Source organism: Pinus tabuliformis, chromosome J (assembly GCF_031772625.1).
Source record: "Pinus tabuliformis cultivar Carrire ecotype Pingquan chromosome J, CPIR1, whole genome shotgun sequence".
Classification (NCBI taxonomy): Eukaryota; Viridiplantae; Streptophyta; class Pinopsida; order Pinales; family Pinaceae; genus Pinus; species Pinus tabuliformis.
Window position 1 is genome coordinate 1473152590 of NC_142295.1, and position 288358 is coordinate 1473440947.

At 41.0% G+C, this 288358-nt stretch overlaps 1 protein-coding gene across 10 annotated transcripts; it reads right to left on the minus strand.

Annotated features, from left to right (window-relative positions):
* Positions 1–121077: 121077 nt before the first annotated feature.
* On the minus strand, positions 121078–230775 carry LOC149232942 (putative U3 small nucleolar RNA-associated protein 7). 10 transcript variants are annotated; one of them, XM_089379571.1, is made up of 15 exons: positions 229851–230600; positions 229450–229597; positions 229282–229344; positions 228973–229083; positions 228643–228729; positions 205713–205815; positions 199766–199848; positions 180587–180691; positions 180233–180313; positions 179685–179774; positions 127467–127599; positions 127089–127207; positions 124850–124917; positions 122624–122672; positions 121078–122491 (listed from the first exon to the last, which is right to left on the minus strand). In XM_089379571.1, exons 7-15 carry the CDS (start codon positions 199790–199792, stop codon positions 121475–121477), a joined length of 1689 nt encoding a protein of 562 aa, XP_089235697.1. In that variant the 5' UTR covers positions 199793–199848; positions 205713–205815; positions 228643–228729; positions 228973–229083; positions 229282–229344; positions 229450–229597; positions 229851–230600; the 3' UTR covers positions 121078–121474. The 10 variants fall into 10 exon arrangements, with proteins under 10 accessions (XP_089235697.1, XP_089235696.1, XP_089235698.1 ...); XM_089379570.1 differs by lacking the exon at positions 229851–230600 and adding an exon at positions 229688–229808; XM_089379572.1 differs by lacking the exons at positions 229450–229597; positions 229851–230600 and adding an exon at positions 230642–230709.
* Between the last annotated feature and the right edge of the window lie 57583 nt (positions 230776–288358).

Sequence of the window (288358 nt, forward strand, 5' to 3'; positions counted from 1 at the left end):
AGCATCTCCCACTGCTAGGGCCTGCGCAGCCTCTCTAGTAGTCATTTCAATTATCTTCATAACGTCCTCAACTATTGCAATCAGATTCATCTGGAAATCTAGTTCTCGCGAATCAGGGCTCAATCAACACTCGGCTCACAATAATCAGGTCTCTGCTAAATCACTCAAATAAAAAATGACCAAGTGTTGTTTTTTGGGCAGCCCTTTGTATTTTATAGCGCTTTTTGAATTTGAATTCAACCATTCCCCACAAATCAAATTCATTAATGCTCCCTTGGCGGGAGATTTTTCCAAATCTTGCCCATAAATTGCGTCTTAAATGTCTGTCGCCCGCTCCATTTGGACTTAAGTCGAGCATCTCATCGTGAATAGTGACTTCAATAGGCAGAGTTTGCAACCTCTGCTCTCTAAGCCTATTGAAATCCACCAGTGCTTCATCATTATATTTCATTCTGGCCAATGTTTTAACCTGAGACAAAGATTCTGCTGAAGAAAATAAATCATCAAATTGATCTTTTTCATGGTCAAACTTGGTGAGTTTGGCCTGTTCAAGGTTGAGCATATTAATTTTGCCTGCCTCCTTCTCAGCATGTTTCCAATCAAGTATGGTGTAAACACCACATCTTAAAGGGAATACGGGCCATAGCTGCTTTTTGGAAGTCCTAAGAGTTTTGGACATTCTAGCAGTTGTGATTTGGTAGGCTAATTCACGTGCCAACAGTTTATCGGGCACATATAATGGGAGGACATGGGGTTTTGTGGCACTACCAAACACCCGTATATACGTGAATTTATCTTCCCCGAACCAATTCCCCACAACAGTCAAATCAATTTCGGCCTCCTCGGAAATCCTTGGGGCAGGCCTATCAAAGATAGCATAATTGATGGGCAACATAAAACCATTACAGATTTGATATAAGTGGTCTTTATAATGTGCCTTTTGTTAGTGTTGGTCTTGAAAGCCCTCCATCAGTGATCAAAGCTCTTTGCATTTGCATTAGTAGGTGTCTCATTAGTGTCAAATTTTGCATCGCGTTAGGCATGCCATAACCCTGATGGAGGAACTGGTCTATTTATACCCCTCTTGGCTTTGCTGGATCAGGTCATATCAGTCATTAAGTTTTTCAAGCTTGTCTTGTTTTGTCTTAAGGTCAAAGGTCCTAGGTCTAGGGTTTTGGTCATTTATCCTTGCAAGGTCATGTCTTTGAAAGTCCTTGAGTGCCCAGCAAGCCAGAGGGAGGATTGTAAACATGTTTCTTTGATATTTTCATCATGTACAGTTCATTTTTAACCTTGGATTTAAAAACTCTGTTTTTAAAGCCAAGGTCATGTTAAATTTTTGTAAAAAGAAATGAAATTCCAAAAAGTCTTCAAAAGGACAGCAGTAACCCTGGTCCCCTTGCCAAAGTCCCTCAGATGATCTACCTGCAAAAAGAATCAAGTCAAAGCACTCAATGAGTCAAAATCAGGATAAAGGAAACCAAAAATCAGTGTTATAAAGTGTCAAAAGAAAAAACATTAGAAAGTGGGTTTGTAAATGAAATTTTTTCAAATGAGACTTATAAAAGCCCAAATTCCCTCCTTTCAATCTCATTGTGCATTTTAGAGCTTGCAAGAGAGAAAGAGAGAGTGATTGAGAGAAAGGAGCGAAATTGCAGTGATTTCGGGCAGCAGAGTGGTGCGCGACTCGTCAAAGGAGGTGCGCGACCTGTTGGGCGGTGCGCGACCCGTCCAGGACTCCTCCGCAGTTCAGAATTACTACGGGCGCGACCCGTTAGGACGTGCGCGACCCGTTGGGAGGCTTGCGCGACCCGTTAAACCGTTTGCCTGCAAACTTCAACAAAATTCCTCAATCTCCCTTCAAATCTTCTAAATTGGTCGAGGTAGGCTCTTTACACATGGTGTTTGAGGATGGTGATGAAATATAAGACCTTATGTTATGATTTTAAGCTCAAATCATGCAAATGAAAAGACTTATATGGCTGCAATATTCATGTGCAAATTGTGCTAGGGTTTATGGTGTTTCAAGCTGTTTTTCCTTTGGTTTGTTTCCCTCCCTTCCCTCTTGCTCACATTCATATGTACATCTTATTTTTCCCCATGTCATTTTATAAATGAAATGCAAATTTTTCCCCATCCCTAACCATTAAAAATGAAAACCCTACCCCTTTCCCAAAGCATCAAAAACAAAAAATGAAAACCCTAATTCCCCTCTACCATATGCATGTGAAAAATAACAAAAAACTGTTGGTAAAATGTCAGCATGTTTTGTGCATGGTTTCCCTTTTTCCCTTATTGAAATTGTATACATATTCCCATATTTACTTTCATGCATGTTTTTCCCATATGCAATAATCTTTGCAAATGATTTCCCTATTACAAATATGTGTTCCTATACGCATATGATTTGCAAAATTTCCCTTGAAATTCCCTGTAATATTTATATATTCCCATTCCTTGCTAAAAGATCCCTCCCCTAACATTTCCCTCATGTTTTGTTCCCCTTGAAACAACATAGATTTCAACACTTTTTGTAGGCAGAGACAGCAGTGTTATTTGTCCACTTTGCTCCTAAACCATGTCAGAAACCGAAACTTATGAGCAAAGTGATGACCATACATCATGTACAGAGGTTGAGGAACAGAGGAGGCCTCGTAAGGGTGGTAAGGGTGGACATCATAAGCGAGAGGAGCTCACCTCTCTGGCAGAATTACAGGCTTGCCCCATGGCAGTGAGTTTTTTCAGTGTATGTCTTGTTATGGTTTCTGTGAGAAAATTTCTCAGATTCAACATCATAGAGAGCTGGCCCGCTTGTTTGTCTTGCACCTCCGTGATGGACATGTCACTCTGGCAGGGGTGAACTTCACATTGACTCCTGAGATGATCTCACAGGCTACAGGGATACCAAATGTGGGTGAGGTGTGGCCTAAGCGCAGATTTCTAGATTTTGTTCACTTTGAGCCCTATGTCCGGCCACCATTCGTGGGACTTTTGACAGGTGTTTTTCCATTCAGATTTCTCCGGAGCGAGTATGCTCCCGTCATGAGGCTTATTATGCATTATTTTACATGTGAGGGCAGATTTTCACAGGTGTACTCATATCACATTCGCCTTTTGATGCATTTCACCCCAGTGAGGATGATGAACATCCCGGTCTTCTTGTTTCATAACATTCAGAGGATGGTGCCCATGTTGCAGAAGAAGACCCCAGCCCAGCAGTACAGGAGCTTGTGTCATTATGGTTTGATTCAGCTCATAGTCTCACATCAGTTGACTCAGCAGGACATCTCATGGGAGGAGTTCATCTCCCGTGAGTTTTTCACAGTGCCACATCAGCCACATCAGGAGGTCATTCATGAGGAGGGAGGACCATCTCAGTAGCCTGATGCTCCTGTCACCCGACATGTTAGTTCCACTCCTTTGGTCACTTATCAGAAAGGCCCAAGGGCCTTATTTGCAGCAGCTAGGCGAGTACTATCTCCACAGCAGGTGGAAGGGGTATCGCCTTCATCTTCAGCTCAACGAGTGTTATCTCCACATCATGTGGAAGGGGCCTCGCTTTCTTCACCAGCACAGGTACTACAGAGGGGCAAAGAGCCCATGATTCATGAGGATCTGGTGATTGATCTTGAGGTCAGTTCTCCTAGCCAAGAGGCAAAGGAGATCATTCAGCATCTCAGGGCTGAAAATGATGTTTTAAAGAGGAGACTTGAGGGTGCTCAATGGACTATTACTTACCTGGAGCAGCGGAACAAACAATTGGAGGATGAGAAAGTGCTTGATGAGCTATGGAGGATTCGTAGCGATCGAGTCTTGAACCGTAGAAGACCCGGTGATCCATTGCCTGCTGACCGAGAGTCAATGCTCATTCAGAAGAATTCTCACTTGGAGAGGCTGTTGGCTAAGGCCAACCAAGAGAAAAGGCTGCTGAGAAACATGAAGAATCACTATTGGGCAAGAATGCATGTATGCAAGGCCAAAATGAAAATGTTCCAAAGGAGGTTATCCGAGGCTCTTAAACGGAGGAAGAAAACCAATCCACTCCGTATCTTGGCTGAGGCATCCCTCAAAGATCATGGCACTCACTAGCATCAGCTACAGCACAAATTCCAAAATTTTTTGAGAATTTTGGGTAATTTTGGAATTTTTTGGAAATTTACAGGTTTTGGCTTCTCAACGGGTCTCACCCCCGGTGAGACCCTTTGTCATCGTAGCTCCGTTTTGCAAAAACTCAACATTTTTAGATTTTTCATGCAAAATTACATATGCCCATGGCTGGACTTGAGTTTTTATGGGGTTTTGGGCCTCCAGAAGGTCAAAATACATGCAAAATTTGACTTTCTGCCCCTTTTTTGAGTTGCAGAAGCAGTCTTGGGAGAATTGATTTTTGACTAGGCAAATGAACTCCAAATGAAAAAATTCCAGTTGGGTCGGAAAGTAGACTCACATACCTTTCCAACAAGCCCACGTTTGCTCAATTCTGATACCGGGAAGGCCTACAAACAGGGCTCCAAAGTGCGCGACCTGTTGAGAAAAGGGGCGCGACCCGTTGAGGAAATGTTGCCAGATTTGACCAGTTCAGCCCAGAAATTGCAGATTTGACCCTTTTCGACTTTCTGAGGTTAATGATGATCTTCATGGATGTAATTGTGACACTTTTTGGATACTTTTACTCTTGTTTAACATTTCTAGAAGATTTATGCATGTAAAGGGTAAAAATTGAATGTATGAACTGGTTTCCAAGTTTATAGAGGCAAGTTGTTTTGACTGCCTATTTTGTAGTGCTTAGTTTAGAAGTGGTTCAAACAGCTCCTAGGATAGTGAGCTCGACCCATGGAGGTGGGGAAAGAGGTTAGATCATCTATATTATGTACTTTCTTGCTCATTTTCATGGTTGGACTCTTGAGGGAGAAGCTATCACTGTATTATTTCACTTGTATCTCTGCAATTTTTGGCTAAGGAAGACCAGGGTTTTGCAGTCATCTTTGGGATTCTTGTGGACTCATGTGTTGATGGTGTGTTTCTCCATGTTATTGTAAGCTTTGTTATGTGATTCATTTCCTTTCTATACTGCTGCATATTAAACAAATGAAGTGTTAAAGTAAGAATTCATGCTTGCCATGCTCTGCTTTTAAATTTGTTTAATTTCTATGTTTTCTACTGTCTAAAGAGAATTCAAATTCATTGTTTTCTCTCTTTAGCCTTCTTATCTTTCTTTCCTAATCATCCACTTCAGCTAAAGACATCAATACAGGCTCCTACCTCGCCCCAAAGACCCCCCTGCAGAAACTGTGTCCAATCCCCGCACCCTAAATTGCAGCTCCTCAATTTGCCACCAAAAACCCCCAAATCAACCTTTATAATCAGTTTACTAGCCTAATATCAGTGTTACCTTGTTGGTCATCTCATCCTACTGAAAATCCACCGAGATTGACCAGAGAGAGCCTTCTCCTGCCCCGTAGGGCTAGCTACGAGGCTGAATGGTTTGATGTAGCTTTTGAGGTTTTCCTTTCTCAGCCTGAGGTGAAATTTCAAGTGCTAACATACTGGCGACCATACTGGGGAGAACATCTAATCCCTTGCTCATTGACGTGTTATTTCATAAGTCTTAGACGGAGCCTGAAGTTATGCCAGGTAGCCTTCGAAAATGCTCTTGTTTTACATCAGCGCAAGTAGATAAACGTTGCTTCAGTCAATCTCCGTGAGCTTGTGAACATAGCGCTTCATTGACATCTTATCCCCGTGTATTTGTTAACTCTGAGCCATGGATGATAGGTTGAGAGTTTTCACAGGCTGAATGCTTTTTCTTTCCTAGTCATTTTGAGAAAACACGCTGGCTACAGATCCTAGACCCATTTTCAGATCTCATTCATGCCCAGCTATTTTTGATTATCTTGAAGATTTAGATTTTGACGAAAGCTTTGAGTTGTCTCTGTTTAAAGCTAAGTCTGAAAGTGCACTCGATTCTCTAGTTCTTGATCCTGATTTTGCAGTTGTTATTGAGTTTGAGAGACATAATAAATTGGTTGAAAATTTCATCTTAAGACATCTTCAGTCAAGTGTTCAAGCTACTACCCTTTCTGATTTTGTTGAGAGTATCTCCGATCACATTGGATCCACTATCACGGCTCACGAAGAATCTTACCCTCCTTATGTTTCAGTTTCACCTATAATCACGTATCCTGAATCAGCAGTCGGTTCTCCTCCTTCGACTCCTACACCTCTGACTCCCCCAACTTCACAAACTACACCTCCTCTTATAATAATTCCTGCTATCACAACTCCTCCACTTCATACTCATCCTACTCCCCCTCCGAGAGCAATGGCTGCCCGGTTTGCCCCATTGGTTTTACCTGCAAATCTTCATGATATGCCAGCTGATTACCAAAGTAAAATTCCCATGTTTGATGGCACTCCACAAAGTATTACAGCTCAGCAACATATCGACAAGATGACCACATTTTTTGATCTATATGAGTTAGATGAAGAAGATGTTACCATGCAGTTATTCGTGCAAACATTTGCAGGAGAAGTTAGAAAATGGTTCATAGGGTTGACAGCCAACAACATCACTACTTTGGAAGCACTTCAGAATCAGTTTTTAGATCGGTGGGAAATCAGAAAGGATCCGCTTCAAATTAATGTCGAATACAACAACCTCAAGCACAATCCGGGTGAGTCTGTTCAAGATTACATAATCAGATTCAATACAGTTTATAATGCTATTCCTGATGATTTAAGGCCATCTAGAAAATCAGCACTTCTTAAGTTCCCGGATGGCTTTGATCCGGAGATGGCTTATTCATTGAGAGACAGAGATCCACCTACATTAGAGGAAATGCAGAAAATTGCTGTCAGCGTTGAGGCAAATTTGAATGATAAAAGAGCAAGGATGAAGGCAGAAAAGTGAGTCACAATTAAGGAGGAAGCATCCACTTCAAATCAGTTACATCGTGATGTTGAACAGATAAAGAGGGCACTTGAAAAGATCACCCTTGACAAGCCGGAGCCTCAGATTCGTAATCCTAACTTCAGAGGTCAACAGCAGCAACAATATAGGATCAAGCAGCGCGAAACAAAGGCACAAGACACAGCAGTTCAGCAGCAAATGAAACCTCCTTTTCAGCAGAATTTTGTTAGTCAAGAGTCTGAAGATGAAGGTGATAATGTTGGAGAGGAAAATCACTTCTTCACTCCTGATGATATGCCTACATATATTACGGAAGAAGATGAGTTGGTGAGTAATTCTGTCTTTCCCCAAGACGAACATTATATTTTGTCAAATGATACAATACTTGAAGAAGAATCTGAAGAGTATCAAAGAGGGTACTTAAATGCTTTATCAGCTCAGCAAGGACAGCAAAGGCAATTGAGAAGCCGAGCTATTCCTATAAATCCCGTGCAGAAGAGGAAAGACATTGCAGCAAAAAATGATTCGGTTTCCTCAAAAGGTAAAGATATAGTCGGTCCATCAACAACTCAAACATCACCAGCAGCAAAGATTGACCAGCCATCAAATGCACCGAAGGATAAAGTTGAAAAAAGAGATAATCCGGCAAAAGAAGGTGAGAAGTTTCCAGTTTTCAGTTTGGAGAATGAGATTGCAAAGTTGAAGATATCTATTCCTTTAACGGAGGTCATGAAAAACACCACTTATCGAGGTCAAATTTCTAAGTTGCTGAATGTTGATCCAATGCTAGACATGGTGAATGTACAAGATGATCAGCCGGAGTTAATCTTTGGGCCAGCTTTGAATGGTGAGTCTCCCGAAAGTGATATTCCTCCATTTTATATTAGTTTGCAGTTGCATGAGTTTGTGTTGCACAATAACATGTTTGATTCGGGAGCTTCACATAATTTGATGCCTAAAACAATCCTGGAGAATCTGGGACTTGACATCACAAGGAAGTATCATGATCTGTATTCATTTGATTCCAGCCGAGTAAGATGTATTGGGTTGATCAAAGACTTAGTGGTGAGTCTAGATCAAATTCCAGCGAAGAATGTTTTGATGGATGTGGTGGTGGCAGATATTCCTCCAAGATTTGGCATGTTGTTGTCGAGGTCATGGGGAGCCAAACTCAAAGGTACAATTCAGCTTGATTTTTCATATGCTACAATTCCAGTTTTCAGTCAAATGATGAAGTTATATCGGGAACAAAAGATGAAATACATGATCACTAGTAAGGAAAAGCCTGTAAATCATCCTGTAAATTATGTACAAACAGATTTAGAATCTTTCGTTTTGTTTGCGGAAAATTTCAATGAGGTAGATAGTCAGTTAGTTCAAGTAGAAGATATACCAGACATTTCAGAAACTTTCAGAGAAGTTTTGAGAAAGGAAAATGAAGAAAGGTCTGCTGTCATAAGGCCAATTGCATAAATAAATGGGCAGTGAGCAGAACATGAATCAAAATCAGATTTTCAGCACCTAGAAGATGATGAAGATGGTCTTTGGACCATGGATTTTGACGGTGCAGTGGGCAGCGATGGTGTTGGTATAGGTGTGTGGATCCGAAGCCCATTCTCAGCCCAAGATCAAGTTCCAAGCAAGGTACGGGTATGTTCTTATAAATTGGCATTTGATTGTTCAAATAATGAGGCGGAATATGAAGCTCTTATTGCTGGTCTGAAAATCCTTCGGAATTTGAAGGCAAAGAAGATAGCGGTATATGGCGACTCCGAATTAGTTATCAAGCAAGTGAAAGGTGAATTTCAGGCCAAACATCCTCGCATGGGAGCAGATAGGAATGTTGTTTTGGACATTTTAAAGAGGTTTTCTGAACATACTTTGACATGTGTGCCCCGGATTCAAAATGGTGTTGCGGATGCATTGGCTAAGGCAGCAAGTAACCTGAAAATACCCATGAATTCCAGCAATAAGTTTGAGATATATGTGAAGCATCGTCCTACAGTTCCAGATAACCAAAGGTGTTGGCAAGTGTTCCAAGATGACGAAGAAATCAAAGATTTTCTGCAAGTTGAGGGTAAATTCGAAGACATTTCAATAGATACGGAAGCTGAAGGAGTGAATCAGATGGATGTGTTGCAGCTCAAGGACAATTACATTCCTAAAGGATTGATTCCTTTGGAGGAATTGTTCGATCAAGATGATGTGGCCCGCAAGCCAACTTTGAGGCCTACGGATGAAGGAGTTGAAGATGTAAATCTTGGGACAGCTGCAAATCCAAAGTTGGTGAAGCTTTCAAAAGCATTGCCGCCTAAGGTAAAGCAAGAGTATATCAGATTATTGTCTTTGTATTCTAATGTTTTTGCATGGGACTATTCAGATTTGAAAACTTATGACACAAGCATTATTCAGCATACCATCCCCATAAAGCCAAATCAAAAGCCTTTCCGGCAAAAGTTGAGAAGAATTAATCCTAAATTGCTGCCACTGATTGAGAAGGAAGTCAACAGGTTGTATAAGTCCGGAATCATAGTGCCAATCCGGTTTTCTGATTGGATCTCAAACTTGGTGCCCATGAGGAAGAAAACCGGTGAGATTCGCTTGTGTATAGACTTTAGAAATCTAAACAAGGTGTCATTAAAGGACAATTATCCGCTGCCCAAGATGGACCACATATTGCAGCGGGTTGTGGGGGCATCTAGGATGTCATTGCTTGATGGTTACTCCGGATATAATCAGATTTTGGTGCACGAAGATGACCGTGACAAGACAACATTTACTACTCAATGGGGTACATTCCATTATGCCAAGATGCCGTTTGGATTGAAGAACGTGGGTGCCACATTTCAGCGGGCAATGGACATGGCCTTTGCAAATGAGAAGGATGTCTTTTTAGTTGTTTATCTTGATGATTTGACCATGTTTTCTAAATCAGATGAAGAGCATTTGTTTCATTTGACTAAGGTGTTTGAAAAGTGCAGAAAATATGGCATCTCATTGAATCCGAAAAAGAGTCTTTTTGCTATGAGCGAAGGCAAGCTGCTGGGCCATATCATTTCTAAAGATGGCATTCGTATAGATCCTGCACGAGTAAAAGCAATTCAGCAAGTGGAGCAGCCCCGTAGCAAGAAAGAAATTCAGTCTTTCAATGGTAAATTGAATTTTCTGCGTCGTTTCATTCCCAATCTTGCTGAACATCTTAGAGAAATAACAAATATGCTAAAGAAGGACAGCGAGCTTAAATTGACCGAAGAGGCGGCGAAATCTTTTAATTTGATAAAGGTAATCTTATCTTCAGCCCCAACTTTGATTAGCCCAGATTATACACAGGATTTCATTTTGTTTTCATTTGCCTCTGAGCATACATTGGCAGCCGTGTTAATGCAAAAGAGAGATGGAGTTGAGAGGCCCATAGCTTTTTTCAGCCGCATCATAAGAGACGGAGTGCTGAATTATAATATCATTGAGAAGCAAGCATTGGCACTGATCAAAGCATTGAAAGATTTCCGAGTTTACATATTGAATTCTCATGTTTTAGTGCAAACGGAACCGGAAGGAAGAAGGGGTAAGTGGATCGCTGCACTCTTAGAATATGATGTAGAAATTAAGCCTACCAAGTTGATTAAAGGTCAAGGTCTAGCTAAGTTGATGGCTGAAGCAAACCTTCATGTCCTTGATATAAATCTGATTGCTGCCTTGTCCGATGAAGATGAAGAAAATTCAGTTCTACAGGTGTCCGATATCTTTGTGTCTTCTCCTTGGTATGCTGATATAGTTTATGTGCTTCAAAACTTATCTTCACCTCCTGGAATGCCTAGAAACAAAGCTAGAACGTTGAAGCTAAAGGCTGCCAAATTTTGCATTATCAAATCTGCACTTTATTGGAAAGATCCCGGTGGCATCTTGCTGAACTGTTTGGTCGAAGAGGAAGCAAAAACAACAGTAGATGATTTCCATAAAGGTGACTGTGGGGGTCACTTATTTTGGAAGACTACGGCTAATAAGATCTTGAGAGCTGGTTTCTATTGGCCTTCTTTATTTTCTGATGTGTATAAAGCGGTAAAGAGCTGTCATGAATGTCAAATTTTTCAAGGAAAACAGAAATTACAGCCATTGCCTCTCAAGCCGGTGGAAATCAGTGCACCATTTCAGCAGTGGGGCTTGGATTTTATTGGCGAAATCCACCCAGCATCTTCCGGGCAGCATCGATGGATCTTGACCGCCACAGATTACTTCACAAAGTGGATTGAAGCCATTCCCACCCGGCAGGCTACAGATTCGGTAATTATTTCTTTTCTTGAAAATAATATCTTGTCACGTTTTGGCTGTCCACAAAAGTTGATTACAGACAATGCAGCTGCATTCAAATCGAAGAAGTTGGTTGATTTTTGCTATAAATATAACATCAGCTTGGGGCATTCAACCGCTTATCATCCGCAAGGTAATGGGCTGGCTGAATCTTCAAACAAATCTCTAGTGAACATTATAAAGAAATTGCTGGAAATAAATAAGAAGAGCTGGCACAAGAAGTTAATAAATGCATTGTGGGCTGATCGGGTAAGTCAAAAGAAGTCAATTGGTATGTCACCTTTTGAAATTGTTTACGGAGTAGATGCAGTGTTTCCTACTTCACTTAGTGTCCCAGTAGCCAAGTTGTTTCAAGAAGCTAGTGGTGAGGAGGATCCTATGCAACGACGGATCAGTCAAATGATTCATTTACAGCAGACACGAGAAGAGGTTCACTAGAATTCCCTTAAGTTGCAGGAGCGCATAAAGAAAATCTATGACAAAAAGGCCAAAGCAGATGAGTTTCAGATTGATGATGTTGTGTTACGGTGGGATGCCCGCAATGAAGATAAAGGGAAGCATGGAAAATTCGACAACTTATGGAAGGGTCCTTACAAAATTGCAGCATATCGTGGTCCAAATGCTTTCCTTCTCAAAGAAATGAACGGTGATGAATGTCTTGGTGGGTCGGTGAATGGCCGGCTGCTTAAAAGGTATCATTCTTGAGCATTTTCTGCTCTAATCACTCTCATTGTAAATACCATTTCATTTTTTTTCTGCAGCAAGTGTGAAGCTGATTTTCCATCTTCAGTTTGGGGCCCGCAGTGAAGGCTATAATTCTGAAAATGGTGATTGGTTGGTGTGAGTTGGTGTGAGTTTTACAAGTTCTTTCAGTCAGTTCATTTTCTGCATAAAGTAAGTGAGTTAGTGTCAAAGTCAGTCTAGGATTTCAGTCAATTGTCCAAGTCAAATAAAGTTGTTTTCGAGTCGGTCACATGTGAATAAGTTGACTCCATTGCCCAATGAAAAAAGCACTAGTCTGCTCTCCCAGAGGTCTGAGGTTCTTGGTACCTCCACGGAGCTACCATCCCCATTGTAGCCAATGTTAGTGTCGGTCTTGAAAGCCCTCCATCAGTGATCAAAGCTCTTTGCATTTGCATTAGTAGGTGTCTCATTAGTGTCAAATTTTGCATCCCGTTAGGCATGCCATAACCCTGATGGAGGAACTAGTCTATTTATACCCCTCTTGGCTTTGCTGGATCAGGTCATATCAGTCATTAAGTTTTTCAAGCTTGTCTTGTTTTGTCTTAAGGTCAAAGGTCCTAGGTCTAGGGTTTTGGTCGTTTATCCTTGCAAGGTCATGTCTTTGAAAGTCCTTGAGTGCCCAGCAAGCCAGAGGGAGGATTGTAAACATGTTTCTTTGATATTTTCATCATGTACAGTTCATTTTTAACCTTGGATTTAAAAACTCTGTTTTTAAAGCCAAGGTCATGTTAAATTTTTGTAAAAAGAAATGAAATTCCAAAAAGTCTTCAAAAGGACAGCAGTAACACTGGTCCCCTTGCCAAAGTCCCTAAGATGATCTACCTACAAAAAGAATCAAGTCAAAGCACTCAATGAGTCAAAATCAGGATAAAGGAAACCAAAAATCAGTGTTATAAAGTGTCAAAAGAAAAAACATTAGAAAGTGGGTTTGTAAATGAAATTTTTTCAAATGAGACTTATAAAAGCCCAAATTCCCTCCTTTCACTCTCATTGTGCATTTTAGAGCTTGCAAGAGAGAAAGAGAGAGTGATTGAGAGAAAGGAGCGAAATTGCAGTGATTTCGGGTAGCAGAGTGGTGCGCGACCCGTCAAAGGAGGTGTGCGACCTGTTGGGCGGTGCGCGACCCGTCCAGGACTCCTCCGCAGTTCAGAATTACTACGGGCGCGACCCGTTGGGAGGTGCACGACCCGTTGGGAGGCCTGCGCGACCCGTTGAACCGTTTGCCTGCAAACTTCAACAAAATTCCTCAATCTCCCTTCAAATCTTCTAAATTGGTCGAGGTAGGCTCTTTACACATGGTGTTTGAGGATGGTGATGAAATATAAGGCTTTATGTTATGATTTTAATCTCAAATCATGCAAATGAAAAGACTTATATGGCTGCAATATTCATGTGCAAACTGTGCTAAGGTTTATGGTGTTTCAAGCTGTTTTTCCTTTGGTTTGTTTCCCTCCCTTCCCTCTTGCTCACATTCATATGTACATCTTATTTTTCCCCATGTCATTTTATAAATGAAATGCAAATTTTTCCCCATCCCTAACCATTAAAAATGAAAACCCTACCCCTTTCCCAAAGCATCAAAAACAAAAAATGAAAACCCTAATTCCCCTCTACCATATGCATGTGCAAAATAACAAAAAACTGTTGGTAAAATGTCAGCATGTTTTGTGCATGGTTTCCCTTTTTCCCTTATTAAAATTGTATACATATTCCCATATTTACTTTCATGCATGTTTTTCCCATATACAATAATCTTTGCGAATGATTTCCCTATTACAAATATGTGTTCCTATATGCATATGATTTGCAGAATTTCCCTTGAAATTCCCTGTAATATTTATATATTCCCATTCCTTGTTAAAAGATCCCTCCCCTAACATTTCCCTCATGTTTTGTTCCCCTTGAAACAGCATAGATTTCAGCACTTTTTGCAGGCAGAGACAGCAGTGTTATTTTTCCACTTTGCTCCTAAACCATGTCAGAAACCGAAACTTATGAGCAAAGTGATGACCATACATCATCTACAGAGGTTGAGGAACAGAGGAGGCCTCGTAAGGGTGGTAAGGGTGGACATCATAAGCGAGAGGGGCCCACCTCTCTGGCAGAATTACAGGCTTGCCCCATGGCAGTGAGTTGTTTTCAGTATATGTCTTGTTATGGTTTCTGTGAGAAAATTTCTTAGATTCAGCATCATAGAGAGCTGGCCCGCTTGTTTGTCTTGCACCTCCGTGATGGACATGTCACTCTGGTAGGGGTGAACTTCACATTGACTCCTGAGATGATCTCACAGGCTACAGGGATACCAAATGTGGGTGAGGTGTGGCCTAAGCGCAGATTGCTAGATTTTGTTCACTTTGAGCCCTATGTCCGACCACCATTCGTGAGACTTTTGACAGGTGTTTTTCCATTCAGATTTCTCTGGAGCGAGTATGCTCCCATCATGAGGCTTATTATGCATTATTTTACCTGTGAGGGCAGATTTTCATAGGTGTACTCATATCACATTCGCCTTTTGATGCATTTCACCCGAGTGAGGATGATGAACATCCCGGTCTTCTTGTTTCATAACATTCAGAGGATGGTGCCCATGTTGCAGAAGAAGACCCCAGCCCAGCAGTACAGGAGCTTGTGTCATTATGGTTTGATTCAGCTCATAGTCTCACATCAGTTGACTCAGCAGGACATCTCATGGGAGGAGTTCATCTCCCGTGAGTTTTTCACAGTGCCACATCAGCCACATCAGGAGGTCATTCATGAGGAGGGAGGACCATCTCAGCAGCCTGATGCTCCCGTCACCCGACATGTTAGTTCCACTCCTTTGGTCACTTATGAGAAAGGCCCAAGGGCCTTATTTGCAGCAGCTAGGCGAGTACTATCTCCACAGAAGGTGGAAGGGGTCTCGCCTTCATCTTCAGCTCAGCGAGTGTTATCTCCACATCATGTGGAAGGGGCCTCGCTTTCTTCACCAGCACAGGTACTAAAGAGGGGCAAAGAGCCCATGATTCATGAGGATCCGGTGATTGATCTTGAGGTCAGTTCTCCTAGCCAAGAGGTAAAGGAGATCATTCAGCATCTCAGGGCTAAAAATGATGTTTTACAGAGGAGACTTGAGGGTGCTCAATGGACTATTACTTACCTGGAGCAGCGGAACAAACAATTGGAGGATGAGAAAGCGCTCGATGAGCTATGGAGGATTCGTAGCGACCGAGCCTTGAACCGTAGAAGACCCGGTGATCCATTGCTTGCTGACCGAGAGTCAATGCTCATTCAGGAGAATGCTCACTTGGAGAGGTTGTTGGCTAAGGCCAACCAAGAGAAAAGGCTACTGAGAAACATGAAGAATCACTATTGGGCAAGAATGCATGTATGCAAGGCCAAAATGAAAATGTTCCAAAGGAGGTTATCCGAGGCTCTTAAACAGAGGAAGAAAACCAATCCACTCCGTATCTTGGCTGAGGCATCCCTCAAAGATCATGGCACTCACTAGCATCAGCTACAGCACAAATCCCAAAAAATTTTGAGAATTTTGGGTAATTTTGGAATTTTTTGGAAATTTACAGGTTTTGGCTTCTCAACGGGTCTCACCCCCGGTGAGACCCTTTGTCATCGTAGCTCCGTTTTGCAAAAACTCAGCATTTTTAGATTTTTCATGCAAAATTACGTATGCCCATGGCTGTACTTGAGTTTTTATGGGGTTTTGGGCCTCCAGAAGGTCAAAATACATGCAAAATTTGACTTTCTGCCCCTTTTTTGAGTTGCAGAAGCAGTCTTGGGAGAATTGAGTTTTGACTGGGCAAATGAACTCCAAATTCAAAAATTCTAGTTGGGTTGGAACGTAGACTCACAGGCCTTTCCAACAAGCCCACTTTTTCTCAATTCTGATACCGGGAAGGCCTCCAAACAGAGCTCCAAAGTGCGCGACCCGTTGAGGAAATGTTGCCAGATTTGACCAGTTCAGCCCAGAAATTGCAGATTTGACCCTTTTCGACTTTCTGAGGTTAATGATGATCTTCATGGATGTAATTGTGACACTTTTTAGATACTTTTACTCTTGTTTAACATTTCTAGAAGATTTATGCATGTAAAGGGTAAAAATTGAATGTATGAACTGGTTTCCAAGTTTATAGAGGCAAGTTGTTTTGACTGCCTATTTTGTAGTGCTTAGTTTAGAAGTGGTTCAAACAGCTCCTAGGATAGTGAGCTCGACCCATGGAGGCAGGGAAAGAGGTTATATCATCTATATTATGTACTTTCTTGCTCATTTTCATGGTTGGACTCTTGAGGGAGAAGCTATCACTGTATTATTTCACTTGTATCTCTGCAATTTTTGGCTAAGGAAGACCAGGGTTTTGCAGTCATCTTTGGGATTCTTGTGGACTCATGTGTTGATGGTGTGTTTCTCAATGTTATTGTAAGCTTTGTTATGTGATTCATTTCCTTTCTATACTGCTGCATATTAAACAAATGAAGTGTTAAAGTAAGAATTCATGCTTGCCATGCTCTGCTTTTAAATTTGTTTAATTTCTATGTTTTCTACTGTCTAAAGAGAATTCAAATTCATTGTTTTCTCTCTTTAGCCTTCTTATCTTTCTTTCCTAATCATCCACTTCAGCTAAATACATCAATACAGGCTCCTACCTCGCCCCAAAGACCCCCCTGCAGAAACTGTGTCCAATCCCCGCACCCTAAATTGCAGCTCCTCAATTTGCCACCAAAAACCCCCAAATCAACCTTTATAATCAGTTTACTAGCCTAATATCAGTGTTACCTTGTTGGTCATCTCATCCTATTGAAAATCCACCGAGATTGACCGGAGAGAGCCTTCTCCTGCCCCGTAGGGCTAGCTACGAGGCTGAATGGTTTGATTTAGCTTTTGAGGTTTGCCTTTCTCAGCCTGAGGTGAAATTTCAAGTGCTAACACCTTCCATAACATCTGATGGTAGATGTGAATTGGTTTGGGGTCCTGTGGCGTCCACCTCCACCCGAGTATGGGGTATTCAAAATTAAAACAAAGCATATCCATAACATAAGCACTGTAATAGAAGGGAGAAATAGTCCGAGTAGTTTTGCGTGAATTAAATCTAAAATCAAGAATTGCATAGGCTACTTTATCAGACAATATATTGGCCCAATCCATGATATAACTACTAGTTGCCGCTTCCATTAAAGGAACCATTTCGATATCAAATTTTGCAGAATCATGCATCCCCCATATCCTACACATCATTGCCCCAGCGTAATAGTATGGAGATGCTAAGGAATCCACGGAGTACTTACCCGATGACTCATGTTTGTGCTTTGCTGGATTCTGTCTCCACTGTCTAATCGGGGTTGATTCCGTCTCATTTTCATCTGCGAATTTCTTTAGAAAAGCTTTGTTGTATTTCTTCTCCAGCTCGGGAAAATGGTACATTTTTCTCAAGTCATCAGGCTGAAACGAACCAAAAAATATTCCATCAACTGTACAAAAGGTCCTATTAGAAACAGGAATTTGTTTGACCACCCATTTGACCACATCAGTGTAAGGGAGAATTTTCTCCGAGCTGCTATCCTGTGTAGAAATGAGTCGGCTAAATCCTTTAGCGAGGCTTCTGATTTGTTGGTTGAGTCTACAGTAGCTTCTTCTTCTATTTCCTCTGGTTATTCTGCCTCAATCAGATTATAAATGTTTTGTCAGCTGGTATTTCCCAGGCCGAGACATGTAGTGTCTGAAATCAATCCCTTCTAGCTTGGTCCTGGGTCACTGGTGGGCTGGATAGTAACTGCAGGGGCTGCTACCGCAGCAGACCTCTTAGATTTCTTTCCCCTTTGCTTAAAACTTGAAACTTCGATGGAATTCTGCACAAGGAAGGAAAACTAGCATGATACAGAGAAACAGATAGCAAGAGCCAATATGAAAGAGGTATGAATAATAAAAGATCGTGATAAAAATTGTCGCAGATAGAATCTAAGTGGAAAATATTAGCATAACTCCTTCATTAATTGGCTGCTTCATCTGTCAGTCATGATAAGGAGGCTTTTAAATAATCCATCATAACATATATTGATTCAAGCGTGGCTTATATTTTGGCGGTTAATCGAATTTGATGATTGGCACCGTGAAAGGGAGGATTTACATAATAATCCAAAATATCGTTCAATCACCAAAGGTGATACAATGCATGCCAATCTTTATTATGTTTAGAAACACGCACCCTGATTTAATGCATCGCAATCGGGGCAGGGCTTGGGTCACTTTATTTATGCCATTGCGAATCGTTGATCTCTGATGGCGATACGCCTTATCGCATCGGGTGATTTGAAGGTGGCACAACTAACGCATTGTTTACCAATGATGATTGCCAATAGCGATGCCTTTATCGCATCGGAGAAAGGGGGGATGCTTTATAAATGATGCGCTTTGTCTTTCCCCGATATCCGATAGCGATTTCCCTTTTCGGATCGGAGTTATTCAATGTGCCTTTACTTATGTTCCTTTTATTATTGCGATATGTGATCTTGCGATCGCTTTATCGTAACAACAAAAGCTTTATAATTTGTTTTTTTTTTTTTTAAGGCCCTTTTCTCATTGTTTTTTTTTTAAAGGGAAATAATATTTCAATTGGACCTTTTGATGAGGGTTTTTCTAATAACAAGTAAATATGATCTGGATTTAAATGGGAACGCAATAGATTACAGAGATAACCATAAATACAGAGATGCAATAACCATAAACACATAGATGCAGCGGAAATAATGATTCATTTCATTAATGGAAAATACTGAATACAACCAGAAATGGAAATAAACCAGCTAGGGCGATGGTAGCTATCTCTGACAAGAGATGTGCGGCTACATGCCTCTGAACTGTTCCGAACTGTATTACAATGAGGCTCGAAGGCCTATTTATTGTTGAGAAACAATGGAAAACCCTTCACATACCGAAACCTAACCCTAGAAGATGAAACGCCAAATTGTGGGCCCCGTTTGGGTAAATTGGTACATCAATTTCCCGGGGTCGTAACTTTGGCATACGATCTTCGTTTGACGCGTACGATAGCTCGTTAGAAAGATCTATCCGAGTACTACCACTTTGGGAGGCAACAGTAGGGCTCGGTCGCCCCAGAATCCCAAAAAGAACGTCGTTTAGGGCCTCAAAACGGCTCCGGAAGTTCAGGACCCGAAGAACTGCCAAAAATAGTAAGTTGTGCTACAATTAAGGAAACTGAAAATGCTGAAAGAGACAGTTGTGGGGGTCCAAATGGGTTGGTGGGTGGCCACCAACATCCACCTGGATCATTCCTCCCCCCTTAGGAAGCAATGGTCCCCATTGCGTTGAGTTCCTCCATCTGCTGAACTTGTCCTGCAATCTCTGATGTGTCCAGTGATGGTGGAAAGCATGGTCGACGATGGTCCACATTGAATACTCGGTGCAAGCGAAGGAATGGAGGAATGCTGTGCTTCAAAGCATTGTTGCCCATAGCCTTGGTACTGCTGTGAGGACCATGTCGGAGTGGTCGGAGCTTCTGATGGGCTCTTGTAAGGCGTTCTTTCTGCAGATGTAACCAAACTTTGTTGCCCACCTGAAACTTATGTGGTACCCCTGTGGGTGAGGAGAAGTTGTTCCTGTGTTCTGTCATGACCGTATCCCTTTGTTGTTGCTGCTGCGTGTAGGGACCCTTTGCAGGGGTCATGGATGCAACAACGATCTTCCCCTTATTTTGGGAGTGAACCAGACAAATGAATTTCCTGGTCTGTGATATGAGCTTGCTGCCTTTCTTGGTAGTGATCAAGGATGTGGCAGTACGTGGGGCTGCCTCTGGTATCCTGTATAATGAATTATTCAAAGAAATAATGACAGCGCGAGGCCTTGACTCATACACAGCATGTCGCCTCCACAAGTATGGCTGGCCTAATAATACATCACAAACATCCAGAGGTGTAACATCACACAATACCTCGTCTGTGAAGGGTTTGATGCTGTAGGGAAGGCAGCACTGCTGGCGAACTTTGAGATCTCGTCCTTCATGAAGCCACCCGATACTGTACGGCTGTGGGTGTGGTGTAGTCGGTAGGCCCAACCGCTTCACGACCTCTGCTGAAATCAAGTTCTTTTGGCTACCACTGTCGACAATGAATCGCAGCGGTGAACCCTTCACCCACACCTGTGAGTGGAAAAGACGCTCCCCCTCCTCTGGATCTTCGGGCTCATTTTTCTTGATCTTGGCGGTGGCAACGGTGGCACTGGGATCCGCATCAATGATCTGCTTCCCTTTGCCATTCCCCTTGTCGGGTTCTGGCTCAGGATCGGAACATGCATCTGATTCGGAAGCCTTCAATTCGGCCACCAGCGACTGCTTGGTTCGGCACTCACTTGTGTTATGAGTGGGACTCTTGTGGAACTCACACCACTTCCCTGTGTCCTTCTTCGGCTTCGTGGTGTTGTTCTTTTCTTGTGGCTTCGACGGGTTGTCTTGGGTCACCCCGCCTTGGCTTTGTCCTTTGGGCTTCGGATTTGCAGATCCAAAGTCTCGCTTCTTCTGTTTGAACTTTTGCTCGATTTTGACAGCGTATCGGTATGCTGTGCCAAGTGAGGAGATGTTCAAGAACACCATCTCTTCCTGGATGTACTTGTGCAGGCAGCCACGGTATTTGAGCACCAGATGCAGCTCAGAATCTTTGATACCCAACTGTGTGCGAAGGGTATGAAAAATGTTTGTGAACTCCGGCACATCTTGGTCTCGTCCCTGCCGCAGTGTGGTCCATTTGATGTATTTGTCCTCATAGCTTCCGACAGGGTAGTACTGCTCTTTGATGGCATCCCGGAAGTCATTCCAAGTGGGTGCGGCTGAAAATAGCGAGTCTGTACTTTCATCCTTCTGCTCGCAGTAGGTTTCCCACCAGTCCTTGACGTGGGGGGCTGCTTTGAGAAGAGCGAAAACGATCTTTTCCCGACTTGAAAATTCATGAACAGAAAAATACCCATCTAGCAGATTTAACCATTTATCTACGGCATCTGCATCTATTTGGCCCTCGAAGATGGGGATTTCAAAATTAACTTGTACCTTGAAGGGTGTGGCATTTCCAGAGTCGCTGTTGGAAGCTGATGCGTCGCCTCTGGGTAGCCGCTGAAGGATCTGCGCAAAGCTATCCATCATCGCGTTCCTTTGCCGCTCGAGCGCTTCTTCGAGCAGGATTTTGATAGGATCTCCTGCTCCCTCGTCTTTCTTCTCATCCGCCATGGGAGGCCGTCGGGATTTGCGAGGCTGGTCTTGCAAAGGTTCGACCAGTTCAAGCCCTAACTCCTTATATCCCGACCTCGTTGGGGACATGCAAAGAAAAACAGAGGAAAAGCAGAGCGCTCTGATACCACTGATCCAGATTTAAATGGGAACGCAATAGATTACAGAGATAACCATAAATACAGAGATGCAATAACCATAAACACATAGATGCAGCGGAAATAATGATTCATTTCATTAATGGAAAATACTGAATACAACCAGAAATGGAAATAAACCAGCTAGGGCGATGGTAGCTATCTCTGAGAAGAGATGTGCGGCTACATGCCTCTGAACTGTTCCGAACTGTATTACAATGAGGCTCGAAGGCCTATTTATTGTTGAGAAACAATGGAAAACCCTTCACATACCGAAACCTAACCCTAGAAGATGAAACGCCAAATTGTGGGCCCCGTTTGGGTAAATTGGTACATCAATTTCCCGGGGTCGTAACTTTGGCATACGATCTCCGTTTGACGCGTACGATAGCTCGTTAGAAAGATCTATCCGAGTACTACCACTTTGGGAGGCAACAGTAGGGCTCGGTCGCCCCAGAATCCCAAAAAGAACGTCGTTTAGGGCCTCAAAACGGCTCCGGAAGTTCAGGACCCGAAGAACTGCAAAAAATAGTAAGTTGTGCTACAATTAAGGAAACTGAAAATGCTGAAAGAGACAGTTGTGGGGGTCCAAATGGGTTGGTGGGTGGCCACCAACATCCACCTGGATCATTCCTCCCCCCTTAGGAAGCAATGGTCCCCATTGCGTTGAGTTCCTCCATCTGCTGAACTTGTCCTGCAATCTTTGATGTGTCCAGTGATGGTGGAAAGCATGGTCGACGATGGTCCACATTGAATACTCGGTGCAAGCGAAGGAATGGAGGAATGATGTGCTTCAAAGCATTGTTGCCCATAGCCTTGGTACTGCTGTGAGGACCATGTCGGAGTGGTCAGAGCTTCTGATGGGCTCTTGTAAGGCGTTCTTTCTGCAGATGTAACCAAACTTTGTTGCCCACCTGAAACTTATGTGGTACCCTTGTGGGTGAGGAGAAGTTGTTCCTGTGTTCTGTCATGACCGTATCCCTTTGTTGTTGCTGCTGCGTGTAGGGACCCTTTGCAGGGGTCATGGATGCAACAACGATCTTCCCCTTATTTTGGGAGTGAACCAGACAAATGAATTTCCTGGTCTGTGATATGAGCTTGCTGCCTTTCTTGGTAGTGATCAAGGATGTGGCAGTAGGTGGGGCTGCCTCTGGTATCCTGTATAATGAATTATTCAAAGAAATAATGACAGCGCGAGGCCTTGACTCATACACAGCATGTCGCCTCCACAAGTATGGCTGGCCTAATAATACATCACAAACATCCAGAGGTGTAACATCACACAATACCTCGTCTGTGAAGGGTTTGATGCTGTAGGGAAGGCAGCACTGCTGGCGAACTTTGAGATCTCGTCCTTCATGAAGCCACCCGATACTGTACGGCTGTGGGTGTGGTGTAGTCGGTAGGCCCAACCGCTTCACGACCTCTGCTGAAATCAAGTTCTTTTGGCTACCACTGTCGACAATGAATCGCAGCGGTGAACCCTTCACCCACACCTGTGAGTGGAAAAGACGCTCCCCCTCCTCTGGATCTTCGGGCTCATTTTTCTTGATCTTGGCGGTGGCAACGGTGGCACTGGGATCCGCATCAATGATCTGCTTCCCTTTGCCATTCCCCTTGTCGGGTTCTGGCTCAGGATCGGAACATGCATCTGATTCGGAAGCCTTCAATTCGGCCACCAGCGACTGCTTGGTTCGGCACTCACTTGTGTTATGAGTGGGACTCTTGTGGAACTCACACCACTTCCCTGTGTCCTTCTTCGGCTTCGTGGTGTTGTTCTTTTCTTGTGGCTTCGACGGGTTGTCTTGGGTCACCCCGCCTTGGCTTTGTCCTTTGGGCTTCGGATTTGCAGATCCAAAGTCTCGCTTCTTCTGTTTGAACTTTTGCTCGATTTTGACAGCGTATCGGTATGCTGCGCCAAGTGAGGAGATGTTCAAGAACACCATCTCTTCCTGGATGTACTTGTGCAGGCAGCCACGGTATTTGAGCACCAGATGCAGCTCAGAATCTTTGATACCCAACTGTGTGCGAAGGGTACGAAAAATGTTTGTGAACTCCGGCACATCTTGGTCTCGTCCCTGCCGCAGTGTGGTCCATTTGATGTATTTGTCCTCATAGCTTCCGACAGGGTAGTACTGCTCTTTGATGGCATCCCGGAAGTCATTCCAAGTGGGTGCGCTGAAAATAGTGAGCCTGTACTTTCATCCTTCTGCTCGCAGTAGGTTTCCCACCAGTCCTTGACGTGGGGGGCTGCTTTGAGAAGAGCGAAAACGATCTTTTCCCGACTTGAAAATTCATGAACAGAAAAATACCCATCTAGCAGATTTAACCATTTATCTACGGCATCTGCATCTATTTGGCCCTCGAAGATGGGGATTTCAAAATTAACTTGTACCTTGAAGGGTGTGGCATTTCCAGAGTCGCTGTTGGAAGCTGATGCGTCGCCTCTGGGTAGCCGCTGAAGGATCTGCGCAAAGCTATCCATCATCGCGTTCCTTTGCCGCTCGAGCGCTTCTTCGAGCAGGATTTTGATAGGATCTCCTGCTCCCTCGTCTTTCTTCTCATCCGCCATGGGAGGCCGTCGGGATTTGCGAGGCTGGTCTTGCAAAGGTTCGACCAGTTCAAGCCCTAACTCCTTATATCCCGACCTCGTTGGGGACATGCAAAGAAAAACAGAGAAAAAGCAGACCGCTCTGATACCACTGATCCGGATTTAAATGGGAACGCAATAGATTACAGAGATAACCATAAATACAGAGATGCAATAACCATAAACACATAGATGCAGCGGAAATAATGATTCATTTCATTAATGGAAAATACTGAATACAACGAGAAATGGAAATAAACCAGCTAGGGCGATGGTAGCTATCTCTGAGAAGAGATGTGCGGCTACATGCCTCTGAACTGTTCCGAACTGTATTACAATGAGGCTCGAAGGCCTATTTATTGTTGAGAAACAATGGAAAACCCTTCACATACCGAAACCTAACCCTAGAAGATGAAACGCCAAATTGTGGGCCCCGTTTGGGTAAATTGGTACATCAATTTCCCGGGGTCGTAACTTTGGCATACGATCTCCGTTTGACGCGTACGATAGCTCGTTAGAAAGATCTATCCGAGTACTACCACTTTGGGAGGCAACAGTAGGGTTCGGTCGCCCCAGAATCCCAAAAAAACGTCGTTTAGGGCCTCAAAACGGCTCCGGAAGTTCAGGACCCGAAAAACTGCTAAAAATAGTAAGTTGTGCTACAATTAAGGAAACTGAAAATGCTGAAAGAGACAGTTGTGGGGGTCCAAATGGGTTGGTGGGTGGCCACCAACATCCACCTGGATCATTCCTCCCCCCTTAGGAAGCAATGGTCCCCATTGCGTTGAGTTCCTCCATCTGCTGAACTTGTCCTGCAATCTCTGATGTGTCCAGTGATGGTGGAAAGCATGGTCGACGATGGTCCACATTGAATACTCGGTGCAAGCGAAGGAATGGAGGAATGCTGTGCTTCAAAGCATTGTTGCCCATAGCCTTGGTACTGCTGTGAGGACCATGTCGGAGTGGTCGGAGCTTCTGATGGGCTCTTGTAAGGCGTTCTTTCTGCAGATGTAACCAAACTTTGTTGCCCACCTGAAACTTATGTGGTACCCCTGTGGGTGAGGAGAAGTTGTTCCTGTGTTCTGTCATGACCGTATCCCTTTGTTGCTGCTGCTGCGTGTAGGGACCCTTTGCAGGGGTCATGGATGTAACAACGATCTTCCCCTTATTTTGGGAGTGAACCAGACAAATGAATTTCCTGGTCTGTGATATGAGCTTGCTGCCTTTCTTGGTAGTGATCAAGGATGTGGCAGTAGGTGGGGCTACCTCTGGTATCCTGTATAATGAATTATTCAAAGAAATAATGACAGCGCGAGGCCTTGACTCATACACAGCATGTCGCCTCCACAAGTATGGCTGGCCTAATAATACATCACAAACATCCAGAGGTGTAACATCACACAATACCTCGTCTGTGAAGGGTTTGATGCTGTAGGGAAGGCAGCACTGCTGGCGAACTTTGAGATCTCGTCCTTCATGAAGCCACCCGATACTGTACGGCTGTGGGTGTGGTGTAGTCGGTAGGCCCAACCGCTTCACGACCTCTGCTGAAATCAGGTTCTTTTGGCTACCACTGTCGACAATGAATCGCAGCGGTGAACCCTTCACCCACATCTGTGAGTGGAAAAGACGCTCCCCCTCCTCTGGATCTTCGGGCTCATTTTTCTTGATCTTGGCGGTGGCAACGGTGGCACTGGGATCCGCATCAATGATCTGCTTCCCTTTGCCATTCCCCTTGTCGGGTTCTGGCTCAGGATCAGAACATGCATCTGATTCGGAAGCCTTCAATTCGGCCACCAGCGACTGCTTGGTTCGGCACTCACTTGTGTTATGAGTGGGACTCTTGTGGAACTCACACCACTTCCCTGTGTCCTTCTTCGGCTTCGTGGTGTTGTTCTTTTCTTGTGGCTTCGACGGGTTGTCTTGGGTCACCCCGCCTTGGCTTTGTCCTTTGGGCTTCGGATTTGCAGATCCAAAGTCTCGCTTCTTCTGTTTGAACTTTTGCTCGATTTTGACAGCGTATCGGTATGCTGCGCCAAGTGAGGAGATGTTCAAGAACACCATCTCTTCCTGGATGTACTTGTGCAGGCAGCCACGGTATTTGAGCACCAGATGCAGCTCAGAATCTTTGATACCCAACTGTGTGCGAAGGGTATGAAAAATGTTTGTGAACTCCGGCACATCTTGGTCTCGTCCCTGCCGCAGTGTGGTCCATTTGATGTATTTGTCCTCATAGCTTCCGACAGGGTAGTACTGCTCTTTGATGGCATCCCGGAAGTCATTCCAAGTGGGTGCGGCTGAAAATAGTGAGCCTGTACTTTCATCCTTCTGCTCGCAGTAGGTTTCCCACCAGTCCTTGACGTGGGGGGCTGCTTTGAGAAGAGCGAAAACGATCTTTTCCCGACTTGAAAATTCATGAACAGAAAAATACCCATCTAGCAGATTTAACCATTTATCTACGGCATCTGCATCTATTTGGCCCTCGAAGATGGGGATTTCAAAATTAACTTGTACCTTGAAGGGTGTGGCATTTCCAGAGTCGTTGTTGGAAGCTGATGCGTCGCCTCTGGGTAGCCGCTGAAGGATCTGCGCAAAGCTATCCATCATCGCGTTCCTTTGCCGCTCGAGCGCTTCTTCGAGCAGGATTTTGATAGGATCTCCTGCTCCCTCGTCTTTCTTCTCATCCGCCATGGGAGGCCGTCGGGATTTGCGAGGCTGGTCTTGCAAAGGTTCGACCAGTTCAAGCCCTAACTCCTTATATCCCGACCTCGTTGGGGACATGCAAAGAAAAACAGAGAAAAAGCAGACCGCTCTGATACCACTGATCCGGATTTAAATGGGAACGCAATAGATTACAGAGATAACCATAAATACAGAGATGCAATAACCATAAACACATAGATGCAGCGGAAATAATGATTCATTTCATTAATGGAAAATACTGAATACAACCAGAAATGGAAATAAACCAGCTAGGGCGATGGTAGCTATCTCTGAGAAGAGATGTGCGGCTACATGCCTCTGAACTGTTCCGAACTGTATTACAATGAGGCTCGAAGGCCTATTTATTGTTGAGAAACAATGGAAAACCCTTCACATACCGAAACCTAACCCTAGAAGATGAAACGCCAAATTGTGGGCCCCGTTTGGGTAAATTGGTACATCAATTTCCCGAGGTCGTAACTTTGGCATACGATCTCCGTTTGACGCGTACGATAGCTCGTTAGAAAGATCTATCCGAGTACTACCACTTTGGGAGGCAACATAGGGCTCGGTCGCCCCAGAATTCCAAAAAAACGTCGTTTAGGGCCTCAAAACGGCTCCGGAAGTTCAGGACCCGAAAAACTGCTAAAAATAGTAAGTTGTGCTACAATTAAGGAAACTGAAAATGCTGAAAGAGACAGTTGTGGGGGTCCAAATGGGTTGGTGGGTGGCCACCAACATCCACCTGGATCATTCCTCCCCCCTTAGGAAGCAATGGTCCCCATTGCGTTGAGTTCCTCCATCTGCTGAACTTGTCCTGCAATCTCTGATGTGTCCAGTGATGGTGGAAAGCATGGTCGACGATGGTCCACATTGAATACTCGGTGCAAGCGAAGGAATGGAGGAATGCTGTGCTTCAAAGCATTGTTGCCCATAGCCTTGGTACTGCTGTGAGGACCATGTCGGAGTGGTCGGAGCTTCTGATGGGCTCTTGTAAGGCGTTCTTTCTGCAGATGTAACCAAACTTTGTTGCCCACCTGAAACTTATGTGGTACCCCTGTGGGTGAGGAGAAGTTGTTCCTGTGTTCTGTCATGACCGTATCCCTTTGTTGTTGCTGCTGCGTGTAGGGACCCTTTGCAGGGGTCATGGATGCAACAACGATCTTCCCCTTATTTTGGGAGTGAACCAGACAAATGAATTTCCTGGTCTGTGATATGAGCTTGCTGCCTTTCTTGGTAGTGATCAAGGATGTGGCAGTAGGTGGGGCTGCCTCTGGTATCCTGTATAATGAATTATTCAAAGAAATAATGACAGCACGAGGCCTTGACTCATACACAGCATGTCGCCTCCACAAGTATGGCTGGCCTAATAATACATCACAAACATCCAGAGGTGTAACATCACACAATACCTCGTCTGTGAAGGGTTTGATGCTGTAGGGAAGGCAGCACTGCTGGCGAACTTTGAGATCTCGTCCTTCATGAAGCCACCCGATACTGTACGGCTGTGGGTGTGGTGTAGTCGGTAGGCCCAACCGCTTCACGACCTCTGCTGAAATCAAGTTCTTTTGGCTACCACTGTCGACAATGAATCGCAGCGGTGAACCCTTCACCCACATCTGTGAGTGGAAAAGACGCTCCCCCTCCTCTGGATCTTCGGGCTCATTTTTCTTGATCTTGGCGGTGGCAACGGTGGCACTGGGATCCGCATCAATGATCTGCTTCCCTTTGCCATTCCCCTTGTCGGGTTCTGGCTCAGGATCGGAACATGCATCTGATTCGGAAGCCTTCAATTCGGCCACCAGCGACTGCTTGGTTCGGCACTCACTTGTGTTATGAGTGGGACTCTTGTGGAACTCACACCACTTCCCTGTGTCCTTCTTCGGCTTCGTGGTGTTGTTCTTTTCTTGTGGCTTCGACGGGTTGTCTTGGGTCACCCCGCCTTGGCTTTGTCCTTTGGGCTTCGGATTTGCAGATCCAAAGTCTCGCTTCTTCTGTTTGAACTTTTGCTCGATTTTGACAGCGTATCGGTATGCTGTGCCAAGTGAGGAGATGTTCAAGAACACCATCTCTTCCTGGATGTACTTGTGCAGGCAGCCACGGTATTTGAGCACCAGATGCAGCTCAGAATCTTTGATACCCAACTGTGTGCGAAGGGTATGAAAAATGTTTGTGAACTCCGGCACATCTTGGTCTCGTCCCTGCCGCAGTGTGGTCCATTTGATGTATTTGTCCTCATAGCTTCCGACAGGGTAGTACTGCTCTTTGATGGCATCCCGGAAGTCATTCCAAGTGGGTGCGCTGAAAATAGTGAGCCTGTACTTTCATCCTTCTGCTCGCAGTAGGTTTCCCACCAGTCCTTGACGTGGGGGGCTGCTTTGAGAAGAGCGAAAACGATCTTTTCCCGACTTGAAAATTCATGAACAGAAAAATACCCATCTAGCAGATTTAACCATTTATCTACGGCATCTGCATCTATTTGGCCCTCGGAGATGGGGATTTCAAAATTAACTTGTACCTTGAAGGGTGTGGCATTTCCAGAGTCGCTGTTGGAAGCTGATGCGTCGCCTCTGGGTAGCCGCTGAAGGATCTGCGCAAAGCTATCCATCATCGCGTTCCTTTGCCGCTCGAGCGCTTCTTCGAGCAGGATTTTGATAGGATCTCCTGCTCCCTCGTCTTTCTTCTCATCCGCCATGGGAGGCCGTCGGGATTTGCGAGGCTGGTCTTGCAAAGGTTCGACCAGTTCAAGCCCTAACTCCTTATATCCCGACCTCGTTGGGGACATGCAAAGAAAAACAGAGAAAAAGCAGACCGCTCTGATACCACTGATCCGGATTTAAATGGGAACGCAATAGATTACAGAGATAACCATAAATACAGAGATGCAATAACCATAAACACATAGATGCAGCGGAAATAATGATTCATTTCATTAATGGAAAATACTGAATACAACCAGAAATGGAAATAAACCAGCTAGGGCGATGGTAGCTATCTCTGAGAAGAGATGTGCGGCTACATGCCTCTGAACTGTTCCGAACTGTGTTACAATGAGGCTCGAAGGCCTATTTATTGTTGAGAAACAATGGAAAACCCTTCACATACCGAAACCTAACCCTAGAAGATGAAACGCCAAATTGTGGGCCCCGTTTGGGTAAATTGGTACATCAATTTCCCGAGGTCGTAACTTTGGCATACGATCTCCGTTTGACGCGTACGATAGCTCGTTAGAAAGATCTATCCGAGTACTACCACTTTGGGAGGCAACAGTAGGGCTCGGTCGCCCCAGAATCCCAAAAAAAACGTCGTTTAGGGCCTCAAAACGGCTCCGGAAGTTCAGGACCCGAAGAACTGCTAAAAATAGTAAGTTGTGCTACAATTAAGGAAACTGAAAATGCTGAAAGAGACAGTTGTGGGGGTCCAAATGGGTTGGTGGGTGGCCACCAACATCCACCTGGATCATTCCTCCCCCCTTAGGAAGCAATGGTCCCCATTGCGTTGAGTTCCTCCATCTGCTGAACTTGTCCTGCAATCTCTGATGTGTCGAGTGATGGTGGAAAGCATGGTCGACGATGGTCCACATTGAATACTCGGTGCAAGCGAAGGAATGGAGGAATGCTGTGCTTCAAAGCATTGTTGCCCATAGCCTTGGTACTGCTGTGAGGACCATGTCGGAGTGGTCGGAGCTTCTGATGGGCTCTTGTAAGGCGTTCTTTCTGCAGATGTAACCAAACTTTGTTGCCCACCTGAAACTTATGTGGTACCCCTGTGGGTGAGGAGAAGTTGTTCCTGTGTTCTGTCATGACCGTATCCCTTTGTTGTTGCTGCTGCGTGTAGGGACCCTTTGCAGGGGTCATGGATGCAACAACGATCTTCCCCTTATTTTGGGAGTGAACCAGACAAATGAATTTCCTGGTCTGTGATATGAGCTTGCTGCCTTTCTTGGTAGTGATCAAGGATGTGGCAGTAGGTGGGGCTGCCTCTGGTACCCTGTATAATGAATTATTCAAAGAAATAATGACAGCACGAGGCCTTGACTCATACACAGCATGTCGCCTCCACAAGTATGGCTGGCCTAATAATACATCACAAACATCCAGAGGTGTAACATCACACAATACCTCGTCTGTGAAGGGTTTGATGCTGTAGGGAAGGCAGCACTGCTGGCGAACTTTGAGATCTCGTCCTTCATGAAGCCACCCGATACTGTACGGCTGTGGGTGTGGTGTAGTCGGTAGGCCCAACCGCTTCACGACCTCTGCTGAAATCAAGTTCTTTTGGCTACCACTGTCGACAATGAATCGCAGCGGTGAACCCTTCACCCACACCTGTGAGTGGAAAAGACGCTCCCCCTCCTCTGGATCTTCGGGCTCATTTTTCTTGATCTTGGCGGTGGCAACGGTGGCACTGGGATCCGCATCAATGATCTGCTTCCCTTTGCCATTCCCCTTGTCGGGTTCTGGCTCAGGATCGGAACATGCATCTGATTCGGAAGCCTTCAATTCGGCCACCAGCGACTGCTTGGTTCGGCACTCACTTGTGTTATGAGTGGGACTCTTGTGGAACTCACACCACTTCCCTGTGTCCTTCTTCGGCTTCGTGGTGTTGTTCTTTTCTTGTGGCTTCGACGGGTTGTCTTGGGTCACCCCGCCTTGGCTTTGTCCTTTGGGCTTCGGATTTGCAGATCCAAAGTCTCGCTTCTTCTGTTTGAACTTTTGCTCGATTTTGACAGCGTATCGGTATGCTGCGCCAAGTGAGGAGATGTTCAAGAACACCATCTCTTCCTGGATGTACTTGTGCAGGCAGCCACGGTATTTGAGCACCAGATGCAGCTCAGAATCTTTGATACCCAACTGTGTGCGAAGGGTACGAAAAATGTTTGTGAACTCCGGCACATCTTGGTCTCGTCCCTGCCGCAGTGTGGTCCATTTGATGTATTTGTCCTCATAGCTTCCGACAGGGTAGTACTGCTCTTTGATGGCATCCCGGAAGTCATTCCAAGTGGGTGCGCCTGAAAATAGTGAGCCTGTACTTTCATCCTTCTGCTCGCAGTAGGTTTCCCACCAGTCCTTGACGTGGGGGGCTGCTTTGAGAAGAGCGAAAACGATCTTTTCCCGACTTGAAAATTCATGAACAGAAAAATACCCGTCTAGCAGATTTAACCATTTATCTACGGCATCTGCATCTATTTGGCCCTCGGAGATGGGGATTTCAAAATTAACTTGTACCTTGAAGGGTGTGGCATTTCCAGAGTCGCTGTTGGAAGCTGATGCGTCGCCTCTGGGTAGCCGCTGAAGGATCTGCGCAAAGCTATCCATCATCGCGTTCCTTTGCCGCTCGAGCGCTTCTTCGAGCAGGATTTTGATAGGATCTCCTGCTCCCTCGTCTTTCTTCTCATCCGCCATGGGAGGCCGTCGGGATTTGCGAGGCTGGTCTTGCAAAGGTTCGACCAGTTCAAGCCCTAACTCCTTATATCCCGACCTCGTTGGGGACATGCAAAGAAAAACAGAGAAAAAGCAGACCGCTCTGATACCACTGATCCGGATTTAAATGGGAACGCAATAGATTACAGAGATAACCATAAATACAGAGATGCAATAACCATAAACACATAGATGCAGCGGAAATAATGATTCATTTCATTAATGGAAAATACTGAATACAACCAGAAATGGAAATAAACCAGCTAGGGCGATGGTAGCTATCTCTGAGAAGAGATGTGCGGCTACATGCCTCTGAACGGTTCCGAACTGTGTTACAATGAGGCTCGAAGGCCTATTTATTGTTGAGAAACAATGGAAAACTCTTCACATACCGAAACCTAACCCTAGAAGATGAAATGCCAAATTGTGGGCCCCGTTTGGGTAAATTGGTACATCAATTTCCCGGGGTCGTAACTTTGGCATACGATCTCCGTTTGACGCGTACGATAGCTCGTTAGAAAGATCTATCCGAGTACTACCACTTTGGGAGGCAACATAGGGCTCGGTCGCCCCAGAATTCCAAAAAAACGTCGTTTAGGGCCTCAAAACGGCTCCGGAAGTTCAGGACCCGAAGAACTGCTAAAAATAGTAAGTTGTGCTACAATTAAGGAAACTGAAAATGCTGAAAGAGACAGTTGTGGGGGTCCAAATGGGTTGGTGGGTGGCCACCAACATCCACCTGGATCATTCCTCCCCCCTTAGGAAGCAATGGTCCCCATTGCGTTGAGTTCCTCCATCTGCTGAACTTGTCCTGCAATCTCTGATGTGTCCAGTGATGGTGGAAAGCATGGTCGACGATGGTCCACATTGAATACTCGGTGCAAGCGAAGGAATGGAGGAATGCTGTGCTTCAAAGCATTGTTGCCCATAGCCTTGGTACTGCTGTGAGGACCATGTCGGAGTGGTCGGAGCTTCTGATGGGCTCTTGTAAGGCGTTCTTTCTGCAGATGTAACCAAACTTTGTTGCCCACCTGAAACTTATGTGGTACCCCTGTGGGTGAGGAGAAGTTGTTCCTGTGTTCTGTCATGACCTTATCCCTTTGTTGTTGCTGCTGCGTGTAGGGACCCTTTGCAGGGGTCATGGATGCAACAACGAGCTTCCCCTTATTTTGGGAGTGAACCAGACAAATGAATTTCCTGGTCTGTGATATGAGCTTGCTGCCTTTCTTGGTAGTGATCAAGGATGTGGCAGTAGGTGGCGCTGCCTCTGGTACCCTGTATAATGAATTATTCAAATAAATAATGACAGCACGAGGCCTTGACTCATACACAGCATGTCGCCTCCACAAGTATGGCTGGCCTAATAATACATCACAAACATCCAGAGGTGTAACATCACACAATACCTCGTCTGTGAAGGGTTTGATGCTGTAGGGAAGGCAGCACTGCTGGCGAACTTTGAGATCTCGTCCTTCATGAAGCCACCCGATACTGTACGGCTGTGGGTGTGGTGTAGTCGGTAGGCCCAACCGCTTCACGACCTCTGCTGAAATCAAGTTCTTTTGGCTACCACTGTCGACAATGAATCGCAGCGGTGAACCCTTCACCCACACCTGTGAGTGGAAAAGACGCTCCCCCTCCTCTGGATCTTCGGGCTCATTTTTCTTGATCTTGGCGGTGGCAACGGTGGCACTGGGATCCGCATCAATGATCTGCTTCCCTTTGCCATTCCCCTTGTCGGGTTCTGGCTCAGGATCGGAACATGCATCTGATTCGGAAGCCTTCAATTCGGCCACCAGCGACTGCTTGGTTCGGCACTCACTTGTGTTATGAGTGGGACTCTTGTGGAACTCACACCACTTCCCTGTGTCCTTCTTCGGCTTCGTGGTGTTGTTCTTTTCTTGTGGCTTCGACGGGTTGTCTTGGGTCACCCCGCCTTGGCTTTGTCCTTTGGGCTTCGGATTTGCAGATCCAAAGTCTCGCTTCTTCTGTTTGAACTTTTGCTCGATTTTGACAGCGTATCGGTATGCTGCGCCAAGTGAGGAGATGTTCAAGAACACCATCTCTTCCTGGATGTACTTGTGCAGGCAGCCACGGTATTTGAGCACCAGATGCAGCTCAGAATCTTTGATACCCAACTGTGTGCGAAGGGTATGAAAAATGTTTGTGAACTCCGGCACATCTTGGTCTCGTCCCTGCCGCAGTGTGGTCCATTTGATGTATTTGTCCTCATAGCTTCCGACAGGGTAGTACTGCTCTTTGATGGCATCCCGGAAGTCATTCCAAGTGGGTGCGGCTGAAAATAGTGAGCCTGTACTTTCATCCTTCTGCTCGCAGTAGGTTTCCCACCAGTCCTTGACGTGGGGGGCTGCTTTGAGAAGAGCGAAAACGATCTTTTCTCGACTTGAAAATTCATGAACAGAAAAATACCCATCTAGCAGATTTAACCATTTATCTACGGCATCTGCATCTATTTGGCCCTCGAAGATGGGGATTTCAAAATTAACTTGTACCTTGAAGGGTGTGGCATTTCCAGAGTCGCTGTTGGAAGCTGATGCGTCGCCTCTGGGTAGCCGCTGAAGGATCTGCGCAAAGCTATCCATCATCGCGTTCCTTTGCCGCTCGAGCGTTTCTTCGAGCAGGATTTTGATAGGATCTCCTGCTCCCTCGTCTTTCTTCTCATCCGCCATGGGAGGCCGTCGGGATTTGCGAGGCTGGTCTTGCAAAGGTTCGACCAGTTCAAGCCCTAACTCCTTATATCCCGACCTCGTTGGGGACATGCAAAGAAAAACAGAGAAAAAGCAGACCGCTCTGATACCACTGATCCGGATTTAAATGGGAACGCAATAGATTACAGAGATAACCATAAATACAGAGATGCAATAACCATAAACACATAGATGCAGCGGAAATAATGATTCATTTCATTAATGGAAAATACTGAATACAACCAGAAATGGAAATAAACCAGCTAGGGCGATGGTAGCTATCTCTGAGAAGAGATGTGCGGCTACATGCCTCTGAACGGTTCCGAACTGTATTACAATGAGGCTCGAAGGCCTATTTATTGTTGAGAAACAATGGAAAACCCTTCACATACCGAAACCTAACCCTAGAAGATGAAACGCCAAATTGTGGGCCCCGTTTGGGTAAATTGGTACATCAATTTCCCGGGGTCGTAACTTTGGCATACGATCTCCGTTTGACGCGTACGATAGCTCGTTAGAAAGATCTATTTGAGTACTACCACTTTGGGAGGCAACAATAGGGCTCGGTTGCCCCAGAATTCCAAAAAATCGTCGTTTAGGGCCTCAAAACGGCTCCGGAAGTTCAGGACCCGAAAAACTGCTAAAAATAGTAAGTTGTGCTACAATTAAGGAAACTGAAAATGCTGAAAGAGACAGTTGTGGGGGTCCAAATGGGTTGGTGGGTGGCCACCAACATCCACCTGGATCAAAATACCAATTTATTCACACCTCTATGTTTACAAAGGGACCCATTTCATATTATGATTTCAAAGAAAAATTTTATGAAATGGGGGGTTGTTGTACAGCACAACAATTGGCAATTCACTGGGAGAAACAGTTATCTCTGGGAAAAGTTAAAATACTTAAACTTTTTAACATGAAAATCTTATCTGAGTGAAAGATTCTAATATAATTAGGCCAACATAAATTCTGAATGTAATGGTAACTATTTTTGCTATCCTCTTCTCATGTTATAATTAAATACATTCTATGTTTCAAACTAGCCTTGCTTGGTTGCTAATGATAAAACAAAAACTTCTCCAACTTAGCTTTGTAATGACTCCTTTGCTATAGGTAGAGCCTCTGCTGCCAGAAAATGTCTATAGTTTCGATAGGGATACCTTTTAACCATTTGATCGTTCATTATCCCATCCATTTCAGAGTATGATTAAAAAGAATGAATCCATAAATACGTTTTCATATTTTTGTATCATTTTCCTTTTTCTTTATTTTGTAAGATAAAAAGCCATTGTCTTGGTTTGGTAGCCAGCTGTCTGACAATGCCATTCACTGCTGATAATTTAACTGAACAAGCTGGCTCGTGATGAGACCCCTTGTCTTATAATTATAAGCCATTACCCTGTTTTGGTATGCAGTATTGGTAATGTCAGTTGAACTATTTCCCTATGATCATGATAAGCAGTGTTGTGATAAGACCTCTTATCTTTTATCTCAAGTATATTTTAGAATTACACTCTGAGTAATTATAACTCTTGATGAATGGGATGAACAATTTTCTCCTTAAGAGAGGATGGATGACAGGATAAGAGTTGAAGATGCTAAGATTGAATCAGTATATGTTTTGTATTGATAATTGTTTTCACGCTGCTTAAAAACATTAAAATGGTTTACAGTACTTCTAATCTTTGAGAAGAGTTTACAGAAATAAAATGGGGTTTCAGAATCTAAATATACCTAACTTCCTAAAAATCTTCCTTTCATTTAAGGTTTCCATTTTAAAAGCAAATATCATAACCATTTATTTTGAGAAACTTTTCAATATAGTAAATACCAATGGAAGGCTAACTTTATTCTTCTAACATCTAAAATCTAAGCTATGTACAAAATTTTAGCTGGAAATTGAATATTTACAAAGGGAGAAGCGGTTACCTTCTCAATTGAAGAATTTTTTCAAGATAAGGCCATTAACAGGAAGAGAATATCTCTTTCTTGATAGATCTTGCAGAATGAAAGTAGAAGGGCCTATCTTCTCATTGATTTGAAATGGTCCAAGCCACATTTTCTGGAACTTTGTGTGTTTTCCTTTATCCTCATGGGCTTTGTCCCATTTCAAAACTAGATCACCAACTTGTAATTGTTTTGAACTGGTTGAAGTTGTATCAAAAGATGACTTGATAATTTGTTGATGTTTTGCATGTATAATCCTAGCTTTTTCCCTTTCTTCTTCTAATTTCAAAATTTGATCGTGTCGTAGTTGAATAGAAGATGCGAGACTTTCTTCGATAAACTACACTAAAGCTAAAGATGAAAGCACTAAGTTAGCTGGTATGACAACTTCCTTTCCATACACTAGATTGAATGGAGAAGTGCCTATAGAGGTTTTTTGAGTTATTCTGTCAGCCCAAAGTGCAAATATCAAAGATTTATGCCAGTTTTTATGATTTTGTTCAATAGTTCGCTTAATAATTCTAATAAGGTTTTTATTGGTGGATTCTGCCAAACCATTACCTTGAGGGTAGTAATTTGCAGAATACCTCAGTTTAAATCTCGTTTTGATAGCAAACTCAAACATAGAATTTCCAAAGAAATAAGATGCATCATCAAAAACAAGAGCATTTGCGACACCAAACCTGGTAATAATGAATTGATCTATGAATTCCATAATTGCCTCAGAATTTGTTGTCTTTAAAGGAATCACTTCAACCCACTTAGTAAAGTAATCAGTGGCAGTGAGGATATACTTATGCTGTTTGGATGAGTTTGGAGTGATTTCTCCAATGATGTCCAATCCCCATTGCTCAAATGGTTTCTCAATGTTGACTAGTTGCAAAGGGAAAGCTGGCTTTCTTTGTCTTCCACTGGAGGTTTGACAGCTTTGACATTTCCTTACATATTCATGAGTATCCCTAAACAAGGTGGGCCAATAGTACCCAGCATGAATAATTTTGTGAGCTGTGGTGTCAGCTCCAAAATGTCCTCCTGCTGGTCCATCATGAAGTTCTTGCAAAACCTTTTGTGCTTCAGGTTTTTCTAATCATCTTAATAAAATTGAATCATAATTTCGCCTAAACAATACGCCATCTATAATTGTAAAGTTTTTTGCTTTCAATCTAATGGCGCATTTGTTTTTATAGGAGAGATTGGAAGGAGCGTACCCATTTCTTAGATAGAAAATCAGATCTGTATACTGTGATTCAGAACCTGTGGTACTTATCTGGTTGATTTCTTCAGTATCTTCTGTATTTTCAGGTTCTTGAATATTGGATGCTCCTGCTAACAACCTGAAAAAACCTTGGCCTTTCACAATCTTTGTTGGCTTGATTTCTAAGTCATATTCTTGTAATGCGGTGACCCAATTTGCTCTCTTTTCTCCTAATTCCCTTTGAACTAGTAATTGCTTACTGCTGAAAAAGGAACTATAACTTTTGTGTGAGTTTTTAAGAGGAATGGCCTATAGTGTTTTATGGCTTTGTACACAGCAAAGGCTTGTTTTTCAACTTCCGAATAGTTTAGTTCAGCACCTTGAAGATTTGAGCTGTAAAACGAAATTGATGCTTCCAAGTTTTGATCATTGTTTTGAGTCAATACTGCTGCATATGACAAAGCGGATGCGAGGGTATATAGTATGAAATGATTAGAAAAATTGGGAGTGCTTAAAGCAGGGGCATTAATTATTGATTGTTTGATGGAATCAAATGCCCCCTTTTCTGCAGATCCCCATTTAAAAACCGAATTTTTCTTAATCATCATTTGCAATGGTAAAAAAATCTGGAACAAAACGTTTAACAAAGTTAATTTGACCCAAAAATGACTGCATGGATTTTTTATTATGGGGAAATGGAATTTCATAAATCTCTTTAATTTTGTCTGGATCAATATAGATACCATCTTTTGAAACAATGAAACCTAAAAGTTTTCCTTGATTAAGGGAAAAAAAGGACTTCTTTGGATTAAGAGAGATACCATATTTTCTACATCGTTCAATGATTTGTTTTAAATCATGTACGTGATTAGTACTTTTCTTGGAAAATACAGTAATATCATCTAAATAGACAACTACTGATTTAATAAGCAATCCTTTGAACGCTATGTCCATGGCTCTTTGAAATGTAGCTCCTATGTTGATGAGTCCAAAAGGCATCTTTTGGTAGGCATAAGTTCCCCACTTAGTTCTGAAGGTAGTTTTAGGCCTGTCATCAGGATGAACCAGAATTTGGTTATATCCTGAAAAACCGTCTGAAAAGGACATTAGTTCTGAACCAGCTACTGAATGTAATGTTTGCTCCATAGTAGGTAAAGGGAAGTTATCCTTTTGACTTGCCTTATTAAGATTTCTGAAATCAATGCAAATCATGATATCTCCATTTTTCTTCCAAACAGGCACCATGTTGGAAACCCAGTTTGAATGTCTCGCAGGAAAAATTATCTTAGCCTTCAAGATTTTATTTAATTCAGCCTTTATTTGACTCTCTAGGTTAGGATGAATCTTTCTTAACTTCTGTTGAACTGGTTTTTGTTCAGATAGCATTGGAATAGTATGTTGAATAGTTGATGTATCATATGTTTTCAAATCATCATATTTCCAGGCGAAGACATACTTGTTTTTTGTTAACGGCCTAATGAATGTTGTTCTTTCTTCTATAGAAAGTCCTAGTTCCAAATTGATGTTTTGATGGTTCTCATCGGTACCTAGGTTTATCAATTCAAATCTTAAAGTGGAACTCTCGATTTTTATATTGGTCACCTGTTTAAACCTGTCTTTAATATCATAAAGATCTTCAAACTTGACCACTGGTTTTGGTATTGAGTTTCCCTCTTGCTTTTCCTTCATCTGAAGGTCACGATCGCTTTCATCAATGATTTGGCCATCATAGGACTTGTCGGAAGTCAAGAAGTTTAAAATGTCTTCATCATGATTGAACACTCTCCAATTGGTGACATTATCGGGAATCAATGGTCTAAAAATTAAATCTACTGAAAATCTATCTGGGCTGTAATCTTCGAATGGTAGGAGTCTGGAAGCAACATTAGCTAGCAGGTCTGCTGCTGCATTCTAGGACCTAGAGATGGGAGAAATATTGAATGCTAAAAATTGAGAGGTGAGTTCCTGTACCAGAGATTGATAGTGTTTTAGATGACTAGAAAGGCAATGAATTGTATTTCTAACATGTTTAATAACAATCTCTGAATCACCAAACACTTTCAAATATTGAACCTTGAGGCCAATCGCTTTGTAGAGTCCTTGGACTAAGGCCTCATATTCAGCTGTATTGTTTGTGCATTCAAATTCCAATCTGCATGATAACATAGTTTTTTCTCCCTGAGGGCTAACCAAAATACATCCTTCTCCTGAGCCTTCACTAGACTTAGACCCGTCAAAATATAGTGACCAAAATAAAGAATTATCAACAATTTTATTTACAGTTTCCTCAGTAACTTAAAACATCTTTACCTATCTGTTTGTGAAATTTTTTCGATCTGAGATGTGAAATTATTAACTAGGAAAGGAGATGGTTGGGCAGTGAAGTTGCCAAAGAATGATTCAGATGAATAATTCCCCAAAATATTGTTATTAAATGCTATTGGTTGGTTTTCTTGTTCAAACTCGGTAACTGTATGGGTCATGTGTTTCTCCCGATCAATCTTGACCTGATTTTGTTTTCCTTTATAAGGTAACCACATATGAGACCAATCGGTGGAAATATAACCGTGGAGTTTTTAAGACCAATCTCTACTTAAAATCAACCCATAGAATTCAGGTATATCAGCGATCAAAATATCAATTCTTTGAACTACTCTAGGATCAGCTGATAACCTGATAGTTACTGAGTTGATTTCCCCTAAAACCTGGACCTTAGTTCTATCCAACTGTACAATATGAATTGCAAACTTTTGGGGTTCAATGTTCAGTTTGGAACAAATTGAAGATGGGATTATATTAGAGGAAGCCCCTGAGTCAATCAAACAGTTGTGTAGGTTTCTATTATAGATCTCATAGGTTAAGAGGAAGGGAGGAGTATGAGAATTTGATCTATCCCCAATTAAAACTGCGTCAGTAGCTTCCACTCTACCAGAAGGTGGTTGGCCTGAATCATTAGCAGCTTTGGACAATACAGCATTGGGAAGAGGTGAAGAAGGAACAACATTTAACTCTTTAAGAAGTAACTTCTGCTGACGTTTGAGTTTGCTAAGTTCAAACATAGTAATATTCGCCTTAGTTTTCTTCATATCTTCGATAATATTGTAGTCCGTAGAATCTGATACTACCAATGTCTTAGATGTTGAAGGTAGATTTGAAGATGATGGTTGATTTTGGGATGGTGTCGCTGAAGCTTTCTTTGTAGGAATCTTTTCTTTGGTAGTAGAGGAACCTGCATTACTTTTCTTTGAAGTTGTCTAGACAGGTTCAGGAGTACCTTTACTCCTGGTTGTCATGGGGAAAACTTCTTGTTCGTTTTTCGTATCAGAAGTGGGTAAAATAAAATCCCAAATCCCATGGCATTCGACAGTCTCTTCTTCTTCGAGTTCCTCGGATGTCAAGACTGTTTCATCTTCTTCTTCTTCTTTAGGATCTGAATCGGCGTTGGATATAACATTTGGTGCTTTTGATTTAGGTTTCTTGAAATTCCTAAATGGCCTTTTCGTTGAGGTTTCTGCTACTTGCTTTTTGATTTCGACCATTTCATTTGACATAGTCTTGAGGAATTTTTGTAAACCTTCCATACCATATGGATCTTTAGGGGTTTTCTTCTTTGAATCATCTTTGAAAGAAACTTTTTTGGATTTTCTATCTTCAAGAGCAGCTTTCTTTTCTAAAGCATTAATACGTTTCTCCACAGCAAGTGCTTCTTTCATGTTTTCAGCTAAAGTTGGTTTTGCAGCCCTGTCTACGAAAATAGCTATATTTGAGGGTAGGGCAGTTATATACCATTCGCTTCTTATTTGCTCACTTGGTTTGGAGGCAGTTGGAATCTTATTCAAGAGTTTATTGAATCGTGAGTTGAATTCTTTAATCGGTTCCTTATGCTCTATCCTAAGATTGGAGAGATCATTGATTAATGTGGCTAAAGATCTATCATCGCCATACTGTAACAGTCCAAAGTAAATATAAAATTAATTTCCTAATTAAAATCAGAATCAACAAATAAGTACATACCTATATTATCTGTAATCAATGTCTGCCAGATGACAACAAGGTTTTGGGGACGACTCTCCACCCAACCGTAGGCTCAATTGTGCAAGGATTTGCTACAATTGGCCACCCCCGAGCCCTCAATCAACGTACTACTGTGGTAGAAGTAGGCTTACTGCAACCAGGTTTTGGGGACAACTCTCCACCCAACCGTAGGCTCATTTGTGCAAGGATTTGCTACAACTGGCCACCCCCGAGCCCTCAATCAACGTACTACTGCCAGTGACTCCTAAGTCTTAGAACTCCATTCTCCCAAGAGAATGCAAGATAGAATCTCGGAATGATGGAATGCAGGAATGCCTCTCACCTTCCTCACCATCTATTAAATAGAACAACATTGGAAGGGGAACCACATGCACACACTCCATGTGTCTACATGCAACTTTCTTTTGATTTTTAGCTTTCTTGTTTTATTTCTTTACTTTTCTTTTGATTTTTAGCTTTCTTATTTTATTTTCTTCTTTTTGATAGCTTTACTGATTTTTTTTATTGTTTTCTTTGTTTTATTTCTATTTACTCATATTTAGAGCTTTAGTATAGTTATTACTATTTATATTTTTATTAGTTTTATTTATTTTCTTGTATATTTTTAAATATCATTTATTATTTAACATTTATGATTTATTATTTATTATTTACATTATTATTACTTATTTTGTATTATTTATTATTTATTATTATATTATTATTTATTATTTATTATTAAGGGGAGGGATATTACACATACTTAGTAAGAAACTGTTCTTGGAAAATATTCCAACTGGTGATGGATCCAGAGGGCAGGGAAAAATACCAAGATCCCGCTGATCCTTGCAAAGTATAAGGGAAAAGCCTCACGACAACATCTTCCTCTGTCACTCCTTTCAAATTAACTGATAACATGAAGTTATTAATATGTTCTTCGGCTTGTGTTCCAGCATCTGGATTAAACTTGGGTAACCATTTTTCAGGAGAATCGGGCAATGCATGTAATGGTGTAGGCATATTGACCGCACCGGGACTATTCCATGGATCTGCCATTGAAACACCAGTAGTGGATGATATTGCTGATGAAATTCTAGATGTTTGGGAAGGAATTGATATTGAGGATTGAGCAGGTTGGGATGTTGAAGTTCTTGATCCCTGATGAACAACAATATGTAATGAAGAAGTGGATGGCTGACTTCGCGCTGGGGAAGTTGAGATGGAAGATGTCGATGAGAATGTTTCATTGTAAGATCCTTCAGTATTCTTTTTTCCCTTTTCCTTTTAGGTAAGGGCAACTCAGTAGGTTCAATACCGAGCTTTCCACTCTGAAGTCTAGTGAGAGGATAAGGTAGATTGAATTGCGAAGTCTCACTGCCTTGAGATACCTCAGATTTCTGTGGTGATATGGAAAAGCCTTGAAGTTTATGGATGAGTAACTGAACTTCAGGGGACTCAGGACTTAATCGTTCTGAAGTATGGTGGGTTTGAGCAGTGGTAGTTGATTCCTCTTCTTCTCGCTTGGATACTGGAGATCCAACATGCAATTGGGAAGTACGAGGTGATGTGGAGGGAGATTTACTCTCAGAATGGATTGTAGGTTTGGGTTTTCTCACCATTCACAGTTCATGCCCTCCTTCTAGCGCCAAAAATGTTGATGCCTCGAAAATCGTTGCATCAACATCGAGGATAACCACCCGCTCCGGACCTTAAAGGCAGCTCCTTTTCCGTTTGGTATGGTGGCTCCGATTGGATATAATGGGACGAGTTTCCCAATGATTGGTAAATGGGATGGATAAATGATTGATTTTCTAATATCTAACGATAATGGATGAATGATCTATTCTAAAAGTAAAATATAAACAACTATTCTATCCCAGGAAATTGTTGCTTTTAGTGTAACTTTGGATGGTCTTCATTCACAAACAGGCATATAGATGACTCTTGTTGGTAAGCAAAGATGTTTTATTCATATGATAATTACTAGGCCCAAATAGTTGAACAAAGCAATCAAGCAAAAATTATTACACTATTTCTCATTTATATCATAGACATAGACATGAGTGAAAGAATAACAGTCCTTGGACATCCAATAGTGAAAAGTACAAGGCTTGTTGTTAAAGCACATATATATATTCAATGATAGCAAAATTCAAACGAATGCAGATTCACATAAAAATGACAGAAGAGCATAGATAATAGTACCATATGTTTATTCGAGTCACTCCCAATATCAATTGCATTCACATTCCTTTTTCCAATTTAGAAACACTTCCACAAAAGGCAATAGTGCACATATCATCAAAGCTTTCTTTGTCAAAAATCAGAATACTAGCCCAGTCTTTATAAAAAATAGATCAGAACCACAATAGTGTGACTTCCTGATTTGAGTTTATACAAAAACTGAGGACCCTTTCCAAATGCATGAAAGGGCCTATAAATACTAATTAAGCTAGCTAATTACAAAATAAAACTGCTAATAAATTGGTACAACTATGCTATGAATATCTCTTCAAAATCAGCTTGTCTTTAGTCGGCATCATGATTCATTGCTTCGAATGATCTCCCTTCGACTTGAGCTGGCAAATATCTAACATCAGTTGCAACTCTGGGGGGCGTTTTAGGCGAGAATTCAGTTGAGCTGAATATGTGGCATCTTGTATCTCAGGGATCATGCAACTGATAGCATCAATTGAACACTTGAGCGCGGCCCTCTGACTGTATGGCTTGATTAGGAAAAACCAAAAGGTATCCCAAGTTAAACTTTGGATGCCAGCGATTAATCTTCCTTTCTTTTCCAGCTCCTGGTTGCATGTTTGTTCCAAGGCTTTTGCCAATGTTAATTTTCTTGGATTACACTGCGAAATCATATTAGACAGATAAAGAGTGTCGTTGACAAATTCAATTAAATTGCTAGTAGATAACCGACATCTCGAGGTTTCTCTTTCTGCCTTCATTAATTGGGTCTGCCACTCTAGGAACAAGATGTCTTTGTGTGCTCCAATAATTTTGGGCAGATCCGAAGCCTGTCCTTCAAGGGAGTCTTGCCAAGCGAGAAAATTGGTTAAGGTTTCATCGGCTTGTTCCAATTCCTGTCTAGCTTCAAATGATTTATCAATTATAGATGTAGTCATTTCACAAAGAGTTTCAGCCAAAGAAATTTTATGACATAGAAGTTTCAGCTGTGTAATCAATGCCTTATTGATTTGTAGAGCTTCTGTTCTGAATTTTACTATTTGAGGAAGGCTCCTGAACATTTCCACTTCTTGTGACAGTTGAGCGATTTGCTCATCCTTAGTCTTTCTCATTTGTTCATTCATCACCTTTAATTTGGCTACTGCTTTAGACAATTCCTTCGGTTTCTGCACTGCACTTGAATCTATCCTTTGTTTTTCTTTGTGTAATTGCTCAGTTAATTGGCTATTTGTCTGCCGCTATCTTGATAGTTGTTGTTCCAATTGTTCTATTTTCCATTGTGCTTCAGACACCTGCGACTGCAATGAATCAATCATTTGATCTTTTTCCTTGAGGAGATTGCTTACCTTCGACGCTTTATCCATGGTGGCTGCCGAATATGCTCCGGTATACTGGGAGAGTTTCGTAAGGTCGTCGGAAGGGTTCAGTTCCTCCTTCCACACCACGTTAGCCATCTCTGTTTGATCTGGCAAAAGGGAAGATTGATCAAGTCTTTTCCTTTTCCTCTGTCTTTTCACCACAGCCCTGTGTTTAGGACTGTAAAAGACGTCTAGTGGTGGTATGTCTTCTACCTGTAAAACAATTTGATCAGATGGATCTCTGGGGATTATTTCTGCATCCTTACTACTGGGTAGGCCGCTGGTTCCTTCCATCGGAACTGTAGTTGTGGTTGTTTCTTGGCTGACTGTCACTTGAGGCATACTGAATCTTGGTGGAGTCTCGGGATTATTAATAATAGAGTCAAATTGTTGCCACTCTTGGAGGAGTTTGGGATCAATTTGAGGCTCCAAATCAATAACTTCACTGTCATGCTTCTTCCCTTTTTCCTGCTATTTTTCCTGCTCCTTTCCTTTCTCCTGCTCTGTTTCTTTCTCAGTAATTTCCTCTGTAGCGGGAGATTCGTCAGTACTCTTCTGCCCCGGCTCGCTTGACTTAGTTGTAGTTGTTGGTGTAGTGGCCAACAAGTCTAGAGGCAGAGTTTGCAACCTCTGCTCTCTAAGCCTATTGATTTCCACCAGTTCTTTATCATTATATTTCATTCTGGCCAATGTTTTAACCTGAGACAAAGATTCTGCTGAAGAAAATAAATCATCAAATTGATATTTTTCATGGTCAAACTTGGTGAGCTTGGCCTGTTCAAGCACATTGTAGGCAACCTTCCGAGGATCAAATTGCCTGCTAGGGATGGTTGCAAGGTTGAGCATATTAATTTTTCCTGCCTCCTTCTCAGCATGTTTCCAATCAAGTATGGTGTAAACACCACATCTTAAAGGGAATACGGGCCATAGCTGCTTTTTGGAAGTCCTAATAGTTTTGGACATTCTAGCGATTGTGATTTGGTAGGCTAATTCACGTGCCAACAGTTTATCGGGCACATATAATGGGAGGACATGGGGTTTTTTGGCACTACCAAACACCCATATATACGTGAACTTATCTTCCCCGAACCAATTCCCCACAGCAGTCAAATCAATTTCAGCCTCCTCGGAAATCCTTGGGGCAGGCCTATCAAAGATAGCATAATAGATGGGCAACATAAAACCATTACAGATTTGATATAAGTGGTCTTTATAATGTGCCTTCCATAACATGTGATGGTAGATGTGAATTGGTTTGGGGTCCTGTGGCATCCACTTCCACCCGAGTATCGGGTATTCAGAATTAAAACAAAGCATATCCATAACATAAGCACTATAATAGAAGGGAGGAATAGTCTGGGTAGTTTTGCGTGAATTAAATCTAAAATCAAGAATTGCAGAGGCTTATTTATCATACAATATATTGGCCCAATCCATGATATAACTACTAGTTGTCGCTTCCATTAAAGGAACCATTTTGATATCAAATTTTGCAGAATCATGCATTCCCCATATCCTACAAACAATTTTTTCCCAGCGTAACAGTGAGGAGATGCTAAGGAATCCACGGAGTACTTACCCGATGACTCATGTTTGTGCTTTGCTGGATTCTGTCTCCACTGTCTAATTGGGGTTGATTCCGTCTCATTTTCATCTGCGAATTTCTTTAGAAAATCTTTATTGTATTTCTTCTCTAACTCGGGCAAATGGTACATTTTTCTCAAGTCGTCAGGCTGAAACGAACCAAAAACTCTTCCATCAATAGTGCAAAAGGTCCTATTAGAAACAGGAATTTGTTTGACCACCCATCTGACCACATCAGTGTAAGGGAGAATTTTCTCCCGAGCTGCTATCCTGTGTAAAAACGAGTAGGCCAAATCCTTTAGCAAGGCTTCTGATTTGCTGGTTGAGTCTGCAGTAGCTTCTTCTTTTGTTTCCTCTGGTTCTTCCGCGTCAATCAGATTATAAATGCTTTGCCAGCTGGTATTTCCCAGGTTGAGACATGTAGTGTCTGAAATCAATCCCTTCTTGCTTGGTCCTGGGTCACTGGTGGGCTGGGTAGTAATTGCAGGGGCTGCTGCCGCAGCGGACCTCTTAGATTTCTTTCCCATTTGCTTAAAACTTGAAACTTCGACGGAATTCTGCACAAGGAAGGAAAACCAGTGTGATACAGAGAAACAAATAGCAAGAGCCAATATGAAAGAGGTATGAATAATAAAAGATCGTGATAAAAATTGCCGCAGATAGAATCTAAGTGGAAAATCTCGGCATAACTCCTTCATTAATTGGCCGCTTCATCTGTCAGTCATGATAAGGAGGCTTTTAAATAATCCATCATAACGTATATTGATTCAAGCGTGGCTTATATTTTGGCGGTTAATCACATTTGATGATTGGCGTCGTGAAAGGGAGGATTTACATAATAATCCAAAATATCGTTCAATCACCAAAGGTGATACAATGCATGCCAATCTTTATTATGTTTAGAAACACGCGCCCTGATTTAATGCGTCGCAATCGGGGCAGGGCTTGGGTCACTTTATTTATGCCATTGCGAATCGCCGATGGCGATACGCCTTATCGCATCGGGGGATTTGAAGGTGGCACAATTAACGCATCGTTTACCAATGCCGATTGCTGATAGTGATGCCTTTATCGCATCGGAGAAAGGGGGGATGCTTTATAAATGATGCACTTTGTCTTTCCCCGATATCCGATAGCGATTTCCCTTTTCGGATCAGAGTTATTCAATGTGCCTTTACTTATGTTCCTTTTATTATTGCGAAATGTGATCTTGCGATCGCTTTATCGTAACAATAAAAGCTTTATAATTTGTGTTTTTTTTTTTTTTTAAGGCCTTTCACTCATTGTCTTTTTTTTAAAGGGAAATAATATTTCAATTGGACCTTTTGATGAGGGTTTTTCTAATAACAAGTAAATACCAATTTATTCACACCTCTATGTTTACAAAGGGACCCATTTCATATTATGATTTCAAAGAAAAATTATATTATGGGGGGTTGTTGTATAGCACAACAGTATGGAAGCTCGAAAACTCAGTGAATCAGTTTGTCGTGATGGGGATGGGCTCCTCCAACCACAAACACCGATCATGCACCAGGCAGAGCAGCTGCTTGATGACGAAAATGGTTATTGGGGTACGGTGGAAATGCGGCACCCAGAGCAGGTTCAATAGCGCAACCTTTTTCACTCCACGCAACCACTTCTGTGGCTGTAATTCTGTCACCCCCGCCGCAGTGTTATGCTTAGGCTTCATGAGGTTCAAGGTTGCAAGGTGAGGGAACTTCTCATGGTCAGTGAGGTCCCAATATTTGAATTTCAAGCTCGGCACCTGTCCCAGGTGCGTGCCCTCAAAAATAATGTTGTCTGGGAGGAGCAGGGTCTGGAGCGAGCTCTTAGTCTCATCAAAGTCCTTGGGCACACTACCTTTTCCTTTCCACGGGGGGACATAGGCGGGCATCTTTGTCGGGGGGGGGGTGCATAGGTTCAACTTCCACCTCCATGCCTTCATCCTCGTCTTCTGCAATGAGCAAGTCCTCCAGGTTTTCTTCTTCTTCTTCAGTTTCAATGGTGACAGATTTCCCCTTCTCCTCCATTGACATCTTGCTATGCAGCGGGTTCCGCGGGGACACACGTATGGGGACCATTGCTTGTTTTTCCATCTTAGTTCTAGGCATGTGCAGTGATTTCAGGATTTCTGCCACATCTAGGCTCCTTTTGGAGCATCTCCCACTGCTCTGGCCTGCGCGGCCTCTCTGGTAGTCATTTCAATTATCTTCATAACGTCCTCAACTATTGCAATCGGATTCATCTGGAAATCCAGTTCTCGCGAACTCGAGGGCTCAATCAACACTCGGCTCACAAAAATTAGGTCTCTGCTAAATCGCTCAAATCGAAAATGACCAAGTGTTTTTTTTGGGCAGCCCTTTGTATTTTATAGCGCTTTTTGAATTTGAATTCGACCATTCCCCCGAAATCCAATTCATTAATGCTCCCTTGGCGGGAGATTTTTCCAAATCTTGCCCATAAATTGCGTCTTAAATGTCTGTCACCCACTCCATTTGGCCTTAAGTCGAGCATTTCATCGTGAATAGTGACTTCAACAGTCACTTTCTGGCGAACCCACGTGGCAGTGCAGCCCCCCGTGCGTGGTCGTGGACCTTGTGACTTTTTGTTTCAGCGCGCATCTCCAACCTCGCACAGTTTCCAGGCAAAGAAGTTTATGGTCCCATGCTTCCTTTCAACTGCTTGGAGTGCTAATATTGTTCCTTCCTCAACCAGTCAGGTGGTCGAGCCACCCATGTGCGGTTTCCTCTAGTCATCCAGCATTCTTCCTTGGAAATACCTACCTTGTACCGTTACTAGCGGCGTCGTGCACCTTATCATCTGTAGCACATCATCCTAGTTAAGTCTCTTGGTAATATGCGGTCCATTCCAAGGCATCAAACTGATCAATTCATGGCGATAGTCCTCAAACTTGTCAGCATGATTGTGCGCACCCCATTTTATCACCATGGTATTCTTATCGAGAAAATCATCCCTTATCTCGTCTTCCAGCTTTTTGACTTCCGCTTCTACCAAAGCGCTTTTCTTCCTTAATCACACCCTTTCTTTTTCAAGTTCTTGGAGCCTAAATTTTCCCTGTTGGATTTCTTGCTCAAGTTCCATGCATTCTGCTTCTTGCGGCTGTGTGATCCCTTCTTTCTAGGATCCGCAAACCATTGTATCTACTGGTGCTACTATGCGCGGACTAGGCTTTTCATGCTCTAAGGGGATTACAGCATTCACTTCATACTTCAACTTTGGAGGTGCCTGCGCGGTCAGGGTCTTGCACGTGGTCCTATAAGCCCATAGAACCGCTAGTACGCGCATGTCCTAGTCGGTCTGTTTCGCGTTGTGGACCTTATTCATCATTGTGCATACTTGGTTAAAAGCTTCTACGTGGATATCCTTCTACGCATTCGGTCTTTTCATACATCACGATCCCAGCAGCAGGGATCATCCGCGCCATTGTCTTGCCCACACCCGCTTACTGACCATGTCTCCTCCCGCAAGGACTGTGTGCATTTCGGTAAGTTTCGCACCAAATGCTGGTATCCACCTGGAAAGGTGAGCTCGCGGGCCATTTTTTCCATCATACTTGTCCTTTAACTACATCTGAGGCTTCCCAAACTGCATGTGCATCATCCTTTGGCAGTCACGCCAGTCCTCAAAACTTCGTTGGTGCATACCCCACCATCTTGTGGCCGTAGCACACAGTACCCATTTCAGAGCATCGAGACGCTGTTATTTCAGTACTTCTCTTTCAAATTTTTTCAAGAATTCATCCACCTCGCTCAACCCGTCATACGTAGGCAGATCTCTTACCTCTATTGCTACGCAGTGCAACGACATTGTCATCATGTTACAGTTGAGCATTGTTACCTCGTGTAACCGGTTCTGCCGTCGTTTTATCTCTTCGTCAGAATCTGATGTACAAAAGCTTTCGCGCTCCCACGAGATTCGGCCATCCATAGTTGGATTTACCCAATCTTGCTCGTGTGCAATTATGTTGTAGATACAGTCTAGATCATCGTCGTTGTCATAGTTGTGCATTGGCTCTATGTAGCGCGATCCTTTCGCAGGGTCTAAAGGTAACACTACATGCAATGACTTTTTCTCAAAAATCATCTTGTGCTTCTTTAGATTTATCACTCCATTCATGTCAGTGGCCCAATCTATTCCCAGTAGCACGGGGTAGGGATTGTTGTCATCAACAATCTCTATTACTTCGAAATCTGCTAGCGCAATCACTCCTTTGTGTTGCACAAAAAATTGTCACCTTGGCATTCTGCAATCTGTGTGAGTCCATTACCACTCATACTTTCCTCATTTGCAAGTCTTAAGCCTTAGTTCTTCATATCAAGCCTTGAAAATAAGAGAAAGTCCTCAAAAGTCTCGAAAACTTTGGTTTTGCACTTTCTCTTAGCATTACCTGCGGTCTCGCACCTGAAGCTCATGTTCCCTGCGCACCTGACCGCTCTATCTTTGTGTTATGGGTGCAGACCCCTGTAAAAGTTAAAAAGGCACAAGTATATTCTTAAAAACTCAATTTGAGTCATTTCTAGAAGCTTCTGGAAGGAATCTTGAGGTGGCCAGTTCGCTCCCTTAAGTTTCATGCATCCCATACCTTAAGGAGCTAACCCCTTGATGTGAGGAGTTGATCCCTTTGAAGGAGGACTCTATCCCTTCATAGGTGGACCTGTAACCTCCTTCCTCTGCACTATAAAATGGAGCATTGGGCTGGTTACTTGGGAGGTTGAAAGTTGAATATTTTTGAGGTGAAATGCTGCTAGAACTTAGTCTTCCTAATTGAGCTTTTATGGGGAGAGATTACATACCTCTTTGATCTCATTTAGAAGAGTGTAAGGCTTGTCAAAGTAAAGGAGATTCCTGTTTCAGACCCTGGGAAGAGCTTGTTCAAAATCAAAGCTGAAAAGGTTGTAAGGTTCTTCTACTTGAAAGTTAATACAAATGAGTTTGTTTTTCTCAATAAACTGTTGTTTTACGGTTTATTTTATGGATTCCTTGATCACCATAATGAACAAGATTTATGATATTAGCTATGTAGGTGTTATTTGATGTTTGCTTGTTTGTGATTGCAGGTTCTCAAAAGGAAACTCTTTTAGACGATTGAATGATGGCTGCTACAAACTAGCATTAGACTTAAGGTAGGGTCTAAACACCTATATAGTTTTTATTTATGAATCGGATATGTTTAGAGAAAGATATATTTATTTGTCTGCTTGTTGCTAGATATCTTTTGATACTAGGGAGATCGGCTTTGTCCACAAGATTGATTTATTTGGCCAACAACTTGGCGATGAAATCCAAACTTATAAAGCCCTATTTCAAGAATTATATGACGTGTTTGCATGGTCATATGAAGAAATGCTAGGAATCGATCCATCAATTGTTGTCCATGAAATTAAAACTTACCCGAATGCTAAACCTGTCCGGCAACGTTTACGCCAGATACATCCGAGAAAAGTTGCTGCTATTAAAGCTGAAGTTGAGAAATTACTTCGAGCAGGTTTCATTTATCCAATTCCTTTAACGGATTGGGTATTGAATATTATTCCTATTAACAAAAAACAAGGAACGATAAGAATATGTATCGATTATAGGGATATTAATCGAGCTTGTCCTAAAGACAATTATCCAACCCCCTATATCAATCAAATTATTGATGATTGTGCCTACAGTGAAATGTTCTCCTTTATGGATGGTTTTTCTGGTTACAATCAAATCAACATACTCCCTGCTGATCAACCTAAAATGGCTTTCATTTGTCCATGGGTGACTTTTTCTTATTGCAAATTACCTTTTGGATTGAAGAACGCTGGAGGAACTTTTCAAAGGGCTATGCCTTACGCATTTCATGACATCAAGCACATTGTGCAACCTTATCTCGATGATTTACCTGCCCATTCATTACGTATATGCGATCATCTCACTCATTTACGAGCTACCTTTATGAGATGTAGGTATTATCGAATTAGGTTGAATCCACACAAATGTGTGTTCTGTGTAGAAATAGGTCGTTTACTGGGATTTTTCATTTCAAAAGTTGGCATTCGTGTCGATCCCTCGAAGGTTGAAGCTATCGTAAAATTACCTCCTCCTTTGACTCTTCGCCAACTCCAAAGTTTGCAAGGGATAGAAAACTTTTTACGTCGTTTCATTCTTAACTACGCCGAGATAACAAAAGGTTTTACTAGGTTGTTGAAACAAAATACTCCATTCTTTTGGGATGAGATAGCTGACAAATCTTTTGATGCACTTAAACACGCATTAACCCTTGCACCGATATTACATCCTCCCAATTCAACCAAGATTACTTTTTGTACCTCACCGCTTCTCATTCTACCATTGGGATGGTTTTAGTTCAGGAAGATGAATTCAACAATGAACATGTGATTTACTATCTTAGTCGAACTCTGAATCCGACTGAGCTTAAATATTCGCATGTGGAGAAATTGGCCTTGGCAACTGTTCAAGTTGTCCAAAGATTTCGTCATTACATCTTATTACACAAAACCATGGTAATTTCTCACTGTAACCCTATGATGTACATCTTGACCAAACAATTTCTAGGGGGCAAGTATTCCAAATGGATGGTTATCCTGCAAGAATTTGACTTGGAATTTGAAAAATCCAAGGCAAAGAAATCTTTGGTTTCTGCGGAACTGATGTGTGATTTCCCGCATACTGATGCTGAAATTGTGGCGGAAGAGCCCATTGCAGACGAATCATTGTTTCTTATCAGTACTCTTGATCCATGGTATGGAGATATTATTGTTTATCTCCAAACCCAATCTTTTCGGCCTGAAATCTCACGATCTTAGTGACGGAAAATAGGTTTCCAATCCCAACAATACAATATTATTAGAGATACACTCTATCATCGTGGGGTGGATTCTGTTTTCTGACGTTGTCTAACTCATGAAGAAGCTGAAAAGGTTCTGAATGACTGTCACTTTGGAGCATGTGACGGTCATATGTCTGGGTGTGCCATAGCCCAAAATATATTGCGTGCTGGTTATTTCTGGCCATCCTTATTCAAAGATTGTATCTATGCAGTACGGAAATGCCACAATTGTCAAATTTTTGATCGTAAGATGCATGCTCCACCTGCTCCTCTCCACCCTATATTTTCTATTAGTCCTTTCGCAAAGTGTGGTATTGAATTTATTACATGTAACCCTCACTCGGCCGGGGGGCATGCATATATCATCCTAGCGGTCGATTATTTTACTAAGTGGGCCGAGGCAATGCCTAGATTTTCGGCAAACAGCAAAACTGCTGCAAATTTCATATTCAATCATATAATTGCTAGATTTGGTGTTCCTCAAGCTATTATTACTGATCATGGAAGTCATTTTCGAAACATCATGATGACTAAACTAACAGATCAACTTGGCCTGCGTCACGATAGTTCTACTCCATATTACCCACAGGCTAATGGTCTAGTTGAAGCAATCAATAAAGTTCTAGTCACTATGATCCAACGAATCATTGGTATTCATAGGGCGAATTGGCGTAACATGTTATTTTCAGCTCTTTGGGCATATCGAACCTCAGTGAAAACATCAACTGGTTTCACTCATTTTCAACTGGTTTACAGTTTGGAAGCAGTGTTACCTATTGAATGCAAAATTTTGTCATTACAAATAGCCAAAGAATTACACCCAACCACTTCTGAAGAGGAGAAACGCTTTTTGTACTTAGCTAAGTTAGATGAGAATCGACGCACTACTGCATTAGCAATTGAAACTCATGCGAAATAGATAAAAGCTCAATACGACTGAAATGTTACACCTCGTATTTTTTCGGAGCGAGACCTAGTTTTACTATATGATCAAGCAAACGATAAGTTAGGGACTCGAAAATTTGTATCTATGTGGCATGGTCTTTATATTGTTAAGTGAAAGCTGGCAAAAGGGGCCTATGAATTGGTAGATTTTGATGGTGTCTCTTTGGGTAAACCCAGAAATGGGCTTTAATTGAAGAGATATTATGCTTAAATTTCGATGTGGAGATTTTTGTTAGATTAGTTTCTTTATAGTTGGTGTGTTTTAGATTAGAAAAGTGTGCCTAGTTTAGAGAGTGCTTTTATCATTATTCCTGCTTATCTTGATTTTACTCTTGATATTGCAGATGTAGACGTCTCTTCAAACATACATTGGTTTTGCTAATGGTGCTTGTCGTAGTACACGAAACATTTCTTCTACAGCTTGGGTTATCTATTCACCCTCTGATGAGTTAGTATCTATGCATGGGGTAAACCTCGATCAAGCAACAAATAACATTGCAGAGTATAGTGCAGTGATTGAGTTATTATCTGAATCCATCTCATTTGGGATTTGGAGTTTGATTGTTAGGTTAGATTCTGAACTCGTTGTATTACAGCTTAAAAGGGTTTATGCCATTATAAATCCAGTGTTATTAAGATTCTTTTTGAGAGTTTGTCTCTTGGAACGTGAATTTGATTACATTGAATATCAGCATATTCCAAGACATTTAAATACATTGGCAGATGCAGTTTCTTCTCGTATGATAAATAGACATTTGCAATAATCAAAATAGTAAATTTAAAACATTCAATAACATGTTACACAAGATAGCCGGTAATAATGATATATCATAGCATAGCAGAAGTGTGTCAAATATACATCGTCTTCGATCATAGGTTGAAAAACACCTTATGATCGGCAAAAATGATAGTACAAAAAGGCAAAAATGTTATGTGAGTCTACAAAAGCGATCATCCTATCCCTGGTGATGATCACGATAAGAAACCACTGCTCGGGCCACCCTACAAAGGAACCTCCTAAAAGGTCCTGGGACCCCAATCACATATCGTTGTAACCTAAGTGGAATATCATCTATGCCAGTCTCTAGAATATCTGCGGTCAAACACTCTAGATGATTCTCCAAATCGGTCAAGATCTCTGTAGATTGGTCCTGTGGGGCCGGTACTGCTACAGCTGGGTGTCTCCTCTCATAAGGTTGGAGAGCGGCTGGTCGTCGTGGACCCACATCTGCATTTAAAACTTTTTATTGTCAGTTTTGGACGATTTAAACAACAACAAAAAAATTAGTTAAAACTTAGAAAGTGTTGAAAATGATTTTACCTGAATCATCCCACTGCTCTCCTGGTGGAAGAATCATGTCTGGGTCACCGTGATAATCCATCCCGGCATATGGAAAATCCTGAATCACAAAAATTTGGTTCCTCGACCAACGAAAATACTCGGGTGAAAACCAAACAATCTCTGAACCCTCCTCAGGATGATGGGCCATCACTGCAACCCAATGCATTATCCTAGGCTCTCGAGGAAGATCAGCCTCAACAGAAAGTTGTTGTAGGACCAACATGAGACCCTCTCTAAACCAAAGCTCATAACCAAGAAACTGTATCCAAAGTTTTTTAGTTGTCTGTTCTTTGCTCTGGTTAGTTGGCCTTTTACATTCACCAACACAGCCTTCCACCAATTGAATATGGTACCTCGATAATAGTCTATAGTCATTTGCATATGGGATCCAGTAGCTACATGCAATGCTGCACTCCTGCATAGTCTGGTGATAATGAATGCAGTAACCTTAAGTTCAGGACAGTCGATAGTTTTAATATCGATCCGTTTTTCCTTTGTTTGATCATTGCAAAACTCTAATCGGAGACTAGCGACAGACTGGCCACCTGGCCTAGTCCCGAAAAGAGATAATCGTTCACCTCTCTTGGGAAAACCAGTCAAAAAATATATGTCCTCTAGCTCAATTTCTAACTGGTGGCCACCAATCATGAAACACTGGTCCTGTATGCTCCACATGTCTACCAATCATTGCAAGAAGTCTACTTGGGCCCTCATGCCTGGTATGGCCCAGAACTTAAACAATCTGCATGCTCTCAATGCATTCAATGTGGATGGATGATTTATTGCGGCAAGAGCCACATCCTCATGCTCGCGTTCCCGCCAAATAAGCATTTTTTATGTCCTACAATGCAAAAAGGACATATTAGAACAATTTAGTTCGAAAATTTTTAGGTGGAAATGGAGAAATTTGAAATTTTAAAATCCATTTCGCGAGGTCTGCACCGACTGGTTACAGACAGTGCATAGGTCCGCACGCGTTGTAAGCAATAGGTGTGGACCCACGACTTTTTTCTTTGTAGAAAAAAGTCGGGGTTCGCAGGAGCCGCATGTTACACCTGTAGACCCCCGCAAGCGACTTTCTAAATCAAATTCTCCTTGAAAAATCAAGTTTAAAGCTCTAAAATGAAATGTAAATGGTTGAAATGCAAGATAAGGATGATGTGGATTACCTGGAGCTGACAGTTTTTTATTCCAACGGACGGATTTTTCGTAATATTCATAGGAAGTTTTTTACTCAAAAGCTCTCACTTCTCACTCTGAAATCAAATGGTAAAAATGAATTTACAAAAGCCCTTTTTATAGGATTTTTGAATAAATAAATTTTTAATTTATTTATTTTTCACTTTAAAAAGGTAACTTTTTGATACGTTTTTATTTATCTTAAAACAAGTATGAGTAATGTTTTGAGTTTTTGTGCAGAGTATTGGATTTTTTGGAAAAAATTGATCATTTTCAACAAAGAGTACTTTTATCACTTTTTCGGGCTCTTTCAAAAACTTACAAAAAAACGAAACATTGGAGTCCTCTTTAAGCTCTCTTCTGACTCATAAAATATGAAAAGATTGCCAAGTTTTTTCCTTTTTAAACTCGTTAAACGGAATTAAAAATGCGGTCCACTTACAGCTCTTTTTTGACCATATAAACATGAAAAGAACGCCGGAATTTTGTCATTTCAAGTTCGATACTGGTTCTAAAACGACGTGTCTTTGATCGCTTTTTTACTTTTTCGGATCGGAGCCACTAATTATGAAAAGTACTCCTTGATCATAATGGTCAAGCGGTTCTCTCAAGTATTATTTTATACTTTTTTGAGCTTGAGGGACACAAATTTATGAAAAAGGATATCCATGGAGTTTTCTTAAGTTTTTCTTCTAACTCCCTCAAATTGAAAAACACCGAGTTTCTCCTATACTGGACTCATTAAAATTTAACAGTAAAGGACATGTTCAAATTTAAATAGGAACAAACCACTCCTTCTTAGGGTTCGAATTTTAAACCAAGTTGGACTCATCCGAAGGATAAGCTTATAAACAAGCAAATGTTATCCTCCTCAAGCTTGTCAAAAATAAAGAGGTACTTGCCAGAAATTGTGGGGGAAAATAGAGAAAAATGAACTTGTTTGTTACACTTTGTGTTTTAGAAAAGCAGTTAACCACTCTTGAACACAACACTTTTTGTTCACCTGGGTTGGGAAATCCTTTGCCTAACAGTTAATCAAACCATATTGAAAGTCTTCAGCCAGTTTCTGGGTATTAGCTTTGGGTCAATTGTCACCAAACCATCTGCAGTGTCGTTATGTGTTCAAGAGGTCAGTTCAAATAAACCATTCATCTGCAAAATATCTGTCATCCATTTTGACCATCCCTGAGTTAGTCCTTGCCAAATATATTTCTTCAAAACTTGATCTATGATTTCGTGTTGTGGGCTTTCCTATGACAGATCGCTTTCTATCGACTTCAGCTCATTATCTAGAAAGATGATCTAGAAATTGTCAGTACCTTGAAATCTGCATGCCCTAATTGCAGGTTTCTTGCCTTTAACGATAGGTTGCATCATTGACCTTCAATCAAAAGATTCTATGACATGTTCAACATCAGCTCATTTATTCACATTTCATGGATTGTACTGAGTACTTTGAGAGCCATTGACATTACTGGTGGTTTCTCTCACACTTGTTAACAGTTCACATCATTGACTGGTAATCAAGTGGTTTCTACCATGTTCGACTTCGACACATTCATTCACATGGATAGAATCGTACTAGTTCGGGAAGCAGAAATCAAGACCCTGGATCTAGTTTCTACCATCCAGGCTGCGAGGAATTTTGTTATTCATTATACAGTGGACTATTCGTAAACAGATGGTTGTGCCCATACTGTGTCTATATATGTCTATATTCTTGGTGTGTTACAAAATCATTCATGTATCAGAACAGTTTAGTCAGTTTTGATCTGAGTATGGGAATGCCTATCTCAGTGATGATATGTTCACATATATATTTTGCATTGAATGTTTTTACAGGTTCCGACTGGGGTGTCCACAGGATGATCCTTGAAATGATAAAGTACTTCACTCTTCATAGATGACAAACTCTATCTTCATCTATTACAGACTTCGCACTTTAGGGGGCAATCTGTTGCACAAAAAATTGTCACCTTGGCATTCTGCAATCTGTGTGAGTCCATTATCACTCATCCTTTCCTCCTTTGCAAGTCTTAAGCCTCAGTTCTTCATATCAAGCCTTACAAATAAGAGAAAGTCCTCAAAAGTCTCTAAAACTCTAGTTCTGCACTTTATCTTAGCATTACCTGCGGTCCCGCACCTGAAGCTCATGTCCCCTACGCAACTGACCGCTCTGTCTCTGTGTTATGGGTGCAGACCCCTGTAAAAGTTAAAAAGGCACAAGTATGTTCTTAAAAACTCACTTTGAGTCATTTCTAGAAGCTTTTGGAAGGAATCTTGAGGTGGCAAGTTCGCTCCCTTAAGGTTCATGCATCCCATACCTTAAGGAGCTAACACCTTGATGTGAGGAGCTTATCCCTTTGAAGGAGGACTCTATCCCTTAATAGGTGGGCATGTAACCTCCTTCCTCTACACTATAAAATGAAGCATTGGACTGGTTACTTGAGAGGTTGAAAGCTGAATATTTTTGAGGTGAAATGCTGCTGGAACTTAGTCTTCCGAATTGAGCTTTTATGGGGAGAGATTATATACCTCTTTGATCTCATTTGGAAGAGTATAAGGCTTTTCAAAGTAAAGGAGATTCCTGTTTCGGACCCTGGGAAAAGCTTGTTCAACATCAAGGCTGAAAAGGTTGTAAGGTTCTTCTACTTCAAAGTTAATACAAATAAGTTTATTTTTCTCAATAAACTTTTGTTTTATGGTTTATTTTATGGATTCCTTGATCACCATAATGAACATGATTTATGATATTAGCTATGCAGGTGTTATTTGATGTTTGCTTGTTTGTGATTGTAGGTTCTCAAAAGGAAACTCTTTCGGACGGTTGAAGGATGGCTGCTACAAACTAGCGTTGGACTTAAGGTAGGGTCTAAACACCTCTATAGTTTTTATTTATGAATCGCATATGTTTAGAGAAAGATATATTTATTTGTCTGCTTGTTGCTAGATATCTTTTGATACTAGGGAGATTGGCCTTGTCCACAAGATCGATTTATCCGGCCAACACTTTGATATCTATTGTGATTCCCTGCAATCTCCCCTTAGGCAGGATCTTTTGTTGGTTTTTCATTCGCAGTTGGATAGGAGACCATTGCAATGTAGGCCTGCCCATTCTCTCCCATGTATGCTTTGGCAAGACGTTCAGGTCCAAACCTAGATCCAGAATCATTTGATCCATCTCATATTCCCCGATCTGTGCGGTCAACCTCATCTCCCTTCATGTTCGTGTCGTGTGCTTTCCGAGCTTCCGGACTACGCGCGGTTCTCTTGGCACAGTCCCAACACATCTAGTTATGAGTTCTTGCAGCCCTTTCACAACCTTGTCACGCAGCAGCTTCATGCATGTCTCCAAGAATGTAGTGAGCATCGTTGGGTCCATTTCCGGCTCCAGTCTGTCTTTACTTCCTGAAGTGGAGGCATCCGCGAAGCTCCTCTTAGCTTCCATGAATGTCTCCTTAGCGCGCTCCAAATCAAATTCTGGTTCCTTTGTTGGAGCCTTGCGAACCCAGGGACTTTCTTCGGGCTGCTTATCTTTGTCGTCCCCTGTCGCAATACCACTCTGGAGCACAATATTTACATTAGGGTCTTCCTCATGCAGCTTAGACCTCATCATTTGCAGGTTTTGAGTCGGGGGAGGTTGGAGTGCTCCTTTATCACAACCTTGCTATCAGTGTTGGATAGTCCTCTGTCTCATGATCGAACAATGTACAATACAAGCATGATGGTCGCATTGGATTCATACAATCACGGGCATAATGCCCTGGCCCTCCGCAATTGTAACATATCAGTTGTTTGTGACCTCTTCCTGGTCCCATTCCACCTCAGCCTCGTCTGCGCCCCTAAAATCCAGTGCGTGCCATTCCTGTGTTTTATTCAAGGACCCGTGTTTCGGCTTGAACTCTATAGGTAGGAGTCTGATCCATCATCAGTTCATAACTTCTAAAGGTGCGCTCATCATGTCCTATCGATCTGCAGAAATTACAGAACAACTGTTGGGAAGTCTGTGTATACTTCTATAATAGATAGCAATTATCTGTGGCATGCTTCCCTCCTATCTGACAAATCGCGCACCACAATGCAGGTGCCGCACTTGGTCCTGCTTGTGCCTCCATTCTTAGTTGGATTGGCCCTCCTCCCGCAAAGTAATTTTCGAACACAGGGTAGTGGTCCTTGTCGTGCCCCTGGCCCTTGCATTTGACGCACCATACCTCATCGCGCACCTCTGGGCAGGGTGTCCTATCTTGTTTCAAACTCTGCATCTCCAGGCACAAGTTTTTCAGTTGCGCATGGATCTGTTGAACTCCCAGGTTAGGATCTTGTATCGGAGTCTCGTGAAATCTCATCGCAACCTCCAAAGCCTCAGCCTGAGTGGTTAGCCTTTGCTGCGACAACGTGTTCCGTAAATGCGGCGTTAATGATGCTACAAACCATTCACAGTGTTTCCCATCTCTTACTGTCATGTTCGCTTCGCGAATTGTGCACTTCAGTCTTTGATCCAACTCCCACGGGGTTTTACCTGGTAGCATGGCGATTTCCTTGAATCTGATGATCGACTCTGCCTCTGATTTTGGCCTACTAAATTCTTTGTTCAGCGCAGCTTGGATATCCGCTATCCCTGCATTCGGATTTTCATTGGAGTGCTTAATGTACCAGATCAGCACGTGATCCTGCAGAGCGCTAACCAACATTTCCTTCTTTATATTGTCGTCTGTGACACCTTGTGCTTCCCATACAACTTTTACCATGAACCAAAATTGGTCCGGATCTTCATTCCCTACTCCTTTGAACATCGGTAGCTTTATTGTGCTATCCACACTACTTTGTGGTGGTGGCGGAGGTGGTGTGGGAAAATTCGAGGGTGAAGATGGTGAAACTGGTGGTGGTGTGGGTGAGGGTGGTATGCGCGTAATTCTCTGCTTTATCAGATTGATCGCACTTCTTAGTGAAACCTTCACGAGCTCTTCTTCGCCCCCTCGCGGAGGTGAAATCAAAGAGCTAGCTTCTAGTTCTATGCTACCTTCGTTTATCCCTTGCTATAGCTGACTAAAGTATCTATCGCGAACTTGATGATGAACCCTCCTATGATTCGATCTAGCCAGTGATCGATAGCGCGTGCGATCTTATATTCCAATGCTTCTAGTCTGCGCACCAATTCTAGAGTCCACATAATAGTTTTGTCAAGTTTACACCTTCCTTGGCTATCTGCTAGCCTCGCGATCCACTCGTACAACTCAGTAAGGAAGGATGCAAAGTAAATTTCGTGGATTTCCGTATACAAGTAGCAATCCAACCACTCTTCCTTTGATAATTGCGGATTCATGTTTTCCTGCACTGTGAACTCATGAATCTTTATGTCCAACCACTCTTTAATTCCTTTCTTTATCGGATTCTAGTGATACGACATCATACATCCCTATGCAGATCTTGGTCCCAGCAACAGGCAATGGAACCATTTGTTGGCTTGTTGGGGCTTAACCCAGGTTCGGAGTTAATTAGCCAAACAAATCCCGGTACTACTGGCCCTTCTGGAAATAGTCTGCGGAGCATGAAATGAGGTCTCACCCAAAGTAGTATGGGAGGGTGCTAGAACCAGGTTTCTTCACCCTTGAGATGTCTGATGAGTTAGGCAGGTCTACAGTTTGTCCCTACGCGCAGGTTACTTCGCGCACTTTCTTGTTCCTCGCGGCCTGATACACTACCTTTGTGCAGCCCTACCCAGGGGCTCTGCGCTATTACCCAAGATCTTGCTTATATTCCAATATTAGTTAATTATCTTCGATTACCTGAACGTCTTCAGTTATAATTAGCAATACAAAGAATTTAGTAATACAAGTTCGCGCAATAAATGAATAGTATACTTGCAAATTATATCAATCATGCATTAACCCAGGAACAGATAGACAAAATTATAGCGAAACTTCTCTTTATTGATTCCTTCAACTATTACAGACTCGACTTGCCCTACGCACTTAGCTGCAAGGGTTCACACACTCAGCTGCACACTACTAGGCCTCTACACACTCAACTGCAGAGCCTTTTCCTACTCTGCGACCCACAGACACATGTTACACTTTGACTCAATCACTTAGCCTTCTCATGCTCCTATTCTATTCCTTATTTTTAATTCTTTTTTACACTTAGAGCCTCGCTCTATTTATACAATCCCATGGTCCGCAGACCATGGGTAGGTTTATCAACTGACATTACATTACAAAACTAGGGCATACAACCATGTGACTCTATCATACTTTTGTGCCCCGCGCCCATAATTCGTGGAGCTTTTACAACAAGATTCGGTCAAAAATTGGGCTTTAAGCCCCAAAACATGCCTTAAGGGGATTCCATGCCCAACAATTGTATTGAGCACAAAGGCGGATAAGGTGTAAAGTCGCACTGTCGACAAATTTTGGCATAGAAGACTTGGCCATTTGCATCATGGTGCTTTGAAGATCATGTAGCAGATTGCCACAGGCCTCCCCAAAGGATCGTTAAAGTAGCAGGACACATGAAAAGGGTGCACCTTGGGTAAGTACAAAAAATCCACTTTCCATGATTGAGACAACAAAGCACACACAGTCCTTGAAAGGATCCACCTTGATGTTTGTAGACCTTTCTCGATGGCCTCCACTGCCAGGCACAAGTATTTTGCAATATTTATTGATGACTACTCATAGAAGTGTTGGATATTCTTCATGTGAAATAAGGATGAGACATTCTCCAAGTTCTTAGAGTTAAAGGTACTCGTGGAGAGATAAATGAGCAAGAAGGTGAAGGCTCTAAGGAGCGATAATGGAGGTGAGTATATGTTGAATGAGTTTAACAATTTATGTGAAAAATAAGGGATTCGACAAGAGTTGATAGAACCCCACAACCCACATCATAATCAGGTGGTTGAGAGGAAGAACCAAAGCATTGTGGTAGAAACACGAGCAATGTTTCATGGAAAAATCCTACCTATGCACTTGTGGGATGAAGCATGCAACACAATGGTCTATTTGTAGAACAAGAGTCCTCATCGGATTCTTTGCAAGATCACCCTGGAGGAGGCTTTCTTGAGGAGGAAGTCGGATGTGTCACACTTCACGATTTTTGGAGCCTCTGTCTATTTCCATGTCTCCAAAGAATCAAGGAATAAGTTAGAGCCAACAACATCATTGATGGCATTTTTGGGTTACAAAAAAACTCCCCACAGCTACCATGTGTATCAAGCATCCCCCGGAATGACAGTTGTGTGACAGGATATCAAATTTGATGAAGACAAAGCCATGTTATTCTCTCTTGAGAGGGACCTTCAAATCCCACAAGAGGAGGAGATTTTACCTCCAAAAGAGGAGGCTCGAGATGTTTTGGAGAAGCCACAAGTTGAGAAGCAGAGAGTGGAGACAGCCACTCAATCATAACCATCCAAAGAAGGCAGGAAGAGAACTAGAGAAGCTAAAATACTTGTGTAGGATGCGAGGGAGAATGTGGGTGCTCCTTCAAATCAGCACAGGCAGAGAAAGTCACCAGATCGGTACACTGGCTAGATGGCTCTGGTGACTGAGCTAGTAGAGACTGAGCCATCCTCTTTCAAGGAAGCAATAGAGTAACCTATATGGGTTGATGTGATGGTGGAAGAATATGAATCCATTGTGAAGAACAGTGTTTGGGAAGTAGTCCCAATATTAGTAGACAAATCAGTTATTGGTTCAATATGGATATTCAAAGTGAAGAAGGTAGCAGATGGAAGCATAGAAAAGTACAAGGCCAGATTTGATCAAGAGTCTCATGTGTGCAAACTCAAGCGATCATTGTATGGTCTCAAGCAAGCACCTCGTGCTTGGTACACCATGATCAATAGTTATCTCTGACCTTGGTGGATATTGGTGGCCACCCTCCTATTCCACTTGGACCCCCACCATTGTTTCTTTTTAGTTTCCTTAATTGTATCACAACTTACTATTTTTGGTAGTTTTTCAAGTCTGAAATTTTTGGAGTCGTTTTAGGGGACTAAAAGACGTCTTTAGGGAAAATAGAGAGACCAAAAAAGTGTCAAACTAGTTTACTTGTTTTTTTTCAGCCTCCTCTTTTAGATATTTGAAATGAGGTATTATGATAGACAAACGGAGAGTGTATGCCAAAGTTACAACCCTGGGAAGTTGACATTCCAACTTACCTCAACGGGGCCCAGAGGCTTTTGGCGCTTCATTTCCCACAGTTAGGTTTTTGGATGTTTAGGGTTTCTCATTGTTTATTAATGATAAAAAGGCCACCAAGCCTCATTATAACATAGTTAATAGGCATGTAGATGCCACATCTCTTCTCAAAGATAGGCTACCATCACCCGAGCTAGTTTATTTCCATTTTGTATGTATCATATTTCAGTTCTTTGATATTAATGAAATGAATTTTTTATTTTTTTGCATCTTTGTGTTTATGTTTATATCTGTATTTTGTTGTGTTCCTGCATAAGTCTGAATCATTGGTATCATAGCGGTCTACTATTTCTTTTTTTTCTTTGCATGTCCCCAATGAGGTTAGGGTATGAGGAGTTAGGGCTTGAACTGGTTGAACCTTTTCCAGACTAGCGTCTCAAACGCTGACGACCTACTGATCTGAAAATCACTTGTGAGTGACCTCAGTTAAATAATTATTGAATGAAGGTATTACAGACTCATGTGCTGGTGTGTGTCTATGTTATTTTAAGCAACGAATCGATCAGATTGCAAAATACACAGACACTGGAAAATGGAAAACAGTAAGAGAAACACGGTAAGAAAATACAAGAACACAACAATTAATAAGGAGTTCACCCTATCCTCCAGGGCTACATCTCTGGTCCATATTTCAGTGTTGGCCTTCTTTTATTGTGTCTTTAAAGTAGAGATTTACAATGAGGAGCTCACTTTGAGTCTCATAAAACAGATAATGTTTGGTAGGGTGGTTCTTGGATCCCCCAAGCCACCAGAGTGCACAGACTCTTTTCCTTACTAGATCTTGACCTCTCTGGTCTTTAATGGGAGGAGCCCAATGTGGTGCTCAATTCCCGACAGATCCTCTCAGGGATTGCTTGAACCTCTCAAGCTTTTTGTCTGCTCGATGTTGCCTTAGGTCAGCTCGGCTCTCTGTTTCTGCTTCTTGCTTCACTATCTTTTCTTTGCTCTCGCCCTCTTTGTCTTCGTTCTCTTCTTTGTCTATTCATGGCTAAAAGCCAATTTGTCTTTGATTTTTCGCTTCCTCTTCCGCCCCTTTGGATCACCTGCTGATGTTCGGTTGGAGTTCCCTGCCTCTACATCATCGCCAACGTCTCACAGGGAGTGGCCACTTGTCCTCTCACGAACTGCAACAGCTCGTCCTCAATGGTTCGGTAGTTCAGTTACATTGTGGAATGAATCTCTGCCAATTCAATGGTCAAATCAGACGTCAAACTCCTCTATGTCGTGGCTTAATCCCTGTCAAATTTGGTTCCTCCATCAGGCGCAATCTCCACCATCAGATCTAGAGCCCCTAGATCCTATGACATTCGCTTGCTTTCAGCCAAATCCGCTTACTGCCCAAGGATGCCCCCGATATACCACCAGTTTTGGAGCGTGGGACCCGCCTTTTGCCTTAGCGCCTTACCCACGGTTTCTCAGCTTCCCATGTGACTGAGCACTCAAGGCCTTTCCTTCTCGAGGTGTTTTGCTCAAATGGCCTCCGTTTCCCGATCCGAGCTTCCCAAGTGCTAGTTTTGCCTCCTGCGTGGTCTCCATGGACCTCGGTCAGCACTCTTTAAACGAGGTCCTCATCGTTCCTTCCTGGCTACAAACTTCCATTGTCCAGAGGTTTTCCTGATCGCTCTTTATCCATAAATTCGAAGCCTATCCTGTTTGGATACAGTCATGGCACCTTGATAATCTTCATGGATCCAATTCGGATCATGGCCTTCCCACTGAAAAAGCTTTTGGACCACCAAAATTTGGTTTTCAAGCATCGGCTAAGTGAGGGTACAATTGTCTCACTTGTCCAATCTCTATCCACTTTGCATTGCTTGGCTTTGAACCCTTGAGCCCAATTCTGAGGTACTCAACGTCTCCCCTGCGCTTCGTCCTCACCTTCCTGTCCAGAACTGTGTCTTTCTGCAATTCATTAAGATATTCAGGTAGTAGGTCATCAATAGAAGGCAATTGAATTTTCTCTTCAGGATCCTCAACAGTGGGGGTTCAAACAATCTCAAGCAATCTGCATTTACGACTGAGTAGATGTGCATGTAAGCTGGTAGATCAAGGCAAAAAGCATTCTCACCAATCTTCTCAAGTATCCTGAAAGGTCCATACCTAATAAGCTTTAGCTTTTTACCTTCACCTTGCATCCTGTCCTTGCTGATATACAGCCAGACTTGGTCACCAACTTGGAAACTATGCTCCATCTGATGCTTGTCATGCCTTGCCTTGTATTTGGCTTGGCTCTTTTCCAGCTGTTCCTGTACTACCTGGTGGATCTCTTGGATTTGTTCAATGAACCTAGTTGCCCTGTCCACATCACTATGTCCCTCAACTGTGGTGTCTTTACCAAAGACAAAATCCAAAGGAGACCTTGGTGTGAAACCAAAACAGGTCTCAAAAGGAGATCTCTATGTAGAAGAATGTTTTGCTATGTTGTAAGCATGCTACACATAACACAAATGTTCATCCCAAAGCTTAGGATGTTTGCTGCAATATCCTCTGAGTAATTGGATGACTGTCCTATTAACTAGTTCTGTCTAGCCATCAGTTTGTGCATGAAAAGATGTGCTTTTCTTCAGTTTGGTGTCCATCAGTTCCCACAAACTTGACCAAAACTTCCCCACAAATCAAGTGTCTCGATCAGATAAAATGGAAATGGGTAATCCAAAATGAACTCATTCATGTTCAAAAAATAGTTTTGCAGTTTGTTCAACTGTAATCTGTTTTTTACAAGGTATCAAAATACACATTTTGCCGAACCTATCCACAACAACATACAGATAATCATGACCTTTCCTAGATTTAGGCAGTCCCCCAACAAAATCCATGGAAACACTTTCCCAAGGGTGAGAAGGAACTGGTAATGGAGTGTACAAGCCTAGTTTTCTGTTGTTGGGCTCGCTTTTAGCACACATAGTACACCCTCTTACTTATCTAGAAACTGTCTCATTCATTTTTGGCCAATAACAAAATCTTTGCAGCTGTGCAACTATTTTACTTACCCCAAAGTGACCTGATATTAGAGAAGTGTGTGCTTCTCGAATTATCTTTATTCTTTCAGTTTGTGGAATGCATAACTTCCCAAAATGGTATAAGAGTCGTTCCTTTACATGATAATCCAATTCTTCTACTCGTTTGCCTTGACTTAAAGTTGCATATACATCTTTAAAGTCTATATCTTGAGCATATTGTTCAATGTAGCTCTCATGTAACACAAAATTATGCTTAAGTATAGTAGATGCATTTATAATGGGTCTAGATAACATATCTGCAACTTTATTATGTATGCCCTTTTTATATCTGATGACTAAATGAAACTGTTGTAGAAAACCCATCCATCTATAGTTCCTTGATTACTGCAACTTAGTTTGGGAGTGTAGGTATTGAAGTGGTTGATGATCAGTATGTATTACTGTCTCTTTTCCCATTAAGTAATGTTTCCACTTTTTCACACTCTGTACTAATGCATACAATTCTTTATCATATGTAGGATAGTTAACTACTGCAAAATTAAATGTCTCATAATGATAACATATGGGTTTATCGTGTTGTGTCAACACTGCTCCCATGGCATAGTCACTAGCATCTGTTTGGATCTCAAATGGTCTTTGAAGATCAAGCAGTGCTAGTACATGTGTTGTACTAATATTTTCTTTCAAGGTGTCAAAGGCTTTTTGCTGTTTGCCTCCCCACTAAAACACCTTGTCCAATCCTGTTAAATCATGTAAGGGAGCTACAATTAAGGAAAAGTTAGAAATGAACTTCCTCCAATATTGTGTTTCTCCTTAGAAGCTTCTAACTTCTATAGCAGATTTGGGTTTAGGCCAGTTCACAATGATTGCCACTTTAGAGGGATTTATCTTCAATTCACCACCCCCTACTATATGACCCAAATAATTCAGAGATGTTTTGCCAAATTCACATTTTGAGAGTTTAACATGAATTTTTTCTCTTTTGAAAACATTTAGTGTCTGCTTAACATGCTTTAAGTGTTCTTCCCATGTTTTCCTAAATATCATAATTTCATCTAGATACACAATAACAAAATCATCAAGAAAAGGTCTGAGTACATCATTCATTATTCTCATGAAAGTAGCAGGAGCATTAGTCAAGCCAAAAGGCATAACCAGCCACTCATACAATCCCTGCTTTGTTTTGAAAGCAGTCTTCTATGCATCTTGTTCTACAACTGTGACCTGATGATATCCACTATGAAAGTCTAGCTTGGAAAAATAAACAGCTTCTTTCAATTGATCCAACAGATCATCTATGCGAGGAAGGGGATAATTATTTTTTATTGTTATCTTATTCAGTGCTTGGTAATCAATGCACATTCTCCACGAGCCATCTTTCTTTCTCACCAAAACGATTGGTGACCCACATGGTGATGTGCTAGGTCTGATGAACCCTTTTTCAAGCAACTCATACACCTGCTTCTTGATTTCAGCGTTCTCTAAAGCAGACAACCTTTTATACCTGTGGCTGCAATAGTTGTTTCATCTCCTGAGTCTGACTCCAAATCTTTCTGAATAGTTGCAGCAATCTTCTTCTTCTTGCCCTCGAACTTCTTAGGCCTCAGCTTCGGATGCAAAATCCAACAATGCTCATCATCATGCCCATCCTTCTTACAGTGAGTGCATGAAGCTTTGCTTTTCTGTGTAATGTTAGCTTTCCTTGCTTTCCATTTCTGCTTTCTTTTCTCCTTATTCTTGCTTGCAGTGGGTTGGGATGGTCCCCCAACTTCTGGACTTCCATTCTTTCCTCTAGCTTCTAGATGAGTAGCTTGTACAGATACCTCATCTATACTAGTGGGATTAAACATGAGGATAGTATGTCTCATGTAGCTATGTAGACCACCAATGTACTTCAACAGAGTCTTAGATGAGTCTAATGAGATTCCTAGAATCAATGCTCTCTTTCTAAATTCTTGAGTGTATCCTTGCACACTTTTCCCTTTCAACTGTCAAAGAGTTTGCCAACTCATCATGCCTTGCTACATGTAGGCTAATGGATAGAACTTCTTTTTGATTACAGAAACAAATACACTCCAGAAATAGATAGTCTTAACATGTCTTTTCATGTCAGCTTGGGTTCTGCCTTCCCACCAAACCAAGGGAGTGCCTCTAAGGCGTAGGCTTGCCAGTTGAATCTTGCTCTTGTCTAAGTCGATATTCTGCACTCTGCAATAAACATCAATTTGTCTAATCCAATTTTCCAGCTTTTCTACATTTAACTCTCCATCATATATAGGTAAATCAAATTTAACATCTAGTTTGATCAAAGATGCTTTCTTTTTATGTACAGGGCTATTAGGAGGTGTGATAAAGCTTTCTTGTTTCCCTTTGCCTTTTGAGTGGTCATGGAAGTGAGACTCATCTTCTCCTTTGTCTTGTTTAGAGCCTGATGAATCTTCATCCTTATGTTTTCTAAAGTCCCTATACATTTCTTCTACCATGGACTTTATGGCTAGGAAACTATCTATGGATAGAGGGTTTGGCCCCATAGAACCTTCCTCTAACATTGTCTTCCGAGGATAAACTCTCCCAATCTCAGGATTAGTTTCGACCAAATCTCCTTCTCCTAATTTGAGCTTTGATCTAATTAGCATTCAACAATTAAACCAACACAAGCTTGTATAACCTTGAAAGCCTAAAGCTCTGATAACACTTGATCTGAAAATCACTTGTGAGTGACCTTAGTTAAATAATTATTGAATACAGACTCATGTGCTGGTATGTGTCTATGTTATTTTAGGCAACGGATCGATCAGATTGCAAAATACACAGACACTGGAAACGGAAAACAGTAAGAAAAACACAGTAAGCAAATACAAGAACACAACAATTAATAAGGATTTCACTCTATCCTCCAGGGCTATGTCTTTGTTCCAGCTTTCAGTGGTGGCCTTCTTTTATTGTGTCTTCAAAGCAGAGATTTACAATGAGGAGCTCACTTTGAGTCTCCTGAAAGAGATAATGTTTGGTAGGGTGGTTCTTGGATCCCCCAAGACACCAAAGTGCACAGACTCTTTTCCTTACCAGATATTGACCTCTCTGGTCTTGAATGGGAGGAGCCCAATCTGGTGCTCAATTCTCGACAGATCCTCTTAGGGATTGCTTGAACCTCTCAAGCTTTCTGTTTGCTCGATACTACCTTAGGTCAGCTTGGCTCTTTGTTTCTTCTTCTTACTTCACTGTCTTTTCTTTGCTCTCGCCCTCTCTGTCTTCGTTCTCTTCTTTGTCTGTTCATGGCTAAAAGCCAATATGTCTTTGACTGTTCTCTTCCTCTTCCACCCCTTCAGATCGCCTACTGCTGTTCTTTTGGAGTTCCCTGCCTCTACATCATCGTCAACATCTCACAAGGAGTGGCCACTTGTCCTCTCACGAACTGCGCCATCTCGTCCTCAATGGTTCGGTAGTTCAGTTACATTGTGGAATGACTCATTCGCCAATTGAGCGGTCAAATCGGATGCCAAACTTCTCTATTCCTCGGCTTAATCCCCTATCAAATCCGGTTCCTCCATCGAGTGCAATCTCTGTCGTCATATCTAGATCCCCTAGATCCTACGACATTCGCTCATTTCGCGCGGTTGACTTGCTCGACTATTAGTGTGCGATGAGAGGCGGTTTTCTCTCTCATCCGCCGAACACGCATTGTGCGCTGAATGGAATCGCTCGCTTTCAGCCAAATCCGCTTACTGCCCAAGGATTCCCCCAATATATCGCCATTTTTGGAGCGTGGGACCCGCCTTTCACCTTAGCGCCTTCCCCACGATTTCCCAGCTTCCCATGCGACCGAGCGCTCGGTGCCTTTCCTTCTCGAGGGTTTTTTCCCAAATGGCCTCCGTTTCCCGATCCAAGCTTCCCAAGTACCAGTTTTGCCTCCTGCGTGGTCTCCATGGGCCTCAGTCAACGTGCTTTGACCGAGGTCCTCTTCTTTCCTTGTTGGCTGCAAACTGCCATTTCCTAAGGTTTTCCTGATCGCTCTTTATCCATAAATTCGAAGTCTGTCCTGTTTGGATACAGTCATGGCACCTTGATAATCTTCATGGATCCAATTCGAATCACCTACCATGGCAGAAGAAAAGAAAGATGAGGGAGTAGGAGATCCTTTCAAAATATTGCTCGAGGAAGCCCTCGAGTGATGGAGGAATACAATAATGGATAAATTTTCCCAGATCTTTCAGCGACTACCCACAGGCCACACATCTTCATCCAACAGCCACTCTCGAGGCACCACTCCTTTTAAGGTACAAGTTAACTTTTGAATTCCCACATTTGAAGTCCAGATAGATGCAGACGCCATAGATAGATGGTTAAATATGTTGGAAGGATATTTTCCGGTTCATGACTTTCCCAGTCGGGAAAAGATTTCTTTTACACACCTTAAAACCACCCCCATGTCAAGGACTTGTGGGAAACCTACTATGAACAAAAGGATGAGAGGGAATCCTCACTGTTTTCAACTACACCCACTTGGGATTTTTTCTAAGATGCCATCAAGGAATAATATTACCTTATCGGGAGCTACGAAGATAAATACATAAAGTGGACTACAATGTTGTAGGGAAGGGACCAATATGTGCCAAAGTTCACAAATATTTTTCATACCCTTCACACAAAGCTGGGTATCAAGGATTATGACCGACATTTGGTACTCAAGTACCACAATTGTCTACACAAGTACATCCAGGATGGGATGGAGTTCGTGGACATCTCCTCGCTTGACTCCGCCTATCAATAGACTGTCAAGATCGAGCAAAAATTTAAACAAAAGAAGCAATACTTTGGATCTACGAACAGAAAGCCAGGGAAAGGCTCCCCCAAATTGCAGAACAAAGGGCAAAGCCAAGGTGGGGTGACCCAAGACAACCCGTTGAAGCCGCAAGCAAAGAACAACACCATGAAGACAAAGAAAGACACAGGGAAATGGTGTGAGTTCCATAAGATCCCCACTCACAACACTAGTGTCAAGCCAAGCAGACACTGGTTGTCGAGTTGAAGGCTTCGGAATCAGATGCATCTTCTGACCCTGAATCAGAAATTGACAAGGGGAATGGCAAAGGGAAGCAGATTATTGTGCAAAGTCTGGTGCCACTGTTTCCACCACCATGATCCAGAATATTGAACTCGAAGGTCTACAGTAGGGGGAGCAGCTCTTCCACTCAAAGATGTGGGTGAAGGGCTCTCCACTATAGTTCATTGTCGACAATGGAAGCCAAAAGAACCTCATTTCAACAGAGGTCGTGAAGTAGTTGGGCCTACCGACCACACCACCTGCAACCATACACCATCGAGTTGCTTCACCAAGGGCGAGATCTTGACGTCAGCCAACAGTGTCGCCTTCTCTATAGCGTCAAGCCTTTCACATATGAGGTACTATGTGATGTTTCTCCTTTTGAAGTTTGTGATGTATTATTAGACCAACCATACTTGTAAAAGTTTCATGTTGTGTATGAGTACAGGCCTCGCATTATCATTATTTCTTTGGGTAATAAGTTATACAGGATACCAAAGGTAGCACCACCTACCGCCATCTCTTTGATCTCTACGAAGCAATGCAGTAAGATCATTTCCTAGACCGAGAAATTTTTCTTCCTTATGATTTTCCCTCAAGGCAAGAAGAAAATTGTGGCCACATCCACAACCTCCAAACAGGGCTCCTATGCACAGCAGTGGCAGATGCACAAGGTTGTGGAAGAGTACAAGGACATCTTCATCTCACCCATAGGGGTACCCCTACACTATCAGGTCAATCACTCCATTTATTTGACCCCAGGCAAGTCGCTACCAAACGGACTAATCTATCGATGCATTGTTATGGAGAACGATGAAATTAAGAGACAGATTCAAGAGTTGTTGCATAAAGGGCACATTAGGCAAGGTTCATCACCCTATGGGAGCCCGATTGTGTTGGTACAAAAGAAAGATGACACCTGGAGACTCTGTATTGACTATCAGGCATTGAATAAGGTCACTGTGCAGAATAGGTATCCAATCCTACGGATTGATGACCTTCTGGACTAGCTCAAGGGAGCCAAATATTTCAGCAAGATTGACTTGATGTCTGGTTATCACCGGGTACCAATTGAACCCTCTGATGTGTGGAATACTACATTCAAATCCAAGGAGGGCCTTTTTGAATGGTTTGTCACGTCATTCAGGTTGATGAATGCCCCCGCAAACTTCATGTGAATGATGGACAACATGTTGCGGCCATTTACCAACTTGTTCGTGGTAGTGTACTTGGACGACATCCTGATATTTAGTCGGAATTGGGAAGAGCACATACACAATATCTGACAGGTCCTCCAAACCCTGCGACAACATAAACTATGTACCAATTTGGAGAAATGCACTTTTGGTATGACCCAAGTTCAATATATGGGGTACATCATTAATGAGAGGGGTGTGCATGTGGACCCAGCTAAGATATTATTTATTCAAGATTGGCTAACCCCAACCACTCTAACAGAGATCCATATCTTTCTGGGTCTTTCCAATTTCTATCGTAGGTCTAGGTTGGGATTCTTTCATATCACTTGGCCTTTGAGTCAAGTCATCAAGGGCAAAGCGACAGAAAATTTATTTTGGTATGAATCCCAACAAAAGGCATTTGTCGAGTTGAAGCATCGGCTCTACTCTACACCAATGCTCACATTACCAAACTTGCATCAACCATTTGAAATTGAGATAGATGCCTCTGACTATGCTATTGGTGCATTTCTTACCCAGCAGGGGCATTCAGTGGCATATCATAGTGAGACACTTTCAGATATACCCCGAAAGTATCCCACTTGCGACCAAGAGATGTATTCTATTGTGTTGGCTTGTCGAAAATGGAAGCGTTACATTATGGGGAAGGAAACGGTCATCCACACAAACCATCGACCCCTGCAATTCATACATACACAAGGGAAGTTACAGAAGGATCGCCATAAAAAATGGTCCACATATCTGCAACAGTTCCATTTGAACATCAAGTACAAGAAGGGCACCAATAATGTTGCAGATTGTCTCATCCAACCATCTATTATGGTGTTTACCACTTTTCCTGACTCTTTTGGACATGAGACTTTGAGGTGACCGCATCTCTACGACAACGATCTAGAATTCAACAACACATACTAGATACTCCTGGAGGGAAAGTAAGTTCCAGATTTTCACCTCTAGGACGCATTGTTATGCCACTCGGGACACCTTTGTGTTCCTACAAGTGAGCGTTCCAAGATGATCTGAGAGGCGCACTACAGTTGGGTCATTGGACATTCTAGAGTAGAGGAAACAGTGGCATTGCTACAGAAGTATTTTTATTGGTCAAACCTTCAACATGATGTTGGGAAGTAAATCAGATCTTGCATTGCCTACACCATTTCCAAACCAAAAATCAAGAAGAAAGGTCTATATACTCATCGGCCTACTCCTATTCAGCCTTGGGAATCCATCTCCATGGATTACATGTTGGGATTTCCTTCTAATAAGCATGGAAATGACTTTGTGTTCGTGGTCGTCAACAAATTCTCTAAGATGGCCATTCTGGTGGCCTGCAAGAAGAGTATCACAATAGAATCCACTGCTAATCTCTTCTTTAAATGAGTCTTGGTACATTTTAGGATCCAACAATCCATTATCTCATATCAAGACAGTAGTTTCTTGAGTACATTTTGGTCAAGCCTTTGGTTGATGTTGGATACCAAGCTATTAAGCGCACAACCTTTTTCCCCCAAACTGATGGCCAAACAGAGCTTGTCAATAGGATGATCATGCACATTTTGTGCATGCACAACTTAAAGCATCCACCCAAATGGGATGAAAGCCTCCCATATGTCCAGAATAGCTACACCAAAGCTCTTCATAGTTCAAATGGCCACAACCCCTTTCAGGTGGGGTTCAGAATACAACCATTGTGTCCCATTAATGTGGCCATACCATTTGTAGCTACTTGACCAGATTCGGCTCATGTCCAGTCCAAAGATGACCGTGTTAACAACTTCATTGAGTGCATTCAACACATCCACCAATAGGTCCACGACATATTGGACAAAGCCAATGCTAAGTACAAGAAACTTCATGATCAACATTGAGTGCCACACAAGTTCCAGGTGGGAAACAAAGTTTGGCTACATTTGCAGAAGGAGTGCCTTTGTAAGCCCCAAAGTAAGCTTTTTCCTGCTCCGACATGGGTCGTACACCATCACCAAGGCTATAGGGTACAATGCCTTCGAGCTCAGTATTCTACCGTTCCTTGGTCTGCACCAAGTATTCAATGTGGATCGGCTATGACCATACTTTCCACCATTATTGGACACATCAGACATTACAGGACAGGTCACACGAATAGAGCTAAACCCATACTGCATGCAATAGGCCACAGTTGATCAGATAATGGACACACATATCAAGAACACTCGAAAATAGAAGATCCAATTGTTTCAGGTTGTCAAAGTTGGCCAACTCCTACACCAAGGCAAGTGGCTCACCAAGGACCAAGTTCGGCAGATTTTTTCCCCATCTCATGGAGACACTCAACACAATGGGGACCATTGCTTCCTAAGGGGGGAGGACTAATCCAAGTGGATATTGGTGGCTACCCACCTATTCCACTTGGACCTCCACTATTTTTTATTATCAATTTCCTTAATTGTAGCACATCTTACCATTTTTGGTAGTTTTTTGGTTCCTAAAATTTTGGAGCCGTTTTGAGAAACTAAAAGACATTTTTAGGGAAAACGGAGAGTCCAGCAACTTCCAAACCAATTTGTTTCTTTTTTTGCCTCCTCTTTTATCTTTGAGCTCTTAAAAACAAGGTATCATGATAGCCAAATGAAGATCGTATGACAAAGTTATGACCCTGGGAAGTTGACGTTCCAACTTACCCCAACGGGGCTCACAAACTTTTGGCACTTCATCTCCTACACTTAAATTTTTGGATTTTTAAGGTTTCTCATTGTTTCTCAATGATAAAAAGTCCATCGAGCCTCATTAAAACATAGTTCAGAGGCATGTAGCCGCTACATCTCTTCTCAGAAATAAGCTACAATTATTCGAGCTAATTTATTTCCATTATGTATGTAAGCATATTTCAATGCTTTGATATTAATGAAATGAAGATTTATTTCTACTGCATCTCTATGTTTATGTTTATATATTTATTTTGTTGTGTTCCTGCATAAGTTTAGATCAATCTCACCAATTTGGGCTTTACCAAAAGTGAAGCAGATGCAAACCTCTATCATATTTTGGTAGAAGGTAAATTGTTGATATTGTTTTATATGTTGATGACTTGATCTTGACCGGTGATGAGCAGCTGATCATATATTGCAAGGAGGAATTTGCAAGAGAGTTCGAGATGAAGGACATGGGTCTCACCCACTACTTTAGTGGTTCTTCATGGACAGGTGCAAACCCATAGAGACTCCTCTAATGACCAACTAGAGGAAAGAGGATGCCACTTCAGGTGAGGAAGTCGATGTGACTGTTTACCAGAAGTTCGTGGGTTCACTCATGTATCTTGTGAACACATGACCAGACGTGCTTTGCAGTCAACCAGTTGAGGCAAGTTATGGTTAGGACAACCAAACTATTTTGGAGGGAACCTAAGTATGTTCTATATTACCTCAAAAGCACTAACAAGTTTGGATTATGGTACAGACAAACAAAAACAGTGAATTTGTGTGGCTTCACAAATGTAGATTGGGTGGGAATTCCATCAGACTGGAAGAGTACATCAGGTGGAATTTTCAATGTTGGGTCCGCAACGGTTTCTTGGTACAATAGGAAGTAGAGATCAATGGCACTCATCTCAACAAAAGCAGAATGCATGGCTACAACTCGACCAGCATGTGAGGCGATCCGGATGAGAAAGATACCTGTTTGGTCAGATGATGGATCCTACTGTGATTTACTATGTTAATCAGAGTTGCATCAAACTCTCTAAGAATCATGTTTTTCACGATCGATCCAAGCATATTGATACCCTGTATCACAATCTATGGGATTGTGTGCAGAGGTAGATTATGTTATTGCAGTACATTCCAACAAAGGAACAAGATGTTGATAATTTGACAAAGTCCTTGTAAAGAGGGAAGTTCGAGTTCCAAAGGTGCAAGATAGGGGTGGTTGATAATCCCTTTCTTGCTGAGAGGGAGTGTTGAAAATTCAGTAAGAAAAGATCAATTTGACTTTGCCTTGGTCAAACTAGAGAAAAATTGAATTTATATTTCAGTAGAAATCTTGGAGGTACTTACTTGAGGTGACATGGCACTTGTCACTTAGTTAACTAAGTTAATTTGAGTTGGGGAAGCTTGATTTAATTTTAGTATGTTTTTTTAGTGTCGGTATCTTCATCCCTCCATCAGTGATCAAATTTCTCTTTTTGCATGCATATTAGGTGTCTCATCCGATCAGCTTCATTCCGTTAGGTCATGGATCAACTGATGGTAGTGGTTCTTTGTCAATTTCCCTCATGCCATTTATCTGCTGGCCTATTTTCAAATGTACAAGTAATTTGCTGTCATTTTATTTCATTCCATTTGCAAAATTCATTTTAGGGTTTTTTAGATCTCATTATACCTAAGGATTGCCACCTAGTCTTCAAAAACTCAATAATAGGTCAACAGGCACATGAGGATGTCTAATAAGTTCATAAAATCACAAAATTCACTGATGATATGCTTCATAAAGGGTTTTTACCTCAAAACTCTATTTTGAGGATGTACAAATTTTATGTAATTTCAATGTTTTCATATATAATAAGCTCCAGCTACTACACTTGGTCACCTTGCCAACTCCAGCACCCCAGCCACTGCAATAAACAAAAACATCAAAGCATCAGTTCATCAAATGATCAAAAAGAGTCAAATTGCAAAATGAAAAACAGAGTTTTTAAAGCAAAGTGAAAGGACTTTAGAAAAGTGGGTTTGTAAATGAAAAATTAAAATCAAGAGGATATAAAGTTCTTCTTGGTGTTTGAAAGACTTCATTTTGTGCAAGAGAGAGAGCAAAAGGGAGAAAATCGGGTTTGTGGGAGAAAGAAGTGAATTTGCAGCAACTTTCATCGGCGCTACGCACCTGCCTAGCGCTACACATTGGGCGCAAGTTTTACACTAGAAATTGGTCATGCGCTACGCATACAAAGTGCGCTATGCACCTGGGAGGCAGCGCTACACATCTGCTTGATAAGCTCCAAATCACATGTCACCGCTTTCCTCTACCTCCAATTTCACAAATAACCTCTCAACAAGTAAGTGCATCCTCACATCTGATCTAGCAAGGAATATTTTCATCTATGGTGGTGATTTAAGTGTTTAAAAATTAAACCCTAGCTGTCTCTAAATTTCCTTGCTAAGCTTGCCTAGGGATTTGTTTTTTGTTGTTTTGATTCCTCTGTGATTATCTCCCTACACTCCATGCCTTTGCACTACATTTCCCTAAATCCCTTCCTCTTTCCCTCTCTCATTGGCACTCACCCCCCTTATTACTAAACCCTAAGCGCTATACATAATTCCTAAACATTAAGCTTATCCATTCCCTAAACCCTAATTCCCACTTCCTAAACCCTATACATTCCCTAAAACCCCTCTTCCATCATCAAAACCCTCATTTACAGTTATATTATCAGTCAACCCCTCAATTCCCAAAAGAAAAAGCAACAACCATCTTACCCACCTTCATACTTTTAAAATCTCTTCATACTCATCATTTTTCACTCCAAATTTGCAAGTATGGAAACAGATTCAGCATATGAGAGGGATGATGAGACTGTCAGTGATTCTTCCCAAGAGGCTCATGCACCAAGAAAACCACATAAGGGAGGAAAACACATCCGGGAGGATCCCACCACTCTCACAGAGTTATTAGCTTGTCCTCTTGGAATAACATGTTTTAAACATCAGTCTTGTTACCAGTTTTGTGAAATGGTGGAGAGGGTGAAATATCACCATGAACGTGCTAGGTTATTTGTTCTTTATCTTCACAATGCCTATGTGAATCTAGCTGGTGTCTCTTTCACTTTGACACCTGAAACCATTGCAGCAGCAACAGGCATCCCTAATGTGGGTGAACAATGGAATAAGAGGCAGCATGTGGGCAGAGAGCATTATGAGCCTTACATCAAGGCTAGTTATCAAAGGCAAATCAGTAGGGTCTTTCCTTTTAGATACTTACAAGATACTTATGCTCCACTCATGAAACTCATTATCAAGTATTTCACCTGTGAAGGGAGGTTTTCTCGTTTGTATACCTACCATGTTAGATTGTTGATGCATTTCACAAGAGTGAGGATGATGAACCTCCCATATTTTATATGCAAAAATATTGAGAATATGGCTACATATGTGCAAAGGAAACCTCTTCCTCAGCAATTCAGTAGCATTTACCATTTTTCATTGATTAAAATTGTTGTTTTGCATCAGCTAAGCTTGTTGAATATTTCATGGGATACCTTCATTTCACATGAGGTTTTCAAAGGCCCTCAGGTGACTCCATCAGTGCTTCAAGAGGAAGGAGGGCCTTCAAACCAGCCAAATGTTTATGAGACTGAAACAACAGGTGTGTCAGTGTTTGTCACTTATGAAAAAGGCACAAGGAGACTATTTGCAGCTGCCAAACGAGTATTATCTCCACCAGGGGTGGAAGGGGTCTCGTTTCCTTCACCAGACCACAGGCAAATGATATCTTCCCCTGGGGTGAAAGGGGCTTTTCCTTCTTCTTCAGCAGTACAAGTACAAGATAAAGAAAAGCAACCTTTGCATGATGAAAGGCCTTTTGAGGGTCAAGATAGAGATTTTGGTTTGATTCAGGAAGAGGACACTAATTTGGACTCCCAAAGCTCAGGACTCAAGGAGGTCATCAAAGAGAAAGAAGCTGACATCCATGTCTTATAACTTGACCTTGAGAGGGCTAAGTCGATCATTAACTTCCTTGAGCAAGAGAATAAGAAATTTATGGACAAACAGACAATCATAGAGCTGCAAAACATTAGGGAAAACAGGGAATCAGCAAAAAGAAGGAAAGTCAAATTGGCACCTCTTGAGCAAGAAATTGAGGTTGACGGGGAATCATGGCTAGAGAGGGTAAACATTCACTTGGAGAAATTTCTTGAAAAATCTAACAAGGAGAAGAAGATGTTGTGCCACATGGCTTATCATTATTTGGCCCAGAACAAAATTTGTAAGACAAGGATAAGAAGCCTAAAAGCCAAGTTAAAGAGATCTTTGAGGAGAAAAAAAGAGCAAGATAAGCTCAAGATCTTGGTTGAAGCATCATTTTCCCAGCATAGCACCTAACAAAGATCATTCATGCAAAATTTCAAGAAATTTGGTGAAGTTTTGGACATTTTTGAATTTTTGAGGCAAAAACAGGTTTTTTCCCGCGAGTGCATAGCGCCACGGGCGCTACACTTTTGATGGGGGACTCCATTTTCAAAAAAAACTTTACATTTTTAGAATCACCATGAAAATTTATGCATGCTCAGAAATGGCTGTGAAGTTTTGACGGGTTCTGGACCTCCAAAAGGACCAAAAACACCCAAAAAATTCCCTCTCTGCCACTTTTTGGCCACACAGGAAGCAGTCTTGGAAGATCGCATTTTTGGAGGGGTGAATGGACTCCAAACCAAAACATTCAAGTTGTCGCAGAAAGTAGACTCACCAAGCTTTCCAATGAGCTATCCTGCACTTAATTTTGACTTCAGGAAGCCTTCCAAAAGTGGCTTGGAAAAAACGCAATGCACAGAAAAATGGTGCTAAGCATAGGAGGAAAATTTGCCAATTTTCCCTGTTTGCTCAGAATTTCGCCTAGTTTTCTACCAGCTTGACTTTTTCTCTCTCATGGTAAAATTCATGATGTAATATGATGTAAATAGATGTACTATAAGGTAAAAATGATGAAAATTGACTTAAGGAGGTAGATACATCAGTTGTAGGTGGTTTTGAGCTGTAATGAATTGGTTTCCTAAGTTTTAGAGGTAAGTTGTTCCACTGCTTACTTTTGTGTTCCTAGTTTAGATATGGTTGAAAACACCCCTTTTCTCATGTATTTGGCCCCTGAGGGATAGCACAGGTAGTTTGGATGTCTATATCATGTGTTTTTTCAATCATTTGTCAAGGTTGGACTCTTGTGAATGCTTTGAGCACTATTGTACAACACTTCTACAGTTTGGCAAGGAAATAGACCAGGGTTTTGCAGCATTTTGTGGGATTCTTGTGGCAAGGTGAATTAGTATTGTTTTCTCCTCTGTGATTCAGTTTATCATATGTTTATGTGTGCCATTATCTCTCTATTTTTCTACATAACTAAATGAATCAAATGTAAAGGTGGAATTCATTGATGTTTCAGTGCTCTGCCTTAGGGTTTATTTAGTTTTACATGTTTTTTACTGTTTGAAGAGGACTCATGATACTTGAATGCCCTCTCCAACTTCTCACCAGTATTTAGACTCACCATTACACCTAATTTAAAGTACTAAAACACTTGCCTACCTCACCCCACAGAAACCTCTGCAAATCTGAGTTCATTTCCTGGACCCAAAGCTGCCTTCCTCATCTAATCCATCAAAGAATCATTAAAATAAATCAAACCCCTTTGAGCATATACCTAGCCTAAAATTAGTATTTGCATCAGCCATCTCTTACATTATTTGCCATATTTCCCGATATTAACAAGGAGAGAGCCCTCTCCCGACCTGGTAGGGCTAGCTACCAGGTTAAGCGTGGTTTGATGTTACCCTAGCCCTGCCTTCCTTCAGCCTGAGGTAGATTTAGGCCATAACATGTTTGATTGCTAATTTGTAGCAATCTGTTTTAGTTAATTTGAGTTATTTTCATTTTAACAAGTTCTAACTGTCAAAAGAACTAGTGGAGGTCAAGTTGTGGAAGTGGAACTTCAACCACACTCAGTGATCAACCAGTTAACTAATCAACGAACCCAAAATAATCATTGCATGCAGATAATTCGAGTTACCAAGTTGATATGGAGATTTCAGGGCAATGTACTATCAGTGGTAGCATATTCCAATGTGTACAGGTGGTGCATGCAGTCAGAGGAAGGACCCTAGGTAATTGTGCAATTCAATAGTGGGAAATTCCTAAATAATAGAGGCCAATTTCCCAAGGGAACAATGCAAGGAAATAGGAGCTTGGAGGGCTTGATAATTGACTAAGTGTTGGCTAGAGTCATCCAGTCAGGTAGAGGGATAAGCTATACACTTGCAGGGTGTGCTCGGCTTGAGAATTCATATGCATTTCATCTCTATTCTCTAATTAATGCAATACAAATAGTAAGGGCTTTTGAGCAGTTGCTTTCCCCTAGATAAATATTTGTGCATGTGTGATATTGCCTTTTCATTTCTATGATTCTTATTCTAAATGGTGAATTAACTTCCGTAGATCAGTACAGTTGTTTCAAGTCTTGTGATTTAGCAAATTTCATCAGCAGTTTTGAATCTACACATTAATTTCAACAGTGGGAATTGTGACAACCCATTTTGTTAAATTCCCTCTTGTAAACATTTGTAAATATGTTTGTAAAATGTAATCATAGTGAACTGGCTAAGGGAAGAGGGACACATATTTCTAAGCTTTGGATTGAGGAGGTTTCTTGGGAAATTTGAAGGAATTGTCCCATTTAATGGAAGGTATAGGACTGGATGGTTTTAGATTTTAATGAAGTTGACTAAGAAATTAATGGTTTTTGGAAGAAGCATAGGGACTTCTCTAAGAAGGAGGAAAATCCCATACTTTCTTGGGAAAATATCATAAGGAAGAGGACAAGCATTAGAAGAAGGGGGGATTGGTTGGTAGAAGTCCTTCTCATGGGTCGAGTAAATTTTGAAAGCGATAACCTTTGGAAAAACGAGGAAAAATTACATAGGCTATAGTAAAGGAGAAATAAATCGACCAACAACAACACAGGACAAAGGTTTTTCCAACTTCAAGTGAGAGAAATAAAGGTAGAGGGAGCATGTAGTATGTAATGAGGGAATTTCATAGGCCATAATATCTCAAAAAAAAAGAAAACTACACAAAGGAATTTAGTGCTACATCATCCAACAATATATTCTCCAACGAGCTTTGCTAGAGGAGGATTTTTTTATTTTAAGGTAGAGGGTTCAATAGGTTCCTCTTGGGTGAAGGTAAGAGGCACTCTCGATTCCCAGTGATGACCCTCAGGTTTACAATAAGAATGCTAGAACTCCTGAAGGGCTCGACTTGAATTATCGACTTGTTCGTACAAACTTAAGAGGTATCAGTACTATATGTACAACAAGAAATATATTCTACTTAGGTTGATCTGATGCATTTAAAGAGAATTCAAAATGCACATAGACCACTATGCTACAGGAAATATTTAGAAGCTTCAATAAATAGTAAATAAATCTATTCTAATTTGTAGGAAAGGAAATAATTGAAAGAGATCCTGTTTTATTGCAAAAAAAAAATCATAAAAAATAAACCCTAATCTAATTGCAAGAATGTAAATGACAAAATGTAATTCTATTATGTTTTACATAAAGTAAATCTATGCTACTGCACAAAAGGAAATGACCGAAATAAACCTATGTTACTTGTAATAAATCAAATTAAATAATTCAAGAATATTGGAGGCAAATCGATGCTACTTTATGGTACATTGACAAATTGATTATGTAGTTGAAAGAAGACATAACAAAACAAAAAATTGCACTTGTAGGAAGAAAGCTACAACCACTAAGGAAAAACTACTAAGAAGTCTCTGAACCTATAAACTCTAATGTATGTTGTAAGATGTTGAGGATGATGTTCAAGCTTGTGGTGCAATTTTGGAGGCGTTTTAAGGAAATCTGTGTGTTGATATAGGATGGCCTTGTTTTGCTACAAGTTACTTTTGAGAGCAACTTTATGGAGTCTAGATGTTCTCTGAAGGGTGGAAAAGGCAATTGAAGGTTGTGGAAGGGAAAATAGGTCCTTACCAAGCTTAGGAACACTTAGTTAGTCATCTTATGCAAACATGAAACAAGATTGGGGGTCTCATGTAGTCCGGTTAGGTAAATTTTAGCTTATTGGTAGTATGCAGAGATGTAAAGCAGGGGGTGAAAAGGTGATGATGTGAGTGATCCAAATGCATGAATATTATACTAATTTTACCTAAAATACCATCCATATCCAACCAAATTGCATGGATAACTAATAAAAGCAAGGTGTACAAACAATTGTCAAACCACTAATTGCAGGAGGTGAAACAACAATTGAAAGGATGAGTTGAATTTGAAATGAAGACTACTATTGCATGAAGGAAACTATTTTTTTCCTTATAAAAAAAAAGTACATAACCAAAATTCAATAAGGAGCTCACTTATAAACCATGCAAAGATAATAATTTTCTCAAAAATAAGATTTGCAGAAAATCACAACTATATTAAATGCATGGAAAGGAAATGTATAAGAAGGGGGCTTGAGCACCTGGGTTGGGCCCTAAACTAAGGAGGCTCAGGTCCCTTAGGAAAAAATCAGACTAAGAACAAAAAAAAATCATTAATCTTCAAAAGTGTTCATACATTAAACATGACAACTAAAATAATAAGCGAGCGCCTTTCTCTAATGATGAATATATTCCTCTAGAGTTTTTAGAATCCCTACTGAGATACTAAAGCCCCTTATTTATACAAAAAGTACTTGAGGGTTAGCCTCTTTGAAGGGAGGATCGCTTCCCTTCAAAATTGTTGGGTGCAAGAATTGCGCTTGAGCAAACTCCTCAACACTTAATTGTCAACCCAAGGGTTTCGTAAACTTAGAGAAGAAGCACGGGCAATGCCAGAAATGGTATGAACTTTTCCTATTTCTAATCCTACTTATTGAAGGGAATGTTTTGCATAATCAAATAGAAAACAATTGGAAAGGCAATTTACACCAAGTCAAATCTAGTGTTGGAATGTAAAAGACAATTTGCAAGTAAATCAAGTAAATAAATTCCACACAGCAGAAAGAATCTTAAATGCTGAATGAAACGCTATGTTAATCTCCAGATGGACGATAAGCAGTCTGACAAGTGGGCCCTTGTATATTTCTACCTTTCTGCTAATCTTTCTCCCACACAAACAACCTATCCTTGCACAGTTGCAATCTTGCTTGCACTAGTGCAGGTACAGTATTTCTGTGTACGAGTATATTCAATCTTCCTCACTAAAGACTTATGTCTGAGTGAAGTTGCTCTAAGGCTCAGGGCATGGAGCACTCTGTTCCGGTGTCAAGATACTTTCTCTTGCCCCGAAGGAGGGTTCCCTTTACTCAGTTTCCGATTTACTTTCAAAAGCTGAAAAGGAATTGCAACTATAATGAAATTATGAATTAACTAGCTGCGAGAAAGAAAATGCTTCAACTCATTAAACTTCATAAGGGAAATAAACTTCATGAGATAAAACACTTACAAAATAATCAATCAATAGCCTAATTACTTTGCATGTGTCAACTAGTTTTGGTACTTCACCCACAATAATGATATTCTTTGCAAGTATAATTTGGTAGTTAATATAACTACTTCTAGATCTTTTTAGAGATGAACTTTTAATACCAAAAACAGTTACTTCATTTATTGATTAATTCACTTGTGAAATAATGGGAAATATAATGCAAGTGAGTGATTTAATGTTTGTTGCAACGAATGACTAAGCGCGGTGCAAGCAACAACATGCACTGGTTAATGAAAGAGTTCCTCGCATGATTTGTGTCGAAAATTAATTAAAACAGAAATCAAGAATAAATTAAATGAGTAAAAGATATCTTCTAAACAAAAATGAACACAAATACTCTGCAAACTACGGATCCTTTCCACACATAGGCTATAGAAGATAATTTAATTCAGAACTCAAAGATTAACGATTAAACTATTTCATCACATAGCTACTATGAAATAAACACATTGTCTTCCCAAATCACGAAAGAGAGAGGGGTCAACGAGCTGGGTTGGTCGGGCCCTAGCCAACCAGCTCATTCCCTTTCTAAGCAACGAAAGCGATCAGCACTTCAAATAACACATCAAAGACTAAATTACACGTTGTGTGTGCAAACCATAATGATCCTCTTTATTTACTTGATTCATAAAATTACATTACGAAGCAGTCCAGCCCCAGAACGAGGTGATAACCATATTACATAAACCAAAATAATAACCGATGGTTTGCTAGCTTTCCTATATATGATTTACATCATATATATCCTTCGGCTCTAAGTTGTTTACACTAATTATAGATAATTGTCGTTCAGGCCTCTCGGCCGAACAGACTTAGAAACCGAATTACAAACTTGGCCAATGGTTATAACAACACAAGCTTCGTTGGGCCATGATCTATCTTAGGAGAAAAATCCCTAGATGCACATCACCTAATTCATTTTATCAGTAGTTAAACTCAGTCTAAGATCGAGATTCATCCTCATGGAAAATAGCTCTCGGATTCTCGGACAGTGGCGGTGCAAGAATCTTCATGCACTAGTCAACTCATACATTATTAACACTACGTTCCATGATTACTTCTAGGAAATCAATATGAGTTGCAAGAATATGTAAATAACATGAAATCTACATAAAAAGATTAATAAAGTGTTGTAGCAAATCTTAATGTAAACTATGAGCATGTGCAAGAAAAGGGTAACCATCTTGTACTAGTGCAGGGAAGAAGGGTCTTGTATTAAGGTAAAACAGAGGTTGATATTGATGGAAATGGGGTAGAAAATAGGGAAATTTAGGATACCAACATCCTCCCATCCCTAAGTTGTTGTGTGTCCTCACACAATATTTTACCTCTACAAAAATACCTTCAAAAATGAGTGGCCACACCTCAGTTCTGCACTTCAATGTTTATTCTTGTCTTTACTATCTTTGGCTTCCTGTCTCGGGCTTTTCGCAACTACTTAGCTACCTTTTTCATTCGTCTATAGCATCTGGAAGCCCAGTATTTCCACACCTTTACCTGTTGCTTCTGCTTCTTTACTTCATCCCGTAATTCCAGCTCACTCTGTTTTTTCCAACTCTGCTCTTTCATGACCTGGTTTAGAGCTTCTAGGTCATGGACTTATTGGTCCAAGTCCACTATTATGTTATTAAGGAAGAGAGTGGATGGTGTTGTACTAAGATATTCAGGAGAAAACACCTTTTCTGCCACGAACTCAACATCAAGGTCAAGACTGTCAAAAGTTTGCTTTAAGACATCGCCGAGGGTTTCTATGCTCGGGGTTTTTTTGTCGCTGAGGGTTTGGATAACCTCACCAATCTCTGTGCCAGGGGTTTCAGTACCCTATGCGCCTAATTCCTCCGGGCTCTTAACTTTCTCTCCCATTTTCTCAAGGGATTCCACACTCTATCCTTCCAAATCAAAAGGGGTTTTGATTCCCCGCTCTTCTACTACCACAGGGACTTCAGTACCCTATCCTTCGAACACCGTAGGGTTTTTAATGCCCTAATCTTAAAAAATTGCAGGGTCTTCAGTACCCTGATCTTCACAACCCGCAGGGTCTTCAATGCCCTATCCTTCAAAAACCGCAGGGTCTTCAATGCCCTGGTCCTCAAAATCATTAAGGGTCTCCACCTCTGGTTCACTAAAATTGTCAGGAGATTCTTCATGATGTTCTTCTTCGTCCTCCTTTGCTTGGACTTCACCAATGTTTGGTGTCGACATTTTTCTCTTACTCCTTAGCCTGCTGACGAATGTTGACAATAACACGTCATCTTCTGCATTCTCCTCATCCTCCACAGTGTGTGCTACTGTGTCTGCAAGCATCGACAGATTGTGAACTATGGGGGAGACTTGGGGTGCACTGTCGATCACAATTGGGGAGCCCAACTGATTTGTTCCTTGGCCGACAACCTTCCTCCTCGCAGAGGTCCTAATTTTCCTTGTCTTTTCTGCAGGTGGAGTGTTTTCAATAGCCCCTTTCTCTACTTGCACTGGTGAGCCTTTACTTTTTCGCTTGGCAGGAGACAATGTCTTTTCCTTTCTATTTTTTCTTGCACTTGTGCTAGTAGGTTCTTCTGCATCCTTTGCTTAGAATTCCTTCAAAAATGCCTCCCATGCTATTCCCTTTTTCTCTAACTTCTTCTTGACCAGCATCGTAATGAGTCCATGGTGGCAGATTTTGGTTGCAACCTGGCTTGCACTCGCGCTCTACACATTTTTCGCCATCTTTTTGAGGCTCCTGAGCAAGAAGTGAGGGAAATTAATCAATTTCCCTGCCTCGAAATGTGACAGCAGTCGAAGGTGGTATACGAATGCCAAGGTATAGTGTCCTTCACCTATGACAAACTTCTGTAATATAAACAGTAAATCTCACCATTTTCCGACCAAGGCGGTCTGTGGCAGTCCCTTTCTCCAATCGACCTCAATCTTCTTATCGACCACGAATTGTTGCCAACGCTTCTTGGTCAACCGCTCCTTAAACCAGCGCTCACCTGTAAGTGGCAGGCCTCTGGCTTGCGAAATGAACTCTTTAGTGATTTTAAATTTTAAGGACCCGACCCTAACTCGACATTCCTTAAACGTTCTTGCAAATTCTAGCACTACGCCCATGTCAAATCCGTCAAATTTTTGGAGAAATGGCAGGAACCCAATTTCTTTCAAAAGTGCAATATTGTTCCTATACTCGGAAGTTTGTTCAATCTCTTGTAGCGACAGTGGTTCACTCCTCACGGGTGCCATTTCGAACCTCTTCCACTTCACCGATCAAACCTTCGGAAAAATTCCAAGGTAACTCCAACATTCACTGAGAATTCTGTACCGGAGATTCCTTGCCTTCCGTCTTTATAGACCTGCTTACCCAGCTATGATGGAACAGTCCTTCCACTTCAGATGTAGATCCATGTCAGTGATCATTGTTATAGGTGAATCGTGATGATTGGATGTAGTGGCGGTATGGGAAGCGGTGATGAAACGGCTAGAATGATCTGATCACAGGTAGGTTAATGATGGTAGGATAGTGTGAAATAATTGGAAAGAGGGTGAGTACAGGTTATCAGATGGAGTACCCTTCCACAGTCATCATCATAATTCAATCAGAGTTATTTTTAGCATTTATTAAAAAAATATTAGATTTCAACCTTACACACCTTGCACTTTAAAGATTTATCCCTATATTAGTAATTAATGAAACAAAACATCAATTTAAAACATGGAGTGAGTTATCATATCAACATATGTAAAAAAATACAGGCCCATAATCTTTGATAAACCATTTCAGAACTATGTAAATTGCTCCCACATTCAATTGTATCTCTGCACCAGACCTGCTTGCACTGCGTTATTCTTGCACTACGTTGTGCTTGCACCAAAGAATTTTACCAAATAGAAATTCTAATAGAACATACTTCTGTAGCTGGACTTTAAAAAAAAAATTCCTCATTATACAAGAAAAATTAATTCGCCATCCTTTGGTGCTTCTTGACATGCCTTCTAAATCACTGCATCAAATTCTGCAATCAACTTATGAGGGAATAAAGAAGTGGGAAAGGGGTAAAAAATTCAGAATGGGAAGGAATATTACAGCGGGGATTTCAGAACAATATCATCAAGAGGGATAAACGAAATAGGATGTGAGAAAAAAATTTCAAGGGAGAAGAGGGATTCTACGAATCAGGTAAGGGTGGTTTCTGGGAAGAAAGAGGAAGGTAATTCATTGGGGAATTTAGAAAAGAAACTAGTGGGACATTTTGAAATGGGAAATAGAAAAATATTTTACCTTGAAGTCTGCCTGCACTAGTACATGAAAAATAACTACAGCGGAAAATAAGCGTTTACTTGGAAAAAATGTCCATGTTAGTTACCCCAAACTTTGGTAAGGGCTCAGTTTCGTGAACTTGCTTCTTCTTGGTGGCAGCCATCATATCTAAAATTCAAGTAACATTTCCTTTTTATGAAAAATTTTGATCTTCCTGCCAGCATTCTGGTTTTCAGGTTGATCCTTCTGCAATCATGTCAGTGAACTGATTTTCACAATTACAGGAAATTTTTTTCTTTTTATATTTTATATTTTATATTTTTGTCATTTTTTTCTTTTTATTTTTCTTTGATTATTTTTTTTTAAATAAGGACAAGAAGGAATCAATTCTTCAAAAAGTCAGTGTTATCACCTACCAACTCCTTTTCAAATGGTTGTTGGACTTGCTGCATAAAATCTCCTTTAGTAAGGGGCTGAAAATATACCTTCAATCTATGCTCGTTTACCAGGAACACTGAATTTCGTCCATCAATAGTTTTGATTTCTACCACTCCATTTTCGAACACTTTGACCACCTCATAGGGTCCCATCCAGCGTGTATGGACTTTTCCTTTAAATTGTTTGAATCTTGAATTGTAAAGGAGCACCCAATCACCTAGTTGGAATTTATTTTTTCTGAATTGACTTGTCATGCCACTTCTTGCGCTGTTGTTGAACCAAGATGTTTTGCTGAACAACATCCCTTCAGATTTCATCTAACTCGTTCAATTATAGAAGGCACTGTTGTTGTGCCTCAGAGAGATCTAGCCCCAATTGGACTACAGTCCTAAAAGTTTTGATCTGGAATTCTATCGGAAAAAGGACTTGTTTCCCATACACCAGCTCATATGGTGTGTGTCCCATGTTGTTTCTCCAAGTGGTCCGATAGGCCTACAATGCCTCTGGTAATTTGTCAACCCAATTCCTTCTGTTCATATTTGTCTTCTTTGTGAGGATAGACTCAATCACCTTATTTGTGGATTCTACCTGGCCATTTTCTTGCGGGTGATATGGTGTGGATTTCCTGTGCCGGATTTTGTACTGCTCCATTACACCCTGTACCAGATTAGAAATAAACTGTGATCCATTATCAAAAACAATTTCTCTAGGTACACCAAATCTAGTAAATATTTCAGTAAAAATAAAATCAACAACAACTCTTTCAGTAGCAAAAGAAACAGCTTTAGCTTCTACCCATTTTGTAACAAAATCTGTACAAACCAAGATATGCTTTTTATTTGATGATGAAGGATTTATTGGTCCTACGAAATCAATAGCCCATTTTTCAAAAGGCTCAATCATAACTTGAGGACATAAAGGCATCTCATTGGTTTGGTTAGGCTGGCCAATTCGCTGACAGCTATCACACCGCTTGACGTATTGTTTGGCATCCTTAAACAAGGAAGGCCAAAAATAGCCAGCTTGTAACACTTTGTATGCAGTTCGCTTATCGGCGAAGTGACCACCACATGGTTCATCATGGGCAGATTTTAAGATATCAAACACCTCTTCCTCTCTTACACATCTACGGATAATGAGATCTGCTCTAGTGTAAAAGAGGTCTCCTTGGTGTTGGCATTATGATTCTGGTTTGGCTCTATGGTACAGGTGTTGTACTTGATGGCAACCCACTCAGGTGGAAAAACTTTGTTCAGGCTCTCAAAATGATGGAAAATAAGAGGTTCGCAGGTGCAATGTTCAAAAGGTGCGGACCCGCAGGTTCGCCGACCAGAAAGTGCAGACATACCCGCAGGTTATACATTCAGAAGGTGCGGACCCCAGTTCACTCACTCCAATGCAGAGAAGCGCACTCACATGGGGTTTCTTATGTTTGGCCCTTGGTATTTAGCCCGTCGATCATGATCCTATGGTTTTGGTCTGTGGTATAGGATCTAAAGTATTGAACCCCGGTATGGATCCCTTGTATTGGTTTTCGATGGTTTTGTCCCATGGTGTGAATAAAGGCTTGTCTATAAAAATAAAAGGAGATTACTTGGCTAGACACTTGTGAAAAATTGAATATCTTAAGATCTAAAATTTTGGGTAATCGGTTTTAAAGGCTAGATCTAAATCAAGGTGAAATTGAAGGCGAATCTATTGATAGGTCGTGATCTCTCGGGCGCATGATCAGATCTGTGGATCTGACTGTCTGTGGCACATTGGAGGACTGTTAATTTGGCCCTAATCAGAGGTTCGCAGGCGATCCACGACGTGAGTGCGGGGGTCCGCAGCGCAGGAGAAGGCGTAGGTGTGGGGATCTGCAACGCAGCAGAAGGCGCAGGTGCGAGGTACGCAGTTCAGAAGAAGGCACAGTGCGGAGATACGCAGGGAAACAGAAGAACCAGTTGCGGAGGTACACTGTAAGGCAGACAGTGCAGGTGCGGATCTGAGCAGAGGTACGCAGGGCAACAGAAGGAGGAGGTGTGGAGATACGTAGAGCAGAAGACCGACCGGGTGCGGATCTGCGTAGTTTAGACACAAAAGAGTTGCGGATATTCGCATGCCTCTATTGGTGAAGTTGCGGACCTATCTTGAAACATTTGTTGGTTGTCTTTTATCTATTGCTGCAGAGTTCTGGGTTTAGATTTCTGGTATTACTTTTCTGTTTACAGCATTCTAAGAAGTTGGGTGATTCATTGGTTGATTGTATAAGGAGATTGGGTGATTCGCATGTACTTGATGATTATTTGATCTTCTTGGATCCAGTCTGAAAATTAATGAAACGTGGTCCTTAAAGAAGTAAAAGAGCTAAGGGGGTTGTAGCTCCCTTCCACGAGAGATTGGAAAACGAGAGAGGGTAGTAGCTCTCTGCAGGTTGCAGCCTGCATACTGGTAAAGGACTGCACCAGTACAAAATCATTGTAAAAGAAGTTTCTAATTGAAAGAAGATAGGTACATATTGCAGCAGGTGGTTTTCACCCACATTGGGTTTCCACCTTATATCTGGTCTTCTTGGGTGTGATTATCTATTTTTCTTGTTCTTGCTCATTATTATATGGTACTGACATACAAACTAATGATCAATATCTGAAGAAGAAATTAATTGAAAATAATTTAATAATACTGATTCACCCCCCCTCTCAGTATTATTTCCAACAATTAGTATCAGAGCAGGTCCTTCTGAAGAAGCTTGATCGCTTGAAGGAAGATCTATCATCATGAACAACTACGAGAGGGAAGCATCAATCAGGCCACCAATTTTTTATGGGACAAACTTCGTATATTGGAAGGTAAGAGTTAGTGCCTATCTTCAATCTCTGGGTACAGAAGTCTAGGACATCATAGATACAGGGTATACTTTTCCATCAGCAACTCCTACAGATCCGGCTGAGAAGAAGAAATATGAAACAAATGCAAAGGTGGTCAATACTCTATTAGGATGTCTATCTCAATCAGAATTTGTCAAGTTTATGCAGTATAAATCCGCAAAAGAAATATGGGACAAGATTGTTCTGAGCTATGAAGGAGATGATCAGGTAAAACGAGCAAAACTTCAAACCCTCAGAATTCAGTATGAAAATCTCAGAATATACATGATGAAAGTGTGGCTAATTATTTTCTTCGTGTAGATGAGATTGTTAATTGTATGAAAAATTTGGGTGAAGAAATAAAAGAGGTTGTTGTGGTTGAAAAAGTTCTAAGATCTTTGTCCCCTAGGTTTGAAACTAAAGTTTCTGCAATAGAAGAAAAAGAGAATCTACAAAACCTTAAAATGTCACAGTTGCACGGAATTCTAACTGCTTATGAAATGAGGAAAGGATGTCCATCAGACAGAAGAGAAGTTGCCTTCAAGGCTTCAGGCAAAGGAGAGTACTATGAGTCAGGAGAAGAAGAAGAATCAAATTTTGTCAGAAATCTTCAACGGGGTACTGGAAGATTCAGAGGTAAGTTACCTTTCAAATGTTTTGCTTGTGGAAGAGTAGGTCACTATGCTGCAAAATGTCCTCATAAGGATAAGATTGACAAGGGGAAGGAACCTGTTAGATGGAATAAGAAACAGAATGCAAATAAGAAAAGCTATTACACTCATGAAGACAGTGATGGACTTTCAAATAGTGATGAAGATGAACGAGGTAATGACTATAAACTTTTAATGGCTTTTGAAGATGATGATTACATGGATGCTATAGATGTGGATGGCTTTTATGAAGAGATTTCTAGACTCAAAACATGTTTAGAAGAAAATAATGTGATCATTGATACTCTACAATTCCAACTTGATGAAAAAGAAAATTTTCTTGAGAAGTTAGAATGTGAAATTGTTGGCCTTAGAAAAGAAATTGAGAAAACAAAGGCTCTTAATCTTAAATTTGTTAAAGGATATGAAACTCTGGATGAGATTATCAATGTACAGCGTTCTCCACTAATCAAGACAGGTCTGGGGTATAATGGAGAAACATCTCAAGCATCCACCTCAAAGAGTTATCTCAATGTAGCAAGAAGGAATGAGCAAAATCCCAATGGAGATCACCAGGTAAAACAGGGACGAATTACATCAAGAATAAACAAAGACTACCAGGTAAATCAGGGGCAATCTGCCTTAAGGATTAACAAAAGCTACAACCAGCCACAGGTAAAATCTTCTCAATTTGCCTCAAGAATGGATGACAATAGAAACTACAATCATTTGGCAGGTAGAGTTGATAATCGCAGAAGTTTCTTCAATGGCCAATGTTTCTCTTGCCATAACTTTGGCCACAAAGCAGCTCAATGTGTTGCCTATAAAACAATCATGACTAGAGAAGCTCAAAAACAAAGAAATATGACTAGGATCACGAAAAGGACTTATAACAACTTTTCGGCCCTTGAAAATGAAATTGAATGTTCTATTTGTAATAACTTTGGTCATGAAGATTCTAAATGCAGGAGCAAGTTTTGGCAGACAAAGGAACAAGCCTCAAGTACCAGAACATGGAGAATAAAGGAACCACAACCAAAAAGATGTGGGATAGCTTTTTATGCAAAAGGACAGGAAAATCAATGGTACATCGATAGTGGATGTTCGAAGCATATAACAGGTGATAAAGAAAAACTTGAATCATATACTGCTTTAGAAAAGGGAAAGAAAGTTTCTTTTTGAAATGATACCCCTGTAGCCATAAAAGGAAAAGGCACTGCTCAGTTGAAAGAAAAGGTCAAAGCTGAAAATGTTTTGTATGTTGATGGCTTGAAGCATAATCTACTGGGTGTCAGTCAGATGTGCGATCAAGGAATCGAGGTAATATTTCGATCAAATGGATGTAGAGTTCGTGATCTTGATACAGGAAAAACAGTGATCAAAGGCAGAAGAACTCCAAATAATCTATACATATTTGAAGAAGTACAACAACAATGCTATTTGAGCAAGGATGATGAACACTAGTATGGCACCGGAGGTTGGGTCATCTAAGTTTTTCACAAATAAGGAAAGCATGCAAATACCAGGCAGTTCGTGGTCTTCCAAATATCAAAATTCCAGACAATACCATATGCAAATCATGTCAGTTTGGTAAGCAAACCAGAACTAACTTCCCTGAGAAGGAAGGATCAGCGAGCAAGCCTCTTGAACTAGTCCATACAGATGTATGTGGTCCATTTATGACAAGGTCACCTCGAGGAGAAGAATACTTTATATTATTCATTGACGACTTCTCCAATATGGTTTGGTTGGGACTTATGAAACACAAGGACGAAGCATTCGAAAAATTCAAATCTTTCAAAGCCTTGGCTGAAAACGAATCAGATCACAAAATTAAGTGCCTCAGGTCTAACAGAGGTGGGGAGTTTACCTCAAATGAATTTTTTGATTTCTGTGAAGAACATGGAATAAGAAGGGAATTCTCTACAGCTAGGACTCCTCAGCAAAATGGAGTGGTGGAAATGATGAACAGAACGGTTCAACAAATGGCTCGTGCTATGCTTGATGAGTCTGGAACTCCCGCAACCTTCTGGGGTGAAGCTGCATTTGCTGCGGTTGTTATTCTCAACAAAACAAATGTCCGAGTGAACAGCACTCAAACTCCTCATGAGCTTTGGTATGGTGAGATTCCTTCGGTAGAGCATTTCAAAATTTTTGGAAGCAAATGCTATATTAAGAATAATGATGAACAACTTGGCAAACTCGAACCTAGAGCAGATGAAGGCATTCTCCTTGGTTATTCTCCCCACAGCAAAGCATATGAGTGTTACAATAAAAGACTTAGAAGAATTGTTGATAGCATTGATGTAGTGGTTGATGAAAAAGGATACATTCCTAGGCAAGTAAATTATGAAAATATCGAAGAGGATGAAGACTACCCTCCAAATCAGACTGAAGATGAAGAAGAACCTCAAGAAGCGCCAGAGGAACAGACAAGGATAGAAGAGAAGACTCCATCCAGGTATGTTCAAAAGAATCATCCAGAATCTCAAATCTTGGGGCAAAAGGAGGCAGGCATACAAACAAGAATAACAATTGCAGAAGCTTCAAGCTATTTGGCATTACTCTCCTCCACTGAACCACAAAATGTAAGAGAGGCATGCAAAGATGAATGCTGGGTCAAGGAAATGGACGAAGAACTTGAGCAGATCGAAAAGAAAAACACTTGGGAGTTGGTTCCTAGACCAAAAGATAAGAATGTGATAGGGACAAAATGGGTCTTCAAAAATAAGTTGAATGAAAATGGGGAAGTAATTAGAAACAAGGCCAGACTTGTTTGTAAAGGGTATGCTCAACAAGAAGGAATAGACTTTGAAGAAACTTTTGCTCCAGTTGCAAGACTTGAGGCCATCCGAATGTTCCTTGCTCTCTCAAGCTTTCAGAAATTCAAAGTATTTCAAATGGACGTGAAATCAGCCTTTCTGAATGGAGACTTAGAAGAAGAAGTATATATTGAGCAGCGAGATGGTTTCATTCTTGGGAATGATCCAAATCTTGTATGCAGACTGAAAATGGCTCTCTATGGTCTTAAACAGGCTCCAAGGGCTTGGTACTACCGTTTGGACAAATATCTTCATCAACAAGGTTTTTCAAAAGGATCAGCAGATAGCAATCTTTATATAAAAATTGAAAATGACAAATTGCTAATACTTGTTGTGTATGTAGATGATATTATCTTTGGCAACAATGAAGAAGCCATGAGTCAAATCTTTGCCTTGGTGATGCAGAAAGAATTTGAAATGCCTTTGCTTGGAGAGCTGACATATTTTCTTGGTCTACAAATCCAACAAAATGAAGGTGGTATCTTTTTGTCTCAAACCAAGTACCTCAAGCAGATTTTGAAGAAGTATGGCATGGAAGATGCAAAACTAGTATGTACCCCCATGGTTACAGGATGCAGCCTCAGTGCAAATGATGAATCAGCAGCAGTACATCAGCCAACCTATAGATCTATGATTGGAAGTCTACTTTATTTGACAGGTACCCGACCAGACATCATGCATGCAGTGGGAATAGTTGGAAGATTTCAGGCAAATCCAAAGGAAACTCATCTTCAGGCAGTGAAGAGAATTTTCAAGTATCTTCAAGGAACTCAAAACTATGGCTTATGGTATCCTAGAGATATAGATCTCACACTTCATGCTTATACAGATGTAGATTGGGTCGGAAGCGTGGATGACAGGAAGAGCACAAGTGGTGGTGCATTCTTTATGTGTTCCAGATTAGTATCTTGGTTCAACAAGAAACAGAGTTCGATTGCTTTATCTACAGCTGAAGCGGAATATGTGGCTGTTGCATCTTGCTGCACTCAACTCCTTTGGATGATGCAGACCTTGCAGGATTTTCAAATCACTTGTACACCACCTATATCCATATTATGTGATAATACAAGTACAATCAGCATTTCAAAGAACCCAGTCATGCATTCAAAGACCAAGCACATACCGATCAAGTATCACTTTCTCAGGGAACAAGTGCTTGAACAAAAGGTCAAGTTGGAGGATGTTCCTTCTAAGGAACAAGTTGATGATATACTCACCAAACCATTGCCCAGGGAGACCTTTGAATACCTTAGGCAAAAGCTAGGGGTTGTTGATGCATCATCTTGTTGTTGAATCTCATCTGTTTCAGAGATTGTTGGTTGTACGCAAGTTTCATATGGGGTATATGCGTACATTTGTTGGGTTGCGGATTGGTTCAGGGGGAGCATATATTCTTCTAATAATGCATTGTTGGCATTATGGTAGAAGACCTTGGAGGAAGTACAGAAGGAGAACATGGATGCTGATCTGAATATTGCTGCAATATGTCTCTATCTCTTTCACGGTCATTTATGGTGTATGGTGGATTATGGTTCTTCTTGAAGAAATTTTTTTCTTCTTCTTTTGCAGGTCTGATCTATAGTCAGGGGGAGCATGATCAGCAAAGCAAAGTCTTAAGCATGTTCTCAGGGGGAGCATAACCCTTTGCCCTTGATGTCAAAGGGGGAGAATGACGTTGAGGATCATGAGGTTGCCATCAAGTCCAAAGGGGGAGATTGTTGGCATTATGATTCTGGTTTGGCTCTATGGTACAGGTGTTGTACTTGATGGCAACCCACTCAAGTGGCAAAACTCTGTTCAGGCTCTCAAAATGATGGAAAATAAGAGGTTCGCAGGTGCAATGTTCAAAAGGTGCGGACCCGCAGGTTTGTCGACCAGAAAGTGCGGACATACCCGCAAGTTATACGTTCAGAAGGTGCGGACCCCAGTTCACTCACTCCAATGCAGAGAAACGCGCTCACATGGGGTTTCTTATGTTTGGCCCTTGGTATTTAGCCCGTCGATCATGATCCTATGGTTTTGGTCCATGGTATAGGATCTAAAGTATTGAACCCCGGTTTGGATCCCTTGTATTGGTTTTCGATGGTTTTGTCCCATGGTGTGAATAAGGGCTTGCCTATAAAAAGAAAAGGAAATCACTTGGCTAGACACTTGTGAAAAAATGAATATCTTAAGATCTGAAATTTTGGGTAATCGGTTTTAAAGGCTAGATCTAAATCAAGGTGAAATTGAAGGCGAATCTATTGATAGGTCGTGATCTTTCGGGCGCATGATCAGATCTGTGGATCTGACTGTCTGTGGCACATTGGAGGACTGTTAATTTGGCCCTAATCAGAGGTTCGCAGGCGATCCACGGCGTGAGTGCGGGGGTCCGCAGCGCAGGAGAAGGCACAGGTGCAGGGATCCGCAGCGCAGCAGAAGGTGTAGGTGTGAGGTACGCAGTTCAGAAGAAGGCACAGTGCGAAGGTACGCAGGGAAACAGAAGAACCAGTTCCAGAGGTATGCTGTAAGGTAGACAGTGCAGGTGCGGATCTGAGCAGAGGTACGTAGGGCAGCAGAAGGAGGAGGTGCGGAGATACGCAGAGCAAAAGACCGACCGGGTGCAGATCTGCGCAGTTTAGACACAGAAGAGCTGCGGATATCCGCATGCCTCTGTTGGTGAAGTTGCAGACCTATCTTGAAACATTTGTTGGTTGTCTTTTATCTATTGCTGCAGAGTTCTGGGTTTAGATTTCTGGTATTACTTTTATGTTTACAGCATTCTGAGAAGTTGGGTGATTCATTGGTTGATTGTATAAGGAGATTGGGTGATTCATATGTACTTGATGATTATTTGATCTTCTTGGATCCAGTCTGAAAATTAATGAAACGTGGTCCTTAAAGAAGTAAAAGAGCTAAGGGGGTTATAGCTCCCTTCCAGGAGAGATTGGAAAACGAGAGAGGGTAGTAGCTCTCTGCAGGTTGCAGCCTGCGTACTGGTAAAGGACTGCACCAATACAAAATCATTGTAAAAGAAGTTTCTAATTGAAAGAAGATAGAGACATATTGCAGCAGGTGGTTTTCACCCACATTGGGTTCCACCTTATATCTGGTGTTCTTTGGTGTGATTATCTATTTTTCTTGTTCTTGCTCATTATTATATGGTACTGACATACAAACTAATGATCAACATCTGAAGAAGAAATTAATTGAAAAGAATTTAATAATACTGATTCACCCCCCCCCCTCTCAGTATTATTTCCAACACTTGGATCTAGGAATGTGCAGCACTTTTTTTAATGATATGCAGATAAGTGGGGTGGTAATTTTCCAATGAATAAATAGTTAGCTATATCAGCGAACCATGGAGACTTTGTTGACACAGCAAAAAGATGTTTGTCAGGAAAATCATCATCAACAGGAATTACTTCACTAGGATTATTTAATCTTGAAAGATATCTGCTACTACATTCGATTTCCCTGTTCTATCAACAATAATAATATTAAATTCTTGTAATAATAGCAACCACCTAGTCACTCTACTGCTAGGTAATGGTTTATTCATCAAATATCTTATAGAAAAATGATCAGTATGTACAAAAACTTCATATCCTGTAATATAATGTTTGAATTTATTAATAGAAAAAATTACAGCTAAAAACTCTTTCTCAGTAACAGTATAATTGAGTTCAGTGGGTGACAAGTTTTTAATAATGAAATAAATAACATAAGATTGTTTGTCTTCTTCATGTCCTAAAGTTGTGCCAATAGAAGTATCTGAGGCATCAGAGGAAATATGGAATGGCAGGGACCAATTTGGTCCTCTCAAAACTGGTGCCTAAGCTAATTTTTCCTTCAATGTCTCAAAAGACTATTGGCAAGCTGTAGACCAAGAAAACTCACTATCTTTAGCCAAAAGTCGGAAAAGTGGGGTAGCTATCCTTGAGAAACTCTTAATGAATCTCCTATAGTAGCCCGCATGTCCTAGAAAATCTCTCACTTCCCTTTGAGTTTTGGGTATAAGAAGACTCAAAATGACTTCTATCTTTGCAGGGTCAACCTGGATACCTTTGTCGGAAATAAGATGGCCAAAAACTACTCCTGCATTGCACATTAATTTGCATTTATTGTCACTCAAGGCAAGATGAGCTTCTTGGTAGCAAAGAAGCACTTTTTCTAGATTCCTGAGGGCTTCCTGAAATGAATCACCAAACACAGAGAAATCATCCATATAGATTTCCACGCACTCGAGGTCAGCAAAAATAGCCAAGACTGCCCTTTGAAAGGTAGTTGGGGCATTACATAGCCCAAAGGGAAGCACTCGATAAGAAAATGTACCCCATGGACATGTAGAAGTGGTTTAGTCTTGATCCTCAAGTGCTCTCTGTATCTGGTTATATCTGCTAAATCCATATAGAAAAGAAAAGTACTTTTTACCAGGAAGGGTATCGAGTACCTGATCGATGAAAGGAAGGGGGAAGTAATCTTTGAGAGTGGCTTTATTTAATTCTATATAGTCAATGAAAATGTGTCATCTCCCATATTTATTCGAGACTAATACTAATGGAGAGACCCAATGGCTATCAGAAATGGGATAGATAAAATCAGCATCTAAGGGTTTTTGCAATTCTTCCTTTACAACATCTCTTACAGTTGAGTTCATTCGCCTCTGGGGTTGTCGGATAGGTCGGGCTCCATCCTGAATATAGATATGGTGTCTACAAGTTTCAGGAGGGATGTCTTTCATATCCTCATAACCCCATGCAAAGGCATCAAGATGGTTGCGCAACAAATTCACACGCTGCTCTCGTTGAGAAGGGTTCAAGTCTGAACTGATATACAAGGATTTACCTGGACTAATCTAAACAAGAGTAGTCTCAAGCTCCAAAGTACACAAAGGTGTCACTAGAGGTGGTGATGATGGAGGTAGAGATTCATATCCTTCCTAAAAATCTAGACTAAAAATCTGACTTAATGACTCAAAATTAGGCATGGTGTCTAGATTGTTTAGGAAGTCTTGAATCTTACCCTCCTGTGAGGACTCAGCATTCTGATGTATCAATGAAACAGGCTAGGTCTCCTCATCACTACTATATTCTAACCATAAAATGTCTCGAAGCTCCTAAATAGATCTAGCAGGTGGATATTGGGTGACTTTCTTTCTAGAATCTCCATGGGAAATATACATATCACCATAACAGCATCCAATATAAGCATCAGTCGTAGCAATCCATGGTCGTCGAAGGATCAAGGGATGCCCTCCTATAGGATTCTTTGGCTGAAGCACAATGAAATCTCCGGGATATTCCCAAGAATCTAAGGAAACGATCACAACATCCAATACTCCTTCTGGCTTGATTTTAGAACTATCTGCGAGTTCAAGCAAAGTGGGAGTAGGACGAATATGGACCAATCCAAGTTGGTCCATGGTTTGCTTGGTCATAACATTAATGGCTGCCCCTAGGTCTATAAGTACATTGGAAACAAGGGCATCACCTATTTGAACAGAGACAACAGGGTTTCCGGGGTCGGTATATTTTTCCATGTTCATACATCCCATCATTAACTATGCTTCTATACCAAAAAATTGAATGGTTTGGGGTTCCAATCTTCTCCTCCCTAGCTTCTTGAGGCATAGTTCCCTAATGATTTTTGTACATATGGGGATCTCTTTGATAGCTTGGAGCAAAGGTACCTTTATAAAAAGGTTCCTAAGCTCAGAAGCTAGGCTAGACTCGGGAATGGGGCCTTTCTTCTCCACAACTAACCTCTCTGGATAGGGAGGTCGGTTGGAAGAAGATGACAAGGGCTCAGAATGTACAGGGATAGGCTGAATGGTGTCATCTTTCCCAGAATTGTCAGGAGTTTCCTCCTCTCCTTTCTCATCGATAATCACCATGGGTTGCTTTTGATTTTCTGAGGTTAACACTTTCCTTGATCTCAATTGGAGATCATTAACTCCAACTGGTTTAGCCTGAAATCTGTATGAAGAAAGCGTGGTCATAGAATGGATCATTTGTATCACTTTATCATTAGGATTAGGTAAAGGTTGAGCAAGTAGCGGAGAAGGTTGAAATAGTGGAGGTAAAGGTAATGGTGGCATAGCTTGACTCAATGGAGGTAATGATGGTTGAGGCATGAGGTAAGGTGCATATGTAGGAGGATGATTGCATCGGTGCATGATAGGAATTATGTGAATGATGTGAATGGTTTGGCCCTCTCCATCCTTGTTTCCAAGATTGGGAGGGTTGTCCATATTGATATTGATTCCCATGTTGCCAATGTTGAGAGTGACCAGTGTTAGGATAGGAATATGAGTGTGCATTATAACCAAAAAAATGTGGTGGAGGTTCAAGAACCATACATGCACTTACCTGAGGCCAATTTCTTCGTGCTCCCATTGCATGTAATGATTCAGCTTCAGGTTGTCCCCCTTCGAATACAGCTTTCAGCCCAGGTAGGGAGGGACATTTTTCCATGGCATGGTTATCTGCACAAATTGCACATTTATTAGTCTCTTTAATATCTAGAGGACATTCTCTTAGAGGATGCTTTCTTCTACATCTTGAACAGAAAATAGACAATGTTTCTTGCTCTTCTACAAGTTTTTGTTGAAACTTCAAAGAGTCTATTTGTTTACTAACAGTATTCATTATTTCAATTTTCATATTGTCCATTTTGTTTTCTAATCCAATAATCATAGCATCAGTAGATTCGGTTTTCATGTTTTTATTCTGAATTCCTTTACTGGATCTATATTGGTTCCTCAAGAATTCCTGCACAAGTCACAGATCTGATCAAAAGGTTTTTGAGCAATATCTCCTTGTCCTAACAGATTTAGAGTATTCCTAGAATCATCAGAAAGTCCACGTAAGAACAAGGTTCTAATAGTACCTACAACAAATTTGTGCTTTGGCCTTTGGAGAATATACATGAATCTCTTTAAATAGTCCTCTAGCATTTCATCATCATTGTGCACAATAGTAAAGATTTCATCTTGGATATCTCTAGTTTTACAATATTCCTGATATTTTGATAAAAACGTTTTCTTCATTTGCTCCCAAGAATTTATAGTGTTTCCTCCTAGTCCCATGAACCAGCGGAGTGCTGCGTCCTTGAGAGTTGTAGGAAACAACTTTAACTTTTGACCATCCTATAAGTAATCATAACTTCTACACAAAATATCAAACTCAAATAAGAAAGATTCTGGATCTTCGTGTACCTTACCATAGAAATGAGGTAGAGCTGAAGGTGAAATATTTTTCATTTGTGCTTGTATATTAGGATTCACAATAGGGAATCTGAAAGTAGATTGTTCTTTCTGGGTGGTCTTCCATATCTACCATTGTTGTTCTTCCACATGAATCGCTCTTAACAAGATGATAAGGCTGACTATGGATTCCAACAGTCCCCTTCTTCCCCTTTATGGGTTGTGTCACACCTGAACCACTGCTACCAGAGCCTAGGTGGATTGTTCCTGCGTGATGAGTCTGAGTTTGTTTGGAATTTCTGCCTGCAAAAGAAGGCCCAATATGAGTTTTGGTTTCAGATTTGTCAGTGTTTCGTTGGCCCCTAGTGGGCTTTAGACCCCTACCTCTTTTAGGCATTCATTTCAAAAAAATTGACAAATGAAATTCAAAAAGTAAAAGCTGCAAGTTTTAGAAATAAATCGGCACCTATGAACTCCTTCAAACAATATAAGCACAGTGTGGAAAAAATGATAGCAGACTTAGCCCTATTGCAAAAAAATGGAAAATTATTACCAATTCAAATCGCCTCCCCGACAACGGTGCCAAAATGTTGGGTGCAGGAATTGCGCTTGAGCAAACTCCTCAACACTTAATTGTCAACCTGAGGGTTTCGTAAACTTAAATATGAAGCATAGGCAATGCCAGAAATGGTATGAACTTTTCCTATTTCTAATCCTACTTCTTGAAGGGAATTTTTTGCAAAATCAGATAGAAAACAATTGGAAAGGCAATTTACACCAAGGCAAATCTAGTGCTGGAATGTAAAAGACAATTTGCAAGTAAATCAAGTAAAGAAATTCCACACAATAGAAACAATCTTAAATGCTAAATGAAATGCTATGTTAATCTCCAGATGGATGATAAGCATTCTGACAAGTGGGCCCTTGCAGAGTTCTGCCTTTCTTCTGATCTTTCTCCCACACAAACAACCTATCCTTGCACAGTTGCAATCTTGCTTGCACTAGTGCAGGTACAGTATTTCTGTGTAAGAGTATATTCAATCTTCCTTACTGAAGACTTATGTCTGAGTGAAGGTGCTCTAAGCCTTAGGGCTTGGAGCACTCTGTTTCGGTGTTAAGAGGCTTGCTCTTGCCCCGAAGCAAGGTTCCCTTTACTCGGTTTTCGGTTTACTTTCGAAAGTTGAAAAGATATACTGAAAAGGAATTGCAACTGTAATGAAATTCTGAATTAACTAGCTGCGAGAAAGAAAATGCTTCAACTCATTAAACTTCATAAGGGAAATAAACTTCATGAGATAAAACACTTACAAAAGAATCAATCAATAACCTAAGTACTTTGCATATGTCAACCAGTTTTGGTACTTCACCCACAATAATGATATTCTTTGCAAGTATAATTTGGTAGTTAATATCACTGCTTCTCGATCTTTTTAGAGATGAACTTTTAATACCAAAAACATGTACTTGATTTATTGATTCATTCACTTGTGAAATAATGGGAAATAAAATGCAGGGGAGTGATTTAGTGTTTGCAACAACAAATGACTAAGCATGGTGTAAGCAACAACACGCATTGGTGAAGGAAAGAGTTCCTCGCACAATCTGCTTTGAAAATGAATTAAAACATAAAGCAAGAATAAAGTAAATGCGTAAAAGATATCTTATAAATAGAAATGGACACAAATACTCTGCAAACTACGGATTCGTTCCACACATAGGCTACAGAAGATAATTTAATTCAGAACTCAAAGATTAACGATTAAACTATTTCATCACACAGCTGCTACGAAATAAACACACCATCTTCCCAAATCACGAAAGCGAGAGGGGTCAACGAGCTGGGTTGGTTGGGCCCTGGCCAACCAGCTCATTCCCCTTCTAAGGAACGAAAGCGATCAGCACTTCAAATAACACATCAAAGACGAAATTACACGTTGTGTGTGCAAACCATAATGATCCTCTTGTATTTACTTGATTCGGAAAATTACATTACGAAGCAATCTAGCCCCAGAATGAGGCGATAACCAGATTACATAAACCAAAATAATAACTGATGGTTCGCTAGCTTTCCTATCTACGATTTACATCATATATATCCTTCGGCTCTAAGTCGTTTACACTAATTATAGATAATTGTCGTTCAGGCCTCTCAGCCGAACAGACTTAGAAAACAAATTACAAACTTGGCCAATGGTTATAACAACATGAGCTTTGTTGGGCCATGATCTATCTTTGGATAAAAATCCATTGATGCACGCCACCTACTTCAGTTTATCAGCAGTTAAACTCGGAGTCGAAGATCGAGATCCTTCCTCGTGGAAGATAGCTCTCGGAATCTCGAACAGTGGCGGTGCAGGAATCTTCCTGCACTAGTCAACTCATACATTATTAACACTACGTTCCATGATTACTTCTAAGAAATCAATATGAGTTGCAAGAATATGTAAATAACATGAAATCTACATAAAAAGATTAATAAAGTGTTGTAGCAAATCTTAATGTAAACTATGAGCATGTGCAGGAAAAGGGTAACCATCTTGTACTAGTGCATGGAAGAAGGGTCTTGTATTAAGGTAAAACAGAAGTTGATATTGATGGAAATGGGGTAGAAAATAGGGAAACTTAGGATATGTTAAATTTGGACAACTAGGTCCAAACTCCATGTTCTGATGCTCAGATTAAGAGGCTAATATTTTTGTTGGATTCCTCTTTCTGAGAGGTGTAAAATCCATATAAAAATAGTCTTAATCCGATGAGCAGAACTTATATTTTGAATTTATTATTCTTAATAAATTATATGTGCAAGGTCAGCCAGTTTTGTAATGTAGGCTCACATGCCCAACAGATGTGTCACACACCCTCATTGATGGATATATATACAGGAAAAGTTGGAGAGAATTTGATCACAACACAACTCACATCTTCCTCTCTCATCCTAAAAAGTACAAGCTACCTGGAGGACGAATTTCAGCCACACGTGGGAAGGACGAAGAGGATTTTTCTGCTGCTAGGGTTTCGCAGAAGTTTGACCAGCGTTGACTTTGGTCAACGCTTGGTCCAAACAAGCTGAAAACTTGTGGGAGGTTCGATTTTTGAAGGCCGTACTACCTGGCACAAAAATCGAGGTCAAAGGGTTGACCGTTTTGCTACTGCGTTGACTTTTAGCTTGCTGCCCCTGCGTTGACTTTTCAGGACAGCGTTGACTTTTGTAGAACTGACTTGGGTTGACTCATCTACTGGTTGGAGGGTTGTTGTGACACATGCTGGGTTGGCTGACCAAAGGAGACTTTGCTGGTTGAAGCATCCTGTTGACCGCCGAAACGAACACATACATTTTTCTTGTTTCTGATTTGTCTTCTGTAAGATCTGCTTATATGTTCTATCTGCATTTTGCTTATCTACTTGTATGATTGCTGTGAGAAAAGTGAAATTTCTCTTAGCATAGAACATCTACAAAACTTTACATGGTATCGGAGTTGAGGTGAAAACAAACTCTATCTATAGCAATCATCATCGAAGGAAATGGATTCCTCTAAGCTTGAATTCAGGGAGAATGACAAGCTGACTGGAAGTGATGACTTCCATGCCTGGAAGATGTTATTAGATCTCAAATTAGAAGACCATGATCTCCTAGATCATGTGACAGGGAAGATTCAAGAACCTCCATCAAATGCCTCTGCTGCTGTTAAACACAAGTATAAGAAGGGAGAAATCAAAGCAAAGCTGCTGATCAGGGAATCCATAAATAAGAGTCTGGTTGCCTACATATCTGAACTAGGCACATCCAAGGAGATGTATGACAAACTGATACTTATGTTCCGAGTAAACAATGTGAACCAAGTGCTATTCCTCAAGAACAAGTTGAAGAATATGAAGAAGGGCCGAGACGAGTCTATTCAACCTTTCTTTATGAAGTTGACCGAAACCAGGAACAATCTGCTAGCTATTGGGGAGACAATAGCTGATCGTGAGATGGTTCTCACCGCACTTGGAGGACTTCCATATGAATGGCAAGTATTCACAACTACCATTCTCAACAATAATACCATCCCTAACTTTGATGAGCTTCTGTCTAGATGTATGCAAGAAGAAACAAGGATGAAGGAATTTGATAATGAAAAAAATGTTGCCTATGTTGCTCATTCCCGAAAGAAGAACTCTGGTGGTTCCAAGGACAAAGGAAGGACTAAGACTCAAAAGAAGAAGGGTAAATGTTTCACCTGCCATAGGACTGGACACTATGCTAGAGAATGCCCCTTCCAGAAGAATTCTCCCGATAGTGACGACAACAACAACAACCGAAGGAATGGGAATCGAAGAAATGACAAATCCAAAGGAAAGAGGAAGGCTCACTTTGAAGGAAACAATCCACCTTCTAAAAGGACCAGAAATACCAAGTATGAGGAGTCTAATGTTGTTAATAAAAGAAATGAGTATATTCTAATATCTGCTCTCTCAGCTGCATCTTCGCCCGACACTATGGATGTCTGGCTAATCGATAGTGGTGCCTCAAGACACATCACCGGATTCAAGGAAGCACTTTCTGACATGGTTGAAAGGGATACTAATCTAGAAATTATCCTTGGGGATAATGCCACTTATCCTGTGAAAGGGACCGAGACTGTGACCCTCCACTTGTCTCAAGGACAAGTCCTCCATCTACAAGATGTACTCTATGTACCCAAATTGAAGAAAAACCTTGTGTCTGTATCTGCCATGGAAGACAAAGGTTTCAATGTAACTTTCTCTGATGGAAAGGTACTCATTGGAAGATGAGCTTCAAGGAAGCTATCTCAATTGGTTTTAGAGTTGGTACACTCTACCAGGTTGGAGGGAGTCCGTTGGGAGCTATGACTTGTGATACTATCCGTCAAACCGAACTATGGCACCGAAGATTTGGACACCTTCATTACAAGGCTCTTCCCGAAGCAAGGAAGGTGGTGACAGGGATGCCTGATTTTGGAAATAATCATAAAGGTGTATGTAAGGGCTGTGCTGAAGGAAAACATACAAGGGGACCTTTCCCCTCAAGTGTCACAAAGACATCTGAGATATTGCAACTGGTCCATTCTGATCTTTCCGGTATGTTGCCTGTAACATCCCTGGGGGGATGTTCTTACTATATGACATTTACTGATGACTTCTCTCGCAAAACCTGGATATACTTCTTGAAGAAGAAGGATGAGCCTTTCATGTGGTTCCGTACCTTCAAAGCCTTGGTGGAAAATATGACCGGAAAGAAGATCAAGATTTTGAGGACTGACAATGGCACTGAATATGAGTCAAATGAGTTCAAAGACTTTTGCAGAGAAGTTGGCATTAAGAGGGAGACTACCATTGCATATACTCCTGAGCAGAATGGTGTTGCTGAACGCGAGAATAGGACTATTGTGGAAGCTGCCCGTGCCATGCTATGTGACCAGGGTCTTCCAAAGTTTCTGTGGGGAGAAGCTGCAAATACTGTTGTGTACATTCAAAACCGATGCCCTCATTCCGCTTTGGACTCCAAAACTCCCGAAGAAGTTTTCTCTGGTAAGAAACCTGATGTCTCACATTTTAGAATTTTTGGATGTCCTGTCTATTTTCATGTGCCGAAAAAAAAAGAGAAGTAAGCTGGATGCTACTGGGAAGAAAGGAATGTTTGTGGGCTACAGTGAGACTTCTAAGGCATATAGAGTCTATGTACCTGGTCAAAGGGAAGTAGAGATAAGCCATGATGTCACTTTTGACGAAGATGCTTCCCTGAAGAAAGTAGTAGATCTTCCTAGATCTGAAGAAAACCATGAAGAAAGACCTGGAAATCTGGAAGAACCCAAGGATGAGACTATGCCTGATGTTGAAGGGCCAATGGACCCTATTGATCCTTCCCCTTCTCTAGGAAAGAGGCCATCATGGCTCAGGGACACCCTCGAAGATGCTGAGGGTCATGCTGCCCCAAGGGGAACATTCCGAGAAAGCAAGAAGTCGTGTAGATACCAAGGGTATCTAGCTGCCATGAGTACTATTATACAATCTGAACCTGGATCTTTTGAGGAAGCCATCAAGCATCAAGTCTGGAAGGATGCTATGCATGAAGAATATGAGGCTATTATGAAGAATGATGTCTAAGATGTGGTCCCGAGACCGAAGGACAAATCTGTTGTCACCGCTAAATGGCTCTACAAGATTAAACATGGATCTGATGGGAGTGCTAAAAAGTTTAAGGCAAGATTTGTTGCCCGTGGCTTCTCTCAAAAGGAAGGAATTGACTATGACGATATATTTGCACCTGTGGCTCGATATACCACCATCCGATCCATCATAGCCCTTGCTGCTACGCAAGGATGGAGTCTTCATCAGATGGATGTCAAGACCGCTTTTCTACATGGTGCAATAAAGGAAGAGGTGTATGTAGAACAACCTCTGGGATTTGAAGTTCAAGATCGAGACACTTATGTCTGCAGGTTGAAGAAAGCCCTCTATGGGTTAAAGCAAGCACCCAGAGCTTGGTATGAGAGGATGGATAGTTACTTGATGAAGCTGGGCTTCACTCGAAGCAATGCTGATCCAAACCTTTACTTTAAGGTTGAGGAAGGAAAGCCTCTCATTCTAGTGCTGTATGTGGACGACCTCTTCCTGACAGGTGATGACCCTCTCATTCATCAATGTAAGAGGGAGCTTGCTGCTGAGTTCGAGATGAAAGACCTAGGACTGATGCACTATTTCCTAGGCCTGGAGGTCTGGCAGAGACCTGGAGAGATTTTCCTTTCTCAAGGAAAGTATATTGTGAAGCTTCTGGAAAGATTTGGGATGGTGGACTGTAAGTCCGTGTCGACACCAATGGAACTCAACTTTAAGAAGTTGAGTGGCAGCGCTGCAGGGCCTATCTTGGCCAATCCTACTGAGTATCGTCAACTCATAGGAGCTTTGATGTTCTTAGTGAACACCCGTCCGGACATATGTTTTGCAGTGAATACTTTGAGTCAACAGATGGTTGAGCCTCATCATTTTCACTGGGTTGGTGCCAAGAATCTTTTGAGATATCTTCGGGGCACAATAAACCATGGGCTGAGATACACTGTCGGGAGTGTGATACTCCGGGGATATACTGATGCCGATTGGGCTGGCAGTGTGGTGGATCGTAAGAGCACATCTGGATGCTGTTTCAATCTTGGTTCTGCTTCGATCTCATGGATGAGCAGGAAGCAGAAGTCGGTGGCTTTGAGCACCGCGGAGGCCGAATACATTGCTGCTAGTATGGCCTGTTGTGAAGCAGTTTGGTTGAAGAAGCTCTTTAGTGAGTTGTTCCAACATGTGCTAGATACCACTGTAATACTCTGTGATAATCAGAGTGGGATTCATATGACTGAGAATCCTGTGTTCCACGACCGATCCAAGCATATTGATATCAGGTACCACTTTATCCGGGATATGGTACAGCGAGGCGCCGTAAGGCTCGATCATATAGGAACTGATGAGCAGGTCGCGGATATTCTCACTAAGCCCCTGGGGAAGGTCAAGTTCCTAACCTTCCGTGAGAGTCTTGGTGTCGTGGAAAGACCCTATGATGTGGGTCCTGTTGGACGATGAGCTCTGGGAGCTCTGGGGGGCTTTGGGGATAGCTTCTCGGAGCTATAAGCACTCATAATGCTTCTGCCCCACCCTTGTGATTATTGAGCTGGTTCGCCACTCATTTAATCTGTGCCCCGTATGCATCCTACCCATTGAGTTCAGGGCTCATGGGAAGTACCTCTCATTTGGCCAATGAGGTGTGGAAAAGCTAGAGACTATTAGCAAAGACTGATGGACGCATCAGAGATTGCCGTACTCTCTATCTCGGATGGCATGGTCCAACCACTTGATCTGGGATCAAGATTTGTGAGGTCTGGGACCTCTGGACTGATTATGTCAGTCAGGGAATGATGTCTTTGTGACTGACCCACTTCTGTTCTGAAATAAAGAAGCCAGCAAAGCAAGTTTCGGCGGGATGACTCACGATGTTAATTGCACTAATAGATGGAGTTCTCCCTAGTTGAGAGGGAGTGTTAAATTTGGACCACTACGTCCAAACTCCATGTTCTGATGCTCAGATTAAGAGGCTAATATTTTTGTTGGATTCCTCTTTCTGAGAGGTGTAAAATCCATATAAAAATAGTCTTAATCCGATGAGCAGAACTTATATTTTGAATTTATTATTCTTAATAAATTATATGTGCAAGGTCAGCCAGTTTTGTAATGTAGGCTCACATGCCCAACAGATGTGTCACACACCCTCATTGATGGATATATATACAGGAAAAGTTGGAGAGAATTTGATCACAACACAACTCACATCTTCCTCTCTCATCCTAAAAAGTACGAGCTACCTGGAGGACGAATTTCAGCCACACGTGGGAAGGACGAAGAGGATTTTTCTGCTGCTAGGGTTTCGCAGAAGTTTGACCAGCGTTGACTTTGGTCAACGCTTGGTCCAAACAAGCTGAAAACTTGTGGGAGGTTCGATTTTTGAAGGCCGTACTACCTGGCACAAAAATCGAGGTCAAAGGGTTGACCGTTTTGCTACTGCGTTGACTTTTAGCTTGCTGCCCCTGCGTTGACTTTTCAGGACAGCGTTGACTTTTGTAGAACTGACTTGGGTTGACTCATCTACTGGTTGGAGGGTTGTTGTGACACATGCTGGGTTGGCTGACCAAAGGAGACTTTGCTGGTTGAAGCATCCTGTTGACCGCCGAAACGAACACATACATTTTTCTTGTTTCTGATTTGTCTTCTGTAAGATCTGCTTATATGTTCTATCTGCATTTTGCTTATCTACTTGTATGATTGCTGTGAGAAAAGTGAAATTGCTCTTAGCATAGAACATCTACAAAACTTTACATGGTATCGGAGTTGAGGTGAAAACAAACTCTATCTATAGCAATCATCATCGAAGGAAATGGATTCCTCTAAGCTTGAATTCAGGGAGAATGACAAGCTGACTGGAAGTGATGACTTCCATGCCTGGAAGATGTTATTAGATCTCAAATTAGAAGACCATGATCTCCTAGATCATGTGACAGGGAAGATTCAAGAACCTCCATCAAATGCCTCTGCTGCTGTTAAACACAAGTATAAGAAGGGAGAAATCAAAGCAAAGCTGCTGATCAGGGAATCCATAAATAAGAGTCTGGTTGCCTACATATCTGAACTAGGCACATCCAAGGAGATGTATGACAAACTGATACTTATGTTCCGAGTAAACAATGTGAACCAAGTGCTATTCCTCAAGAACAAGTTGAAGAATATGAAGAAGGGCCGAGACGAGTCTATTCAACCTTTCTTTATGAAGTTGACCGAAACCAGGAACAATCTGCTAGCTATTGGGGAGACAATAGCTGATCGTGAGATGGTTCTCACCGCACTTGGAGGACTTCCATATGAATGGCAAGTATTCACAACTACCATTCTCAACAATAATACCATCCCTAACTTTGATGAGCTTCTGTCTAGATGTATGCAAGAAGAAACAAGGATGAAGGAATTTGATAATGAAAAAAATGTTGCCTATGTTGCTCATTCCCGAAAGAAGAACTCTGGTGGTTCCAAGGACAAAGGAAGGACTAAGACTCAAAAGAAGAAGGGTAAATGTTTCACCTGCCATAGGACTGGACACTATGCTAGAGAATGCCCCTTCCAGAAGAATTCTCCCGATAGTGACGACAACAACAACAACCGAAGGAATGGGAATCGAAGAAATGACAAATCCAAAGGAAAGAGGAAGGCTCACTTTGAAGGAAACAATCCACCTTCTAAAAGGACCAGAAATACCAAGTATGAGGAGTCTAATGTTGTTAATAAAAGAAATGAGTATATTCTAATATCTGCTCTCTCAGCTGCATCTTCGCCCGACACTATGGATGTCTGGCTAATCGATAGTGGTGCCTCAAGACACATCACCGGATTCAAGGAAGCACTTTCTGACATGGTTGAAAGGGATACTAATCTAGAAATTATCCTTGGGGATAATGCCACTTATCCTGTGAAAGGGACCGAGACTGTGACCCTCCACTTGTCTCAAGGACAAGTCCTCCATCTACAAGATGTACTCTATGTACCCAAATTGAAGAAAAACCTTGTGTCTGTATCTGCCATGGAAGACAAAGGTTTCAATGTAACTTTCTCTGATGGAAAGGTACTCATTGGAAGATGAGCTTCAAGGAAGCTATCTCAATTGGTTTTAGAGTTGGTACACTCTACCAGGTTGGAGGGAGTCCGTTGGGAGCTATGACTTGTGATACTATCCGTCAAACCGAACTATGGCACCGAAGATTTGGACACCTTCATTACAAGGCTCTTCCCGAAGCAAGGAAGGTGGTGACAGGGATGCCTGATTTTGGAAATAATCATAAAGGTGTATGTAAGGGCTGTGCTGAAGGAAAACATACAAGGGGACCTTTCCCCTCAAGTGTCACAAAGACATCTGAGATATTGCAACTGGTCCATTCTGATCTTTCCGGTATGTTGCCTGTAACATCCCTGGGGGGATGTTCTTACTATATGACATTTACTGATGACTTCTCTCGCAAAACCTGGATATACTTCTTGAAGAAGAAGGATGAGCCTTTCATGTGGTTCCGTACCTTCAAAGCCTTGGTGGAAAATATGACCGGAAAGAAGATCAAGATTTTGAGGACTGACAATGGCACTGAATATGAGTCAAATGAGTTCAAAGACTTTTGCAGAGAAGTTGGCATTAAGAGGGAGACTACCATTGCATATACTCCTGAGCAGAATGGTGTTGCTGAACGCGAGAATAGGACTATTGTGGAAGCTGCCCGTGCCATGCTATGTGACCAGGGTCTTCCAAAGTTTCTGTGGGGAGAAGCTGCAAATACTGTTGTGTACATTCAAAACCGATGCCCTCATTCCGCTTTGGACTCCAAAACTCCCGAAGAAGTTTTCTCTGGTAAGAAACCTGATGTCTCACATTTTAGAATTTTTGGATGTCCTGTCTATTTTCATGTGCCGAAAAAAAAAGAGAAGTAAGCTGGATGCTACTGGGAAGAAAGGAATGTTTGTGGGCTACAGTGAGACTTCTAAGGCATATAGAGTCTATGTACCTGGTCAAAGGGAAGTAGAGATAAGCCATGATGTCACTTTTGACGAAGATGCTTCCCTGAAGAAAGTAGTAGATCTTCCTAGATCTGAAGAAAACCATGAAGAAAGACCTGGAAATCTGGAAGAACCCAAGGATGAGACTATGCCTGATGTTGAAGGGCCAATGGACCCTATTGATCCTTCCCCTTCTCTAGGAAAGAGGCCATCATGGCTCAGGGACACCCTCGAAGATGCTGAGGGTCATGCTGCCCCAAGGGGAACATTCCGAGAAAGCAAGAAGTCGTGTAGATACCAAGGGTATCTAGCTGCCATGAGTACTATTATACAATCTGAACCTGGATCTTTTGAGGAAGCCATCAAGCATCAAGTCTGGAAGGATGCTATGCATGAAGAATATGAGGCTATTATGAAGAATGATGTCTAAGATGTGGTCCCGAGACCGAAGGACAAATCTGTTGTCACCGCTAAATGGCTCTACAAGATTAAACATGGATCTGATGGGAGTGCTAAAAAGTTTAAGGCAAGATTTGTTGCCCGTGGCTTCTCTCAAAAGGAAGGAATTGACTATGACGATATATTTGCACCTGTGGCTCGATATACCACCATCCGATCCATCATAGCCCTTGCTGCTACGCAAGGATGGAGTCTTCATCAGATGGATGTCAAGACCGCTTTTCTACATGGTGCAATAAAGGAAGAGGTGTATGTAGAACAACCTCTGGGATTTGAAGTTCAAGATCGAGACACTTATGTCTGCAGGTTGAAGAAAGCCCTCTATGGGTTAAAGCAAGCACCCAGAGCTTGGTATGAGAGGATGGATAGTTACTTGATGAAGCTGGGCTTCACTCGAAGCAATGCTGATCCAAACCTTTACTTTAAGGTTGAGGAAGGAAAGCCTCTCATTCTAGTGCTGTATGTGGACGACCTCTTCCTGACAGGTGATGACCCTCTCATTCATCAATGTAAGAGGGAGCTTGCTGCTGAGTTCGAGATGAAAGACCTAGGACTGATGCACTATTTCCTAGGCCTGGAGGTCTGGCAGAGACCTGGAGAGATTTTCCTTTCTCAAGGAAAGTATATTGTGAAGCTTCTGGAAAGATTTGGGATGGTGGACTGTAAGTCCGTGTCGACACCAATGGAACTCAACTTTAAGAAGTTGAGTGGCAGCGCTGCAGGGCCTATCTTGGCCAATCCTACTGAGTATCGTCAACTCATAGGAGCTTTGATGTTCTTAGTGAACACCCGTCCGGACATATGTTTTGCAGTGAATACTTTGAGTCAACAGATGGTTGAGCCTCATCATTTTCACTGGGTTGGTGCCAAGAATCTTTTGAGATATCTTCGGGGCACAATAAACCATGGGCTGAGATACACTGTCGGGAGTGTGATACTCCGGGGATATACTGATGCCGATTGGGCTGGCAGTGTGGTGGATCGTAAGAGCACATCTGGATGCTGTTTCAATCTTGGTTCTGCTTCGATCTCATGGATGAGCAGGAAGCAGAAGTCGGTGGCTTTGAGCACCGCGGAGGCCGAATACATTGCTGCTAGTATGGCCTGTTGTGAAGCAGTTTGGTTGAAGAAGCTCTTTAGTGAGTTGTTCCAACATGTGCTAGATACCACTGTAATACTCTGTGATAATCAGAGTGGGATTCATATGACTGAGAATCCTGTGTTCCACGACCGATCCAAGCATATTGATATCAGGTACCACTTTATCCGGGATATGGTACAGCGAGGCGCCGTAAGGCTCGATCATATAGGAACTGATGAGCAGGTCGCGGATATTCTCACTAAGCCCCTGGGGAAGGTCAAGTTCCTAACCTTCCGTGAGAGTCTTGGTGTCGTGGAAAGACCCTATGATGTGGGTCCTGTTGGACGATGAGCTCTGGGAGCTCTGGGGGGCTTTGGGGATAGCTTCTCGGAGCTATAAGCACTCATAATGCTTCTGCCCCACCCTTGTGATTATTGAGCTGGTTCGCCACTCATTTAATCTGTGCCCCGTATGCATCCTACCCATTGAGTTCAGGGCTCATGGGAAGTACCTCTCATTTGGCCAATGAGGTGTGGAAAAGCTAGAGACTATTAGCAAAGACTGATGGACGCATCAGAGATTGCCGTACTCTCTATCTCGGATGGCATGGTCCAACCACTTGATCTGGGATCAAGATTTGTGAGGTCTGGGACCTCTGGACTGATTATGTCAGTCAGGGAATGATGTCTTTGTGACTGACCCACTTCTGTTCTGAAATAAAGAAGCCAGCAAAGCAAGTTTCGGCGGGATGACTCACGATGTTAATTGCACTAATAGATGGAGTTCTCCCTAGTTGAGAGGGAGTGTTAAATTTGGACCACTACGTCCAAACTCCATGTTCTGATGCTCAGATTAAGAGGCTAATATTTTTGTTGGATTCCTCTTTCTGAGAGGTGTAAAATCCATATAAAAATAGTCTTAATCCGATGAGCAGAACTTATATTTTGAATTTATTATTCTTAATAAATTATATGTGCAAGGTCAGCCAGTTTTGTAATGTAGGCTCACATGCCCAACAGATGTGTCACACACCCTCATTGATGGATATATATACAGGAAAAGTTGGAGAGAATTTGATCACAACACAACTCACATCTTCCTCTCTCATCCTAAAAAGTACGAGCTACCTGGAGGACGAATTTCAGCCACACGTGGGAAGGACGAAGAGGATTTTTCTGCTGCTAGGGTTTCGCAGAAGTTTGACCAGCGTTGACTTTGGTCAACGCTTGGTCCAAACAAGCTGAAAACTTGTGGGAGGTTCGATTTTTGAAGGCCGTACTACCTGGCACAAAAATCGAGGTCAAAGGGTTGACCGTTTTGCTACTGCGTTGACTTTTAGCTTGCTGCCCCTGCGTTGACTTTTCAGGACAGCGTTGACTTTTGTAGAACTGACTTAGGTTGACTCATCTACTGGTTGGAGGGTTGTTGTGACACATGCTGGGTTGGCTGACCAAATGAGACTTTGCTGGTTGAAGCATCCTGTTGACCGTCGAAACGAACACATACATTTTTCTTGTTTCTGATTTGTCTTCTGTAAGATCTGCTTATATGTTCTATCTGCATTTTGCTTATCTACTTGTATGATTGCTGTGAGAAAAGTGAAATTGCTCTTAGCATAGAACATCTACAAAACTTTACAGGATACCAACAAAAATCACAAAAAAATGTGGATTTGATTCCCTAGTGTTATTGTAGCCATAGGGAAGTAGTAAATGTCCTTGAGCCAATCGAATTGTGATTAGCATGTATCAGGGAATAATCCCCATAATATTATCATGTGTGATATTCCCAATAAATCCTCAATATATTGCACATTTAATGCATCAGGCACATAGGATATATAAAATATCTCTTAACCTTCCTAAGAACACATTACAGTTTGATAAAAACATTATCAGGTGTAGAAGGAAAGGTTAACCACGCCAAATGTTTGTTAGATGGGCCTTAAATTATACCTATTTTGGAGGCTCATCATTCCCCACTACTGAAAAATGTTTCTCATCCTTTGAACAACCTAGTCATCTTGCCGCACCTCATTCATTGCCCCCAATAGCTTGCCTGACATCCCAAGTTGTCTCAGAAGTGGTGGCCCCCTCTAGATGAAATCCTACATTATCTTCAATCTAGTGACAAAAATTTCTTCATATCATCTTGCATAATGCTAGATTGAGGAATTTCCATCACCTTGCAGCATGTCATAAGATTATGTGCCTTGGTTGGCAACCAATGGCACCATTGTCTGTAAATATGTCCGTAACATGAAACATAAAGCATAAAAATATCTTATAAGTAAAATTTAGTGACAAAAATTTCTTCATATCATCTTGCATAATGCTAGATTGAGGAATTTCCGTCACCTTGCAGCATGTCATAAGATTATGTGCCTTGGTTGGCAACCAATGGCACCATTGTCTGTAAATATGTCCGTAACATGAAACATAAAGCATAAAAATATCTTATAAGTAAAATTTAGTGACAAAAATTTCTTCATATCATCTTGCATAATGCTAGATTGAGGAATTTCCATCACCTTGAAGCATGTCATAAGATTATGTGCCTTGGTTGGCAACCAATGACACCATTGTCTGTAAATATGTCCGTAACATGAAACATATAGCATAAAAATATCTTATAAGTAAAATTTAGTGACAAAAATTTCTTCATATCATCTTGCATAATGCTAGATTGAGGAATTTCCATCACCTTGCAGCATGTCATAAGATTATGTGCCTTGGTTGGCAACCAATGGCACCATTGTCTGTAAATATGTCCGTAACATGAAACATAAAGCATAAAAATATCTTATAAGTAAAATTTGGTGACAAAAATTTCTTCATATCATCTTGCATAATGCTAGATTGAGGAATTTCCATCATCTTGCAGCATGTCATAAGATTATGTGCCTTGGTTGGCAACCAATGGCACCATTGTCTGTAAATATGTCCGTAACATGAAACATAAAGCATAAAAATATCTTATAAGTAAAATTTAGTGACAAAAATTTCTTCATATCATCTTGCATAATGCTAGATTGAGGAATTTCCATCATCTTGCAGCATGTCATAAGATTATGTGCCTTGGTTGGCAACCAATGGCACCATTGTCTGTAAATATGTCCGTAACATGAAACATAAAGCATAAAAATATCTTATAAGTAAAATTTAGTGACAAAAATTTCTTCATATCATCTTGCATAATGCTAGATTGAGGAATTTTCATCATCTTGCAGCATGTCATAAGATTATGTGCCTTGGTTGGCAACCAATGGCACCATTGTCTGTAAATATGTCCGTAACATGAAACATAAAGCATAAAAATATCTTATAAGTAAAATTTAGTGACAAAGATTTCTTCATATCATCTTGCATAATGCTAGATTGAGGAATTTTCATCATCTTGCAGCATGTCATAAGATTATGTGCCTTGGTTGGCAACCAATGGCACCATTGTCTGTAAATATGTCCGTAACATGAAACATAAAGCATAAAAATATTTTTTAATCAAATACTAGAATTCAAAAAAGTGGAGATAATATGCATTCAATGCTATTCCATAAATTCTATACATCAGATACCCAGATATCCCGATAAAAATGACCCTTAAAAGAGGAATACCCTAAAAAACAATTAGAAACGCATCAACTTTCCTAAACAAAGTTGGTAGCAAGTTGAAGGATCTGTGATTGAGCTAAAATATGACAATTATTTGCGAACAAAACGTTCAAGAGCTTTAGGCAGATTTAAATCATTGGTCTTCTGCTTCTTAATTGATTGTTCCTTCTTTAGTTGTTGCTCAACAAAAGGCCGTTTTGCTCTGATCACATTATCCTGCTTTTTCTTTTGTCTTTTGCTTGGTTTGTTTCTGCCCTTCGTTTTATTTTTCAAAACAACATTTTTACCCGCAGCAATAGCTACCTGCATGTTAGCTTCCTGGGCCTGTTGAGTCTTAGTTTGCTGGTTTTCTCTCTGAGAGCGTTGCACAGCACCAATAGTTTCTGGGTCTAGCATAATCATTTCTGGCTGCAACTTATCAAGGAGTGAATGAATCTCTTTTTCACGACGCTGCTTAGCTGTTTCAAATGGATTTGCAACAAATGTGTCGAAGTTAGGCTCCCCTGATCCTGGTACAAGAATGGAAGTTATCCCTGTAGAATGTCCAATGGCAATTATATCCTCATATGGACAGAATGCAAGGTTTTGCACCTGAGATCCATTTACAAAACGGTGTTTCAAATATGGCCTTTGCTGCTTCGTTGTTAGAGCATCTCTCCAAATTTCTACTAGTGACTCACATCCAACAGCCAGTAAACCTCTTTGACTGACATCCAGGCTTTTTGCATGACAGGAATAGCCATGCAAAGGTGCATATTTTCTCAGATCCCATATTTTGATTTTTCCATCATTTCCTGCTGTAATCATTTGGTGCCCTTGAGAATCAAAAGCCAATGCAGTCACAGGACCATGGTGACATAGCATACTGATGAGAGGAGTGTTCATATTAGGGCTCCACATTGTAACAGTGCCATTGTTGTGTCCTAAAGCTATAACTGCATTATAAGGATTCATACGCATTACATCACAGCGACCTAGATGTGTTCGGTGTTGGGAAATCAATTCACCAGTACTCGTATCCTGGTATCGCAATATACCATACTTGTTTGTAGATGCCAGAAGAAAGTGCTTTGGAAGAAATTCAAGTCTTAGTGGGTCAGTGTGATCCTGGAAAAATTGAAATCAGCATTTACCATTTCCACTAAAGAACCATTGTCTCTAAGTAGAGATCGTGTCAGGAATAAATAATCAATCCTAAGTACCAAAACACCACGACTGTTAGCAGCATAGCATGCTTACCTTGAGACAGTGGATTTCTGTACCAGAACTGTCATAGATATAGATATACCTGCAAAATCCAACCATTTACCAAAACAATAAGATATATGACATAGCTAAAGGAGATTTGAAGACAAAATGCATTTCATGCTAGCAACCAAATTTACATATGCCCGTAAGGGGCACATCAGTTAAGCATAACTTGCATGTGTTACTTTGCTCCTACAATTATACCAATTGTGCGGGTATCAGCAGCAAGAATAAATACTAAATTCTAAACTGAACATAACTCACATATAAGTAGAGACCCAAACCAAGAAAGAAGAAAGGAGTTATGAAAACAATTATCAAGAGCCCAAACATATCAAGAGTATTTCAAGAGGATTTGTAGATCCGAGGGAGGGACTCTTCGAAAATTTCAAAATTTTCTTCGAGGGGCAGTCCCATCTGCAAACTTTGGACTATGATGAGCTGCCGTATCGATGCTGGCGTTGTCATAAACTAGGGCACATGGCAAAGGACTGCCTGTTGAGTTTCAGAGTCATAATCAGGCAGGGCTGGAGGCTGGTGGAGTATGGGGTGCAGGTAATGACTTCAGGCCAAGGGCACCGGAAAACAGTGATCCTCCTCCAGCTGTTCAAGTGGACAGTAGAACAATTCGGAAAGATTCAGAGGATCATAAGGAAATCGTGGAGGATGGACAGCAGGCTCAGCGGTCCAGAGAAGAGCCAGCAGTCGATACCGATAAGGGCACTGGAACTGGCTCTATTACTCAGGGAGCGGAATGCAGTGGCAGATCAGCTCTCTAAGGACGGTGCTAGGCAGGATCCAGGCTCTTGGCAGGTCAGCAAATGTCTAGATGGGACAGTCCACAGATACCAGCACCAGCCCTTTTTTTATCTATAATTACAGGCACATGGTTTTTATCTAGTTTTTTACACAGTATTATAGTTTGCTGATTTACCAAACAAACTGTTTTTTTAAATCAGTGACCAGTTTTATATGATGTAATTATAATGGCTGAGGTTTGTACCAACCAGATAGCTGATAGGGACAGTTGTTTATGGTCTTTTTGGTTATGATGGAACTCAAAAAGGGGACTCATGGGCTGGATAAAAAAGCCTGAAGGACATATGTTTTTTTATCTAGATTTTTGTTTTTAATCATGCTGGACAGATAGTGAATGCAATGGGCATGTACAATGTAACTTTTTATACTTCAATAAAAAGTTATGATTTTTCTGCAGAAAAGAAACAAAAATCAGTCAAATTGCCAATTCAAAACATATTTATAATTTAAAGCACAACATAATACATAAATTCATTTATTACAATGAATCAATTTATCAAATTAAGTATGCAGTGTGGAACTTGACTTGGGCATGCAAAACATTCCAATACATGAGTGGTTAAAAGCTGTGAATAGGAAGCAAGAAGTCTCGAGGTCAAGTGGCCAAGCTGGCTGCCTCTGCCTATGTGGTCTTCACTCAATGTCACTGTTGGGTCAGCATACAATAGCCTACACAGCTCACTTTACTCTAGGTACCATCCTCAGAATGAGAGGAAGTGCCCAGGGGTTTTCCAAGGAAAAAATTTCACTTGAGGTCTTTTCCTCATCCTATATGTGTCTCTAAAGTCTAGAATGTACTTCCTCTATTATACAACATATTTATATGGTCTTCACACTCCAATCAGCTAGAAAATCGGTATCACCCTAGTTCCTATCCACACTCCTTGATGTCTGTGATCCATCATCTTCATCCTAACAACCTGAGGATTTCTCCAAATAGAATTCCAGATAACAAACTTATTGGATTCATTAATTATTGTTGGGCAAGAGTTACAAGTTTTGCCAGAATCTATATGAAAGAGCCAGTTCGTCAAATGCTGGATTGCTGTGATAAAATTATATTAGTAAACACATCTTCGAGACTGACCATTAATACCTTGAAGTGGCATGTAAACAATAACATAATGAGGCAAGCATGTAAAACAAACAATCTCTATACTATATACTAATATTATACATTGATGCTAAGTGGATACTAACATGCTAGATGGGCATAACTGTTTTCTGAAGCAGCCATCATGGGCATAACTTTCATAATGATTTAACCATTGCAGCACACAAAAAAGGAAGCAACCAGCCAGATGTATATAAGAAATCAATTTCTCGGTTAATTCACAACATTTCTGGTGTTATCCTAGTTGGAGGGAAAATGATCAAATACAAAGTTGAGAGGTATACTTTTTCTGAGCCGTCGCAAAAAATAGCTCGTTATGCAGGAATTTCACATCACGCACTGTTTCTCTGACCTGCGAAGAATCATCAAAAGTTATCCAAAAAGCGAAATGTCTCCTCTTACAAGTACATGTTATCAGATATCTCCAAAAAGAACAATTAATTAAATCCTTTGACCTAATCCAATTTATCTGCCTAAGATAACCTTGGAAGCTTTACTGCAAACAAATCTCTATACATTCCTCTCCTAAAAAAAATAAAAAATAAAATAATATACATATATATGGAACTTGATCAGTTCATATATTTTGAGTTTCTTTTCACTCCAAGGCAATCAAAAAGGAGTGTTGTCTCATCAAGGTCCAAATCAATACAAGAAGTGGTTAGAAGATCCTTATTTCAAGAGCACTTTATTCAAGAAGAATGCCACATGGAAAAAGCGTCCACTCCGGGCCATGACACACAGTCAAAGAGGTTAAAGAAGGGCAACACCTCACCCAAGGAGGCATTCAAGGCACATTTCAAGGTAAAGACATGGTCAAATGCTTATATGCTCTATTTAACAAATACCTTAGCCAAAAAAAGAACAAATGGCAATTGGGTGTCGTTTTAACTTTTAAGGAAGAATTGTGGCCTAGTTTGAGGAGCGCTCCACCCCTTGTTGAGTATTAGAGAGATTGACAGATGGCATATGAGACCTAAAACAACGTCAAACGAGCATTTTAAGGGAGCACCCCTAACGTAAGAATGACATGCGGCAGGAAGAACTGTTCAAAGCATATTTTATCCATCTTTTCACCCTCTGCTGAGCGCCCAACTTTGAGAAAGTTTGCTTGGAGCAAAATGTGGATCTAGAAGAAATTTAATAATATTTTATTCCATAAGGGTTTGATGTGAAGAATATAAATAGAGGAGAGTTTAATTTGTAAAGGGCGTGGTTGAATTGATGGGAGATCTCCTCCAAGCTTTGTTGAAGAACTATTGGGAGGAAGAAATCAAGGGGCAAGTTTATATGGGTGGTTTACCATCTCTCTCGTGTTTTAAATGGGTGACTAGAGTCTTTAAAAGGATTGCCATTGTTTTGCTTCTGGAATAGCCATTGTAGTTTGGTAGCTGTATTCAATGAAAACATGAGCATCATCCTAGGGGATGCTTTGGCTTTGAAAATGTGCTCCAAGTGGGAGTGCCTATGGAGTGCCCTCTGTAATCCTTGATGTAACTTTGGATTTTAGAAGGCTGTCCTACCTTAATGGCTCTTCTAATGTGATGAAATCAGATTTGAAGATATGATGTAGTGTTGGGCTGTTAATGCACTGGAAGGCTGTCCTACCTTGTAACTTCATTTTTGGCTTTACGTTATGGTTGTTCCTACATGATTTAGTGGTTGCATGTTATTTTGGCCATAATTTGTGGTTGCAATGGTGGATCTTGTATAAGGGATCTCACTTATTCTTGTGTAACCTAAATGCCTCTTTTGGACTAATTATGGAACATCAATGTATGGCTTAATTACATCTTCTCCATAATATTCAAACTATCTTGTTTGTAAAGCTTGACTCCGTAATTCATTGGATAGGTACCAGTGTTGGTCCACCATCCTATATATTTCCTATGGATTTCCCTCTTGTGCTAGAGGAGAGCTGGCCTAAAGTGAGAGGAAGAGTTGTTGTGGTGACAATGAGCAACCTTCCTAAGTGTTTCCAGGGTTGCACATGGGTTTGAGACTCTGAATATCTTTGAGTGCAGGTCTAGGAGGTAACAGGAATCATACTGGAATCATGTGCACAAACTGGTGTGTTTTGGATAAAGTTTATCCTACACACATATATATAAATAAAAGAAATCTCCACAAAATGCAAAGAATCTAATCATAATTCTGCACATGCTCACAGAAATTTTAGATTTATACAGAAGCATCAAATCAATCTTTTACTCTCTACTCAAATATTATAACCATTTTTTCTTATATCCTTCATAGTTAAAAATACTCTTTCTGGTGTTCAGCCGTTTATGACCTATCCCACCCAACCTTGAATTCATAAATCACTTCACCCTTCCTTAACAATTCATACATCACTTTATTTGAAATGCAGTCAAGTATTAAGATCCACTATGCTTCATGTGTCTGCATTTTGTTTGTGCCAAGACACTTGGGAATAGCAAAAGAAAATAAATGTTTGGTGCTCATTATCATACACTCTATTAAATTGATGTATCTGTCTACAAGAAGTGTAAAATATCTAACCTGCAATTCCTTTATGAGTCGTAAATCTTTCCAATCCATAATCGATAGATGACCCTTGCGACCCGCCATTACCATGTAACGACCATTCAAAGTGTAATTCACGATATATGGTCCAAATTCTGTTCAAAACAAAAATGTTCTTCACTATCAGCAATATGGAAGACAATATCCTGATCAAAAAGTGCACCCTATACCATCTCTTTAGCAAAATTAACTAAGAAGTAGCTCCCATGATACAAAGCCAATATAGATAATATTCTATAGTGAACAAGCCTCAAAATTCCAGGCAGAACAAAAGGGTATAGCATTTAAGCCGATATCAATTCAACAGTTGGCGCAGATAATTATATACCTTCTGAGAAAAAGATAATTGTATACCTTGTAGCTTAATGTCAAATGCCTTCCTCGAACTCAAAAGATCTACCTCACGAACAATGTCTTCTTGTTTGTAGTTGCTTGTCTTTTCTAAGCCTTCTGCCTCCAAGTACCCTCCCTCACTTGGTAGAAGCCACTGACAATGACATGAAAGGCTTGTACAGATAAATATCCAAAATCTTGAATTACTAAGCTTCCACCGATTTGAAATAAATAACTAGTTTTGGAAGAAGAAATATTTTAAGCAATTTTTCAAACATAAATTTTTATGAGAGAGCATCACAAAATGCCTAAACCTTTCAACCTTGTTTTTCCATGTAAGCATCAACTATCCCTAACAAATTCAGCAATGCTATCATTGTATGTAGAAAGCCAAATATTAAGGATGTATTATGCTTCTTGACAACACATAATTACCTATGCAGTGTTTACTGAATTATTTTACTACAGTTCCAATAACAGAAAAAGATACATACAAAAACCTGTGCTTATCAAGCAAAAAGAAGATCGGTATTAATAATCCAGCAGAACTCAGTGCTGTCTGTGACTGTCTGGAAAAATAGTTCTTAAAGGGGAACATTGGACTTGCTCGATATGTAAAGGACAAACTCCCTCAAATCAATCAGTATCCAAGAATTTGGTAAATCAGATAACACGAATACAGCTTCCACAAGGTCAGCATAATATTTGTCCTGCATGCATCCAGAAGATACAACACCAGGCTAAACCAAAACAGAGAAAACCAATTCCCTTGCAATATTTGAAATAATAAAGCAATTATCAGGTTACAAGTTGCCAAGCAAATAAATAAATCCACCATCTGAAACTTCCATTTCTAGGAGAGAGTATCCCACCTAAGGAAATATTCTACTGTGTTGAAAATAAGGGTACCAAGGAGGTGCTTCTTACACATTTCTCCTTTTGGCCTAGGGAGACACATTAATCACCTTTTGTCTAAGTGACATTATGTGTCTAATTAATGTCAAGGGGCTAAAGTACTTTTTATGTGGAGATGTACTAGGTACTTTACATTATTAAAGTCACATGTGTTTTAAAAGTCACCTTATTTGAAAAGTGCTAAGTACACTTTATACTATTTAAGTGATTTTTATATTCTAAAAGTGACTTTATGAGGAAAAAGTGACCATAGTACTAAAACATTAAAAAGTACTATGGAGGCTCATTAATTGAAGGGGGGCACATTAAAAAAAGGGTCAAGAAGAAACGATCTCCACCCTCGATCTAATGAGCTGACATTTAATCTCAGCCATTAGATCTAAGGGTTAGGGTTCTCATCTTATTGAGAAGACAAAAAGGAGGAAAAAGAAAATTAGAGCTCATTATTCTCATGGGAGCTATTGAGGAGAGGAGCAAGGAGACAGGAGGAGGAGAGCTTGGAAATTCTACAGCAGAGAGAGCAAGGATCAAGCTACAGGGTTCAAATCTCTAGAAGGCCAAGTTCAAGCCTGTGTGGGAGCTCGAATCTCAAAGAGGAATGCAGATAAATCATTTACTGCTTGTTCTGAGCATGCTTCAGGTTTTAAGTCAGATTTGTTTCAACGTTCAGGCAGCAGAGAAATCCTCTTTCACTCAGCCACTCGAATCCCAAGATTTCCGGGCCTGTACAGCGAAAATCTCAGGCCTCCATTTCCTGTGTATACTCAGTGAAAATTTCAGGCCAGCTCAGTGAAAATTTCAGACCTGCTTTCTCCAAGTTCGACCAGCTTGTTTTAAGGCATGTTTGAGTGAGGAAACTTGGGTTCTTAAGGCTGATAAGGTGACTGTACAATGGGTCTGCTGAGAAATCTAGGGCATCATGAATTAGGTGATTTCTCTTAATTAGTAACTGCTTGTGAGTGTCTTTTACAACTTTATATTAGGATCTTCTACTTAGATTGTTAGTGTTCTTCTTCATCAAACAGCTACCAATGCATTAACATAAATAGACAAGAGACGCAGAATGTAGGCTATAAGCCAGGACCAAAACCTCCCACTCTTTGAGAGGAAAACCCGCACAAAATTCTTCTTATAGAGATTCCAATTGACGAATACCAAGACCAAGACCCTTGACCTATTTGCCACTCCAAGACCAAGACACAAGTTCTCTTGACAGTCAACCTTCTTCTTGACTCTTCTTCCGCTTTGACCTTCTTAGCACCAAGACATAGTTTCCACCGAGACCTTGTCACTAACATGACACAGATCTTATTTCTGTGATGGCATTGAGTCCTCATCAATACCTTCAAACTGTGATAGTACCGAGCCTTGCTCACCATGGAGACACCAAAACAAAGTTACAGAGACAGCTCCAAAACAAACTGTGGATGGACTGAGATCATCGCCTATCCGAGCACACAGAGATGGTTACCAATCTGTAATAGCAATGTACTGTGAGACTGTATTTCTGAACCGAGACATAGAGATTTTTTTTGTGCTAGAACCGAAACTTGGATCACTGTAATTTCTCCAAGATTTTTCCTCGCTGTAACGAGACAGTTTTATCTTGACTGCTCCGAGTTTATCTCTATACTTCTGTACCCTAGTCCGAGCTCCTTCACCAAACTTTCTTCTACACTCTCATCTGAACTTAGCACTGTAATTGTCATCCGAAAATCTCAGGGATATCCGAACTTCTGAACTGTGGAAATGGAATAATCTACACGGCTATTTATACTGGTTGTCCCATAAATAAGCCGACATGTGAAACTGAATAGGTGTGTCTCCATTTAGGTGAGCCGACATGAGATTTTTACTCCTTGAGGCCGACTTGAAGAGGAGAACTTGCATTTGTCTTTGGAGGTCTTCCAGACATTTCTATAAACTCATATACATTTGAAATATACCCAAGAAGGGCTCTCCATACATGACATTAATTCTTTTGACAAATCCTAAATGCTCACAAAGGGAGCCATCTAAAAATAAAATCCCTTGCTCATGAAACCCATGAGGCAAGCCAATAATAATTTTAGTTTTCATCATTTACAGAAATCACAATTACATGTCATTATAAAGACCGAACCTAGTTACACTTTTCAACAGGGTCCATTACAACAGTGAAGGAGCTGTGAGAGAGGCAGTATTTTCTGCTGGAGGAGACCAGACTGTGGTCTTAGATTTATCAGTCCAGACCTCTGTGCAAAGACAACCTCATAAATGCTTCTTCAAAGGAAAGAGATAAGTTAATCTCTTGTTGTATTTTTGTTGTATAAAATTTCCAACAAGCAAATAAAAATCCTCCTAGAAGAACTGGTTTTCCCCTTGTGGGTTTTTCCAGGGTCAATTGACCAAAAATAAGTGTGTTAAATTCATGTGCATGCTAGCAATTTTCTCTTGTATCAGTTGTGGAAAAATGATAGAGTAGCTCTTATGTTTTAAGTAAATGCAAATCTGATATAAATATCAATCAAATGTTTTTAATATTTTATGATGGGTTTGGGCATTAAACCATGCAAAGCTTGAAAATTGGGTTGGGCTACAGCACTCTTAAATTTGCTACATGGCATCAAAGCCTGAAGGTGTTCAGATCTGAAAAGTTCATCAGCTGATACAAAGACTAGTATGCAAAACTTCTGCATATTCAGCGAACAGCAGTCACTAAACCTCATTCAGAAACCCAAAGAAATGTTGGTTAAGAGGAAGGAGACTGCCTAGTATCAAATCTGCTCCATTTTGTTGGTTGTGACTCGTGAGGGTCATGGCCACTAGGTTGAGGGTAGAGGGCAGATTGAGTGAGGCTGATAATTTTGGCCCTTGGAAGGAGAGGATGACACTTTTGTTTGAGGAGTTGAAGATATGGGACATTGTAGAGAATGCAGTGCAACCTCCTACTGACCAAACACAGTTGACAAAATTCAACAAGAAGAATGTAAAAGCAAATAGGATCATCCTTGATGCCATCAATAATCACCTATTCCCTCATGTGACAGGGATGAAGTTTGCCTACGAGATTTGGGAGTCTCTAGTCACATTACACCAAAGTTCCAATGAGAACAGGAAGATGGTGTTGAGGCAAAAGCTAAGAAACACCAAGATGACCAAGACCAACAGTGTGACCTCATACCTCACCAGGATTTCATAGGTGAAGGAGGAGTTGGCTGCCGTGGGAGAGGCTATCCCAGAGGACCAGTTGGTCAAGATTGCATTAAATGGGTTCACCGAGAAATGGGATGGATTCATACATGGCATTGTGATTAGAGAGCACTTTCCAGACTAGAGGAGGATGTGGGACGATTTCATCCAAGAGGAGTGCCATGGCGGGTAGCCAGAGTGGTGGGGAAGGTGAGGAGAAAGTTGCTCTTGCGGCAAAGGGCAAGAAGAATAAGTCCAAGAAGGGGTCTTCTAGTGGAGCAAAGCAGAAGAAGGGGAAGCAAAAGGCAAAGGAGAAAGACATGAGCAAAGTGAAATGCTTTGCTTGTGGGAATATGGGTCACTATTTTGTTCAATGTCCCAACAAGAAGAAGCAAGGAGTTGCAGCTTCAGCAGAGGTGGACGATTTCACTTCCCGATTTGACATTGAGTTTGCCTTATCAACAAAAGTGGATGAGTCTGCCTTGGTGGTGAGTTTAGCCACTCATGTTACATCTTCCCGTGCTTGGTTTGTTGACAATGGAGCATCCTGCCATATCACTGGAGTGAGAGAGCACTTCATGAGTTTCTTAGAGGATGATATTGACTTGGAGGTTGTGCTTGGAGATAACTCCAAGGTCAGAGCGGCAGCAGTGGGGACAGTATCATTTCAGAGGGAGTCATTGCCTCCTCTAAAGGTGACTGATGTTCGTTATGTTATAGTGTTGGAAAAGAACTTGATATCAGATTCTAGCTTGGAGGACAAAGGGTATGAGGTTGTGTTCCATAGAGGATAGGTCTTGATATATCCCAAGGGATCTAGTGTTGAGCATGCTAGACCTACTGGAGTCCGAAGTGGGAAGTTATACAAGTTTATGTTTCAGCTTATTAGAGTCTTGGTGGCACAAACCAGCAGCAATGAGTTGTGCAAGCTATGGCATAGGAGGATGGCCCACTTGCACCATGGAGCTTTGAGGATGCTGAGGGAGATGGTTATTGGTTTACCAAAGTTTAGCACGGAGCATCATGATGTGTGCAGGGGGTGTGCTTTGGGAAAGTACCCCAAGATACCTTTCCCAAGCAACGACAACAGAGCTATAGGTATCCTTGACTTGGTACACTCTGATGTTTGTGGTCCTATGTCTCATGTATCTCTGAGCAGATGTGAGTACTATGTGACCTTCATTAATGACCACTCCAGGATTTTCTTTCTAAAGACCAAGGACGAGGCCTTCAAGAGGTTCCAAGATTTTAAGGCTCTTATGGAGAGCCAAACAGGGAGGAAGATCAAGGTGTTGAGATCAGATAATGGGGGTGAGTATACCTCCACGGAGATGAAGGAGTTTTGTAGGAGTGTGGGCATCAAGAGGGAGTACATAGTGCCTTATAACCCCCAGCAGAATGGGGTGGCAAAGAGGAAGAACAGGGCCATAGTGGGTGCAGCTAAAGCCATGTTGCATGACCAGAGATTACCTTTCTTCTTGTGGGCCGAGGCGTGTAACACTGTCGTGTATTTGCAGAGAAAGAGCCCACATAGAGTCTTGGGGAACAAGACTCCTAAGGAGGTGTTTACTGACAAGAAGTCGAAGGTTGGGCACATTAGGATCTTTGGGTGCCTTACATATTCACACATCCCTAAGGAGAAGAGGACAAAGTTGGAACCCACTTGTAGAGAAGGGTATCCTAGTGGGTTACAATGAGACTAGCAGGACCTATCGCATATATATTCCTACACAGAGGAAAGTTGTCTAGAGGCAAGATGTGAGATTTGAGGAGGAGAGGGCCTTGAAATGGTCTTGGGAGGTTGATCAGGTAGAGCAGCAGGCTCCTCGATAAGGGGCCACACCACAAGTTTCAAGAGCATCAGTGGTACACTAAGTGGGCTTGATTGTGGGGAAAAACTCCACAGTTAAGCGCGCTTGAGCCAGAGGAGTTCTGGGATGGGTGACCTCCTGGGAAGTCCTGGTTACCGGGTGCAAGCCCCGGAAGTGATGATTGATGCTATGTGATTCGTTCTCCACATTTCACTAGTTTCAATCCCACTTCTTCACCCCTGTGAGCATCACCCGATGCAATGAGTGCTAAGTGAACTATTCAAAAATCATGAGAAATTAGTCAGTTACGACTACCTCTCATGGAAATGGTCATACGTGAATGATCTTACTTAACGCAGTTGAATCCCAAAAATGATATCTAGGATCACCTTCTTCAGGGGTGATAGGTTCACAGACTCTAGTATCACCGAGTGCATGATCACCTGGTGCAGGATCATCAAGTGCAAAATATCAGAGTCCAAGATCTCCATTGGTCATAACAGAGCCTTCCTCATGAGGAGGAGAGGCTCCAGTTGAGGATTTTCCCATACCACCCAAGGAGGCTACTACAAGGAGAGGAAGCCAAGATGGCTTCGTGACACCCTGAAGAAAGCCCGGGAGGCAATGGGGAAGCCCAAGTGGTCAATGAGGGAAAGCAGACCACCAAAGAGGTTGGGTGGCTTTGTGGAAGATGTCGTGAAGACAAAGCCAACTAGTTATGAGGAGGTCGCCAATCAACAGATCTAGAAGGATGCCATGGTGGAGGAGTATGCCTCCATCATGAAGAATGATGTTTGGGAGGTAGCGCCGAGACCTGAGGGGAATTCGGTGGTGACTTCCAAGTGGCTCTACAAGATCAAACATGTTGTGGATGGTAGCTTGGAGAAGTTCAAAGTTCATTTTGTGTCGTGGGGGTCCTCACAAGCAGGGTTGCGAGGGAGTGCTTCCCCCCCCCCTCTTGAATCGCTCCCAGAGAGCACTCCGAGCGGGAGCGAATCAAGAGCGACCCGAGAGCGCGCTCCCGCAAAACGAAACAAAAAATCTCTCCTTGGTTTTTTCACAAAAATTTTGTCACAAAGATGTTCCAAATGCAATTTTTTTTCAAATAAACAAGAGTTTTTTAGTAGGGCAACCTAATATTCAAACTTATGTCCCTCGTATTAATATGCAATTCATGGTAAATTCTTAATGTTAAATGCTAGAGGCCATCTAGAGCCTATTTGTTGATATATTTTTGGTTCAGAGATGGATTACACTCAATGTTATTTTGGTTATGTGCACCCTTACATGTTATATAAATGAGAACTTGTAACTTGTGGACGTGGTTGATGAAGATTATAACTTCTAGATGATTGACGTTATATGGTTTAATCCATGTTTTTATGCTTTTTATATCTAATTCATCATTTTCCATTCTTTTGCTGACATATATGCATCAAAATATATATTATATTAAAATTCGCTCTTGACCCAAGAGCTTTTGAAAATGTCGCTCCCCACTCCCACTCCCCGCTTCCGCTCCCGCTCCCATATAACCTTGCTCACAGGTAGAGGGAGTTGACTATGAGGAGACCTTCGCTCCTGTTGCTCATTACACTTCCATTAGAACAGTCATATCTATAGCAATTGAGATGGGTTGGAGGATTCACCAGATGGATGTGAAGATTGTCTTTCTCAATGGCGTTATACAAGAGGAGGTGTACATTGAGCAGCCACAGGGCTTTGAGGTGCATGGAAGGGAGTCTCATGTGTGTAGGCTTAAGAAAGCCTTATATGGACTAAAGCGGGTGTCGAGGACATGGTATGAGAGGATAGATGCCTACTTGCAAGAGATGGGTTTATAGAAGAGTGATGCAAATCCGAACCTATACTTCATCATAGTTGGTGACGATCCACTCATTCTGGTTTTTCATGTGGATGATTTTTTTATTACAGGAGACAATAGACTCATCCAGCACTGCAAGAGAGATCTTGTTTCATTGTTTGATATGACCAATATGGAACTGATGCACTACTTTTTGGGGTTGAAGGTTTGGCAGGAAGATGGGCATATCATCATTGGTCGGGGCAAGTATGCAGGGGATATCTTGAGGAGATTCTATATGGAGGTTGTAGGCCTATGGCTACTCCTATGATCATCAACTAGAAGAAGTTGCATGCCTCAGATTCTGAGTTGGTGAACCCCACCTTGTATTGATAGTTGATCGGTTCCTTGTTGTATCTAGTCAACACTGGACTGGATATTTGTTTCGCAGTCAACACATTGAGTCACTTTATGATGGAGCCCAGGAGAGTGCACTGGTGCGAAACATGTGTTGAGGTACCAACCAAGCATAGTGGACTATTGTATGGACTATGTCAGGTGTGATGGAGTCAGATTGATTGGTTGCACGGACTCAGATTGGGCTGGCAGTGCTAGTGACAGGAAGAGTACTTTCAGGTGTTGTTTCTCATTGGGCTCAACAGTTGTGTCATGGTTCAGTAGGAAACAGAGGTCAATGGCATTGAGCAACACAGAGGCAAAGTATATGGCAGCTAGTCAGGCAAGTTACGAGGCACTGTGGCTTCGCAAGATGCTATTTGGTTTATTTAGTTAGACGCTGAGACCAACTACAATATACTGTGATAATCAGAGTTGCATCAAACTCTATGAGAATCCAATATTTCATGACTGGTCAAAGCATATTGAGATAAAATACCACTTCATCGGAGACTGGGTTCAGAAGGGAGTTGTGAAGCTTGAGTATATATCCACGAATGAATAGGTAGCATACATTCTCACCAAGTCATTGGCAAGGGGCAAGCATGTATTCTTTAGAGACAAAATGGGAGTGGTGAGAAACACCTTCCTCAATAAGAGGGAGTGTTGAAAATAAGGGTACCAAAGAAGTGTTTCCTAGGCATTTCTCGTTTTGGCCTAGGGAGACACATTAATCACCTTTTGTCTAATTGACATTATGAGTTTAATTAACGTCAAAAGACTACAATAATTTTTATGTGGAGATGTAGTAGGTACTTCAAGTTATTAAATTCATGTGTTTTAAAAGTCACTTTATGTGAAAAAATACTAAGTACACTTTATATTATTAAAGTGACTTTTATATTCTAAAAGTGGCTTTATGAGGAAAAAGTGACCATGGTACTAAAACATTAAAAAGTACTATGGAGGCTCATTAATATAAGGGGGACCATATTAAAAAGCGGGTCAAGAGGAAATGATCTCCACCCTTGATCTAATGAGCAGAGATTTAATCATAGCCATTAGATCTAAGGGTTAGGGTTCTCATGTTATTGAGAAGACAAAAAGGAGGAAAAAGGAGATTAGAGCTCATTATTCTCATGAGAACTATTGAGAGGAGCAAGGAGATAGGAGGAGGAGAGCTTGGAAATTCTACAGCAGAGAGAGCAAGGATCAAGCTACAAGGTTCAAATCTCTAGAAGGTCGAGTTCAAGCCTGTGTGGGAGCTCAAATCTCAAGGAGGAAGGCAGAGAAATCATTTGTTGCTTGTTCTGGGCATGCTTCAAGTTTGAAGTCAGTTTTGTTTCAATGTTCAAGCGGTAGAGAAATCCTCTTTCACTCAGCCACTCGAATCCCAAGACTTTTGTGCCTCTACAGCGAAAATCTCGGGCCACAGTTTCCTGTGTATACTCAGCGAAATTTTTGTGCTAGCTCAGTGAAAATTTCAGGCTGTGTTTCATGTGTATTCTCTGCAAAGAATTCGGGCCAGTGGAGCTAAAATTTCAGGCCTGTTTTCTCCAAGTTGGAGCAGCTTGTTTTAAGGCATGTTTGAGTGAAGAAACTCAGGTTCTTAAGGCTGATAAGGTGACTGTACAATGGGTCCATTACAACAGTGAAGGAGCTGTGACAGAGGCAGTATTTTTTGCTGGAGAAGATCAGACTGTGGGCTTAAATTTATCAGTCCAGATCTCTGTGCAAAGACAACCTCATAAATGCTTCTTCAAAGGAAAGAGATAAGTTAATCTCTTGTTCTATTTTTGTTGTATAAAATTCTAAGAAGCAAATAAAAATCCTCCTAGCAGAACTGGTTTTTCCAGGGTCAGTTGACCAAAAATAAGTGTGTTAATTCATGTGTGTGTTTGCAATTTTCTCTTGTATCAGTTGCGGAAAAGTAAATGGTAGAGTAGCTCTTATGTTTCAAGTAAATGCTAATCTGATATAAATATCAGTCAATGTTTTTATGTTAAATTTGGCAACTAGGGCCAAACTCCACCTTAGACAGCTCATATGATGGAGATGATATTTTTGTTGGATTCTTCTTTCTGAGAGGTGTAGGATTGATCTAAATATCATCTCATTCTGACATGTATAAATGGAATTATGAATTTATTTCTTCTATGGACAAATTGTCAAGGTCGGCCAGCAATCTAATGTAGGCTTAGAAGCCCAAAAAAACATGTCTTTTCACTCTCAACGTTGCATATAAATAGAAGGAGCATCTACCTCATTTGATCATCATTCATCTCACACATATCTCTCTCTCCTCGTCTGATTGGGTGTACGGATTTCTGGGCAGCCTCTCAACTCCACACATGCGAAGGACACTTTGAGATTTTCTGTTTCATGCATTGACCAAATTGCAGAAGGTTTGACCAGCATTGACCGCAGGTTTGAATCTGCGTTGACCAAGTTCGACTGATATTTTTGGGACTGTTTTTTGTTGATTTAGACTGTCCTTGGAGGCTGAATTGACTAGGTTTGACTGAACTGATTTGAAGGTGTAATTCTGTTAAGTTGACCAACATTGACTTTCTGGTTAGGGCATCCTGTTGACTGCAGTTTCACTAGACAGATTTGACTGTGATTGGGCAAGTGAATTTTTGTATATTGTACTCTCTCTCTGCTGAACTTTTGAAAAATAATAAGAAGAATTGATCAAAGGGTTTCCCCACATTGGGGTTTGTCCCTAGCATGCACCACATCTTGTGTCCTCTTGTCTTGGCTTGTCTTCTGCTTTTTATTTATGTTCTATCTACATTTACTATCATGTTAATGTGATTGTTAATCTAGAAATTGATATTGGACTTGTTGTCGCACAAAGTGTCTAGGCACCGCGACAACGCTCAGAGCAAGGGCTATCACTCTAATCCTTACTCACTCCATTTAGAGTTTAGACTCTATCCTGGACAAGTCAAGCATGGTAGTCCCTAAGGTGAATGAATGAGAATAGTCTGTGAAACACAGACTCTAGAAGACTTAAAGATGGACACCTTGATGAATTTAAAACAAATCTTGGTCCACTAAGATGGATAGATTAAAATAAGACACAACCACAAGATAAAAATAATTATAGACCATTGTCTTTATATTCAATTAACCATAAACTGAACAGAAACAAGATATCCCGAGCAATTTATAAATGTGATGAAAACGACAATCATGAACAATTAAATGTCAAAGCCCAAAACCTTATCACCCAAGATATTATAGCAATTAAATCCTGTGAAGAATTATGAAATTTAAATGCGAAGCAATGATTTCAGATTTAAAATGTTTTTCATTAATAACCCAGATCTAGAATAATTTATCATTCTCCAATAGTTAATGATTTTAAAACATTAATCGCACCTGACAATAAAGAAAACACTACCACTATAGGACACTAAGGAACTTTAAATTTGAACGTTAATTATCCCTTACGCAATTAAATTAGTGAGGTAAATAAAGAAATTAAATTTTTAATGTGACAAAAGTAAAACAAATCAAAAGGGTTAATAAATTGAAATTTTAATGAACCATAAGCCACATTAAAATTTTAATGAGCCATAGGCCACTTTAAAATTTTTAATGTGAAAGTGCAAATCTTCTTTTGATTTAATTCTTTTAGGAATTTTAAGGTCACATAAATGAAATTTTTTAATTTTTAGATCTTTTTAATGCTTTTTAAATGTTTTTGAATATTTTTTAAATGTATTAAATGAAATAAAAATATTAAAAAAAAAAATTAATCAATAATGTAAAACAAAACCCAAAAAAAGAAAAAAATTAAAATCAAAATAAAACAAACCTAGGATTAAAAAGTAAAAATGAAATCAAATTTGAAAATAAAAAAAAAATCTAAGTCGAAGTCATAAAATCAAAACAAAAAATGAAATGTAATTCAAAAAAAAAAATGAATTATTAATAAACCTAAACCTAAGTCATGCAAAAACATAAAATAAAGCAAAGAGAAAGAAAAAATTGAATGTTCGTTTTGTTGAATATGCAGGTCAACAGTGGCAGCGTTTCGACGGAGGAGACAGTACGCAAGCAAAATGGAGCTCGATGGAGGAGTTTCGAGGGGTTTTGAGGGTGGAATAATGAGGAATGACAGCAGGTAGCATTAGGAAGTGTAGAGGAAGCCGCGATGCAAATGGATAAGGGGGAAGGAGCACGCGGATGGCAGCCAGCGAGAAGGACGCAAGTCGATGGAGACAATAAGGGAAGGCCGCAGATGGGGAATGTAGCTGTGGGTTATGAAAATAACGCAGAGAAGGGAGTTCATGAATGGAGCCATGCAGAATAGCTAGCAGGTTTGAGGACGCTGGCAGCAACAGTAGGGAACGCAGGTTTAAAAAGAGGCAAGGGTTGCATTTTAATTGGAGCTACGGTTTAGGAGATGAGGGCAGCGGACTTGATGGAGGAGAAGCAGCGTTTTTTGCAAGGGACGAAAGTTGCAACAGAAAAGAAGAACGGAGATAAAATAAATCGAAATTTGCAGCTGAATATGATGGAATTGATGTATGTAAGCTGAAAAGACAGTGAGCCAAGCAAGCTGAAAAAACACAGCAAACAAAGGGGTTGTGATTTTGGCAACAAAAGAGGCAAGAGGGTTCTCTAAAAAATTCGAAATTTTCTGCAGCAAAGAATAAAAGAACCCCAAGCAGCAGCTCGGAAAACTCAGTCAACATATAAATGGTAGCCAGAAAACCCTTAAAAACATTTCCAGAAATTCTAATTAAAATATTGAATCCTTTTGCTTCAAATTTTCTTGAAACCCTTATAAAAATTTCCAGATTTAAAATTTGAATAATGTCCCTGGAAAATTATGTTGATAAACCCCAAAGATCCAGATCTTACCCTCCAGGGCCTAGATCTGGACTCTCCACAAACTTCTTCCTCATATTTGTAGCTGCACGACAACAAAAAAACACACAAATGATATATACAATGATAAAAAAACAAAAAACAAAAAAAAACCCCAGAAAAACGCATGTTCGAAAAAATACTTACAAAATTTACAAACTACAGGCTCTAATCAACCATATCTACCATTATGTTGCACATAAATTAAAAGATTTTTAAATTTTAAATATGCTAACTCGAAACTCTTCGTGCATCACCAACAAAAATCTTATGATAAGCCCGGAGCTAATTTAGCTAGCCTCTTCAGAAAACACAAATCGGGAATTGGCTGGTCCAACTGAAAACTTCCCCTAACGCCCGAGGATCTAAAATCAAGATTTCCCTACAAAACTCAATCCAGCCATCAAAATAGAGCGAGAAAATAATAATAAAACTCAAACAAATAGACATACCTGCTATTACGTTCAAAATTTAGATTATTATTCAAACTCCAGCAACTGAGCAAGATACATGTCACTCTTTAGAAGTTATCATCAATGGCTTTACAAAAAAATTACGCATGAAAACAACACATCTTACAATATTCCCATGAAGAGTAACACCAATAGAACTTAACCACAAAGTCTTTCTTTATTATCCAGAAAAAAGATTACATGAGATTCTTGCTAAGCACACGACTCAAATTTGGATGCATCAACTGACAAATGACTTCCTATTTAAAGATAAATCCTCCACCGGCTAGTTCGAGTGATCCTCGTCAAAGCAATCTTGACCGTTTATGAAAATTAAAATTTCTTTTAATCTCATTCGTTGAAATACTTCATCTTTGAGAAAAATCGAATATTTTAATTAAATGCATTTTATTTAACTCAAAAATTTAATTTCCCCAAAAATTTGACCTTGACTTAACCCCCAAGGATCAAAGGTTTAAAATTTGGCAAAATAATTAATTTACTTTAGTCCCAAGACCTTTTAAAATTTAATTTTTAAGGACCGACGAATTTTGCCTTTGGAGAATTTAAATTTACCTAGGACCTAGAATTAATTAAATTTTTGGCTTAGGATTTTAATTAATTTTTTCCCAGAAAATTTAGTTTATTAACCTATGAGGGGATAAATTATTTTTCAAACTCTCAAAACACTTTACATCATGATTTTCATATTTTTTACATTATAAGGGGGAAACCCATTTGTAATAGACCCTCACAGACTACCCATTTCTGCGACACAAATATAATTCGATAGACCAAGCAATTTGTAATAAAATAACCTAACCAAATAGTTAGGATTATTCCCAAATTACTTTTACATAGACTCGATCGCCTAAGATCCTAGTGACAATATCGATTCTAGCTTTGGGGTAAGACTGGAGGAAAACTCTGGCGACTATCCGAGAATGGATCGGTGAGACAAAAAACCTCCCAGAATGGATATCATCACTAGAAAAGTAGGTTTACCTAGGTCATTACAAACATGACACGAATCTGCTGAGATTATTTACATTATACACATGCAGAAAGAGTTTACATAACATCTTGGAAGTCAGGTTGATGATGATAGCTGGACGGCATGAACACATCGATCAAGTGTTATCCCTTTTGCAAAAAAAAAAGAGTGTATTGTTATGGGTCGTTGACAAGTAGTGGTCAACAGGGCTAATGAGAAAAATTGAAGTGAATTGCTCTTAAGCATAAAACATACCATTGTTATCTAAAATTAACATGGGATCAGAGTTGAGGTGAAGACAAAGCCCAAGCAAGAGTGAAAAGAGCAATCATTGAGAAGAGCAATCACTGAGATTTGTTGTACAAGAACAAGTTTCAATGGCCTCTGCATCTTATTTCAAACCTGATGACAAGCTCAATGATAAGTTTGATTATCATGCATGGAAGACGCCTCTTGATTTGACTTTGGAAGAACAGGATGTTATGGACTATGTGCAGGGAAAGATTACTGAACCTCCTTCAAATGCACCAGCTGCCACTAAGACAAAGTATAAGAAAGGTGAAGTCAAAGCTAAGAAGATCATCAAAGATTCTATTAACAAGCATTTGGTTGCATACATCTCCAATTTGAACACATCTAAGGAAATGTATGAGGTTGGTTAGCATGTTCAAAGTTAGCAATGCAAACCAAGTCCTATTTCTCAAAAACAAGTCGAAGGACATAAAGAAGGGAAGAAGTGAAGATATCCAATCCTACTTCATGAGGATTACCAGGATCAAAAATGATCTTCTTTCAACTGGAGAAGTTATTGTTGATAGGGAGCTCACTCTCATTGCCCTTGGACGTCTCCCTTGTGAATGGAATGTGTTCAACACTATTATCCTCAACAATGACAAGATTCCAAGTTTTGATGAATTGTTGACTAGATGTATTCAAGAAGAAACAAGGATGATGGAGAGAGACATGCCTTCAAATAGGAATGAACCTACTGCATTCTCTGCTCAAGGTAAAAAGAAGAACAATGCAGGTTCAAAGAAGCAATGTCAATGAAGATCGGGATTCAAAGATGGAAGGAAGGGAAGATGCTTCATTTGTAACAGGTTTTGCCACTATGCTAGGGAGTGTCCTAATAGAAGGGATACACCTCAGGATGATGACAACAACAATCAAAGGAATGACAGACAGATTCAACAACAAAGGAAAAATGAATGCTCCCGCTCTTCAACATGGAAATGGTCGACCTCCCAAAAGATCAAGAAACTCCAGGTATGATGAATCTAATGTTGTAGATAACAAGCAAAAATAGAATTATCTTATATCTACCTTCTCTACTTCCTCTCCTCCAGTGTTAGGGTCCCACCCTAACCCCCTTATTTATGTAATGGGATCACGTCATAGTCAAGAGTCAATAAAGCCCATATTAATAATTGTAAGTGGTTAATCCGCAATTAATGACGGAACCATAGTTAGTTGCAAATGGGCCGTAGTATTAGATAGATGGTATTAATAAAACCCACGGTATTGGCCCGTGGTATTGCATGTATGAGTCATATATAAAGGATAGAGACTCCCTGCGAGGAGCATCGTGTCTTATTTTGTAATCGAGCTCTGCTCTATTGGAGGTTGCCCCCTCGAAGAGGCAAGTGAAAATTACTCTCTGAATAATAAAATCATTGCTATTTTGTGTTCTGGGTATCTTTTCTTCGCATATTCTGTATTTGGATATAATTTTGCAGGTTAAGAGCATAACAAGTGGTATCAGAGCACTTTCCAGGGCCGGTGGGATCTCCATTTCTTAGCAAAAAAAATTTTGGCTAGAGACGTGTTCCGGCGTCTTTAAACCACGGGATCTGTCGTTGAGCGCATAAACCTGCGGATTTGGGGAGGCATGCACGCAGGAAATACAAGAGGTGGTCACGTCTGTTGGACTCCCTTGTAACCCCTGTGGGTACCCCTTCGAGTAGTAGCGCATTAGACAGAACCGCGCACGGACTGTCTTCTACGTAGCCTCTGGGTATATCAGAAGCCCCCTAGGCTCCCTTGAAACCTCGCCATAGATAAACCGTCGGCCGTCTTGCGGCTACAGTACACCGAGAACAGCACTCGGAGAGATTACTCGCCCGTACGATAGGGTAGTCGGGTTGTACGGCTAAGGGTACGGTCGATCCTCCTTAGTTAGAGCCCTGAAACCTCCACATTCAGCGTACCAGACTATGTAGCATGGTCGAGAAAATAGTCCCGAAGGGCAAGGAGCAAGCCCACAAGGAGGCGTATAATCATAATGGCAATGAACACAATGAGGGTGAGTCTAGCCACTCTCCCCACGTCTAGCACACCCACCAACAACCCAGTCAGCGACCTCCCAAGTTGGATATGCATAAATTTGACGGTTCTCACCCGTCAGCATGGATAGCACAAATGGAGCAGTATTTCAAACTGAATCACATCTTCGATGATGAGACTCAGCTTATGTTGGGGAGCATGTACTTGGACAATGAAAGGTGGCAATGGTGGGAATGGCATCAACGTTGCACTGGACCTTTTAGGACTTGGACCAAATTCACCAAAGCTCTTCAAGACCGCTTTGACCAGGAATCATCTTTTTTGGGTCGTCTTACTAAGCTCCGACAGACTGGTACAGTGGATGAATATATTACAGCTTTTGAAGCCTTAGCCTTCTGCACTTGGGGTCTCTCAGATGTGTTCTACACGGAATGTTTTATCAGCGGTCTTAAAGAAGCTATCAAAGCCCAAGTCCTACTGCACCACCCTCCCACATGGACGGAGGCTTGCAAGGTAGCTCGTAACGTGGAACGTGCATTAGCAGCCCAATACAGTCGCCCAAATTTCTCCGCTAAAGGTCGCCCCCCACAGGGTCACAACACGACTCAAACACTTAAGGTCCAAAAGGTGTCACCTGCGGAAATGGCAGAAAGAAGAAAGCAAGGCCTATGTTACTACTGTGATGAAAAATACTCCCCAGGTCATAAATGCAAGGAGCCCAAATTTTTTCAAATTGATGCCACTGCCTACAGCTCAACAGAGGAAGATCCACCACTGGAGGAACATGAGCCGCTAGAAAAAGACACCCAAAAGGACAATGTCTCTGACGAACCAGTTATTTCGTTGCATGCTTTGGCAAGAATTTCTTCCCCTCAAACTCTCAAAATCAGAGGTTTTATTAAACATCGCCTAGTAGTAGTCTTGATTGATAGTGGAAGTACACATAATTTCATCCATCAAAAAGTCGCAGAAGCAGTGCATTGTTTTGTACGAGCAGTTTCTAACTTCCAAGTTCAAATTGCGGATGGAGGCACAATGAAATGTGAAGGCCGCTGTGAAAATGTCAAACTTCAAATGGGGGATTATCAGTTGAAAACCCACATGATTGCCATACACATGGGGGGTTGCGACATTGTCCTCAGCGCTAAATGGCTCCGCACTCTTGGGCCAATCACAATGGATTTCCAGGAGTTATATATGAGTTTTAAGCAGAACAACTACAAACATACCCTCCGTGGACTCCAGGCGGGAGCCCCTGTAAAGTTTTGTAGATGTTCTATGCTAAGAGCAATTTCACTTTTCTCACAGCAATCATACAAGTAGATAAGCAAAATGCAGATAGAACATATAAGCAGATCTTACAGAAGACAAATCAGAAACAAGAAAAATGTATGTGTTCGTTTCGGCGGTCAACAGGATGCTTCAACCAGCAAAGTCTCCTTTGGTCAGCCAGCCCAGCATGTGTCACAACAACCCTCCAACCAGTAGATGAGTCAACCCAAGTCAGTTCTACAAAAGTCAACGTTGTCATGAAAAGTCAACGCAGGGGCAGCAAGCTAAAAGTCAACGCAGTAGCAAAACGGTCAACCCTTTGACCTCGATTTTTGTGCCAGGTAGTACGGCCTTCAAAAATCGAACCTCCCACAAGTTTTCAGCTTGTTTGGACCAAGCGTTGACCAAAGTCAACGCTGGTCAAACTTCTGCGAAACCCTAGCAGTAGAAACCCTAGCAGCAGAAAAATCCTCTTCGTCCTTCCCACGCGTGGCTGAAATTCGTCCTCCAGGTAGCTCGTACTTTTTAGGATGAGAGAGGAAGATGTGAGTTGTGTTGTGATCAAATTCTCTCCAACTTTTCCTATATATATATCCATCAATGAGGGTGTGTGACACATCTGTTGGGCATGTGAGCCTACATTACAAAACTGGCTGACCTTGCACATATAGTTTATTAAGAATAATAAATTCAAAATATAAGTTCTGCTCATCGGATTAAGACTATTTTTATATGGATTTTACACCTCTCAGAAAGAGGAATCCAACAATATTAGCCTCTTAATCTGAGCATCAGAACATGGAGTTTGGACCTAGTTGTCCAAATTTAACACTCCCTCTCAACTAGGGAGAACTCCATCTATTAGTGCAATTAACATCGTGAGTCATCCCGCCGAAACTTGCTTTGCTGGCTTCTTTATTTCAGAACAGAAGTGGGTCAGTCACAAAGACATCATTCCCTGACTGACATAATCAGTCCAGAGGTCCCAGACCTCACAAATCTTGATCCCAGATCAAGTGGTTGGACCATGCCATCCTAGATAGAGAGTACGGCAATCTCTGATGCGTCCATCAGTCTTTGCTAATAGTCTCTAGCTTTTCCACACCTCATTGGCCAAATGAGAGGTACTTCCCATGAGCCCTGAACTCAATGGGTAGGATGCATACGGGGCACAGATTAAATGAGTGGCGAACCAGCTCAATAATCACAAGGGTGGGGCAGAAGCATTATGAGTGCTTATAGCTCCGAGAAGCTATCCCCAAAGCCCCCCAGAGCTCCCAGAGCTCATCGTCCAACAGGACCCACATCATAGGGTCTTTCCACGACACCAAGACTCTCACGGAAGGTTAGGAACTTGACCTTCCCCAGGGGCTTAGTGAGAATATCCGCGACCTGCTCATCAGTTCCTATATGATCGAGCCTTACGGCGCCTCGCTGTACCATATCCCAGATAAAGTGGTACCTGATATCAATATGCTTGGATCGGTCGTGGAACACAGGATTCTCAGTCATACGAATCCCACTCTGATTATCACAGAGTATTACAGTGGTATCTAGCACATGTTGGAACAGCTCACTAAAGAGCTTTCTCAACCAAACTGCTTCACAACAGGCCATACTAGCAGCAATGTATTCGGCCTCCGCGGTGCTCAAAGCCACCGACTTCTGCTTCCTGCTCATCCATGAGATCGAAGCAGAACCAAGATTGAAACAGCATCCAGATGTGCTCTTACGATCCACCACACTGCCAGCCCAATCGGCATCAGTATATCCCCGGAGTATCACACTCCCGGCAGTGTATCTCAGCCCATGGTTTATCGTGCCCCGAAGATATCTCAAAAGATTCTTGGCACCAACCCAGTGAAAATGATGAGGCTCAACCATCTGTTGACTCAAAGTATTCACTGCAAAACATATGTCCGGACGGGTGTTCACTAAGAACATCAAAGCTCCTATGAGTTGACGATACTCAGTAGGATTGGCCAAGATAGGCCCTGCAGCGCTGCCACTCAACTTCTTAAAGTTGAGTTCCATTGGTGTCGACACGGACTTACAGTCCACCATCCCAAATCTTTCCAGAAGCTTCACAATATACTTTCCTTGAGAAAGGAAAATCTCTCCAGGTCTCTGCCAGACCTCCAGGCCTAGGAAATAGTGCATCAGTCCTAGGTCTTTCATCTCGAACTCAGCAGCAAGCTCCCTCTTACATTGATGAATGAGAGGGTCATCACCTGTCAGGAAGAGGTCGTCCACATACAGCACTAGAATGAGAGGCTTTCCTTCCTCAACCTTAAAGTAAAGGTTTGGATCAGCATTGCTTCGAGTGAAGCCCAGCTTCATCAAGTAACTATCCATCCTCTCATACCAAGCTCTAGGTGCTTGCTTTAACCCATAGAGGGCTTTCTTCAACCTGCAGACATAAGTGTCTCGATCTTGAACTTCAAATCCCAGAGGTTGTTCTACATACACCTCTTCCTTTATTGCACCATGCAGAAAAGCAATCTTGACATCCATCTGATGAAGACTCCATCCTTGCGTAGCAGCAAGGGCTATGATGGATCGGATGGTGGTATATCGAGCCACAGGTGCAAATATATCGTCATAGTCAATTCCTTCCTTTTGAGAGAAGCCACGGGCAACAAATCTTGCCTTAAACTTTTCAGCACTCCCATCAGATCCATGTTTAATCTTGTAGAGCCATTTAGCGGTGACAACAGATTTGTCCTTCGGTCTCGAGACCACATCCCAGACATCATTCTTCATAATAGCCTCATATTCTTCATGCATAGCATCCTTCCAGACTTGATGCTTGATGGCTTCCTCAAAAGATCCAGGTTTAGATTGTATAATAGTACTCATGGCAGCTAGATACCCTTGGTATCTACACGGCTTCTTGCTTTCTCGGAATGTTCCCCTTGGGGCAGCATGACCCTCAGCATCTTCGAGGGTGTCCCTGAGCCATGATGGCCTCTTTCCTCGAGAAGGGGAAGGATCAATAGGGTCCATTGGCCCTTCAACATCAGGCATAGTCTCATCCTGGGGTTCTTCCAGATTTCCAGGTCTTTCTTCATGGTTTTCTTCAGATCTAGGAAGATCTACTACTTTCTTCAGGGAAGCATCTTCGTCAAAAGTGACATCATGGCTTATCTCTACTTCCCTTTGACCAGGTACATAGACTCTATATGCCTTAGAAGTCTCACTGTAGCCCACAAACATTCCTTTCTTCCCAGTAGCATCCAGCTTACTTCTCTTTTCTTTCGGCACATGAAAATAGACAGGACATCCAAAAATTCTAAAATGTGAGACATCAGGTTTCTTACCAGAGAAAACCTCTTCAGGAGTTTTGGAGTCCAAAGCGGAATGAGGGCATCAGTTTTGAATGTACACAGCAGTATTTGCAGCTTCTCCCCACAGAAACTTTGGAAGACCCTGGTCACATAGCATGGCACGGGCAGCTTCCACAATAGTCCTATTCTTGCGTTCAGCAACACCATTCTGCTCAGGAGTATATGCAGTGGTAGTCTCCCTCTTAATGCCAGCTTCTCTGCAAAAGTCTTTGAACTCATTTGACTCATATTCAGTGCCATTGTCAGTCCTCAAAATCTTGATCTTCTTTCCGGTCATATTTTCCACCAAGGCTTTGAAGGTACGGAACCACATGAAAGCCTCATCCTTCTTCTTCAAGAAGTATATCCAGGTTTTGCGAGAGAAGTCATCAGTAAATGTCATATAGTAAGAACATCCCCCCAGGGATGTTACAGGCAACATACCGGAAAGATCAGAATGGACCAGTTGCAATATCTCAGATGTCTTTGTGACACTTGAGGGGAAAGGTCCCCTTGTATGTTTTCCTTCAGCACAGCCCTTACATACACCTTTATGATTATTTCCAAAATCAGGCATCCCTGTCACCACCTTCCTTGCTTCGGGAAGAGCCTTGTAATGAAGGTGTCCAAATCTTCGGTGCCATAGTTCGGTTTGACGGATAGTATCACAAGTCATAGCTCCCAACGGACTCCCTCCAACCTGGTAGAGTGTACCAACTCTAAAACCAATTGAGATAGCTTCCTTGAAGCTCTTCTTCCACATGAGTACCTTTCCATCAGAGAAAGTTACATTGAAACCTTTGTCTTCCATGGCAGATACAGACACAAGGTTTTTCTTCAATTTGGGTACATAGAGTACATCTTGTAGATGGAGGACTTGTCCTTGAGACAAATGGAGGGTCACAGTCCCGGTCCCTTTCACAGGATAAGTGGCATTATCCCCAAGGATAATTTCTAGATTAGTATCCCTTTCAACCATGTCAGAAAGTGCTTCCTTGAATCCGGTGATGTGTCTTGAGGCACCACTATCGATTAGCCAGACATCCATAGTGTCGGGCGGAGATGCAGCTGAGAGAGCAGATATTAGAATATACTCATTTCTTTTATTAACAACATTAGACTCCTCATACCTGGTATTTCTGGTCCTTTTAGAAGGTGGATTGTTTCCTTCAAAGTGAGCCTTCCTCTTTCCTTTGGATTTGTCATTTCTTCGATTCCCATTCCTTCGGTTGTTGTTGTTGTCGTCACTATCGGGAGAATTCTTCTGGAAGGGGCATTCTCTAGCATAGTGTCCAATCCTATGGCAGGTGAAACATTTACCCTTCTTCTTTTGAGTCTTAGTCCTTCCTTTGTCCCTGGAACCACCAGAGTTCTTCTTTCGGGAATGAGCAACATAGGCAGCATTTCTTTCATTATCAAATTCCTTCATCCTTGTTTCTTCTTGCATACATCTAGACAGAAGCTCATCAAAGTTAGGGATGGTATTATTGTTGAGAATGGTAGTTGTGAATACTTGCCATTCATATGGAAGTCCTCCAAGTGCGGTGAGAACCATCTCACGATCAGCTATTGTCTCCCCAATAGCTAGCAGATTGTTCCTGGTTTCGGTCAACTTCATAAAGAAAGTTTGAATAGACTCGTCTCGGCCCTTCTTCATATTCTTCAACTTGTTCTTGAGGAATAGCACTTGGTTCACATTGTTTACTCGGAACATAAGTATCAGTTTGTCATACATCTCCTTGGATGTGCCTAGTTCAGATATGTAGGCAACCAGACTCTTATTTATGGATTCCCTGATCAGCAGCTTTGCTCTGATTTCTCCCTTCTTATACTTGTGTTTAACAGCAGCAGAGGCATTTGATGGAGGTTCTTGAATCTTCCCTGTCACATGATCTAGGAGATCATGATCTTCTAATTTGAGATCTAATAACACCTTCCAGGCATGGAAGTCATCACTTCCAGTCAGCTTGTCATTCTCCCTGAATTCAAGCTTAGAGGAATCCATTTCCTTCGATGATGATTGCTATAGATAGAGTTTGTCTTCACTTCAGCTCTGATACCATGTAAAGTTTTGTAGATGTTCTATGCTAAGAGCAATTTCACTTTTCTCACAGCAATCATACAAGTAGATAAGCAAAATGCAGATAGAACATATAAGCAGATCTTACAGAAGACAAATCAGAAACAAGAAAAATGTATGTGTTCGTTTCGGCGGTCAACAAGATGCTTCAACCAGCAAAGTCTCCTTTGGTCAGCCAGCCCAGCATGTGTCACAACAACCCTCCAACCAGTAGATGAGTCAACCCAAGTCAGTTCTACAAAAGTCAACGCTGTCCTGAAAAGTCAACGCAGGGACAGCAAGCTAAAAGTCAACGCAGTAGCAAAACGGTCAACCCTTTGACCTCGATTTTTGTGCCAGGTAGTACGGCCTTCAAAAATCGAACCTCCCACAAGTTTTCAGCTTGTTTGGACCAAGCGTTGACCAAAGTCAACGCTGGTCAAACTTCTGCGAAACCCTAGCAGCAGAAAAATCCTCTTCGTCCTTCCCACGTGTGGCTGAAATTCGTCCTCCAGGTAGCTCGTACTTTTTAGGATGAGAGAGGAAGATGTGAGTTGTGTTGTGATCAAATTCTCTCCAACTTTTCCTGTATATATATCCATCAATGAGGGTGTGTGACACATCTGTTGGGCATGTGAGCCTACATTACAAAACTGGCTGACCTTGCACATATAATTTATTAAGAATAATAAATTCAAAATATAAGTTCTGCGCATCGGATTAAGACTATCTTTATATGGATTTTACACCTCTCAGAAAGAGGAATCCAACAAAAATATTAGCCTCTTAATCTGAGCATCAGAACATGGAGTTTGGACCTAGTTGTCCAAATTTAACAGCCCCCTCTATCATCAGCTCGCATAGGATGGAAAAATTGTTAAAAAAGGGCAATCATGGAGTTGTAGCTCGATTTAATGCCATCCAGGCAGTCGAAACCAAGCCTCTGCCAATTCATCCTGAGATGCAACAGATTTTAAATAACCATCTACCGGTCCTTGACAAGCCTCATGAGCTTCCACCCTCGCGAGGGGAACATGATCATAGCATCACCTTGGTTCCAGGGGCCCAACCCCCAAATGTGCGCCCATACAGATATCTGTTCACCCAAAACAATGAAATAGAAAAAATCATCAAGGAACTTTTGGAAGCAGGTGTCATTCGTCCCAGCATTAGTCCTTATTCATCCCCAGTGGTCATGGTGCTCAAGAAAGATGGGGAGTGGCGAATGTGTCCCGACTTCAGGGCCCTCAATAAGTTGACAGTCAAAGATAAATTTCCCATCCCGGTGGTTGATGATTTGTTGGATGAACTCAATGGGGCTCAATTCTTCACTAAGCTGGATCTTCGCTCAGGCTACCACCAAATTCGCATGAAGGAAGTTGACATTCCCAAGACTGCTTTCAGAACTCATGAAGGCCATTATGAATTCCTGGTCATGCCATTTGGTCTTTGTAATGCCCCCTCTACTTTTCAGAGCCTTATGAACCACATTCTCAAACCATATCTCAGGAAATTTGTCCTTGTTTTCTTCGATGACATCCTCATCTATAGTTGCACTTGGGCCGCACATCTTCAGCATGTAGATCTACTCTTGCAACTGCTCCGCAAGCATAAATTATTTGTCAAGATGTCCAAGTGTTCGTTTGGCATGGCAGAAGTAGAGTATTTGGGCCACATTGTGGGGCGTGAAGGTGTCAAGGTGGACCCCAAAAAGATCCAGGCAATGCAGGAATGGCCTCAACCTAAGACCTTGAAGAGCTTGAGAGGATTTTTGGGTCTCACAGGCTATTATCGTAAATTTGTCCGCAACTATGGTCGCATAGCGAAGCCCCTCACCCAACTCCTAAAGAAAAATTCATTCTTCTGGAATGAGGAAGCACAATAGGCCTTCACAGCTCTAAAATATGCCATGTGTTCCACTCCAGTCTTAGCACTACCTGACTTCACCAAATCTTTTGTCATTGAATGTGATGCTTCGGGTACAGGTATTGGGGCGGTCTTAATGCAGGAAGGGCGACCGTTGGCCTTCACAAGCCAACAACTCAGTGGGAGGAATCTGGGCCAATCTACCTACGAGAAGGAAATGATGGCCATCTTACATGCCGTCGAGACCTGCCAACCTTACTTATTGGGGCGACGTTTCCAAATCCGCACAGATCATCACAGTCTTAAATATTTTTTGGAGCAACGCCTATCCTCCCCACAACAAAATAAATGGCTCGCCAAAATGCTGGGATATGATTATGAGATCATTTACAAGAAAGGGAAAGACAATAGTGTAGAAGATGCATTATCTCGCCAATTTGAGGAGGAAAGTACTCTGCTAGCAATTTCCCTCCCCATTCCAGAATGGATTGAAGAGGCTCGCAGGGAATGGTTTTCACACCCCGTGCTCTCCCAACTCATTTCTCAATTGCAGGTAGATCCAAATTCCACCAAGGGCTACTCGTGGTAGGATGATATTTTCTTCGCTACAAGGACAGAGTCGTAATATCACCAACATCCACCCTCAAAAGTCGCATTTTGGCAGAATTGCACTCATCTCCCATTGCAGGACATTCGGGCTTTCAGAAGACGTATGCTCGCACCAGAAGATCATTTTTTTGGACAGGCATGAAAAAGGACATCCTTACTTTCGTAGCAGAATGCGATGTCTGTCAACGCCACAAAGGGGAAACCATCAACACACTAGGCACATTACAACCATTGCCCATTCCGGCATCAATTTGGACGGAGGTTTCTATGGATTTCATTACAGGTCTTCCAAAGTCAGGGAACAAGTCAGTCATCATGGTGGTTGTGGACCGACTATCGAAGTATGCTCATTTCTGCGCCCTACCCCACCCGTTTACACCAAATTTGGTTGCTCAATCTTTCATGGATCAGATCTTCAAATTGCATGGCATGCCCACTTCTATTGTGTCCGACCGCGACCCGATCTTCACCAGTAATTTTTGGCAGGAACTCTTCAGAATACAAAGCACTCAACTAAAACTCAGTACTTCCTATCACCCGCAAACAGATGGTCAAACCGAAGCCGTCAACAAATGTCTAGAAACCTACCTTAGGTGTTTCACTTCAGAAAAGCAACACCTTTGGGTACAGTGGTTACCTCTGGCTGAATGGTGGTATAACACCAACTATCATGCCACCACCAAAATGACTCCCTATGAAGCAGTATATGGTCAACTCCCGCCTTCACCTACTTCATATCTCAAGGGATGCTCAAAAGTACAAGCAGTGGATCAACTCCTACAACACCGCGCAACCATGCTCACCCATCTTCGAGAGAATCTTCATCAAGCTCAAAACCACATGAAGCGACAGGTAGACCAGCATCGCTCAGAGCGCCAATTTCAAGAAGGGGATCAGGTCTTTTTACGGCTACAACCATATAAGCAAACATCACTCAAAGACAAGGGGTGTCAGAAACTCTCTCCCAAATTCTACGGACCATATCAAGTACTTCAACGCATTGGAGAAGTGGCCTACAAGTTGGCCTTGCCACCTACTGCAAAAATCCATCCAGTTTTCCATGTGTCATGCCTCAAGAAAGTGATTGGGAACAATTGCAGAATTCAAACCAGTCTACCTGAATTGGACGAAGAAGGGTCCATCTGGCTTCAACCCGAACAGGTCCTAGACACACGAGACAAGCAACTGCGCGGCCGCATGATTAAGGAAGTCCTTGTCAAATGGAAAGACACCTCTCCGGAAGATGCAACTTGGGAACCAGCCACTATTCTTCAGCAGTTTCCGCAGCTTCAACCTTGAGGACAAGGCTTGTCTTAAGGGGGAGGGCATGTTAGGGTCCCACCCTAACCCCCTTATTTATGTAATGGGATCACGTCATAGTCAAGAGTCAATAAAGCCCATATTAATAATTGTAAGTGGTTAATCCGCAATTAATGACGGAACCACAGTTAGTTGCAAATGGGCCGTAGTATTAGATAGATGGTATTAATAAAACCCACGGTATTGGCCCGTGGTATTGCATGTATGAGTCATATATAAAGGATAGAGACTCCCTGCGAGGAGCATCGTGTCTTATTTTGTAATCGAGCTCTGTTGTATTGGAGGCTGCCCCCTCGAAGAGGCAAGTGAACATTACTCTCTGAATAATAAAATCATTGCTATTCTGTGTTCTGGGTATCTTTTCTTCGCATATTCTGTATTTGGGTATAATTTTGCAGGTTAAGAGCATAACATCCAGATACCTTGGGAAATTGGTTGATTGATAGTGGTGCCTCAAGGCACTTCACTGGGTATAAGAAAGCCCTTTCAAATCTAATAGAAAATGATACAAATTTGGAAATCATTCTTGGGGACAATGCCACCTATCCTGTGAAGAGAGTTGGGAATGTTACTCTTCAATTGAATCAAAATAACACTATTCATCTACAAAGTATAATATGTACCTGATCTAAAGAAAAACCTGGTATCTATCTCGGCGATGGAAGACAAGGATTCAAGGTGGCATTCATTGATGGAAAAGTACGTGTTTGGAAAAGAAATTTCAAAGAAGCATTTACTCTTGGATTCGGGGTTGATAGCCTATATCAAGTTGGAGGAAGCCCATTGGGAGCTATGTCTTGCGACACATCTCTTCAATTCGAATTATGGCACCAGAGGTTTACTCATCTACATTATAAGGCTCTACCTGATGTGAGGAATATGGTGACAGGTATGCCCGAATATAAAGTAGAACATGAAGGTGTTTGTCAAGGATGTGACGAAGGAAAACATACAAGGGGACCATTCCCCTCAAGTGATAGCAAGACTACCGACATTTTGAAATTGGTTCATTCTAATCTATCTGGTATGATGCCCGTGACATCTTTGGGAAGATATTTATATTATGTTATCTGTGGATGATTTCTCTCACAAAACTTGGATATATTTCTTGAAGAAGGACTAAGATTCTCATGGTTCCGTTCTTTCAAAGCCTTGATCGAAAATCAAACAGGGAAGAATATCAAAATAATGAAAACCGATAATGGAACTGAATATGAATCAAATGAGTTTAATGAGTCCATACACTACTGTTATTCATGCAACTAGCATATGTACGTGTCTTTAGTAAGGGAAAAAAATGTATAACCAGTTAACTAACTTTTCATATAATTCATCATCAATTAATCTTTAACTAATAAAATGAGTTCAATGACTATTGTAGAGAAGTTGACGTTGAGGGAGACTACTATTGCATATACTCCCGAGCAAAATGGAGTTGCTGAAAGAAAGAATTGTTCCATTATAGAAGCCACTCGTGCCATGCTTCATGATCAAAGCCTTCCGAAGTTCTTATGGGTGGAAGTTGTCAACACTGCCATGTATGTTCAAAATAGATGCCCTCATCAAGCTTTGGACTCCAAAACTCCTGAAGAAGTTTTCACCGGTAAGAAACCTGATGTTTCTCATTTTAGAATTTTTGGTATCCTTGTGTATTTTCATGTGCCGAAAGAAAAGAGAAGCAAATTGGATGCATCTAGGAATAAAGGAACATTTGTAGGCTACAATGAAACTTCTAAGGCATATAGAATCTATGTATGTGGTCAAAGAGAAGTGGAGATAAGTCATGATATCACCTTCGATGAAGATGCTACCCTCGGGAAGATTAGTAACCTTCCTATTCCAAGGAAGGACAAAGAAGCAGATACAGAAAAGCAAGGAGAACCACAAGATGAGCCAATGCCTGATGTTGAAGGACTAATGGATCCCATTGATCCAGCTCTCCTCCTCAAAAAGGAGACCCTCATGGCTTAGGGAAACTCGCAAAGATGCCGAGAACCATATTGCACCAAGGGGTACATTTCGTGAAAGTAGAAGCCGAATAGGTACCAAGGGTACTTCGCTGCCATGAGCACCATTGTTCTATCTGAGCCTTGTACATTCGAAGAAGTTGTGAAGCATCAAGTTTGGAAGGATGCTATGAACGAAGAGTATGAGTCGATTATGAAGACTGATGTCTGGGATGTGGTCCCTAGACCCAAGGACAAATCTGTTGTCACCTCGAAATGGCTCTACAAGATCAAGAATGGAGCTGATGGAAGTGCTGAAAAGTTCAAGGCCAGATTTGTTGCTCTAGGCTTCTCTCAAAAGGAAGGTGTGGACTATGATGAGATATTTGCACCAGTTCCCCAATATACCACCATCCGTTCGATTATAGCCCTTGTTGCCTCGCAAGGATGGAACCTACACAAGATGGATGTCAAAATTGCCTTCTTGCATGGTTCAATTAAGGAGGAATTCTATGTAGAACAACCCAAGGGGTTCAAAGTTCAATATCATCAGACACATGTATGCAAGTTGAAGAAAGCCCTCTATGGGTTGAAGCAAGCTCCCCGAGCTTGGTATGAAAGGATCGACAACTATCTAATAGATTTACAAGAAGTGAAGTTGATCTAAACCTTTACTTTAAGTTTGAGAATGACAGAACTCTCATCTTGGTACTTTATGTGGACAATCTCTTTCTGGCAGGTGCATACCCTCTCATTCATCAATGAAAGAGGGAGTTGTTTTCCGAATTCGAGATGGACCTAGGACTGATGCATTATTTCCTAGGGTTGGAGGTCTGGCAAAAGCCAGGTGAGATTTTCTTTTCTCAAGGAAAGTACATTGTGAAGCTACTTGAAAGATTTGGGATGGTGAACTGCAAGTCCGTGACTACTCCGATGGAACTTGACTTCAAGAAGTTATGCGGAAGTGTTGTTGGGCCCGACTTGGGAAGTCCTTCTGAGTATTGTCAACTCGTGGGGGGCCTGATGTTCTTGGTGAACTCTCGTCCGGACATATGCTTTGCAGTGAATACATTGAGTCAGTTTATGGTCGAGCCTCATCACATACATTGGATTGCTACCAAGAATCTTTTGAAATATCTCCGGGGCACAATCACCTATGAACTGAGATACACTGTCGGGAATGTGAGGCTCCATGGTTATTCTAATGCTAACTGGGCTGGCAATGTGGTGGATCGTAAGAGCACATCTGGATGTTGCTTCTCTCTAGGTTTTGCTTCGATATCGTAGATGAGAAGAAAGCAGAAATCGATTGCTTTGAGCACCCTTGAGGCTGAATATATTGTTGCTAGTATGGCCTCCTGTGAAGCTGTTTGGTTGAGGAAGCTCTTTAATGAGCTGTTTGGACATGTGTTGGATACCATCATGATCTATTGTGACAACCAAAGTGGGATTCGTCTTTTTGAGAATCCTGTGTTTCATGACCGCTCCAAGCATATTGATATCATGTACCACTTTATCTGGGATATGGTACAATGGGGAGCAATAAGGCTCTGTCATATTGGGACTGATGATTAGGTCACAGATATTCTTACAAAGCCCTTGGGGAAAGTCAAATTCTTAACCTTCTATGAACGACTTGGAGTCGTGGAGGGACCCTCTTATGAGGGTCCCACTTGAGTTGGATATTGAGCTCTAGGAGCTCCGGAGGGCTTGGGGTACTTCTTGGAGCGATAAGTGACCATAAGGTGAGTGGTTCACCTTCCCCTAGTGGTGTGTGATGTACAGGGTGAGTGGTTCACCTTCCCCTGTGATACCTCATGATGGTTGAGATATGCATAGGATGAGTGGTTCACCTTCTCCTATGGCATATGAGCAAGATGAGTGGTTCACCTTCTCCTGCAAATACATGCTACCCATGTAGTCTGGGACTCATGAGAAGTACCTCTCATTTGACCAATGGGTAGGGAAATGAAAATATGAACCATAGTATTGTCGATGGACGCATCGTGTATTACCATAATCCCTATGCTAAGATGTTTGATATTGATCTGAGATCGATGGAGACTGACTTCGAGCCAGTGGAGAGTGGTATGACACACTCTCGATCATTTCTTCTTCATTATTTCTTCATAGTTCAGCAGAGTAGAGTAGAGCAGGGATGTCAGAGATGGTACAGATTGACGGATGGTTTGGCAGGTGGAGTTCTCCCTCATTGAGAGGGAGTGTTAAATTTGGCAACTAGAGCCAAACTCCACCTTAGACAAGCTCCTATGATGGAGATGATATTTTTGTTGGATTCCTCTTTCCGAGAGGTGTAGGATTGATCAAAGATCATCTCATTCCAACATGTATAAATGAGATTATGAATTTATTCTTCTATGGAAAAATTGTCAAGGTCGGTCAGCAATCTAATGTAGGCTCAAAAGCCCAAAAGACATGTCTCTTCACCCTCAACATTGCATATAAATAGAAGGAGCATCTACCTCATTTGATCATCATTCATCTTACACATATCTCTCTCTCCTCATTTGATCATCATTCATCTCACACATATCTCCCTCTCCTCATCTGATTGGGTGTACAAAATGGGCAGCCTCTCTCCTCCACACATGCGAAGGGCGATCTGTGATTTTCTGTTTCATGCGTTGACCAAATTGCAGAAGGTTTGACCAGTGTTAACCAGGTAGCAGTTGACCTTGTTTGACTGTGATTTTCTTGGAGAAATTTCATTTGGGTAGGCCGCATTTCTAGGCACATATTTCAAGGCATTATGTATTGTTTGACCAGTGTTGACCATAGGTTTGACTCTGCGTTGATAAAGTTTGACTGATATTTTCGGCACTGTTTTGGGCTGATTAGGACTGTCCTTGGAGGCCGACTTGACTGGGTTTGACGGAGCTAATTTGAAAGTGTAATTCTGCTAAGTTGACCAGCGTTGACTTTCTAGTTAGGGCATCTTGTTCACTGCAGTTTGACTGGACAGAGTTGACTATGAATGGGCAAGTGAATTTTGTATGTTGTACTCTCTCTCTGCTGAACTTTTGACGAATAATAAGAAGAATTGATCAAAGGGTTTCCCCACATTGGGGTTTGTCCTTGGCATGCGCCACATCTTGTGTCCTCTTGTCTTGGCTTGTCTTTTGCTTTTTATTTATGTTCTATCTGCATTTACTATCATGTTAATGTGATTGCTAATCTGGAAATTGATATTGGGCTAATAAGAAAAATTGAAGTAAATTGCTCTTATGCATAGAACATACCATTGTTATCTAAAATTAACATTTTATGATAGGTTTGGGCATTAAACCGTGAAAAACTTGAAAACTGGGTTGGGCTACAACACTCCTAAATTTTCTACATACTGAACCCATTTGGGCAATGCATAAGTAATAAAAATATGAAAAATCAGGTCAATTTTCATTTATATCCACTATAAACCAAACATATATGCTTCCAAATCGATGTGAGATGTAATATACCCATGATATTTCAAACGAGATAATAGAATAACAAAATCCATTTCAGGTGTTAAAATAGCAGATGGTTTAACTAAGGACTACTGCAGAACTATCCTAATAACGTTATCTAGCATGTTCAGCATCCTATTGTTTGTAAATAAATAGGATGTCTAGCAAGTTGTGTCAATGATGTAGTCCAGATGCAAGAATTGAAATACTCTCATGATGTCCAATAGTTGGCTATGAGACAATAATAGAGTTGTTAAATTATGGTATGTTCTATGCTTAGCGCAGTTTACTTCTTTTCTTCTTATTAGCCACAGATTAGCAATCACATATATATTAAGTAAAGTGCAGATAGAACATTAAACGATCAACAGAAAACAAGCCAAGACAAGAGACACAAGATGTGGCGGCTAGCCAAGGACAAACCCCAATGCGGGGAAACCCTTTGATCAAATCTTCTTTTATCTTCAATAGTTCAGCAGAGAGAAATAGTACAAAATCATATTTCTGTAATTTTATATCAGCAGCAGCAAACCCTAGATCAGCGAAGTCAAACTTGGTCAAAAGAGTTGAAATTGACCTCCAATATGCTTGGTCAATTTCCGATCAACTAGGCCTAGAACAGCTTGAAGAAATGGCCCTTGAACAACCCCAAAAACACAGTCAAACTGATGTTGACTGAAGGCAACCTGCTGCCCAAAACTAGGGCAATCAACGTTGATCAAACCTGTGGACAGATTGCCTCAATTTTTGTGCCAAAATTTGCAGCTTGCCTAGGAGAGGCAGCCACACCAAAACCGCACCCTTGATGAGTCAACGCTTGGTCAACGCAGGTCAAAGAGACCTTCAACAGCGTCTGCGTCCTCCTTTTCAGTGTCTTCCTTACCCTAATGCGTCCTCCTTCCCACGTGTGAGCTGCTCCTTGTATAACCCAAAGCTAAGGAGAGAGAGAGAAGAATAAGTGAGATGAGATGATGAGAAAATGAATCAACATCTCTTGTATTTATATGATTCACTGGGCATGTGTGCCACACATTTAATTGCTGGCCGACCTTCACAATTTGTCAAGTAAATACAAATAAATTCATATCTCCATAAATACTTGTCAAACTTGGATGATCTTTAGATCAATCCTACACCTCTCGACAAGAGGAATCTAGGAAAAATACCAGCCGCGATAAATGAGGTGACCCACATGGAGTTTGGCCCTAGTTGCCAATTTTAACACTACCTCTCAACTAGGGAGAACTCCATCTGCAATCCGTCTGACCGTCGCTACTATCCCAACCATCAAATGCACTACCCTGCACTGCTTGGCCCTTCTTTGCTCTGCTCTGCTTTGCTCTGCTTGAACTATGAAGAAGAAGAAATGATCGAGGATGTATCATACCATCCTCCACTGACCCGAAGTCAGTCTCAGAGTGTGTCATACCACTCCCACTAATCCCAGATCAGTATCATTGATCCCAGATCAATGGAGGTCATCCTAGCATAGGGAGTACGGTAGATACAACGATGCGTCCATCGATAGTACTACTAATGGTCCCTAACCCCATTTCTCTACTCATTGATCAGATGAGAGGTACTTCCCATGAGTCCCAGACTACATGGGTAGGATGTCTCCATAGGAGCAATGTTTTTAAAACCGAAACAGGTGACCGAACCAGTCCACCTAATGAACTGGTCGAACCGGGACTGGTTAGGTCTAAACGAACCGTTTTTAGAAAAATACATTAAATAATAATTTTTAATGAAACAAAATTATTTTTAAGATTTAAAACCATGATTCCAAGCCAATAGAGACAAAATATGCAAAGTTTGCTCATTTATATACCATATAAAGGTGAATATATCAAAATGGCACCAAGTGCAATACATATCATCAACAAAATAGTAAAATACATAAGCAATGGCTCAAATAAACAATTTGTTTGGTTTGCAATTTTATTGCCATAAAAAAACCCTTTATCTTGCACTAAATCACCACGATGAAAATATATGGTTGTTCATTAATAATGAAAAATGGTTCACCTGCCTCCACCATGTTTAGCTCTTTAAGATCATCAAAGATAGACCCTACAATGCTTTCTCTGTGCTTCACGAGATGGTCTTTGACGCTAGTTGGAATTGGAGTAATTGAGTATGTCGATTAGACATTTCTCTATTAAACTCTCAATATCCATGTCAGAGATAGGATCTCCACAAACAATCCAATAATACAAATGCCATCAATGTCTTATAGATTTGTACACATCATGTAAACTAAACCTCAAATCCACCTTTATATATGGACAAGTGGGTCAACATGTTTTTCTTTCAAGCTCTTCATGGTCTCAAGTTAAACTGCTTCTGGTTATATGGACAGGTCGGCTCAGATTTAAAACTCTATTTTAAATCAATTTAATCTTCAGTCTATATGTCTTCTCAAACATTCCCGCATCTTGTCTTAGGTCAGCCCTTAAACACGAAAGAAGGCTGGGAATATATATATAACCATAACCACAAAAATGTTCCAAAATCATGCACCCTTTGTAATTCTGCTGCCAGGAACAGGACTAAGCATACAATATCTATACAAGGGTTGATTATTCCTTTTCCTTCAATATTGAGCTTACCTTTTACTATAACCAAAGTGTGAGCAATAAGAGGTGAGGTGTTCCCTTAGACAGGCTCAAAGTATTCTTTGTTACATGCTAAAAGGTGACTACGACCATTGTTTCTAGTCTTTTGGCTGCTAGGCCCAAGGATGATCCAGGCATGAAATCAGGTTCAACCAGTATTCTTTCTAAACTAGAGAACACATTTTGTTGGAGCGCTCCTACTGATACATTTTGCTACTTGACTGTTGTTACATGTTTACTGGAGATTATTTCTAGTCTTTTGGTTGCTTGGCCGAAGGATGATCTAGGCAAGAAATCAGGTTCAACTAGAATTCATTTATAATCTGAAAAGAAACATTGTATTGGAATGTTCTTTCTGTTGATACATTTGCTACTTGAATTTTGTTACATGATTCCTGGAGATATACTTCACTGAATCACTACTGAAAACAGTGTTAAATCTACAGGTTGTCTGAGATGTTGAAACAGGACCAAACACAGTGCACTTACAGCCTTTAAATTGTGAATTCTCCAAACTTACCATCCTCAATCGGTTGGAATTCAACGTGCCCTACAGGCTGCCAATACCATAGTGGAACAACAGAGATGAAATCAGTACATTGTCTATGTTTTGTACAGTCCAACATGCCTTAAAAAAACTTGTAATGAAGAATCCCCTGCTACCGAGTAACATAACCATAATGCAAATTTCAACCATAGAGTGACACAATTTTAGTTTCCAAAGAAAAGTTTCTTCACACTACATGCCAACCCAGCAATACAAATGGTGGAGGTTGGCATGGCAGGTAACTGGCCGGTTTGACTACAAACCGGCTGGTTCCGTCCTAAACTAGCCGGTTAGGACCGGTTAGGGCCAAAACTTCGCCATGTTGCCTTCCTGACCGGGTTTCTTAGCTGGTTCCAACCGGTGACCTTGTTGACCGGCCGGTTAGACCGGTAACTGGTCAGTTAGGTCGGTTTTAAAAACACTGGATAGGAGAACTAATCATCCTGTCCAACAGTCACCACGGAGAACTAATCATCCTAGCCCACAGAAGAACTTCATCTTGTTCCACAGCCGCCATGGAGAACTAATCATCTTGGCCTACAAGAGAACTAATCATCCTCTCCTACAGTTGCCACGGAGAACTAATCATCCTAGCCCACAGGAGAACTAATCATCTTGTCCTACAGTCGCCACGGAGTGTCACAGGGAAAGGTTGAACCTTTCACCCTGTACATAGAGCACCACCAGGGGATGGTGAGTCGCCCTGTGGTCACATGTCGCTCCAAGAAGTACCTCGTGCCCCCCCTGGAGCTCCCAGAGCTCAATACATCATACTCGACCCTCATATGAGGGTCTCTAAACGATACCAAGTTGTTATCGGAAAGTCAAGAATTTGACCTTTCCCAAGGGCTTCGTCAAAATGTCAGTGACCTGCTCATTTGTACCGATATGTTAGAGCCTTATTGCTCCCTGCTACACCATATCCCGAATATAGTGTACCTAATATCAATATGCTTGGAGCGATCATGAAATACGGGATTCTCTAATAAAGGAATCTGGCTCTGGTTGTCACACAGGATCACGATGGTATCCAACGTAAATGCAAACATCTCACTGAAGAAGTTTCGCAACTAGACCGCCTCACAAGAGGCCATACTAGCAGCAATATACTCTGCCTCAGCGGTGCTCAAAGCCACCGACTTCTGCTTCCTGTTCATCCAGGATATTGAGGCAAATCCCAAAGAGAAACAACACCCGGAAGTGCTCTTTCGGTCCACCACACTGCCTGCCCAATCAGCATCGGTATATCCATGTACTCTCACATCTCTAGCAGTGTATCTCAACCCATGAGTGATTGTGCCACAAAGATATCTCAACAGATTCTTGGCACCAATTCAATGTGAGTGGTGAGGCTCAACCATATGTTGACTCAACGTGTTGACTGCAAAACATATATCCAGACGAGAGTTCACCAAGAACATCAATGCTCCGATGAGTTGACGATACTCAGTAGCATTTCATAAAATGGGTCCGGCAGTATTACGCTTAACTTCTTGAAGTCAAGCTCCATCGGGTAATCACGGGCTTGCAGTCCACCATACCGAATCTCTCCAATATCTTCACTACATATTTTCCTTGAGATAGGAAAATCTCCCCTGGCTTCTGCGAAACTTCTAGTCCTAGGAAATAGTGCATCAATCCTAGATCCTTCATCTCAAATTTAGAAGCCAACTCCCTCTTACATTTGTGAATGAGAGGGTCTGCACCTGTTAGAAAGAGGTCATCAACGTACAGCACCAGTATGAGAGGATTGTCATCTTGAACCTTGAAGTAAAGGTTAGGGTCGGCTTCACTCCTAGTGAATCCCAGCTTCATCAAGAAGCTATCGATCCTCTCATACCACGCTCGAGGTGCTTGCTTAGCCCATAGAGGGCCTTCTTCAACCTGCACACATGAGATTCTCAATCATGAATCTCAAATCCTTCGAGTTGCTCCACATAGACCTCTTCTTTGATCGAACCATGCAAGAACTAGTCTTGACATCCATCTGATGTAGGTTCCATCCTTGCGAAGCAACAAGGGATATGATCGACAGGATGGTAGTATATCGGGCAACGGGTGCAAATATCTCGTCATAGTCTATACCTTCCTTCTGAGAGAATCCACGAGCGACAAAACGAGCCTTATACTTTTCCATACTTCCATCAACTGCATTGATTTATCTTGTAAAGCCATTTCGAAGTGACAACTGCTTTGTCCTGGGGTTTGGGGACCACATCCCAAACATCGTTTTTCATGATGGACTCATATTCCTCAGTCATAGCATCCTTCCATACTTGATGCTTGACAGCTTCTGCAAATGACGAAGGCTCATTTTGGATGATCGTGCTCATGATGGTCAAGTATCCCTGATACCTGGTCGGCTTCTTACTTTCCCGGAAGGTTCCCTTGGGTGCTATGTGCCGTTCAGCATCATCAAGTTTCCCCCTAAGCCATGAAGGCCTCTTCCTTGAAGAGGAAGGCTCTTGCGAAGGGGGATCAATAGGATCCATAGGTTCTTCCACATTGAGCATCATCTCATCTTCCTTTTCCTTTGGTTCCCTGGTGTCAACTTCTTTAGATCCCCTTTGAGTAGGAAGATTGTCAACTTTGCTAAGAGCCATATCTTCATCAAAGGTGACATCATGGCTAATCTCGATTTCCCTTTGACCAGCCACATAGATTCTATAGCCCTTAGTGTTTTCGTTATAGCCCACGAAGATTCCTTTCTTTCCAGATGCACCCAATTTATTCCTCTTCTCCTTCGGCACATGAAAATATACCGGACTTCCAAAAATTTTAAAATGAGATACGTCAGGTTTCTTACCAGTGAACATCTCTTCGGGAGTCTTAGAACCCAATGCTTGATGAGGGCATCAATTTTGCACATATACGGCAGTATTCGCAACTTCGACCCATAGAAACTTCGGAAGTCTTTGATCGTGAAGCATAGCACGGGCGGCTTCCACAATCATATGATTCTTCCTTTCTACTACACCATTCTTCTCAGGAGTATATGGTGTTGTAGTCTCCCTCTTAATGCCAACCTCTTTGCAAAAGTCATGGAACTCATTGGATTCATACTCAGTCCCATTATCAGTCCTTAAGATCTTGATCTCTTTTTGGATTCTCAATCAAGGCTTTGAAGTAACGAAACCAAGTGAACACTTCATCCTTCTTTTTCAAGAAGTATATCCAAGTCTTGTGAGAATAATCATCTGTAAAAGTGAGGTAATATAAATATCCTCCCAAAGAGTTCACAGGCATCGTACCAGATATGTCTGAGTGAACCAACTGCAATATATCGGAGGTCTTGCTTTGGCTTGAGGGGAATGGTCCCCTTTTGAGCTTTCCTTCGACACATCCAGGACATACACCTTCTTGCTCTACTCGGAACTCGGGCATCCCTGTCACCATTTGTCTTGCAATGGGTAGAGTTTTATAATGAAGGTGAGCAAACCTTTGATTCCATAGTTCGGACTGAAGTGATGTGTCACAAGACATGACACCCAGCGGACTTCCTCCGACCTGATATAATGAATCAACTCGAAACCCAAGAGTGAAAGCTTCCTTAAAATTATTTTTTCCATAGATGTACCTTGCCATCGATGAAGGCTACCTTGTAGCCCTTGTCCTCCATTGCCGAAACGGACACCGGGTTCTTTTTGAGATTAGGTACATATAAGACTTCTTGCAAATGAATTGTATTACCCTGATTCAATTGAAGAGTGACATTTCCTACACCTTTCACGGGATACTATGCGTTGTCCCCAAGAACAATTTCCAGGTTGGTCTCCTTTTCTATCAGATTGGAGAGAGCTTCTTTGTAAATAGTGAAGTGCCTTGAGGCACCACTATCAACAAGCCAATTTCCCAGCGAGTCCGGTGGAGCAGTAGTAGAGAGGGTCGCTGGTAGACAATATTCATCTTGCTTATTTTTAACAACATTAGATTCATACCTGGAGTTTCTTGCCTTCTTGAAGGGTTGTCCTCTTCCTTGATTTCCGGCATTTCTTTTACCTCTGCCATTGGACCTGCCATTCCTTTGATTGCCTTGAGAGTGATTTTGGTCATCGTCATGGTGTGAGTCCCTTTTATCAGGGCACTCCCTCGCATAGTGGCCCATTTTGTTGCAATTGTAACATCGACCTTTTCTTCCACCCTTAGGTCCAGCCTTTCCTTTGGATTTAGCCCCAAAATTGTTTCTTCTTTTAGCATGAGAAGAAAAGGCAGAGGGATGGCCTTTAAGTGCGGGCATTTCTTGCTCTTCCATCCTTGTCTCTTCTTGAATACATCTAGCCATCAATTCCTCAAATCCTGGGATGACATTATTGTTGAGAAGAGTAGTCCTGAATATATACCATTCAGGTGGCAGTCCTCTAAGAGTTGTGATAGTCATTTCCCTGTCAGGAACTACTTCCCCAATAGATAGGAGATCATTCTTGATCTCGGTGATCCTTAAGAAGTATGCTTGCATACTCTCATCTTTGCCCTTCTTAATTTCCTTCAGCGTATTTCTAAGGAACAGAACTTGATTTGCATCATTAACTTTTGGAGGTTGTCAGCGCGGAAACATAGGCCACCAGGTGTTTGTCGATAGAGTCCCGGATGATATTTCTTATTTTGACTTCTCCCTTGGACCACTTGCTTTTGGCAGCAACGGATGCATTTGATGGAGGCGCAACAACATTGCCTCTCACATGGTCCAACACTTCCTGATCTTCTAAAGTCAGATTGAGTGACATCTTCCATCCGTGATAGTCAGACTTCTCACGGAGCCTGTCTTCAACGGGGAAGAGTGTTGAGGACCCCATGAAGTTTTTAGGATAGCCTTGCCAACCTTCTCTTTGGTGATTGCTCTTGCTCTTGCTCTTGCTTGGGCTTTGTCTTCACCTCATCTCCGAAACCATGTTAAATTATGGTATGTTCTATGCTTAGAGCAGTTTACTTCTTTTCTTCTTATTAGCCACAGATTAGCAATCACATATATATTAAGTAAAGTGCAGATAGAACATTAAACGATCAACAGAAAACAAGCCAAGACAAGAGACACAAGATGTGGCGACTAGCCAGGGACAAACCCCAATGCGGGGAAACCCTTTGATCAAATCTTCTTTTATCTTCAATAGTTCAGCAGAGAGAAATAGTACAAAATCAGAATTTTGTAATTTTATATCAGCAGCAGCAAACCCTAGATCAGCAAAGTCAAACTTGGTCAAACGAGTTGAAATTGACCTCCAATATGCTTGGTCAATTTCCGGTCAACTAGCCCTCGAACAGCCTGAAATAACAGCCCCAAAAACACAGTCAAACTGCTGTTGACTGAAGTCAACCTGTTGCCCAAAACTAGGGCAATCAACGTTGGTCAAACCTGTGGACGGATTGCCTCAATTTTTGTGCCAAAATCTGCGGCTTGCCTAGGAGAGGCAGCCACACCAAGACCACACCCTTGATGAGTCAACGCTTGGTCAACGCAGGTCAAAGAGACCTTCAGCAGCTTCTACGTACTCCTTTTCAGATCCTCCTTGCCCTAATGCGTCCTCCTTCCCACGTGTGAGTTGCTCCTTGTATAACCCAAAGCTAAGGAGAGAGAGAAGAATGAATGAGATGAGATAATAAGAAAATGAATCAACCTCTCTTGTATTTATATGATTCATTGGGCATGTGTGCCACACATTTAACTGTTGGCCGACCGTGACAATTTGTCAAGTAAATACAAATAAATTCATATCTCCATAAATACTTGTCCGAATCAGATGATCTTTAGATCAATCCTACACCTCTCGACAAGAGGAATCTAGGAAAAATATCAGCTACCATTAATGAGGTGACCCACATGGATTTTGGCCCTAGTTGCCAATTTTAACAAGAGTCGATGTTGGACCTAGTGCTATGCTATGTCACATGGTTCGAGTTCGAATTCGAGTTCGACAAGGATTAAGTTCGATTCGAATTCGAATTTTCCGATCAGGTTCGAATGAGGTTCAGCATTAGGTTCGACTATACATATTTTTCAATATATATATATATATATGACCTCGGTCTAATGGAGCAGGAATTACCTTGTACAATGGACGTTGCAAAGATTGAAGGATTAGACATTCTTGGCATATCTGTTTTAGCATACAAATCTACCTAGACATATCACAATTGCACAGCTAGTGATCTCGACATACCTGTGAGGATCTCAGCTGAATGGAGTAGTAAAGATCTAGGACAAAGGCACAGTGTCAATGGATCTCGCATAGCAGTCTTGGCATCAAGGCCTCGGTGATACTCCTGTAGAAGTCTATACTCTAGACAAAGAACAGCAGTGATAGAACCTCTCTCTCGACCTAATAAGATCGATGTTAGACGTTGTCTCAATCACATATATATATGTATATATATACTACAATTGTGGCACAATAACAAAGCCGCAGAAATGATCATTCTCGGAGGATACAATCCCTGCATAAAAAAGAGCCACAGTAACCATTACAGTCTCGGAATAAATGAGACAGTAAGGACCTCAATATAGTGAGGAATAGTATCTCATCTCAATGGATCTATTTCTTAACAGTCAATGTATATATATATGTAATGGAAAGATCTTCGGATCTCTCACTATCTTTACATGATCTCACTGTCTCAATGTAAGAAAGATCACAATGATCCTGTAGTCATGGAATACACTCTCGCAAGATCACAGTCAACATGATGGTCTAGAGTACAGTGATGAAGGTAGGATAAAACAGCTATCATGGCTGTCATAATGAAGTTCTCATTGCATCATTAAAAAAGTCGAACCTTAAAAAATTCGGTAAAATTCGCCTTCAGGTTCGTTGAGGTTCGTTCAGGTTCGTTTAGGTTCGAGTTCGTTCAGGTTCGACTTGAGGTTCGAATTTCAAGTTCAACAAACCTGAACGAATTTCAAAATTTTTTTCAAGTTCGTCGAATTTCGAACCTGAACCTTCAAGTTTGTCGAACCCTGTGACATAGGTGCTATGTACACCCCACAAGAAAATTGATTTGGCCCCTTGTGGGTTTTTCCAGGGTCAGTTGACCAAAAATAAGTGTGTTAATTCATGCGTCTGCTTGCAATTTTCTCTTGTATCAGTTGTGGAAAAGTAAATGGTGGAGTAACTCTTATGTTTCAAGTAAATGCTAATCTGATATAAATATCAGTGAAACGTTTTTATGATGGGTTTGGGCATTAAACCATGTAAAACTTGAAAACTAGGTTGGGCTACAGCACTCCTAAATTTTCTACATACTGAACCCGTTTGGGCAATGCATAAGTAATCAAAATATGAAAACTCAGGTCAATATTCATTTATATCCACTATAAACTAATGTTTTAAAACTCCGACTCTGACTCCGACTCGGTATCAACTCGGCCGACTCGATTTCAATTACTCGATCGTTGTAAAAAATACATTAAATATTTTTTTTATAAAAAAACATAATTTTAAAGATTTTCATTCATGTTTCCAAACACACAGCATTAGAATATAGATAGAAGACAACATATGATCAAAGTAGGCTCATGAATATATCCATTATATCAAAATGGCACCCAGTGCACTGTCCAATACATACATGATGATGATATAGAGATCAAAACAAAAACACATAACCAAGGAGGCTAGAAATGGCCTCTACAACAAAAGTAAATTGTGACCAGTACTACTGGCTACTGCTAGAGGAGCCAAGATCATCTGGATCAACCACTGGTAGCATATCTACATGCTTCATAGTTTGTAACTCATTTTTAATCTTGTACCCTCATCAATCATCTTAGACCATCTCACCAAGATGGATGTTAATAGATGTATTCATGAGAAGAACTACAAAAGCAATTTGTATGTGACACAGATCAAGATATAGGATCCCTAACGCCAAAACTTTTGCATCCACATCTACATGCAGTCATGACAGACCCATCTACACCCCATAAAATATTTTGTGGCTATTCTCTAGTTTTAGGATCCCTTGGGGCAACTTCAAGTTTGTTCCCATCAACTTTGTAATATGTATAAAGATAAACTGCCATCTTCCAAGAGAGAATTGCACCTATAAACATTCTAACTAGGATCACATGTCTAGTCAGCATTTCAATTTCATGTGCCCTCTTTATTACCTGGTTCTCAAATAGTATCATTGTTTACTTAGAAATTCACATTGTTCCTTGAGGACTTTTATACAATGAAGGCAACAGATGTCTCGCTCCATTCTTACAGGAGATTTCATGTTCTTGGCAAAAAGTTCACAACATTAGATCCTATCAAATTGCTAGCACCGGACTCATCACTTTCTATTTTCAAGCACTAAATGATTCATGCCACAGGAAGCCATGTGAACAAGTAAACAACCTACGAAAACAGTCAGCTAATGTGGAATTCATGTGTCCACCAGCTTTTAACACAAATCTCTTCACGAAAAAGCAAGTAAAAAACAAAATCGTTGTTTTTTTTAGTTTTCGAGCCACTATCACCAAGCTGGCCGAGTAGGCTCGGACTCGACCGAGCCGGCCGGGTTATTACCGAGCCAGCCGAGTTGTTAGACAACTTGGCCGGCTCGGTAATAACCCAGCTGGCCGAACCGGTTCGATGGTCGAGTCGACTCGATGAGGGCTTGACTCGGACCAACTCGGCCGAATCGGTTCCGAGCCGGTTGATTCTTAAAACAGTGCTATAAACCAAACATATATGCTTCCAAATTGATGTAAGATGTAATATACCCATGATATTTCAAACGAGATAACAGCATAACAAAATCCATTTATGGTGTTAAAACAGCAGATGGTTTAACTAAGGATTACTACAGAACTATCCTAATAACGTGTTCTAGCTTCTAGGATGTTCAGCATCCTATTGTTTGCTAAATAATAAGGATGTCTAGCAGGTTGTGTCAATGATGTAATCCAGATACAAGAATTGAAATACTCTCATGATGTCCAATAGTTGGCTATGAGACAGTAATAGAGTCGATGTTGGACCCAGTGCGATGTACACCCCACAAGAAAATTGATTTTGCCCCTGAAAGTAGATTCACCTCTAAGAAAAGTAAGCAATTATTACAGTCCATTGTATTGATAGGATTATCACCAATTAATTAGTTAGATCATTCACTATTAGATTATCCAATTGTAATAACTGTAAGCATGCCCTTCGCCAAGGTGGGCATATTACAATGCAATGCAGTTCGTAGATGATACACACACACATGCATACCTAAGAAAAACTCACCTAAGCACAAAAGGACGTTATCTCATTTATAAATAATAAAAATATTGAGAAACATTTATTGCATAAGTCAAATTGTCGAATAAATCTTTGAAAATAGCTATTACTTAGGTAAATAACATGTTTACCTTTATAGAATTGGCATGGGAGTGGAGCTAGGGTTTGAAGCAGGGGCTGCAGATTGAGCAGGTAGAGGTTGTGATGGAGGGTGTCAGAGAAGCTGTCAGTACGGTGCCTACGCGTGGGTCTAGGGGAGTCAGGCCCTATAGACCAAACTCGAGACTTTCCCAATGCGTTTGTCGGTTCCTATTCTTCTAGTTAAACTGCATAGCATCACTGAAACGGTTTCCTCATGGCAGCAAGGCCGGATCCAGTCAACAGGAATAGGATTGATTCGAAGGGTAAACAATTTTTATTTTCAAGTTTTAACCATCAATAAAATGGGATTTACAGTGAAAAGGGTTGAGCTAGAGTCTCACACCTTGAATATTCCCGCGGCCTAGAGGCTAGAGCCCAGTAAACAGAACCTGGAAAGATTGAAACCACCGGCAGTTTCTTCACCTGCTAGGATGCGAGGACCACTTACTTTTTCGATGATGGGAGGGCTGACAGTTATGCACATCAATGGAGCAGGAGGCGATGTGAAATCGGCATTGATTCGAAGTGGAAACCCCTGTGCAAAAGCAACACCTTACTCGCAATCTGTTACAAAAAGGAGTCAGGTTCCAGCGAATGAACTGGTAAGTGTCTTGTACTGCTCTCCTGTCGATGTAGTAGATCTTGAAGAAATAGTCTTTACTGGGGGTTTAGAGGACATAGTGAAGAGTTGTAGGCTTAGGGTGAACAGTGGAGGCCATCCCTTATGAAGATCTTGCTTACAGGACACTGGAGGCGTAGGGGTCCTGCAAAGGAAGGAGGGAGTCTCTCAAGTACTACCTAGAACCCTGAGAGATGGAGATTGTAATGAAAAAGGGGAAATCTCAAACCCTACAGAAGTAGGCCCTGGACTTTGGAGAGGGTTAACAGAAGGAGAAGGGTGGCAGGGTGCATGCAAACCCTATCAAGGATGGGGAAGGGAGGAACATGAACTATTAATTTTAGGTATGTTCTATGCTTAGTGCAATTTTCTTCAATTTTTACATATTAGCCCAATGACAATATTAAGATTAGCAATCACATCAGCATGATAGTAAAGTGCAGATAGAACCAATGTTGCATTAATCGTTATCGAGATAATATCGGCGCAAGGAAAAAATCGGAAAAAATCGTAATTATCGGGAAATAATCGGAAATAATCGGGAAAAAATCGTTTGGTACAAAAATATTCATTTTTTTCAATTTTTTTCAATTTTTTTAATATCTAAACCATCTACAACATAAAATAAATACATTGACACATAAATATGATAAAAGAACTAATATATAAGATGTTTAATATCATTTCTAGTGCTAAAATCACACATAACATTGAATCATGTCCTGAATAGTAAGTCCTAACTCCTGAGTCCCAACTCAGCCTCAAAATATCAACAAAAAATATAATAATGTATCTCATCATGTCATAATCTCATATACAATAAAATGAAGAAAATAACTAAAGTTTAATCCTATTGATTTCCTCTGTCCCTCTTGCGAGAAAATGCCACAGCTTTCCATATCATTCTAGATGTAGATGCTGGTGCTGGTGGAGTTGGCAGTGGAGTCTGCTATGCTCTAGAAGTTGAAGAACTAGAAGTAGGAGCTATAGGAGGTAGACCACATCCTCTACTGGTGGCAGGGGTAGCCCGGGCAGGTGGTGTCACTTGGAAACATTACAATCTCCCAATCCTAAAATCCTGAAAAACTGATAAGTCCACTGGGTTTTGAATGAAATCTAAAATTCTACTTTCTCCATATGAAATCCAATGAGGCCGGAACCACTCTCAAACATCCTGAGTCATTTCATGGTAATGTTAAAAATTTAAGTAAAAGGATGAAAATGAAGATTAAGGAGAATGTCACTTTTACTTTAAGAATTTAACATTACCATGAATAGCATATCAATACTAGGGCCTAGACTTGATCATTAAGCTGCCCCACTCAAAAATTCTTTTTTTTTCAAAAAAATTGCATTTCAAACATTTAGCATCCCTTAAAAAACCAAAAAAAAACATTATAAAACCTCGCTGCCGGAGACCCCCACGATAATTTCGATTGTTATCGCGATAAATTCGAATTTATCGCGATAATTTCATAAAAATCGGCTAAAAAAAATTCCGGCAATAATTTCCTATAATAATCGCGATAAAATCGGCATATTGAAAAAATCGCGATAATTTCAATTTATCGCGATTAAATTATCGCGATTTTGTTGCAATTTTCACAACACTGGATAGAACATAAACATAAATCGCAAAAAACAAGCCAAGACAAAAGGACAGAAGATGTGGCGCTAGCCAGGGACAAACCCCAATGTGGGGAAACCTTGATCAATTCTTCTTATATTCTTCAATAGTTCAGCAGTGAGTGAGATAGTACATATACATCAGAAGTCAACACTTTGACTTGACAAGATAAGAGCAGAGATCTTCACCATGAAGATGACATAATGAGGTTGCAGATCTGATGACAAGGACTGTAGATCTGAACTCAGGTGAAGGCATACTACTTCAACTGATTCTCCAAGGTGATTCCATCACCATGCTGCATCCATCATGCTCCATCCATCATCATGCTGCATCTTTGCTAGCTGACTAATCCTTAACTCATGACAATAGCTTTGTCCATCTCATATTATAGCAGCATCATATAGTCATCAAAATTAGCCTTAGATCTCAGCAGCATTATACATGACAGCTCCTTAGATTAAGCTAATGATCTGAGCCCTCAAATACCCATAAGAAATACTTGACTGTGGTGTTATGGCCTGCGGCCTAACACACAGTTTTCCTGTAGCAGCATAAACATTATTCTTGATCTTCCAATGATATCCCAACAGGTTTGATCCACTGCTTCTTTTAACTCGGCCTCCTTACAAGAAGGAACCATCCTCACACAGTTGCAAGAGGGAGGCTCAAACAGTCCCTTAACTTATTCCAGTTTTATGCTGTATGATGGCTACTTTGTTGTGGCTAGGTGACAGCAAATAGAATCCCTTCTAAACTGCGTATTTAGGGTCCTTATTACAGTGAATAGGTTCACTGCTGATCAACTCTCCTTTGTTGCGAATAGGGCTTCATCATAACTGTGGATTAGGGCATGATCAAACAGTGGATTAGTAGGTTGCGTTAGGGCCCCTTTGATAGCGTGTAAGTGTCACCCTTAATTGCAGATTAGATCACCCTTGAGGACTACAGCTAGGGCAGCTTATATAGACTCCTCTTTGACTGTGTCTAGGGCTGGTTAAGGCCTCCTCTTCCCAGCATATAAGGATCCTCTTCTTGCTGCATAGAACCCTCATTTGACTACAGATTATGACATCTCCTTATTGCGTAGACAGGTCTCCTTTTGCTGCATATAAAAGCTCCCTTTTACATAGGAGTCTCCTTTAGAACAGCATATAGATTAGACCAGCGTTTAGGCCTTTCCTTGCCACAATATGGAAGCCTCCTTCACTGCGTCTTAGGGTACTCTCCCTAACTGTAATTTAGCGCTCTCCATGGCAGTGTTAGGATCTAACCTTCACGACTGCGTATTAGACTTAGGGCATCATTAGGCCAGCGTATTAGATTCTTTCATGGCTGCTTGTAAGGCTCCTCCAAGACTGCATTAAGGCTTCTTTATTGACTTCGTTAGGGCTTCTTCGCACTCCCTCTAGATCTCTCCTTCATCAAAACCCAAAACAGAACGAAGAGAGAGATCACAAGAATGTGAGTGTGTGTCAAAATGACTTGAAGGCCACCTCTATTTATAATAGAACGTGGAGGACAAGTGGGGGTAATTTGGTTTCTGGTCGACCTTGACGAATTGTCATATAACACAAATAAATTCATATCTCCATGAATACATATCGGAATCGGATGATCTTTAGATCAATCCTACACCTCTCGATGAGAGGAATCCAAGAAAAATATCAGTTGCCATAAATAAGTAGACCCACATGGAGTTTGGCCCTAGTTGCCAATTTTAACATGAACACACGAAGAAACCCCTACCTCAGATAAAGGGATGTCAGGTGGCGAGAGCAGGAATCTGCAATCTCAAACCGGGAGAATGCCCAAGAGTACAACTAGGACTCAATCACAAATCCAGGGCCATTCGGAGCTAGGAGCAAGAGGGAACATTGTATCTGTCGAGTTGGGGGTTTTGGGAGGCGGCTCTTTGCGAGATGGGGAAAACCTGGGAGACAGTACACAAATTTCTGATGGTTAGAGACAAGAACTAGAGGAACAGCCTTCAGAACAAGATGGGGAAGCTCCACGAGAAACGGGCTCTAAGAGAAAGAAGGAAAAAGGAATCGGGCGCAAGTCAGAGGATAACAATTTGGTTCTAGGAGCAGAAATAAGATTTGACACAGTAACGGCAACTTATCAAATTAATCTGGTGGGACGTGCGAAAGGGAAGCTCTTTACAGCTATGGAAATTAGTGACTAGGTGAAGCAGAATTGGGGCAACTCCTTGGTTGGTGAAGCAAAGGTGACGGTTCTTGCTCGAGGATGTTTCACTCTTTGATTCGAGAATGTTGAGAATGCAACCTGGGTATTAGCAAGAAATTGGAGCATAGCATCTTCACCATTGCTACTTAAAATATGGACTCTGTTATTCGATGCTAATAAAGAAAAGTTGGAGGAAGTACCAACCTGGGTGAGATTACCTGCACTCCCACCTTTATTGTGGACCAAGGACGTTTTTAAGGCGATAGGTGGGAAAATTGGGGAATTCTTGGAGGCAGATATGTCTTTCTTGTCCACCAGAACTAGAAGGGTAGCTAGAATTTTGGTGAGACTAGATCCGAGGGAGGGCCTCTTCGAAAATTTCAAAATTTCCTTCGAGGGGCAGTCCCATCTGCAAACTTTGGACTATGATGAGCTGCCGTATCGATGCTGGCGTTGTCATAAACTAGGGCACATGGCAAAGGACTGCCTGTTGAGTTTCAGAGTCATAATCAGGCAGGGCTGGAGGCTGGTGGAGTATGGGGTGCAGGTAATGACTTCAGGCCAAGGGCACCGGAAAACAGTGATCCTCCTCCAGCTGTTCAAGTGGACAGTAGAACAATTCGGAAAGATTCAGAGGATCATAAGGTAATCGTGGAGGATGGACAGCAGGCTCAGCGGTCCAGAGAAGACCCAGCAGTCGATACCGATAAGGGCACTGGAACTGCTCTATTACTCAGGGAGCGGAACGCAGTGGCAGATCAGCTCTCTAAGGATGGTGCTAGGCAGGATCCAGGCTCTTGGCAGGTCAGCAAATGTCTAGATGGGACAGTCCACAGATACCAGCACCAGCCCTTTTTTTATCTATAATTACAGGCACATGGTTTTTATCTAGTTTTTTACACAGTATTATAGTTTGCTGATTTACCGAACAAACTGTTTTTTTAAATCAGTGACCAGTTTTATATGATGTAATTATAATGGCCGAGGTTTGTACCGACCAGATAGCTGATAGGGACAGTTGTTTATGGTCTTTTTGGTTATGATGGAACTCAAAAAGGGGACTCATGGGCTGGATAAAAAAGCCTGAAGGACATATGTTTTTTTATCTAGATTTTTGTTTTTAATCATGCTGGACAGATAGTGAATGCAATGGGCATGTACAATGTAACTTTTTATACTTCAATAAAAAGTTATGATTTTTCTGCAGAAAAGAAACAAAAATCAGTCAAATTGCCAATTCAAAACATATTTATAATTTAAAGCACAACATAATACATAAATTCATTTATTACAATGAATCAATTTATCAAATTAAGTATGCAGCGTGGAACTTGACTTGGGCATGCAAAACATTCCAATACATGAGTGGTTAAAAGCTGTGAATAGGAAGCAAGAAGTCTCGAGGTCAAGTGGCCAAGCTGGCTGCCTCTGCCTATGTGGTCTTCACTCAATGTCACTGTTGGGTCAGCATACAATAGCCTACACAGCTCACTTTACTCTAGGTACCATCCTCAGAATGAGAGGAAGTGCCCAGGGGTTTTCCAAGGAAAAAATTTCACTTGAGGTCTTTTCCTCATCCTATATGTGTCTCTAAAGTCTAGAATGTACTTCCTCTATTATACAACATATTTATATGGTCTTCACACTCCAATCAGCTAGAAAATCGGTATCACCCTAGTTCCTATCCACACTCCTTGATGTCTGTGATCCATCATCTTCATCCTAACAACCTGAGGATTTCTCCAAATAGAATTCCAGATAACAAACTTATTGGATTCATTAATTATTGTTGGGCAAGAGTTACAAGTTTTGCCAGAATCTATATGAAAGAGGAAAAATCTTCTGCCAGTGATAGACAATCATCAATAATAATTAGGAAAATTAGGAACATCAGCCAGTTCGTCAAATGCTGGATTGCTGTGATAAAATTATATTAGTAAACACATCTTCGAGACTGACCATTAATACCTTGAAGTGGCATGTAAACAATAACATAATGAGGCAAGCATGTAAAACAAACAATCTCTATACTATATAGTACCAAAAACATTCAATATCTATAGTTTTGGTATTGATTTTGGGGAATTTAAAGGCCTTGTAGCTAGTGCTTGTGGTTGTTGCCCTTGCAACCCAATTGTTTTTTAAACAATGCTCATGTACATATATTGTTTTATTTATAGTTAAAGGAAAGTATTTTCTATTAAAAGTTAATGAATGCCAGGCTGTACATGTCCATCGGGCTGTTGTCAAGTGGTTGGGACTGGGTCTTGCCACAATAAAGACCCAAGTTCAAAATCTGGTGGGCTTACAGGCCCAATTGATGTTAAAAGTTGGTCAAGTTTGATGGCTGCCATGTTAACTAGGCTTCACGGCAATAAAGCAGAGTAGGGGTTGAAACTTGACAGCTCCCAATGCATGGATCAAGGAAAAAGTTGTTTACCCTTACCTAAAAAAGAAGAATGTCTGGCCGTACATGTGTCCTTTCCTTAGGGCATCAACAGGCTCAGTAGCATAAATTGCTATGCATAATGAAATTAATGAAAGTGCCTTGAAACACATCGGCAATTATAGTCTTTTTTCCAGATCATTTAAAAGCAAATAAAGACATTAACAGAATGCAGAAAATATCTCGCAAATCATCCCAGGAGAAAAATAAACTTAATCTGACTATAATGATCTATTACTCTGATTCTAATGAACAAATGCACAAAGGACGAACCTGTTCAACTTTAGCCGCATTTCTGGCAGACCGTTTATACAATGCTTCCTTGGCCGCCAACTTGCCTTTGAGTTTTTTATCTTTTAAATTCTGGAAGAATGGATTTCAACATTCAACCAATTGAGAAAAATATCTAAAACATCCTAAGAAATGGTCTTTCTTTATATTAAAAATCATAATTTGTCAATTTGAAAATCAGGGCAAATCAAATCTCATAAATCTTTTAAAATGTAATTTTCTCCATATTGATATCTTCTTCTACGAACCCAGTGGGCTAGCTCAAGTGGTTGATGTCGTGAGAGGTCTCTGGATCAAGTACCCAGGCTACCTGCCTCAGTGATGTACTTGATTTTTGTGGACCTCACTTGATGTCCCCACTGGCTAAGATGCAGGAAGTATACTCCACCCACTTTACACTGGGGGTGCCCCATCCTCAAAATGAAGGAAGTGACCAGGAGTTCCCCAGGGTTTTTTATTCCAATGAAAAAGATATATTCTTCTACAAAAAGAGAGAATTTTGAAAAAGAAATAGAGACAAACTTTTGTACCTTTAAAGACACACCCTTTCCTCTCAAGTATTTTTTGATTTCTGGATCCATCTTGTCAGAAGCTTTGGCATTATCGTTTTCCTGCCCATACATTACATTGTTTGATTAATAAATATGAAAAATGTGCATTTTCAACATAATGTTAATTAAAGAATTAGAGTTATTTTGGTCCTGGAAATAAATTCAAGTTTTGGGTTTGGCAGAAAATTACACCATCAAACAACCACAAAATTACTCTGAGCCAAACACAGCTTAGACCACATTAAAAAGCAAAAATTCTTTATATTAAAATGCATTTACCATTTGGAGTTAATTGTAATTTGGAGCATATTAAATATGGCCCTTAAAACACACCTCTTGGGATGTGTTGCTGTGATTTTTGTCTGAATATTTTCCAGTGAGATTTGACATTGCAGGCATGCTAGTTTGTGCAGCAGCAGAACCAAAGCCAAAAGCCACCTGTCACAATTTAGAAATCATTTAGATAAATCATCAAAGACAAATTCGATCATGATAAAAGTTAAAACTATTCCTCATTGCAAGCCTTCAACTATGGTCTGGAAGAGAGGTTCATGTCTCAGAAATGCGAATCAAGATTGAATGACTTCCATCATTTTAAATATTTTTAAATTGTAATTCTTGAAGACTTATATATACTCTAAAACTCCTGTTTTGGGGGGCTAACATGAAGGTTTCTTTTATTTTATTTTATTTTATATATCTTTTTATAATATACCAAAAACATCGTTTTGTGTTTGTGGGGTTGGGGGTAGAGTATGTGTATATAATGAAACTTGACCATATTAATCTAAGCCCAGACAATAATGATAAAAAAAAAAAAGATTTCCCTCTACTAATCTAAGAGCAATCTACCATCTCATAATTATACAACAATGTGATACAAAAATTGAAGGGGAATTAAACTAGCCAAAAGGGAGAAAATTTTGATCAGTAGCCAGTCAAAAAGTGAGGAATATGTTGCTGAAAAGCTGTTCTATTAAAATAAAGGGCTTTATGAGTTCTCCCATGCGATATTCCACAGAGCAAGCTGACAATCACGACTGAAGGAAAAACAGGTGTAGGGCAAAGTTATGACCTGTGTCACCGCATTCGACACGTTTTTTTTTTTGAAATTCGAAAATCATCGAATCTGAATGATCTCTGAAAAAATTTAACCTTTGTTTGGCAAATCTCAAATCGATCCTAAACTTTTATCTCGAACCCTAACTCCGAGGTGAATAAATTAACCTGTAACTAGGAGGATTTGTTGAAATCCAACCAGGAATTCGGCAAAGTGAAAAAAGATATTAAACTCATATTACCCACCCCGCATGGTTTTCGTTTCCATTGAATTCACCTGACGCTAGATTAGATTTCATTCGTGTTGTCGCACAGATTGTCACGACAACGCTCAGACCAGGGGCTGTCACTCTGATCCCCGATCTCTCCGTTTAAGCCTTTCTCCCGCGGCTAAGGGGGGTAGACCCTATAGGAAAGTGGATGACCAACTGTGAACCAGTTGGGTTGGGAGACACGAAAGGAAACAAGCACTTAATTGATTTTATTAAATAAATAGACCAGTGCCTTATGGAGCTAATGTTTAAATGATTACTTACTAAATGTTGCAGAAATGTAACCCATGTAGAGCAATCATTTAAATTCAAATAACCTGAGCGAAAATTAACTTTTATCAAATGCGAGAAAATGCTTAACGGCTTAATGATACTCCAGCAATTTAAAATTTCGAAAGATAGAGTTTGATACACAACCATGTAATTTTAAACGCTAACCAGATATCACATTCATATAGCTAATCTTCAAAATGATCATTCAAGCATGCTAAATCACATAAAAATGATAAACATTTATTCCACATCAAAATTTTAGCCTCAGCAGAAAAGATAAAACGTGATAAAATATTTTTATGTTTTCAAATAAAACAAGACTAGGCTAAATAAATGAAACTTTAAATCTAAAACCTAAACTATAGAACAAAAATAAAATAAAAAGGGCCTAAAAATTATTTTTTAAGTCTTTTCTGATTTTATAATTTTTATACTTTTTTATGATTAATAAAAATAAAACTTAAACTAAACTATAAAACTAAAATCTAGAATTTTTTATGATTTTTTAAAAGCTTTATAATTTTTATGAATTTTATGATTATAAAAACATAAAATCAAAATTCAAACTAAAACTAAAGTCTTAAATCTAAAAATCAACAAAAAACTAAAACCCTAACTGAAGACTAAAGAATTTTTTTTATGAATTTTTTATTTTTTAATAAATCTAGAAATGATGTAAACTTAAAACTAAATCAAAATAATCTAGTGCCTAAAAACTAAACAAAGCTTAAATAAAATTTTAAATCGAATAAACCAAAATAAGAAAAATGAAAATCGACTTTTCCTTTTTTTATTTTTATCAAAACCTACAACGTAAAGATTTAAATTAAAATCTAAATAAAAAAAAATGTGAACTAAACTATACTATCCTAACTATTATACCTATACATCCAACGCATGAAGTAAAACCTGGCCCGCATATAACGTGTTCTTACTGTCTTTACAGGTTTATGATGGCGGAGTGCTTTCGACGGCTGACGGAGAGCTTTGCAGATTGGAGATTCGAGCTGATGGCGGCTACGCTTATGTGAGGAGCAGCAGGTAACGGAGGACGCAGGGCTCCACGGGCTGAGTGCGCCGGATGGAATGACGCAGGATTGCAGTTTGAGAAACCACAACAATGGAGAAGGGATCATTCACGATGGCAGCAGAAGTATCCACGCAGAGGAATGGGCACAATGCCAGCAACGGGTGGCAGCGTGGAGATTTGAAACGAAATGTTGGAGATGAGTGGAGTTTCGCGTGAGGAATGAGAGGACTGAAATGGATTGGTTGAAGGCGATGGAGCAGTGATGAATACGCTGGAAAAAGGAAAAACGTGTATTTCTTGCAGGTTGGATAGCAGCGTTGAGGCAGCTGTGCGAAGTGTTTTGCAGGCAGCAAAGATGCAGCCGCAGCGTGGAGAGCGGATGGGCAGCTGCGGAGAGAATGACAAATACGTGGGAAAAATGTCGCTTTGGTCTGGTGTTTTCAGGAGGCAGCCACTTGTTTGCGAATTCTGGCAGCAACAATAGAGGCCTGCGTGAAAATGATTGGAGCTGAACAGATCCTCGAGGGCAAACAGATATATATATATATATATATATATATATATATATATATATTTCCTTTTGCATAAATTTTCCAAAGAAATATAATATGCAGCCAGAAACTGGTAAACCCTTTAAAATTCCTCAGAGATTTGCAAATAAAGTGATATTATTCCGCTTCAGTGCTTCCAGTTATCAAACCCCACAAAGATTTCCAACTCTGAAACAAATGTTCCTGCAATAGCTGATTTCTGAGGCCAGATCTTACCCTCCAGGGCGTAGATCTGGCTTCAAGCTTTAAGCTCACCTTCAGATCTGCAACCTGCAACGGCAAAACAAACACCCAGAGATAATATGTATGCAAGGAAAATAAAACCCTAAAAACTAGCTACAAAATTTACAACCTTGTGACTCTGCAACAGCCAGATTTATCAATAAACAACAGTGATATTATCAAAATTCCAGATTTACTATGAAAAACTTCAGAAATCTCTCATGCAATTCAGAAAAACAAACTTAAATGATAAACCCAAGATCGAAACTGGCTGGGCTCTGCAGGAGAATGCTTGCAGGAGTTGGTTGGTTTAGCCGAGAACTTCCCCAAACGCCCACTGATCTTCTTCAATAAGGGTTTCCTGCACAGCTCACTTCAACCATCAATAAAGAGAGAAAAATAGTACTAGATCTCAGATGCAAAGGAGATACCTGCCATTATTTCAGAAATTCTAATACCATTCAAACCCTAGCAAGTGAACAAGATACCTGTGTTCAACAATACTCTACAATAAGCTGTTATTAATGGCTGAAAATTAAAATATGCAGAAAATAAAATAGCTCACAGCACTTCAAGAGAGTAACACCAGCAAGATTTCAACCCCAAAGTCTTTCTTTATTAGCACCAGAAAAAGTTTACAAGAGAGCTTTTTCAGCACAAGACTCACAGATTGAATGATCTCAAATGACCCCTAGCACCCTATTTAAAGGAAAAATTCCCAACAACTAGTTCGAGTGATCTACGTCAAAATGATCTCGACCGTCGATGAGGATCAAGACATCTCTTAATCTCATCCGTCGAATTTTTTAATGCATTAAAAATTGAAATTCTGCATTTATTTATTCAAAGATATTATTATTTTATTATTTCTAAGTTTTTATTATTTTATTAATTATTATTATTTTTTTTTTCAATTTTTTTATTTTTTTATTTTTAATTTATTTTTAAATGGATCCTCGAACTTAGCCTTTGGAAAAATCACCTAAGACCTAGGACTTATGAGGGGATTAAAACATTTCCTAACCCTCAAGACACTTTACATCATGACTTTTACAACTTTACATCCCAAGGGGGAAAACCCATTTGACATAGACCCTCATAAACCACCCAGTGCTGCGACACAACTATAATCTAGCAGATTAACACACTAGGATTCCTCTAAGATTCTAATGACAAAATTCATTCCGACTTTGGGGTTAGGCTGAAGGAAAACTCTGCCAATCATGGATCGGTGAGACGAAAAACCTTCCGGAACGTAGATTATCACTAGAAAATTAGGTCCACCTAGGAAATTTACATACATGACTCATATCTACTAAGGTTATTTACAATTCACACATGCAGACTGGGTTTACAGCATAGTATGATCAAGTCGACAATGACTGTCGAATGGCACGGACATGTCAATCAAGCGTTATCCCTTTTGCGAAGAAAAGGGGGTGTACTTGCTATGGGGAGTTGACACGTAGTGGTCAACATCTGGCTCTACTTGGGGACACGTCGCTGCATTGTAGGAATGTGAGAATCCAGAATCTGCATCCACGCAACACACAACAGAAATAAGTAGCGTCCATTCAAAAATCATCATATAACATTTAACCACATGAAAGATAGAAGCTCTTCATTTATTAACAAGGAAAGTAAATCTAATCCTAAATCAGAAATAAAATGCTGAAATAACAAGGAGTAGGGTTAGAAATACAATACAAAGGATGCCCTATGGCATCAAATATCATCTTTGAAGAACAGCTTGAGCATCTGGCCATTTGCAGGTAAATCAAGTGGTTCGCCATCCAATCTGCTCAAATGGAATGAGTTTGGTCCAGATATATCTCGAATGATGTACGGCCCCAGCCACAAACTATCGAACTTCTTATGTTTTCCTGGTTTCTCATTCTTGCGATCCCAAAAAAGTACCATAACTCCCACCTGCAAAGATCTAGATCGAGAGAATTTATCAATGCTTTTCTTAATGTTAGATTGATTTTTACATATAGCATCAAAAGTTGTCCTACGAGCTTCATCTAACTCCACAATCTGATCTATTCTATTCTGAACAACATCTTTATTAGTAGAAAAATTCTGAAGGAGCTGATAAGCTGGCAATTTCAGGTGCACAGGTAAAGTTACATCCAAGCCATAAACTAATTCAAAGGGAGATTTACCAGTAGCTTTCTTCTTAGTGATTCTATCTGCCCATAAAGCATACTTGATTTTGCTATCCCATGATCTCTTATTATCTCCTACTATCTTCTTGATAATGGTTATGAGATTCTTGTTACTTGATTCAGCCAGACCATTACCCTGAGGATAGTAATTTGACGAATGAGATAAGACAATGCCATATTTGAAACAAAAAGATGAAAACTCTGAGGAACTAAAAGCTTTGGCATTGTCAGTAGTGATTTTAGCAGGGACACCAAATCTAGTAATGATATTATTTTCAATGAAATCCATAATAACCTTTTCAGTGGCATTCTTAGCAGGAATGGCCTCAACCCATTTAGTGAAATAATCCGTAGCAGTCAAAATCCATGAGTAGCCATTGCTAGAATTTTCATTGAACTTCCCTATGAAGTCCAGACCCCAATGCTGAAAAGGTGCTTCTACAATGACAGGTTGTGGGGGCAGGGCAGCAAACTTCTGTTTCCCAGTGAATAGTTGACAGGCTTGACAAGCTCTAACAAACTTGTGCACATCAGAAAAAATTGAAGGCCAATAATAACCAACTCTCAGGATTTTGTGGGCGGTAGTTCTAGCAGCATAATGACCACCACAAAATCCTGAATGAAACTCAGAGATTAATTTCTTGGACTCAACGTCATCAACACACCTAAGCACTATGCGCTCAGGATTTCTCCATCCAAGGCCATCCTTCATAAGGCAATACTTAGTGGCTTTTAGTCTAAGATCCCTTCTCCTATGAGCAACTAAATGGTTAGGACATGCAAGATTCATCAAGTAATAAACTGTCCTTGTACCACTCATGCTCTCCTAATCTTTGCAACACCGGTGAAGATAGATTGCTAAGACAAAATAAACCAAGAGTCTTTTTGTTACCTTCAGTCAACATTTGAGCCAAACCTTGGCCTTTGACAAGCTTGGTGGGTCTGATTTCTAAATCATATTCCTGTATTTTAGTAACCCACCTAGCACGAGTCCCTAAGCAATCGGTTTGAGTTAATATATCTTTAACAGTAGAATGTGGGACGAAAGCAATGATTTTAGAATAACCCACATAAGTTTTGAAGTGCTTAAGAGACTTGACCAAGGCATAAGCCTGCTTTTCCATGGTATTGTACTTCAATTCGGAATTTTGAAGTGCTCTACTCATGAAAGCAATAGGCTGCTCGTGACCATCTTTATTCTTTTGTAGCAGGACACCAGCAATGGTATCTTCGGAAGCGAAAGAAAAAATCATGAAATCTTTGGAATAATCGGGACTAACTAAGACAGGAGCTCTTGCAATAGCACATTTGATTTCTTGAAAAGCCTTTTTGTTGTCTTCTTGCCAAACAAATTTTGCATCTTTCTTTAGAAGACTTTGAATAGGCTCAGCTATTTCTGCGTAATTTGGAATAAACCTTCTAATAAAATTTGTCTTTCCAAGGAAAGACTGAAGGGATTTAAGATTATGAGGGAGAGGAATCTTTTGGATTGCTTCAATTCTTTCAAGATCAATCTTGATTCCATCCTTAGAAATGATATGGCCAAGTAATTTCCCTTTTGTTACTCAAAAAACAGACTTAGTTGGATTCAAAGAAATCCCGTACTCTCTACATCTATCGAAAACCTGCCTAAGATGATTTACATGACTGATACCATCTTTAGAAAAAATAGTAAGATCATCTTGGTAAATTTCAATAAATTTCCCGATTAACCCTTTGAAGGCATAATCCATAGCCCTTTGGAATGTAGCCCCAGCGTTGGTTAATCCAAATGGCATTCTGATGTATTCAAAGGTACCCCATGGTGTGGTGAATGTGGTTTTATGACGATCTTCCTTTTTAACCCATACCTGATTGTATCCAGAAAAACCATCTAGCAACGACATCATTCCAGAACCGGTTACTCTTTGCAACAAAGTCTCCATGTTTGGCAAAGGGTAATTATCTTTCTTGCATGCTAGATTAAGGTTTCGAAAATCGACACAAAGCCTTATCGTACCGTTCTTTTTCCTAACAATCACCAGATTTGAACACCATGTTGAATGCCTTGTTTGAGCGATAATTCCTGCTGCAAGCATTTTCGCAAGTTCTTTCTGAACTAAAGGGGCTAATTTACGATTAATTTGCCTAAGTTTCTGGCGAAAGGGTTTAGCATTTTCATCTTTTAAGGGGATAGTATGTTCCATGACATCTTCCCTATAGCCTTTTAATTCATCATAAGAAAAAGCTAAAACATCTCGATATTCTCGAAGTAAATTAGTTAACTTTTTTCTTTCCTCCACACTAGTACCTCTACCAAATTTAACAATCTTTGGATTTTCAGAAGTACCAATGTTTATCTCGAGATATTCGCCTGGGTCCATCTTATTTTCTTCTCTCAACTTCGTGGCATCATGCCGATCAAAATGTTGCTCTAAGGCAACCACATTCCTAGGAGTAGGATTTATGATATGCTCATAATTTAAAGATCCATCCTCTTGAGAATCTATCCGAAAATCCTCAAACTCATCCAGACTATTAAGAAAACGAATGACTTGCTTTTCATCATTGAAGACCTGCCAATGCTCTGAGTTATCTGGAACAAATGGTCTAAATATTACTTCCATTTTGATCTTATCATTAATTAGCTCATCAGATAACTGGAAAGTAGTAGCAGCTATGGCAAGTTCATCTGCCAAACTATTTTTTTCTCTTGGGATAGCTTTGAGGTCAAGAACATCAAAGTGCTCCATACTACATAGTATCCCACACAACATTTCGATAATTCCTTAGTCTTTGATTTTTGCATGTGAATTTATTTTTAAGCTGCATGATAACTAAATCAGAATCCCCCTTAATGCTAAGCAACTTAATCTTCAAAGATTTTGCCAATTCAAGCCCCAACAATATAGCCTCATATTCAGCGACATTGTTGGTTGCTTCAAATTCTAATCGATAGGCAAACTTGAAAATGTGATCAATGGGAGATTTAAGCACTATTCCAGCACCTTTACCATGCCTAGACGATGCACCATCAAAGTACATATACCAAAATTTATCCTTGAGATCCTTAATCTTATCATCGGGAGGAACTATGAAATTAGACATGATGGCATAGTTCCCAATGTCAAATTGCTCTTTGATTATCTCGATGTGAGGTCTCTTAGGATCTTCAACATGAAATTTTCTTTCGGGCTCTCTATTTAGTCTTACAAAACCATCACCCCTAGGAGAAGGAATCATAGCATATGACCAATTCATTTGAATACTTCCTCCTAGATCGGAGACCCACTTTCTGGATAACAGCATACCCCAGGCATCAGGCACATCCACAACAACAATATCCATGACAATCATGATGTCTGGGTAAACTGATAGATGAACTTGCAAATCTTTGATTAAACCATGCACTTCAATTTTCTTAGAATCCATGGCACATATGTTATAGTAGGGTCTAGAAACTCTTAAGTTAAGTTGTTCCATGACCCTTTTAGTCATTACACAAGCTCATGCACCAGAATCCAACATGCAATTATTCAATTTATATCCATTAACTAACAAGGTGATAAAGAAAGGCTGGTGATCTTTGTTATCAGCATCTAAGCTTTGCAAATATATGGGAGCATCGTGATAGTCCACTTCTCGAGCCTTCTGTTGAGAAGTATTCGCTTGAAAACCTTGAATAGCTTTTAGTAAGTTGTCTCTTTGGTAAGGGATTTTAGCAATCTCGGAGACAGGAACCCAGATTTTTGCATTGTTAAACTAACTTCCCAAATCGACATCTAATCCAGAGTTCATACCAGGGTTAAAAGTTCGGGGGGGAATTCGATTCCCGCTTTGATCCTTATCTCTTCTCTGGTATGTCAAACCTTTATCTCTAGCCATTTCCAAGATTTGCTCAGGAGAGGGTTTTTCACCATATAACCTAGCCAAAATGTCATCTTCATTTTCAAGGTTATTTATACTAAAAGCTGATGAAGGATTCATAATGTCACGACTCTTTTCCTTGACCTCTACCCAATCATCCATAGACAAAGGAAACTTATTACCTACTACATTTATTTGATCACCTGCCCCAAACATTCCATTATCTAAAATTCTTCTAACGATGGGACAAGTGGCCTCTTCATGAAGAGCATCGCAAACCCGACAATAAGGAGGAGCATTATCAACCAAATTAGTTAGCGGATTAGGAGGTTTCTGCTCACTAGATTGACCCTTCTTTTGCCAATTGTTATTTCTATTATTATTATTTCGAGGTTGAAAATTTTGCGTTTGCGCTCTTTCCATTTGGATCAACCTATTCTGCAAAGTAGCTATCTCCTTATTATGATTAATTTCCATGGTTTCGATCTTTTGGAGCAATTTGAAAACAAGTTCGCTTTCAGGTTCTTGGACTGCTTTTCCTTTAGGTTCTTTTAGTTTCGTAGCAGCCCTATCGAAACCTGGGATCTCAGACTTCCCAGATGTTGCCTTGTCCTTTTCAAGCTCTATAGCCAAGGCTTGGCAATCTCTATAATCATTAAGCCTAGCACGCCTTAATTCATAAGATGGCTCAGGACTAAAGGCATCAATGTAAAAATCTTGGAGAGATTTGTCTGTAGGTTTATAGTCTTGAGGTAATTCTCTAACAATACCATTAAACCTTTTATTAAATTCTTCAACAGTTTCATTCTCTCTCTTTTTTATTATGCTAATAGCTTTTACAAAGTGTCTTCCCTCTCTCTTATCTCCATATTTTTCTTTAAAGGCATTAATGATCGATTCTAAGGAATCAAATGAATTCTGAGGCTTTTCAGTAAACCATTCATGAGCATCGCCCCCCAGGGTTATAATGAAAAGATTCATTCTAACATCTTCATGATCGAAATCAAGAGACCTTGCGTACTTAGCCATCCATATGCTAAAATCCCTCGGATGCGAATTTGCACTAATCGCATTCTCCCTGAAAGCTAGGCAACTTATCTATCCCAACTGATGGAAGAGCACTGGGATACCCTGGAATGTTAGAAAAATTGCAAGGGGCATACATATCCATGATGTTGTGCCTAACTTGACTAGTAAAAACCAAATGGATATCAGAGAGGGCTTCTTGTCCGAGGTTAACAAGAAGTGTGCGAGAAGAGAGTTTGTGTAATTGTACCCTGAGGACCATTTCAGGATCAGGAGTAGGATTGCACAGACTGCTTGGATGTCTTCTAGTATACACTCTTGAAGATAATATATGAAGTGGAGTCGCCACCTGGACAAGAAGTGAAACACGGAAAAGCTCGAAATGAAAGGACCAAGGACAGAAAAAACTCTATCCCCGGCAACGGCGCCAAAAAATGTTGTCGCACAGATTGTCACAACAACGCTCAGACCAGGGGTTGTCACTCTGATCCCCGATCTCTCCGTTTAAGCCTGTCTCCCGCGGCTAAGGGGGTAGACCCTATAGGAAAGTGGATGACCAACTGTGAACCAGTTGGGTTGGGAGACACGAAAGGAAACAAGCACTTAATTGATTTTATTAAATAAATAGACCAGTGCCTTATGGAGCTAATGTTTAAATGATTACTTACTAAATGTTGCAGAAATGTAAACCATGTAGAGCAATCATTTAAATTCAAATAACCTGAGCGAAAATTAACTTTTATCAAATGCGAGAAAATGCTTAATGGCTTAATGATACTCCAGCAATTTAAAAATTCGAAAGATAGAGTTCGATACACAACCATGTAATTTTAAACGATAACCAGATATCACATTCATATAGCTAATCTTCAAAATGATCATTCAAGCATGCTAAATCACATAAAAATGATAAACATTTATTCCACATCAAAATTTTAGCCTCAGCAGAAAAGATAAAACGTGATAAAATATTTTTATGTTTTCAAATAAAACAAGACTAGGCTAAATAAATGAAACTTTAAATCTAAAACCTAAACTATAGAACAAAAAATAAAAAAAAAGGGCCTATTTATGATTTTATAATTTTTATATTTTTTTATGATTAATAAAAATAAAACTTAAACTAAACTATAAAATTAAAATCTAGAATTTTTTATGATTTTTTAAAAGCTTTATAATTTTTATTAATTTTATGATTATAAAAACTTGAAATCAAAATTCAAACTAAAACTAAAGTCTTAAATCTAAAAAATCAACAAAAAACTAAAACCCTAACTGAAGACTAAAGAATTTTTTTTATGAATTTTTTATTTTTAAATAAATCTAGAAATGATGTAAACTTAAAACCAAATCAAAATAATCTAGTACCTAAAAACTAAACAAAGCTTAAATAAAATTTTAAATCGAATAAACCAAAATAAGAAAAATGAAAATCGACTTTTCCTTTTTTGATTTTTATCAAAACCTATAACGTAAAGATTTAAATTAAAATCTAAATAATAAAAAAACGTGAACTAAACTATACTATCCTAACTATTATACCTATACATCCAACACATGAAGTAAAACCTGGCCCGTATATACCCAAAACGTGTTCTTACTGTCTTTTACAGGTTTATGATGGCGGAGTGCTTTCGACGACTGACGGAGAGCTTTGCAGATTGGAGATTCGAGCGGATGGTGGCTACGCTTATGTGAGGAGCAATAGGTAACGGAGGACACTGGGCTCCATGGGCTGAGTGAGCCGGATGGAATGACGCAGGATTGCAGTTTGAGAAACCGCAACAATGGAGAAGGGATCATTCACGATGGCAGCAGAAGTATCCACACAGAGGAATGGGCACAATGCCAGCAACGGGTGGCAGCGTGGAGATTTGAAACGAAATGCTGGAGATGAATGGAGTTTCGCGTGAGGAATGAGAGGACTGAAATGGATTGGTTGAAGGCAATGGAGTAGTGATGAATACGCTGGAAAAAGGAAAAACGCATATTGCTTGCAGGTTGGATAGCAGCATTGAGGCAGCTGTGCGAAGTGTTTTGCAGGCAGCAAAGATGCAGCCGCATCGTGGAGAGCGGATGGGCAGCTGCGGAGAGAATGACAAATACGTGGGAAAAATGCCGCTTTGGTCTGGTGTTTTCAGGAGGCAGCCACTTGTTTGCGGGTTCTGGCAGCAGCAATAGAGGCCTGCGTGAAAATGATTGGAGCTGAACAGATCCCCGAGGGCAAACAAATATATGTATATATTTCCTTTTGCATAAATTTTCCAGAGAAATATAATATGCAGCCAGAAACTGGTAAACCCTTTAAAATTCCTCAGAAATTTGCAAATAAAGTGATATTCTTCCGCTTCAGTGCTTCCAGTTATCAAACCCCACAAAGATTTCTAGCTCTGAAACAAATGTTCCTGCAATAGCTGATTTCTGAGGCCAGATCTTACCCTCCAGGGCGTAGATCTGGCTTCAAGCTTTAAGCTCACCTTCAGATCTGCAACCTGCAACGGCAGAACAAACACCAAGAGATAATATGTATGCAAGGAAAATAAAACCCTAAAAACCAGCTACAAAATTTACAACCTTGTGAGTCTGCAACAGCTAGATTTATCAATAAACAACAGTGATATTATCAAAATTCCAGATTTACTATGAAAAACTTCAGAAATCTCTCATGCAATTCAGAAAAACAAACTTAAATGATAAACCCAGGATCGAAATTGGCTGGGCTCTGCAGGAGGATGCTTGCAGGAGTTGGTTGGTTCAGCCGAGAACTTCCCCAAACGCCCACTGATCTTCTTCAATAAGGGTTTCCTGCACAGCTCACTTCAACCATCAATAAAGAGAGAAAAACAGTACTAGATCTCAGATGCAATGGAGATACCTGCCATTATTTCAGAAATTCTAATACCATTCAAACCCTAGCAAGTGAACAAGATACCTGTATTCAATAATACTCTACAATAAGCTGTTATTAATGGCTGAAAATTAAAATATGTAGAAAATAAAATAGCTCACAGCACTTCAAGAGAGTAACACCAGCAAGATTTCAACCCCAAAGTCTTTCTTTATTAGCACCAGAAAAAGTTTACAAGAGAGCTTCTTCAGCACAAGACTCACAGATTGAATGATCTCAAATGACCCCTAGCACCCTATTTAAAGGAAAAATTCCCAACAGCTAGTTCGAGTGATCCACGTCAAAATGATCTCGACCGTCGATGAGGATCAAGACATCTCTTAATCTCATCCGTCGAATTTTTTAATGCATTAAAAATTGAAATTCTGCATTTATTTATTCAAAAATGTTATTATTTTATTATTTCTAAGTTTTTATTATTTTATTAATTATTATTATTTTTTTTTCAATTTTTTTATTTTTTTATTTTTAATTTATTTTTAAATGGATCCTCGAACTTAGCCTTTGGAAAAATCACCTAAGACCTAGGACTTATGAGGGGATTAAAACATTTCCTAACCCTCAAGACACTTTACATCATGACTTTTACAACTTTACATCCCAAGGGGGAAAACCCATTTGACATAGACTCTCATAAACCACCCAGTTCTGTGACACAACTATAATCTAGCAGATTAACACACTAGGATTCCTCTAAGATTCTAATGACAAAATTCATTCCGGCTTTGGGGTTAGGCTGAAGGAAAACTCTGCCGATCATGGATCGGTGAGACGAAAAACCTTCCGGAACATAGATTATCACTAGAAAATTAGGTCCACCTAGGCAATTTACATACATGACTCATATCTACTAAGATTATTTACAATTCACACATGCAGACTGGGTTTACAACATAGTATGATCAAGTCGACGATGACTGTCGAATGGCACGGACATGTCAATCAAGCGCTATCCCTTTTGCGAAGAAAAAGGGGTGTACTTGCTATGGGGAGTTGACACATAGTGGTCAACAATTCGAATTTACTCCGCAGCACACTACACTTCAAAGCTCGACGCTGGTTTTTTTCTCTGCCCGACACTGACACCCTGGCCTTCGTCCCTGCTCACTCTAGACTTGTCTTGAGGCACGCGTTGAGGGTTACATTGCACGAATCGAAGGTTCATTTGTGATTCGCACCAACCTCCAGTCAGTTCTTTGGTTTCAAAAATATTTCACTGACATGTACCCCTACAATAGTGACAAACCTAATTTGTATTCAGTCACTAGACTGTATCTCAATCACCAATCACCATGTATGATTATTGGGCTTAACCTACTTTTTTTTTCAGTCTCTGGACTGTATCTCAATCACCATGTATGATTATTGGGCTTAATGGTATTATTATGCATAATTTAAATTATAAAAGGGAATCTCTACATGGTTACACACTTATCTTCACTAATTATGGTGCATTTAGTAGTGGCCTAGTCTAACTTATAGATTAAATGGGCCTTTTCACTGGAATTGGAAGATACAATTTCAAGCAACATTGTGATTTTTTATTATTTAAATTATATTTTTGAATACATAAATAGAGCCAGCACCCTGAAAAACTCCTGGAGTACTCAAATTCTACAGCACCCTGAAAAGGAGTACTCAAATTCTACAGATTAAGCAACAACTCAAGTTTTTTTAAATCTTTACCAATTTTTGGTTAAAATTAACCAAGAAAAAATCCCTAAAACTATTTCTATTTCATATATTACTTGTAGTAATTGTCAAACTATTTCATCTTTAGTTTAGTGTAGTAATTGTAATAAGTACTTTTATAATATCATAACATGCACTTCTTTTTAATTAAATAATATCTCCACACACATATATATAAACCTAATTTATAACAGACTATATTTTTATGGAATAACTAGACTGTATCTCAATATTTTTAATTAAATAATATCTCCACACGCAGATATATATAAACCTAATTTATAACAGACTATATTTTTATGGAATAACTAGACTGTATCTCAATCAACATGTATGATGAAGCCATTATACATAATTTGAATTATAAAAGGGAATCTCTATATCCCATTTTATGATCATGGTTACACAAACTTATCTTCATTAATTACGGTGCATTTAGTAATTGTTATAAGTAATTTTATATATCATAATATGTATTTTTTTAATTAGATTATATATATAGTATTATGTCGAATTTAATGTCAAAGTTTATTCTCAGACATTTCATTATCAAAATTTTCTACAACTTCAACGTCTTCGAATTCAAGCTCTAATGACTTAGGTTATGACCTCCAGAGGAGAAGCACATTGGAAATGGTTCTTCATTTGGAAGTTCAAAGCATTACTCAAATTGATTTTTTAAGTTAACATTAAATAAAATAAAATTATTACTTGGCACAATTTATAGAAAAATTCCTGTCATGGTCCAGGCCTTTGTCCACCTTGCAAAGAAAATTCTGGAAGTGTAAAACACCTCTTCACTCTATGTCATTTTACCAAAGAAATCTGGGCTGAAACCAAATCATTCACTCTATGCCATTTAACCAAGGAAATCTAGGCTGCAACCAAATCAGTCACTGGTGGGAAGGGGATTTGGGAAGGTGCAGCAGTCAAAGAGGCCCTAGACGATTCGCTAAAGGACCTAAATAAAACCCAGCAGTCTCACCTTGTTTTTGTTTTATGGGTAGTTTGGCTAATAAGAAATCAATATCCCTCAAGATACTCGCATCTCCCACCAAGGATCTTTTTACAATCTCAAAGGAGCATACATAACTTTTGAGGAATCAAAGAAGAAAAAACAGAAAAGGACTGAGCCGCCGGATATACATTCTTCCATCCCTTTTGGTTACTTTGATTATCCAGCAAATAGATATCCCAATGGCTGTGGGACTGAGGTATTTTACACATCTCTCCTCCTTCCAAAATATCTTTTCAGTGGCCTCAGAGCAGGAAAATAACAATGCAGAAGTGTAAGAAACAACTATTTTAATGAATACTGCACAGGAGCATAGATTAAATGACCTCAACATGTTTGAAGATTCAAAGCTGGTCACAGATTGGATGATCGGTTCTAGTCTTAAGAGAAGTGTCAATCTCTATGGCAATATCCAGCTCGCAGAAGAGGTAATAACAGCATTCACATCTATTTCCTCCAAGCACCATTTATTGAAATTATAACCACGAAGCAGACCGGTTATCTAAGGAAAATGTTGACAGATTTACTAACTCTTTACTAATCATGGAATGCAGGGAGAGGGTAGAGGACACACCACCCACAGGTTTATAGATCTGTAATAGGATCTTTTTTGGAGTGTGGAATGCTTGATGGCCTGTCCCCTTTTATTGTTGTAGTGCCTTATGCTTTGGCAATAGTGAGCTGTATTATGTTTTATGTTTAAGACTATTTCAGTAAGGCCCCTCTAGTTATGGAGTGGAACCTACTTTCAGACTGAGCCTCCGGGCCTTTAGACTTTAAAAAACATAACTTTTTTATAAGTAATAATTAAAATGTTACGGTCTGTCAGTAGATTGCGAGAAATGCATTGGGCATGGTAACTTGTTCAGCCAGATGCATTTGAACTCTGATTTCCAAGCTTCTTTTAAATGTCAATACCTCAACTGGTTCAGTTTCTGGATGAGAGAACCCATGTGTATTTATTATATTATAAACCTAGAAACATGACAAATGCCGATCGTCCACCAATGTTATCAGAACCAAACTGTTCATCAAGCTGGTCAACTCCCCAAAACGGGAACCAGACCAGAACTGGCAAAAAAGGGACCAAAAAGCCAGCTACATAAAATATTCAAACCTTAAAGAAAAACATACATATTTATGTGCATCCAAACCATATATACACAAATATGCAAACGTTTTCATTTATATAGCAAGAGTGCATATAACCAAAATAATATTTGGGGCAATACATCTTTGTAACACAAATACATCAACAAAGAGGCTCTAGATGGTCTTTAATGCAAAAAAATATCATGCTACAACAGATGCATACATATCATCAATATCACTGTATATATTGGGATCTTCATCATCAATATCACCCTCTAGAATCTAAGCATTAAAATAAGATAGAAAAAGCTTAACATGTCAAATCGAGATTTTATTTGAGTGATGTCTACATTTTTACAAAGGTCATGATAGAGGACGTCCACAATCAACGCCAGTAACATCAAGGTACATAGAGGGCTTGGTGCTCTTGATTAAATAACGGTTCCATAACCTCGTACACGACAAAATCCAATGGAAACGTTGCAATCCCCCCAATCTTGAAATCCTAAAAACTGTTAAGTCCTTTGGATTGAGTGGGATCTAAAATTCTACTTTCTACATATGAATATCCTTTTACTTCAAGAATTTAACATACCATTAATTACAAAGCATTAGTAGGGCCCAAGAGTTGAATATTATGCTGCCCCACACAGAACATTTCTTTATTTTTATTTTTATTTTACTTTTATTTTTTTACATTTTATTTGTGATGTTAAGGTCCTTGGTTGCATTGTACAGGTAACAGAACCAGCTGGTACAGTGGAAAAAACCAGCCTTTTCCAGTTATGTGCCAACGGTCAGGCCGGTTTAAGCATCAAAACACTCAGACCAGCCAGTTCCACCAGTTCTAGTCCCATTCCAATAACATTGTCTTCGAAATGGTTTATACTGATTAGTCAATTTCAATTGCTTCCCTGGACTTTGGGATTTTTGAAAGTTTGAAATTCGTGGCTCAGTACACACTCCAGATAAAACAAAAAACATGCACTCAACTATAACGTAACCATAGCAATCTTACACCATATACCTCACATGCCAAACATTGAGCTTCAGAAAATGCAGAAGCTCAATTGTGGCAAAATTATAAGTTTTTACAAAGCCCTAGACCTTGCATAAAGCTGAAAGGGATGCTAGTGCCTATTTCAAATTTCAACTATCAATGACTCGTAACATAAACAAATGTCATTCTTAGACACGTGTCCACCATGATCAAAACTAATCTCCATATGTCGTGTCTTTGATACAAAGAAAGCAGGGACTTGAAACCTAAGTTACAGGAAACATCACTCCCAAACCCCAAAAACGTTGTTCGGCATTTTGGAAACAGAGACGGGTACAATACGGCACGGAAACATTTTAGTTTTTTGGAACCGCATGATCCTAATTCTAAAGCGTTTCCGTTTTTTTGGAAACGGATGGTCCTATTTTTGAAATATTTTTGAACATTTTTAAAGGTTTTGGATCCGTTTCCAGAGTTTCCTGACTTGGATATGACGTTGAATGCCATGTCTCATATGATTTTGTTTGATGAGGAGGCACCAATAATTGCATCTTCAAGTGGACATGGCAGCAATGCTCCCACTCATGGAGAGGATCCAAATGATGATGTGAATCTTAATTACATGGATGAAAACATATTTGATGATATGTAAATGTAATTTATGATGATGTTTTAAACTTTTGAACAATAGACATTGAGTACCATAATATGTCATATGATAGTAGATTGTCAGTCATAGTTCAATTTTGTAATTTGTACTATGTAGTGTGCATTTAGCATTATTAATTTTGGTGATGATGTTGATGATTGAAATTGGAAATAATCTCTAATGATGATGACAATGTTTAAGCTGAATTGGTGATGATGATTTGTTTATGTGGAATTCATGATGATGATTATGTATTTTTAAATATAGAATCTAGATTCTAAAAGATGAATGGTAATATGAAAGTTTTATTTTGTTATATATATATCGTTTCCTTATCGTATCATATCCAGACTTTTTGAAAATTCGCCGTATCCGTTTCAAACCCCGTTTCCGTATCCGTTTCAGTGCAACATAGCTTGAAACTCTCCAAAGAGATGGAACCTGCCAGTCAGCACCTACACCACCGGAAGGCATGGACAGGAAGGATGCTGGAAGCTCCAGTCAACTCTGGAACCTGCAGACATAGGCTACAAGAGGCCCCAGCTACTCGAAATTAAACTTGAGAACTGATGGAGGCCAGCAAAGTATTTCACAAAACACACGAATGAAAAAGAGTTATCAAATCCAGAGAGAATTTTCTGGTAAAATTGAAAGGCATAAGGGAATCAAACACTAGATGACTTATTATGGTGGAGAAGAGGTTACTTACACTGAGATAAATATGCTCAATTCCCATAAATCATCTGCATTGATCGGCTATTTCTCTTCATTGCTAAGAAGTTCTCTTCGGAGCTTCAAGAAAACAGTTCAATACACGGTAAATATCTTTTCTGCTGCCTTTTATTTTAATTTTCTGCGAGTGATTGGATGAAATATTAAGCAGAATGAGCCAGATATTTGAGTTCTCGTCTGGAAAATATTTCAATGTTCTTTATTTCCTATGAATTGAAAACCTTAGGCTAGAAGAAGAAAAAAATTTGAAGACCAGCACTATAAACATTGCAGTATTCTTCACGAAATCCTTCGGCTCCACGAAGTAAAGATTTAAAGGCTGCGACACTAAATATTGTAGTCAGATTTTGTAGATATATCTGCATTTATGGTGGATGAGATCTTGGAAGGAGAGAGAGGAAATCCAAAGCACTGCAGGATAGTTTCTGCAACTATTAGTGAGAGATTTCAAGCTCATCTGTATAGATAAGTTGTTAAATAGCGGAATTAAAGATCAAACTGTAACACTTTCAGTTTAAATTGGACAAATTCAGTTTAAATTGGGCAACTTCAGTATAAATTGCACAATTTCAGGTTAAATTATAGCAATTAGAGTTAAACTGCAGTAGTGTCAGGTTAACTTGCTGCATTTCTAGCCTCTAGCTAACATCGTTGCAATTATATGTTAAATATCATTATTTCAGGCGAAATTGGGCAAATCAAGGTTACTTGGGAGCGGGAGCGAAAATGGGGAGCGGGAGCGACATTTTCAAAAGCTCCCGGTTTGGGAGCGAATCCCGGAGCGTTTTTTATATAGTATATATATATTTTATATTTTGATGCATATATGTCAACAAAAACATGTAGAATGATGAATTAGATATAAAAAACATTAAAAAAAACATAGATTGAACAATATAACAACAATCATCTAGCAGTTATCATCTTCATCAACCACGTCCACAAGTTAGTAACATACAACATATTGAGTCTCATGAATCATGATTCATCAATCTTAAAGTTTCAAGCTTTCAAAATTCAATATATAACATTTATCATCATTGATCACCAAAGTTGTACTTGTAAGCTAAGTGTAACAATTACAACAAATAATATCTAACATGAAATGAAGTGTTATAAAATGAAACGAAATGAAACAACTTTCAACTTTCATGAAGCATCATATTCATAATTCATTACTAATGAGTTATAATTGCCAACTTCAAACTTCAAACTTAAATTGTCATATATTATTTACAAAAAATATCATAATAAATATGAAAGAATCAATAGTTATAAAAACTACTAGAAACTAGAAAAGACAAGTAAATCTATTATCTATTGCTAATGCTTGGGCCTCTTGCCACCACTAGAAATGTCTAATATTTTAGTCTTGTTGGAAAATCAAGATCTTTGTCATTAATATCACCCTCTAAGCATTAATATCCTGAGGTATCTTTGTCATTACCTCTAGAAGGGATCTTTGTCATTAATATCACCCTCTAAGCATTAACATAAGATAGAAAAAGCATAGCATGTCAAGTCAAGATTTTGTTTGAGTGATGCGTACATTTTTAGGGGGGTCATGATAGAGGAGTTCAACAACCAATGTCACTAACGTCAAGGTATATAGAGGGATTGGTGCTCTTGATTAAATATGAGTTCCATATCCTAATACATGACAAAAACCAATGGAAACATTGCAATCCCCTCAATCCTGAAAAACGGATAAGTCTGCTAGATTTTGAATGAAATCAAAATTCTACTTTCTCCATTTGAAATCCAATGAGGTCGGAACCACTCTCAAACATCCTGAGTCATTTCATGGTAATGTTAAAAATTTAAGTAAAAGTGATATTCTCCTTAATCTTCATTGGAACGGAGAATATCACTTTTACTTTAAGAATTTAACATTACCATGAATCGCATATCAATACTAGGGCCATAAGCTTGATCATTAGGCCGCCCCACTCAAAACTTATTTGTTTCTTTGAAAAACAATTGCATTTGGAATATTACTGCAAAAAAAATACTAAACGTTCCTGAAAAGGCAGGGAGCGTTTTTTTAGGGGGAGCGCTCCCAAGGCGCTTTGGAGCCGCTCCCACTTGGAGCGCGACTTGGGACCAGGAGTGTGAGGGGGGGAGGCGCTCCCCCGAAAAATACAGAGTAACTTAAAGAATTTCAGGTTATGTAGTTGCAATTCAGTTTAAATCAAAGAATGTTACTCAAATATCATTATAGCTTAAATATCATTGTTCCAGGGAAAATTGAGCCAATACAAAGTAACTTACAAAATTTCAGGTTATGTAGTTGCAATTCGGTTTAAATCAAAGAAATTTTAGTTTAAAATTTAATTGCAATAATTGTTGCATTTTGTGAAAAATTTGTACAAATAGCAAGAGTCCAAGATAAGCTTTGGGAATATTGATAATTTAGAATAAACTGTATAGTTGGGGGTTACATGGCATAAATCCAGGATATTTGTGAATTTAGGAAACTGTAGGTTTTTGGGGGAAGTTGTTATATATTGGACTTTTACTCTATACATTCAGGATTAGATTGTGGCTTTTGGTGGACAAACAAATGGCTTTACCAACTAATAATTGGGAAAATTGAGCCAATACAAAGTAACTTACAAAATTTCAGGTTATGTAGTTGCAATTCGGTTTAAATCAAAGAAATTTTAGTTTAAAATTTAATTGCAATAATTGTTGCATTTTGTGAAAAATTTGTACAAATAGCAAGAGTCCAAGATAAGCTTTGGGAATATTGATAATTTAGAATAAACTGTATAGTTGGGGGTTACATGGCATAAATCCAGGATATTTGTGAATTTAGGAAACTGTAGGTTTTTGGGGGAAGTTGTTATATATTGGACTTTTACTCTATACATTCAGGATTAGATTGTGGCTTTTGGTGGACAAACAGATGGCTTTACCAACTAATAATTGAATGCTTAGAAAAAGACGGGCTTCAAGGGGTCTTGAATTCATACCTGAAGTGGACATTTCTGCTGTATCTTTATTACAAGCTCTACTTTCTCTTTTCCAAACAAATAATATATTCTAGAGGATGCTAAATTGAGCCAACCGCGGACTAACTTACAGAATTTCAGGTTGGGTACTTGCAATTCGGTTTTAATCAAAGAAATTTTAGTTTAAATTGCAACAATTGTTGCATTTCAAGAAAAAATGTACAAATAGCAAAAGTCCAAGATAAGCATTGGTAATATTGATAATTTAGAATATATTGTACAGTTGGGGATTAAATAGCATAAATCCAGGATATTTGTGAATTTGGGAAACTCTAGATTTGAGGGGAAATTGTTATATATTAGATTCTATTCTATCCATTCAGGGTTAAAATGTGGTTTTTAGTGGAGATTCGAGAAATTGATAGCTTTGTCAGCTAACAATTGGCTGCTTAGGAAAAGAGAGACTTCAAGATGCCCTCTAATTGTACCTGCAGTGAACATTTATGCTATATCTTTATTACAAGCTCTGCTTCCTCTTGCAGAACAAATAATATATTATGTGAAGACTAGAAAATAACAGAGGAGAAATGCAATCTGCATTACACAAACATTCAAGGTTTTGCCTGTGCTTTTTGAGGAAATAGGAGATGGGGGGGTCCAAATGCCTCCCTCTACATGGTTATGCTTCAGAGAACTATAAGTTATTTTACAGAAGACAAAATATCTGCTGGAGGGCCGTAGCAGTGATGGAAGTTGTATTTGGTTTGTCATGCAAGCCAAAGGATATCAAATATATACTGTGTTCTGACACACATTATGGCTAGTGCATTGGATGTACTATGCTTGAGATTGTCGGATGTCTCAGACGAGGTTAAGGAGCAAATTGAGTTGGTTCACAGTCTGTACAGAAGAGCTAAGCTTTTCATTGATATTTCTGAAAAACAGATCTGCAGAGATCTGCTGGCTATTCTTAATTAGTTCAAGAGGGAGGTGACCCCAAAGGAATCTAAACTCAGAAAGATTTTTGATGATTTGCGTCTAGAAAATGCAAGGGATTGTTGAAGAAAGATAGAGTTGCTGGAGGAAGAGATGAAAAATTAGAAAAAAAGTTAGGTGCAGATCAGAATTTTTCAATTATTAATAGTTTGATTGTCTTCATGCCTTGTTGCAATTGTGTCCTACTCAGGGTTACAGAGATGGAATTTGATGCACAATTACAAACATACAGTGAACACACAGTTTCTAGAACGAAGTCCAAGGATATCCCTGTTATTCCAGATGATTTCAGATGTCCAATCTCACTTGATTTGATGAGAGAACTAGTAACTGTATTTACTGGCCAAACATATGAGCTAGCACCCATTACCAGATAGATCAAAGAAGGAGACTCTACTTGTCCGAAGAATGGGCAGAAGCTTTTGCCAAAAATCTTATTCCAGATCATGCTCTCCATGGCCTTATTCAGTATTGTGGTGCACATAATAACCCCTTTAAAAAGCCTTAAAACAACAAGAAACATTCTTCAATGGAAAGCATCATGAGTATCAAGGCAGCTTTAGAAGCTGCAATGACTGCAGCATTCCTTGTAGAAAAACTTGCTACATCTTTTGAAGAGAAAAAGCAGGTTGCTTATGAACTCAGACTACATGCCAAATGCACCATGATCAATAGAGCTTGCATGGCAGAGACAGGAGCCATTCCTTTGCTTGTATCACTGCTAACTTCACAGGATCCCAAAGCTTAATAAAATTTTGTAACTGCGCTCCTCAATTTATCTATTTATGAGAGGAACGAAACTAAAATAATGCAATCTGGTGCATACAGCCGATCATCAATGTTCTCAGAAATAGATGCAGTGTTCTTCAGCTTTTCCTCTGTTGGTGAATATAAGAAATTAATTGGAAAGAGGTCTGATGTCATTCCAGCCATGATAAATCTTCTTTGGGACAGAATTGTCAAAGGCAAGAAGGATGCAGCTACTGCCTTGTTTAATCTTTCAGTTTTTACTTGAAGTGCTTCAAGATAGTAGCAACTGGTGCAGTTCCTCTATTTATTAATGTTTTGACAAATGACACACCAGATCTTACAGACAATGCAGTTTCTGCTCTTGCTGTTCTTGCAAGACAACAAAGATTGGCTTCTACTTCACTTAAATGCAAAGAGAATACTGTGGCCATATGCCATCACTGTATTGCAATGGAAGTGACAAAAACTGTAAATAACTTGTTGAGAATCGAGATCACCATCGTTAAAGCCTCATCTGTATAATCTTCTTACATCTGGTACTCCTAGAAAAAAAACTACATTTCTTCTCAAAATCCTTCACAGTGGGGAAACTCCAAGAACTTCGCAAACAATTTTTTCATACGATACTGAAAGTTTAGTGAACACAGTGCGCTAGCAGTTGGAGATTTTAGTATACTTTTGCATTCTTTGTCATTTTTTAAGAAGGGTGATTTTTCTTCTATGTTAAGCACCTGCCACCAATTCGTGCAGGTGCTTGCCTTTTACTGGCATAGTATATTCTTTCACTTTGGTAAGCAAGAATGAAAATAAACGTAACCATTCTCTTGTTCGGACACAATAATGTCTTGTACTTTTTAATCTGTACACACAGGTGACAAAACTCAAACTCTAGTCATCCGCAAAGCCTTGAATAAGTTCAAGTGGAGCCCATGTAGATCAAAAATTAAAACCAGTTGAAATGGGAAAAAAAATGCAGGTATGACACAGTTTCAACATACCCTCGACCACTACCAGGATATGAATTAGAACTTAGAATAACAAAACCATGCGAATGAATTCAGTTTGTGTGCGTGGATTGCAAGAACCCTTAACCCTTCGTTGTAAAATTCTCTGCCAGGAAGCATAATCTACCAATGCCCTAAAACCCTAAACCCCAGATTTCCTTAGAGTAAAGAGACAATAAATTATTTAGAAAACAAGTTCATGAAGGGGGCGGAGTAAAACCTTTTCCTCAAAGTGTCGCTGGAGTAGACGGAGGATGAACTGTGTTACCTCGACCTCGAAAGGCAGTAGACTATGTCGCAGAGCGTCTGGAAGCCACACCAACCTGGGGGATACAACTAAGTGAAATGAAGGTAACTACCAGAAGCAAAACTCGGATTTTACATATGTGAATGCACTGGATTGATCGCCACCAAGTACTCTATAACAAAAGTAATATTACAAGGATTTAGCATTTCACACACCCCAAAAAAATTCCATGAATCCTCATGTGTAAGTTTCATAATGTTGCATGCCCGTGAATTAGATGCAAAAATCCTCATGTGTGAGTTTCATAATGTTGCATGCCCGTGAATTAGATGCAAAAATGTTGCATGTCGGAACCGAGATAATTGTTGCTATAATAGTGTCCCTTAAGGGCTGGCTGTGAGTCAAAAATGTATATAAAGGCTAACAATGATAGATTGTGGTTCTCATATCTATTTTGTCACACTGTCTAAAGACTTCATTTTGTTACCTTTCATGTGTTTTATTTCTGAAAATGAGATTATCTATTTAGAATTGTTATATAGCTTTTCATGGTTATCACCATAAGAGTTTGAACTCATATATTTATTTTTCCTCTTTAGTACAATTTTGATCAATGATTGGTATGCAAAGTTTGTTATCTTTAGTATTTATAGGCAGTTGTCTATAGACTATAACGCGACTTTTTGAAAGCCTTTCCGGCGGGTTTTTCCGGTCGAAATCCGGCAGGAATTTATTGGAATCGCAAGTTTGATAGCTAGTTTCTGCACAATGAAAGCGTCCCAGGGGTTTTCGAGGGTGCTGAATCCAAATATGCAGTTAAAAAACCATTTTAACTGCAACAAATCAAGATTTAACCTCAATTTCTTCTACCGGATTCCGTCACCGGAATCTCCAAAAAGTCGCATTATAGACAACTCCGTATTTATATCTTGTAGTGGGTAAACTTTTCTATTTTTAGTATATTATATTTTTTTAATGTGTAATTTTTTTTTATTTTTAGTATATTATATTTTTTTGTAATGCGTTAATTTTTTTATTTGTATCAGTATAAATTCATTTTATTTTGGGGTTTACTCAGATTTTTTAAAAGTAAAGTTTTGATTTTGAAAAATTTTATTCACTCATTAACAGATTTATAATTAAAATAGATTTGTACAAGTTCTTAATAATATTATTTATATTTATATAAATTTCACAATTTTATATATATAAATATTCTTATTTATAATTTTATTAACACTTTAACAATATCATATCATTTTTAATGAATGTTTTACAATTTTTTTAATTTAATATATATATATATATATAACTGATGCAGACAGAAATCCGGTTTCTCGAATTTTCAACGCTTTCTCACCAATCTCCCCTTTGGAAGCTCAACAGGCTTCGTCCTCTTGGTGTTCTTTGGTTGTTAACCCTTCCTTTCTCTCTGGTGGGTCAACAATCCTTCCTCGACTAAGGGTCACGGCCCTTTTTATAACTCTTGGAACCAATAAACCACACTTCACCCTTTGATCAATTCATCTTCACATCGGAACTTTACGCACCTCTCATGTCGGCGCCCTTTACAACCCTTCCGTTAACCCTCGTTAACTTTATACAGCACAGACACACACACACACACACACACACACATATATATAGCCCCACTCTTTATGCCTTGATCCTTTGGAATAATTCACAACCCCATCTATCGAGTTTTATTTCATTATAAACCGCTTATAACGGAAATCCTTCGTAAACTACCCTTTCGGCTTTTCCTCTACCTTCACACTTTTCCCGAGACTCCACTTTATCGCAATCGAGTTTCGGGAGTTCCACGAGCTCTTTACAACTCACCCTTTCGCATCCGCCAATGAGATTAACATATCGGATTCCACTATAATATAAACTACGTCAATATTCTATTGAGTCCGCTCCGCTTCGGACTTCAAACAACATCACGCCCACATTCATTCCCTTATCGGGTCCGCTCCATATCGCATGTCGCACTTCGCTATGCCAAGGGTCTCGCACCTCTCCTATAGAACATTTGCAATGCAATCGCCGATTGCATCGGACTTCGCACGTCACACATCCCTATGGCCCAAAGCTCATTCCTCTCCGATGAAACATAGCGATGAATCCTCCACCGTTGATCTATGCATTCGATCCAACGGTCAACGCTACATCGCACTTCGCTATTCCCTTTGGCTGGTTCGTCCGCACCGGGGATAAGTTGTGATGTGATGCTCCCTTGCAATTTAATCCCGTCCGTCGATCTTCCAGATCCGACGACTCTTGTGTACTGATGCCTTACTTCTCCGCTCTTCTATTCACTTGAGTTTTACGCTATTTCTTTACTTCGGTTGTGGTTCTGGGTTTTCTCCAATGGTCCTCGTCCTTCCGTTGTTCTGTTGTGTGACTCTCTCCTGAGCTTCACTTCATGAGTTCTTTGATCACGATTACTCCAACATTACTTTGGTTCTTTAAATGGTTTCAAAGACTCTCCACAATCCTCTGTCTTGTTCTCTCCTCTGCGTTCCGCTTGGACTCTGCCTCGGCCCAACTCGCCTCGTTGTTCCTCTAGAACAGTCCTCAATTTCTCCACTGGTATAACGAACCAGTTCTCCTCTTGATTCCTCAATTCTTCAATAGGAATCCACACAGTCTCCTCTGTGTTCTCTCTCAGAGTCTTCTACTATGTTTATGCCATCTCCTCCTCTATATTCCTCAGCTCTGTCTGTGCTCTTATTTAACCTGCACATACATTTGTTAGACTCACACAGAATATCATCAATGTCCTTCTATGGATCACTCAGCACATAAAAGGAAATACACAGTCACAGTAATTCAACCACTCATTTTGTTAATAATGTACTGATACAATTGACTTCGACCTAATTTACATTTAGTCGGCCCTCATGCTTCTCTTGGAGACTCTCTCTATAGGCCTCGGTGGCTATCCTCTATCTCTAATGTCTCCTCCCTATCTACTTTCTTACTTAGAGGCTCACAATTTATACATCTGGCATCAGTTACTTAACTAACTCTTGAACTCTCAACTGACCCCTAATTTCACTCTTGTTCTCCTTTATTTCGGGAACAGTTACAACACCTCACCATGACTAATCAATGTCTATTCTAATCACTCAAAGCCTAAATATTTACATTATTTCCTACTCAGGAACCTATTTTCTTGAAAACATAAGACCCCCTATGTCTACTAAATTACATTGATTTTCTTGGGCTGAATGCTCCTGCATCAGACTCCCAAGCTTGAAAACATTCATGATCTCCTGATCATGTGTTCTCATATGGTAATAGGAAACCTCCAAGGTCCCAAACTTCAGTTTGTAGACGTCCAAATGCTCTGGTCCTTTGTTGTTGTCGCATGTCTGTTGTCTTTTGTTTCATTCTCCTTTCTTTTCTTCCCTTCTCAATCAGCTTCACCTTCTAACTGGTCACTCCTTCTATCATCAGCTTCCTCCATCTGAGCTACTTCATCATTAGCTTCCACAGTTCTTCTATCTCCAAGTCCAACACATCTTTGGTCTGGTACACATCTTCTCTTTCTCTAGTCTTCAGATTATTGTTGCTTTCCTCCAACTTCTGCATCTTCATGCTTTTCTCTTCTATGGCTTCTTCTTCTTGCATCAAATCTTCCTCAACATCTGCAACAAAATCTGCATTCAAAAACCAATTATTAAAGTACGAAACATAAGGCCTTGGTGCCTCTTCTCTCCTTGGCAACAATTCAGCTTGTTGCTCTGTTCTCTCCCCTTCTGTCAACACATCAGTATGTTGTTTCGAATTCTCAACAGAATGCATGAGACTGTCAATTAGCCTCTCCTCCACATCATCTGTTTCAATGATGCCTCCCTGCTTTTGTTCACAGTAGTGAACTTCTTCTTCCTTAGCCTGTTGCTGGTTAACTCTTCTTTGAAATTGTTTGATTCTTACTGCCTCCCTTTCATCCTTACCCTCTTGTTCTTTAAGAACCTCCATATCATCTTCAAACAATCTTTGTCCTTCCCCAATGACATTCATTGGATCATTTCTTTGGGACAACATTTCTTCAGTCTTCATTGGAATAAGACTGCCATCTTCCTCCTCTATGACAGCCCTAACATTCTGTTGCCTACTCCCAGGTGACTCTTCTGTCTCCTTCTGGTTCTAAGATCTTGCCATCTCAGTCTTGATCTGAATAGATTTCAGATTCTGCTCCTCTCTGACAAACTCTAAAGTTTGTTCATCCTCCTGTGATGTACCTGTAATCATCCACAAATTATTAATTTTAAAATCATAAGACCTGGCGGTCTTACTCGACTCTTCAGTCATCACATTTCCTTGCTGCTTTGAATCTTCTACGTGATTCAGCTCCTCAGGCTCAACTTCATCTCCTTCCTTCACAAGGAATGGTTCTTGTCTTGTAAGAGCTCCAACTATTAATTTGTCAATGAGTTCTTTCTACTGTAACAACTCAATACTTTCCTCATTTGAGAGGTCTTCTTCATCATACTCTACTCTAGAGTACCTTTTATCCCTTAAAACACATTGCTCCTCATACTTCAGTTCAAGAGCTCTATTCAGCGTCACTTCAGAGTATTCATCTTCTATAAGATACTCCTCCATGCTTTCGACAACTTCACAAGACTGTCTATCCTCTCCTATGCATCCTGCAAGCACACCAAAACTATGAGGTTCAACAACACAAGGCTTGATGGCCTTATACATCAGCTCTTCATCTTCAGTCAGCATCTCCTCATGTTGTTTTGAACTATCCCAATAGTCCATGAGATCTTCACTTGATCTCCATTCTTTATCTTTAGTGTAGTCTTTATTTTATCCCAGAATTTCCCCCTGTTCTGGTTCACAAATGGACTCTTCCATTTCCAACTCAACTTCCTTGAGTTTTTCCCTCAGCCACTTTACTTGCTTTTGTTGTAGCCTTCTCTGCATCTCATGCCACTCCACTGGCTTCTTCCTTAATACCCAACCTTGTCTCTGGTTTTCTTCTAGCCGCATTGTTAACACATCAAGTTCTTTTCTTATCTCAGCCAACTCCTTGTCAATCTCCTCTTGACTCAGTCTCTTGCCATCTACTTTGGCATTCTTCTTCTCATATCTTCTATTGTGGCTTCTCTCTAAACCTCTGTTATGACTATCAGTAGTCATCTTCTTCTCCTCTTTCTTCATGAGCTCCTCACTCATCTGCAACAGCTAGTTTTGCTCGCTGCAATCTTACCTCACTAAGCTCTCCTCACTCAGTCTTCTGGTAAGCACGGGTCCTCTGTCTAGAACCTCCTCTTGAGAACACTTCAGTTGTCCTCTCTGTGCAACCTCCTGTTGGATTCTTTAGGTTCACTACCACTTCTCCTTCAGAGTGTTTTCCTTACTCTGCCTTCAAGAACACATCTGGTTCTCCTCCCACAGCTTCTCTTGCAGTCCTTTGCTGCGATGCTTCATCTGCAACCACAATCTTCAATTTCAATTTGAAACAAAACACATTATCTTACCTCCATGATCTATGTATGATCTTGTTCTCCCATTCTTCTGCACTTTGAATGGATTGTCCTCTGTTTGGTCTCCAAGTCCTCTTTCCTTCAGAACTTGTACTAAGCAATCTTGCTCTCACTTTTCTTCAAGGAATCCTCTATTCCTATCTACTCCAAGCCTCTGTTGGAACTGCTACAATCTCCCAGGAACTTCAAAAGTTCCCCCTACAATCTTCTGTTGTAGTCTCTATCATTCATTTACTGCTGCAACTCTCATGCCTCTGTGCTCCTTCACTTTGCTTCAATTTGCAAAATATCATTCATCAATTAACTTATGCACATTACCTTCTTCTGTGTGCAAACTCATTTTCGCAGGAAATCTTTCCCCGCTCTGATACCACTTAATGCAGACAGAAATCTGGTTTCTCAAATTTCCGACGCTTTCTCACCAATCTCCCCTTTGGAAGCTCAACAGGCTTCGTCCTCTTAGTGTTCTTTGGTTGTTAACCCTTCCTTTCTCTCTGGCGGGTCAACAATCCTTCCTCGACTAAGGGTCACGGCCCTTTTTATAACTCTCGGAACCAATAATCCACACTTCACCCTTTGATCAATTCCTCTTCGCATCGGAACTTTACGCACCTCTCATGTCGGCGCCCTTTACAACCCTTCCGTTAACCCTCGTTAACTTTATACCGCACACACACACACATATATATAGCCCCACTCTTTATGCCTTGATCCTTTGGAATAATTCACAACCCCATCTATCGAGCTTTATTTCATTATAAACCGCTTATAACGAAAATCCTTCGTAAACTACCCTTTCGGCTTTTCCTCCGCCTTCACACTTTTCCCGAGACTCCACTTTATCGCAATCGAGTTTCAAGAGTTCCACGGGCTCTTCACAATTCACCCTTTTGCATCCGTCGATGCGATTAACATATCGAATTCCACTATAATATAAACTGCGTCGATATTCTATCGAGTCCACTCCGCTTCGAACTTCAAACTTCGAACTTCAAACAACATCACGCCCGCATTCATTCCCTTATCGGGTCCGCTCCATATCGCTTGTCGCACTTTGCTCTGCCAAGGGTCTCGCACCTCTCCTATAGAACATTTGTGATGCGATCGTCGATCACATTGGACTTCGCACGTCGCACATCCTATGGCCCAAAGCTCATTCCTCTCCAATGAAACATAGCGATGAATCCTCCACCGTTGATCTATGCATTTGATCCAACGGTCAGCGCTACATCGCACTTTGCTATTCCCTTTGGCTGGTTCATCCGCACCGGGGATAAGTTGTGATGCGATGCTCCCTTGCGATTTAATCCCGTCCGTCGATCTTCCAGATCCAACGGCTCTTGTGTACTGACGCCTTACTTCTTCGCTCTTCTATTCACTTGAGTTTTACACTATTTCTTTACTTCGGCTATGGTTCTGGGTTTCTCCAATGGTTCTCGTCCTTCCGTTGTTCCGCTGTGCGACTCTCTCCTGAGCTTCACTTCGTGAGTTCTTTGATCACGATTACTCCAACATTACTTTGGTTCTTTAAATGGTTTCAAGGACTCTCCACGATCCTCTGTCTCATTCTCTCCTCTGCATTCCGCTTGGACTCTGCCTCGGCCCAACTCGCCTTGTTGTTCCTCTAGAACAGTCCTCAATTTCTCCACTGGTATAACGAACCAGTTCTCCTCTTGATTCCTCAATTCTTCAATAGGAATCCACACAGTCTCCTCTGTGTTCTTTCTCTCAGAGTCTTCTACTTTGTTCACACCGTCTCCTCCTCTATATTCCTCGGCTCTGTCTGTGCTCTTATTTAACCTGCACATACATCTGTAAGACTCACACAGAGTATCATCAATGTCCTTCTATGGATCACTCAGCGCATAAAAGGAAATACAGGTCACAGTAATTCAACTACTCATTTTGTTAATAATGCATAGATACAATTGACTTCAACCTAATTTACATTCAGTCAGCCCTCATGCTCCTCTTGGAGACTCTCTCTATAGGCCTCTGCGGCTCTCCTCTATCTCTAATGTCTCCTCCCTATCTACTTTCTTACTTAGAGGCTCACAATTTATACATCTAGCATCAGTTACTTAACTGACTCTTGAACTCTCAACTGATCCCTAATTTCACTCTTGTTCTCCTTTATTTTGGGAACAGTTACAACACCTCACCATGACTAATCAATGTCTATTCTAATCACTCAAAGCCTAAATATTTACATTATTTCCTACTTAAGAACCTATTTTCTTGAAAACACAAGACCCCCTATGTCTACTAAATTACATTGATTTTCTTGGGCAGAATGCTCCTGCATCAATAACTTAAAAAAAAAATGTAATTATATTTAAGAATATAAATCATCAATTCTTTTATATATGATCTAATAGCTTGCTCTTAGATCATATATTAATATTTTATTTTTAATTTATTAAGTTTCTATATGTTTATTAATTATATGTTTTGAAATTTCCCGATGGGGTGGAGAACTCAAGGCAATTTGGAATTGTGTTCGGCCTCTCTCAAGGTAATACATGTGCATGGAATGGCAAATGGAAGTGTGGTAGCACCCAAGACAATTTGCTTGTGAGAGGTTAGATGTCGGTGAGGGTGGCATTTATGCCCAAGCAGGCGGCTCAGAGCTAACACAAGGTGCAGTGTGGGTTTCATCATGGTAATGCTCAGTTTCTGGAGTAACATTGGGGGGATGGAATGGTGCAATGAGTATGATTCTCCGTCCTCTAGAAGCAATTAGGGCTTAGGTTGGGAGACACATAGGGACTCTACTAGCAATTGTGGAGTTGGGAGCTTGGAGGCGACTATTGGACACATCATCACCCCTCGTCTTTCCTTACAGTCTCTTTGGCACCCGTCGGAAGCACCAGGTAGCCTTTTATATCTTCAGCTTTGGTCGTGGTTTGGTAGTTCCCTCTGGCTTTTGTTTCGTCGGAATTTCAACCTATGTGGTGATCTTGGTGTTGGAGTTTGGGAGGGAGGGTGATCTTCGAGCAGGCCTTTCTCAAGTAGTGAGCGGGGTGTTGGTTTGGGCGCACCTTCAGGGCTCGACTTTCCACCGCCTTACTTGTCTCAATCTCTGGTTTTTACTCTTGCGTTGGTATCTTGTTTATGGTCGGTGCCTAAGTTCAGGGTTCAGTGTCTTTTCCTAGGGTGGTCGGGCTTCTAGGCATTTGCTTTGGAGGTGGCAGTTTTGCTTGTGGTGGTCTTGTCTTTTTCGGTGTTCGCCCTTAATTATGGTAAATCTTGATAAGAACAAGGTCAAGTGCTCTTTTCAATTACTCGTGGGTCTATATTTGTGGGGTGTCATCCTGGGTAGTTTGCTTGGTCTACTTGAATGGTATGTCTGGCTCTTAAGAGGGTGGACGCTTGACATCAAGGAATTTGGTGCAGCGGTGGTGATAGTGCAGTGGTGACCTGAAGCCAAAGGAGTGACCACCCTCGTCCTGTGCCTCGAGGTGTTTTGGGGGTTAATGGGGGAGGCGTTCTTAAGAGGTTCTCTTTGTTGTAAAATCTCTCCCATGGCTCCTCCTAGAAGGAGCTCTCGCATATCTATCTCTAACATAGACAAGGCCTAAGAGCCTCCACCTAGCAGGCGTTGTAAAGGCAAGGATCCGTCGTCTACATGTTCCATTAGGAGGGGGAGGTCACAGGCTCCAGGCCCTCGCATGGGGCGTCGGCAAACACAAAGGAGGGGTGGCAAATCCCCTTGAGTTGCTCCAACTCAGCCGCAACAATCGCTAAAAGTTCAATTAGAGGATTATGAGAGGAACCGCCAAGAGGAACACAAGGCCTTAGTGATGGCTCTGACTCAAATTCAGTATTTTCAATGTCACCTAAGGGAATGTGTGGTTGTGGTGTGGCATGGGCATACTTGTATCTTGGAGAAGATGGAACAGTTGGAAGCTCGGTTGGTCCACTTGGAGCAACATCTTGGCTGCAATTACCACCCTCCGCCTCCATCAAGGATTAGGTTAGACAATACGGCTTCTGTCACTTCTAATGATTGATCATGTCTAGTGGTGTCCTGTTAGTTTTGATGGTTTTTTGGCATCTCTGGCCTCTGGGGCTATGGTCAGCTAGCTTATGTAATTTTTGGAATGTATGTCCTAGTCGGTTAGGCGCTGGTCAACAAACCCAGTCGAGGTGAGACCAACAAAATTCTATGGAACAACTATATAAGTATTAATATTTGTAGTTAATAGAACGTTCAGACTTATATATATATAAGTCTAACCATGACATTTCAGTATATGTGTGTGTGTGTGTGTGTGTGTGTGTGTTCTGAAATATCATGGTCACAAATATGAATTATTATTATTTAAATTTATTTTAATGCGATATACATAAATTTTATATTTATATATTTCAAAATATTTTTATTTTTAAAATTATATTTATTATTTAAATTTATTAAGTTTTTATATTTTTATTAATTAATATCATGGTTAATTTAAATTTATTTTAAGGGGTAGGAGGAGCAAGGGGTAATTTTTTGCCCTGAAAATGAAGAAGAACATAGGTATACTTGGGTTTTGAGTTACACTTCCAATAATGTTGTTGAAGCCTATTTCTTAAAGCAAATTGTGAATTTGGGAATTTAAGAGGTGATTGTTTTTAGTGATTCCTTAAAAAGAATTCACCATTTATATTTAGGATCTCTCCCCTCATATACAAAGTTAATTCATATTTTCAAGCAGATTTTATCAGTTGTATTAGTCTATCCCCAAGAAAAAATGTCTCCATGTTCTTAGATCAAATAACCCCAAGGCTAATCACATGGCTAATTTGGGGTCAAGGCTAAATCAAGGTGAATTTTGATGGTAGGGAAAAAAGGGATATGTCCCCCTTCCTTAATGGTTAATGAGGAGACTCAAAAATCAAAGTGGAGGTCCTCATGGTTTAAAGTAAGCAATATTTTGATGCTTTGTAAATTCTAGTTTTTGTTAGGTCAATATTGATGAATGTACAAGTGGAATGTTGTAGATATTGTAACATTTTGTTCAAAAGCTTCAAGGTCAAAATTCTATACATACACCATTCCCACCATGGCCATTGGTTTCAACTTATGTAAACCATGTATCTACACTGAGCTTTAGCTCATTGTCTTTTAATATAATAACTATTCTCAATTCTGTGTGTGTATGTGAGAGGGATATATAATAAGATTTTTTTCCTGGAAAAAATCATAATATAATTTTATTAATAAAAACAAAATTACAATATAACAATTTGAATTGAGTGGACTTTTTATTTTTATTCTCTTTTACTTTTTATTACTCTTTTAATTGAGCCGAAATTTAAATGTTTACACTCGTTTACGGAACCACAATATCTCCTCCACACTGAACTGTAGAGAACCTTTCGGTGCAATGACTTTTTAAGCTTGTATGAATCCTTTTTTAAGTACTAAAAGAATAATTGAAAAAAAGTCCAATCTCAACTTCAGGTGGAGAGGAGGATGATACAATGGAATAGTGACCATTTAGAGCTTTCCACTGTTGAAATATGTAACTAGGTTCGGTCTTCATAATGGCATATGTAATCGTGATTTTATGAAAAGAGAAAAATAAATCGATTATTTGTATTCTTGAGGCATGGGTTTCATGCTCAAGGGAAATTTATTTTCAGGTCAGCCACCCATTGAGTGCTTCTAGGTTTGTCATAAAGTCAATTGAGTCATTATCATGTATTGAAGACCCAGTTGGGCATGTTACATATTGTAAATAAAAAATTATCAAGTCAAAATAAAGTCAAAAGACCCTCCAAGACCTCGTCATGGCACAAAGATCAAGTCGGCCCACATGAAGGTACAAGTTGGCCTCAAGATAGTCATTTGTACCCCTCACAGGCCTATAAATAAGAAGGAATTCGGCCTCATTTGGTCACTCACTTAAGCAAGTTCGGTCTCCTCAAGATAGAAGTTGGAAAAGGATGAAGAAGAAGAAGATCAAGATCAAAGTTTTTGGGCCTCTCTCTCTCTCTCTTTAGTTAGGGTTTCTATTGTTTCTAGGTTAGACGAAATTTTGAAGTTGCATCGAAGTTGTGAAGCTGCAAGGTCGAAGGTGTGAAGCTTCAAGGTCGAAGCTGTGAAGTTGCAAGGTTGCATCGAAGTTGTCAAGCTGCAAGGTCAAATGTGTGAAGCTGCAAGGTCGAAGCTGTGAAGCTGCGAGGTCGAAGCTGTGAAGCTACAATGTCGAAGTTGTGAAGCTGCAAGGTCGACGTTGTGAAGCTGCAAGGTCAAAGTTGTGAAGTTGCTAGGTCGAAGTTGTTGAAGTTGCATCAAGATCGAAGTTGTGAAGCTACTAGGTCGAGTTTGTTGAAGCTGCTAGGTCGAAGATGCAAAAATTGTTGTTGGGGTCGAAGTTACTGGAGAATTTGATGAAAGGTCGAAGTTTGTTGTTGGAAGTTGTGGAAGGAAAGCTCATCAAGAAAGAAGGATGACTTGGTCTTGGAGGGTCTTGGTCAAGGGTAATAGGTCTTGGAATTCGTCAATTGAAGTTCTATAAGATGATTTAATAGTTGTTTGATGATAGAGAACACTAATAATAATAATAAAGTAAAAAAGAAGTTAATCAACTAAAGTAAAGATACATCACAAGCAGCTATCAAAGTAAAAGGAATCACCTACACTTGTTGCCCTCGTATAGATAGATACAGCTGGGGTCTAGGAAAGAGCACCAACAACCAAGCCGAAATTCCAGGGCTTCTTAAAGGCTGCCAGATTGCCCAGGAACATGGTCGCACAGCCCTCCAGGTCTTCGGAGATTCAGAGCTCTTGATAAAGACAATAAACTCAGATGAGCATCTAAGCAACCCGGCTCTCAACAACGCTCTTTAGAGGCTGCGGGGCTTGCTGAGTTTCTTCACCTCTTCCTCTTTCTTTCACATTCTCCGCACCTCAAATAAAGAGGCAGACATCAAAGCCAACGAGGGATGCTATATGACTCAGGGGTTCCTAAAAAGAAATGCAGATGAACCTGAGTGGACTGCCATTCCATAGCTTAATAACAATGAGCCAAGCAAAACATGTCTCGAGCATCTGTTGGATCTCAGCAAACAAAGGGCTAGATCCAGCAACAACTGAACCAAATAGAACTTCTGGCACCGATCATTGGAACAGATCAAGGGTCATTGTTCGAGAAAGAGCACAGAAACAAAAGCAATGGAGGGGTGGGTCTCTAGCAAAGAGCAGGTTTTCGGGCAGCATTGGTAGTGGCAAATTGTATTGTGAGCTTGGCTCCGAACCCAACAAAAGGAGGACAAGTAGCAGTGGCGAATGGAAGGGAAACCGCTTTACTGGGCGGCAAACCCACGGGTGCGGCATTAACCCGAATCACATGGGAACCGTCGAATCTATCCAAAACAGATCAACGGTGGATATCCAACACGCAGGTCGGTAGATCGGAGTTCGGAGATCAACAGAGACAAGAGCTTCTGTGATGGGCCAATGGGTGCGGACCCGATGTGGTATTGAGCCCGAGCCTATAAAACATGAAGTCCGAAAAGGGAGAGAACTGTTGAATCAAATCAAAATAGACCAATAGCGGAAGTTTATTACAAAAGGTGAACAATCGGGATTGGGGCTAGACAGAGCCAAGAGCTTTACGAAGGACCGACGAGCGCAGACCCGAAATGGTTATGCGCAAGAGCCCAAAAATTTTGAAGTCCGCCAGTTAAAATCACATATCGGCAGCAGGGGTGGAGTGTTACAAAGAGAACCGAGGAACATGCCGAACCCCGATGCCGATAAAGGTAGAACCTCGGTAAAAGAGCCAAGACAGAAATCTAGCAAAAAGGAACACTTTTCGGGAAATCTCTTCATAACGGTTCCCAAGAGCTTTACAAAGGGCCGATGGGCGCGGACCCGAAAAATTATGCATAAGAGCCCAAAAAATCTAAAGTCTGACATCGCATATCGGCCACAGAGGTGGAGGGTTGCAAAAAGACCCGAGGCGGAGCCGATCCCCGATGCCGATAAAGGTGATATCTTGAGTTTTGAACCAAGACTATCCCATGGTGGAAAATATATATGGGAGATTAATATATATGCAATGTTAAAAGGTTCGAGTATAAAGGGACCTTATCTCTTGGGGACCCTTCGCATCGCAAAAAGCCCAGGTCAGCGATCTGACACCGCCGACAACTTTCCTCCGATGCGATTGCTCGGGGATCGCTTATCGCTCCATTTTGTGTTAAATGGCATCACTTTGTCTTCTTAAAGCACCGATGCGATGCACCATTAAGTTCCAAAACCTTAAAGGGTTGTCAGGAGCAGAAAGACATATAGATCTGGAAATCCTTGTAATTTCGGTTGATTAGGCCAAGGCCCAACCGTTGATCCATAATACATTAAACATTCTAGTTAAAAATAATAATAATATATATATATATATACATACAAGGCATAATGATTAAAAATGGATTTGGGTGGCCGATGTGACCATGGAAGCAAATTAAGCATTTTCCGAGGTTAAAAGTGACTTTAATTACTTAATAAAAATCAGTTTATTAAATTAAGAAAGGAAAAATGTTTTTAATATTTAATTGGAGGGAAAATATAAGTGAGTCACTTGAATTTTGGAGAAAATGAGCTCTTGAAGAGTTTTTGGGAGAGAAACTTAGTGTTTAAGAAACCCTAACCGCTACAATGAGCTTCAGTGTTGAAATTAGACACCCTAATTGATTCCAAGAGTAAAATCACTAATATTTCACCATTATGCTTTCATGGAGTAAAAGATTTAGAAAAGATTTTGAACTAGAAGAAGTTTTATTAGCTTATTTAATTCCCTCACGTTGTGTTTTCTATATTTGTTGTCACAAGTGGAGATACATGCTAGAGATGAAAACGGTTTGGCCATTGAAAAGGATCTAAGTTTGGTCAAAAGGTTGTTGGGTTGAACTGGTCTTTTGCGGGAACTATGAGTGAGTTTTTCTACTAAAACGAAGATCGAACCTCTTCCTTGTCACCCAAGTCATGTTCTGTTGGTTGAGGGCCAATTTTTCCAAAGTATTGGGGACTGTAGACTTCCATAACAATTGTTTGATGTATCCCTTGTGAGCTGGAATATTTGTTGACATTTTCACTAGAATTGAAGGTCAAATTTGACCCTATTATCTGAGGGACGCAGTGCTGGACAAAGGTTAAGTTTCCTTTGGTTCTCCGCTATTATCTGAGGGACGCAGTGTTGGACAAAGGTTAGGCTTCCTACGCTTCTCCGCTATTATCTGAGGGACGTTGTGCTGGACAAAGGTTAAGTTTCCTACGCTTTTCCATTAGCCATATTGTGCAAAACTTCTATCTCTCTTATGAGTCGAGTACTCTTACATTATGGGTCAAGTTTCTCATTGGAAGGGACGTGATTGGAGGGCAACGTGAGAGTGGACCAAGTGTGAACGTGGATTGAGAATTTATGGTTTGCTGGAGGACAACATGATGGTGCCCAAGTTGGAGGAAGGTTTGCACCATCTTCATGGACCTAGGTGGTTGCTAGAGTGGCAGTTGTTGAGCTCAAGGGTTGACGAACTAGAGGAGCAGTGGAGTAGCCCTAGACTTGTGTGTGAAGAAGGACTTCTACAACAGATGATGGGCAGTCCTCCTAGCTCGTGTTCACTATGGGAGATGAACATCTTGCAGTGATAGGTGGCATCCCTCAGTGCCCTATGTTGGTCTTCATTGGAGAAGCGCATGAAGACCATAGTGAGTTGAAGTCCTGAGTAACTGAGGAGCAGCAGCGGGCAATTGAGAGTTGTTCACAAGTGGAGCTATGAACAACTTGACAAGAGTCTCGATGTGTTGTGCCCTTGATGGACTAAGGCACAACTAGTGACCAAATTGATAGTCGAGGTTCGGTGGCCAGATGGACTTGGAGCATTGATAGAGGTAGGCACTGTAAATCGGAAGCCACAGGACCAGGCAGGTACAAGGTACGATCAAAGGAGCTAAGAGAGAACACTACATCAACCAGATGGTCAGGGTATCTTGTATGGGCAAATTGGTTGTCGATGGACTGACAACAAGCCTTAGTTTTGTGTCTTGTATCAGTGGATATATGAGGGCCATTATCCCTAGTACGAGAGCCCTAAACTGTTTTATTATATGTTGATTAATATAACGAAGTTGGGTTGAAAATTGTAAAAAGTTGTCCATATTTTGTGCATTAGTAGATTTATTGTTGTTTATATTCCACTATGCAAAGTAGTATCATTGTGACTCTTGGTTTGGTAGCGTCAGATATTTTAAGACTCTCTCCTAGACCTAAGGTCGTGGAAATTCAACAAACCATAGGTCTAAAGTTATAGTTTCACCACAAGTTGACCTTGTCAGTTGACTGAATTTGCTGATAGATTTGAGCACTGTTTTGACTGGGTTTGACTAATCAAGAGAGGCTGAATTGTTTGCTGCTTTGATTGAACTGTTCTAGGAAAGTTGACCATTGACTTTGACTGGTTAGGGTTGTCGTTGACTACTGTTGACTATACTTGACAGGGCCAAAGATTGCAAGACTGGTACTTTGACCATATTTGACTTTATTGCTCATCTTTGATTAGTTATTGTATTGTTGACTTGGATAGTCAAGGCTTTGACCTTTGAATTATTGATGAATGTACTTGGACTATGAATCTTTGTTGAATAGTTATTATTTAATAGAAGAAGAATTTAGTTGGTTTTTCCCCCTTGTGGAGTTTTCTCCTAGTATTTGACCTAAATATGTGTGTCTTATTGACCTTTAGTTGTTTTCTATTGTGCATATTGTTTATTGTTCTATCTACAATTTCTTATTGTTATTAGGTGATTGAAAATAATTTGAAAAGTGGTTACTACTGAAAGAAGAAATTGTTTAAGTGATTGTTACAATATAGAACATTGTAAAAAATTAACATGGTATCAGAGCTGAGGTGAAGACAAGCCCAAGGAGAGGAGGAATCACCCCTTTTAAGAGATCTTATTTGTTGAAGTTCATTTGACTAAGTTAAGATGTCTACCTCATACTTCAAGATTGAGGAGAAGTTGAATGGCTCCTCCAACTTTGTTGCTTGGAGAGTGTTGTAACTACAACACCCTCCAAAATTTTGGATTACACTCAATTTCAGAGCCTTCCTTGGTCTTGCACATTTTTGTCACAAACACTAACGCTTATTTCATGAGCTTTCTTGAAGTATTTTGCTCCCTTTTGCAAGTTGGGTAAATTGTCGTCTTTTGGCATGATTGGCTGTCGCACAATGTGAAGAAGCCTATTTTGATGGTTTCAAGGGTCTATCTTTGTGTATATGAGTTGTTCTAACTATGTAAGCATCTGTCGCACTCATTCAAAAAGTTTTGAGCATTGTCGCACAAATGGCCACAGAATGGCACCCTCTGTGCATTGATTTGGCCAATACAGCATCATTAAGTAAGATGGGGCCCCTCCTTGACCTTCCACAACCTTGAGGGGTCTCCTGAAACGAGTTCCCCTTCACCCCACCTTCCAACCAAACATCCACCAACACCTCCACCCCTTGGGTGATCTTTTTTGTAAATCTCTATGTCTTAATCTGCCATTCGGCCTATTCTTTGCCCCTCAACCCTTTGGCCCCGGCCTCGACCTTCAGTCCCTTCGACCCCGCCCTTCGGCCCCTTCACCCCACCTTCAAGCCAACCATCCACCAATGGGGCCCTCCAACCTATTTTTTTAATATCTGCCCAGCCCCTCGGCCCACCTCGACCCCTTCGACCCCGCCCAAGGCTTATCTTTTTTTAATCTTTATAATTTAATCTGCCAGTACTTCCACCCATACTTTGCCTGAGGCTTACCTCGGCCCCACGACCCCTCGGCCACTCGACCCTGCCCCACGGTGGTGGGGGATTTTTTGCCGTGGGGCGGGGTCAAGTGGCCGAAGGCCGAGGGGTCGTGGGGCTGAAGGGGCCGAGGGGTTGAGGGGCTAGGCCGAGGTGGGCTGGGCCGAGGTAAGCCTCGGGCAAAGTATGGGTGGAAGTACTGGCAGTTTAAATTATAAAGATTAAAAAAAGATAAGCCTTGGGCGGGGTCGAAGGGGCCGAAGGGTGGGGCCGAAGGGGCCGAGGGGCCGAGGTGGGCCGAGGGGCCGAGGTGGGCCGAGGGGCTGGGCAGATATTAAAAAAGAAGGTTGAAGGGGCCCCATTGGTGGATGATTGGTTAGAAGGTGGGGTGAAGGGGCCAAAGGGCAGGGTCGAAGGGGCTGAAGGTCGAGGCCAAGGCTGAAGGGTTGAGGGGCAAAGAATAGGCCGAATGGCAGATTAAGATATAGAGATTTACAAAAAAAGATCACCCAAAGGGTGGATGTTTGGTGGGAAGGTGGGGTGAAGGGGAACCCGTTTTAGGAGACCCCTCAAGGTTGTGGAAGGTCAAGGAGGGGCCCCATCTTACTTAATGATGCTGGATTGGCCAAATCAATGCACAGAGGGTGCCATTCTGGGGCCCGACAATGGCTGAAGGCCGAGGGGTTGTGGGGCTGAAGGGGCCGAGGGGCCGAGGTAATCCTCGAGCAAAGTATTGGTGGAAGTATTGGCAGATTAAATTATAAAGATTAAAAAAAAAAGCCTTGGGCAGGGTCGAAGGGCAGGGCCGAGGTGGGTCGAAGGGCGGGGCCGAGGGGCCGGGCAGATATTAAAAAAGAAGGTTGGAGGGGCCCCACTGGTGGATGGTTGGTTAGAAGGTGGGGTGAAGGGGTCGAAGGGGCCAAAGGTCGAGGCCAGGGCCGAAGGGTTGAGGGGCAAAGAATAGGCCGAATGGCAAATTAAAATATAGAGATTTACAAAAAAGATCACCTAAAGGGTGGAGGTGTTGGTGGATGTTTGGTTGGAAGGTGGGGTGAAGGGGAACCCGTTTCAGGAGACCCCTCAGGGTTGTAGAAGGTCAAGGAGGGGCCCCATCTTACTTAATGACGCTGGATTGGCCAAAGCAAGGAACCCCAGGTATGAAGAATCAAATGTTGTTTACGATAAGATAAAGAAGCGTTATCTTGTATTGGCCCTCTCCTTCAGATTCTTTAGGAATCTGGCTTATAGATTGTAGTGCTTCAACACACTTCATCGGATAGATGGGTGCACTCTATAATTTGGTAGAGATGGAAACAATCGTGGGATTATACTTGGATTCGATGCCACCTATCCTGGAAAGGGTGTAGGGAATGTTAACTCTCAATTGAATAAGGGTAACTTGATTCATTTACAGAATCTCTTTTATGTACCTGATCGCAAGAAGAACCTGGTGTCCATCTCAGAAATGGAAGTCAAAGGTTTCAGGGTGGCATTCATTGATGGAAAGGTACGTGTTAAAAAATATAATTTTCAAAGATGCTTTTTCTCATGGGTTCAGGGTTGGCAATTTGTATCAAGTTGCAGGATGGTCCATTGGGGATCATGTCAATTGACATATCGCATCTATAACACAGAAGGTCTACCTATGGGGCCTTACCTGATGTGAGTCAAATGGTGATAGGGATGTCTGAATTCAAGTAGAGCATGAAGGTACATGTCTGAGATGTACCAAAGGAAAATCTTATAAGGGGACCATTCCCCTCATGCAGCAAGTCCACAAGTTTGGAACAACCCGAGGAGTTTGAGATTCATGATCGGGAATCTCATGTATACAGGTGGAAGAAAGCCCTCTATGGCTTGAAGCAAAACACCCCAAGCATGGTATGAGAGGATTGATCGCGATCTGATGAAGCTGAGATTCACTAGGAGTGAAACTGATACAAACCATTACCCGAAGGTTGTGGATGATAGACCTCTCATACCAGAACCTTATGAGGATGACCTATTTCTGACAAGTGTAGACCCTCTCATTTGCAGAAGTAAGAGGGAGTTGGATTCCAGATGTGGAATGATAAACTACAAGCCTGTAACTACCTCGAGGATATTAACTTTCAGAAGCTATACGGTAGTGATGTCGGACCAGATTTGGGAAATGCCTCTGATTTTCATAAACTCATCCGCGTTGCTGTTCTTGGTGAACTTTCGTCCGGACATATGTTTTGCAGTTAGCATGGTGAGCTCATATTTGGTTGAGCCTCACTGGATTGGTGCCAAAAATCTTCTGAGATATCTTCGGGGCACAATCTCTCATGGATTGATATACACTGCCAGAAATATGACACTGCATGATTATTCGAATGCTGACTAGGCAGGCAGTGTGGAGGATCACTAGAGCACTTCTCAATGCTGGTTCTCTTTGGATTCTACTTCGATATCATGGATGAGCAGGAAGCAGAAGTCGGCTGCTATAAGCAGCGCCGAGACCGAATACATAGCTACGAGTATGATCTCGTGTGAAGCTACATGGTTACAGAAGCTCTTAAGTGAGTTTTGTGTAAACATGATGAATACCACTGTGATTCTTTGTGACAGCTAGAGAGGGGATTTGATTATTGAGGAATCTCGTATTCGATGATTGCTCCAACAGATAGACATCAGTTACTGCCTTATCTGCGATATGGTAAGTCGATGAGCGAGGAGGCTCCATCGCATTGAGACTAATGTACAGGTCACAGACATTTTGTTAAAGCCCCGGGGAAAGGTCAAATTTGTGACTTTCCCGAACGACTTGGAGTCGTTGAGAGACCTTCTTATAAGGGTCCTGCATGTTGCATGAGATCTGGGAGCTCTGGGGGGCTTGGGGTACTTACTGGAGCAACATATGACCACAGGGCGACTCACCCTCCCCTGGTGGTGCGCTATGAACTAGATGATTAGTTCTTTTGTGGGTCGGGATGATTAATTCTCTCGTGGCAACTGTGGAACGGGATGATTAGTTCTCCTATGGGCCGGGATGATTAGTTCTCTTGTGGCAACTGTGGAACAGGATGATTAGTTCTCCTGTGGGCCAGGATGATTTGTTTTCCGTGGCGACTATGGAACAGGATGATTTGTTTTCCGTGGCGACTATGGAATAGGATGATTAGTTCTCCTGTGGGCCAGGATGATTTGTTCTCCGTGGCGACTATGGAACAGGATGATTAGTTCTCCTGTGGGCCAAGATTATTAGTTCTTCGTGGCATCCACTGACAAGATGATTCGTTCTCCTGTGGACAGGATGATTAGTTCTCCTGTCGAGGCATCCTACCCATGTAGTTTGGGACTCATGGGAAGTACCTCTCATCTGATCAATGAGCAAGGAAATGAGGATAGGGACCATAGTAGTACTATCGATGGACATATCGCTGTATCTACCGTACTCCGTATGCTAGGATGACCTCCATTGATCTGGGATCAGTTTGAGTGGTTTGAGACACTCTCTTGTGACATTGATCTGGGACGTGAAACTGATCTGGGATCAGTATGACTGGTTTGAGACACTCTCTTGTGACATTGATCTGGGACCAATGAAACTGATCTAGGATCAGTATGAGTGGTTTGAGACACTCTCTTGTGACATTGATCTGGGATCAGTATGAGTGGTTTGAGACACTCTTGTGATATTGATCTGGGATCAATAAAACTGACTTCGGGTCAGTAAGAGTGATGTGACACACTCTCTTCAGATGAAACTAACTTCGGGTCAGTAGAGAATGGTATGAGACATTCTCAATCAATTCTTCTTCTTCATGGTTCAGCAGAGCAGAGCTCAACAGATCAAAGTAGAGCAGAGCAGAGCAACGCAGGGCACTAATGGCAAAGATAATACAGTCGGACATATGGATCAACGGATGGAGTTCTCCCTAGTTGAGAGGGAGTGTTAAAATTGGCAACTAAGGCCAAACTCCATGTGGGTCATCTTATTTATGGCAGCTGATATTTTTCTTGGATCCCTCTCATCGAGAGGCGTAGGATTGATCTAAAGATCATCTGATTCCGATAAGTATTCATGGAGTTATGAATTTATTTGTGTTATAAGACAATTCGTCAAGGTCGGCTAGCAACCAAATAAACCCCACATGTGCTCAACGTTTTAGTATAAATAGAGGTGGTCTTTAAGTCATTTCAACACACTTGGGATCTCTTCCTCTCTCTACTTGTCTTTGGGTTTTAGTAGGAGGAGAGATCCTAAGGAATAACGTTGCCCCGATCCAAAGGACAGAAAAGTCGGAACTATCAGAAAAGCCGGAAGAGTCGGAAAAGCTGAAAAGTCGGAACTGCCAGAAAAGTCGGAACTGCCAGAAAAGCCGGAAAAGCCGGAAATGCCGGAAATGCTAGAACTGTTGGAACTGCCAAGACTACCAGAACTGCAGGGAACAATCGGAACTATCGGGAATAGTTGGAACTATCGGGAACCACTGGAACTGCCGGGAACAGCCAGAACTACCGAAACAGCCAGAGCATCTGTCTCCGAAGGACAGTGGCATGCAAGGGACAGCTAACTAACATTGGGACAGTTGTATGGTACTTAGCAACAAATACACCAAGCATGCAATGTTACAGCTAGCATGCAAGGGACAACTAGCGTGCAACAACAAGCATGCTAAGGACAACAAGCAAGCAAGGTGCAACCAACACATAGGTCAGGATGGCAACATGGTGCAGCAATGGCACATAATGCAGTACAGTGATGGGTACAATCATGATTAATGAAACGTGATGAGATGCAGCATAGTGATGATGGGTGTAGCATGGTGCAGCGCGGTGAGGTGCAGCATGATGACAAAATGCAGCACAATGATAGGTGAAGGAGTCACCTTGGAGAATTAGTTGAAGCAGCATGTCTTCCACTGATCTCATGTATCATCTTCTTAGAGATGATCTATGCTCTTATCTAGATAAGTCAAAGTGTTGACTTCTGTTGTAAACGTACTATCTCTCTCTCTCTACTGAACTATTGAAGAACATATAAGAATAATTGATCAAGGGTTTCCCCACATTGGGGTTTGACCCTGGCTAGCGCCACATCTTGTGTCCTCTTGTCTTGGTTTGTCTTCTGTGATTTATGTTTATGTTCTATCTGCAATTTAGTTTAATGCTGATGTGATTGCTAATATGGAAAAGATATGGAGCTAACTGTGAAAATTGAAATAAATTGCTCTAAGCATAGAACATACCTAAAATAATGATCCACTATTAGACAAAAATTATGGTTGAGACATTGTCGGCAGCCTTCAGTGATCCATGTATTTTATTTTAAAATTTGTATGTAAAGTTCTCTGCCATGTCATTTTATTTTAGCCTTTACTACACATCGCTATCCTTCATGGGAGGATCCCAGATTTAAGGGCATAAAAGTACTGTTTGAAGCACATGAACCTTTTGCTAGGCTAAAGGTCCATGTAAATATCATAGAGGTCCCAGTTAAAATCTGCAATAGGAATCTCCATGACTTGAACTTTGGAATAGTTTTGTGCATTGACATTGCAGCATTGCAGTTCTTACATCTATAATAAATATTTTTACCATAAAAGAGGCATGCATATTTTGTATCCATGAAAGGACAGTCTCGTACCTTTCCAGATCTTTGATCTGGTACAGTAAAGCTAAATATTGCCTTCACACCTGGTACCGGTTCATCAATTGTCACAGTTGCAAATAACTGCAGTGCTAACCCAAAAAAATTAGAAAACCGTGAATATTTCAATACTGCATGTGAGAAAAGAATGGTCATGTGACAGAACCATCAAGTGCATCCCTTAGATTAATATCAACTTTATTTACTGAAAACAGTAAGAGAAGACCAACTTAAATTAAAAAACATAATAAACTGATCGTGAGTTTGCAAGTAAAATTGATCAAATAAAATTACAGAAAAATATAAAATAAATACAGAACACCATACATTGGAACTTGTATCCACTTAAATATCAGTTGTGATGTTATTATTCTTCAGCTGAGTGTTCAGATCTCCCAGAAAAAACTCTCCTTTCTTAATGCCAGTAGATGTAAATGCCTGTAAGTAACAGAGATGTAAGTAGGATACAAGACAAGGTGTAAACATCTGGAATACCCTCAATACATTATATGGCCTAAGATATATCACAAACAGAAAACTATATAAACAGTTATCATAAAGTACAGATACTAAAGGCATTTGATAAATACTGTCTAACAAGTAGATATTAACACTTCAAGCCCAGACTGGTTTTACCTTTTAAAAGGCCCCCATCTAGAATCAAATATGAAAAGGCTTGTGGAAACTGAACATACTTGACTGCAAATGACGATGGAGGAACATAAGGAGGTAGCAGGGTTATTAGGAACCATAATGACTATGTCATCCTCATGCATATCAATTTGCCTAGGTACTTTCTATTACCTGAATGAATCAGGTAATAATTTTGTATCGTGAAGAGGAGACAGTGGTAATGCGGCCATGTATGATACAGTGGTAAGTTGGGAATGATGGCCACACTAAACTGTGACAGAATAAGATACTTGGTATGCAGAAAGTCCAACCGTATATTCTGTGACAGTAATGAGAAGATAAGACACTCTTGAACATTGAGATTAATGCATCATGCATCGTAATAAAATTGAGCACTCTTAACACTTGCCTAGTAACATCAACTCTACCTCCAAACAAGATGCTTGGCTTGACTCGTCAAGATACAGTGAATTCAGGGCGAGAATAAGTGAATTCAGAACTTGTTCAAAACTCAACAAGCTTGACTACAGTCATTTAAATCAATCAAAACACACATTTTTGTAAATCTTTACCTTTTAGATTGATAACATTTTGCCTATTTTTGCTGAATCTCACCACGTCTCTGTATTAACACTTACTCGAGTGACTATGCAGTCAAAGTTATCCAAATTTCACATACGAGGCATTTTCCACAGGGAGCAAGGTGAGGACAGAGAACGCCCAGTACAAAAGCATGAGTTGGGAAGGCAACATTTTAAAAAGGGGTAGAGAATAGCAGCAATCGGAAGCAGAAATCTAAAAGCAGAGCTTCAAGATTCCTGGATATTCAAAATCGAAGAAAGTTATGTTAGCTCATGAAATGAGAAAAAAAGCCAGATAAACTTTGTCGAGGATGGAAAGGACTTTCTTTAAATATAAAGAGCTATGCTTGACTGTCTCGTGAATACAGTCAAAATGGAGTCATTCCGGCAGGAAATCCTCAGATATCTACAAGCAGTCATGTGGGAATGTTTACATGCAACAAAAGCAGCTGCCAGCGGGCGATCCTTAGGTACAATGCTGAGCATCAAAACTGCTAAAAGATGGAGAATGATTATTTACTTTTCCTAGCCTGACCACCCATACACAGCATTAATGACCCAATACTTCACTAAACTGGACCATCCGAGGATCCTGGCCATTAGGGATGACAATAATGTTATGTTTACTTAAAACCCTAGGTATTCTAGTATCATAACTGGATATATAATGAATTATTTCTACAGAGTATGAGATGTAAAATCAATAGTAAACGATCAAATTAAAAAGGGCGACTGCCCATGCAGTGATATTTCACGAAAGCCGATATTATACAGACGAGAACCTTGCAAATAAATTCGGTTTGCCCTTTCTTGCTGTGATATCTCACGAAAACCGATCTTATACGGACGAGAACCTTGCAAATAAATTCGGTTATAAAACCCTGGTAACAAAGCAAGATAAAATCCAATCTTTGGTTTTTTTCCAATGTCTGAGTACACTCTGTAACAGTCCCGAAATAAAAACATGTAATTAATTAGATTAATCATGCGATTTATAATCAACACGCAACTTATTAACTAATTAATCAAAAATATGAGTAGAGACAATTTACTTGTGGCGATGATGTTTCTCACTTATAATTTCGGAGTTGAACGCTAATTGAATTCTGGTCACTGCAACAAAGTCTTGGGGACAACTCTCCACCCAACTGTAGGCTCAATTGCACAAAATCTTGCTACAACTGGCCACCCCCGAGCCCTTAATCAACGTACTACTGCCAGAGAATCTTTGTCTCACAACACTATTATCCCAAAAGAATGGATGATGAAATCATGGATCTTCCTCACCATCTATTAAATAGAGCAAACATTGGAAGGGAACCACATGCACATGTGTCCACATGCAACTTTACTGCTTTCTTATTTTATTTCTTTTGTTTTTACTTTTTGATAGCTTTACTAATTTTTACTGCGTTCTTGTTTTATTTTTATTTATATTTATTTAGAGCTCTAGTATTGTTATTTATTATTTTATTATTATTTATTATTTATTTACTATTACTATTTTTTATTTATTGCTTATTATTTATTTTCTTCTATTTTAATATTATATTATATTATATTATTTATTATTTTTATTATTATTTATTATTTATTATTAAGGGACATTACATACTCCCCCACTTTAAGAAACTTCGTCCCAAAGTTAAGTTGAATTATTTAACATTTTATTTTATTATTTATTACTTCATGTTCGCTGACACCCTCTGCTAAACTAATATAACCAGCAGGATTCAAAAGTTTCACAATACCCGAGAAATCCCAAGGAATCTCTGACCTATTTCCCACTTTCGGAACCAGGCATAAGCCTCCTTGATTTGTATCCTAGTCCAAAGATGGCCCCAAGGCTCGCGCCTGACTCAGACCTCATCTGCTGCAAGGCAGGCATCCGGTACAGTGCTTAATGTCTCCGGGCATCTCACAAGGTTGGCCCACTCCCTCCACAACTCACTAAAGCGCACAACCCCAGGCATCGAAGTCCTTACACCCCTACCAGACTTCGGCATCCCAATACAATATTAGGCACCTAGCCTTTAATATCAGGCACTTGGCCTCTTCAAGATGGTCCCATAGCCCTCAAGAGTTGTCCATCAAGAGCTACACAAGACAAAGGAACCACTGGCATATGTAGTGTGATTGAGTTTGTCCCCAACCCATATGGTGTTACATATTCTCCCTCGCAGATATGGACTCTTACGAGATCATCAAATAAACCAGCCCTCTCGGCCCATTTGTGATTTCCTGTCAATCACCACATCTCAACATGCAACCAATGCATTAGCTATACCATCATAGTATCATAGAAAATGATCCCCATGCAACCTCTTGCATGTCATCATGATAACATAACACCATTATTACTCACCACATTCTAAATAGTAAAGAAACACATACTCTTTGTATGTCATAAAATCTACACGCAATTATCACATGATTAACATCATCAAATATCATCATACATTATAACATCAACATATATGCATCAAAGATATATTATGACATCACACATCAACATCATCTCATACCATAACATCATAAATATGAGAATCATCTCAATACTCATCAAATATAGAGACATAATACATGAATTAATTTCATTTCTTAATGAATATCAACTATGATACAAGATTATTCAACATCCATCTAAGATCTAGGCTATCCCATAAACACTCTTAGTGTTGTGTTCTCAACAAGATGTCAAATGCTTTCAATAATCATTTTCTCTTCTTTCCATAAGAAAGTTCAAAATTTATTGAATAGGCATAGGCATACTATCAGTATGCTATAGTTTTAATATAATCTCTTTAGTTGCAAGTTTCACCCTATAGTGTCATCATCTCTAGTTAAGTTACTACTAGTCTTATCATCATTCCTTAAATTATTGTTTCATTTCCAATATATTGACTTATTTAATCCAATACATGACTCATCAATGGCATACCAACTTCTTACTCTTTACTTTAATTATTTTCAATTAGTCTTTAATCCTTAACTTATCACGAAATGCATCTCCTTTACCATGGTAAACAATTATTCTATTTAATATTAACCTTTCACTATTGCCTTGTCAACACTACTATTGATTTTAAAAGTGAAGCATTGAACCACTATTACACTTATTCATCCATCAAAACATTTTATATGCTTAGTGTACTTGGTAACTTCTTCCAGTAGCCATGGTATAAACTAGATAAATTTCTTCTACAAAAGTCTCATTATATCATCAATCTAGTCATGAAACCATGAATAAAATTTAGTCAAATACACCCTCTATTAGTGCATTATTTTCACTTATTTTGTCATTTTATGTTTCATTCACGTACATTCCTAACATAAGCTCTTAATTAATTCATGAGAGACCAAATTTTTTATAAAAAAAAAAAATCTTGTGCTAAAAAAAATACAGTGCATGCCCTTTGGTGAATTTCTTCTACATTAAAGAAAACAACCATTGAAAAACAAAGTAGAACTTTTATCATTACCTCTGCTCTAAATAAAATGTTAAATAATTCAACTTAACTTCGGGGCGAAATTCCTTAGAGTGGGGGAGTATATAATGTCCCTTAATAATAAATAATAGATAATAAAAATAATAAATTATAATATGATATAATATTAAAATACAAGAAAATAAATAAAAAATAGTAATAGTAAATAAATAATAAATAACAATACTAAAGCTCTAAATAAATATAAATAAAAATAAACAAAAAAATAGTAAAAATCAGTAAAGCTATCAAAAAGTAAAAACAAAATAAATAAAACAAGAAAACAGTAAAAGTCAATAAAGCTATCAAAAAATAAAAAACAAAAGAAAGAAAACAAGAAAGCAGTAAAGTTGCATGTTGACACATAGAGTATGTGCATGTGGTTCCCCTTCCAATGTTTGCTTTATTAAATAGATGGTGAGGAAGATGGGAGGCATTCCATCATTCCATGATTTCATCATCCATTCTCTTGGGAGAATAAGTGTTGTGAGACAAAGGATACCCTCGCAGTAGTACGTTGATTGAGGACTTGGGGGTGGTCAGTTGTAGCAAGATTTTGTGCAATTGAGCCTACGGTTGGGTGGAGAGTCGTCCCCAAGACTTTGTTGCAGTTAGCGTAATTCAATTAGCGTTCAACTAGCGTTCCCCAGGTAAGTTGTCTCTACTCACATTTTGAAATTTGATGTTAATTAGTTGATAAATTGCGTGTTGATTATAAATCGCATGATTAATCTAATTAATTTCATGTTTTTATTTCGAGGCTATTACACAGTCCAGGACCCTTTCCCATGGCTAAATTCCTTCGATTTCTTTCCAAGAAAAAAACACCTTCAGAAGACAGAAACCGTCCTTGAGTTAAACAGCCCTTCAATTGTTGCAGAAATTCAACCAAAAATTGTTATAAGGGTTTCCAAGATAACAGGGATTCCACTGAATGATCCTTCAACTGAGCGATCAGTATCCATACCTAAAGAAGGAAGAAGCTCCGGCTCGGTAGGAAATGACAGAAGCTCTCTCTACACACCCACCAAGATTGCTTAAAACCCTAGGAGAGACAAGTTTTAATCCATTCAAAGCGACCACAACCATCCGATCCTGGATTGGCCCACAAGTCTCAGTTACACAACCGTCAATGAATGCAAGCAAGATATGTGCCACCCGGTACATAGTTTGCAAAGGAGTGTGGCATGTTACCACATTTTGTGGGGGGAAGTTTATGCGATTTATGATGTTTTTTTCATAAAATGTTATACGGCCATCGTTGCTCTAAGGGGTGGTGATATTTTCGCACACATTATGTTTATAAATCATTAGTGTTCTTTCATTGTTTACATATGAGAAGAATATGGGTATATTGTCATTACTTTCAAATATTCATTATGTTTTTTTGGAATCTTGAATATTTTGAGAGGTTGTGAATCATTATAGTGTATTCATATAGATCAATTTTATGTTTGTTTTCTTTTCCATATTTATTTAAATTATTAAATGAATAGTATAATATTATATGAACAATAAATTTAATACGTTAATAATATTTACAGCATAAGAATGAGCAAACAAAAGTAATACATGTGGACATGATATATAAGTGGAAATCCATAAAGGGAAAAATCATGAATTTGTTTTTGTTATGATGCAAAGGCAAGCTCTTATTTCCTTTAGTACACCAGTTTTTGGAGGCTCTAACCTCTCTATTATTTTGCAAGCTACAACTTGTTGGAAGTTCTCACTCCCACTTACATCTATTTTATGCAGGCTTCTACCTACATGAGGCTCCTACCTCAAATTGTTCAACAAACTACAACTTGCTTGGAAGCTCCTACTTCCACTTCAACGAGCTCCAACCTGCTCTTTTTCAAGCTACTACCTAAAAGGAGACTACAATCCCCTTATACATAAAAGATTCAATGTGTTAGCTTACCTGGTTTTTGTCTCTATTCTGAACTATGTTTTTGTCCTTTTTAAAGTTGTTTATCTTTGCCTCATTTTCCTTATTTCTACATCACATATGCTCCTCTTTCTCTTCGTATCAGGTAGCTCATAAACTATATCTCACCACAACTCAATCAACTATCTAAGCTTTTCAGCCTTCTAAAAACACATATTTTTATAAACACAACTTGTTGATTGTTAGTATTCCATGTAGGAATGTGACGTGAAAAGCTTGTCTCTTTGTATTCCAGGGTTGTCTCTTTGTGGTCCACTTCTTCGTTTCCAAATTCTTTCAACTTTTGAATATTAAAACACATAAATCATAAGCCAACATCAATGATTACAAATGCCAAAGCCCTCTTGCATTAAAACATTTTAAGCACCTCTACAAATCACACTTCATCTTAAATCTAAGCAACCACAAGTCTTGAACTATAATGAGCCCATTGTAATCAATATTTAATCAACTTTAATTGGCCTTACACATATAATGCACAAACCAACTTTACACATCACAATGCACAAATCAGCCTTCATAAAACATATGCAAGCATTTATATCACAACATCTACCATACCTCTCACAATAACACATACTCAACAACATAGGAATATTGACAACAATACAAACACAACATCATACCATATTCAATTGAGGCTTAGATCAACAATATCAAACTCATACATAACACCCTAATAGTTGTACATGACATCAAAAAACTCATACTAGCCATTGGATGGCATCAACTGTAGTTTATGTTGATTTTTCAAGTGCAATAGATACAAGCACTAATTTTTTTTAAATTGATAATTACATCCAATGATGTAGATCTTATTTTTGCGCTTTCAGTTTATCATCAAGCAAATAATTTCATAAATTCAACCATAAATGCATAAGGATAGGGGAGATCACAATGCACAAAGATAACACAAGATTTACCCTGGGAAAACCCACTCAAGGGAAAAACCTAGCAACCTTTTTCTTAGAGGAATTCTTCAGTTCAATAAGAGATACATCTAAGTCTACTAATCAACTATGATGGTCAAACTGACCAACAATGTTTGGTCAAACATTCCTCTTGTCAAGTCAAATTTTTCCCCAATAAACTCAAGCCTCCCTAATCTACTTAGGACGAATTTCGTCCTCCCATAAACTGCCCAAAAACTCAGCCTTTATGCCTAGAATATGTTGCCCAAAATTTTGGCCTTGCTACCCAAAAATTGTTGCCCAGAAGTTTGACCCGTTGCTCGAAAGATGCCCAAAAAGTCACACATGCGAAGTCAAAGAGAGAGAGATAGATATTCTTAAGATGAATTTGTCCTTCTTCACAATTATTGTTTGTCTTCTTCCTATTGGCTTAGGAGATCCTGACCCAGGTTCAGAGTTAGTTGCGCCAAACAAATCCCTACACTACTAGCCCTTTCGACATCAATCCGCGGTGCACAGACTGAAGTCTCACCTGAAGCAGTATGGGGGGATGCTAGAACCAAGTTTCCGCACCCAGAGATTAGTGTGATCTCTTTTTATGACCTAGATCTGCCTTCACACAGATCTCTAAGCCTTTAAGGCTTATCGTTGTAACTTCCCTTAATCAGCCTCTAGACCTCCACGAAGGTCTACGACTGACTTTTGTGGACCCTGAACAGGCAAATTATCTACTTACACGCACCATAGATTCTCCTTAGATCAGTATTTACTCAGATCTACCTAAGTGTTCGATAACTTTAACAGGAAGTGTTATGATCTTCTCGTAATCACTTAACATTAATTGCGTTCAGATAATAAGACGGATCATGTGAATTCGCGCATCAATACACCATTAATTCATAAAGACATTATTCATCGCAACATATATCACATTCATGCATAACAGAAGTAAAGAGATAAAACACAGGAATTTCTGCAACAGTCTTCTTTATTGATCTTCAATAAAGGCTTACAAACTCAAAACTTCCCTGCGCACTTAGCTGCAGGGGTCCGTGCACTCAGCTGCGAACACAACTCTAGGCCTTTGCGCGCTCGGCTGCAGAGCCTTTTCCTCCCATAAGACTCCTATCTCAATCTTCCTTCTATCGACCCATTACATTCATCATTATATATTATGCCTTAGACTTTCTAAGGCACTCCTATTTATATAATCCCATGGTCCATAGACCATGGGTAGATCTCAAAAACTGACCCATCTTTACACGAACAAGGGTAAAAATCCTTTTTGACTCCTAACTAACTCCACGCTCCGCATCCACAATTTGCAGAGACTTTACATCTTTTTACATCAAAATTTGGGCTTTTGCCCCAAAACTGACCCAAGGGACCCCATCCCAACAAGCCCCTAACACAAAGGTCATGACTCGTCCACGAGTCACTCAGCTGCCGCAGTGATCTTGCTACGAAGATCCCCCAGCTCTATCTGTACAACTGCTACTTCAGTCGCGCTCTGCGCGGCTGCCTGCTTTACTTGCTCCACCAGCTGCTCTATGGCTGGTCCTTCACCGGCTCACTTGATCTTCTGTTGTGTAAGCTGCAAGTTCGCCAAATTTTCCTATATGTTGGTCGAGACTAGGTAGGCTTCGTCCAACCAAGGACCCAACCTGGCCTTAAGGACTACTTCCTTTTTCTACGTTGCTTCCACTTGTGCAAGGAGCTGCTTTTCCTCCTACAACTTGGCGAGGCGTTGCATTGTAGCAATGGTGCGCATCATCACCCTTACTTCATCGTACTGTTGCTGGAGCTCGCGGATCTCGGTATTCAATATCTGCACGGTGGGATCTTCCTGCAACCTCGTCACCACTTCCATGGCCTGTTCAAACAAAGTTGTACAATCAGCAACTGCGACATCCACAGTAGCTATCCCTTCCTTGATGGTAGTGTCGCGTTGTTCCCTGACTTCAGGCGGAGTGGAAAGCTGTGACTTGAGTTCCAGCTCCGTGATTTTCATGTTGAGTTCAAACTGAACTTTGGCCACCTCTGCCTTAGCATCGCGGATGCCCGCAGTGAGTTTTCGGATCTTGACCTCTAGCTGTGCTTCCTCAGGGATGTGCAACTCTGACACTATTCGACGTGCCTCTGCAACTACTGCCCCCAACTGGGCATTCTACTCCTTGATTGTATATCTTTATTTCAGGGCCTTCGTCTTCTCAACAAACATTTGTTCATTGTTCACCCTGTACTCATTGATTAAACTAAGAGCGTGCTACTCCCACGCTCTCAATTCCGCTGTCACACTTGTCTACAGTGCATGAAGATATTCATTGGGGAATGTTGCAATGTTGAGGCCGATGTTCTTCAGAGTACTGATGATGATCTTATCATCAGCTGATTTTGCGCTCAGGGATCCTTCTGGCAGCGCGACCGTCCTAAGATCCATTGTCCTGACTAGCTTTGTAGCTTGACTTGTCCTTGGTGTTAGGCTTGTCTGTGCAGCGCCCACCTGTATTTTGCTGGTCTAGATCTATAGTTCACGCAGATCCTTTTGAATAGTACCTAATGACTACAAGTGTTGTTGCTCGAATTGTTGCAACAGTTCAGCAGTGGTATCACGCACTTTGTCCCCGATCTCATCGAGATTTCCCTCTGTCAGCGTAATGGGATTCAACGGTGGCTTAGCCACCTTTGACTTCTTCTGGGGCCCCTCCTTTTGTTGTTCTTTGTAACTCTTTACCCAGAATGGAGTGTTCTTCCCTTCATCACCGCCACCACCCTGCGCTGATTGTTCGTCCTCCTCGGTCTAGGGCGAAGGGGATTTACCGCTTCGCTCAGAGTCGCGTTGCTCTTGTTCGGCCTGCTGCTTTGCAGTGTGCTCCTTTTCCAGCCGGGCCTTCTCCTTGGCCTCCTTCCTTCGCTGCGCGACCAACTTCTATACTGCCTGTTTCGTTGCATCCTTCCTATTTTTCTCCGCCGAACTCCCCACACCTTTGCTGGTACCCACGGCCAGGTCGGACAAAGAGTGCCAATCTGTTGGCCAATGCTTGATGACTTCCTGAATCGCATCATTTGTGGCAAGATATGGCAGATCGAACCACTTTTGCTGCAATTCCTTTCGCGCCTTGATAAAGACGCGGTGGAAGTTCGCCTTGACCTCTGCATACTCTGATAACTGCTCATACACGGTTGGGGACAACCATGGCCACTGGTTGATGGCCATGTGAATGCTTGCCTCCATCAAAACCCAGAAGATTTTTGTTTCTATGACCCGTGTGGGGTCCTTCGTGGCCCAAAGGGAGGAAAACTGTGCAGCCTCCGGAACCCTGCCTCCAATGGGGAGAATTAATTGTCCTCGGCAACTCCCAAGCAACCAACACAATAGAAAGCAGCAACCACGCGTAGTGGAAGGTCTTGCTCTCATCTTGAGCCTCACGACAATTCGCAAGGAACTCACTACATAGATAGCGCGACCAGTTAAACTGCACGCCCTCCGCGCATTGTTCAGCTAATGAGATCACGAGCGTCGGAACCTCATCCATGCGACACTTCCTCATGACCTTACCAACTAGTATCTACTTGGAAAATTTCACTGAAGGGTCGATGATGGATGTTATGGAGTACCTGTGTAGCTTCTTGATAAGCTCAAATTTCTTCTTCAACTTTTCTGCCAAGTCGCGCTCACTTGTCTTTCCGCCAAACTCCTTGGCTGGATTCAAGCCTTCATGCAGCAGAAGTGTGATTTTGTGGACGAGCATGTTTATGATGGGGATAAGCGCGCCAAGCCATAAACACCCACCATGCACCACAGTTAGCAGTTGCCTTATACAGGTGGTATTTATATTGGAGCAGTGGTAGTGGGGCACCCAAAGCAGGTTCAACAACCCCGATTTATTTACTCCGCGGATCCACTCAAGTGGCTCCAACGCAGTGACATCGGAGTCTTTGAAGTACACCCATTTCATGTAATTATTCGTCATGAGGTGGGGGAACCTCTCATGGTCAGCCAAATCCCAATCCTCCATCTTTAAAAGGGGAACCCACGCAAGGCGCAGACCTTCAAAGGTGATATTTTCCGGAAACAAGGGCATATAAATGACGAATTTATCTACGTTCGGGTCCTTGGTGACCTTCACCTTTCCTTTACGCGGAGGGATATACTCCGGCAACTTGGAAATGGGATCCATGCCCTCAGCATCTATATCTTCAACGCCCTCTTCGGCCTCTAAATCTACAACCTTCTCAGGCTGCTTGTCCTTCTTCTGTGCCTGGGTAGCAGAGTGCTTTCTAGGCGACTCGTGCACCGACATTGCCATCTTCTTCTTGTATTTCTTCGGCTTGTGGGTCTCACATACTAGTGTAGGCTTTGGCCTAGGCGACCTTAGCATTGTAGGCACAGGAGTCGGAGCCTCCATGCTCACCACTTCTGGGGTTGCTCCTTCGGAGGCAACAGTTCCTTCGGTGCTTGCAGTCTCACCTGGTCCTGACATAGTGCTGCAAATGAACTGTCGGGTTTCCTTGGGTAGAGTATCAAAGACAAAGCTTGCCACCAAATTGTCGAAAAACTTCTGATTCATAAGCAACCGACAGCACAACTCAAAAATTTTAAGGATGCAAAGTGTTCTTTGCTGGACGGGCATGCGTAAATTATAGGATATTTTGAATTCAAATTCGACCGTTCCCCCCAAAACTCATTCATAAATGTTGAGTTGGTGGCAGATCTCCAAAGATTTCAGCCTTAAATGTTCCCCCACCGCTCCTCTGAACCGTCTCCTATCTATCAAATCATGAACAATGACCCTAACGATCATTTTCTAGTTGTGTTGCGCGGTATCTCCCTCCATAGCACAGCTCCCTTTGCGCTGCTTCTGGTACCATGACATCACCCTTTTTGCGCAACCCCCCTGTCGCGTAGTTCTACAAACAAGGCAGTGTAGTTTATAGTCCGGCGCTCCCTTGCAGCTGCCTGGAGCACTAAGACTGTTCTGCCACCATGTAGTCATTGAGTTGGATCTCCTTTATACGGCTTCAATCTTTTTCCATTCACTTTTCCCCGAAAAGGCTCTCCATTCATTTTCGCGAGTCGAACTGTACTGCCATCTATAATTTCTTTGATAACATACGGCCCCAACGAGTGCATCTAAAACTTTCCTAGAAACTTAGTGAACTTACTATCATATAATAAAACCAAGTCATTTACCTTGAATATGCGCAATTTCATGTGCCGATCATGCCAAGCTTTTTCATGCTCCTTCTGGACTTGCTGGTGGAATCCAGCCAAGAATCTGTCTTCTTCGAGCTCTTCTAGCTGCGTGAGCCACTCTTCCAAGGCTCCGTGGTCCGTCATTCTTGTGAAAGCTGCTATATCTAGACTAGGCACGATATATTCCATGGGCATCATAGTCTCTACACCGTAGACCAATCGAAAAGGTGTCTAGCCTGTTAGGTTTGTGCAAGTAGTCCTATATGCCCACAGTACTGCTGGCACGTGCATGTCCCAATAATTCTGCTACACATTGCAAATATTTATCAGTGTGTTTTCCAAAATCTTGTTGAAGGCCTCAACTATTCCATTAGCTTGAGGATGATATGGTGTACTCTTCTGATGATACACTCGGAATTCTTCTGTCAGCGCGCTGATCGTTTCGTTGAGGAAGTGTGTACCGCGATCACTCATCAACACTTTCGGGCAACCGAACCTGGTTAGCACATACTAAAACAAGAATTTAGTTGTTGTAGCCCCTATACAATCCTTCACAGGCTGTGCCTCCACCCATCTGGTCAGATACTCTGTCGCGGTGATGATATAACACGCACCTGTTTTCTTACCTGGGGGTTGAATTGGTCCTACAAAGTCAATAGCCCATTTCTCAAATGGTTGTAATGACACCTGAGGATTCAGAGGAAGTTCATGCCTTTGCGATGGCCTGCCCGTTCTTTGACATGCATCACACGCCCTACAATATGCCTTGGTATCCTTATGTAACGTAGGCCACCATAGCCCGGCGCGCAGAATCTTTTGCGTCATTGCCTTTCCTGCATAATTCCCTCCTATAACCCCTCCATGAGCCTCTGCAAGGATGTTGTTTCTTTCAAAATCGGGCACATACAGTCGGAGTATCTCATCTGAACCCATCTTATATAAATGTCATACAATTACCGAGAAATCAGTCGCGCGTACTACCAACTCTTTCTTTTGCTGACTGGTGTAGCCTTCTGGAGCTGTCCCTGTGGTCAAAAAGTGGATAATATCTGCAAAGTGGTTGTCCGCGACACGCACCGTGAAGAGCTACGCATCGGGCAAACCTTCCTCCAAATTAGTAGGTGATCCAGATTTAAATAGGAATGCAACAGATTACAGATATAACCATAAATACAGAGATGCAGTGGAAATAATACTTCATTTCATTAATGTAAAATATTGAAATATGCTTACAAACATAAATGGAAATAAACGAGCTAGGGCGATGGTAGCTTATCTCTGAGAAGAGATGTGGCAGCTACATGCCTCTAAACTGTGTTACAATGAAGCTCGAAGGCCTATTTATTGTTGAGAAACAATGGAAAACCCTGAACATCCCAAAACCTAACCCTAGAAGATGAAACGCCAAAATTGTGGGCCGCGTTTTGGGTAAGTTGGTACATCAACTTCCCGGGGTCGTAACTTTGGTACCAGATCTTCGTTTGACACATACAATAGCTCATTAGAAATATCTATTCGAGCACTACAACTTTGGGAAGAGCAACATCGGTCCATGGACCTATGTTGCTCCCAGATTTCCCAAAAAACATCGTTTAGGGCCTCAAAATGACTCTGGAAGTTCAGGACCTGAAAAACTACTAAAAATAGTAAATTGTGCTACAATTATAGAAACTGAAAATCTGAAAGAGACAGTTGTCGGGGTCCAAGGGGGATAGGTGGGTGGCCACCAACATCCACCTGGATTAGTTAGCTCCTCCCCCATTTCAATTCGCGACAAATGGTCAAGTCCTGCATTTAACTTTCCTCTCTTCACAATTACCTCAAAGTTATATTCTTGAAACAACAACAACCATCTGCATATATTACCCCCCCAAACATAGGCTTATTGACTAGGTACTTCAAGGCAGAGTAGCCTGTGTACATCTTGAAGTGTCCGCCCAACAAATAGTGTCTGAATTTTTGGAGGGCAGATACCATAGTCAATCCCTCACACTCTGTCATTGAGTAGTTCTTCTCAACCTTGGATAATGTCTTGCTCGCAAAGGCTATGGGGTGATCCATCTCTCCTTCGCCAACCTGTGTTAGCACTGCTCCCAACGCAATACACGAGGCATCAACGTGCACATGGAATTCCTTCTTCCAATCCGGGAAGACCAAGATTGACACGGTGACCATCTTTTCTTTCAATACATCCAGACTGCGCTGACATTCTTCATCCCAACAGAATGTAGTGTCCTTCTTCAGTAGCTTCTCCATAGGCGCGGTAATCTGGGCATAAGCCTTAATGAACTTTCAATAATACCCAATATGGCCCAACGTTGCGCGCAACTGTTTGACACTCCTTGGGGCCTCCAAATTAACTATCATTGTGATCTTGGTAGGATCCACCATTAGTCCTTGCTTGCACACCACATGACCCAACAAAATTCCAAAGGGGACACAAAATAAGCATTTCTTCAGGTTCAGCGTGATTTGATATCTTCGGCATGTATCCAACATTAAGCGTAGACTGGCTACATGGTGCTTTACTAACCCAAACATTGTCTAGTCATCAAAATATACCTCCAAGAATTTGTGAATGAACTCTTTGAACATCGTGATGACTATGCGGGAGAATATCGCCAGCGCATTCTTGAGTCCAAACGACATCACTGTATATTGAAAACAACCCCATTCTGTCGTGAAGGTTGTCTTACTCCTGTCTTCTGGTGCGATCTTAATCTGATGGTACCCATAGAACCCATTAGTGAATGAATAGGCCTCCTGCCCTCCAACATTGTCCAATACCTCATCAGTAAACGGCGTCGGGAAAGGATCATGGATGCAGGCATCATTAAGCTTTCTTAGATCTACACAAATCCTTATCTCTCCCTTTTGCTTCTTTTCCTGAACTACCATTGGGCTCACCCAATCAGATTCCTCCATTGGTTCAATAATGTCTGCTTCAAGCATCTTGTCCAATTCCAAGTGGACCTTTTCCTTATATTTGGGATTAAGGTGATATGGCCTCTGCTTAATGGGCTTCGCGTTTGGTTTCAAAGTTATTTTCATCACACCCAAATCGCCTATGATGCCTTTCAAGTCCGAAAATTTTGTAGGAAAAAGATCCTAGTACTTGCAGAGTAACTCAACAACTTTATCCACTGTGGCATCATCCCAGTAATCTCCAATCTTCACAAATTTTGGCTTTGCTTCAGTACCAATGTTTACTTGCCTAGTCTTCAATGGCGCGGTGATATCCGAGTTCTCTATCTGTGGACCTTCAACCTCGCGATGACCTTTTGTTTATGGGATATTGATATTCCTTGGATCCTCGTCCTCCCCTTCAGCAGTCACATTATAGCATTCTAGCGCATGGCGCAGCTGGGTGCTCCAATCTGGTTGAACCAATTCCAAAGGATCCTATGAAATTCTGAAGATCGTTGCCTTAACCTCCTGCAGCGCCTCATCAATGCTTTTGAATCCGTCTTCAAAACTGAAGGTCATCAAAAAGCCTTCCCTTAAGATATCCCACTCCACGGTGTCATGGCGAAGCTCTGTTTCCAGGTACCAATTCATAGGGATTATATCCAAAGTGTGACAGAATAAGTTCACCCATTCTGGTTGCGGCTTTGTTCTATCAACTTTAGTCCACTTTGCTAAATGATCACGTGGATCATTCCTCCCATCATATTTCTTAGTTAACTACACTTTAGGACGACCAAATCGCATCCTCATCATCCTCCTGTAATCATGTCATTCATCAAAGTTGTCCTTGTGCATACCCCACCATCGAGCGGCGTAACACGCAGTGCCAAATGCAGAGCCTGAAAATGATGATCCTTCGGGACTTCTCTTTCAAAAGCATCCAAAAACTTATCTACATCGGTTAAACCATTGTAATAAGGTAAATTTATTACCTCTGAGGACACACAGCGTAGTGATTTAGTCATCATATTGCAGTGCAACATAGATACTTCATGCAGCCTATTATGCCAATGCTCCAATTCTTCATCTAAGTCTGAGGTACAGGAGCTTTCATAGTCCCATGCAATCCATCCATTAGTTGTTGGATTAATTAAATCTTGGTCTCATGTTGTTATTTTATAGATCTAATCCAAATCATCATCACTTTCCTCATAGTTGCGAACCGGTTCAGTATAGCGTGGTCCTTCTAAAGGGTCCAATTGTACTACGTAGAGCGATTTCCTTTCAAACGACATTGTCCACTTCTTCAAATTGATGACCCCATTCATGTTGATAGCCTAATCAATTCCCAGGAGCGCGGGGTATGGATTGTTGTCATCAACAATCTCTATCATATCAAAATCAACTAGTGCGCTCACACCTTATATATCTATGATCACTCCATGCAATCGTTCGAGAGGGATAATCTTCTACTTGTTTTCCATCCTCAATTGAATCGGAGACCATTGCAGTGTAGGTCTCCCCATTCTTTCCCCTGTCTGTTTAGGCAAAGTGTTCACATCAGTGCCCAGATCCAGAATAACCTGGTCCATCTCATTGTCTCCTATTTACGCAGTGAGCCTCATCTCGCGCCCTGTTCCCATCTTATGTTTGCCGATCTTTTTGACTGTGTGGTGTCCTTCAAGAGTGTTTTCCTTACCATCACACTTGTTTATCAATTCTTGTAGCCCTTTCATAGCCTTGCTATCACGTAGTAGTTTCATACAAGTCTCTAGGAAGGTGGTAAGCATAGAGGGGTCAACCTCTATAGGTGCACCTGCTGGCGGTTTTTCCTGCCTTCGTGAGGTAGAGGCCTCAATAAAGCTTTTCTTCACCTCCATAAACGTTTCCTTCGCACGCTCGAGATCAAACCCAACCTCCTTTTCTGGGGCCTTGTGAACCCACCCACTTTCTTCAAGTTATTTTCCTTTATCATCACCAGTCATTATTCTGCTCCATAGCATGACATTCACATTTGGATCTTCCTCGTGGGGCTTAGCTCTCATCATCTGTAAGTTCTAGGTGGGATGCTAAGGCTGCGCATTCTTCTCCTGCATCTTAGTTATCAACACAGGGCATTCTTCTATTGTATGGTCAAACTGAGTGTAGTATTGACATGACGGGCATGTTTGACTCGTACACTCTCGTGTGTAGTGCCCTAGTGTTCCACAATTATAATAAATGACCTGTCTTCGACCTCTACTAGGTCCTCCTCCTCCTCGACCTCGTCCGTTCCCCTGATATCCTCCGTGCGATCACCCAACGTCTTGATTTGGAGGCCGAGTTTCTGCTTGCATTCGATACATAGGCGTCCTCTCCATCATTAGTTCATAGCTACGACAGTGGCGCTCATCATGGCCCACCAATTTGCAAAAATTGCAGAACAATTGTTGTGGTGTCTGCACAAATTTTTGCAGTAAATGATAGTTATCCATTACATGTTTTCCAGCCACCTAACAAATAGCGCACCATAGCGTGGGCCCCATACTTGGTCTTGCTGGAGCTTCCTGCCTCAGGGGCATCGCCCCCCCTCCCTGAGATATAATTCACGAAGATAGGGCAATGATCCTTATCATGCCCCTGGCTCTTATACTTGAGGCACCAGACTTCTCCATGCACCTCTTTCCTGACCTCATTTTCTTTTTTTCAAGCTCTCTAATTTCAAACAGAGGTTTTGCAACTGCGAGTGAATTTGTTGGACTCCCAAAGACGCTTCCTGAGTAGGTGTTTCATGCAATCTCATCGCGATTTCCAGAGCTCCTGAATGAGTTCCTATCTTGTGTTGTGATAAAGCAATCCTTAGGTGGGGCAGGAGCGCAACTATAAACTAATCACGATGCTGACTATATGTGAGATTCATATTAGCTTCGTGGATCCCACACTTTAGCCTTTGATCTATCTCCCAGGGCATTTCACCAGGCCTCATCATGATTTCCTTAAATCCAATTACCAATTGCGAGGTAGACTTAGGCTTACCGAATTCTTTGTTCAAAGCGGTCTGAGTATCTGCTAATGACGCCAATGGATTATCAGTGCAGTACTTAACATACCATGTTAGCGCGCGATCCTGCAGAGCGGTAACCAACTGCGCCTTATTTATATTATCATTTGTAATCTGTTGTGTTGTCCACATAGCCTTTGCAACAAACCAAAACTAATTCGGATCCTCACTTCCTAAGCCCTTGAACACTGGAAACTTCATGGTATTCGACATGTTGAACGATGGTGGTGGTGGTGGTGGTGTGGGTGACGTGTATGTTGTGGGGGTGAAGGTGGAGGTGGCATGGACGGTATCCGCGGAAAACCCTGTCTTATCAACTGGACAACACTCTGTAGTGAAGCTTGTGCTGCTCCCTCATCGTCACTCACAGGAGGTCCAATCAGCGGGCTATATTCAGGGCCTGTTCTTCCCCTATCTCTGAAGAGCTTCCCACTTCGCGTAGCTCCAAACATCAAGGCAGTGGCATAACCTATTTCTCACACAACAACATCTTAATCCAAGTATTCAAAGATCTTAGATACTTACCTCACGGTCCTTTGAAGAAGTGTCGCTCTACTTCGTTGTAACTGACTGAGGTGTCAACCGCAAATTCTATAACAAATCCTCCTATAACCTGACCAGCCAATGGTCAACAGTGCGCGCAATCTTTTCTTTAGAGGCTTCCAATTTACGCAGTAGCTTTGAAGACCATACTATTGGACCGTTGAGCCTCTACCTTCCTTGGTCGTCTGCCAATTTAGCTATCCACTCGTATTAATCTGAAAATGAGATCTTAGATTAATATTAAGGTATTACAGACTCATGTGCAGGATTTGCCTATATTACTTAGTGCAACAGATCGAAATGATTGCGAATAATATAGACAATGAGCAGTTAGAGAAACATAATAGGCACACACACATAACACAACAAATAATCAAGGAGTTCACCCAAAACTCTCGGGCTACATCTCCTGGCCCAGCTTTCAGTGGTGACCTCTCTATTATGTCTTCAAGAGCAGAGTTTTTAGAAATGTGAGCTCAAATTGAGTCTCAACACAACAAGAAAAAACAACAGGGTTTTTCTTGAATCCCTCAAGCCTTTTTGAGTACACAAACTCTTCCTCTCGTGCTCTGTCTCTGTTTTCTCTCTATCTCAGCACTGCCTACCTTGTCTCTACCACTGACTGGCTTTTAAGCCTATCGGTGCTTGTCTGTTCGTCTCCCCTTTCGGGCTTTCTGGCTTCCGACCTCTGTCCGCTCAAATCCCTCAAATCCCCTCTGAGCGTTAACCAATCATGGTGTAACGTCTTCAGGTATGGGGCCACCTATTTTTAAATGGAAGGGACCATCGGCGTGTTTGAAATCCCAAAACAATTGTTCTTTGTTTTACACAGAGAAATACACTAAAAACACGTGAAAATTATTTCTATCGGACTTCAAACATCTTCGAATCCACCCTATAATCCTTTCGGATCCGGCTTTGGTCATTATTGCAAGTCCACCATTGATCTGGGTGATCTTTGATCCAACAGTTGATATTCATCTTCGAGCGGCTTATGCGTACGGGGATTACCCACCCAAAAAGGTTGTTTTCTCTCTCCGACGCCAAGCCACATGTCGGCCAGCGTATGGGATCGGGCGGAGCCCATCCAATACCACTTACCGCCTGAGGCCCGCCCGAAATCTTGCTCATTACGGAACTCAAAATATATATAGCTACATGTATAAACCTTTCGGGTCTGTTTTATCACTCCGGGTGCATTTCCTTTGTATCTCGTTTATTTAACGAAAATGTGGAATTACATAGAAAAACATTTTTTTTTTTTGGAACTCAAAATCTATATATTCGCATCCATAAAACCCGTCGGGTCTAGCTTTATCGCATGTCACACTTTGTATCGGCCCCGCTCCTTTGTATCGTTGTGATGCGATATTGCAATGCGATATATCGTAATCGCATATCGCCAAACCTTTGGGCCGTGGGTTAAGTCCTTCCCTGTGTTATATTAGCAATGCAATATTGCGTGAGTAGATCTGGACTTTTGATCTGCGCGCTTGATTGACGGTCCTCATTTAATCGCGCATGATCGCCATCGCGATTTCCATAAGACCGCTTCCGATTTACTTTGCCTGCTGCCTCCGATTGCAATATGCTTATTAGATCTGGACCATTGATCGGCCAAATTCGACGGCTCCTGTGCATTGTTGTTTTAGCCTCCAATAGGCTCTGTTTTCACCATTTTTGCGTGTTTTTCTCATCTGATAGTGTTTTCAGCCATTCTTGAAGGTTTATCCTTGGCGATAGTTCTTAAGTATTGAAGACTTAGATGGTTTTTAGGATCCATTTTGGATCACGCCTTCCCACTGAAAAGATTTTGGACCACGCCTTCCCACTGAAAAGCTTTTGGACCACCAAAAGTTGGTTTTTAAGCATCGATCAAGTGAGGATACAACTTCCTCACTTGCCCAATTTCTATCCATTGTGCACTGCTTGGTTTTGAACCTTTGAGTCTGATTCTCAGGTACTCAACATCCCCTCTGCGCGTAGTTCTCACCTTCCTATCCAGAACTGTGTCTTCCTGTAACACATTGAGATATTCAGGCAACAAATCATCAATATAAGGCAACTGACTTTGCTCTTCGGGATCTTCAACCAATGACAAGTTCTCTGCATTAACGATTGAATAGATATGCATATAAGCTGGCAAATCAAGGCGAAAAGCATTTTCACCAATTTTCTCAAGTATCTTGAAAGGCCCGTACCTTATTGGTTTCAGCTTCTTACCTTTGCCTTGCATTCTATCTTTACTAATGTACAGTCAGACTTGATCACCAACTTGGAAGCTATGCTCAATTCGATGATTGTCATGCCTTGCCTTGTACTTGGCCTGGATTCTTTCCAGTTGTTCCTGCACTGCCTAGTGAATTTATTGGATCTGTTCAACGAACTTGGTTGCTTTGTCCACATCACTGTGTCCATCAACTGCTATGTCTTTACTAAAGACAAAATCCAAGGGAGACTTTGGTATAAAACCAAAACAAGTCTCAAAAGGAGATCTCTGAGTAGAAGAGTGCTTGGCACGGTTGTAAGCATGTTGCACATAACACAAATGTTCATCCCAAAGCTTGGGATGCTTGCTGCAATAGCCTCTAAGCAACTAGATCACTATCCTGTTGACCACCTCTGTTTGACCATTTGTTTGTGGATGAAATGTTGTGCTCTTCTTCAATCTGGTGTCCATCAATTCCCACAGACTTGACCAAAACTTCCCAACAAATTGGGAATCTCGATCAGATACAATAGAAGTGGGTAACCCAAAATGAACCCATACATGCTGAAAGAACAACTTCGTTGTTTGTTCAGTTGTAACCTGCTTGTTACAAGGTATCAAAATACACATTTTGTTGAACCTATCCACAATAACATACAAATAATCATGACCTTTTCTAGATTTTGGTAATCCCCCAACAAAGTCCATGGAAACACTTTCCCAAGGACGAGAAGGAACTGGAAGTGGAGTTTACAAGCCTATTTTTCTATTGTTGGGCTTGCTTTTAGCACACATGGTACACCCTTTAATATATCTAGAAACAGTTTCATGCATTCTTGGCCAATAACAGAACCTTTGTAGCTGTGCAACTGTTTTACTTACACCAAAATGACCTGATATAATAGAAGTATGTGCTTCTTGGATTATGTTAATTCTTTCAGTTTGTGGAACGCATAACTTTCCCAAATACAAGAGTTGGTCCTTAACATAATAATCCGATTCTTCTACTTGTTTGCCATGACTTAAAGTTACATATACATCTTTAAAATCTACATCTTGAGCATATTGATCAATGTAGCTTTCATGCTTTATTGAGTTATGCATAAGTATAGTAGATGCATTTATGATTGGTCTTGATAGCATATCTGCAACCTTATTGTGTATGCCTTTCTTATATCTGATGACAAGATGAAATTGTTGTAGGATACCCATCCACCTATAATGTCTCGATTGCTGCAATTTAGTTTGTGAGTGCAAATATCGAAGTGGTTGATGATCTATATGTATAATTGTTTCTTTTCCCATTAGGTAAAGTTTCCACTTTTTCAAAAAAACGACCTGCTAGAGCCGCGCGCACACCTGAGCCCTAGGAGATCGACCCCAGCAGAGCAGCGCAACATCCTGGGCCTTGGCCCCAGCCATGGCCCTCCCGGATCTGCTTCTGGAGGATCACGATCCTCAAAGAGCCTTCTCGGATCTGGTAAAATCCCTCCCTCCCCAGCGCCCCAGACCAGCAATTTCGAAATTTGTTAAAAAACTTGATATTCTTCAGGAAGTTCAGCTGCCTCCAACCCTTCCTCGCATGGCAGCGCTATCTCTCGCTGAGAAAGGACTCATAGGGCAGTTTACAGGCCTCTGGCCTTCGCCAAGAATAGTTCAAATATGGGTCGAATGAAATTGGTCAGACAAGATCCCAGGGAAAATATCAATCAGATTCTGCGGAAGAGGGTATTACACATTCCACTTCGAATCCAAAGCAGACAAGGACTTGATCTTCAGAAACGGGCCGTATTTCATGGATTCCATGGGTCTCTACCTCAATAAATGGACCCCAGATTTCGATCCAGAACTGGATATCCCCAGTTCTGTTCCAGTGTGGGTCTGTCTCCCTCACTTACCTCTCCATTGCTGGGGAGATGAGTCGGTTCGGGCCATAGGGAATGTTGTTGGCAAATACATTGATCGTAGCGAGCCCAAGGACAACATGCAAGCCTGCGCAAGGATCTGTGTTGAAGTGGACTTAGGTCGAGGATTGCCGGAAGCAATAAAGCTAAAAGTGGACGACTGGAGCCATATACAGCAACTGGACTATGAGCAGATACCATTCAAATGTAAGGTATGTCACGAATACGGGCATTTTGCTAACAAATGCACTAAAATTGTAAATGCAGAAAATGATGAGCAAGACGGACATTCGGAACCTGTTAAAAAGAAGAAATCAGCGCCCCCCCCCACCCCAAGCCTTCCAAGGATTCTGACAATCCTGGTCCTTCTATTCAGCGCCCTTCCTCCTCCTCTCTCATCCCTTCTGACCCCCTCCTCCCCGATCCACCCCTCCCTTCCTCCTCCTCTCTCATCCCATCTGAACCCCTCCTCCCCGATCCACCCCTCCCTTCCTCCTCCAACCCCTTTTTTATCCTTTCCACTGATGATTCCATTCCTGACAACCCCTCCTCTGAGCTCCCAGACTCCCATCAACCGCAGATCATCTCTTCTCAACCCCTTCTCAAGCCCCTCCCCTCAAGGATTACCATAAGCTCTTCCAAAGAACATGGAGTATCCAGCGATGCGTACAAAAAACCCGGACCTGGCAGAAAATCCGCTAAGCAACATAGGGACGAGAACGCCCAGAAGGACATAGCAATGGGCACACAAACTCCAATAGAGTCCTTCATCCTTGGACACCAAGAGAAAGAGACAAGTGGTAAAGACCAAGAGAGGCGAGCACCTCTCCGCACGCCCAATGCGCCATGTTGAAAATCCTTTCATGGAACAGCAGGGGTCTAGGGCAGCCCTCCAAAACAGCTGCCCTCAGAGATCTAATTCACAATGAGAAGCCAGAAATAATGCTGATACATGAAACAAAACAATATCAGCATGAAATGAAAAAAATTATAGATCAGCAGAAACAATACTTGGGAAGTATTAGCGAATCCAGAGGAGCCTCGAGAGGCATTTTTACCATTTGGGACAGCAGCAAATGGATCTGCACAGCTGCAAATCCCCACCAGAATTGGATCAGAACTACTCTTGACAGCAGAACAGGGAATCGGACAGTGATCATATATAATGTTTATGTACCCAACCATTACAGAGAAAAGGAAATTTGCTGGGATGATTTGAAGACTAGCATTGATGGGGAACGAAATACAAATATCATAGTAGCAGGTAACTTCAACCTGATATTGCATGCCAATGAAAAAAGGGGAGGCACCTTCGCTTTAGATCCCTTTAGAGATCGCCTTGAGGCCATCATTCAGGACCATGAATTAGTTGATATCATTCCAAAAAATCACAGATACACTTGGAGCAATCGTAGGATTGGTAGTGGCAATATAAAGGAAAGATTAGACAGATTTCTAGTTAACATTTCGCTCCTCTCAACCTTTTCTGTAGGATACACCAACATCCTCAGTACCTCTACCTCTGATCACTATCCCATCACCTTAACTTTGGAAACCCATTGTCCTCTCAGTCCCATCCCGTTTAAATACAGTCCTCTCTGGCACCGGATCCCTGCGCCCAGAGAAATTGTTAAGGAAACATGGAGCCAGCATGTGGAAGGCTCGCCATGTTTTATTTGGGAAACCAAATTAAAAAGAACCAAGAAGGCACTAAAATATTGGGCCAAAGAAAGTTACCAGGAACCAGAGGAGACCAAAAAGAAAGTTAAAAATGAGCTGGAAGATGTGCAGGCAAGGATTGAAGAGCATGGACTAACGCAGCAAAGCAAAGAGCAAGAGAACGCATTATATGCACAGCTGAGCTATATTAATAGGGAGGAAGAAACCAATGTTGGAATTACTGAGAGGGGGGGTGAATAAGTATTTCTTACTTTTCACTATTGTTTTACTAGTTAAAACATATATGTTCAGAACACAAAATAAACAACAGGAATAAATGCTTTTATTCATATAACTGTGCAGTAAAATAAATACAATAAATAGATGTTCACAATCTGTTGCCAAGCTCCAACTTGGACTTTGGTGAGGCTCCAACCTCCAGAGCACCAACTCTATTTTTCCAAGACACCAATATTGGACTTAGGAGCACCAACTCCCAAGGACTTCAATCCTGTTTAATTCAGAGGCTCCAACCTCTTTGGTATACAATGGTGTGCTGCTGCACTCTTTTCAGCTTCCACTGCATCTGCTGCTTCCACTATCTCATACTCAGGTTATCCCATCTGCCAACAACAACATCAGTTCTCTGTTTTTGCTGCTTTTATATGCTCCATGCCCCTGTCCATTCGTTTCCTCTTACATGCTGGCTCTTTGGCTTCCTCCTCAGTGGCTATCGTTTCCTCTGACTCACTTGATCGCTTGGCACTTCGGCTTCCCATTTCTTTGCTTCTTCTGTCTATACAAGTGTTCCAATATTCGCAGGACGCGTTGTATCAATGGCAAGCATTGAGTCAATGCAGAGGACTATATTTATAAGACTGTAACAGCGCTGCTTTTATGTTTATCAGAGACCACCGCTCAAGCACTTTAATCACCCATCAAAAGCCACCTTTTATTGGTGCTTTAGTACTATCGGAAGCCACCACCCGAGCCTTTTATCACCCATCGGAAGCCACCACCAGAGCCATTAATCAACCATCACACAGGCTTTATCAACCATCACCGAGCGCTTTAATCAACCCGCCACACTTATAGAATCAGAGCCACCCTTCTATTGCCGCTTTTATGTCTATCGGAAGCCACCGCCCAACCGTGTCCACACATACAATTAACACAAGCATTTCAATATATGTCTTAAGGCTTAAACCCACAACCACATATAATATATGGGAATCATTATAAAAACCCCTTTATAAAGATTTCGGTCACATATACATTACTACACAGGAACCCATGTAAATCCGCTCAATTGAACATTTGCGGATTTCAAATCTTATCCTCCCGCCTTTATAGTTATCGGCGGGTCCGGATTTTGGCGATCACAATAAAACTCTTAAGGCCTGACCTCCGATGAGGAGCGGACCCGATGCTCTTTTAGACTCCCTTTAATATTGTTTCGGGTCCGATGAACATCGGCGTTCGATGTAAACAATAGACCCATTCCTCCGGTGTAACGCAGACCCGATCTCCCATTCAACCATCCTCTATATAATTTCGTCTCCGGATGATTTCGGCGATTTCGCTAATCGCTACCTATGCTGCTCCGATGCGCTGTAAGGGTTCTGCGGACCCGATGTGGCTATATATTCTGCTCTATAAGATTTCGGCTCCGGGTCCTTCGGCGATTTCGCTGATTGCTGCCTCCGAAATGATACAAGTCCTCCGCGGATGCGATGTTAATATATATTCCCTTTAAAGCTTCCATCGGGTCGGCCACCACTTATCGCAATCGGAGGATTGGGGTGGATGGCCCTTTATGTTGCGGATGCGATATATTATAAACCAGATATGAAATGCCATCGGGTCCATTGCGATATGCCATCGGGTCACTTAGCCGAAACTCTGATGCGCCGATATGGCGAAATATATATATATATATATATATATATATATATATATATATATATATATATATATATATATATATATATATATATATATATATATATATATATATATATATATATATATATATATATATATGCCATCGGGTCCATATGTGCCGAAACATTAATACATGCATATGTGGGTTTCCATTGCCCGAACAACTCCCGATAGTATTAATGAAGGCATATATGGGTTCATTTGCTCCTCCGATGGCTCCTCTTGCTCTGGCACTCCTCCGATATGGCTCCTCTTGCTCTGATATATGTGGCTCCTCCGATATGGTCTGCTCCTCTTGGCTCCGATATGCTCTGTCTCCGCCTCTTGAATATTGCCATATTGACATCAATGACAATCTGTGTCCAACAATCTCCCCCTTTGTTATTGATGGCAATATTCTTCTGCTTTCTCCCCCTTTGACATCAATGGCAAAGGAATGCATACGAACTCCCCCTGTCAAGTTGCTCCCCCTGTCCTGCTGCATCTTTATGAATAGACTTGAGTGATGATAAAGAAATAACCCCCATCTTTTGTCGCAGGTGTTCAAATGCTTCCCGAGGAAGAGGCTTAGTGAAAATATCAGCTATCTGCTCCTTAGTAATTATATATTCCAGAGCGATGTTTTGTTCAGCTACTTGCTCACGGAGGAAATGATACTTGATTGGTATATGTTTGGTTCTTGAGTGCATCACTGGATTTTTACTGAGACTGATAGCACTAGTGTTGTCACAATAAACAGTAATTGGTTGATCTGTACATATGTTTACATCCTTTAGCACTTCCTTCATCCATAGTATCTGAGTACAACAGTCTGCTGCAGCAATATACTCGGCTTCGGTTGTGGATAATGATATGGATGACTGTTTTTTGCTGAGCCAGGATACCAAACAGTCTCCTAGGAAGAATGCATTTCCACTAGTACTTTTCCGATCATCTATATTTCCAGCCCAATCAGCATCGATGTATGCAGTTACAGTCAATGTTGAACTCTTTGGGTACCAGAGACCAAAATCAGAAGTTCCCTTCAAATATCTGAGAATTCTTTTTACAGCTAATAAATGAGATTGTTTGGGAGCCGATTGAAATCTTCCCACCATTCCTACTGCTTGCATTAAGTCAGGTCGTGTAGCTGTTAAGTATAGGAGGGCTCTAATCATTGACCTGTAATGAGTTGCATCTACTAGAGGGGAGTCATCATCTTTGCTCAGTTTGCAGTTTGTGGTCATGGGGGTGCTCATGGGTGCACAATCCTCCATTCCATATTTTTTGAGCATGTCTTTTAGATATTTGGCTTGAGATATATACAATCCTGCTCTGGTTTGAGATACTTGAAGTCCAAGGAAGTGGGATAGTTCACCTATCATTGACATCTCAAATTCTCTTGCCATGCTTTGAGAAAATTCATGGCTCATTTCATCATTATTACTAGCAAAAATCAGATCATCGACATAAACAAGAGCAACTAGTAACTTACCTTGATCTGTCTTTATGTATAGATTGCTTCCAGCCACTCCCTTTTTGAAGCCTTGTTGTTGGAGATAGTTATCCAGTCTTGCATACCAAGCTCTAGGAGCTTGTTTCAGCCCATACAAAGCCTTTTTCAACTTACAGACTAGGTCCTTTCCTGCTGTCAGATAAAAACCTTCTGGCTGCTCCATGTAGACTTCCTCCTTGAGTTCCCCATTTAGAAATGCTGATTTCACGTCCATTTGATAGATTTTGAATCCTTTCGAGCAAGCAAATGCTAAAAACGTCCTGATAGCTTCCATACGGGCCACTGGTGCAAACGTCTCTTCAAAGTCAACTCCTTCAATTTGCGAATAGCCTTTGCAAACAAGTCCTGCCTTGTTTCTGATAACCTGTCCTTCCTCATTCATTTTATTTTTGAACACCCATTTGGTTCCTATTATGTTTTTGTCCTTCGGACGAGGTACCAGTTCCCATGTCTTGTTCTTCTCAATTTGGGACATTTCTTCTTCCATTGCTTTTACCCAATGAGGATCCTTACTTGCTTCTGTGAATGTTTCTGGTTCTATCATAGATAGAAGGGCAATGGCTTTTCTCTTGGGTGAGGTTGTTATCCTTCTTCTGGTCTGCACACCTTCATCTTTATCGCCAATGATCTGTTCTTTTGGATGGTATCTTTCTACATACTTCATCTTTGAAGGAGTATGAGACGGTTCTCTTTCCTCTTCTTCTTCTTCATCATCTAACTCTTCTTCTTTAGATTCTTCTTCTTCAATGAGAAAGTCATCTTCCTGTTCTTCAATTTCCTTTTCTGGAAGATCTTCATCAACCTTAACATCGATGCTTTCCACTATTTTCTTCAGTCGAAAATTGTAGCACTTGTAAGCCTTGCTCCGTGGAGAGTATCCAAGAAATATCCCCTCATCAACCCGAGAATCAAATTTTCCAGGTGAACCATCATTTATTTTTATGAAGCACTTGCTTCCAAATATTTTGAAGTACTTCATCGAAGCAGGTCTTCCTTTCCATAGCTCATAAGGAGTTTTGTCACAATTTGGTCTTAATTGAGTTTGATTCAATGTATAGACAGTTGTCCCTACTGCTTCCCTCCAGAACTTAGGTTGTAGGTCTGCTGCTAACAACATGGTTCTTGCCATTTCTTTGATAGTTCGGTTTCGTCTTTCAACTACCCCATTTTGCTGAGGTGTTCTGGCAGCCGAGAATTCCCTTTTAATTCCATGAATATTGCAGAACTCACTGAACTCGTTTGATGTGAATTCTCCTCCTTTGTCTGTTCTGAGACACTTAATTTTTGAATCTTTTTCGTTTTCTATAAGGGCTTTTAGATTCTTAAAACACTCAAAAGTTTCAGATTTATACTTTATGAAATATATCCACATCATTCTAGTATAATCATCAACAAATAACACAAAGTACCTTTCTCCTTGGAGTGCTTGATTTCTAGTTGGCCCACACACATCAGCATGGATGATCTCCAAGGGCTTTGATGTACAGTGTTCCTTTGTCTTGTGGCTAGTTCTGGTCTATTTTCCATGTTGACATGGACCACACACTGCTTGCTTTGGTTTGGACAACCTTGGGATATCTTGTACAACTTTGATTTTGCTGATATTGACCAGATTTTTGAAGCTGGTATGTCCAAGTCTTTTGTGCCACAACCAACTCTCATCTGCCTGACTCAAGTAGCATTTGTTTTCCTGAATCTTGTTCAGAACGTAAATATTGTCTGGTGTTCTTACTCCTTTTGCCACAAGTTTCCCAGAGACAGAGTTCCATATTTCACATTCCTTGGTGCTGAACACAACCTTATGTCCTTGATCACAAATTTGGCTGACACTCAGAAGGTTGTGTTTGAGTCCGTCAACCAGCAGAGCATCTTGAGCTTTTCCTTTTCCATTGATCAAAGTAACTGTTCCTCTTCCTGCAATTTTTCCAGTTCCGCTTCCAAAGGACACATTCCCTTCCTTTTTGCTCAGTGAGATAAATTTCCTTCTGTCTCCTGTCATGTGTCTGGAGCATCCAATATCCACAAATCACTGGTTTCCATTATTTTGTGCAAATAGAGCTAGGCCACATTTGTCCATTGCAGAGATCTTGCTACTCGTCTTTCTTCCTTTGAGTGGGCAGTTTTGTTCATAGTGTCCATTATTTTAGCAAAAAGAGCAAGTTAGATCAAATTTAGTCAAGGGATCGAATGAATTGAAGGTTTTGATTTGTCCCTGTCTTTTGGGAGCATATGAGTTGATTACTCGGTCCTTTTGCGTTGTCTTTTCACTTCTGCAAGCCATGCAGTGGCTAGCTTGGTGACCGAAGTTTTTACAGTGAAAACAGTGTCCAAGAAATATGGTTTTGAAGCAACCACGGTTTAATTCGCCTCCCTTTCCGGGAATTACTCCTCCCTCGTCCTTTGGATTTTTGATGGGCCCTTGGTGGAGTACAGGTTTGTATTTGTTGTAGTGTCCATGATTCGACTCCACATTCTTCTTTGGAATAAATCTTTCTTGATTCTTGGAATTTGGGATGCACTTTTGATAAGATACTTTTTCATCTTTTGGTTTGCAGGAAAGTGCATCGGCATAGCTTTTCGCACTATTCTTAGTGCTTGAGGATTCTCCCTTGAAACCTATTCCAGACTTATCATGTTGAGGTTTTTGATTTTTCAGAATAGTATCAAGTATTTGAGAGATTTTACATCCCTTTTTAATTTGCTCCAACTCCTTTCTCAGAGATACTACTTCGGCCTCACGTTCTTCACAAGTCTCTTCTTTTTCCTTAAGCTTTGTTTCCAAGAGATCTTCTCTCCTTATTTCCTCGTTTTCCACTTTGAGAGAGATAATTTTGTTCTGTAGTCTCTCGTTCTCTTCAATTGCACTTATTAATAGTTCATCCACATTTCCTTCTTTCCCCGAGTCATCATCATCTGTGAGTGCCATGAATAATGCTTCTTGGATTTCATCATGATCGCTTTCCTCATCTGATTTCTTTTTGATGACCATAAACTCATCCTCATCAGACTCATCTTGCTTGGAGAGAAGGTTTTTCTTATTGAACCCTTTCTTTTTGTATGTCATTCTTTTAGAATTTCTTTCATCATCACTGTCATGTTTATTAGGACATTTTGCTGCATAATGGCCTATTTTACCACATTTAAAACAGATAAGAGGATACTTGCCTTTAAGCTTAGATCCTCTCTTCAGCTTTCGTACATATTGAGCCAATTCGGATTCCACATCTGACTCATCACTACAGTCATTCCTTTCTTTCCCTTTCTTTGACTTTGAGGCCTTGAATGCTGCATCTTTGGAGCTAGGACCACCTTTCCTCATTTCATAGGCAGTGAGAATTCCATGGAGTTCGTCCATTTTGAGGGAGTCAAGATCCTTTGATTCTTCTATAGCACTTATTTTGGAGTCAAATCTGTCTGGAAGAGACCTTAATACCTTTTGAACAATGGTACTTTCTTCAACTTTTTCGTCCAATCCTTTCAGGGAATTTACCACTTCAGCTACTCGGAGGAGGTATGTTGCAATGTCTTCTTCATCTTCCATCTTCAAGCTTTCAAATTGTATTCTGTGAGTTTGAAGCTTTGCCTTTTTGACTTTTGAGTCTCCATCGTACAAGCCAACTAGCTTCTCCCACATTTCTTTGGCAGAGTTACAGTGCATGATTTTGGTAAACTCGGAATCAGTGATTCCACTAGTGATGGAGTTCATGGCCTTTGCATTTGCAATGTAGGCTTTCCTCTCGTCTTGGTCTGTTGGAAGAGTAGAAGTCGCTTGGTATTCAGTTTGACAAAAATGCCAGACTTCAGGTCCAAGGGACATTAAATAGTAAGTCATTCTTTTCTTCCAAAAACCAAAGTTAGTGCCATCGAACAGAGGAGGTTTTCCTGATGCTTCATGATTTCTCATCATGGTTGCTGATCCTTCTTCAAGCTGTTAGGCTAGAATGAAGAAGCCGACTCTGATACCAATTGTTGGAAATACTGAGAGGGGGGGTGAATCAGTATTTCTTACTTTTCACTATTGTTTTACTAGTTAAAACATATATGTTCAGAACACAAAATAAACAGCAGGAATAAATGCTTTTATTCATATAACTGTGCAGTAAAATAAATACAATAAATAGATGTTCACAATCTGTTGCCAAGCTCCAACTGGACTTTGGTGAGGCTCCAACCTCCATAGCACCAACTCTATTTTGACAAGACACCAATCTTGGACTTAGGAGCACCAACTCCCAAGGACTTCAATCCTGTTTAATTCAGAGACTCCAACCTCTTTGGTATACAATGGTGTGCTACTGCACTCTTTTCAGCTTCCACTGCATCTGCTGCCTCCTTTGCTTCTGCTGCTTCCACTATCTCATACTCAGGTTATCCCATCTTCCAACAACAACATCAGTTCTCTGTTTTTGCTGCTTTTATATGCTCCATGCCCCTGTCCATACGTTTCCTCTTACATGCTGGCTCTTTGGCTTCCTCCTCAGTGGCTATCGTTTCCTCTGACTCACTTGATCGCTTGGCACTTCGGCTTCCCATTTATTTGCTTCTTCTGTCTATACAAGTGTTCCAATATTCGCAGGACGCATATTATCAATGGCAAGCATTGAGTCAACATAAAGGACTATATTTATAAGACTGTAACAACGCTGCTTTTATGTTTATAAGAGACCACCGCTCAAGCACTTTAATCACCCATCAAAAGCCACCTTTTATTGGTGTTTTAGTACTATCGGAAGCCACCACCCGAGCCTTTTATCACCCATCGGAAGCCACCACCAGAGCCATTAATCAACCATCACACAGGATTTATCAACCACCACCGAGCGCTTTAATCAACCCACCACACTTATAGAATCAGAGCCACCCTTCTATTGCCGCTTTTATGTCTATCGGAAGCCACCGCCCAACCATGTCCACACATACAATTAACACAAGCATTTCAATATATGTCTTAAGGCTTAAACCCACAGCCACATATAATATATGGGAATCATTATAAAACCCCTTTATAAAGATTTCGGTCACATATACATTACTACACAGGAACCCATGTAAATCCGCTCAATTGAACATTCGCGGATTTCAAATCTTATCCGCCCGCCTTTATAGTTATCGGCGGGTCCGGATTTCGGCGATCACAATAAAACTCTTAAGGCCTGACCTCCGATGAGGAGCGGACCCGATGCTCTTTTAGACTCCCTTTAATATTGTTTCGGGTCCGATGAACATCGGCGTTCGCTGTAAACAATAGACCCATTCCTCCGATGTAACGCGGACCCGATCTCCCATTCAACCATCCTCTATATAATTTCGGCTCCGGATGATTTCGGCGATTTCGCTAATCGCTACCTCCGCTGCTCCGATGCGCTGTAAGGGTTCTGCGGACCCGATGTGGCTATATATTCTGCTCTATAAGATTTCGGCTCCGGGTCCTTCGGCGATTTCGCTGATTGCTACCTCCGAAATGATACAAGTCCTCCGCGGATGCGATGTTAATATATATTCCCTTTAAAGCTTCCATCGGGTCCACCACCACTTATCGCAATCAGAGGATTGGGGTGGACGACCCTTTATGTTGCGGATGCGATATATTATAAACCAAATATGAAATGCCATCGGGTCCATTGTAATCGGGTCCATTGCGATATGCCATCGGGTCACTTAGCCGAAACTCCAATGCGCCGATATGGCGAAATATATATATATATATATATGCCATCGGGTCCATATGTGCCGAAACATTAATACATGCATATGTGGGTTTCCATTGCCCGAACAACTCCCGATAGTATTAATGAAGGCATATATGGGTTCATTTGCTCCTCCGATGGCTCCTCTTGCTCCGATATGCTCCGATAGCTCCTCCGATGGTTCCTCTTGCTCTGGCACTCCTCCGATATGGCTCCTCTTGCTCTGATATATGTGGCTCCTCCGATATGGTCTGCTCCTCTTGGCTCCGATATGCTCTGTCTCCTCCTCTTGAATATTGCCATATTGACATCAATGACAATCTGTGTCCAACAACCAAATGGTGCATAAAATCTAGACAATTATGGCTCCAAGGGGGAGAAAAAAATACAGCTTACTTCCACAAACAGGCCACTGCTCGAAAGCTCAGAAACAATGTAAATACAATCTTGGATAGTGAAGGAAATTGGCACAGCACTCAAGAGGCCATAAGGAATGCTGCTTCTAAGCACTACAGGGACCTCCTAACTGAAGTCAAAGGGGCAGAAGACTATTCTGACTTGCTCCAGTATCTGCCCGAAGGAGTTACAAAGGAGATGAATGATAATATTTGCAAAGAAATTGAAGAAGAAGAAATTAAAAGAGCAATCTGGAGCCTGCATCCTGATAAAGCGCCTGATGAGCCCCAAATTTGGTAACATTTTGGGCTCATTTGGCCTAATTACCCTTGTTCAAGCCTTCGTTTTCATAACTTATGCATTATTTTTTAGTATGTTTATGTCATTTGTACGAATAAGGGTAGTCACTATTCCTAGGTGGCTAACACGTGCTCATTTCAGGATTTTTGACACATGTTGGAGCAAAACCGAGCAGACATGGGCTAGGAGACAGCCAAGCTTGGGTTGAGGATTTGTAGGGGGGTTGTCTATAGCATTAAATAGCCTCCCTCAGGATCTTCACCCCCAACTCCGAGCTCCAAAGGCCACCAAAATCGGATCTAGAAGGCAGCCAAACAGATTTTTTGAAGGAGCTGTTCACTCACAGTTTGGGCAGCCAAGTCCCATAGATTTAGGAGGCCAGCTAGGGCCTCGTGGTGTATAAATGTTGAGGACTCAGCCTTCGAAAAGGAATTTTTGAAAAACTCTTGCATATTCAGTACTACAGTGCTGCTAGCTCTGTTTTGTTCTTTTGTAGCCATTGTTGGCATAACTCTTGACTTATGATTATTTTTTGATAATGGGAAGCAGTCAGATTTGATATCAGCTTTGAGTTTTCTATAAGAGCCATAGCTCTTGGGGTTGGGCCCAACCTGAGAGCCTAGGGCCTCCTTCTTTGTATTGTTATCTTTCCTTTAAGCACTGTGATTTTCCTTTTATGCATTTGAAACGTGGTTTTGTTGAGCAAGATTTAGTTGTGTTGGTTAAATAGGTCATTATTGAGGAATAGAATTGCTTCAGATGTGTAGAATATATTGATAGGATAATAATTGATAAAGCTCCAGAAAAAGGGTTGCCTGCACTCTCAGTTTCACCTCTCCCTTATTGGATCAGGGGCTGGAATTGCAGAAACAGTGTTGCCCAACAAAAACACTAGTTTGCTTGACCATGCAATCTTTGGTGTAATGTCTTCATTTGTAGAAGTTAGTCATGCGTTCAGACCTTTGTGGATATTTCTTTGATTAAGTGTTGTACATGGTTCTCTTTGGAAATAAAGCTGTTGTTCATTTGTTTCGTTGATAGTTAGGATAGATTAGCTAAGATTTTGGTTGTGTGCAGGATTTGGTTGATTCGGTTAAGTACACACCGTGCAGGACATATCCATCTCTCTCTCATCCACCTAAGCTTCGTCCAAGCCAGCTGCTCCATCTGCTAGTTAGCTTCCTCGTCTCACAACTACTCTTCTGCCCACGTAACCCTACCTTCTTGCTCTTCCATTGCCTTAGCCTTCCTTAAGTCAAGTTAGCTTTCCACATCCTCTCATCACTTCATCCATCAGTCACTGGGTCATTTCAGACCCCTACCCTACCTCTCTATCCATTCATGCATCCTCTTTCACTCACCCATCCTCCAAAATCCAATTTTCAAACATCCTGTAGAAACTTTCTGAACATCCTGTAGAAATCCCTGCAACATCCTGTAGAACCCCTGCAGACTTCCTGTAGAAGCTCAGAAGAGAGGTTGTTGGATAGCCAAACTTTGTGAAACTCTCAGGAAGGGTGTTAGGGACTCCTTAGACCTTCTCTGAACCTTCCCAGCCTTTTCCAAGCATTCCTATTCCTTGGTCCACCCCTGCACAGTAGAAAGCCAGTTAAAAGCACATGAATGATAATTTTGATAACTTATTCAAAAATACAAAAAGATGTATTCTTCAGATAGAGATAGCATAGAAATGTGCATTTTACCTTCATAGAAGTAGTGGCATCTCTTTCAATAGTTTGCACTCTCTCCTCTGCATCAGTAGGACTAGCTGGTAGAATTAGGGTTTGCTAGGGTTTATGTTACTTTTTGGCTTTCAGTTTCTTTCTGCAAGTAGATCAGCTTCCTTTGAGTTAGCTTCCATCCATCAGTTAAAAAGCTTCTTCTAAGAGCTCATAGAAGTTGGCTTAATCCCCTAGCGGACTTGTGCTAGCTGACCAATTGACAACTACGACAAGAGCTAGTACTTGTGCATACAGCACCGTCGCTTCCAAGTTTGTTACGAACTACCGAGTTGATAAAAGTAAAGAAGGGAGTCCCAGGAGTTGCAGCATTATTGCTGCAATACTGGAGCCCACCATCTTTTTGGGGCCGTTGCCGGGGCAACATCAGAGTATTGGTGATTGTTGTTTTTCTTCTATTTTCCTACACTCGCCTTCTGCTAGATAGTTATTTCATTTCCATCCTACAATTTCATTTCTGCAAAAGTAAAATAGATATTTCTTGCTTTCATAGATTAGCATTTCAATTCTACAATTTCAATTTTGCAAGCGTAGATTAGCAATTTCAATTCTGCAAGCGTAGATTAGCAATTTCAATTCTACAAGCGTAGACTAGCATTTCATTCCTGCAATTTCATTTGAGCAAAATAGATTAGCCATTTCCTGCTTTCATTTCAATTCCGCATTTTCATTTCAGCAAGATAGCTAGTTGCAGTTCAATCTATTTCAGTTTTGCAGGTACAAGCAGAAAAAGCAAAAATCAATCAAAAGCCTTTCCATTTCATGCCTCGTAGGAATAGAGATAAAACCGGCAAATTCTTACCCAACACCCCCCCCCCCCACTTCACTAAGTCACCCTTCTCTCTTCTTTGGTGACAGTGATCCAGAAGAACCTATAGGCGAGCCTCCTGAGATATACGAAGATCCTATACCAGAAGAAGAGTTAGAAACCACTCCACCTGAAGCCATGGCTGAGAATGGAAGAGAAGATGAGAGAATAGAAGGTGCCTTTCCCATCCGAGAGACCAATGGAGACATGAAAATGAAAAACATAAGCCCCTCCGCTTTACCTCACTTCCATGGATTGACTACTGAAGACCCTGATACCTTCCTGTTTGAGTTTGCTGTCCTTTGTCGAACCTATGACTATACAGAAGATGAGAAAAAATTGAAACTCTTTCCCACTACCCTCAAGGATGAAACATTACGCTGGTTCATGGGCTTACCCGGAAACAGTATCACCACTTGGGCTCAGATGCAGCAAGCTTTCAATACCAAATACCAGGACTACTGTAGGTCCAAGGAAGCCAAGGGAGAGATCTTTCGGATGACCATGGGAAATGATGAGTCTTTAGAAGATTATGAGGAAAGGTTCCAACTTAGCTATAAATGGGCCAGGTGCACACTTGACCCTGAATCTCTCAAGTTGGTCCTGCTCCGAGGAGTCCCTGAAGACCTTTTAGATACCCTTCACATGTTAGCTGGAGGAGATATTTACCAACTACCTTATGAGGATATAAAGACAGTGTTTAGAAACCACTCTAGGGCAGCCCGGAAAAGAGGTAGGGGAAACCCCCTTTCAGCTAGTGCTACTTTCTCCAAGCATGAGTTTGTTAATTAGCTGGAGGACCTCAAAAGTGAGGTGAGACAGACCATTGCCATGCAACTTGATACATTCCGAATCCAGCAAAAGAAAGAGGAAGCTGAGAGGGCTTTGGCCATCTTTTGTCCTAGGTGTACAAGGAAGCACCCTAAGAACGAGTGTCCATTACACTCGGTAGAGGTATGTTTTGTTTGTGAGGAGGATCACCGCACAAACCAATGCCCAACCTTACCTGGGTTCAAGGCCATGTACCAAGGAACCGAGGCACCCACTGAACCTCTCTACTTCCTCAACCAAAGGAGGCCGCATGGACCTAGACCTTACCAGCAGGGGATGCAAGGGACATCCCAAGCTTATTATAGCCCCAACCAATCTGCTCCTATTCCTTCTTGGGGTCCCCCTGCTCATCCTTCCTGGTCTGTGCCTCCTCCATGGTCTTACCCACCTCAATGCCATACTCAACCCACTACTCATTCGTTTCACTCCCATGTCCAGCCACAACCTCAGTGGAATGCACCTCAACCGGGGTGGAGGCCCCAGTACAACACTCCTCCCGCCATTTTGCCTCCACCACCAGTTCAACCACAACCATTACCTCCTGCTCCTCCAAGACAACCCCAAATGCCTGCTCAACCGAACCCGAACCTTAACAACTGACAGACCTAACAGGTATATACCGGGGAAACAACATGCCCTACCTATGCTGTGGAGATCCAGGAGATCAACCTGCGATCCGGGAAGACTCTTCCAGATCGCCAACCTCCTCCCCAGAGGACGAGGAAGATAAACAGGAAAGTGAACCCAAGGCCACACCACCCTTTCCTGAAAGACTAACAGTCACCACACAACCCGACCCAGAGGAGAATGAGCTTCTAGGAGAACTCAAACAGTTGTGTGTGAGAATACCACTTCTCCAAGCCATCAAGGATGTACCGATATACAACAAATTGGTTAAGGAAAAGTGTTTCAGGCACCCAAGCAGGCGAAAAAGAGATGCCTCAACCATCAATGTCATAAGACAACTGTCTGATCTTATGTTGGGGCAAGTAATCTGTCCAAAGTATTTGGATCCTGGGAGTCCTGTAGTTGATGTCCACATCAATGGCACCATCATACCCCACACTTTGATTGATTTAGGGGCTGCCATTAATGTGATGACCAGGGATACCATGCTCAAACTCAACCTTCAAGGTTCCTTAAGGAAGACCTCGACGGTCCTGCAGTTGGCAGATCGCTCCACCGTGACTCCCAAAGGGATTGTGGAGGATGTATTGATCTCTGTTGACTCTTGGGAGTATCCTGCGAACTTCTTGGTTCTTCAACCAAAGGCAAAGCCTACTAGATACCCCCTTATTTTGGGAAGACCTTGGTTAGCCACTACGGATGCTTACATAAGCTGCCGAGCAGGAAACATGACCATCAAAAATGGTCATATGTCCAAGCAGCTAGTCCTATACCCTCCTGCCCAACCTCTATTCGAGCATGACTTACCACTTTGGTTGGAAGAAGGAGAAGAGGATGAGGTGTACTCTGCACCCTTGTGCACCTTAGAAACCACCAGGGGAGGTCCTCAAACTGAGGATGATTTGATTGAGACCTTGATTCAGAATCCGCCTCCCAGTGCATTGTCCTTAGAGAAATTGGTGGAAGATACTCAAGCCAGCACCTTAGTGGACCTTTGTGTGACCGATCCACTCTCTCCCAGAGTAAAAAATGTGGAGTTTGGCCCCGAGATAACGTTAAAGATTAGCTCCTCCCTATCTCCTTCCCAGGAAAAAGAGCTGTATAGTCTGTTGGCCAGTCATCTAGATGCTTTCGCTTGGAACTATAAGGAGATGAAAGGAGTCCATCCTTCGGTCTGTACCCATCACATCTACATCAAAGAAGATTGTAAACCGGTCAGGCAACCTCAGAGGAGAATGAATCCAGCCCTTAAGGACATTGTCAAAGAAGAGTTGCAAAAACTGTTGGATGCAAGATTCATCTACCCCATCTCGGATAGCGAGTGGGTGTCCCCTCTGGTGTTTGTACCCAAGAAAAATGGAAAGTGGAGAATCTGTGTGGACTACCGAGAACTGAACAAAGCCACCAAGAAGGACCACTTTCCTCTGCCTTTCATAGATCAAGTGTTGGATGGACTGGCGGGGAAGAAGTTTTTCTCCTTCCTAGATGGGTTCAGTGGGTATAACCAGATCCAAATCATCCCGGAAGACCAAGATAAGGCCACCTTCACTTGTCCTTGGGGTACCTTTGCTTACCGAGTCCTTCCCTTTGGGCTATGCAACGCTTCTACCACTTTCCAAAGAGCAGTATTGAGCATCTTTTCTGAGCTGGTCCATGATTCGGTGGAAATCTATATGGATGACTTCACCCCTTATGGGACCAACTTCCAGGAAGCATTGTCCAATCTGGGAAAAGTTCTAACCAAGTGAATTGAGATGAACCTGTCCCTTAGTCCTGAAAAATGTGAATTCTTAATGACTGAAGGGACCGTGCTAAGACATACCATTTCTCGCCAAGGATTGCAGGTGGATCCTAATAAAATTGCTCTCATCAAAAAGGTTCCACCTCCTCAGAAAGTAAGAGATGTTCGGAGTTTCTTAGGCTTAGTAGGATATTATAGAAGATTTATTAAAGACTTCAGTAAGCTAGCCTCGCCACTGTTTGGCCTCTTAGCAAAGGATGTTGAGTTCAAATGGACAGACGACTGTCAAAGGGCTCTGAATGAATTAAAGGATAAGTTGGTGTCCGCCCCGATATTGAGAGGTCCAAACTATGGGCCCTACCTTTCTACATCCAAACTGATGCCTCGAACAAAGCCATAGGGGCAGCCTTAGGACAGGTTGAACAAAAACTCCCATATGCCATATACTTTGTCAGCAAAAACTTATCCAAGGTAGAACTGAATTATACTGTAACTGAGAAAGAGTTCTTGGCCGTGGTCCATGCCCTGAACAAGTTCCACCACTACATCACTGGCTATCAAACATTTGTACATACTGATCATGCTGCAATTAGATATTTAATGAATAAACCAGATGTGAATGCTCGTATTATTAGATGGTTACTTCTGTTGCAGCAGTTTGATTTGACTATCGTTGACAAACCAGATAAAGAAAATGTTGTTGCTGACTTCTTGTCTAGACTGGATTTACCTGCAGGTGAAGATGGAACAGTGGATGACCAGATTCCAGATGAACATCTGTTTGCTATCTCAGTACTCTCTCCATGGTTTGCTAATATAGCAAACTACCTGGTCTTAGCACAGTTCCCTCCACATCTATCTTCAAAAGAGAAAAGCAGAATTGTAAGGAAGAGTGCCTCATTCACTTGGATCGGGGGCAACCTGTTCAAACTTGGCCCCGATCAGATCTTAAGGCGTTGCGTCAGGGAGGAGGAAGTCTTTGACATCCTCCTAACCTGTCATGATGGGCCTTGTGGAGGACATTTTGCAGCCAAGAGGACTGCCTTCAAAGTTCTACAGGCAGGCTACTATTGGCCCACGCTTCATCAAGATGTCAAGAGATATATCAGCCAATGTGACCGATGCCAAAGGATGGGGAAGCCGACCCCAAGGGACGAAATGCCTCTCCAACCTCAAGTGACTCTTGAACCATTTGAGAAGTGGGGTATGGATTTTGTGGGTCCTATCAATCCTCCTTCAAGGCAAAGGTCTTACATCATTGTGTGCACAGACTATCTGACAAAGTGGGCGGAAACCAAGGCAATCAAAGCAGCGACAGAAGAGAAGGTGGCTGAGTTTTTAAGAGAAAACATCTTCTACAAATTTGGCTACCCAAGAGAGCTAGTCACCGATCAAGGAAGCCAGTTCACCTCCAACTTAATTGAAGACTTGCTTGCTCATCACAAGATCAAGCATAGGACTTCCACCCCCTATCATCCTCAAGCAAATGGGCAGGTGGAAGTCACCTTTAGAGCATTAGAAGGGATTTTGACTAAGGTGGTGAGCAGCAACAGAAAGGATTGGGCAGATTGCCTGGTTGAGGCCACTTGGGCTTACAATGCCACTTGGAAGACCACAACCGGCTTCACACCTTATGAACTGGTCTATGGAAAGAGAGCTTTCCTGTCAATTGAGTTCGAGTACAACACATTGAGGATGGCAGCTCAGCTGGACCTAGATCTCAACCATGCCCAACAAGAAAGGTTATTGCAGCTGAATGGGCTAGATGAACACCGAATGCAGGCCCTTCTCCACTCAGAAGTGGTTCAACTCCAGAGGAAGATATGGTATGACCGACACCTCAATGACAAGCAATTCCAACCGGGAGATTGGGCGCTACTGTATGATTCTAGACATAAGGATTTCAAGGGGAAGCTAAGGACAAGATGGCTAGGACCATATGCAGTGGAGAAGTGTAATGATAATGGGTCTGTTCTTATTCGGACCATTGATGAGAAGCCATCCCCATGCTCATCAATGGGCATCGACTAAAGATCTACAGGAAACCTCTTTCGAGGCAAGAGTTCGTCAAAACTGTGGAAAAATCAGTGCTGGTCATAGAGAAGGGTTCTGCCTCTGTTTTGGGCATACCCTGAGCATAAAAAAAAAAAAAAATCATAATAAAAAGATCCTTGGGTGAAAACCTTTCTAAGGCTCCCAAGGCAGATGGTAGGGGTGAAAACCTCATTGAGGCGCCCCTGCTGTCTCTCTGAAAAAATTGGAATAAAAAAAAGACCCTTGGGTGAAAACCTCTTTGAGGCGCCCAAGTCAGATAGTAGGGGTGAAAACCTCCTTGAGGTGCCCCTGCTGTCTCCTAAAAAAAAAAGAAAAGAAAAAAAACAGGGAAAAGGAAAAAAAAGGAAAAAAGAAGAAGGCAGAAACAGAAAAACAGGCTCAATTTTTGGAAATTAATGCAGGTTGCAAGTATTCCATGCAAAAAGGAGGCCTCTCAACTCAAGAACAAGGGTCCCTACCATGCTACCAGGTGACCTCACCAGCATTAACTCCATAAACACTCATCTCTTCCAAGGTTTGGGCACAATCTGGTCATAGTTTAGCCTTCTACAGGAAGCTACAGGACTTTCTACAGGAAGTCATGTATTTCTACATGAAACTTCCTGTAGAATCTTTGGACGGGCCAAGACCGACTATGTAGAAGAATTTGAAGCTCAAAGCCCAATAAGGAGGCATGCAACCAATGTTTTTCTCCATCACCCACTGTTGTCGCCTCCTTCCACCACCATTGCTACCATACGATTGAAATACCTGCACAGTCATACCAGAACGTTGGACTCTCAGAAGAAATAATTTTCAAATGGAAAATAAAGCATGCAGAGGCCCAATGCGCTACCTGTCAAGGCGATCCGTGGACCCTGCACCTGTGAACGTGACTCCACCATTTCGGCATGCACCCTAGGAGGAGAAACGACTACAGGATGTCCTACAGGAATCCTGTAGCAGTTGATCCGGTTAGAGCACACTCCATGAAGATACCCGCAACTCATGAAGTCGGCGCATGCACCATCCACAACCAGGAAACCAGTCCCGTAACCAGCAACAGTCAACGAAAAGGAGCTCCCGTGCTTGTGCACGAAATGACAGCAAGCGGATCCGTCACCCCTCGTCCTGAAGCATGAGAAAAATCACGTCCACGGCCGCACAGGTAAGTGCCTCACCCTGTTTCATAAAATTACATGAACGATGCTCTAAAATGTGTGTAAATATGAAAATGAATGGATTGAACAAGTCGGGTAGCCATTCAACTGGCCACCACAACCAGTCCGATGGCCTCATCCGATCCGAAAAGCTTTGGTTGTGTTGACGAGATAGGAAATGGACACGTGGGAAGCGTCTAGTCGGAGAGAAGCGGCGATCTAATAGGAGTGGTGGCGGTAGATATACAGGGAATGATTCGGCGGTCAGGCAGACATGCAGCGGAATGATAGCAGGTGACGTCGGCCAACGGGCCGACGAGGACAGCTCACCCCCGTGCCACGAATTCCGCAGAAATTCAAATCCGCTGGCTAGATCACGTATGGCGCACTGCACTCATTTATTCTCAACCGCTTTGCAGCCGAGTACACATCCTAAATTTTCTGAAGGCTGTTACTTCAAGTTCTCGGCCTATTCCAACATCCTGTTGCTACACAGAAGGCCTAGAACCACTGAAGCGCTCCCCAACACCCGTGCACGACTTCTACAGGAAGCTGCGCTACAGGAAGCTCAACGTTACGGAGGAAATTGAACTGTTCACGTCGAAGGTGGCAATTCTGGAACGAGGTAAGCCTGAACATAGTCCTCCCATGCAATTGGTTCGAAAGGTGGTGAAGTCGACGTGTTAAAGGGGTACGAAATCGTGAATTACAGTCTGTGCATGAATTTGCAAGCGTCTTCTTATTGCTGCATGAGAATTGTCATCGTAGTGTGTATGCGAGATTTTCTCGAGGGTTTCATTCATAATTGAGCCACTGTCAAGGCTCACTCGTAGACAGTCGTGAATTTTATAAACTGTGCATAACAGAGGCATAGCTCTGCGCTCTGTCTAAGGAAATCCCAAAGACCCACTTTTGTATACGAGCAGGCAGGCTCAGGCCAACACAGCAAGTGTTTACCATGCCGGGAGGGTTCATTAGAAAAGAGCCTATAGATTCAAAGAAGTTACGGGAAACCCCTGAGGTGGTGGACCTATTTTCTCGTGCACGATTTATGTCCTTCTGTGACAAGCTTCAAGGTCATGATGACGAGGTTGCAGAAGAATTCCTGCGATCCTTGCAGCCAAAGTCAAAGACGTTGGACGTTGTCAACTTCAGAGGATTGACCCTTAGACTCACCCCACAGTTCATTAGGAGAGTCACTGATCTACCGATGGGGGTACCTTGGGATAAGGAGGAGAGAAAACTGGGTCAGAAAGCTAAGAAGGAGTTCTTTTTGCCAGAGGAACAATTCTCAGAAGACAAGAATGGAGTTCGAAGAACTAGCCTACAGCCATTCTGGAGTGAGGTCAGCCTCCAAATTATGAAGTATATCACGTGCGAGGGGCGATTCAACATCGTGTATGGATATCATTTCCGGCTGCTCACAGAACTTAGGCACCAAATGGACCTACCCTCAGAGAAAAAGTTGAGCATTCCTTACTTCCTCCTGCAGTCCATGACTGAGTGTGCCACCAAATTGAGAGAGGGAACGCCAGACCAGATAGCCCATCATGGGCTCATTAAGCTCCTCGTGGAAGATGCACTCCACACGTACATCGTCCCTCTCTCCTGGGAAACCTTTCGAAATTTGACTAAGGATGTGACATCCGAGTGTTGGCTGAGGAGCTCACCTCCTCCAGCAGCGAAGAGAAGGAACCCATTCAAGCAGAGAAGAAAGGTAAAGGCCAAGAAACCATGGCCAAAACACCAAAGAAAGAACACAAGGGAAAACAAGAGAAAAACCAAGCTACCAAAACAGAGGGTGACAAAACCACACTAACACCCAGGGAGAAACGACTACAGAGCAGGGTGGAAAGGACTGAAAAAGTCGATGTCAGTGAGGGCACCTCTAAGGCAACCTCAGCAAAATTGAAAGAAAAAGCACCCTCAGCCAAGCAGGCTAAAACGGTGCCTTCTGTTTCTACAGGAAAGTTAAAAACGGCTTCTATAGGAAGCCAGAAATCAGCCACTACAGGGCTTTCTACAGGAAGTCTTGAGAAAGGAAAACAGAAGGAGAAAACAGCCAAAATTCTTGCTAGGGAGGCAGCACCTGTGCTGGCCACCCTAAGTACCTCTCCCAAGCCAAAGGAGAAACGAAAGAGGGAGACTCCTCTGTATTTCAAAGCGAGGAGAAGTGTAAGAATTAAAACCGACAGGCCCCAACCTCCATCCAAAGACCCAATTACCATTGAAGACACCCATACCTCGCCAAAGGAGAAGTCCCCCTCCAAAGTATCAGTCACTTATGAGCGGGGGAGCCCGAAGACAACTACCTGGAGGGAGAGAATGGAAAGGTCAGCATCAAAAACCCCTCTACAGGATGCTAAAGCAATTCTACAGGAAAAATTAACCAGGCTCAAGGAGACCGAAAGAATGGAGGGGGAGGTAGCTACATCACCACAAAGGGAAGAAGAGGTAGAACACATTATGGAGCCTAGCTCCCAGCCCAGCTTGAGCTCTTATTATAACTTTTTGGAGGTTGGGAAAATTATTCCACAAAAATTCACAGTGCCACTTTTCTTTGCGCTGGAGGAAGAAAGTGAGGACCCACACATGGATGAGGATAGCTAAATCTAAAGGAGTAGCAGATATAGGCCCCTTGGAGGAACAACTCAAGGAGGCAAGAAGGGAATTAGCTATGGCAAAACACGTGGGAAATTGCCAGCGAGTATTTCTACAGGAAGAGAATGAGAAGCTCAAACTACAGCTACAGGAACAGAGGAAAGAAAGGGGCACAACATCAGAGGACACTACAGCAGAACCTCAAGGCAAAGAAGGAATGCAAGTTGATCTTGAGGAACTAATCCAGCAACTACAGGAAAGGGAATTGCAAGCAAATATAGAGATACAAGCTCTCAAACAGCAGTTGCAAGAAAAAGAGGCACAACTGGCCTGCATGGCCAGTTGGGCTATGGATGCTCTACAATGTAGGAAGCCAGCCAAATCTTATGGCCTATACCTACGGGACCAGTGGCTGCAATTCCAAATTAATGCATTAGCATAGAGGGGTATCTCCCAGATCCAAAACCCCCAGCAGTTCACAGATTTATGCAACAGCAGCTCCACAGAGGACAAGGCCAAGCTATCAGAGTTCTACCTCCATAATTTGGCCCTTCCTAACGTAACTTCATGGGACCCCAACACAGTCGTGGGAGATATGCAGCTGATAGCATTTACCTCATGGTTAAACCACGAAGAAAAGAGAGTGACAGAGGTCAAAGATGTTATGAACCGATAGTTACATGAACCACTGTTAATTAGAGCAGAGCCAGGGGACCCCACTGCATTGATATCCGTCCACCAACACCTAACAACCAACCCTCAGGCTTTATTAAAATACATGGATCAGCAGGCTCAGGCTATAGCACATTTCGAGGATATGGAGCAATTATTAGGGGGCAATTGTGTTCATGCTTGCACCTGAAGGTGGAACACATTGTCCCACAGCCTCAAAATCAGGGAGTATCACACTCCAACTAGAATGAGAGAGGGCCTAGTACGGGTACCTCTCTACAAGAAGTCCATGCAAAACCTCCAGGCTATCTGGATCGGCCTTAAGCTAAGCCCACCTTTGCTTTTGGGATTGGTAGAAGGAAGCACAGAAAAAGAAGAGCATAAGCAGTGGGAAGAGGTGGAAAAGAAGGCCGGGTTCCATGACAGTGAGGAGGATACTACTTCAGAAGCCTGGGATGTGAGAGTGGCAATTAAAGCAATGAAAGACGAGGAGCTGGACTAGTTGCTCAGGGATGAGCAATCATTTTAGCAGGGGGGTGACGATGAGCCCCAAATTTGGTAACATTTTGGGCTCTTTGGCCTAATTACCCTTGTTCAATCCTTCATTTTTCATAACTTATGCATTATTTTTTTAGTATGTTTATGTCATTTGTACGAATAAGGGTAGTCACTATTCCTAGGTGGCTAACACGTGCTCATTTCAGGATTTTTGACACATTTTGGAGCAAAACCGAGCAGACATGGGCTAGGAGACAACCAAGCTTGGGTTGAGGATTCGTAGGGGGATTTTCTATAGCATTAAATAGCCTCCCTCGGGATCTTCACCCCCAACTTCGAGCTCCAAAGGCCACCAAAACCAGATCTAGAAGGCAGCCAAACAGATTTTTTGAAGGAGCTGTTCTCTCACAGTTTGGGCAGCCAAGTCCCATAGATTTAGGAGGCCAGCTAGGGCCTCGTGGTGTATAAATGTTGAGGCCTTAGCCTTCGAAAAGGAATTTTTGAAAAACTCTTGCATATTCAGTACTACAGTGCTGCTAGCTCTGTTTTGTTCTTTTGTAGCCATTGTTGGCATAACTCTTGACTTATGATTATTTTTTGATAATGGGAAGCGGTCATATTTGATATCAGCTCTGAGTTTTCTATAGGAGCCACAGCTCTCGGGGTTGGGCCCAACCTGAGATCCTAGGACCTCCTTCTTTGTATTGTTATCTTTCCTTTAAGCACTATGATTTTCCTTTTATGCATTTGAAACATGGTTTTGTTGAGCAAGATTTAGTTGTGTTGGTTAAATAGGTCATATTTGAGGAATAGAATTGCTTCAGATGTGTAGAATAGATTGATAGGATAATAATTGATAAAGCTCTAGAAAAAGGGTTGCCTGCACTCTCAGTTTCTCCTCTCCCTTATTGGATCAAGGACCGGAATTGCAGAAACAGTGCTGCCCAACAAAAACACTAGTTTGCTTGACCATGCAATCTTTGGTGTAATGTCTTCATTTGTAGAAGTTAGTCATGCGTTCAGAACTTTGTGGATGTTTCTTTGATTAAGTGTTGTACATGGTTCTCTTTGGAAATAAAGCTGCTGTTCATTTTTTTCGTTGATAGTTAGGATAGATTAGCTAAGATTTTGATTGTGTGCAGGATTTGGTTGATTCGATTAAGTACACACTGTGCAGGACATATCCATCTCTCTCTCATCCACTTAAGCTTCATCCAGGCCAGCTGCTCCATCTCCTAGTTAGCTTCCTCGTCCCACAACTACTCTTCTGCCCACGTAACCCTACCTTCTTGCTCTTCCATTGCCTTAGCCTTCCTTAAGTCAAGTTAGCTTTCCACATCCTCTCATCACTTCATCCATCAGTCACTGGGTCATTTCAGACCCCTACCCTACCTCTCTATCCATTCATGCATCCTCTTTCACTCTCCCGTCCTCCAAAATCCAATTTTCAAACATCCTGTAGAAATTTCTGAACATCCTGTAGAAATCCCTGCAACATCCTGTAGAACCCCTGCAGACTTCCTGTAGAAGCTCACAGGAGAGGTTGCTAGATAGCCAAACTTTGTGAAACTCTCAGGAAGGGTGTTAGGGACTCCTTAGACCCTCTCTGAACCTTCCCAACCTTTTCCAAGCATTCCTCTTCCTTGGTCCACCCCTGCACAGTAGAAAGCCAATTAAAAGCACATGCATGATAATTCTGATAACTTATTCAAAAATACAAAAAGATGTGTTCTTAAGATAGAAATAGCATAGACATGTGCATTTTACCTTCATAGAAGTAGTGGCATCCCTTTCAATAGTTTGCACTCTCTCCTCTGCATCAGTAGGACTAGCTGGTAGAATTAGGGTTTGCTAGGGTTTATGTTACTTTTTGGCTTTCAGTTTCTTTCTACAAGTAGATCAGCTTCCTTTGAGTTAGCTTCCATCCATCAGTTAAAAAGCTTCTTCTAAGAGCTCATAGAAGTTGGCTTAAGCCCCTAGCGGACTTGTGCCAGCTGACCAAGTGACAACTGCGGCAAGAGCTAGTACTTGTGCATACAACACCGTCGCTTCCAAGTTTGTTATGAACTACCGGGTTGATAAAAGTAAAGAAGGGAGTCCCAGGAGTTGCAGCATTATTGCTGCAATACTGGAGCCCACCAGCGCCAGGACCTGACGGATTCCCCATCTGCTACTACAGGGAGTTCTTGACTGTGATAAAAAAAGACCTGATAAAGATGATTCGGTGGGTGCAAAGGAAAGGGAAGCTTGGAGGATTCACCAACTCCACCTTTTTATTCCTCATTCCCAAGGAAAACCGGCCTTCCTCCTTCTCCATATTCCGCCCCATTTCCCTTTGTAATTCTTCCTACAAAATTCTAACTAAAATATTAGCCACCAGACTCAAACCCCTCCTCCCCTCCTTGATATCTGAAAATCAAGGAGGCTTTCTGCCCCACGGACATATCACTGACTCCATTCTTCTTGTCCAAGAAGCCATTCATTCAAGTCTATCCAGAAAAGAGAAAGGATTTATCTTAAAGCTTGATCTGGCGAATGCCTTCGATAGAGTAAGGCACTCCTTCTTAATTGCTGTTCTAAATAATATGGGCTTTGAATCTCCCTTCATTAATCTTATTGCTGCCTGTATATTCGGGCCCTGGATCTCCCCCCTGATCAACGGTAGACTAGGTGAAGCATTCCAATCCTCCCGGGGTCTCAGACAGGGCTGCCCCCTTTCCCCCTATCTGTTCATTCTCATGGAAGAATCCTTCAGTCAAGCTTTGGACCACAACAGAAGAGTGGGACTTATAATTGGTATCAAATTTGGGAATGGAGTAAAAAATATTAATCACTCACAGTTCGCTGATGATACCTTATTAATCAGAGGAGCCTCCACTACAATTGCAAGAAGGTTCAAGGAACTGCTAGATCAATTTATGGAGTACTCTGGAGGCTTGGTAAATCAGTTCAAAAGCTGTATCTACGGATGGAACACTACAAACCATGTTACCCACAGCATTGTCAACATATTTGGTGTCACATGCAATTTTGAATGGACCCATTTTTCCTACTTGGGCATGCCAGTGAGTTTGGGCCCTCTGAAGGCTGAAACTTGGAACGGGATCATAGACAAAGTAAAGAGGAAAGTGCAGCAATGGGGAACACTGTGGCTCAACCCTGCAGGCAGACTCATCCTCCTTAAATCAGGTATCACTTCCCTTCCCCTTTATCGCTTCTCTCTTTATCAGGCTCCTGCCATTTTTCACCACAAATTGGAAGTTGCCCTTCGCCAATTCCTTTGGCAAGGGGGAAAGAGTGACAAAAGCAAGTTTAATTTAGTCAGCTGGAAGTAGGTTATCCAAACCCAAGATAGAGGAGGCCTTGGCATCAGAGCACCAAATTTTTTAAATCTGGCCTTTGGCGCGAAAATTTTATGGAGATTAATAACAGGGCCCTCAACATGGTGGAAAAAGGTGCTAGAGATCAAGTATCTAAACTTCCCCAAACAACATCTTCTTGACTCCAATATCCCCAACAGAGACTCTACTAAAATCTGGAGGTTATGCAAGAAAGCACTTCCTATGATGATCCAAAATATTTCGAAAGTCCCAGGGGGGGGAGCTAGCATAAACTTTGGAATTGACAAAATCCTGGGACAACAACCTTTGAGTACGCATAAAGAAGCCACTCCTGCCATCAAATACCTCAACGAGAAAGGTATCCATAAGCTAGCTCAAATCTCCAGCTGGGATCCTCATTCCCATGTTTGGACTGGCTGGTCCTTCCCAGAAATTCCCAACGCCTTAGAACCCAGTCTCAGCTGCCTAAAAATGCTTCTCCACAGTAAGGCTCCTATCAAAGAAGATGAAGTGGATGGCTTTCGTTGGGATTCAACAGGAACAGATTATACAGTCAGAGTAGGCCACCAACACATATGCAACAACACTTTTCAGACTAGTCCGTGGCCCCATTGGAAAATTGCTTGGCAAACAGAATCTCTCCCAAAAATAATTTTTTTTATATGGCTTCTGCTGAAAGGCAAAATCCTAACAGTAGAGAACCTTACAAGAAGAGGCAGCAATGGGCCATCCAGATGCCCCAATTGCTGCAAGGCCGAAGAGACAATGTATCATTTATTCATCGAATGCCCATTTGCTGTAGAATGCTGGAGAAAGATGTCTTCCATTAGAAATTTAAACTGGGATCCTCAGCACACCAAAGCTGAGACAATACACCAATGGAGAAAATGTTGTCCCTGGAAATAAAAAAGAAGTAACTTGGTGAAGAGAGTATGGAACACTCTCCCCCACACCTTGCTGTGGCGAATCTAGCTAGCTAGAAACAAAAAAAAAATTCAAGACAAGAGCACAAATACACGAACAGCCTGCAGCAAAGCTAAAATCCTCGCTTTGGAAACTCTTTCAATCAACACCACTGGAAAAATCGATGCAACTCAATATAGTGTCGAGGAACGAGACTTAATAAGCTACATCTTGGACAAACAACATAAAGTACAGGAAGGCAACAGGAGTGAAGTTCAGAATAAAGCAGAAACTAGATCATGGAAAATCAGACTAAAAGAACAGGAATTTTCCAATTGGATACAAAAGAGCAACTGTTATTCCTTGTTCTTCCACGGGGCATCCAAATCAAATCCTGGTATAGCTGGAGCAGGGGGACTGATTATTAATGCCAATGGGGAGTGTATCCTTCAATATGAGTGGAGCCTAGGGAAGGTTTCGAATAACAGAGCCGAAGCTCTAGCTTTGTTTCAGGGCCTAACTCAGCTAGGTAAATTAGGAATAAAGAAAGCAAAGGTATTTGGGGACTCCTCAGTTGTAATTCGCTTAATGGCTCATCAGCAAAACTCTCCCAACACTCTGCTTCAACAAATTAATAGACGAAACCAAATCCTTCACCAGGCAATGGAAGACATCCAATACTATCATATTCTCCGAAATCTTAATAAGAAGGCTGATGACAGTGCCAACAATGCGTGTGGAAGACCTGTTGGCACCTTAAGATGCAACTCCAGGGAAACTCTTCAATATTTGCCATGATCCCATCTGAAAACATCAATGCCAAGCCCAAAATCGTTGACAGGTCTGAAATGAGTCATATTACTTGGGCTGTCAATGAGATTGACCTCTGCAAAAAGATATCACAAGGACACGAAATAAACAAGATATATATCAAGTGGGATAACCACATCATGCTCGCCGACAGATCTCCCAATAGATCTGACTCATGGATTCATTTGGATTTTATTCAGGTCTGCCAGCGGATCACTCTCTAGTATCCCGTGACTGGACGACCTCTCTCCTGCCTCACCCCCTCTCAACTCTCTCCTATATTACTCCCCCCTCCTTCATTCCCCAGCGCTATCTCCCTCCGTCGCTTGACTCCCAACCACTCCTGTTCTCATGTGATTCCCCGCGGAAATTATTGCCTCTGTTCCAGAATCATTCTCTGCCCTCAAAGCTCTGTTTCGAACCTCTGGATAGTCTCTCTTTTATCTATTTCAGTCTTCTGTGCCTACAGGCGTTTTACCCTCATAACTTCCATTGAGTTTTTTGCCTTCCCCACCCTTACGGTCCCCTGCGCTGTGAGATTTACATTCTCCTTCGTTCGCATCTTCTTATCTTCCCAATCTCCCGCAACAGTAACTATGGCACGCAGCAAATATTGTCTGCATTGTACAGACTTGCAAGCCCAGCTAGAGGAAGTCAGGGCCCGGCAACGCATTCTGGAGAATCAACAAAGGATTTTAGAGACGAGGCTTGAAGATCAGAACCGCATCTTGAACGAGAAATACCGGGCTGAAATAGATCTTTTTCTACATATGGTGGCCTCTCTGCATGATTAGTTTAGTCACTTATCAAACCGATGCAGCCACGCGGAAGAATCGATTTCAATCTTGCAATATATGATGGATAAGTGAAATAAAGCTGCTCCCAGTTCATCAAGTGCCAAATAGCCTGAAGTGGATCCAAATCCGGCGGAATCTACCGCATGGAAACTAAGCCATATTGAAATAGATTAAAATGTTTTGTAAAAGTCAATTTTGGTTGTCTCAATATGTAAGAATCTACACTAGCTCGGGTAATTTTAGAAATAGAACAAGCATAAAAAGGATCAAGGAGAGATCCCTATTTTGCAACTCTCCTGATCCAAGCTGCCATCGATATCTAATGTACTTCAGGAGCTCTGACTCCTCTCCCTTTTTCAGCCATTACTATAGCAACCGACTTTGTTAAAAAAAAGAAATGTTTCCACTTTTTCACACTCTGCGCTAATGCATACAATTATTTATCATATGTGGGATAATTAACTACTGCAGAATTAAATGTCTCAGAATGATAGCATATGGGTTTACCGTGTTGCATCAACACTGCTCCCATGGCATAGTCACTGGCATCTGTTTCAATCTCTAATGGACGTTGAAGATCTGGCAGTGCTAGTACTGGTGCTGTACTAATTTTTCTTTTAAGGTGTCGAAGGCTTTCTACTGTTTGCCTCCCCACTGAAACACCTTGTTCAATCCTGTTAAAGCATGTAAGGGAGCTGCAATAAAAAAAAAGTTAGCAATAAACTTTCTCCAATACCGTGTTGCTCCTAGGAAACTCCTAACTTCTATAGCAGATTTGGGTTTAGGACAATTCACAATGACTTCGACCTTAGAGGGATCTATCTTCAATTCACCACCCCCTACAATATGACCCAAATAATTTAAAGATGTTTTGTCAAATTCACATTTTGACAACTTCACATAGAGATTTTCTTTTTTCAAAACATCTAAAGTTTGCTTTACATGCTTCAAATGGTCTTCCCATGTTTCACTGAAAACAAGAATGTCATCTAAATATACAATTACAAAATCATCAATAAAAGGTCTGAGTACATCATTCATAACTCTCATGAAAGTGGTAGGAGCATTAGTTAAGCCAAAAAGCATAACTAGCCATTCATACAACCCTTGTTTTGTCTTGAAAGCAGTCTTCCATGCATCTTGTTCTGCAACTCTGACCTGATGATAGCCACTACGCAAGTCTAACTTGGAAAAGTAAACTGCTTCTTTCAACTGATCTAATAAATCATCAATGCGAGGAAGAGGATAACGATTCTTAATCGTTATTTTATTCAGTGCTCTATAATCAATGCACATCCTCCACGAACCATCTTTCTTTCTCACTAGTACGATTGGAGATCCACATGGTGATGTGCTTGGTCTTATGAACCCTTTATCGAGCAGCTCCTGTACCTACTTCTTGATCTCTGCATTCTCTAAAGCAGATAACCTGTACATTCCAATGTTAGGTAATGGAGCATCTTGCTGCAAATGAATATCATGTACTATTTCCCTTTTGGGTAGCAGACCTTTAGGTTCTTGAAATAGGATATCATATTCTGAAACAACTTTAAGTAAATTGACTTTCTGTTTAGCATCACAGCCTTTAAATACATTGGTTTTATCAGGGTTCTTTTCCTTTACAACCATTAATAAAAATTGCTTGCATGAAATTACAATTCTTTTCATTTGCCCTGAGTTTATGAGCTCTTACAATATATTCTATTCCATCTTTAGTGAGTTGATACTTATTTTCAGCTCTATAGAAAATGGATTTTCTATCATACTAGTAAGTACTTCCTAAAACAATACCACATATATCCAAGGGAACTATATCTAACTCAACCTCATCTATAAATGTTGACCCAATAGCAAACCTAAGCTTACATTGTCTTGTCACTTGTAGCTTTGCTTTATCACATACCCAACCTAATGGATATGGCTTCTTGTGAGGTGTTGTTAGTAATTCCAACTTCTTTACAATTGTTTCAGAAATCAAGTTTACTTGTGATCCACTATCAAATAAAGTATCAATCTTTTGGTGCTTGGAAATAACTCTAATATGAAAAAGCTCATGTCTTTTCCTCTCATTATCTTCATTATCAATAGATTGTGCAGAATTACTAGTAGATGTTTCAGAATTTTTACCTTTTATACCTGTGGCTATGACTTTTGTTTCATCACCTGAGTCTGACCCCAAGTATTTCTAAATAGCAGACAATCTTCTTCTTCTTACCACCGAACTTCTTAGGTTTCAACTTTGGATGCAAAGACTAGTAGTGTGCATCATCGTGTCCATCCTTCTTGCAATGAGTGCATGAAGGTTTATCTTTGTGTACAACGTTTGTCTTCCTCTCCTTCCATCTCAACTTCTTCTTTTCCTTGTTCTTGCTTGCAGCGGGTTTTGATGATCCCCCAACCTTTGGGTTCACATTCTTGCCTCTAGCTTCTAGATGTGTAGCCTGAACTGATACATCATCTAGGCTAGTGGGATTAAACATGAGAATGGTGTGCTTCAAATAGCTATGCAAACCACCTATATACTTCAACAAAGTTTCAGGTGAGTCTAGAGATATGCCTAGAGTTAAAGCTCTTTTTCTAAATTCCTAGGTATAACTTTGTACATTTTGGCCATTTAATTAGCGAAGAGTTTGCCAACTCCTCATTGCTTGCTGCATATAAGCTAGAGGATAGAATTGTTTTTTGATGGCATAAAAAAATTCATTCTAGGTAGAAATAATTTTACCATGTCTCTTCAAATTAGCTTGTGTCTTGCCTTCCCACCACGCTAGTGCAGTTCTCCCAAGGCGAAGGCTATCCAGCTGAATCTTTCTCCTTTCCGAATCAATGTTCTGCACCCTGCAATATACATCAATATGTCTAATCTAGTTATCTAGCTTTTTTGCCTTTAGTTCTCCATCATAAATTGGCAAATCAAATTTCACATCTAATTTAATCAAAGAAGTTTTCTTCTTTTTCTTATCAGGCCTAGGAGATGAGGAGGATGAAGGCGATGGTGGAGGAGATGATGGAGGGGGATTTTCCCCTTTCCCTTTGCCCTCTGGAGGGGCATCTAGAGAAGGTTCCTTTGCTCCTTTGTCTTGTTTGGGTGTTGAAGTGCTTTCACCTCGACCCTTCTTGAATTCTTGATACATCTCTTCCACCATGGCTCGCATGACCATAAAACTGTCCATGAACTGAGATTCTAATTCCAATGGGGTTTTTTCTGCCATTCTCCTCCGAGGATAGACTCTTCCAATCTCTGTATTAGCCTCAACAAGTTCTCCTTCTCCTAGTTTGAGCTTTGACCTAGTTAGCATTCAAAAATCCAGCACAAGCTTGTCTAACCTTAGCAAACCTAAAGCTCTGATACCACTTGATTTGAAAATGAGATCTTAGATTAATATTAAGGTATTACAGACTCATGTGCAGGATTTGCCTATATTACTTAGTGTAACGGATCGAAACGATTGTGAATAATATAGACAATGAGTAATTAGAGAAACATAATAAACACACACACATAACACAACAAATAATCAAGGTGTTCACCCAAAACTCTTGGGCTACATCTCCTGGTCCAGATTTTAGTGGTGACCTCTCTATTATTTCTTCAAGAGCAGAGTTTTTACAAATGTGAGCTCAAATTGAGTCTCAACACAACAGGAACAAACAACAGGGTTTTGCTTGAATCCCTCAAGCCTTTCTGAGTACATAGACTCTCCCTCTCGCTCTCTGTCTCTATTTTCTCTCTGTCTCAGCACTGCCTACCTTGTCTCTGCCACTGACTGGCTTTTAAGCCTATCGACGCTTGTCTATTCGTCTCCCCTTTTAGGCTTTCTGGCTTCCGGCCTCTGTCTGCTCAAATCCCCTCTGAGCATTAACCAATCATGGTGTAATGTCTTTAGGTATGGTGGCAACCTATTTTTAAACATAAGGGACCATTGGCGCATTTCAAATCCCAAAACAGTGGTTCTATGTTTACACAGAGAAATATATTAAAAACACCTGAAAACTATTTCTATTAGACTTCAAAAATATCGAATCCACCCTATAATCCTTTTGGATCCGCCTTTCGTCGTCATCATAAGTCCACCATTGATCTGGGTGATCTGTGATCCAATGGTTGCTATTCATCTTCGGGCGGCTTATGCGTACGGGGATTACACGCCTGAAAAGGCAGTTTTCTCTCTCCGACGCCAAGCCACGTGTCGGCCAGTGTATGGGATCGGGCGGAGCCCGTCGAATACCACTTATCGCCTGAGGCCTGCCCGAAATCCTGTCCATTATGTAACTCAAAATATATATAGTTGCATGTATAAACCTTTCGGGTCCGTTTTATAGCTTTGGGCGCATTTCCTTTGTATTTCATTTATTTAACCAAAATGCGGAATTACATAGATTTTTTTTTTTTAATTTATTTATTTATTTATTTATTTATTTTTTTGTCTTGAACTCAAAATCTATATATTCGCATCCATAAAGCCCATCGGGTCCAGCTTTATCGCATGTCGCACTTTATATTGGCCTTGCTCCTTTGTATCACTGTGATGTGATATATCGCAATCGCATATCGCCAAACCTTCGGGTTGCAGGTTAAGTCCTTCCCTGTGTTATATTAGCGATGCAATATTGTGCGAGTAGATCTGGACCGTTGATCTGCGCGCTTGATCAACGGTCCTTGTTTAATCGCGCTTGATCTCCATCGCAATTTCCATGAAACCGCTTTTGATTTACTCCTCCTATTGCCTCCGATTGCGATATTCCAATTAGATCTGGACCGTTGATCGGCTAGATCTGACGACTCCTGTGCATTGTTGTTTTAGCCTTCGATAGGCTCTGTTTTCACCATTTCTGCATGTTTTTCTTGTTTGATAGTGTTTTCTGCCATTCTTGAAGGTTTATCCTTGGCGATAGTTCTTAAGTATTGAAGACTTAGAGGGTTTTTAGGATCCATTTTAGATCACATATAGTTCAATTAGGAAGGTGCAAAAGAAAATTTCTTGTATCTCTGTGTACAAATATATGTCCAACCACTGTTCTTTTGTTATGTGTGGATTCATGTTTTCCTGCGCTGTGAATTCGTGGATATTTCTATCCAATAACTTCTCGATTTCCTTCTTGGTCGAATTCTAGTGATGTGACATCACACATCTCTTTATGCAGATCCCGGTCGCGGAAACAAATCCATTTGTTGGCTTAGGGGGTCCTGACCCACATTTAGAGTTAGTTGCGCCAAACAAATCTCTACATTGGCCTTTCGGCATCAATCTGCGGTGAGCGGGCTGAATTCTCACTCGAAGCAGTATGGGGGGATGTTGGAACCAAGTTTCCGCACCTAGAGATCAATGTGATGTCTTTTTTTGACCTAGATCTGCCTTCGCGCAGATCTCTAAACCTTTAAGGCTTATTGTTGTAACTTCCCTTAATCGGCCTCTAGACCTCCGCGAAGGCCTAGGACTGACTTTTGCGAACCCTAAACAGGAAAATTATCTACTTACACGCACCATAGATTCTCCTTAGATTAGTATTTACTCAGATCTACCTAAGTGTTCGATAACTTTAACAAAAAGTGTTATGATCTTTGTGTAATCACTTAACATTAATTGAGTTCAAATAATAAGACAGATCAAGTAAATTCATGCATAAAAGAAGTAAAGAGATAAAACATAGGAATTTTTGCAACAGTCTTCTTTATTGATCTTCAGTAAAGGCTTACAGACTCAAAACTTCCCTGCGCACTCAGTTGCAGGGGTCTGCGCGCTCAGCTATAGACACAACTCTAGGCCTTTGCGCACTTAGCTATAGAGCCTTTTCCTCCCCTAAGTGTTGGGTCCCTATAATACTAGTTATTACCCCATTAATATTGTAGTTATACCCCTTATTTATATTGTTGTGCCCCTATTACCCCCATATTGTTATTTCTGTGCCCCATAGAATCCCTCTATTGTTATTTTTGTGGCTTTATATTATTATTATTAGGTCGGCTGGATTATATTGTGACTCCTTAGACTCCTATATATAGAAAGGAGGTTTTGTCATTTGAATCATCCAAGAATTGTTCACTTATGTAATGTAAAGGAGGTTTCCCCCTCGAAGAGGCTAAATTCTAAGGCGTTGATCTATCGTTTCTATCTTTTCTCTAGCTGGTTTCATAACATTTGGTATCAGAGCTTTGGATTCTAGGTTTCGCTGCTCCAAACAGGTCATCGTGGCATTTTTTCTATAACTTTTTTTCTGTGACGTTTCAGAAGTCGCAAAAAAAACCCATTTGAGAAGAAATCGCATTGAACCTTGGATCCGAATTTCAGAGCTTTTTACGCGATA

What these genes read in the sequence shown, in the direction of transcription:
- LOC149232942 (XM_089379567.1), bottom strand. Translation starts at nt 205,980, where the DNA reads ATGAGGATTCATGGAATTTTTTTGGG. An exon ending in GAAAGGGTGTGTCTTTAAAG is followed by an intron (nt 179,775 to 180,232) that starts GTACAAAAGTTT and finishes CCATTCTTCCAG; the next exon opens with AATTTAAAAGATAAAAAACT. An exon ending in TTTGCGACGGCTCAGAAAAA is followed by an intron (nt 122,673 to 124,849) that starts GTATACCTCTCA and finishes TGGATTTTGCAG; the next exon opens with GTATATCTATATCTATGACA.